This window comes from Dendrobates tinctorius, unplaced genomic scaffold (genome assembly GCF_039654945.1).
Source record: "Dendrobates tinctorius isolate UK_male_01 unplaced genomic scaffold, ASM3965494v1 ptg000022l, whole genome shotgun sequence".
NCBI classification, from domain to species: domain Eukaryota; kingdom Metazoa; phylum Chordata; class Amphibia; order Anura; family Dendrobatidae; genus Dendrobates; species Dendrobates tinctorius.
In genome coordinates, this window is record NW_027361690.1 from 81334999 (window position 1) to 81578791 (window position 243793).

General features: G+C 43.4%; 1 protein-coding gene across 10 annotated transcripts; it reads left to right on the forward strand.

The window, feature by feature from the left end:
- The first annotated feature begins 33757 nt into the window (after positions 1 to 33757).
- On the forward strand, positions 33758 to 240237 carry MEF2A (myocyte enhancer factor 2A). 10 transcript variants are annotated; one of them, XM_073568783.1, is made up of 12 exons: positions 33759 to 34186; positions 130425 to 130621; positions 135786 to 135989; positions 195913 to 196029; positions 196099 to 196236; positions 205721 to 205943; positions 207135 to 207194; positions 216367 to 216548; positions 218393 to 218416; positions 219403 to 219529; positions 236665 to 236791; positions 238665 to 240237. In XM_073568783.1, exons 2-12 carry the CDS (start codon positions 130568 to 130570, stop codon positions 238990 to 238992), a joined length of 1584 nt encoding a protein of 527 aa, XP_073424884.1. In that variant the 5' UTR covers positions 33759 to 34186; positions 130425 to 130567; the 3' UTR covers positions 238993 to 240237. The 10 variants fall into 10 exon arrangements, with proteins under 10 accessions (XP_073424890.1, XP_073424894.1, XP_073424884.1 ...); XM_073568784.1 differs by lacking the exon at positions 33759 to 34186 and adding an exon at positions 81385 to 81507; XM_073568785.1 differs by lacking the exon at positions 33759 to 34186 and adding an exon at positions 81407 to 81503.
- The last annotated feature ends 3556 nt before the right edge of the window (positions 240238 to 243793 follow it).

The following is a 243793-nucleotide window of genomic DNA, read 5'->3' on the forward strand; positions in this document are numbered from 1 at the left end:
CTAGATAAGGGAACTAAAGGTAAACTGATCACATTTTCTGATAATGCAAAGCTAGGAGGGATAGCTAGCACTAGAGAAGACAGAGAAAGGACTGAGGAGGATCTATATAAGCTTGACTAATGGGCAACAGACTAATAGAATGGTATTTAATTCTACATCTGGGCAAGAAAAATGAAAATTACATCTACAGAAAGGGAGGAATAGAACTAAGTAACAGCACGTGTGAAAAAGACTTGGGTATACTAATAGATCACAGACTGCACGAGTCAACAGTGTGATGCAGCAGCAAAAAAGGCAAAAGGCAAACACAGTTTTAGGATGTATTAAAAGAAGCAATTATCCCCGTCTACTCCTCCTTGGTCAGGCCCCATCTGGAATACTGTGGGGTTTATAAAAAAATATAGAATTGGTGATTTTTAGTTTATTGTGCCTCCTAGAGTGTTATAATAAGTGATCAAAACGTTGCATCTACCACTAAATGGCACCAATGAAAAATGCAGCTTGTCAAGAAAAAAAAAATCAAGTCTCGATAAAGCTTTGCTGATTGAAAATTGTGAAATTTCTGGCTCTCAGAATATGGCAACTCAAACAATTTTTTTTTTCTTCAAAGTGTAATAATTGTACATACAACTAATAAAATAATATATCAAATTTCTGTGGTTTTATTTTATTAACACTTTGTGTGCAGTATGGTGGATAGCGAAAAATGTCAAATGCAAAAAAACTGTGGCAGAATTGCGGTTTTGTTTTTATTCCTCTCCATAAAGAATTAATACATGTTTTAATAAGTTATGTATCCCAATATGATGCCAATGATGGACACAAATTATCTTACAAAAAAATAAATAAAAACAATTCATCATATGACTATATCGCTGAAAAAAAACCATCCTAATTAAAAGGAGAAAAATAAATAAATATACTGTCATAAAGGAGAAAACTGTCTATGGGTTAAGTAGATACTTACATTATTGAGGAAAAAGTAAAACAAGAACAATGCTTGAATATGATTGTTTAGCTTTTGAATGTGATTTTCCAATTTTATTCCTTTTAGAAATATATGAATGCATTGATGCATAGTTATTATCATTCCCCATTTCAAAAAGATGTGTCCCCTCACAGCTGGTCTTCAAGAATTCCTACTTGAAATATATGACTACCGTATATACTCGAGTATAAGCCGACCCGAGTATAAGCCGACCCCCCTAATTTTGCCACAAAAAACTGGGAAAACTTATTGACTCGAGTATAAGCCTAGGGTGGGAAATGCTCCATAGATTATTCCCCCATATGCTGCCCTCATAAGAAGCTCCATAGATTATTCCCCCATATACTGCCCCCATAAGAAGCTTCATAGATTGTTCCCCCATATACTGCCCCCATTAGAAGCTCCATATTGTTCCCCCATATGCTGCCCCCATTAGAAGCTCCATATTGTGCCCCCATATACTGCCCCCATTAGAAGCTCCATATTGTTCCCCCATATACTGCCCCCATTAGAAGCTCCATATACTGCCCCCATTAGAAGCTCCATATTGTTCCCCCATATACTGCCCCCATTAGAAGCTCCATATTATTCCCCCATATGCTGCCCCCATAAGAAGCTCCTTAGATTATGCCCCCATGTGCTGCTGCTGCATGTAAAAATAAAAAAAATGACATACTCACCTCTCCGTCGCTGGGTGTCAGATACTCACCTGTCCTGCGTCCATGGCTGCTCACCGCTATCTGCCACGTCATCGGTCAGTGACGTTCAGACTGCAGGGGGCGCGGCGCGCACTAATCACGTCACTGCGCCCTCTGCTGTCTGAAGTCACTGACCGATGACAGACAGCAGCAAGCAGCCATGGACGCAGGACAGGTGAGTATCGCTATACTTACCCGTCCTGACGCTGTGTCTTGAGCCCCCAGCTTCTCCGCGCTCTCTCTTCCTGCCTTCAGCGGTCACGTGGTGCCGCTCATTAAAACTCATGAATATGCGCATATTCATGAGTTTTAATGAGCGGCACCACGTGACTGCTGAAGGCAGGAAGAGAGAGCGCGGAGAAGCTGGGGGCTCAAGACACAGCGTCAGGACGGGTAAGTATGACCTGACACCCCCGCCCCCCTCCCCCTCTGACCCCCCGGTGTATATGACTCGAATATAAGCCGAGAGGGGGACTTTCAGCCCAAAAAAACGGGCTGAAAATCTCGGCTTATATTCGAGTATATACGGTACATAACCAACTACATGTTACCATTCCCATTGTCTTTACGATGCCACATTGTTTCTTTGGTGCTGTATACATTAGAAAATAAATAAACAATAGGGTTATTATTGAAAAGATAAAAAAAAATATTTTGGAAGAAGACAGTTGATCACTACAGACCCAAGGTCAGCTCATGACTCTATTGGAATACATCTGTAATGTTTTTTGATTTTTTTTTTAAGTGCAAAGCTCCCAAAATACACTACACCCTGTACAGAAACACTCGAGGGTCATTTATTCAAAACACGGTTCGTGACATTGGAAAGACATCATATTCAATTGATTCTACATGTCTCAGATTTGCTGTGTTGAAGGGTTACACACTTTTGGAGGTACAGTCTGGTGTTGTAGTCTGCATGTAAAGCAGCTGTTGCCCAGCTGTCTATCAGCACTCTTAGACGGCTGAGAATGGTCATGATGGTGCTACTATTTAGAGCGCATGACCCTACACATTTTGTAATGTTCCTAATAGAAAACCTAAGAGTCATATTGCCATAAATCATTAAATGGTTACTCTATGTACTCACATAAATTTTTGCAAATACCCGAGTTGAAGCCTACAGTATTTAGACAGACCAATAAATTGGAAATAAGGGTACATGCAGGGGCGGACACTGACAGCTTGGGGCCCCTGTGCAAGAAATGTGTCTGGGCCCCCCTCCTCCTTTGGCGTCAAAGCTACGTGTGTGTGTGTGTATATATATATATATATTGATATTATATAGCCACACACACACACACACACACACATACATGTATATATATTACATAGTCTCCTTTATTATGTATATTGCTGTCCCTTACACAGTGCCCTCTCTTGTTATGTACAGTACCGTCCCTTACATATTGAATTATATAGATCCCTGTTTTTTATTACATACCGTCCTGTCTTGTTAGCTGTATAATGCAATGATGGCTGATGAAGCATGGGAAAGCTTCCTTTCTTTTTTTTTTTTTTTTTTTTTAAAACCAGTTATTTTTATTTAGGTTTCAAAAGATTTTAAACAATAAACAGTGGATCTCAATATACATGTAACAATTCACATATCTTGCAGTAATACAATCAAAGCCATCCCCCCCTCCCCCCTCCCCCAATACTCCTTATGCCGGGTATACTTGAGAGTCTTAGCAATCATATCACCGCCATCCAGAGCTTCCTTTCTAATGGAGGAGCTGATGGACTGGTAGCTTGGTCACCGGCTCCTCGATCAGCAGTCATTTTATATCTAAAAAGAGAGGGGACTATGTAATAAAGGAGGGCACTGTAAATAACAAAATTAACAAGAACACACTATGTAAGAGACAGCACTATATATAACAGCAGAGGAAGCTATATAATAAGGGATGGCACCATATATAACTAGAGAAGATAGTACTTAATAAGAGATGGTGTTATACATACAGTTGTGGCCAAAAGTATTGACACCCCTGCAATTCTGTCAGATAATACTCAGTTTCTTCCTGAAAATGATTGCAAACACAAATTCTTTGGTATTATCTTCATTTAATTTGTCTTAAATGAAAAAACACAAAAGAGAATGACGCAAAAAGCAAAGCATTGATAATTTCACACAAAACTCCAAAAATGGGCCAGACAAAAGTATTGGCACCCTCAGCCTAATACTTGGTTGCACAACCTTTAGCCAAAATAACTGCGACCAACCGCTTCCGGTAACCATCAATGAGTTTCTTACAATGCTCTGCTGGAATTTTAGACCATTCTTCTTTGGCAAACTGCTCCAGGTCCCTGATATTTGAAGGGTACCTTCCCCAAACTGCCATTTTTAGATCTCTCCACAGGCGTTCTATGGGATTCAGGTCTGGACTCATTGCTGGCCACCTTAGAAGTCTCCAGTGCTTTCTCTCAAACCATTTTCTAGTGCTTTTTGAAGTGTGTTTTGGGTCATTGTCCTGCTGGAAGACCCATGACCTCTGAGGGAGACCCAGCTTTCTCACACTGGGCCCTACATTATGCTGCAAAATTTGTTGGTAGTCTTCAGACTTCATAATGCCATGCACACGGTCAAGCAGTCCAGTGCCAGAGGCAGCAAAGCAACCCCAAAACATCAGGGAACCTCCGCCATGTTTGAATGTAGGGACTGTGTTCTTTTCTTTGAATGCCTCTTTTTTTCTCCTGTAAACTCTATGTTGATGCCTTTGCCCAAAAAGCTCTACTTTTGTCTCATCTGACCAGAGAACATTCTTCCAAAACGTTTTAGGCTTTTTCAGGTAAGTTTTGGCAAACTCCAGCCTGGCTTTTTTGTGTCTCGGGGTAAGAAGTGGGGTCTTCCTGGGTCTCCTACCATACAGTCCCTTTTCATTCAGATGCCGACGGATAGTACGGGTTGACACTGTTGTACCCTCGGACTGTAGGGCAGCTTGAACTTGTTTGGATGTTAGTCGAGGTTCTTTATCCAACATCCGCACAATCTTGCGTTGAAATCTCTTGTCAATTTTTCTTTTCCGTCCACATCTAGGGAGGTTAGCCACAGTGCCATGGGCTTTAAACTTCTTGATGACACTGCGCACGGTAGACACAGGAACATTCAGGTCTTTGGAGATGGACTTGTAGCCTTGAGATTGCTCATGCTTCCTCACAATTTGGTTTCTCAAGTCCTCAGACAGTTCTTTGGTCTTCTTTCTTTTCTCCATGCTCAATGTGGTACACACAAGTTCACAGGACAGAGGTTGAGTCAACTTTAATCCATGTCAACTGGCTGCAAGTGTGATTTAGTTATTGCCAACACCTGTTAGGTGCCACAGGTAAGTTCCAGGTGCTGTTAATTACACAAATTAGAGAAGCATCACATGATTTTTCGAACAGTGCCAATACTTTTGTCCACCCTCTTTTTTATGTTTGGTGTGGAATTATATCCAATTTGGCTTTAGGACAATTCTTTGTGTTTTTTCATTTAAGACAAATTAAATGAAGATAATAATACCAAATAATTTGTGTTTGCAATCATTTTCAGAAAGAAACTGAGTATTATCTGACAGAATTGCAGGGGTGTCAATACTTTTGGCCACAACTGTAATAAAAGAGGAAACTATGTAACTAAGGATGGTGTTATACAGAATTCGTGAGTACACTATATACTAAGAGACTGTGTTAGACATAGTGAGTACACTATATACTAAGGGACTGTGTTAGACATAAGCGATAATAATGTCTTCCTCCACCTCCCCCTGTTCCTAAGGCCATTATAAGTCCCCCTTCCTCCCATCCCAATCCCCCACACCCTTCATTGTCCTCTTCCCCTTTCATCCCATTATTGTCCTCTCCCCCACCCCATCATTGCCCTCTTCACCACCTCCATCATTTCCTCCTCCTCACCACCCCCATTTATTGCCCTTTCCTCCACCATCATTGCATTCTCCCCCACCACCCCATCATCATTTCTTTTTCCCCCACCACCCCATCATTGCCCTCTCCATCACCTCCATCACTGCCTTATCCCCATCACCCCCATCATTGCCTTCTCCCCATCACTCCCATCATTGCCTTCTCCTTCACCCCATCACTGCCTTCTCCCCATCACTCCCTGCTCCATCCCCCATCACTGCCTGCTCCATCACCCCATCACTCCCACCATTGCCTTCTCCATCACCCCATCACTCCCATCATTGCCTGCTCCATCACCCCATCACTCCCATCATTGCCTTCTCCCCATCACTCCCATCATTGCCTGCTCCATCACCCCCATCCTTGCCTGCTTCATCACCCCATCACTCTCATCATTGCCTGCTCCATCACCCCATCACTCCCATCATTGCCTGCTCCATCACCCCATCATTGCCTTCTCCCCATCACTCCCATCATTGCCTGCTCCATCACCCCATCACTCCCATCATTGTCTTCTCCCCATCACTCCCATCATTGCCTTCTCCATCACCCCCATCCTTGCCTGCTCCATCACCCCATCACTCCCATCATTGCCTGCTCCATCACCCCATCACTCCCATCATTGCCTTCTCCCCATCATTGCCTGCTCCATCACTCCCTTCTCCCCTTCATTCCCATCACTGCCTTTTCCATCACCCCATCACTGCCTTCTCTCCATCACTCCCATCATTGCCTTCTCCCCATCACTCCCATGATCCCATCAATGCCTTCTCTCCATCACCCCCATAATGGCCTTCTCCCATTACCGCCGGCATCATGGCCTTCTCTCCCCATCACGGTGTTCTCCTCATGTCCCCATCTCCTCCAGGGCCAGGCTAACCTACACACACACAGACATACACACATACATATATACACATACATACATATACAAACACACAGACATACACACACATTATATACACACACACAGTTAGGTCCATATATATTTGGACAGAGACATTTTTCTAATTTTGGTTCTAGACATTACCAAAATGAATTTTAAACAAGACAATTCAGATGCAGTTGAAGTTCAGACTTTCAGCTTTCATTTGAGGGTATCCACATTAAAACTGGATGATGGGTTTAGGAGTTTCAGCTCCTTAACATGTGCCACCTTGTTTTTAAAGGGACCAAAAGTAATTGGACAGATTAAATAATTGTAAATACAATGTTCATTTCTAGTACTTGGTTGAAAACCCTTTGTTGACAATGACTGCCTGAAGTCTTGAATTCATGGACATCACCAGATGCTGTTTCCTCCTTTTTGATGCTCTGCCAGGCCTTCACTGCAGTGGTTTTCAGTTGGTTTCGGTTTGTGGGCCTTTCTGTCTGAAGTTTAGTCTTTAACAAGTCAAATGCATGCTCAATTGGTTTGAGATCAGGTGACTGACTTGGCCATTCAAGAATATTCCACTTCTTTGCTTTAATAAACTCCTGGGTTGCTTTGGCTTTATGTTTTGGGTCATTGTCCATCTGTAGTATGAAACGATGACCAATCAGTTTGGCTGCATTTGGCTGGATCTGAGCACACAGTATGGCTCTGAATACCTCAGAATTCATTTGGCTGCTTCTGTCCTGTGTCACATCATCAATAAACACTAGTGACCCAGTGCCACTGGCAGCCATGCATGCCCAAGCCATCACACTGCCTCCGCCGTGTTTTACAGATGATGTGGTATGCTTTGGATCATGAGCTGTACACGCCTTCGCCATACTTTTCTCTTTCCATCATTCTGGTAGAGGTTGATCTTGGTTTCATCTGTCCAAAGAATGTTCTTCCAGAACTGTGCTGGCTTTTTTAGATTTTTTTTTAGCAAAGTCCAGTCTAGTCTTTTTATTCTTGATGCTTATGAGTGGCTTGCACCGTGCAGTGAACCCTCTGTATTTACTTTCATGTAGTCTTCTCTTTATGGTAGATTTGGATATTGATATGCCTACTTCCTGGAGAGTGTTGTTCACTTGGTTGGCTGTTGTAAAGAGGTTTCTCTTCACCATGGAGACTATTCTGCGATCATCCACCACTGTTGTCTTCGGTGGGCGCCCAGGTCTTTTTGCATTGATGAGTTCACCAGTGCTTTCTTTCTTTCTCAGGATGTACCAAACTGTAGATTTTGCCACTCCTAATGTTGTAGCAATTTCTCGGATGGATTTTTTCTTTTTTTTGCAGCTTAAGGATGGCTTGTTTCACCTGCATGGAGAGCTCCTTTGACCGCATGTTTCCTTCACAGCAAAACCTTTCAAATGCAAGCACCACACCTTAAATCAAATCCAGGCCTTTTATCTGCTTAATTGAGAATGACATAACGAAGGGATTGCCCACACCTGTCCATGAAATAGCCTTGGAGTCAATTGTCCAATTACTTTTGGTCCCTTTAAAAACAGGGTGGCACATGTTAAGGAGCTGAAACTCCAAAACCCTTCAACCAATTTTAATGTGGATACCCTCAAATGAAAGTTGAAAGCTGAAAGTCTGAACTTCAACTGCATCTGAATTGTTTTGTTTAAAATTCATTGTGGTAATGTCTAGAACCAAAATTAGAAAAATGTTGTCTCTGTCCAAATATATATGGACTCTGTGTCAGACAGGAAGCGCGGGCGGCGGGCAGGGAGCAGGATTGGTCCTTGCAGCTCGGCTCCTGCTATTCCCTCTTGCAGGCAGCGGAGCTGCTTGGTTCACTCCCTGCCCGCCGCTACACGAGGGCAATCTGGCCAGGTGCCCCCCGGAGCAAACGGCCAGATTGCCCTCATCATTAGCCGCCTTGAAGGGCCCCCTGGAGGCTCTGAGCCCCGGTGCAGTGCACCGTTTGAACGGGCGGTATGTCCGCCCATGGGTACATGGGGTCAACATAGGCTGCCAAACGAGCACAACTCTTATTCGTCGCTTGTGGTGAAGTATAAGCTTGCTTAAAAATCATTTGCAGCAGCACATCATCCTGTGTGTACAGGTAATATGCGGCGGATAACATGATGTTATATGAACGTTGCTCGTTTCACGATATTCTTGTACTGTTATTCTTCCGACAGGTATGTCCATCCACCCAGCTCTCCTGCTGTCTGTCTATGAAGGACACACAGTGCGTCACCCAGCTTTGCACATAGACTTGCCTCTGCACCTAGCATTCACATGGTATGCCTTTCAGCTAACCCCAGCTTACCCCAGTGTTATTTATGACCTTGTTTACTCTGGCTTGATCATATACATCTGGTCCACTCTTAATTGTCTGGCCAAGATGAGCAGAGACCACTCCTCTCTGCTTCACACCTGACTGCACTTAGTTGTACATATATTGCAGAGTACAAGTCTGCATAGACTTCAGTCTGCATTGTGATTGCTAGAAGTGTGTGCTAGAAGTGTGAAGATTAATTTAAGAATTAAAACCAGAATTGAACCAGAAGGGAACTGAAGGTAACTGGACACAGTCACTGTAAACAATGTTTCTGTTTGTTTTCACTTTCACCCCAATAATCCTTCACTTTCTGCTAATTCCCCTAATCCCTACTCCTAGTAAGGAACTGTTCATCTCTTCTTCAATCCTCCCCATCCACCTCACCTCCGCCTCAAAACTGTTCCTTAACATACAATCCTCTGTCTCCAAACACAGACAGCCCCCTCATGCCCTCTCCTGCTCCCACCTACTAACACTTTCTCTGCTCCTTCTCACTGCTGGTGATATCTCTCCAAATCCTGGTCCTCCTCACCACATTCCCACAGTCATTTCTACCTCCCATCCACGCTCTATCACAACCTTCCGTAACCTCTCCAACCTTATACCCATTCACCCAGCCCCCGCTTCCCCAGTCCCACTAACAGGAGCTCTGTGGAACGCTCGCTCTGTCTGCAACAAGCTTTCCTACATCCATGATCTTTTTGTTACTACCAAACTCTCCTTCCTCGCCATCACCGAAACCTGGCTCACCCCTTCTGACACAGCCTCTCCTGCTGCACTTTCGTATGGCGGCTTCCACCTTTCTCACACCCCCCGCCCCAGCAGCAAACATGGTGGAGGAGTTGGTTTTCTCCTGTCAGATACCTGCTCCTTCACCCCAATCCCACTGCCACCCTCTGTTACCCTCCCTTCCTTTGAGGTGCACTCTGTGCGCATCTACTCCCCCTCCAACCTCCAACTGGCTGTCATCTACCGCCCCCCAGGGCCAGCCACCACCTTCTTTGACCACTTCACCACCTGGTTACTTCATTTCCTTTCCGCGGACATCCCTACTATCATCATGGGCGACTTCAACATCCCCATTGACACTTCCCTCTCAGCTGCCACTAAACTTCTATCTCTCACTTCCTCCTTCGGCCTCACTCAATGGTCTTCTACAGCCACCCACAAAGATGGCCACACACTGGACCTCATCTTCACCCGCCTCTGCTCCCTATCTAACCTCTCTAACTCACCTCTTCCTCTCTCTGACCACAACCTGCTCACATTCTCTTCCCTCTTCACTCCATGTCTACAATCCCCACCCCACAAACTTTCACACCCTCGCAGGAATCTTAAACACCTTGACCTACACTCATTCTCCGAATCCCTCCTCCCTCTTACAGATATAAGTTCCTTACACAATGCGGATGACGCTGCCGCTCTATATAACACCACAATAGCTGTAGCTTTGGAATCCGCTGCCCCACTTACACATACCAAAACTCGCAAAATCAACAGACAGCCCTGGCACACCAGCCTGACCAAAGAGCTGAGGCGAGCTTCCAGGGCTGCTGAGCGCAGATGGAAAAGATCCCACTCCAACGAGCATTTCATCGCATTCAAACAGTCCCTCACTACTTTCAAGACCACACTCGCCACAGCTAAACAAACCTACTTCTCATCTCTCATATCCTCCCTGTCTCACAACCCTAAACAGTTATTCAACACCTTCAATTCTCTCCTCCGCCCCCCAGCACCTCCTCCCTCCCCACTCATCTCAGCTGAAGACTTTGCCTCATTTTTCAAGCAGAAAATTGATAACATCAGGGACAGTTTTGGTCAACAACCCCCAGAGCCCTTCCTCCCGACTTCCCAGCCCTCCACCTTCAAAACCAACTTCTCCACCATTACAGAAGATCGACTCTCCACTCTACTCTCAAGATCACATCTCACCACCTGTGCACTCGACCCGATCCCATCCCACTTCATCCCAAACCTCACCACAGTCTTCATCCCAACCCTAACCCATCTCTTCAACCTATCACTAACAACTGGTGTTTTCCCCTCAAGCTTTAAACATGCCTCCATCACACCTATCCTCAAAAAGCCCTCTCTTGACCCATCCTCTGCATCTAGCTATCGCCCTATATCACTTCTCCCATACGCCTCCAAGCTACTGGAACAACACGTCTACCTTGAACTGTCCTCCCATCTCTCTTCTTGCTCCCTCTTCGACCGCTTACAATCTGGCTTCCGGTCACACCACTCCACTGAAACTGCCCTTACTAAGGTCACCAATGACCTCTTAACTGCCAAGAGCAAGCGACACTACTCTGTCCTCCTCCTCCTGGACCTGTCGGCTGCCTTTGACACAGTGGACCATTCCCTATTATTACAGACCCTCTCATCCCTCGGCATCACAGACTTGGCCCTCTCCTGGATCTCATCATACCTAACAGACCGGACATTCAGCGTCTCCCACTCACACACCACCTCCTCACCTCGCCCCCTATCTGTCGGAGTCCCACAAGGTTCAGTCCTAGGGCCCCTGCTGTTCTCTATTTACACCTTTGGCCTGGGACAGCTCATAGAATCTCATGGCTTTCAGTATCATCTTTATGCTGATGACACACAGATCTACATCTCTGGACCAGATATCACCTCCCTACTAACCAGAATCCCTCAATGTCTGTCCACTATTTCATCCTTCTTCTCCACTAGATATCTGAAACTCAACATGGACAAAACAGAATTCATCATCTTTCCCCCATCTCACGTGACCCCCCCTACGAACCTATCAATTACAGTAAATGACTGCCCACTCTCCCCAGTCCCACAAGCTCGCTGCCTCGGAGTAATCCTTGATGCTGATCTCTCCTTCAAACCACATATCCAAACCCTTTCCACTTCCTGCCGACTTCAACTCAAAAATATTTCACGCATCCGTTCATTCCTCACCCAAGAATCTGCAAAAACCCTAGTCCATGCCCTCATCATCTCTCGCCTTGACTACTGCAACCTCATGCTCTGCGGCCTCCCCTCAAACACTCTCGCACCCCTCCAATCTATTCTAAACTCTGCTGCCCGACTAATCCACCTGTCCCCCCGCTATTCCCCAGCTTCTCCCCTCTGTCAATCCCTTCACTGGCTCCCAATTGCCCAGAGACTCCATTACAAAACCCTAACCATGACATACAAAGCCATCCACAACTTGTCTCCTCCATACATCTGTGACCTCGTCTCCCGGTACTTTCCTGCACGCAACCTCCGATCCTCACAAGATCTCCTTCTCTACTCCCCTCTTATCTCCTCTTCCCACAATCGCATACAAGATTTCTCTCGCGCATCACCCCTACTCTGGAACTCTCTACCACAACATATCAGACTCTCACCTACCATCGAAACCTTCAAAAAGAGCCTGAAGACCCACCTCTTCCGACAAGCCTATAACCTGCAGTAACCACCGATCGACCAAACCGCTGCACGACCAGCTCTACCCTCGCCTACTGTATTATCACCCATCCCTTGAAGATTGTGAGCCCTCGCGGGCAGGGTCCTCTCTCCTCCTGTACCAGTTATGACTTGTATTGTTTAAGATTATTGTACTTGTTTTTATGTATACCCCCCTCACATGTAAAGCGCCATGGAATAAATGGCGCTATAACAATAAATAATAATAATAATAATAATACTGTAAACAGGCTGCCGATGAACTAGCAAAACGCTCATTCATGTTTTAGCTTACTTCAAAATCACCATTCTTGGCTGTGCATCCTCTTGTGAAAATAGGACTTGTGCTGATGAGAACAATCAGCTACTGATTGTTCAGGGCGCATTGCTTATCCCACTCTGTCTGTGTAACCCGGCTCTTAAACGACTGAGTGGGAAATATTTACCAATCGGCGGTCGTTTAGTGCTGACAGTCGGTCCGTGTAAACAGACTCATGTGGGCAGAGTTTATCAGCCAACATGACTAGGTAAGGCCGGTTTCACATTAGTGCTTTTTAAGCGCACGCACGGCCGGGGGTAGCTCCGCCCCCGAGCCGGCTCTCTGCCCGGCGTGCCCGCCCCTTGCTTGTAGCGCCGCCTACTAGCGGACAGCGGCGCCTGCGATCGGCGCACCCTATCTTTAGCATAGGGTGCGCAGATCGTGCGCAGGCCGTGCGCTAGTTGCGCTTTGACCTGCGCTGCACACTTTTGACGGTGCGCCGTGCGCGCCAAAATCAAACTTTTCGGATTTTGGCGCGCACGGCGCACCGTCAAAAGTGCGCAGCGCAGGTCAAAGCGCAACTAGCGCACGGCCTGCGCACGATCTGCGCACCCTATGCTAAAGATAGGGTGCACCGATCGCAGGCGCCGCTGTCCGCTAGTAGGCGGCGCTACAAGCAAGGGGCGGGCACGCCGGGCAGAGAGCCGGCTCGGGGGCGGAGCTACCCCCGGCCGTGCGTGCGCTTAAAAAGCGCTAATGTGAAACCGGCCTAAGAAAGACATAACATCTTAGATTTTCATGTCTGCCATCTGTTTTTAGCAGCAGTGAATAAAGGATTTCCCTACTTAAAAATAACTACTTAGGACAGCACCAAGACTGGAACAATGGATGATAGAAACAATATATATGTAGATGAAACATACGTCACTATAATGGCCTACAGATTGATATGAAAATTCTACCCTAGAAGAATATGTACCAGATGCAAAGTAGACTATGCTGAACGAGACACCAAATATGTGGGTGATGCAGAGGAACAGGAGATAATATATAGGTTTGCAGCAAGAAATTCAATATAACTTGTATTTTAATAATGAGATGGGCTTTCCATCTTTAAGGCTATGTGCACACGTGCGGAATTGCCGCAGAAATTTCCACGGCAATTCCCCTGCCGCGGGAAATACGCGGGAAATCCCCATGCAGAATTCCTGAGAAAAACTAGGGTTTTGCAAGCGTAATTAGCTTGCAGAATGCTAGCCGTTTCCAAATGATCTGTAGCATCGCTTGGAAAACTGATTGACAGGTTGGTCACACTCGTCAAACATAGTGTTTGACTAGTGTGACCAACTTTTTACTATGGAGGCTGCCTATGAAGCATCAATAGTAAAAATATATAATGTTAAAAATAATTAAAAAAAAATATAAAAAATCGTGATATTCTCACCTTCCGGCGGCGGCCGCACGGTTCCCGATCCTCGCGATGCTCCCGGCAACTCCCGTTCCCAGCGATACTTTGCGACAATGACCCCAGATGACGTAGCATCACGCGAGACCGCTACGTCATCACAGGTCATTGTCGCAAAGCATCACTGGGAACGGCAGTTGCCGGGAGCATCGCTGAGGCCTGGGAAGGCTGTGGGGGCCGCCGGAAGGTGAGAATATCACGATTTTTTATTTTAATAATTTTTTTTTTTTTTTAAACAGGGATTTGGTACCCAGGGCCTGGAGGAGAGTCTCCCCTCCACCAGACCCTGGGTACCATTCGCACATGAGCAGCTCATTTTGCACATGATGGGCATAGCCACATGAGGAAAGTAAGCGTATCAATGCATTCCTATGTGTGCGGAATCCCCGTGATTACGCACAAAGAATGAGCATGCTGCGTATTTTTCCATGATGCGATTCCGCCGCAGAAAAATACACAGCATTAGCACAGCATGTGCGGAATGCCATTGAATTCAATGGGTTGCTTTTTGTAAGCGTTTTCGTGGTGAAAAAACGCGGCAGAAAAGCATAAAATCCGCAACATGTGCACATAGCCTTAAAGAAATATTGGGAGCTGATTATGGGCTTCAAGAGCAATTGGACACATACTTGTCTATGCTGAACCTTATGGGCACCATTAGGGCTGAGACTCATTATAATGCTAGATATTGGGTCGCATCAACTTCCGTCCTCTAGTCTTTCCCTGAAGTAAGTTGGAGACAGTTACCTCTCTTTTGGGGTGCTTATATCAAAAGGTTATCGATTGGTATGAAAAAACATTTACAAAAATGAAAATGTAAAGGGGATACATTGATATGGTGCAGTTAAGAGTATCTGAAGAATGAAGAATACTGAAAATTAAGTTTGGAAGACACCAATTGTATATGATACGGGTCAAGAAAACCTGCTTTGGGTCAGTTTAACCAGTGTCAATAGCTGTAAGTGCCAAAATAAGCAAAATGGTAATGAAAAGAGGATATTACTGCCGTCGTTTTGTGGATCCAGAGTGGGAAGGCAAGGAACCAATTGAGTGTGAGAAGGCCAGCACGATGGTGAGAAGGCAGAGCTGGAAATGGACATATCACTGCTAAGAGAAGAACAAGGCGAGGTATTGGAAAATGAAATGGCAGTGACAAGAACGCTTCATACACTTCTGTTGTAGTGATTAACCCCTTACCTACAATGGACGTAATATTCCGTCCATGTGACCCTGGACCTAACTACCATGGACGGAATATTACGTCCCAGCGATCAGTGGCGCCCACGTGGTGAGCGCCGCTGATCGCGGCCGGGTGTCAGCTGATTATCACAGCTGACACCCGGCACAATGTGTCAGGGGCAGTCACGGACCACCCCCGACATGTTAACCCCTTGTACACCACGATCAAACACGATCTCGGTGTACCGGGGGTTAAAGGGAAGCATCGGCAGGGGGGGGCTCCCTCCTTGCTTCCCTGAGCCCCCCACGGCAGCGCAATGTGCAGCGCTGCTGCGGGGGGCTCTTTCCCTACAGGCCCCCAGATCCAAGATGGCGACGGGGGCCTTCGGGGGCCTGCAGGGAGCTGACTTCCTCACTGCCTGCAAAGCGCAGGCATGAGGAAGTCTGCAGCAGTGCCTGTGACAGATCGCTGATCTGTCACAGTGATCTGTGATGTGACAGATCAGCGATCTGTCACAGGACAGTGATGTCCCACCTGAGACAAGGTAATAAAGTAAAAAAAAAAAAAAAAAGTGTTAAAAATAATTAAAAAAAAAAAAAATCGCTAAATAAATTAGTAAAAAAAAAAAAAAAAAAATATTCCCCAATAAATCCATTTTTTCAAAATAAAAAAACCCAAAAACAATAAAAGTACACATATTTGGTATCGCCGCGTCCGTAGCGACCCGCCCTATAAAAGTGTCCCATTAGTTAACCCCTTTAGCGAACCCCTTAAAAAATAAAAATAAAAAACAAAGCAAAACATAATGATTTATTATCATACCACCGAACAAAAAGTGCAATAACGCGCGATCAAAAAGACACATATAAATATCCATTGTACCGCTGAAAACGTCATCTTGTCCCGCAAAAAACGAGCAGCAATACAGCGTCATCCACAAAAAAATAAAAAAGTTATAGCTTGCAGAATAAAGCGATACAAAAATAATTATTTTTTATATAAAATTGTTTTCATTGCAAAAAACCGACAAAACATAAAAAAAGACCTAAATGAGGTATCGCTATAACCGTACTGACCCGAAGAATAAAAACGCTTTATCAATTTTACCGCATGCGGAACGGTGTAAACGCACCCCCCAAAAGAAGTTCATGAAACGCTGGTTTTTGTTCATTCTGCTTCCCAAAAATCGGAATAAAAAGCGATCAAAACATGTCATGTGCCCGAAAATGGTGCCAATGAAAACGTCAACTCGTCCCGCAAAAAAATAAGACCTCACATGACTCAGTGGGTCAAAATACGGAAAAATTATAGCTCTCAATATGTGGTGATGCAAAAACTATTTTTACAATAAAAAGCGTCTTTTAGCGTCTGACAGCTGCAAAACATAAAAACCGCCATAAATAGTAAATCAAACCCCCCGTTATCACCCCCTTAGGTAGGGAAAAATAATAAAACTAAAAGAAAATGTATTTATTTCCATTTTCCCGCTAGGGTTAGGGCTAGGGCTAGGGCTCAGATTAGGGTTAGGGGTGTGTTGGGGTTAGGGTTGGAGTTATAATTGGGGGGTTTCCACTGTTTGGGCACATCAGGTGCTCTCCAAAGGCAACATGGCGTCTGATCTCAATTCCAGCCAATTCTGCGTTGAAAAAGTCAAATGGTGCTCCTTCCCTTCCAAGCTCTGCCATGCGCCCAAACAGTGTTTTACCCCCACATGTAGGGTATCAGCCTACTCAGGACAAATTACAAAACAACTTTTAGAGTCCAATTTCTCCTGTTACCCTTAGGAAAATAAAAAATTGGGGGCAAAAATATAATTTTGCGGAAAAAAATGTTTTTTTTATTTTCACGCCCAGGCGTTATAAACTTCTGTGAAGCACTTGGGGGTTCAAAGTGCTCTCCACACATCTAGATAAGTTCCGTGGGGGGTCTAGTTTCCAAAATAGGGTCACTTGTGGGAAGTTTCAATAGTTTAGGTACATCAGGGGCTCTCCAAACGCACATGACACCCACAGACCAATCCATCAAAGTCTGCATTCCAAAACGTCACTACTTCCCTTCCCAGCCCCGACGTGTGCCCATACAGTAGTTTTCTCCCACATATGAGGTATCAGCATACTCAGGACAAATTGGACAACAACTTTTGGGGTCCAATTTCTCCTGTTACCCTTGGGAAAATAAAAAAATTGGAGACTAATTGATCATGTTTGTGGAAAAAATACGATTTTTTTATTTTCACGCCCGGACGTTATAAACTTCAGTGAAGCACTGGGGGGTTCAAAGTGCTCACCACACATCTAGATAAGTTCCTTGGGGGGTCTAGTTTCCAAAATGGTGTCATTTGTGGGGGGTTTCTACTGTTTTGGTACATCAGGGGCTTTCCTAACGCGACATGGTGTCCGATCTCAATTCCAGCCAAAAATGTCAAATGGCGCTGCTTCCCTTCCGAGCTCTGCTATGCGCCCAAATAGTCATTTACACCCACATATGGGGTATCAGCGTACTCAGGACAAATTGCACAATAACTTTTAGGGTCCTGTTACCCTTGGAAAAATAAAAATTGGGGGTGAAAAGATCATTTTTGTGGAAAAAATATGATTTTTTAATTGTACCGCTGTACGTTATAAACTTCTGTGAAGCCCTTGTGGGTTCAAAGTTCTCACCACATATCTAGATAAGTTCCTTGGGGGGTCTAGTTTCCAAAATGGGGTCACTTGGGGGGGTTTCCACTGTTTAGGTACATCAGGGGCTCTCCAAACGCGACATGGCGTCCGATCTGAATTCCAGCCAATTTTGCATTGAAAAAGTCAAACGGCGCTCCTTCCCTACTGAGGTCTGCCATGCGCTGAAACAGTGGTTCCCCCCCACATATCAGGTATCAGCGTAGTCAGGACAAATTGCTCAATAACTTTTGCAGTCCAATTTCTCCTGTTACCTTTGGTAAAATAAAGAAAATTGAACCTGAAGTATTTTTTTTGTGAAAAAAAGTTAAATGTTCATTTTTTTTTTAATATTCAAAAAATTCCTGTGACGCACCTAAAGGGTTAATAAACTTCTTGAATGTGGTTTTAAGCACCTTAAGGGGTGCAGTTTTTAGAATGGTGTCACTTTTGGGTATTTTCTATCATATAGACCCCTCAAAGTGGCTTCAAATGTGATGTGGTCCCTAAAAATAAAATGGTGTTGCAAAAATGAGAAATCGCTGGTCAATTTTTAACCCTTATAACTTCCTAACAAAAAAAAATTTTGGTTCCAAAATTGTGCTGATGTAAAGTAAACATGTGGGAAATGTTATGTATTAAGTTTTTTGTGTGCCGTATCGCTGTGATTTAAGGGCATAAAAATTCAAAGTTGGAAAATTGCAAAATTTTCAAAATTTTCGCCAAATTTCCGTTTTTTTCACAAATAAACGCAAGTTATTTGAATGCAATTTTACCACTAACATGAAGTACAATATGTCATGAGAAAACAATGTCAGAATCACCGGGATCCATGGAAGCGTTCCAGAGTTATGACCTCATAAAGGTACAGTGGTCAGAATTGTAAAAATTGGCCCGGGAGTTAACGTGCAAACCACCCTTGGTAGTGAAGGGGTTAACCCCTTCACTACCAAGGGTGGTTTGCACGTTAACTACCGGGCCAATTTTTACAATTCTGACCACTGTACCTTTATGAGGTCATAACTCTGGAACGCTTTCATGGATCCTGGTGATTCTGACATTGTTTTCTCGTGACATATTGTACTTCATGTTCGTGGTAAAATTGCATTCAAATAACTTGCGTTTATTTGTGAAAAAAACGGAAATTTGGCGAAAATTTTGAAAATTTCGCAATTTTCCAACTTTGAATTTTTATGCCCTTAAATCACAGCGATACGGCACACAAAAAACTTAATACATAACATTTCCCACATGTTTACTTTACATCAGCACAATTTTGGAACCAAAATTTTTTTTTGCTAGGAAGTTATAAGGGTTAAAATTTGACCAGCGATTTCTCATTTTTGCAACACCATTTTATTTTTAGGGACCACTTCACATTTGAAGCCACTTTGAGGGGTCTATATGATAGAAAATACCCAAAAGTGACACCATTCTAAAAACTGCACCCCTCAAGGTGCTTAAAACCACATTCAAGAAGTTTATTAACCCTTTAGGTGCGTCACAGGAATTTTTTGAATATTAAAAAAAAATGAACATTTAACTTTTTTTCACAAAAAAAATACTTCAGGTTCAATTTTCTTTATTTTACCAAGGGTAACAGGAGAAATTGGACTGCAAAAGTTATTGTGCAATTTGTCCTGACTACGCTGATACCTGATATGTGGGGGGGAACCACTGTTTCGGCGCATGGCAGAGCTCAGAATGGAAGGAGCGCCGTTTGACTTTTTCAATGCAAAATTGGCTGGAATTCAGATCGGACGCCATGTCACGTTTGGCGAGCTCCTGATGTACCTAAACAGTGGAAACCCCCCCAAGTGACCCCATTTTGGAAACTAGACCCCCCAAGGAACTTATCTAGATATGTGGTGAGAACTTTGAACCCACAAGGGCTTCACAGAAGTTTATAACGTACAGCGGTACAATTAAAAAATCATATTTTTTCCACAAAAATGATCTTTTCACCCACAATTTTTATTTTTCCAAGGGTAACAGGACCCTAAAAGTTTTTGTGCAATTTGTCCTGAGTACGCTGATACCCCATATGTGGGTGTAAATGACTATTTGGGCGCATAGCAGAGCTCGGAAGGGAAGCAGCGCCATTTGACGTTTTTGGCTAGAATTGAGATCGGACACCATGTCGCGATTGGAAAACCCCTGATGTACCAAAACAGTGGAAACCCCCCACAAATGACACCATTTTGGAATCTAGACCCCCCAAGGAACTTATCTAGATGTGTGGTGAGAACTTTGAACCCCCAAGGGCTTCACAGAAGTTTATAACGTACAGCAGTACAATTAAAAAATCATATTTTTTCCACAAAAATGATCTTTTCACCCTCAATTCTTATTTTTCCAAAAGTAACAGGACCCTAAAAGATATTGTGCAATTTATCCTGAGTACGCAGATACCCCACATGTGGGTGTAAACCACTATTTGGGCGTATGGCAGAGCTCGGAAGGGAAGCAGCGCCATTTGACGTTTTTGGCTGGAATTGAGATCGGACACCATGTCGCATTAGGAAAGCCCCTGATGTACCAAAACAGTAGAAACCCCCCACAAATGACACCATTTTGGAAACTAGACCCCCCAAGGAACTTATCTAGATGTGTGGTGAGCACTTTGAACCCCCCAGTGCTTCACTGAAGTTTATAACGTCCGGGCGTGAAAATAAAAAAATCGTATTTTTTCCACAAACATGATCTTTTAGTCCCCATTTTTTTATTTTCCCAAGGGTAACAGGAGAAATTGGACCCCAAAAGTTGTTGTCCAATTTGTCTTGAGTACGCTGATACCTCATATGTGGGAGAAAACTACTGTATGGGCACACGTCGGGGCTCGGAAGGGAAGTAGTGACGTTTTGGAATGCAGACTTTGATGGAATGGTCTGCGGGTGTCATGTTGCGTTTGGAGAGCCCCTGATGTACCTAAACAGTGGAAACCCCCCACAAGTGACCCCATTTTGGAAACTAGACCCCCTAATGAACTTATCTAGATGTGTGGTGAGCACTTTGAACCCCCCCAGTGCTTCACAGAAGTTTATAACGACCGGGCGTGAAAATAAAAAAATCGTATTTTTTCCACAAACATGATCTTTTAGTCCCCATTTTTTTATTTTCCCAAGGGTAACAGGAGAAATTGGACCCCAAAAGTTGTTGTCCAATTTGTCCTGAGTACGCTGATACCTCATATGTGGGAGAAAACTACTGTATGGGCACACGTCGGGGCTCGGAAGGGAAGTAGTGACGTTTTGGAATGCAGACTTTGATGGAATGGTCTGCGGGTGTCATGTTGCGTTTGGAGAGCCCCTGATGTACCTAAACAGTGGAAACCCCCCACAAGTGACCCCATTTTGGAAACTAGACCCCCTAATGAACTTATCTAGATGTGTGGTGAGCACTTTGAACCCCCCCAGTGCTTCACAGAAGTTTATAACGACCGGGCGTGAAAATAAAAAAATCGTATTTTTTCCACAAACATGATCTTTTAGTCCCCATTTTTTTATTTTCCCAAGGGTAACAGGAGAAATTGGACCCCAAAAGTTGTTGTCCAATTTGTCCTGAGTACGCTGATACCTCATATGTGGGAGAAAACTACTGTATGGGCACACGTCGGGGCTCGGAAGGGAAGTAGTGACGTTTTGGAATGCAGACTTTGATGGAATGGTCTGCGGGTGTCATGTTGCGTTTGGAGAGCCCCTGATGTACCTAAACAGTGGAAACCCCCCACAAGTGACCCCATTTTGGAAACTAGACCCCCTAATGAACTTATCTAGATGTGTGGTGAGCACTTTGAACCCCCCAGTGCTTCACAGAAGTTTATAACGACCGGGCGTGAAAATAAAAATATCGTATTTTTTCAACAAACATCATCTTTTAGTCCCCATTTTTTTTATTTTCCCAAGGGTAACAGGAGAAATTGGACCCCAAAAGTTGTTGTCCAATTTGTCCTGAGTACGCTGATATCTCATATGTGGGAGAAAACTACTGTATGGGCACACGTCGGGGCTCGGAAGGGAAGTAGTGACGTTTTGGAATGCAGACTTTGATGGATTGGTATGCGGGTGTCATGTGCGTTTGGAGAGCCCCTGATGTACCTAAACTATTGAAACTCCCCACAAGTGACCCCATTTTGGAAACTAGACCCCCCACGGAGCTTATCTAGATGTGTGGAGAGCACTTTGAACCCCCAAGTGCTTCACAGAAGTTTATAACGCCTGGGCGTGAAAATAAAAAAAACATTTTTTTCCGCAAAATTATATTTTTACCCCCAATTTTTTATTTTCCTAAGGGTAACAGGAGAAATTGGACCCCAAAAGTTGTTTTGTAATTTGTCCTGAGTAGGCTGATACCCTACATGTGGGGGTAAAACACTGTTTGGGCACATGGCAGAGCTTGGAAGGGAAGGAGCACCATTTGACTTTTTCAACGCAGAATTGGCTGGAATTGAGATCAGACGCCATGTTGCCTTTGGAGAGCACCTGATGTGCCCAAACAGTGGAAACCCCCAATTATAACTCCAACCCTAACCTCAACACACCCCTAACCCTAATCTGAGCCCTAGCCCTAACCCTATCCCTAACCCTAACCCTAGCCCTAACCCTAACCCTAGCCCTAACCCTAACCCTAGCCCTAGCCCTAACCCTAACCCTAGCCTTAACCCTAGCCCTAGCCCTAACCCTAGCCCTAACCCTACCCTAACCCTAACCCTAGCGGGAAAATGGAAATAAATACATTTTCTTTTAGTTTTATTATTTTTCTCTAACTAAGGGGGTGATAACGGGGGGTTTGATTTACGATTTATGGCGTTTTTTATGTTTGGCGGCTGTCGCACGCTAAAAGACGCTTTTTATTGTAAAAATAGTTTTTGCATCACCACATATTGTGAGCTATAATTTTTCCATATTTTGACCCACCGAGTCATGTGAGGTCTTATTTTTTGCGGGACGAGTTGACGTTTTTATTGGTACCATTTTCGGGCACGTGACATTTTTTGATCGCTTTTTATTCCGATTTTTGGGATGCAGAATGAACAAAAACCAGCTTTTCATGAATTTCTTTTGGGGGGGTGCGTTTACACCGTTCCGCGTGCGGTAAAATTGATAACGCGTTTTTATTCTTCGGGTCAGTACGGTTACAGCGATACCTCATTTAGGTCGTTTTTTTATGTTTTGTCGGTTTTTTGCAATGAAAACAATTTTATATAAAAAATAATTATTTTTGTATCGCTTTATTCTGCGAGCTATAACTTTTTTATTTTTTTGCGGATGATGCTGTATGGTGGCTCGTTTTTTGCGGGACAAGATGACGTTTTCAGCGGTACCATGGATATTTATATGCGTCTTTTTGATCGCGCGTTATTGCACTTTTTGTTCGGTGGTATGATAATAAATCATTATTTTTTGCTTCGTTTTTTATTTTTATTTTTTAAGGGGTTCGCTAAAGGGGTTAACTAATGGGACAGTTTTATAGGGCAGGTCATTACGGACGCGGCGATACCAAATATGTGTACTTTTATTGTTTTGTTTTTTTTTTATTTTCAAAAAATGGATTTATTGGGGAATATTTTTTTTTTTTTAACTAATTTATTTAGCGATTTTTTTTAAATTATTTTTAACACTTTTTTTTTTTTTTTTTTTACTTTATTACCTTTACCCAGGTGGGACATCACTGTCCTGTGACAGATCGCTGATCTGTCACATCACAGATCACTGTGACAGATCAGCGATCTGTCACAGGCACTGCTGCAGACTTCCTCATGCCTGCGCTTTGCAGGCACTGAGGAAGCCAGCTTCCTCAGGCCCCCGAAGGCCCCCGTCGCCATCTTGGATTCGGGGGCCTGGAGGAAGGGAGTCCCCCGCAGCAGCGCTGCACATTGCGCTGCCGTGGGGGGCTCAGGGAAGCACGGAGGGAGCCCCCTCCCTGCCGATGCTTCCCTTTAACCCCCGGTACACCGCGATCGCGTTTGATCGCGGTGTGCAAGGGGTTAACGTGTCGGGGGCGGTCCGTGACCGCCCCTGACACATTGTGCCGGGTGTCAGCTATGATAATTAGCTGACACTCGGCCGCGATCAGCGGCGCTCACCACGTGGGCGCCGCTGATCGCGATGACGTAATATTCCGTCCATGGTAATTAGGTCCATGGTCACATGGACGGAATATTACGTCAATTGTAGGTAAGGGGTTAAAGTGGCCCAGCACTCTATCTTTTGTAAATAAATAAATAAAAATCTAATAGTGCTTTACAATCCTCTAAGATGGTGAATATTGGGGTTAAATGCGCTTCCACAACTGTGGGATAACCAGAAGACAGAAGTAGAATACATTTTTGGACAGGGGTCCTTATCCAGTCTCTGGAAAGATGAGTCTACAGACTGATAGAGGATTATATGTTTCAGATCAATGACTTTGTGCAGAAAGTGTGGATTAGAGGACATGCTTACCAGAAATGAAGCACGGTATCCTGAATATGATCACCTGGCCAGCAAAGTCACTCACCATAGGATATGCAAAACAGAAGCCGCGGAGACACCATCACGTGTTTCTCAACGCAAGCAATGACCTTTGCCCGGGAAGGAACAACCACGGGAAGGGCAGTCTCCAATGAAGGAAACCACCTATGTCAAAACATGGTATCCATCCACATACAGCTGTTTCGGGGTATTGCCCCTCATCAGTGTGGAGTAGGAAACTGGCTGGTAGGAGCAATGCCTAGTAAAAAGACTATGAAGAGGAGGATGAATGAACTCATAGAGATCAACATCCGACACTGCGGAGACACCATCACGTGTTTCTCAACGCAGTGATTCTAGAGCACTGCCCCCATCCCTTATGGGAAATATGTAAAACATGCAAAACAGAAGCCGCGGAGACACCATCACGTGTTTCTCAACGCAAGCAATGACCAGCCAGGTCTTTGCCCGGGAAGGAACAACCACGGGAAGGGCAGTCTCCAATGAAGGAAACCACCTATGCCAAAACATGGTATCCATCCACATACAGCTGTTTCGGGGTATTGCCCCTCATCAGTGTGGAGTAGGAAACTGGCTGGTAGGAGCAATGCCTAGTAAAAAGACTATGAAGAGGAGGATGAATGAACTCATAGAGATCAACATCCGACACTGCGGAGACACCATCATGTCTTTCTCAATGCAGTGATTCTAGTGCACTGCCCCCATCCCTTATGGGAATATGTAAAATATGCAAAACAGAAGCCGCGGAAACACCATCACGTGTTTCTCAACGCAAGCAATGACCAGCCAGGTCTTTGCCCGGGAAGGAACAACCACGGGAAGGGCAGTCTCCAATGAAGGAAACCACCTATGCCAAAACATGGTATCCATCCACATACAGCTGTTTCGGGGTATTGCCCCTCATCAGTGTGGAGTAGGAAACTGGCTGGTAGGAGCAATGCCTAGTAAAAAGACTATGAAGAGGAGGATGAATGAACTCATAGAGATCAACATCTGACACTGCGGAGACACCATCACGTGTTTCTCAACGCAGTGATTCTAGAGCACTGCCCCCATCCCTTATGGGAAATATGTAAAACATGCAAAACAGAAGCCGCGGAGACACCATCACGTGTTTCTCAACGCAGTGATTCTAGAGCACTGCCCCCATCCCTTATGGGAAATATGTAGTTTCCTACTCCACACTGATGAGGGGAAATACCCCAAAACAGCTGTATGTGGATGGATACCATGTTTTGGCATAGGTGGTTTCCTTCATTGGAGACTGCCCTTCCCGTGGTTGTTCCTTCCCGGGCAAAGACCTGGCTGGTCATTGCTTGCGTTGAGAAACACGTGATGGTGTCTCCGCGGCTTCTGTTTTGCATGTTTTACATATTTCCCATAAGGGATGGGGGCAGTGCTCTAGAATCACTGCGTTGAGAAACGTGATGGTGTCTCCGCAGTGTCGGATGTTGATCTCTATGAGTTCATTCATCCTCCTCTTCATAGTCTTTTTACTAGGCATTGCTCCTACCAGCCAGTTTCCTACTCCACACTGATGAGGGGCAATACCCCGAAACAGCTGTATGTGGATGGATACCATGTTTTGGCATAGGTGGTTTCCTTCATTGGAGACTGCCCTTCCCGTGGTTGTTCCTTCCCGGGCAAAGACCTGGCTGGTCATTGCTTGCGTTGAGAAACAAGTGATGGTGTCTCCACGGCTTCTGTTTTGCATGTTTTACATATTTCCCATAAGGGATGGGGGCAGTGCTCTAGAATCACCATAGGATAAGCACTGGGCTATTTTCCCAAAATGCAAAAACAGAAAAACTCCTGCTGCAGAAGTAGACAGAATCAGCATAGTACATGAGATTGTAAGAAATCTAATGCGAGTGCTGGGAAATATATCCGCAAAGTAAATTGACTGGAGCTGTAGGATTGACACCCGCTCCTTGTAAATTTATGAGGTGCCAAGCAAAGGGTGAGATATGCAGCTCTCCCACTTGTACTTCACTTATATCCACAGTGGTAAATGCCTGTGTGAGCATCGCTTGGAGAGACGCTATTTGGGATCATAACCTGATGGGGCCAACATGGAACCCCTCACCCACTGGATCACGATTTCCAAATTGGAAACAAAATCCTTGTGCTACAAAATGGAAAATTTATTCTAATTTGTTCACTAGACACCTGGATGAACCTTCTCTTTATCTGTGCACAGGGCTTTATATAATAATAATTTAATAATAATTATATTTATATAGCACAAACATATTCCGCAGCACTTTACAATTAAGCCGGCACATGTACAGACAATAAAGACCTTACAGAGTAACACATAATACAACACATACCAAGGACTGAGGATCCTACTTGCAGGCTTACAATGTATAAGGAAAGGGGGGGGAGGACACAACAGGTAAAAAGTGCTTGTCATCAGGGGCGTAACTACCATGGTCGCAGGAGTCGCCACTGCGACCGGGCCCGGGGGGAGTCAGGGGCCCAGCAGGCATATCTCCCAATCGTCCGGATTCTCGCGGGACAGTCTCATTTTTGACCCCCCCCTGCGTCCCGCACTGCACTGAGCCGCCACACCCCCCATCCTTGCCCTCCTGCAGAGACCCACCGCACTGACAGCAACCTGTCGCTAGGCTGTTTTCTCCAATGTGTGCACTGTGTCTGCAGGACTCTGCTGTGCTGGCTGTCATGGTGCTGGATCAGATAAAGTTCATGTGTGGGGTCAGGAGGGGGTTACAGGATGGATGTAGCAGAGCTGTGTGTGTACAAGGTGTACAGAGCGGAGCCGTGTGTGTAGGAGGTGGACGGAGCGGAGCCGTATGTATACAAGGTGTACGGAGCGGAGCCGTATGTGTACAAGGTGTACGGAGCGGAGCTGTGTGTGTACGAGGTGTACGGAGCGGAGCCGTGTGTGTACGAGGTGTACGGAGCGGAGCCGTATGTGTACGAGGTGTACGGAGCGGAGCCGTGTGTGTACGAGGTGTACGGAGCGGAGCCGTGTGTGTACGAGGTGTACGGAGCGGAGCCGTGTGTGTACGAGGTGTACGGAGCGGAGCCGTGTGTGTACGAGGTGTACGGAGCGGAGCCGTGTGTGTATGAGGTGTACGAAGCAGAGCCGTGTGTGTACGAGGTGTGCGGAGCCGTGTGTGTACGAGGTGTACGAAGCAGAGCCGTGTGTGTACGAGGTGAGCGGAGCCATGTGTACGAGGTGTACGGAGCGGAGCCGTGTGTACGAGGTGAGCGGAGCCATGTGTACGAGGTGTACAGAGCGGAGCCGTGTGTGTACGAGGTGTACGGAGCGGAGCCGTGTGTGTACGAGGTGTACGGAGCGGAGCCGTGTGTGTACGAGGTGTACGGAGCGGAGCCGCGTGTATGAGGTGTAGAGCGGAGCCGCGTGTGTACGAGGTGTATGGAGCCGAGCCGCATGTGTACGAGGTGTACGGAGCCGAGCCACGTGTGTACTGTGTACGAGGTGTACGGAGCCGAGCCGCGTGTGTATGAGGTGTAGAGCGGAGCCGCGTGTGTACGAGGTGTACGGAGCGGAGCCGTATGTGTACAAGGTGTACGGAGCGGAGCCGTGTGTATACGAGGTGTACGGAGCGGAGCCGTGTGTGTACGAGGTGTACGGAGCGGAGCCGTGTGTGTACGAGGTGTACGGAGCGGAGCCGTGTGTGTACGAGGTGTACGGAGCGGAGCCGTGTGTGTACGAGGTGTACGGAGCGAAGCCGTGTGTGTACGAGGTGTACGGAGCGGAGCCGTGTGTGTACGAGGTGTACGGAGCGGAGCCGTGTGTGTACGAGGTGTACGGAGCGGAGCCGTGTGTGTACGAGGTGTACGGAGCGGAGCCGTGTGTGTACGAGGTGTACGGAGCGGAGCCGTGTGTGTACGAGGTGTACGGAGCGGAGCCGTGTGTGTACGAGGTGTACGGAGCGGAGCCGTGTGTGTACGAGGTGAGCGGAGCCATGTGTACGAGGTGTACGGAGCAGAGCCGTGTGTGTACGAGGTGTACGGAGCCGAGCCACGTGTATGAGGTGTAGAGCGGAGCCGCGTGTGTACGAGGTGTATGGAGCCGAGCTGCATGTGTACGAGGTGTACGGAGCCGAGCCACGTGTGTACTGTGTACGAGGTGTACGGAGCCGAGCCGCGTGTGTACGAGGTGTACGGAGCGGAGCCGTATGTGTACAAGGTGTACGGAGCGGAGCCGTGTGTATACGAGGTGTACGGAGCGGAGCCGTGTGTATACGAGGTGTACGGAGCGGAGCCGTGTGTGTACGAGGTGTACGGAGCGGAGCCGTGTGTGTACGATGTGTACGGAGCGGAGCCGTGTGTGTACGAGGTGTACGGAGCGGAGCCGTGTGTGTACGAGGCAGAGCCGTGTGTGTACGAGGTGTACGGAGCCGAGCCGCGTGTACGAGTTGTTGAGCGGAGCCGCGTGTGTACGAGGTGTATGGAGCCGAGCCGCATGTGTACGAGGTGTACGGAGCCGAGCCGCGTGTGTACGAGGTGTAGAGCGGAGCCGCGTGTGTACGAGGTGTAGAGCGGAGCCGCGTGTGTACGAGGTGTAGAGCGGAGCCGCGTGTGTACGAGGTGTAGTGCGGAGCCGCGTGTGTACGAGGTGAGCGGCGCAGAGCCGTGTGTATGAGGTGAGCGGAGCGGAGCCGTGTGTGTACGAGGTGAGCGGAGCGGAGCCGTGTGTGTACGAGGTGTACGGAGCGGAGCCGTGTGTGTACGAGGTGTACGGAGCCGAGCCGCGTGTATGAGGTGTAGAGCGGAGCCGCGTGTGTACGAGGTGTATGGAGCCGAGCTGCATGTGTACGAGGTGTACGGAGCCGAGCCACGTGTGTACTGTGTACGAGGTGTACGGAGCCGAGCCGCGTGTGTACGAGGTGTAGAGCGGAGCCGCGTGTGTACGAGGTGTACGGAGCGGAGCCGCATGTGTACGAGGTGTACGGAGCGGAGCCGCGTGTATACGAGGTGTACGGAGCGGAGCCGTGTGTGTACGAGGTGTACGGAGCGGAGCCGTGTGTGTACGAGGTGTACGGAGCGGAGCCGTGTGTGTACGAGGTGTACGGAGCGGAGCCGTGTGTGTACGAGGTGTACGGAGCGGAGCCGTGTGTGTACGAGGTGTACGGAGCGGAGCCGTGTGTGTACGAGGTGTACGGAGCGGAGCCGTGTGTGTACGAGGTGAGCGGAGCCATGTGTACGAGGTGTACGGAGCGGAGCCGTGTGTGTACGAGGTGTACGGAGCCGTGTGTGTACGAGGTGTACGGAGCGGAGCCGTGTGTGTACGAGGTGTACGGAGCCAAGCCGCGTGTGTACGAGGTGTACGGAGCAGATCCGCGTGTGTACGAAGTGAGGTGAGCGGAGCCGCGTGTTTACGAGGTGAGCGGAGCCGCGTGTTTACGAGGTGAGCGGAGCCGCGTGTGTACGAGGTGAGCGGAGCCGCGTGTGTACGAGGTGAGCGGAGCCTCGTGTGTACGAGGTGAGCGTAGCGGAGCCGCATGTCCACGAGTTGAGCGTAGCGGTGCCGCGTGTCCACGAGGTGTACAGAGCGGAGCCACGCGTGTACGAGGTGTACGGAGCAGAGCCACGCGTGTACGAGGTGTACGGAGCAGAGCCACGCGTGTACGAGGTGTACGGAGCAGAGCCACGCGTGTACGAGGTGTACGGAGCAGAGATGTGCGTGCATTTTGGCATGGGGGGCCCATTTGAAAGAAATATATAGTATATAGCAAGATAAATGTATACTATGAGTTATTTTTATATGGTTTCAATCAGTTTAATATAATATACACTGAGATGAGGTAAGCAAAAGGTCACTGAAACCTACTTAAGATAAAGGAATGTAAATTACTGGTCATTTGTTTATCCATCAACAAAGAACCATTGATATTCAAGGCAACTACCCTAATTAGATTGGGTGTGTTAACTTTCCCAAGGATGTTATCTTGTGCTCCGAAGCCCCTCCTCCAGCTTGCTGTATTTCTGCCATGTGGCACACATGAGGCTCCCTCCAGCTTCCTGTATTATATACTGGTTAAAACAGGTATTGAGGGGATGTGTTTATAGCCAATGCACAATAGACTTGTGACATCATTCCCCACATGGTGGGGCTGGACACACCTTTTAGCTGGACATTTAAAAGAACCAGGACACATGTGCTCAGTCTCTTTTGGCTCCTGGAGGATGACGTCTATCTGAATAATGTAACGTATGAATAATGCTTGTTTCTGATTAATGCATATGTATTTATAGTTTTATACTGTTTATTATTTGATCTTATCACTTATTAAGTAAATCAATAATTTAGTAAATTCAATTCTTGTGTGAGCATTTTCTTATTCATTACAATCCATTGGAACCCTTACAATACAATAATGGAGCATCAAAGGTCACTCCAATTTGAATCATGTATCCACAAAGTCAATTGTTATTCCCAAGGGAATATCGCGGTCAGTGATGAGGTGCGTTGCCGCTTGTTACAGGGAAGTTTGAGACCTATAATATTAAATGATCCCTGGACTTCAGATGAGAATAGAAGTCTGATGAAGAAAGCCGCAGCTTTTGAAACGCCTCGGATATTGTTCTGCTTACCAGCCCGGCTTACATTTGGACTCGAGTGAAGTCACTCACCACGATCTGCTAGTGGTTTATTACCGCTCAGGTCAATCGGCAGTGAACCTCCCAGCGCATGCAACTGGCTGGGGCTGCGCTGCTGCTTCTTGATTGTCTCACACACCGAACAGCCAACACCCACCACCCGGGCCAGCTGGAGGCTTTTGCGGTCTTGTGGTATCCAATAAAAGGTTCAGTGCACCACCGCACTTCTCATCTCTCATGAGGACTAGAGACAGCGAACCTCACGCAATTCCTATACAGTGACGCAGCAGCAGGGAAAAGACCTTCTCCTCCTGCAGATTACTGGTTCTCAACCACGGACCGAGCTTTTGTGTTTTACTTCTATTCTCATCCAATGCCAGGGATTATTTAATATTATACTGTAGGTCTCAAACTTCCCTGTAACAAGCAGCAATGCACCACATCATCAATGACTGCGATATTCCCTTGGAAATAACACTTGACTACCTGTGGATATGTGATTCAAATTGGAGTCACCTTTGATGCGCCATTGTCTTGATATATATCATAGATTTCCTTTCCACTAGTAAATGTGTGCGAGTGACACTCTGTGCACTCACCTACTGAGCGGTTATTATTTACGCGATCATCTATTTGGGACCTGATCGGAACACCGGTCCCACCTTTTTCATACTGTATGTGCACACCCCTCTCTGCCCTTAGGCCTGTTTCACACTTCCGTTTTTTCAAATCCGTCAAAATCCGTTGGTTTCCGTAAAAAAACGGATCCGCCATTTTTTTGCAGGATCCGTTTTTTTGTCCCATAGACTTCCATTAGTGGTTACCGCGGATCCGTCAAAAAAACGGATCCGTTTTTTTTAAAAACGGATCCGTTTGCATCAGTTTCCGTCAAAAAAACGGAAACGGATCCGTTTGGCGGACACAAAAACGGAAGTGTGAAACATGCCTTAGCGCCGTTTGGAATTTTAAAACCACATATTCCCCTGCTGATTCCTCGCCACTTCTCTGTCCTGCTACCCTGACGAGCTCTTTAAAATGTTTGGGGTGATCACTAGAAGTTGAAACAATGGGCTGGACTGCAGCCTGTGGACAGGTCTGACCACCTCCTCCTGCCCGATCAGCACTATTGTTGAGGGGCTTCCAGGAATATTCCTGTAATATTGTAGTCAAGCATTGCTCAGATTAAGCCGCTGTAGAGAGAAGTGCTGTAACTAGTGCGGTTGCAGCTCCGACCGGGCACGGCGGATGAGGGGCCCACCGATGCCAGCACAAACTTAAGCTGGATGTGCATCCGAAGATGTACATTCAATTGAAGTGTATTGCAGCGCACAGACCCATAGGGTGTACAAACTGTAAAGCGCTGCGGAATATGTTAGCGCTATATAAAAAGAGATTATTATTATTAGTAGTATACTGCACAGCCCATAGTCATACATGTAGTAAACTGCACAGCCCATAGTCATACATGTAGTAAACTGCACAGCCCATAGTCATACATGTAGTATACTGCACAGCCCATAGTCATACATGTAGTAAACTGCACAGCCCATAGTCATACATGTAGTAAACTGCACAGCCCATAGTCATACACATAGTATACTGCACAGCCCATAGTCATACATGTAGTATACTGCACAGCCCATAGTCATACATGTATTATACTGTTCCCCATAATTCTTCATGCAGTATAATGCACAGCCCATAGTCATCCATGTGGTATAATTCACATTCCCTGAGTTTTTCCAACAAGATGGTGCACCACCACATTATGGGTGTCAGGTCCGAGCATTCCTACAAGGAATCTGACCCCCTTAGACTAGCATTTCTTCTGCGGTGTTGCTATAAGTATGTCAAGAGTGGGAGAAGAGGGTTGCATTGACAATCCAACACAATGGGCAGCACTTTGAACACATTTTATAAGTGGTCATAAACTTGTAAATAACTCATGAAAGAATAAAGATATATTAAAACCAATCACAACATTGTTTTTCTTGTCAATTTCTCAATAAGTTTGATGTGTCACATAACCATCTTCATATTGGAAAAAATAAAGTTGGATCCAAAATGGCCGACTTCAAAATGGCCACCATGGTCACCATCCATCTTGAAAAGATTCCCCCCTCCCATATACTAATGTGCCACAAACAGGAAGTTGATATCACCAACCATTCCCATTATATTTAGGTGTATCCATATAAATGGCCCACCCTGTAGATTAAAGAATAGTGGCAGAATGGAGGCCATATACCAAGACGTGGGATATATGTCAGGCTGGGGCCCGGGATAAGGGCCATATACCAGGATGATGGACATTATGGATACATATATCTTAGTTCCGCCACTGGCAGAGAGGCACAGAATACTTTGGACCAGGAGGGAACACAACATTGGTGCTACCTGGTCAGCCACGCAAGGGCCCAAGAGGGAAGGGGCCACAGCGACCTCCAGAGCAGCTTGTGTCCCAGGCAGAGGGCCCCTCATCTACGTGAGATCCCCGAGTGTCCGACAAAAGTCAGGGTCCAGACCAAAGAGAGCAATCGGGCGTCACAGAACTGGTGGAGAAGTGGGAACTAGGCACATTTTTAATTCGTGCTATATTTCCCACTATAATGCCATAGGGCACCGGACAGACGCTCCCCTACACCGGCCTCCGGTCCCCGCCCGCTGGCCGCAGCGCTCCGCCGGTTGTGACGGTCCGGAGCAGCACACGCCCCGCGCACGCCTCACCTACAGCTGACAACAACATTCACCACACCTCACGTATCCCCGCCTCCGCCGCATGATGATTGGCTAAGCTGCGCGTCTATCACTCCCCTATTTGACCGGCCCCTCCTCTTGTCTCCTGTCACTTGTGTTAGCCAATAGCCCGAGGCGACGGGACAGATGACGTCATCGGTTGCCAAGAGGAATCCAACGTGCGAGCTGTCAAGGCTAGCGACCTCATTTCTCTCCCGCCTTATCCCGTGACGGCTGCGTTGTTTATCTGTGGCCTCTCTAAAGACGGGACGTGTTCTGTGACAGGGCGACGTGATCTCCCTTTAGCCTGTTCTGGCTTTTGAGCTGCCGGTGACGTCATCAACCGGGCCTTTGGCGCGGAGTGATCCGCCCTCTTCAGACCCCCGAGTTCCAGGAGGTGAAGCGGCTGTGGCGGAGTGTCACCAAGAAGAAATTATCTAGTGTGGTGTTGAAAGTGGACGAAAAGAAGTCCGCTGAGAGCCGTGCGCTGCAGGTGAGGGCCGTGCGGAGGCAGTGCGGGGTGTGTACCAGCGGGAGGAGGACCGGAGCCAGCGCTGGAGGCAGTGACCGCACCGGCAGCACACTGGTGAGTACGGAGTGTCGGGGCGCTGCTCCTGTGCTGTCATTTGTTTTTGTAGCCTGGAGCTCTGGTTTCTGGGAAGTAATTGTGCTACCTGTTATATAGCAGCAGACCCCCAACATCCAGGAGCCGGAAACTTGCTGTGGTGGGGTTCCCACACTTTATTGCCCATATGTGGTGCCCCCTGTCCTGTCACCTACATATGTGGCTGTGGCAGCGGAGATTAGATACCCTCAGACATTATACCTCACCGTGACAGCGGAGATTAGATACCCTCAGATATTATACCTCACCGTGACAGCGGAGACTAGATACCCTCAGATATTATACCTCACCGTGACAGCGGAGATTAGATACCCTCAGATATTATACCTCACCGTGACAGCGGAGATTAGATACCCTCAGACATTATACCTCACCGTGACAGCGGAGATTAGATACCCTCAGATATTATATCTCACCGTGACAGCGGAGATTAGATACCCTCAGACATTATACCTCACCGTGACAGCAGAGATTAGATACCCTCAGACATTGTACCTCACCGTGACAGCGGAGACTAGATACCCTCAGACATTATACCTCACCGTGACAGCAGAGACTAGATACCCTCAGATATTATATCTCACCGTGACAGCGGAGATTAGATACCCTCAGATATTATATCTCACCGTGACAGCGGAGATTAGATACCCTCAGATATTATACCTCACCGTGACAGCGGAGATTAGATGCCCTCAGATATTATATCTCACCGTGACAGCGGAGATTAGATGCCCTCGGATATTATACCTCACCGTGACAGCGGAGATTAGATGCCCTCGGATATTATACCTCACCGTGACAGCGGAGATTAGATGCCCTCGGATATTATACCTCACCGTGACAGCGGAGATTAGATGCCCTCGGATATTATACCTCACCGTGACAGCGGAGATTAGATACCCTCGGATATTATATCTCACCGTGACAGCGGAGATTAGATACCCTCAGACATTATACCTCACCGTGACAGCGGAGATTAGATACCCTCAGACATTGTACCTCACCGTGACTGCGGAGATTAGATACCCTCAGACATTATACCTCACCGTGACAGCGGAGACTAGATACCCTCAGACATTATACCTCACCGTGACAGCGGAGACTAGATACCCTCAGACATTATACCTCACCGTGACAGCAGAGACTAGATACCCTCAGATATTATATCTCACCGTGACAGCGGAGATTAGATACCCTCAGATATTATATCTCACCGTGACAGCGGAGATTAGATACCCTCAGATATTATACCTCACCGTGACAGCGGAGATTAGATACCCTCAGATATTATATCTCACCGTGACAGCGGAGATTAGATGCCCTCGGATATTATACCTCACCGTGACAGCGGAGATTAGATGCCCTCGGATATTATACCTCACCGTGACAGCGGAGATTAGATGCCCTCGGATATTATACCTCACCGTGACAGCGGAGATTAGATGCCCTCGGATATTATACCTCACCGTGACAGCGGAGATTAGATGCCCTCGGATATTATACCTCACCGTGACAGCGGAGACTAGATACCCTCGGATATTATACCTCACCGTGACAGCGGAGACTAGATACCCTCGGATATTATACCTCACCGTGACAGCGGAGACTAGATACCCTCGGATATTATACCTCACCGTGACAGCGGAGACTAGATACCCTCGGATATTATACCTCGCTGTGAGATACATCTTTGTGCTGTACAGTACGTTCCTCGTCAGTATACACTATGCTCACGTGGCTCCACCACCTGCTGGGGCGAGATGTGACGTGACACCGGGTGTGGAGGTCCGCATCGTCACCCACTGCCAGTGTAAGAACCCCCGTGGCTGCAGGTAGAGCCGTACATATCGGTAATGTAACTTTCTGGGTGTTATATTGATACCTGTCAGCTCTTACTGACTGTCTCCTGGAGTGTCAGACAGTCTGCCGGATTGTGTCCCCCCAGGACAAGAGTTGCCATCCCTGGAGTGACTGACGTCCCCCATCCTTGTCGTGACGTCCCCCTGTCACGACATGTAGATGCGATCGTGTCAGATTGAAAGTCTGCGTCTCTTAATGATAATTGTTCTTTTAAAGGGAATCTGTCAGCCCTTTTTTGAGATATCATATAATGATATCATTCAATTGTGTGTCACATAAGGAGTCTCTTAGTACTTTTGCTTCCCCCTGACCCCGCACCTTTCATGCATAAATACCTTTTTTATATCAGTTCAGATGTATGTAAACTGCCGCTGTCTGGTCCGCCGGGCGGGGCTTATTCACCTGCTCCCCCCCCTCCCTACACAAGAAGAAATACATAGAGCAAGACAGGGAGGGGGGGAGCAGGTGAATAAGCCCCGCCCAGCGGACCGGACAGCGGCGGGTCATTGATTACATTTACCTATACTAGTCCGTCCCTTATACCAGACGCTGCCATCCATGTGCTGTTCATGTTTATCTCTTCAGTTTTATTTATTTTTTTTTTGTTTATGGGAAAAACTGAAACACTGATGGGAAAAACTAAAAAGCTAACCAATCACTGATGAAGATCGGTAAACACTGTTGAAAATTGTCTATTTTTTGTGTACAAGAAAAACTCTGACATCTGAATTAGTCCTTATGAATTTGCCTTTTATTTACTTCTTGGACAACCCCTTCCTTCCTAAATACTATGTTCTTCAGCTTAAAATAAAAATACCCTATACTCCCTCTGCTCTGGCGTCGTTGTTGTCAGCGCAGAGTCTCCCAGAGCTACCGTGACATTGTCACGTGAGCCCTGCAGCCTATCATTGGCCATTAATGGCCTGTGGCACTCTCTCCCATTGGACACCTGACTTTCTTCCCAGGGATTTGTGAGCTCTGCAGCCTGTTAGTGGCCTCTGTTGGGTTGCAGTGCTCATGTGACATAATAATGTTATCAACGCACCGGTGCTGGAGGTGAGTATTCATCATATTTTTATTTTCTATGGGGCACTATTGCATTTAAGAAGTTTCTGAAAATGTGTAAAATTTTGCTCTATTTTGGTTGGAAAAAATGATTTGTCCTTCAGTTGCTGTGTACAAAGCATTTATTGTGCCAGTTCTGTTCCAGGCCGTAAGCAGTTTGTGCCCCTTTATATGGCTGCATGTTGCATATAGGGAAGAATACCTAGTATTACGGCATGTTATTGGACATGCAACGCTGTAAAAATCAATGAGAAAAGCCTCCATATGAAAGGAGACACTCATAGAAATACAGTAAGGACCATTCCATTTCTGTAGGTGGTATATTACGTGTCCATAGTACAGCTGTACACATGAGCCTTAGGGACCTTGTGAATGTGCCTCCATGTAATCTGATTTCTTTCATACACCTACTCTGATCTCCAATGCTTTTCCATAATATGAGTAGTCTATCAGGTCCTGATCACATCCCGTTTATGGCTTCCAGTTGACGAATATGCCAGGAATAGTTCCCAAACTATGCCATACTATGGCAATCGTCACCCTAAGCCGCCATGTAAAATAATGTATATGTATTGTGTTTTTTTTTTTTTCTATTCCTGTATGTAATAATGTCGTCTATTGCACTAATTCATACCTTCTTCTTTTGTAATAGACTGACGTATAGTGGCCCGATGGAGGCTGACAGGACACCGTTGTTCTCCATAGGGTTCTGTTAACCCGAGGTAGGACAGTAGTGTCTTCTTGGCCTCCATCTTGATGTGTATATCAGGAGCTGAGCCCTGAACACAAGCATATAACGTGTCGTGAACCTTTACTATTGTGTTATTCATGTCTTGGTTACCAAGTATGTTTTTTGTGAAGTGTTTTAACACTACAGGCCAGAAATATCGAAAGCGTGTGCAAGAAAAGCTGGGGCAGGCAAAAAAGAAGTGCATCGTTAGTGAGCGTTAATACAGTCTCACATTTGCTCTTGCAGCATCTGTCTGAGTCGCGGCGGTATTCAGAGTCTCATTAATAATGTGACCGCCAAACAAACTGTTTAATTGGGTGACTGTGCTCCCAATGCTGCCTCGTGTAGTCACCTAGAGGTGCATCCAGATGTTCTCCTCTCCATCACTACCACAGTCACGTCTTTGGGGACAACGGCAGCGGGTAAACACATTTGATAAACAGATTTAATAGCTGGGATCAATTGAAGAAGCTTCCATCATGACATTTGTGGGTTAACCCTTTGGTGATCGCATAATAGTCAGCTGCACGTGATTTGGTGATCGGATAGTAAAAATGCCCACTGGAAGTTAGTTTCTTGTCTGAGAGAAATGTCTCCACTTTGGGACATCGGTATAAAAATTTTCCACTATTTCCTAAAAAGCTGCTTTGTGATATAGAAATTACTTCTGTAATAATCACTTAGGCCTCTTCGGTAGGTGTCTATCTTCCATTTTGGTCCTCAACATGCCAGATCCTTTGTTCTCAATGTTTTGGGCTTAGACATTTGTCATATCCTATCACAAGCAAAGAGCCCCTTTGATTATAATGGTGGGCTCTGGCTGGTTTCAGTTTTTGTGTCCTAAAATGGATAGGGAAGCATAACTCACATCCTCAGATGTGAACAGAGTCCAGGGCTGGATCTGCACAATGAGAGTAATGGCACATTTTATTGTTTTTTAGGTTTGTATATTTTTTTTTTTTTTGAGAACTAAATCTAGGAATATTTATCTTAAAATAGTTATTTAAAAAAACGCCATTAAATAAGTTTGTCCACCATTGAGAGGATAATTATTTTTGTCTTAAATGCATGCGTTTTGGACTAAATATAATTCTTGCATTAGGTTTTCATTAAAATTGTTGCACCATTTGCCTTCTGTGTGCAGCATGAGTTAGATGAGGATCCCTGAGTGAGCTTGCTCCGATTCTCTGAGAGGAGAGTTTGTAACTTTTTGCTGAGCTCCTCTCAGCTGATTTATGATTACAGACCACATCAAAGTTGAATGTGAGCCTGTAAAAGCCAGCATGTATTACAAGCCCTGTAAGCCACAGGAGCAAAAGCATCATGGCTTCTCATTCCCACGATCAGTGTTTGTACCAGTTCACTGTCGTGGATACGTATCCAATGGTGTTTTGTGGTTATAACGATTTTACTGAGGCTTGGTACTGAGAAGTAATGTGTTTGCTTGTTTTTAAGCCCAGCTACCTTAATTAACCCTTCCTACCACAGCTAATTTTTTGTTTTTGCGATAACGTTTTTTCCCTCTTATTCTTCCAAGAGCCATAAGTTTCTTGTTGACAGAGCCATATCACATATTTAGTTTTTTTTGCGGGACAAAGTTGTAATTTTGTTGGAGGCGTGCAAGGGTACTAAAGCCGTAAGGATCCTGCAATTAATTTATTTATTTTTCCTGTGCATTTTGCCACTGTCGATTCACTGTTGAAAATCCATAAAGACTATGTCCCATGTGGACAGTCCTTCAGGGTTATGTTACACTTATTACATGTTTTCTTAAACAAAAACATTTGTGCTCTTGGCTCTTTCTCTATATTAGACCTTAGTAAAGTAAGGCTGTGTGCACACGATGCAGATTTGCAGTGGATCCGCAGCGGATTTTACCGCGCAGAAACGTTGCATATCCGCATTGTGATGTACAGTAGCCTTAAAATCAATGAAAAAAAAAAAACCGCTGTGCAGACGCGCGGTTTTCCTGCGGTACAAAATCCGCAGCATGTTACTTCTTTTGTGCGGTTTTCCATCTCCCCTGTCACCAAATCCGCAGGGGGAAAATCTCAGTGGAAAACCGCACAAAAACCGCAATAAAACCGCAGGAAAAATGGAAGAAATCCGCAGGAAAAATGCAGGTCATTTGACCTGCGGATTTCTTCCATTCTGCGCGGAAAAATCTGCAGGGCTAAAAAGTCCGTCTGCACTCAGCCTAGGGTATGTGCACACGTTGCGGATTATGCTGCGGATCCGCCTCTGTGAATCCGCAAGCAGAGTACAGTACAATGTTATCCAATGGCTTTTAAAAACCGCAGTGCGCATGCTGCGGATCATTTTACCTGCAGATTTACCCGCAAATCCGCGCGTAAAAATCTGCAGCTGAATCCGCACTGTGTGCACTCGCCTTTAGGCTATGTGCCCACGTTAGTGTTTTAAACGCTCAGGAAACGGGTCTCCTTCCCAGAAAATGCACGTTTTTGCGCAAAAACAGCGCGTTTTTGATGCGATTTTTTTTATTTATTTAATTTTTTTTTCCGCGCGTCTTTTGGACTATAGGAAATAGCCAAAAACGCGGACCTAAGCGGAAGTTAATGAACATGCTGCGTTTTTTACTGCTAAGCTTAGCGGTAAAAAACGCATCCATTGGCACAAAAAGGTCAAAATGAATGGGATGCTTCTTTCAAGAGTTTTTGATGCAGTTTGACCCCGAAAAACGCATCAAAAACGCTTAAACGCAACGTGGGCACACAGCCTTAAAGAGATTTTTCACGTCCTAAGAAAATATATATTTTACCGACTCAAAAAAACAAAACCCAAATTCTGACGTACAGTGAGTCTCAAGTCACATAATATGGCTATTGGCACAGTGGCACGTGATCCTGGTAAATTTTAATTATCTTTTGTGAATATAGTGATAACCCCCAAAATATATGTGCCCACTTTGGATGTGGAAAATCAGCAGTGCTTTAAATTATTGGCGATGTGAATGAGATCTCGCAAAATATCATCCATGTGCTGCGGAGAATGTCTATCCGAGGCTGCAGATTTCCAAATCCACAGCATGTCGATAATGTGGCCAATCTTCACCGTTTCTACAGCGGTTATGGCTTGTTGGAAATTATAAACTTATATGTTGGTTTTTTCATGGGAGTGTGAGAGTTGGGGAAATGACAAAATATGTAAAGTACAGTATGTTTTGTTTTTGTTTTCATTGCTATCGTACAGATTTATTTATTTATTTTTTAAATAATCGTTAACATTTATTCCCCCAACACCACCCCACCCCAAAAGCTCCAAATCCAAGTAAGGTTTCTGTGAGTGTGCTTGCACTTGAGTAGCGTACACAGAAGATGGAAACTAAATAAATACACTTCATTGAGGCATCTGCTGCAAATATCTGATGCTTATTCTTCTGTTCTCTAGACATGTTGCAATCTATCTTCCCTTGTAATGTATTAGAAAGAGCAGGATAGATAATAAAAAGTATGAGATGGAAGTAAGAATAGTCCCTGCCGTGTATATATAGCTTATTTGCTTGGCTCACGTAGCGTGTTAGAGGAGGAACCACTGGGTTAAGTGTTTTTTCCACCCTTTATTTGTAGCACCAGTGGCACGTGTGTGCTCAGTAAATAGACGTCTGCGCCAGAGGCCCGCCTCAGATTAGAAGGGCTGGCACGCATCCTATAGGAATTTTTTTTTTTTTTTTTCTAAACTGGATGCTGTTTATAGTGTTACTGTAGCAGATATAGTATCCAATGAATGAGTAAAATATAGCAGCCATTCAAAATAACCACCCAAATAGATTTGCTCACTGTACTATGAAGGACTATTTCTGGCTGTCATATTCCCTAGGTTCCCCTTCAGTCAGCACCAGATGATTCAGGATGTTTTTAGCCTTGGAAATTCCAGCGCATTACATTCTCTTTCGATAAGAGATCGTCTTAAAGTTTATTTTAATTTGCCGTCCATCGGTCGGTCTTATGAGTCTCTAGAAGGAAAGGTGCTCCATATCTGCAGATAATGCACACATCACAACCGGTAGTTGTAACGTCACCTGCCCCACTCACCTCACAATGCAGAATTGTGCGCAACCTGGATAACTTGCACTCTGAAGAAGAAAAAAAACACATCGTAAATTGACCTGCGATGCAGATTAGTAATGCAGTGAAAGGGTAAAAGCTTCAGCAAATCTGTGGCCCTTTTAGTACTAAATACTCAACTTCAGTGAGTTTTGTATTCTGCATCAGTCCCAAAAAGATGTATCCTCCGACATCTAAATTCCCTAATGGAAAATATGGGTGTCATATGCCATATTTAAGGGAATGTGTCATTACCAAATGGCCTATTTGTTTAAATTGGGTCTTTATCTTATGTCTAAAAACATTTTTTACATTTTTGCTACAGATTCCCGTATCAATTTTATATATTGAAGAGAAAAAAAATACATAGGACACTTAGGCTAATACTAGATTTATACTTCCTGTTTTTCTGTAAGACATTTCCGTAGTCTCATTATCATCACAGACAAGGTTTCACCACTATATGCATTAGATAACATTCCCTTTTTATGTATTTTATTACATAATTTTCTTTTTCTTTTTCCATGTAATAACTGTAATAAATTAGTGATCCCACACTGCATTTCACTTGGTGGGTTTTGCCACTACCTGTTTATTCTATTTTTAAATTTTGACCATAAGTGATCCATAACGTGTATACTGGTAATGATATGTCTCCCAGTATAGTCCTATCAAGGTAGTACAATTGTCCTGTACCTGTTATAAGTGTACGATATAGCCTTTTACAGCTTGTATTTCCAGTGTTGTTTGCCAGTTTTACCAGATTTCTTAACTTTTTTTTTTTTTTTTAATTTCTCCTTTCAAAACTTTTTACTCTTTGGATTATTAAGTCAGGGCTAAAGACTTGATGGGAAAAACCCATTGCAGATTCTGCCACCGATTTAATCTTCACGTCACAGAGGGTAGAATCCGCAGACATAATAGACGTGCCTTGTATTTTTTTTTCTCGCAACACGTGGACATGTTTTGTTTAGATATCCTCTTTCTACTATCGTTCATCTTCCACCCACAATTCTGGGTGGAGAATTTTCACTTTTTTTTTTTTTTGCTACATTTGAACATACTCGATGTTTAATTTGCAATGGTTTTAAAATGAAACTAGAACAGTTTCTATCAAACTGCAATCAGACTTTTCAATGCCATACTTTACCTGTTCAAGTCAATGGGAAAATTTACAGAAACAATTAAGGTAACGGTGTTCTCTGCCAAAATGTTGGCTCCGTTTGTAAAACTGTCTTTTTAATTGGGATTGCTGGCTGTTTTATGGGATGCTGTGATATTGTTGATCTTTCCTTAGGATTGGCCTTCAATATCCAATTAGTGGGAGTCTTAAGGCCCCGTTACATTTAGCGATGCACCATCGATCCCGACAACGATACGACCCGGTCAGGATCACTGGTGCATCGCTAAATGGTCGCTAGTGAGCTGCCAAACAGGCAGATCTCACAGCGACGCAGCTGCGGTCGTTACTTACCTTTCACACGCAGCGATGCTGACGTCCTCCCGCCCGCGTCCACACATCGCTCGTCGGCGCCAGCAGGAAGCGCCCGACGAGAAATTGACCTGGCCGATCTCGTGCGATCAGCGACAGACAGCGGGGGAGCCGGTCGGAGGTAAGTATCACACATAGCGATATCGCTAGCAATATCGCTGCTGCATCACAAAATCGGAGACGCTTTAGCGATATTGCTAGCGATATCGCTATGTGTAAAACCCCCTTTACTCCTTGCAGTGCTTTACTATAAGGGTACCGTTACACTTAGCGATGCACGAGCGATCCCGACAAAGATATGGATCGCTGGTGCATCGCTAAGTGGTCGCTAGTGAGCTGCCACACAGGCAGATCTCACCAGAGACATAGCAGCGGTCGGGGGTCGCTACTTGCCTGTCAGACGCGACGATCCTGACGTCCTCCCGCCTGCGTCCACGCGTCGCTTGTCGGCGCCACAGGAAGCCCAGCAGGAAGCGCCCGACGAGAAATGGTCCAGGACCTTCTCGCTCGATCAGCGATAACCAACGGGGGAGCCGGTCGGAGGTAAGTATCACATCTAGCGACATCGCTATGTGTAACGGTCGCTTACGTGCTGCTTCTCTTCTGTTGGTATATTGGCACAGCACCAACCATTGGGGTAGTGACTTTGCCTGGCATTGCAGCACAGTCTGATCCTCCTGAGTGATGCTGACCACTAGGATCAGACACCAGTGCTACAAAATGTACAGGCCTAATAAATAATGGAGAGGACGTGATGCTCACTGGAGCACCACAACCCCTTTTAATAAACAGGTGACTATATTGGGGGAGTCAAAACCCCTCCCTCTTATATTTTACCCTACCCAAAAGACCTCCATACACATTAGATGAAAGTTGGCTTAGCCCGCAAATTTAAGCACAGCTGACTGACTCACTGTTTTCAGTGGAGATAGCCCTCTGTCAAAGGTATCTAGCTTCTGCTTTCTCCTCTCTCCCCATTGAAAACATAATTGCTTGACCAACCACATGTGTCTGATAAATTGACACCATGAGATCTTGATCGTGTAGTCCTGATAGTTGCCATTGCAGTTCACGGCTCAATAGCGCCTTAGAGTGTGCCGGCTATAGCGGCCTGTTTAGAAGTTTTCAAAATTTAGGTGGTAAAAATAAACTTCTTCATTCCTGTTATGCCACTTTGTATTACGGTCATTCCTGAATAGAACATGAATGGTTAATGAGCTACCTGAAAGCAATTTTGAATACATTGAGGGGTGCCATTTTTAAAATGGTATCAATATATAGGACTCCCAAAGTCACTTCAAAACTGAATAGGTCCCCATAAAAATAAGTTTTGTAAACTTCCTTGAAAAATTACTGCTTCATTTTGTAAACCTTCTAAAATGCTAACAAAATAAAATAACATTTTACAAATGGTGCTTATGTATAGCCAATATGAGGGAAATGTCATTTATTATTGTTTTTGTATGGTATGACTGGATTAAAGGAATAATCATTCAAAGTTTGAAAATTGCAATTTTTTTTTTTTTTTTTTTTTTTTTTTTTTTTACTTTTGTCAAATTTCCGATCATATTTATTAAAAAAATGCAAAACGTGGCAACCTAAATTTACCATTATCATAAAGTGTAATGTGTCACGAAAAACAGTCTCTGCATCCCTGGGATATGTTGAAGCATTCCAGAGTTATTACTGTATAAAGAGACACATGTCAGATTTTTAAAAAATTGTCCCTGTCACTAAGGGGTTAAAAGTACCTCCTACAATTTGTTCTTCTCCACTGATTCTGGAACAGTCATTTATTTTTTTTTTTCTGTGCCCCTCTGTTCCAGTGTTTTGCCCCCTGGTAAGAAAGATGCAAATTTCCCCTTCAATAAACTGGGCGTGTAGCACCGAGCTTCTCTGTGGGCTTTTACTTTTTGTCCTCTGACGCTGGCCAATCAAAATACAGCCGCATCCACAGAGACGCACTGTGGTATACCTGCAGGTTGTTGAAGGGAAAATTTGCATCTTCATTAAAGGGTGGCTTGACTTTGGAACAGAGAGGCACAGAAGAAAAAGTGGAACTGTTCCTGAATCAGTGGAGCAGCACAAATTGGAGGAGGGGTACGCAGGTTAAGTCATAAAAATCCAATGTAAAGTCTCCTTTAAAGATAGTTCATCAATATTAAAAACTTGGAAATCCCAGTGGCGTGACATTTTTTTTTTTCAGTTGGTGAGAATGTCAGGTCTTGGACATACAATATATAATATAATAACTAAGACGTGTAGAATTACCACCATGAAACACATTTTGACACCTCCAGTATTCCCTTAGATCTGTAGCTATGGGGACTATTGGCTCAAATGGATGACTTTGGTTAAGATGGAGACTAACATCCATGAGTAACAGTGATCGGTTGCTTCAGTTCTCTGGCTCATCGGGTCAGAGGGCATCATGGTGACTAAAGTTCTACATGGCACAGACTAAATCGGCTTGAAAGGGAAAACTGGCATCCTTTACCTGTGAAGAGTAGTAATGTCATCTGTCTTCAAAATGTACTTTATTCCAGAGAAAACACAGAAAACGTCTTGAGCCTCTGCACCTGCACAAGGGGCACGTTATAGTCGCATGCTCGCCTGTGGTTTGCAGTTGTTAATTCCTGTTTCATTTGCAGCTTGTCTCTTCTCTTATCTCTTACCAGAATACAAGTACTGATCCTCATTAGTCTTTACAGTAAAGTGATACCAGTTCTTTTGGTCTTTTCATCGTTCTGTTCTGGGGTTATGGTTAATACTGAATTTCCGTAATCTGCTTCTATACTTATAAAATGATTTACAAAATTTCCTGTTCTTTGTTTTGGTGTCTGTAAATTTCAGTTTTCTAACAGACACAATATGCTCTCCCCGCACCACCAAATGGTTCACATTTTGTCGCCACTGGGGTGAAAATGATGATTTTGACAATTGCAAGATGGAACCTGTTGCATTGATTGGCACTGATCTTTAGATATGAAGCTATGGGAGCAAAACACATGTGTAAGTTCTTATTGTTGGACATTCTCCCTTTATGTCCCATACACATAGTGCTGAAAGTGAGCACAGAAGAATAAATGCGTTTTGATTATAAAATCCCTGACATTTTCATTATTCGTGTGGATTTTGCATAGAAATGTGGCAGAGAAGCCGCATTGATAAGATTATGGCACAATCCGGCATGCCCCCCCCAACCTCCTGATGAGTCACATTGAATGATAGTGGGGCTAACATGCATGAATGAGCTGGCACTTCTCTCTGCACCAGAACTTTGGATTTTTCCAGGTGAAATCCTGAAATGTGGATTTAACCTTATCACGGCTGCCCAATAGGTGGTCGTCCGGCAGTAGTGCATCGCATGACTGACAGCATGCTTCTTACTGATGTACCAGAAGGGTTTGATGTCTAGATGGTGCAGGTATAAATATTGGAGTTGGATAGATTGGGATTACGCACCGTGCATATTTTCAGTAGGTCTGGAATCTGTTGTAGATGTGAAAAAAATGCTCCTTTCCGGTTTAGGAAACAACATAAAATAAGTCTAATCTCTAGATAAGGCCAATGATACTGGTAGAAGGTGGTTTCTGTTCAAAGTGTAAATCACGCTTCTGGCCTAGAGTGAATGGTGATTGCAGAATCCCAGTGCGCCAATTGCTTGAGATGATCATCGCAAATAATCCATGTTGCCCTAGGCTCCTTTTGTGTGAATGAATTTTTTTTTTCATATTCCATATAACATAAAATCTGCCACTGTCGATCTGTGACCAGACACCGACAGATTTGGCTTGTTCATAAACATCACGTGATAGTGGTATTGGCCTCATGCAGTCGCACCATTACATTCCCAAATATTGCTAGTTGTGAGTCCCAAGTGACCTCTGATATTAGTTTCTGTATTTTTTTTCTTTCTCTTTTAGGGTATGTATCCATGTAGCAGAAAACGCGGTACGTTTTTACATAAGCAGCAAAAAAATCTGCAACGTAGATTGATCTCCACAGCGTATTAATGTATCCCGTGGACGTCAGTGCGTATTTTACTTTTTTGCATTTACATTGCAACTTTTTAACAACCATATCCAAAGTGGCATTTGGCACTGTGGGATGTGCGTTGACATCGCCTTTTGTGTCTACAGTCAAAAAGCAATTTTGGGAGGTTTAGTGGTGAAATCATGGGAATCTTTTTAGCGCATTTACGCTTGTGTTGTAATTGCATTAGTAAATCTTTCCAATAGCTGTGTGCACAGGGCAGAAATTACCAGAATGCAATCAGATTTCTGTCTCTGAGGACTTCTCTTCTCCACTCGCAGCTTGTGTTCTGTAGTTGAAAACGCATCTCATAAAATTGGAAAACAAATGTCCTGGGACAACACGAGATAAAAATCTGTTGCGAGGAGGTTAGGACTATGAGGCTACTTTCCCACATAACAATTATGCTTTGGAATCAGATGCTACTTAAAAAGATTCTTCTGGAGCCCTCATCTTGGAAAACTACAAATATATTGAAGTCTTAAGGCCCCTTTACATTTAGCGATGCACCAGCGATACGACCTGGTCAGGATTGCTGGTGCATCGCTAAATGGTCGCTAGTGAGCTGCCAAACAGGCAGATCTCACAGCGATGTAGCAACGCAGCAGCGGTCGTTACTTACCTTTCAGACGCGGCAATCCTGACGTCCGCGTCCATGCGTCGCTCGTCGGCGCCAGCAGGAAGCGCCCGACGAGAAATGGATCCGGCCGATCTCGCGCGGTCAGTGACAGACAGCGGGGGAGCCGGTCAGAGGTAAGTATCACACATAGCGTGACGCTTTAGCGATATCGCTATGTGTAAAGGCCCCTTTAGAGAAATCTGGAGCATTTGAAATGGATTACATATTTAATTACATTTCTCAGAAAACTGGAATATTTTTTTCTGGGGTCCTGATTTGAATACTCTCCTTGTAGTGGCGCTGTTTCAGCAATGTTGAGACTACTGTTCCCAGTGGGTGATGTGACATTGTTGCCATGTGCCAGTAGTCAATCTGGTGACTACAGCTGATCAATATTTTGTCAGGATTGACTTCCGCTCTGATGATGACACATGGTGAATGCTGCAGCTGACGAGCGGCCGCACATTGGCTGCAATCGGCATGTGATACATTAAGTCACATCACTCTCCTGGAACGGCAGCACTGCTGGTGATTAGGCGTTTTGTTTTTTTAGCGTTCTGGACTCTAAATAACTGTGGTTGACAACACCCTTAATATACATGTTATAATCTTGAGAAAATGGTGATGAGCATCAGGAGGCTTCAGGATATTGACCAGACATTGCCTTGTACAAACCTTCATCGATGGGCCGTAATTGTTAGGCTACGTGCACACGCTGCGGATTCCGCTGCGGTTTCGCAGCGGTTTTGGCCGCTGTGGACCCGCAGCAGTTTTAGCTGCGGTGTACAGTACCATTCAAATGAATGGTAACCAAAATCCGCTGTGTAGACGGTGCGGATTTATCCGCGCGGTTTTCCTGCGGTTTTGAAACCGCAGAAAGAATTGACATGTCAATTCTTTCTGCGGAATACGCAGCGGTTTCCGATCTCCACCATTGTGGAGATGGTGAAACCGCAGGACCAAACCGCAAATAAACCGCAGGTCTTTTGACCTGCGGTTTTATCTGCGGTTTTTGCAAAATCCGCGCGGATGAATCCGCAGCGGATTCCGCAGCGTCTGCACACACCCTTACAGTTGTCAGTGGTCCTTGCGAAATACCAAATAACAAGTCCCCACATTGCTTACTGCTGTGATAAAGCTGTCCTCCTACCCTCACCTTCCATGGTTCTTTAACATAGAATAAGTCAAACATGTAAAGAGTTTTTACCATCAGTTTTTCTCACATGACAAAATGAAAATTGACTACTGATAGAGATTTCGCAAGCTTTTCCTGTTGTGAAAAGCGGACAGCATGAGGATGTCATCGGAGTGCTGTTCTATTTTTTCACGGATCTTTAGACTTTGGCAAGTTAGGTGTGTGACTTGGCTCAAAATCCAATGTACAAAATTAGAATATCATCAAAAGGTAATTTATTTCAGTTCTTCAATAGAAAAAGTGAAACTTATATTCTATAGAGTCATTACTAACAGTGTGATCTATTTCAAGTGTTTATTTCTGTTAATGTTGATGATTATGGCTTACAGCCAATGAAAACCCAAAAGTCATTATCTCAGTAAATTAGAATACTTTATAACACCTGCTTGAAAAATGATTTTAAATTCCAAAATGTTGATCTACTGAAATGTATGTTCAATAAATGCACTCAATACTTGGTAGGGGCTCCTTTTGTATCAGTGACTGCATCAATGCGGCGTGGCATGAGTTGATCAGCCCGTGGCACTGCTGAGGGGTTATGGAAGCCCAGGTTGCTTTGATTGCAGCTTTCAGCTCGTCTGCATTGTTGGGTCTGGTGTTTCTCATCTTCCTCATTGGACATTGGTCTGAATGCAGTCCGATTTTTAATTGGATTACATTCGTCTGATTTAATCGTAAGTGGGAATGAGCTCTTGATGTCGATAGTGTGCGAGTTTCTATTCCACTCGCAATCATCACTGTAAGATGTCTTTTATAAAAAGGAAAAATGCTCCAAATCTATAGAGCTCCCGCACAGTGCCGTATTGTGGTTGTCTGGTAGATGACAATTCACAGCGAAATATTAGTGAGATTTGCAGATGCAATGTGCGCCGATGAATGTTTGTACCATTTATTTTTTGCCTTCCTATTCCCATTTATCCAGTCCATGTGCCATACCAAGACATATGGATACCGTAGAGCAGTGTTTCTCAACTCCAGTCCTCAAGACCCACCAACAGGTCAAGTTTTCAGGATATCCTTAGCATTGCACAGGTGATTTCAACACCTGCTCAAGCATTAATTCCATCACCTGTGCAATACTAAGGAAATCCTGAAAACATGACCTGTTGGTGGGTCTTGAGGACTGGAGTTGAGAAACACTGCCGTAGAGGGTGGTCCTTTGCTGGAGACTCTCTAAATGAGCTAGTGACAAAAACCATTAACAGTACAAACTACAAAAAAAAAATAATTACTGAAAAATAAGAATAAGGCAACTCTTTTTTTTTTCATCAGAGAATGTTTTACTGGGGTCTTGGAAGCCAAACCTCCATATTAAAGACCCCCTCTCACAATAGAAATATAGTCCGTAAAGATGGCTGCTATTCTGCTAGGCTCCAGCCATGTATGGCTCTAACAGCCGTTCATCTGATTGACCACCATGCAATACCGAATATGCAGCAGCCAATGACAGAGAGAGACATGATTGGCAAAATCAGCTGGGTCCTAGACATAATGGAAGATTCACTAAACTTGAAGTTTTATATTCTCTAACACTTTTAGTAAGATGCATCACACCTATTAAGTCTGGCCCCCTTGTTCCCAGCAGGCTTTCCTCTATGCTTGGCTGTTATGGGCATTGGTTTGCAATTTTTGGCAACTTCTGGTGCAAATTTTAATAAATCCAAGGTAAAGATGTTGCTCACCCCTCTCCCTTTCTTCTCACTATGTATGCGCCTGATTGCGCTTTTCTGAGTTTACATTGCACATAGACACATAATGGCAGAAAACTAAGGAATGAAATATGATGTACAATTAAACTAATGTATCAAGCAGTGAGCTTTTATACCAGAATTACAATTAACCAGGTTATTAATTTAATTATTTTCTATGGTTTTTGAGATCTGATGGCTTTTGAATTTTACATTAAGGTTAGATATCAATCATGACCAAGTCTCAGGGCTGTGGAGTCGGAGTCGTGGAGTCGGAGTTAGTTTTGGTTGGAGTCGGAGTCGGTAGAAATGTTCCGACTCCAGCTTTAAAAAAAATGTATTAATATTTCATAATTGAACTTTCATATGAATTTTATAAATGTTACTCAAATATATATGTTCTATCAAACTATGAACAACAGTGATAAGCAGTTCTGCTGGAGATAGAGACATTTCTTACTTCTTGTGTGTCACTGTTCTCCACGGCCCTTATCTAATCTTATACTTGGTTAACCTCATGCTGCCCCAACCCCCCTACTTACAATGTATGAAACTGAAAGTGAAAATGTGTTGCAAATTCTTAGTAGTAAAGCTCCTCCTCTAGACTAGATCATACTAGGTGTGCGTCTTCCAAGCATCTCACAGCTGCCTGCTACTCAGAAGAGGAAGACTGTAAGAAGTATTATCCTTTCAACAAACTTTGCATCAGTTAACTGTGAGTACATGAGGAATAATAACAGTATTACTGACCACTATATCAGTTGTACGACCTGGCAATAATTTTGCACAATTGTTTTTAGGAAAAACAATTGTCATTTGGATTGTGAATGCAGAATTAAAAACCTGAGAATGTCAAAGAAGCATCACATTAAATCAGCTGTATTTGAACATTTCACCATCACTCAAGATAGAAAACATTATGTCTGTCAGTGTATGACAAATGATCCAGACGAAAACAAATGCTGTGAAGCCAAGATGAGTGCATATTCAGGCAAAGATAAAAATGCTCCTACCAGAGCTTCTAATCTAAAGAGACATTTACAGCGCTTTCATCCAGAAGTACTGAAAGCAGTGGATGAGAGAGACTGCATCCAAACCAATGAACCAGTGCCCAGCTCTTCCAGCCAAACAAAGGAGCAGAGAACTTTGCAGCCATCAGTTGCAAGATATTTTGTCAGTGACAAAGTTACTGTGACAATGACAGTAGATACATTTAAAAAACAGATCATAGAGCTTGTTGTAAAGGATAGTGTGCCTATTTCATTATTTTCACGACCAGCTTTTATGTGTCTGAATGGGGAAATGGCCCGCAAGCTTGGTGTTTCTCTGGAGAGAGAGAGAGTATTAGAAAATTAGTAATCGAAGAAGCTTTTAAACAAAAGGAAGAACTTAAAAAAACTCTCAAGGGACGTTTTCTGTTTCTTAAAATGGATGCCTGCACACGTCACAGAGTGAACTATTTTGCCATCAATGTCCGATTTGTTTGTGACAAAAATGAAATAGTTACCAAGACATTGGCAGTAAAAGACACCAAAGCTCATCACACCAGTGAGTTTCTCCAGGTCTTGGTGGAAAAGGTTCTGCAAGACTATGAACTTAAAAAAGAGCAAGTTCTCTCTGTCATAACTGACAATGCTTCAAATATGATAAGTACTATTAAGCTAATGAATGAGAGTAATGATGGTGACCAGCAGCTAGAAGAACATTCTGGGTCCACAGACACAGAAATGTTTGAAATAGAGGAACACAGTATTGTAACTGAGGAGCAAACTGAAGTTGCTTCAGATGAACAGCAACATGATAGTTTAGATGATCTTGTTGAAACTGTGTCAATATGTTCTTTCATTCATCACATGCGCTGTGTTGTGCATACGCTACAGCTGGCTATAAGAGACAGTCTGCAAGAAGGACATGCTGCTGCACTGATTGGCAAGGTGAGAAAATTGGCTACTGTTGCCAGAACCCCTAAAGTTGACTCAATTTTGAAGAGACGTGCTGGAAAAGGGGCAATTATTGATCAAGCCACACGATGGGGCAGTACTTACTTAATGATTCAGCGCTTGGTTGAACTGAAAACCTTTCTTGTAGACATGGCTAACCCTCAACTGACGCTAAATGAAAGTCAGTGGAATCAGGTGACTGAGCTGGAAAAATTGCTAGAGCACCCATTTACAGTTACTAAAAAATTACAAGCAGAGGACTTAACTCCAGGTATTTTCTTAAAGGAGTGGAAGAACCTGATGTTTCGCCTGTCCCAAAGAGGAGGGTTAATTGCAAGTGGCATTGCTACATCAATGAAACGGAGAGAGGAGCTACTATTACAAAATAACATTCTTTTGGCAGCTGTTTATGTAGACCCAATGCATCGGATTCTTCTAGATGATCAACAGCTAAGTAAAGGAAAAGAAGCTCTGTTTGAAATAGCAGTAAGGGTGAAAGGGTTGCAGAACAGTCAGGAGGAACAAGAAGAATTTGGTCGTCCTGCCACATCTTCACCCTCATCATCAACTGAAGAATTTAATTTCGAAAAATGTTTGGATCACAAGGACCGTGCAAAGCGTTCCCGCATAGAAGAAGAGTCATCCCCATCAAGGAACACAGCCAGTACATTTCAGCAGAATTTTTCATGTGCACTAAAAGAAATTGAGAAATTTGACCGTTCATCAAAAATAATAAGCGATTCCTCTGTATCCTGACATTGTCAGAGATGTTGCCCGAGTGGTTACTGCTTTGCCACCAACACAAGTTAGTGTAGAGAGGTTGTTCTCTGCTCTCAAAATAATTAGATCAGATTTGAGGGCATCCATGAAGGAGGATCTGACAGAGGCAATACTTTTTCTGAGGACAAATTTATAGATTTCTTCTTATTAACTGCATAAAAGTGTTTATTGCATATTTACTTACAGTTTATAAAAGTTATTTGCTATATTCTAATTGTATTCTAATAAATGTAGTTTTTGCTCTAAGTGGTCTGATTACTTATATGATGGTGAGAAACTGAATAAGCACGATGTTTAATATTTTACAACAGTAAATTTGTTGTTATGAATTGGCCATTTATGAAGGAGTCGGAGCCGGAGTCGGAGCCTGATAAAATCCAGGAGTCGGAGTCGCAACTGTGGCTTACCGACTCCACAGCCCTGCCAAGTCTATCACCTCTTGTCTGAAGTTCTAGATTGGAGAGTAGTGCTGCTGTACTTGGCTCGCTGAAAATTGCCCAAACTTATCCATTGGAGTAACTAATGTCACCGACATCACTCACTGACAACAAGTAGAGAAAAGGTGACTGTGTAAGATTTACAGGCATTCACTTTCTTTTTGCCGCAGAGCTGGATTCACTGGATGCTAATGATAACTGTTTATATTAATGAAAAGTGGTAATGCACCAGTGCCAGTGATTCTGTGTTGGGGCATTGGCACCACGGCGTCCGGGAACTAGTGTGGAATCCAGAACCCTTTGGGGCCTCTCGGGATATCTGCTGCCGAGCAAAAAGTATTCATGTAACTTCTAATGAACTGCAAAGCCTGAGATATGTTAACTGTGTGTAGTACACATCCCGGGTAATGACCTTGAGTGACTAACTCTCACAACAGCACATTATGAATCCCAAGGATAGAGGACACACAAGTTCAACTAGCATTACTTTTTTGGTTCTGTCTTGTCATATGTCACTTAAGAGAACCACACGAAAAAATCCTGGTGCACATCATCTGCTCTCTGGAGTTCACACTGAGAGCGGAAAATGCCCTACTACACCTGAGATTACCAGCCTTGTGCGAGGGAATAGAAATCTGCAGAGTGCCAACCTACGCTGCACATGTTATCGCAGATTTCTCACTTTTTTTAATGTATCATTTGCACAAAAATATCCACATCCATTTTTAGCTAATCTATTTCCCGCACCCGAAAAGTTTAACGCGCAACATGCTTTTTAAGGCTGTGTGTGCACATTTAGTAGTTGCAGCAGATTTTTCTGCTGCAAAATACAGAGTGTTAGCAGGAAAACTGCGTAAAATATAGTTGTAGTTGCCGCGTTTTGACGTGATTTTGATGCCTTTTACTTGCATTTTTTTCCCGTTCACTTAAATGTGTGAAAAATTGCAGCAAAAAAAAAACAACACTGAAAGAATTGACCTACTGCAGAACTGAAAATTAATCAAATCTACAAGGAAAAAAAACCAAAGCAGCATGTACAGGAGATTCAAAAATCCTCAGTCACTTTGCTGGTGCTGACTCCTATTTGCTTATATGTGAAACCCATGTTAGACCTCGGTTAGATGTTCATTTTCTTTTCTTTTTTTTCCTCGTATGTGAAAGAAAAAGATGAACCGATTTTCATCAATGTTTTGGATTAGATTCTCATCAGTGCTTTAGTCAGTGTGTCCATTTTTACGGTCTGTGTTCTGTCCGTGAAAAACACAGAACGTGTACATGATTCATGGACATTTGAAGGAAGCGTTGGTTCTTTTGCTGTTTAGAACAGAAAACTCAATTCTTGGGCTTGTGTTTCTAGAGCAGCGCCTCATGGGAGATCAGATACCTTAGATCGAATTCAGATGTCCATGTATCACTTTCAAAGTACAGATAGTGAATCTCAAAGCGGCCATGGGTCTCCTGACCTAACCTTGACTGCTTTGTCTAGTTTGGGTGATGAAACCCACGGTTGGCCCATGCTCGGACAGTGATTAACAGACATCTGAATTTGGCTCAAACTCTATCATGTTGATGTGATACGATTCTCTCGCATGAGAATCGTATCACACCGGTCTGGAGTAGATGGAGAACTGTTTCTCCATCTTCTCCATTGTCTCTGCCCGCGTAACTCAGACTGCACTAAGATGACATCCGAGTGCAGTCCAATGTTTTACACGCACACAAATACTTGTAGAAGTGCGCATAGTCCGATATGGGATGCACTTGCAGCATGCTGTGATTTTTTTTAAAATATTTTTTTCCTCATGCTGAATCCCTGCCCCATAGTATAACCATGGGGCTGAGTGCTATCATATAAAACGTCATATAGCACTCGGCCATGTTGTATGTCAGTGTGAGCGAGCCCAAAGACCTAAGCTGCTTGGTCTCATGTCTGTCTGCAGAATGGAGCCAAACCCCTGTGTGGTCCAGGCATGACTAAAGACTTTGGAAATCCCAGATATGTGGACAATAATATGAAATGATGAAAACCGTACAAGAATAGTAAGCTATGGGACTTACACCATACATGCTTACTTATTAAAATGGCTGCTTGTATGTTGTTGCTCCCATCCAGCCCTCTTAGAATGCCATCTACTACATGTAGAAAAATTGCTAGTCTTTCAAGAAACTTTTCCTATAATGACATGCAGCAGAGACTACCTCGACACATTGAACCTTTCATTTCCCATCAGATATGTATCGTAAATACTTTTTAAAAGAAAAAAAATAGCCAAAACAGATACAAGTATTTACCATAGAAATGAATTGGGAAGTTTTCAAAACGTTTTTGCCAAACATTTTGAACATTATCTGCTAAAACGTAAAACAACAAAAAAAACAAAGTGTAAGTGTAGCCTAAAAGTGATATTCTCAATGTGGATATTTATCACACAACCTGTGGGGCATGCTCCTATCTCCACAACAGGGGTCTGGTGAGGTAGAGGAGGTATTCAATGCAGAGAATTAAAGGGTTATTTCCCACTACTTAGATGGGTAAAATTGAAAGGTGTTGTAAAACAAGGAACCTTACAATTTATTTGTTTTAAAATAAGTTTTTTTCCTTCATTGTAATGTTTACCTCTAATGGCTTAGGGCAAGACTGTCCAGTGCTTACAGGTTCTTTCCAATAGACCTTGTAAGACACTGCAGGGAAGTGCATTGAGCAGCAGGGTGGTTTGCTGGTAAATAAAGGGGGGGGGGGAATCTTTTAAATCTTCTGCCTGAGCGAGTGTGAACGAGCTGAGTGTGACCTGAGTGTAAAGGCCCCGTCTCACTAAGCGATCTCGGCAGCGAGATCGCTGCTGAGTCACAACTTTTGTGACGTAACAGAGATCTCACCAGCGAGATCGCTGTGTGTGACAGCGATCAGCGAGCGGCCCCCCTGCCGGTATCGCTGATCGCAGGAAGAAACCTCTGGACATTTCTTTGGTCGCTGGTCTCCCGCTGGCCAGCACGCATCGCTGCGTGTGACAGGCGGGAGACCAGCGATCAGGTGTAAAAAATAATTAAAAAAATAGTTATTCTCACCTTCCGACGTCGCGTTCAGCCATCCCGCCTCGTCGCGTTCAGCCATCCCGCCTCTCTCCACACTCCGGTCCCAGTGATCCTTTGCACGAATGACCGCGAGATGTCACGGTCTCGCGGGATAACAAAGTCTCGTGGTCATTCGTGCAAAGGATCACTGGGACCGGAGCGTCGAGAGAGGCAGGATGGCTGAACGCGACGTCGGAAGGTGAGAATAACTATATTTTTTATTTTGATTCTATTTTTTACTGGGATGGCAAGCGATGCCGGGCGCTCGGCATCGCTGTGCTGATCGCTGGTGAAGCTGTCTGTGTGACAGCTCACCAGCGATCACATAGCGACTTACCAGCGATCCTGACACCTTGATATCGGTGTCGGGATCGCTGGTAAGTCGCTTAGTGTGACGGGGCCTTAAGTGCGAACTGTGGTAAGTGTGTGACTTGTGATTCAGTGAGTTTGGATCCAGGGAGTTTCCAAGGAAGGTATTACTGTTATATTTTATTAATACTCTTTATTTATTTTTGCTTACCTTTTCTGTCTGGTGCAATCCCCATTAGGATGTGCTCCACTATTGCCAATGCCAGCCAGTGCACGTCTTGCTGCATGTATGAAATCCTTGAACAGCCGGTCGAGGGTGCATACTGCTGTGCGAGATGTGAGCATGTTGTGCATTTGAAAGCCCAGATACTGGATCTAAATGTGCAGCTGACAACACTGAGATCCATAGACAATATGGAAAGGCGTCTTCTGCTCACTGAGCAGACGCTCAGTGGGATAGATGAGGGGGGGATGCTAGGTTGGAGCTGCAGGACAGTGAAGCAGCTAGCTGGGTGACAGAAGGCGGGGTAGAGGGAAGAGCACCAGGGAGGCTAGTCCTGATATGACACACCCCAATAAGTTTGCTAAGTTGGCAGATGAGAGGGGTGTCAGTACAGGGGTAGCACTGCTGCAGCAAGGCATGTCCTCTGAAAGCCGGAGGAGTGTCTGCTCCAGTAAGGGGGGAAATAGGAGAGCAGGGCAGGCCAGACAGGTGCTGGTAGTGGGGGACTCAATTATTAGGGGAACAGGGCAATCTGTCACAAAGACAGGGATCGTTGAACGGTGTGCTGCCTTCCTCGCGCTCGAGTCTGACACATCGCTGATCGGGTTGACAGATTACTGGGAGGGGCTGGTGAGGACTCAGCGATCATGGTGCACATTGGCACAAATGACAAAGTTAGAGGTAGGTGGAAGGTCCTTAAAGATGATTTCAGGGAATTAGGCTGCAAGCTTAAAGCAAGGACCTCCAAGGTGATATTTTCGGAAATACTTCCTGTGCCATGCCAGAGAGGCAACGGGAGATTAGGGAGGTTAATAAGTGGCTCAGGAATTGGTGTAGGAAGGAGGGGTTTGGGTTCCTGGAGAACTGGGCCGATTTCTCAGTTGGCTACAGGTTCTACGCTAGGGACAGGCTGCACCTCAATGGGGAGGATGCAGCTGTGCTGGGGGAGAAAATGGCTGGAAGGTTGGAGGAGTGTTTAAACTAGGTACTGGGGGGGAGGGAGGGTATTCATTTTATAGGAGGGGAAGACAGTGCAGATAGAGACCTGGGCACAAATAATGAAATTGGGGGGTGGGGTTAGAACAGTTAATAATTTAAGAAAGAATAGAGGTACAGAGAGATACATAAAGTGCATGTATACTAATGCCAGAAGCCTCGCCAACAAAATGGAGGAATTGGAGTTAATGTTGTTGGAACATAATTATGACACGGTGGGGATATGAGAGCCATGACTGGGCGGTTAATTTACAGGGCTATAGTCTGTTCAGAAATGAACGTACAAATAAGCGGGGGAAGGCGTGTGTTTATATTAAAATCATCCTTAAAACCCATCCTGTGTGATAATATATATGAATCTAATGAAAATGTAGAGTCCCTGTGGGTAGAGATAAGGGGAGGGGGGGAAAATAATAAATTACTGATAGGGGTTTGTTATAAGTCTCCAAAAATAATGAAAGCAACAGAGAATATTCTCATCAAGCAAATAGATGAAGCTGCGACTCAAGGAGAAGTCATTATTATGGGGGACTTCAACTACCCTGAAATACATTGGGGAACCAAAACCTGCAGTTCCAGCAAAGGTAATAGGTTTTTGACAACTATGAGAGACAATTACCTTTCACAACTGGTTCAGGACCCAACAAGAGGGGGGGCACTGCTAGACCTAATAGTAACCAACAGGCCAGACCGCATATCAAATATAAGGGTTGAGGGTCACTTGGGTAATAGTGATCACAAAATAATAAGCTATCAGGTGTACTTTAATAAGATGTGTAGTAGAGGGGTAACTAGGACACTAAACTTCAGGAAAGCAAATTTCCAAAGGATGAGAGATGATCTTGGTGCAATTAACTAAGACGATATCCTGAGACATAAAAATACACAAAGAAAATGGGAGACGTTTATTAGCATCCTGAATCAAAAAAACGGGGGCACCACCGAAAGGTCTAGAGAGGAATCCAACCCTGGCCTACACAACAATGTAACAATATAAGAAAAGAAAAACACACACAGGGGATCACCCAAGGCAGGAATTAGCATAAAATTATACAAACTTTATTGACATAGAACAAGCAAAAAAACATTAAAAATAGTCACACATGTGACATACAGACAAATCACACTAGACTCCTAATAGAGCCAACTACCTGTAGCAAAAAATACTCCACAAAATACCAATATGAGTGGAAGCCCTAGAACCATATAAACAGCATATCGAAATATGGTAGGTGTGGACCATCAATATAATCAGTGCATAACCTATGTAGAGAATATAGAATATGGAATTGACCCACACACAAATACATATGAAAAAAAATAGTTCAAGACCTAATAAAGCATAGCTGAAGTTGGGAACTAGAGGTCACCATGAGTAGGGCACACAAATAATATAGATAATAAAAAGAAAACATCCAATGGAACTGTGTTACCTAGGAGCAGCTTATCCATATGCGTTGCATAAGTGTCAGGGATGACAGGCTTAAATGGCCAGCCACCAGAATATAATGGACCAAGTCCAACAGCGGACATGGAGCACTAGAAGCCCACAATATGACCAAGTGGTAATGGGTACATAAGGATAAAAAGGGCTAAAATAGCCATTTTGCTACAGGTAGTTGGCTCTATTATGAGTCTAGTGTGTCTTTGTCTGTATGTCACATGTGTGACTTTTTAATGTTTTTAATGTTTTTTTGCTTGTTCTTTCTGTGTCAATAAAGTTTGTATAATTTTCTGCTAATTCCTGCCTTGGGTGATCCCCTGTGTGTGGCCTATTTCTTTTTTCTTTTCTTATATTTTTGGCGAGCGTCGGCTTATTCTGAGTCGTTTTTCTTGAATGAGTGGACCCTCTGGGACGTGGCACCCACCCACCTAGGGCGAGCTAACCTAGTGAGAAGCCACCCCCTATACAGGGAGTGTCAGGGGCAGGGCCAAGGGGTTGAGCCACCATGGCAGCTGGACCAGATGGCCGACTCAGGGAAACAAGACAAGGCGAGACAAGACGTTAGTTCAAAGTATGTTCATTAAGGAACAATTCAGGGTCAAACAGGTACCAAACATAAACACACTGGAAACACATAGCAAGGTGCGTGCAAGGGCATGCCAAAGTCCAAGGCATGGTTCGTGCAAGATGGTAGGCAGAGGCACGATGACGTCAGACTCCGGACAGCAAGCGAAGATCAACCGGGACATCAGGTTCTATGGCTCTGATGGTCGATCAGCAGGATCCGGGCATCCGGTAATTCAGACCAGGGTTCTATGCAAGGAGACAAGACAAAGTTAGAGACATGATGCGTGTCAAGGAACACGCCGGTGTTCAAGACAGGGTGCGTGCCCGAAGACACGCCAGGATCCAAGAAAGGGTACGGTGGCAACGGAATCCGGAGTGCTGGCATCGACCGACAGGGTCCAGGAATCAGGCTGCGGAAGTCAGCTTCGGACACCAGGCCGCAGTCATCTAGGTCCGGACCTCTGGCAGCGGTCGGCAGGTTACGGAATCCAGCAAGCAGGACAGGGTTCAAAGCAGAGCAAAGTAAGCAAAAGACTTGTGCAAGTGTAGCACGAAAACGCACAGTGCGAGAACCAGCGTGAGTGCAAGGGAGAACGGAAACCACGGCTGGAGCACCGGCAGGCGGTACCGGCGGGTGGCACAGGCAGGCGGGCACTAGAGGTGGCACGGCTGAGGCACACACAGGCGGTAACCACTATAGCACTGGACGGCGGGCACGGCTGAGGCACACAGGCGGGCACGACAGGAGCGGCATGGCTGAGGCGCAATGGGCGACCAGGCGCGTGCAAGAGGGCACGGAGCCACAAGGCAGGGCTAGGCAAAGGTACAGGACAGACGCGTGCGAGACAGCACGGCAAAGCCTAGTAAGAGAGGTGCAAGAGTGCACGAAATATCAGGGACAAGGCATAGAGTACGAGGCAGAGTCCTGCGCATGCAGAGGGCATGCCAGGGGCAAAGTACAAGGCGAGACTTGCGTGTGCTGAGGGGCACGCCAGGGACAGGTTCAAAGTGAGGCCTGCACGTGTAGAGAGACATGCCAGGGACAGGGTACACGAAGCAGCAAGGTAAGACACCAGGCTGAGCTTAGGCAGAATACGGAACCAGGAACGGAGGCATAGGCAGAAAGACGGAGCAGGAACAGCGCTAGCAGCGGAGCGTAGGCCGAAGCCCAGAGCCAGGCCAAGGCACAGCCTTGGGACTAGACATGGAAAAGAGCACAAAAGTAAACGAGGAGGAATAGTGCGTGTGCCAGGGAGCACTACAGAGCACCATAGGAGAGAGCGAGGCAGAACCAGCAAAGACAGAGACCATAGGGAGGAACAAGGCAGAGCAAGGTAAGGTACGGAACAAGGAACGGAAGCTAGACTGAAGCACAGAACGGAATAAGAGCAGACAAACATAAGACATGGCACGAGACAAGAGACGGAGTACAAGCACAGAGCGTGTGCAGAGACACATTACAGGGCAGAGTGCAGGGGCACAGAATAGAGGGAGCGACCCAGCAGACCCAGCAGCAATGCAGGGAAGCAACACAATACTCAGGCCCCGACCATAGGGAGGGGCAGTCTGATATAGGGCATTGGCACCTCCACTTCCGGGTCAGGACCAGGGGAGAACTTCCGGTTCAGATCCTCAGGATAACAGAGAGCAGTCACATGATCAGAAGTTTCAGACATGCAGAGATTATTGCAGAACCGGACAGTGCTGGATCCTAGGAATGGTCACATGATCAGGGGTTTCAGACATGCAGAGATGATTGCAGAAGGCAGAGCAAAAACGCAGGCATCTAGCAGCCCAACAGTCACAAGGTAAGTGTGCACAATGCACCAGAGATCACGCAGGATAGCAGACTTGATATGCACGTGCACATCGCTCCAGGGGTTCTTGAGGCAAAACAGACATGGCGGACATGACAATATTGTTTATTAGCATCCTGAATAGGACCTGTGCACAAGATATACCGTATGGGAATAAACATGTTAGAAATAGGAGGAAACCACTATGGTTAAATAGAGCTGTAAGGGGCAGGGGAAGAGTCTTGAGGAGATCATTTGCATATTCCCAGTGCCTTCTGGGATAAGTGAAGAGTCTCCGCGAGCTCTACGATCACTGGGTTTTGGCCGTTGCAGCTGAAAAGAGGAAATCGGAAAACCAGGGGAAGAGTCTTGAGGAGATCATTTGCATATTCCCAGTGCCTTCTGGGATAAGTGAAGAGTCTCCGCGAGCTCTACGATCACTGGGTTTTGGCCGTTGCAGCTGAAAAGAGGAAATCGGAAAACCAGGGGAAGAGTCTTGAGGAGATCATTTGCATATTCCCAGTGCCTTCTGGGATAAGTGAAGAGTCTCCGCGAGCTCTACGATCACTGGGTTTTGGCCGTTGCAGCTGAAAAGAGGAAATCGGAAAACCAGGGGAAGAGTCTTGAGGAGATCATTTGCATATTCCCAGTGCCTTCTGGGATAAGTGAAGTCTCCGCGAGCTCTACGATCACTGGGTTTTGGCCGTTGCAGCTGAAAAGAGGAAATCGGAAAACCAGGGGAAGAGTCTTGAGGAGATCATTTGCATATTCCCAGTGCCTTCTGGGATAAGTGAAGAGTCTCCGCGAGCTCTACGATCACTGGGTTTTGGCCGTTGCAGCTGAAAAGAGGAAATCGGAAAACCAGGGGAGGAGTCTTGAGGAGATCATTTGCATATTCCCAGTGCCTTCTGGGATAAGTGAAGAGTCTCCGCGAGCTCTACGATCACTGGGTTTTGGCCGTTGCAGCTGAAAAGAGGAAATCGGAAAACCAGGGGAAGAGTCTTGAGGAGATCATTTGCATATTCCCAGTGCCTTCTGGGATAAGTGAAGAGTCTCCGCGAGCTCTACGATCACTGGGTTTTGGCCGTTGCAGCTGAAAAGAGGAAATCGGAAAACCAGGGGAAGAGTCTTGAGGAGATCATTTGCATATTCCCAGTGCCTTCTGGGATAAGTGAAGAGTCTCCGCGAGCTCTACGATCACTGGGTTTTGGCCGTTGCAGCTGAAAAGAGGAAATCGGAAAACCAGGGGAAGAGTCTTGAGGAGATCATTTGCATATTCCCAGTGCCTTCTGGGATAAGTGAAGAGTCTCCGCGAGCTCTACGATCACTGGGTTTTGGCCGTTGCAGCTGAAAAGAGGAAATCGGAAAAATCGGAATTTTGGCTCATCTTTCATCGTTTTTAAGAAATCTCAAGATGGAAGAGGCCAGGAGCCATTTGGTGAGCTGCATTTCTTGCTACATGTTCACAGACTTACCAGTGGAAAAGCCAAATTTCACATGCCACAAATGCAAGCTTGTGTCCCTGTTGGAGGAAAAGTTGCAAAATCTCGAAGAGAGGTTGGCTACGTTGAAGATCATTAAGGAAGGTGAAGAGTTCTTGGACAGAGCAGAATTATCTCTTCATGTTACAGAAAGAGAAGAAATTCGAAGTGCACCTGAAGAAACAGAGGAATGGAGACATGTGACCCAGAGAAGCAGGAGGATCAGGAGGCAGTCAGCACCCATACTGCTCAGAAACCAGTACCAGGCTCTCACGCAGGAAAACGATGAAGAAATACATCAGGATAAGACTTTGCCAACAAACAGCAACCTTGTACGCCTTCAGAGTCCTCCTGGATGGAGAAAGAAAAATGTTGTGAAGAAGAAACGGAGAGTGGTGGTCATGGGGGATTCCCTGTTGAGAGGAACAGAGGCCGCTATCTGCAGACCGGATATAACTTCAAGAGAAATGTGCTGTCTTCCAGGTGCAAAAATTAAAGATGTGTCTGACAGGATATCAGGACTCTCCAGACCTACAGATGACTACCCATTCCTGCTACTACATGTGGGGACAAATGACACCGCAAGAAACAACCTGGAAACCATCTGCAGAGACTTTGAAGACTTAGGCAAGAAAGTGAAAGAACTGGGAGCGCAGGTGGTCTTCTCTTCCATCCTCCCAGTGGATGGCCATGGAACAAGGAGGTGGAATAAGATTCTGCAGGTGAACAACTGGCTACGTCGATGGTGCCGTCAGCAACGATTTGGATTTCTGGATCACGGAGTGAACTACTTATACGATGGACTACTTGCTAGAGATGGGGTGCACCTTACGAAGACTGGAAAGCATGTATTTGGAAGTCGCCTTGCTACACTTGTAAGGAGAGCTTTAAACTAGAACAACATGGGAAGGGAAGCAAAAGACCAGAAAAAGCCATACACCTGACAAATGCTATTGAGAACTCTGCTAATAGAAGTGGAAAGGAAGAACAAAGACGAAAGAATCTAATTAATAAAAATATTGGAGAAAGAGAAACCAATCACAAACTAAAATGTTTCTATACTAATGCACAAAGCATGGGCAACAAACAAGGAGAATTGGAACTACTAACACAGGAAAAGAAATATGATGTCATTGGAATCACTGAAACTTGGTGGGACGATACACATGATTGGAATACAAGACTAGAAGGATACAACTTATTTGCAAGAAACAGACTTGATAAACGAGGAGGAGGTGTTGCATTGTATGTTAGAAACGCGTATATCTGCACAGAGATTGAAGCTTCAGAGACTGGGAGTTCTGTGGAAACTGTTTGGGTAAGAATACAAGGACAGAACAATGGAAAGGACACCATTGTAGGCATTTACTACAGGCCGCCTGTGCAAGCTGAAGATATGGATGAACTCTTTATGCATCAAATGGCCAAGTTCTCCAAAAAATATGACATAGTTGTCATGGGAGATTTCAACTATCCAGACATTTGTTGGGAATCTCTCTCAGGCAAAACTAACAGGTCAAGGAAATTCTTATCCTCTCTTGCTGACAACTTTATCTTCCAAAAGGTAGGGGAGAAAACAAGGGGAACTGCTACCTTGGATCTAATCCTTATAAACAGGGAGGAAATGGTTGAGGAGGTAAAAGTGGCTGGAACCCTAGGAGGTAGCGACCATGCTATTTTAGAATTTTGGATAACTAGAGGCGGAAGACCTGTGAAGACTCAGACGTCAAGGTTAGATTTCAGAAAGGCAGATTTTAAGGGATTCAGAAAGATAATTGGAGGGATCCAATGGCTGGATATCCTTAAAGACAAAAATGTCCAGGAAGGATGGGAAATCTTGAAAAATGAAATTCTCAAAGCACAGTTGTTAACAATTCCGAAAAGAGGGAAGAATAGGAAGCATTTAAGGAAACCAGGATGGGTGAACACAGAACTAAAGCACATGCTAAAAAGGAAGAAAAAAATGTTTATAAAATGGAAAGAGGGAGGCATATCTAAAGAAGAATATAATGCTGTCTGCAGAATCTGCAGGGCACAAATCAGATTATCTAAAGCTGAAAATGAATTGAGGCTTGCAAGAGATGTCAAAAGCAATAATAAAGGATTTTGGTGATATGTCAAAAGTAAAAGAAAAGTCAAAGATGCTATAGGATTTCTACAGGATGAAAATGATGAAATGGTAAGACAGGATGTTGAGAAGGCTGAACTTTTAAATTCCTATTTTGCATCTGTTTTCTCTCAGAAAGGAAATGTAACACCAACTGTTATTCACTGTCCTATTAAGGGAATAGAAGAATCCAGGATATCTATAAACAGAAAGATAGTGAGGAAACACTTAGCTAACCTAAATGAATTCAAGTCTCCAGGTCCAGATGAATTACACCCCAGAGTACTGAAGGAGATAGCAGAAGAAATTTCTGAACCACTCTCCATAATCTTTGAAAATTCTTGGAGAACAGGAGAAGTGCCAGAAGACTGGAGAAGAGCAAATGTTGTTCCTATCTTCAAAAAGGGGAAGAAGGTGGACCCAGGCAACTATAGGCCGGTGAGTCTGACTTCTATACCAGGAAAGATCTTTGAACAAATTATTAAACAACATGTATGTCAATACCTGGATAAGAATGAAGTGATCAAACAGAGTCAGCATGGGTTTGTAACTAATAAGTCATGTCAGACTAACTTAATTTCCTTCTATGACGGTATCACTGATTGGGTGGATCAAGGAAATGCTGTAGATATAGTATATCTTGACTTCAGCAAAGCATTTGACAAAGTCTCTCATACAATCCTTATTGAAAAAATGACTAAGTATGGAATGGACAAGGCAACTGTTAGGTGGATTCATAGCTGGCTTAGTGATCGGACCCAAAGAGTGGTCGTAAATGGCTGCACATCCAGTTGGAAGAATGTCTCAAGTGGGGTACCACAGGGCTCTGTCCTGGGCCCTCTATTGTTCAACATCTTTATCAACGATTTAGATGAAGGAATTGAGGGTAAACTGATTAAATTTGCTGATGACACAAAGCTAGGAGGGATAGCTAATACTAGAGAAGAGAGAGAGAGGATTCAAAAAGATTTAAATAAACTGGAGAAGTGGGCAGTAACTAACAGAATGGTTTTTAACAGGGAGAAATGCAAAGTACTACATCTGGGCAATAAAAATGAAAAAAGCATATACAGAATGGGAGGAATAGGGCTAAGTGACAGCACATGTGAAAAAGACTTGGGTATACTAATAGATCACAGACTGAACATGAGTCAACAGTGTGATGCAGCAGCAAAAAAGGCAAATGCAGTTCTAGGATGTATTAACAGAAGCATACAGTCTAGATCACGTGAAGTCATTATTTCCCTCTACTCCTCTTTGGTCAGACCTCATCTGGAATATTGTGTCCAGTTTTGGGCACCACATTTTAAAAAAGACATCAACAAACTGGAGCAAGTTCAGAAAAGAGCGACCAGAATGGTGACCGGTCTGCAAACCCTGTCTTATGAGGAAAGGTTGCAGGATTTGGGAATGTTTAGTTTGCAAAAGAGAAGACTGAGAGGAGACTTAATTGCTGTCTACAAATATCTAAAGGGCTGTCACATTGTAGAAGGATCAACTTTATTCTCATTTGCACAAGGAAAGACTAGAAGCAATGGGATGAAACTGAATGGGAGGAGACACAGATTAGATATTAGAAAAAACTTTTTGACAGTTAGAGTGATCAATGAGTGGAACAGGCTGCCACGAGAAGTGGTGAGTTCTCCTTCAATGGAAGTCTTCAAACAGAGGCTGGACAGACATCTGACTGGGATGATTTAGCGAATCCTGCTTTGAGCAGGGGGTTGGACCAGATGGCCCAGGAGGTCCCTTCCAACTCTACGATTCTATGATTCTATGATTCTAAGGGGCGCAATAAGCGACAAAAAGAAAGCATTTAGAGAATTAAAGCAAGTAGGTAGTGATGAGGCATTAAATAAATACTGAAAATTAAATAAATTCTGTAAAAAGCAAATCAAGACAGCAAAGATTGAGACAGAGAGACTCATTGCCAGAGAAAGTAAAAATAATCCCAAAATATTCTTTAACTACATAAATAGTAAGAAACTAAAAAATGATAGTGTTGGACCCCTTAAAAATAGTCTGGGTGAAATAGTGGATGAGGAAAAAGCCAATATGCTAAATGACTTTTTTCAACTGTATTTACAGAAGAAAATCCCATGACGGGATAGCATGATCAGTGATAAAAATTCTCCATTAAATATCACCTGCTTAACCCAGCAGGAAGTACGGCGGCGTCTAAAAATCACTAAAATTGACAAATCCCCGGGCCTGGATGGCATACACCCCCGAGTACTGCAGGAATTAAGTACAGTCATAGATAGACCATTATTTTTAATCTTTAAAGATTCCATATTAACAGGGTCTGTGTGAGGCTTGGTAGACTCCAAGGGGTGAACCCTCAGGACCGCGATGACGAACCTGCCCCCATGCGAGCTGGCCAGGTGTACCACCCCCTATACAGGGAGTGTTAGGGGCAGGCCCGGGGGGGGAGACTATTGCTGTGGAAGCTGATACCTGGGGACGGCTGGAGGAGGAGTCAGATGGACACTGGGCTGGAAGACAGACGGGGAAACTGGAAACCACAGGGGAGACTGCTGCAGGACTGGATGGAGAGAAGGGCAGGAGGCACAGGAGCAGGCAGGAACGGTTAGGGATGGCACACACGGGTGAAGACAGGAACAGACTGGAACGGCGGACTCTGGAAGGAAATACAAAGGAAGTCACCAGGAGAGACAAGACAGGGCAATAGGCACAAGGCAGGGCGCTAGGCAGAATACGAAGGGGTAAGCAGGAGAGAGTGGACCCGGAATCAGTCGTGGAACACAATTGATAAACGGGCAGCAAGCAGGGGGCGAAGCTACCTTATATAGGGTGTGAAGCAGGACTTCCGGGTCAGGGTCCTCCAGGGTCACAGAGGAAATGTGATAGAGTGGTTCAGCCTGTGCTGTAGTCTATGGTGCGAGGTGCGCATGCGCACCCGACGGAGCATAGAGGCTGACCGCGGGACAAGAAGCAGGGAAGCAGGAAGACGCGCCCCCGCCGCGGCAGCACGCCGGGAGCGGTGAGCGCGCCAGGGTATCGCGGGCGGCGCGGGCACCAGAGCGGAGGCAGAGACTGCAGGAGCCGTGGCCGCAGCGATGGCGGAGGCAGCGGGAGCTGAGACAGCGGCGGCGGTAAGCGTGACAGTGCCCTCCTCTCTTATGACCAGAAAGGAACTTTGCTAGAATTTGAGGGGCCTTAATGTTCTCCCGGGGTTCCCAAGATCTCTCCTCTGGGCCAAAACCTTTCCAATCAATTAAGAAGCGGGTCTTACCTCTAGATCTTTTCATAGCAAGAATGTCTTTAACTTCAAAGACATCCTGTGCGGAAACGGGTGAAGGTGAGCGACCAGTAGAAGCGAGGAACTGGTTAAGTACGACCGGTTTCAGGAGGGAAACGTGGAAGGAATTAGGAATTCGTAGCGAAGCGGAGAGTTTCAGCTTGTAGGCAACATCATTGATACGAGCTAAGACCTCAAAAGGACCGATGTACCGGGGGCCCAGTTTATACGAAGGGATCTTAAGACGGACAAATTTTGAGGATAGCCATACTTTATCCCCGGGGCGGTATGACTGGGAATCCAGGCGTCTCTTATCGGCATGTCTCTTGAACCTGTCTCGTGCTCGTTCAAGTGCGGTTTTGGTCTCCTGCCAGACCCTGGAGAACTTCTCGGTCAGAAGATCGGCTGCCGGCACACCCGAGACTGGGGGTACCGGCAGAGGTACACCAGGATGTTGCCCGTGGACAACAAAGAAGGGTGACTTGGAGGAGGATTTGCTGGTATGGTTGTTGTAGGCGAATTTAGCCCAAGAGAGCAAGCTGGACCAATCGTTCTGGTGGGCGTTGGAGAAATGTCTGAGATACTTTACAAGGATTTGATCAGTACGTTCCGCTTGACCGTTAGTTTGAGGATGGTAGGCGCAGGGAAAAGTCCAACGTTACTTCCATCAGCTTGCATAGAGCTCTCCAGAACCGCGAGGTGAACTGAACCCCTCTGTCCGAAACAATGTGCTTGGGGAAGCCGTGAATCCGAAAAACATGAGAGATAAAAGTTTTCGCCAACTCGGGGGCAGAAGGTAATCTGGGCAGAGAGCTGAAATGGGCCATCTTGGAGAAGCGATCCACGACCACCAAAATGACTGTGTGACCCGAAGATCCAGGCAGATCAGTAATAAAGTCCATCGCAATATGCTACCACGGAGCCGAGGGAACCGGAAGCGGGTGCAGGAGACCAGGGGATATGTGCCAAGGGACTTTGTTTTTGGCAAAGATGGACAGGAGGCGATAAAGCTTCGGACATCTTGAAGAATCATAGAATCATAGATGGGCCACCAATAAAAACGAGAGACGAGGCCGAGAGTTTTCTTGAGACCGACATGGCCTGCCAGCTTAGAGGCATGACCCCAATGTAGAACTCGCTTCCTATTGTTGTCTTGAATGAAAGTCTTACCCGGAGGTAAAGAAGTCAGACTAACAGGAGCGACCACGATGACCTTACTAGGATCCACAATATGCGATGGTTCCTCCTCGTTATCGGTGACCAGAAAGGACCAGGATAAGGCATCCGCTTTGAGGTTCTTATTGCCTGGACGGAAATGAAACTCTTAAGTCGAACCAGGTAAAGAACAACGACCACCTGGCCTGCTGGGGGTTAAGCCTTTGTGCTGACTGGATGTATGCTAGGTGGTCTGTGTAGATCTTGAGCGGATGTACAGCTCCTTCCAGAAGATACCGCCACTCCTCCAAAGCTAACTTGATGGCGAGCAGCTCTCTGTCACCGATGGCATAGTTTCTCTCCGAGGGGGGAGAATGTTTTAGAGAAGAAGCCGCAGGTGACCCACCGTCCGGAGGAGGATCTTTGAGAAAGGACTGCACCGGCTCCGGTGGCGGAGGCATCTACCTCAAGGGTGAATGGCTTGTTAGCTTCAGGACGGTGGAGTACGGGAGCCATAGCAAAGGCTTGCCTCAAGGTTCGGAAGGTGTTCTCGGCTTCAGGAGACCAGAGGTGAGGGTTGGCTCCCTTTCGGATCAAAACGGAGATAGGCGCGGTCAAAGAGGAAAAGTGTGGAATAAACTGTAGGTAATAATTAGCGAAACCCAGGAACCGCTGGATCGCCTTAACTCCCTGGGGACGCGGTCAGTTGAGTACGGCGGACACTTTTTTTCCCAGGTCCATGCATAAGCCAGAATCGGAAATGATGTAACCCAAGAACGGCTGGGATGACTGTTCGAAGGCGCATTTTTCAAGCTTGGCATAAAGATGATGCTCCCTCAGATGTAGTAAGACTTGGCAGACGTCTCTGCTGTGCGTAGTCAGATCCGGGGAAATACCAGGATGTCATCCAAGTACACCACTACGCAGGAGTAGAGTAGCTCTCGGAATATGTCATTGACAAACTCCTGGAACAATGCGGGGGCATTGCACAAGCCGAAGGGCATGACCGATACTCATAGGGTGTTGAAAGCGGTCTTCCACTCATCACCAGAGCGGTTACGGATCAGATTATAGGCCCCCCCCCCGAAGATCCGTGCTCCCCGTAAACGGTCAAACAGCTCCGGAATGAGAGGAAGGGGATATTTGTTTTTAATGGAGATATCATTGAGACCTCTGTAGTCAATGCAGGGACGGAGTGACCCATCCTTCTTGACGAAAAAGAAACCGGCTCCTGCGGGTTTGGACGACTTGCGAATGAAGCCTCTCACCAGATTCTCTTGGACGTGTTCGGTCATGGCCGGAGTCTCGGAGGGTGACAGCGGATAGATCCGACCTCGGGGTGGAGTGGCACCGGGGACGAGGTCGATGGCACAATCATGGGCGATGCGGAGGTAGGCTCTCTGCCTCCTTCTTGTTAAAGACATCCAAAAAGGCCCAGTAAGCAGAAGGTAAATCTGTAGACGCCAACGTTGAACACGAGGAATTTCTAGGCTGGACGGTGAGCAAACACTTATTGTGGCAAGACTGGCCCCAACGCAGAACGTCACCGGAGCGCCAGTCTAGGGTAGGCTTGTGTGTTCTTAGCCACGGAAGGCCCAAAAGGATGGTATGGGATAACGAAGACAGCACGTAGAAGACTATCCTCTCCCGGTGTAAGGCTCCAGTCTGAAGTTCCACCTCTTCGGTGACCAGTGTAACGGACCCCCGCAAGGGTTGGCCGTCGACTGAAGCAATCTCCCGAGGGGTCTCCAGGGATCTGACAGGGATCCGAAGTCTCTTAACCGCCTCGAACTGAATAAAGTTTCCGGCCACACCAGAATCTACATAAGCCCACTCAGAAAAACGTTTAGAACCTAGGTGCAAAAGGACGGAAAGGGTCAAGGGTAGAGAGGACTCACAGGTACCTAGGGAGACCTCTCTTACTTGTCCTAGGCGGAGGCGTTTCCCAGCCGCACAGGGCAGGAAGTGGGATGGACTCCCACAATAGAAGCAGAGGCCCTGTGCAACCCTATCTCTCCAGCGCTGCTCCACTGGCTTGAGTCCATCCACTTGCATGGGTTCCGGTGCGGGGGCTGCAGAAGCTCTCACAGAACGGGAGCGAGATGGACTACGGGTAAGAAGACCGACAGGAGGAAACTGGAAACCACAAGGGAGACTGCTGCAGGACTGAACGGAGAGAAGGGCAGGAGGCACAGGAGCAGGCAGGAACGGTTAGGGATGGCACACACGGGTGAAGACAGGAACAGACTGGAACAGCAGACTCTGGAAGGAAATACAAAGGAAGTCACCAGGAGAGACAAAGACAGGACAATAGGCACAAGGCAGGGCGCTAGGCAGAATACGAAGGGGTAAGCAGGAGAGAGTGGACCCGAAATCAGTCGTGGAACACAATTGATAAACAGGCAGCGAGCAGGGGGCGAAGCTACCTTATATAGGTATATAGGGTGTGAAGCAGGACTTCCAGGTCAGGGTCCTCCAGAGTAACGGAGGAAATGTGATAGAGCTGTTCAGCCTGTGCTGTAGTCTATGGTGCGAGATGCGCATGCGCACCCGACGGAGCACAGAGGCTGACAGCGGGATAGGAAGCAGGAAGACACGCGCTGGGAGCAGTGAGCACGCCAGGGTGTCGCGGGCGGCGCGGGCACCAGAGCGGAGGCAGAGGCTGCAGGAGCGGAGCCAGCGGCGGCAGTAAGTGTGACAGTCTGTACCACAGGACTGGCGTATAGCGAATGTGGTGCCAATATTCAAAAAGGGGACCAAAACTGAACTTGGAAATTATAGGCCAGTAAGTTTAACCTCAACTTTGTGTTAAATCCTGGAGGATTTTCTAAGAGATACTATACTGGAGTATCTGGAGAAGAATAACCTCATGACCCAATATCAACATGGGTTTACGAGGGATCGTTCCTGTCAGACTAATCTGATACGCTTTTATGAAGAGGTAAGTTCCGGACTGGACCAAGGGAATGCAGTGGACGTGGTGTACATGGATTTTCAAAAGCTTTTGATACAGTGCCACACGAAAGGTTGATATATAAAATGAGAACAATGGGGATAGGGGAAAATATGTGTAAGTGGGTTAAGAAGCTGGCTCAGGGATAGGAAACAAAGGGTGGTTATTAATGGAGCACACTCAGACTGGGTCACGGTTATCAGTGGGGTACCACAGGGGTCAGTATTGGGTCCGCTTCTTTTTAACATATTAATGACCTTGTAGGGGGCATAGAGAGTTGAATTTCAATATTTGCAGATGACACTAAACTCTGCAGGGTAATCAATATAGAGGAGGACAATTTTATATTACAGGAGGATTTATGTAAACTAGAAGCTTGGGCTGATAAATGGCAAATGAGCTTTATTGGGGATAAATGGAAGGTTATGCACTTGGGTAGAACAAACAAGATGTATAATTATGTGCTTAATTATAAAGCACTGGGCAAAACTGTCACTAAAAAAGACCTGGGTGTATGGGTGGACGACAAACTCACATTTAGTGGCCAGTGTCAGGCAGCTGCTGCAAAGGCAAATAAAATAATGGGATGCATTAAAAGAGGCATAGATGCTCATGAGGAGAACATAAATTTTACCTCTATAGAAGTCAATAGTGCGACCACACTTAGAATACTGTGTACAGTTCTGGTCTCCAGTGTATAAGAAAGACATAGCTGAACTGGAGCGGGTGCAGAGAAGAGCGACCAAGGTTATTAGGGAACTAGAGGGTCTGCAATACCAATACAGGTTATTACACTTGGGGTTATTTTAGTTTGGAAAATCGAAGGCTTCGGGGTGATCTTATTACAATGTATAAATATATGCGGGGACAGTACAAAGACCTTTCTAATGATCTTTTTACTCTTAGACCTGTGACGGGAACAAGGGGGCATCCTCTACGTCTGGAGGAAAGAAGGTTTAAGCATAATCAGACGTGGATTCTTTACTGTAAGAGCAGTGAGACTATGGAACTCTCTGCCACATGAGGTTGTAATGAGTTATTCCCTACTAAAGTTTAAGAAGGGACTGGATGCCTTTCTTGAAAAGTATAATATTACAGGTTATAAACACTAGTCTCCTTGATATTGCGTTGATCCAGGGAGCTAGTCTGATTGCTGTATGTGGAGTCGGGAAGGAATTTTTTTCCCCAATGTGAAGCTTACTGTTTACCACATGGGTTTTTTTTGCCTTCCTCTGGATCAACATGTTAGGATAGGATATGGGTTGAACTAGATGGACTTAGTCTTCCTTCAATCTTAATAACTATGTTACTGTGAAGCTGGCTGAGAACACTGGAGGAATGTCTTCAGTGTCGCTGCGGTTTGGATGCTACAGGGTCAAAGCTGCCCTGTATAGCACGATCAGGAGCTCACAGTTGTGGCCCGTGTCATGACCATCCTACAGCTTCAGACTGTCAATCAAACAGAAGTGCCTGCTCCTTATCAGTCATGGAGCCCAGAGGTTGGGGAGTGGAGTGCTCATGAATGGACTATCAATCATGGAGCCAGGAGGCTGGGGAGTGGTGTGCTCATGAATGGACTATCAATCATGGAGCCAGGAGGCTGGGGAGTGGTGTGCTCAGGAACTGACAAGATTGGAATAACCTATAATGGAGAGGGTCCACACATGTCCACTGCTATAAGAGATAAGCAAGCATGCTGTTTCCATGATTCCCATAGAAGAGAATGGGGAGCGCTTTGAAAGTGTAGTCACCTTTCCATCCATTCTTTGATTTGATGCAGTGCACTTCAGCAGGAAGAATGAGGGCTGGGGATCTCAAAGGTGAGATGTATGGCAGATCCTAGAAGTAAGAATGTCATGTAAGGCCCAAGCAGACTGTCTCCTAGAACGCTGTAGAATGCTTATAGGGCAGGAACAGGGCGAATACTTGTCATTGGTAATAAAAAGCAGCTCTCTGGGATTATAAAAAATGTAATCATTGTGTTGGTGTAGGGGCTGGTATCTCTGCGCAGTCCCATTCACTTGAATGTGCTGCAATATCAAAATCAGGTTTTTCTAATCTCTAATGATAAACCCCTTTAAAAATCAGTATATTGATAAAATCACGAATCACATTTAATTACATTCAATGTGAATGTATCCTAAGGTTACCGTTACACTTAGCGATGCACCAGCGATCCCGACAACGATATGTCGCTAAGTGGTCGCTAGTGAGCTGCCACACAGGCAGATCTCACCAGCGACATAGCAGTGGTCGGGGGTCGCTACTTACCTGTCAGATGAGGCGATCCTGACGTCGTCCCGCCCGCGTCCATGCGTCGCTCGTCGACGCCTCAGGAAGCCCAGCAGGAAGCGCCCGACGAGAAATGGCCCAGTCCGTTCTCGCGCGATCAGCGATTGACAGCGGGGGAGCCGGTCGGAGGTAAGTATCACACATAGCGATATCGCTAGCTATATCGCTGCTATGTCACAAAACCAGTGACGTTATAGCGATATTGCTAGCGATATCGCGATGTGTAACGGGCCCTTTAGCCAGTGTGTTTCTAGATAAGATTCCACTATTAACAGTCCACATGGCAAGTGTGAAAACTCTCATAGCCTGGAATACATGGGATTCCTCCTCGGTCAGGACACACGGGGACTGTTATCCTACAGTGCTGATGAGTCTTCTTTGTTGTTGCAGTTGTGAATGTTCATTGGTGTAGCACATTATTGGGGACACAAGGTATTTACAGTGGGGAGTTATACCACTTCTTTGTCTTGTGTGGCTTGGATATGGCTTCCTTTTGGGGCTATCAGGGTTATATTACTTTGAAGAAAACACCAGCTGCAATGTGGTCTGACTGAGAAGTGTTTGACCTCTGGTGATCTTGACTATGTTACTTTCTCCAAGTGTTCAAGGCACGTAATTCTTAAATGTCATTGCACTCTATGTATGGATTTTATTCTGACGTTCTAAAATTGCTGATGACCTCACCGTCTTTGCAAATGCAGCAAAGCTGGTTTTCTTCGAACACTATAGCCCAGATTCATGTTTTATTTTTTTTTTCTTATTTGCCTTGTAATTGTTGTTTTTTGCAACAATTTCTTCCAAATGGCGTATGTGGTTCATGAGTTTTTATGCAAAGTTAAAAATGGCTTATAATCTTGTCCTCATCCTTTTTACATTTTAGCACAAAAAACGTGTACATTTCTCAAAATAACGTAATAATTGCACATATATTCACTCCAGAGGGGAATGGTGTAAATATGCCACACATTTTGGGATGTTTAACAAAGTCGCAATTGATAAATCTTCAAAAAAGGTGCAAATGGAGAGATGAATATGGCACAATAGTAAGGGCATGAATGCCAAAACTCTACAACAAACAGATGCAAAGACAATAATGAATCTGGTCCAGTAGGGTGCACAGGAGTTGTCCCATGAACACAAAAAAAGTCCATATTCTTTTTTTAGGATATATGAAAATCATATAGGTTTTCCCTACTATGAGCAAGATTGGAGTGCTCCCTGTATTAGCGGGTTCTGTTTGGTGGACTCCATTCTCCATTGTATTACATGGATGGTCATTCATCTGAATCACTGCCATGCTACAATCTCTGTAGTGGGCAGAAAAAAGTAAAAATATGTAAATACACACTTTTATCAATCTTTTCAGCAGTCTTATGTATAGTTCGTTATTCTTTGTGAGAGCAAGGACCAATTTACTAATTCTTCACATGACTAAAAATAACAGAATCCCAGGTTTGTGTAAAAACAATTGTGGAATGTGTCAGTGGACTCCTTAGGTATAGCTGTATTCCTGTAGATATATGAAGGACCCTTTTTTTTTTTTTTATCCTTGCATTACCACATGTCTTAGGGCTCATGCAGACGTCTGTGGATCTCTGCCCGAACAAGGACCCAATGCACGGACTGGCCATGGGTTCCCTGACCTGAGTATGACATCCTCCTAGAAATATATATGATGCTATCAGGCTGCATTTTTTTAATTGTGTGTATAAAAACTAGTGAGTGTCTTTTACCTGCTTCATGGCTGTTAAACTGAATCTGTCACCAATTTTTTCGCATATAAGATGCGGCCACCGTCATCTGGGGCTTATCTACAGTATTCTATAATGCTGTAGACAAGCCCCCAATGTAACCTGAAAGATAAGAAAAACGAGATGGATTATACTCACCTGGGGGGCGGTCCGGTCCGATGGGTGTCGCGGTCCGGGTCCGGCGCCTCCCATCTTCTAGCGATTACGCTCTCTTCCTTCCCGTCGCGGCTCCGGCAAAGGCGTACTGCTCTGCTCTGAGGGCAGAGCAGAGTACTGCAGTGCGCAGGCGCCGGACCTCTCTGACCTTTCTCGGAGCCTGCGCACTGCAGTACTCTTCTCTGCCCTCAACAGGGCAGAGCAGTACGCCTGCGCCGGAGCCGCGGCAGACGTATAGAGGAGGACATCATCGCTAGAAGATGGGAGGCCCCGGACCGTGACACCCATCGGACCGGACTGCCCCACGGGTGAGTATAATATAACTCATTTTTCTTACCTTTCAGGTTACGTCAGGGGCTTATCTACAGCATTATAGACTGCTGTAGATAAGTCCCTGATGGCGGTGGCCGCATCTTATATGCGAAAAAATAGGTGACAGATTCCCTTTAAAAGAACCTCAAAACGACTGGTCGTATGCACAGCAAGTTGTTTTGACATTGCAGTGCATATTTTTATTCTTTTTAGCATTTTTTTAAATGCCTTTTCAGGTTGATTTCAGATAGAATCATTCTGAAAAGATGTTGTACGCACATACCCAAAATGACCTTTTTATTTCAGGTCGCACAGTTCTTTATATTTTCACTTTTAAGGTACCTTCCCTCAAGGTGAAAACTCAAATTCTGCCATGCTTTTTTTTTTTTTTTTGGTGTGAAACATCCACTACATTTTATAGTTCAAGCAAACATATGTTTTCCTAAAAATTAATGACCATTCCGCATTAAAAGACGCAGTTTTCGTGGGCCCCTTTAACATGTATCATGATTCATAGAAATATAGGTATAGTACAGTGCCAAAGATTTGTATAATGGGTACCACATAGTCCTCCGTACAGTATAATAGAGGAACCACCTTAGGATTAATTTCGGGAAGACCAAGGAATTGGTGGTGGACTTTCGCAAGGGAAAAAATCCACCAGTAGTGGTGAACATTCAGGGAAATGACATTGAGATAGCCGACACCTATAAGTACCTTGGTGTGATCCTCAATAATAAGCTTGACTGGGCCCATCACTTGGATGCAGTGTACAGGAAGGGCCACAGTAGGCTTTATCTGCTCAGAAGGCTGAGAGCCTTCGGAGTTAGGGGGGCACTCCTTGCATCCTTCTTCAACTCTGTTGTGGCATCAGTCATCTTCTTTGGTGTAGCGTGCTGGGGTAGTGGCATATCAACCAGGGACAGGAATAGGCTGGACAAACTGATTAGAAGGGCCAGCTCTGTCCTGGGATGCCCCCTTGATCCAGTTCAGGAATTAGGCGACAGGAGGATACTGGCCAAGGTGAGCTACATGGTGCAGAATGATTCCCATCCCATGCATGAGACCGTGGCAAAGATGTGCAGTACTGTCAGTGACCGGCTACTTCATCCTAAATGTGAGAGGGAGCACTATCGAAAGTCCTTTTTTCATGCTGCAGTTAGGCTGTATAACCAGCACTGTCCAAAATGGAGAACGACCGAAACAGTGAACTGATAGATCCAAAGTTGTGATAGTCCGGTTATATATATATATTTTTTTTTCCGTATATGTACCTACCTACTGTCAATGTAATGCCTTTATGCATCTGTATCTGTACTTGTTCCTGCCTTTCTGCTGTAATGCTCTGAATTTCCCCATGGTGGGACGATTAAAGGATTATCTTATCTTAATGGACAGTACGTCGTCCTCCGTACAGTATAATGGACACTACATAGACCTCTGTACAGTATAATGGACACTACATAGTCCTCCATACAGTATAATGGCACCACATGGTCTTCTGTACAGTATAATGGGCACCACATAGTCCTCCGTACAGTATTATTGCTCCATACAGAAAAATCGGTCCCATATATTGCTCCATACAGAATAATGGGCCCCATATCTTGCTCCATACAGAATAATGGGCCCCATATCTTGCTCCATACAGAATAATGGGCCCCATATCTTGCTCCATACAGAATAATGGGCCCCATATCTTGCTCCATACAGAACAATGGGCCCCATATCTTGCTCCATACAGAACAATGGGCCCCATATCTTGCTCCATACAGAACAATGGGCCCCATATCTTGCTCCATACAGAATAATGGGCCCCATATCTTGCTCCATACAGAATAATGGGCCCCATATCTTGCTCCATACAGAATAATGGGCCCCATATACTGCTCCATACAGTATATAATGGTCCCATACACTATATAATGACCCCATATCTTGCTGCATACAGAATAATGGGCCCCATATACTGCTCTATATAGTATATAATGGTCCCAAATTCTATATATTGGCCCCATATATTGCTCCATACAAAATAATGGGCCCCATATACTGCTCCATACAGTATATAATGGTCCCATACACTATATAATAACCCCATATATTGCTCCATATAGTATGTAATGGTCCCAAATAATTCTCCATACATAAAAAAATAAAACACTTACCTCTCCCCATTTCCCCACTGCTCCAGTCTCTTCGGAATAGTCTTGACTCTCTGCACTGCACAGAGGCCGCTCTGTAGTGACGTCATCACGCCCTCTGCCCTGAGACATCACAAAGTCAGAATATGCTGAAGAGACCAGAACAGCTGAGACCAGGGAGAAGTGAGTATTTAAGGGGCGCGGTGCCAGCGCTGGCATCACTACCCTAACGCTTAGGCCCCATTGTGTGCCAATGTCCCTGACGGCGAGTGGGGCCCCCTGTTCGTCCAGGGCCCCGGCATTTGCCTGGGTGTACTGGTTGGTGACACTGGCTCTGAAAAGACCCTTTGGACACATTTTGGTATTTGGTATGTTTTTATTTCCCCATAGAATTCTATGGAGAGCTTGAAAGGGAAATGTAAATAATTGTGTTTTTATGTGCAGAATTGTGGTCTTTCTGTATTAAAATTGCTGCACGCACACACAAAAAATGCATTAAGGGGGAACTGTATCCAAAATGTAGAACTACAATAAATTCTGCAGATGACTTTAGTGTATTTTGTTGCGAACACCTGCAGAAAAACAGCATATTTCGCCCAACATAAATTGAACAAAAAAAAAATCTGCCTCATATTTGGCCGACTCTCCTCCTCTTTGCTGGTCTTTACTACGCTATGTTGGAATATTTGTCCCATGTAATAATATTCTTTGTGGTTCTAGTTTGTGATTTGCAACACTTGGGACAACGTTCAGGAAGGTAGTAGATTGGTAGTAAAGCTGGCCATGTATAAAAAATCATTTTTGGCACATTCAGTGATATACAGTAATCTGATAAGCAGGATTTGATTTAACATTTATACCAAGATTGTTTAGTTCTTGTGTTATAGATGATGGGAATGATTCTTCACACAGACTCTGAACACTTTCACTACAATTAGACAGTTCTAGGTTTCGCAGCTTTTTATACTTTGTACCTTTCTTGTAGATTGATCTATTACTGATATGTACACAAAACAAAATTTGGAACGATCATATTTTTTTGGGTTAATTTTCTAAAAGAATGTAGACGCATCAAAAGGAATGCTTCAGGCCGACAACTTCCTACTTCCCAGCCTATCTTTGCTGATGCAGGTGAAATGAAAGCCGTCAGTCAGTGCTATCTCAGCTGTTACCGCCGACCATCAATATTCATTGCTTCAGCTGCTATTGCTCCTCAAATGGGAATCAGAGAGCGAGAGAGAAAAGGGGACGGCAGTGCACCGTGAGAAAGGCTGTCCTCTCCTCCCTGGGTGACAACTTCCAACACTTGGACCTTCTTGCAGGTCGGCTGGCAGGATCTCCCTCTGGGCACCGGTCTGTATGTATATATGTTTGCTCTTTTCGTGAGTAAATACTACAATATTTCCCTATAACTGTGCTGCGAGTCTGTGTTTAGCTCTAGGGCTCCTTAATAAATGTAGCTGGCGGTTTCCTATTTGATTAGGTGCCATTGCAGATGGCATGTTACCATACTTGTCTTCTTATTTTGTAGAGTAGTGATTGGCCTCCCCACCCCGGTGTCATCTGTCTGTGTCAGTATGGTATCGGTGACACTGGCAGTGCCTCTTGTCTAATGTCACAGTGTATTTATTACCAAGGGGTAACGTTCTTTGTGCTGCAAACTTTTTGTTAGTGTAACATTAGTGAGAGGACTGGCCAGAATTTCACAGATTAAGGGAAATCACATACCGCACTTTAGTATTGCAAAAAGATTTTTATTTTCATGTGCAAGCAGTCCGCAAACAGGTAATTGAACCCCTTAGTGACAGAGCCAAATTTTTGAAATCTGACAAGTGTCACTTTGTGGTAATAACTCTGGAACACTTCAACAAATCCCATTGATTTGGAGATTGTTTTTTTTTTCGTGACACATTATACTTTATGATGATGGTAAATTTAGGTCAATATGTTTTGTTTTATTTATAAAAAAAAATATCAAATTTGAAAAAAATGTTAAAGAAAAGCAATTTTCAAACTTTGAATGATTATCCCTTTAATCCAGATAGTCATACCACAGCAAAACATTAATAAATAATATTTCCCACATGTCTGCTTTACATCAGAACCATTTGTAAAATGTTCTTTCGTTTTGTTAGCATTTTTAGGAGGTTTAAAAATGTTAGCAGTAATTTTTCATTTTTTTTCAAGGAAATTTACAAAATTTATTTTTTTAGGGACCTATCCATGTTTGAAGTGAATTTGGGGGTCCCATATATTGGGAAACCCCCAAAAGTTATACCATTTTAAAAACAGCACCCCTGACATATTGAAAACTGCAGTCAAGTAGTTTATTAACCCTTCAGGTGATTTTCAGGAATTAATGCAAAGTGGCATGACAGAAATGAAAATGTGTATTTTTGCCACCTAAATGCCGCTAACTTCTGAACAGGTTACAACAGCCGGCAGACTAAGGCTGCTATTTGGTTGTAAATTGCCATGGCAAACATTAGGGCCACACAAATATGATCTGAAGGCACCAATAGGGATAAAGAGGAAAACCCCACATTGTTAACCATTTATATGATGTAGTCACTATTGACAGCAGCATCTAAGGGGTTAAACAGATTTGCATGGTGCAAATACTGATCGTGGTTGATGCAGCAAGTTGTCAGCTGAAGAGGCTATTCTCTTATACCTCAGGTCAGTTAAAAGACATATTGGCTGTCATTAAGGGGTTAAACTTTAAGGTGCAAGGAATTGAGAGACATATATTTACGTTTCGACCCTGTCCCGGGTCTTTGTTACAAAGTCACTTTATGGCAAGTGAGTCAGGGCGCCAAAATCATGTCCAGTTGCCAATTCTCCATATCTACATACAACACTGTGGTTTTTTTTTTTTCACTTCATTTGTGTAGAATAGTGTAATTACCGTAACTATTTGATTCTATGCTGCCAAAAATAAAGGTGTACTGACATTGTCCAGCTGGACAGAGGCTCCATAGCTACACTTTTGGCCTCCAATCAGGTGGATAAGGCCTATGGGCATGGGGACCTATGCCCAAGAGCTTTCCTGGTGCATATGCAAAGTAAACGGCACAGAGATAGGTGAGTGTGTTACACACGTGTGTGTATATGTGTATATATATATATACATATATATATATATATATATATATATATATATATATATATATATATATATATATACACACACACACGTGTGTAACACACTCGCCTATCTCTGTGCAGTTTACTTTGCATATGCACCAGGAAAGCTCTTGGGCATAGGTCCCCTATATACATACATACATACATACATATAATATATGCACCCCAAATTTTGAGGTGGCTGCGGTGGAGCGTGGTCCCAGGGTCACTGCTGGATGAAGCAGGAGTGGGGTGATACTGCAGGCTGGGATGAGGGTTTGTCCGATGTGCAGTGTGCCGCTGTGGGTGTTCCTGGAGGTGCTGACTGTGGTACCTGGCGCTGCTGACCGGGGTGTGTGGTGCTGTCAGGGAGCTCTGCCGACAATTCATAAAAGGCCAGAGCCCCCCTGCAGCTCCGTGGTTTCCTGCGCGGTGGACTCCAGGAAAATAACCGCCGGGGGGCGGCACATGTGCAGATGGAGATCTCTGCATCAAGATCTCGGGAGATGAGATCTCCGAGCTGAATTGTCGGCAGAGCCCCCCCCCCCCTCATAGCGCTTGACACCCCGGGCAGCAGCGCCGGACACCCCCTCATCCCAGTCTGCAACAACGGTACCGGTAAGGTATATACGCATTATAAGACACACCCCCATTCCCCTCCAAATTTTTTGGGGAAAAAAGTGCGTCTTATAATGCGTAAAATAGGATATATATATATATACACACACTCGCCTCTCTCTGTGCAGTTTATTTTGCATATGCAAATCCTATAAAGTGTTTTTTTTTATACTTAAATATGTGTATGTGCTGTAGTGTCAGTGTGTTGATATCTTGCCCTACCTCTGCTCACTTTGGGATCCATCTCTGTTCTGCTCCTCTTCTGAGTGGCGTCAACGCTCTGTAGACTCTCTGGGTCACACTGTGCTTTACGTGACCCGTAATTGGTGTTTGCATTGTAGGTCTATGGAGCGCCTAAACAAGACCCCATAGACTTGCATTGTAAAAGAGACTTCCAGCTTGCGCATAGCGAGTCCAGTAAGTCTGAAGAGCAGTGATGTCGCTGAAAAGAGGAGCGGAACGCCGCTGCATCCCAGATAATGCAGTAGACTAGTATGTTAACACACTGACACTACACGTATTAAATGTTTTTTATACTAAACATGTGAGTAAAAGTGCTTATTTAATGTCCATCTCTAAAAATGAACAAAAAAAAGTTTAATTGGCCTTTTGAATGCTATACCAGCCCCTAAAGTCTGAAATCTATCTAGTCTGTAGACTCCTTTATTTTAGCATATGTAACATATCTATATGTGAACAGTTGGCAGAATATCCTAAGATGGGTTCATATGGATAACACGTCCATGAATCACATACGTGCTCTATCCAGGATTTTCACACACCATAATGTGTATGTGTTCCATGGGGCTATGCGCATGTCCCTGTAAGTGCGCAAGAAATCAGGGAGATGTGTCCATTCTTGATCTGAGTAAGAACAAAAAGCAAAAAAAAAACCCCTTAAAAATAACTTTTAATGTTGATCACTTAAAAGTATATTAATACCATATATACGGCATACAAAACTTTTGAAAAAAGGCAGCATTTTTGTAATCCCTTACCATGGTCTCCTTTTGACTGGAGTAAACTGGGCTCCAAACCACTGGCCCTATGACACAGTGAGGTCTCTCTTTATGAATGGTCCCTGATGAACCCCAGGACAGAGGGGGGAAACACGGCAAGACAAATGGATCTGACAAACATACCTGATTCTTCAGATGAATACTGGTGGTAATTTGTATCTGCTGTGTGTAATGTGTCTTTGTAAGTACAGATCAGAGTGTGTGCATATATACGGTAACTGCGCTTTGAAATTTGTTTATTAGAAGGCAGGATGGCTAGATGGTCTTATTGTTATACATTGTGACCTCTTTATACACCCACCACACTAGTAGTTTTGTTTCTGCCATTTAGTTTTGTTTCTGCCAGAAACTGCATCTTTCTTGCCCATTTCTGGTGTTGTAACTGCTGTATTCACTTGAATGGTGCTTCTCTATTGTACAATTTTATTTTTTTTTTTAAACCTTTTTAGAGAATTAGGTCCATGTTCTCAGATCTGGGAGCAGGGGTTAACCTTTCACCTATAAATAAAAGGACAGTTTTAAAGACCTGGAAAAATGAAGAGGCAGAGGTGGCATTAAACATGCCGGTGGGATGTGATGCAGACGCTGGCTGCTGGTTACTCTTGGCTGTTCTTTTCAAGCATTTCCTGAGTCTGTTTTGGCAGAGCCAGATCTTTGACTGCTCTCCTCTATAAATATTGTAGCTGTACTTTTGTATTTGGTTGTTTTGACAGTCATGAAAGGTTGCTTTATAATGTGAGTGCTTCAAACGACTTTCATAGATGGCCAAATTTACATGTGAATGGATATGGTAATGTCCCTATTCCTAATCTAGCGATCTGATAAGGCCGCATTCACACATATCATGTTAGCTGCTGTTTTATGAGCAAGTACAAAGGGTTAACACTGGGACAAGTTGTGCTGTTGAAGGAGGAGCCCACTGCTGTAACGTTTATAAGCAGAAGTGCAACTTCATTTTTAGTGGAGCTTTTCTTTCTGGATTATCCCTGGCAGCTCTTGCAGACCTGTCATTTGCCATAAATATGTAATTTCTTACCTGGTGTCAATCTACTTTTCTCCTGAATCTGGTTTATTTCTTGTACCTGTGTCTCCATTCCTGAGATGTGCCCCCCCACTTCACTGTGTGTAAAGGCCCCGTCTCACTAAGCGACTTACCAGCGATACCGACACCGATATCAAGGTGTCAGGATCGCTAGTAAGTCGCTATGTGATCGCTGGTGAGCTGTCACACAGACAGCTTCACCAGCGATCAGCACAGCGATGCCGGCGGCCGGCATCGCTGGCCATCCTGTAAAAAATAGAATCAAAATAAAAAATATAGTTATTCTCACCATCCGATGTCCCGCGCAGTCTTCCGGCCTCTCTCCACGCTCCGGTCCCAGTGATCCTTTGCATGAATGACTGCGAGATGTCACGGTCTCGCGGGATAACAAAGTCTCGCGGTCATTCGTGCAAAGGATCACTGGGACCGGAGCGTGGAGAGAGTCAGGATGGCTGAACGGGACATCGGAAGGTGAGAATAACTATATTTTTTATTTTTTTTATTATTTTTTACACATGATCGCTGGTCTCCCGCTGTCACACACAGCGATGTGTGCTGGCCAGCGGGAGACCAGCGACCAAAGAAATGTCCAGAGATTTCTTGCAGCGATCAGCGATACCGGCAGGGGGGCTGATCGCTGTCACACATAGCGATCTCGCTGGTGAGATCGCTGTTACGTCACAAAAGTTGTGACTCAGCAGCGATCTCGCTACCGAGATTGCTTAGTGAGACGGGGCCTTAAGGCTATGTGCCCACGTTAGCGTTTTAAACGCTCAGGAAACTGATCCCCTTCCCAGAAAACTCGCGTTTTATTTCCAAGCGTTGCTTGCGCGTTTTTTGCACAAAAGACGCACGTTTTCTGGGAACATTGGAAAAGGCTAAACGCTCAGCAATGCGGAAATTAATGAGCATGCTGTGCTTTTAGCTGCTAAGCGATTCCTGAGCGTTTAAAAACGCATGCATTGGCACAAAAAGACAAAAACGCATGCAATTTAATGTGAAGCTTCTTTTAAGCGTTTCTGCAGCATCTGAGCCGGCACAAACGCTGCGGAAACGCTTAAAAAAAAAAAAAAAACGCAACATGGGCATACAGCCTAAATCTAGTCTAAGGGTACCTTTTACACTTAGCGATATGGATCGCTGGTGCATCGCTAAGTGGTCGCTAGTGAGCTGCCACACAGGCAAATCTCACCAGCGACGTCGCTGGGGTCGGGGGTCGCTACTTACCTGTCAGACGCGGCGATCCTGACGTCCTCCCGCCCGCGTTCACGCGTCGCTCGTCGGCGCCACAGGAAGCGGCCGACGAGAAATGATCCAGGACCTTCTCGCGCGACCAGCGATAACCAGCGGGGGAGCCAGTCGGAGGTAAGTATCACATGTAGCGATATCGCCGCTGCGTCACAAAATCGGTGACTTTACAGCGATATTGCTAGCGATATCGCAGTCTGTAACGGGGGCTTAAGGCTATGTGCACACACTGCGGATTGGTCTGCGGATTCTTATCTGCGGAACCGCAGGTAAAATGACCTGCGGATTGGCCTGCGGTTTGCCACCTGGACAATGGAATAGGTGGCAAACCGCAGCAGAATCCGCAGAAACATTTGACATGTCAATTCTTTCTGCGGATTCAAAACCGCAGCATGTGCACAGCAGAATGTAAATCTCATAGGATAACATGCTACTGTACACTGTCTGCAGAACTGCTGCAGTTCTGCTGCGGCCAAAACCGCTGTGGAACTGCAGCAAAAACCGCAGCGTGTGCACATAGCCTTAGGGTATGTGCACACATTTGCCTGCAGAATTTTTTGCACAGAATCTGCACCTCTTGGCAGAAAATGCAGATGCGTTTTTTATGCGTTTTTGTTGCGGATTTGATGTGTTTTTTCATGCAGATTTGTGTGCATTTTTGTAAGCTAAATAAAGATGTTATTTAACAAACAAAAAAAAAATTTGTGATGTCATTTCTTGTCCAACCTCCTCTTTTACATTTACCAAACCCACACTCCATTACAGACAGACAGACACAGAAAGATATGGGATAGATGTGTAAAATGGTACATAAATAGTTAAAGACACACACACAAAATCTGCAAGCAATATCTTTAATTTAAAAAAAAAAATGGAGTGGGCTCCCACACAATTTTCTGCGCCAGAGAGGGAAAGCTGACGGCTGGGGCCAATATTTTCTAGCCTGGGAAGGGGTTAATAGCCATGGAGCTTCCCAGGCTATGAATTTCAGCCTGCAGCTAGCCTTCACTGGCTATTTAAAATAGGGGTACCCCCCAAAAAAATGATGTGGGGTCCCCCTATAATTAATAGCCAGAGAGGCTACGCAGACAACTACGGGCTGATATTCAAAGCCTGGGAAGGGGCCATGGATATTGGGCCCCCTCCTGGCTAAAAGTACCAGCACCCAGCCTCCCCAGAATTGGCGCATCTGTACCTTGTGCCAAATCCAGCACATAGCCCCTCTCTTCCCACTGCTGTGTAGCGGTGGCATATGGGGTAATAAGGGGTTAATGTCACCTTGCTATTGTAAGACAGTAGGGATGAGCTCCATGTGTATTGTTGCTGTGTAGCATCAGGGAAAATGTGTGTGTGTTGTGTTTTTTTTTTTTTTTTTTTTAATCAGATCCTTCAGTACGCTGCGTTAAACAAAATCCTTGTCCTGTTCAAGCACACTTGACCTTTCAAGTTTACGGGGATTCATCAAAAAGTGATGAAAAACATCAGTTTTCCATCCATTTCTTGGTTGTTTTTAAAAGATCCATTGCTAAGTGTCAATGAGGGGCAAAAAAAAGTCTTTTACTGCCTTCAGTTTTTAAAAATGGACGACACAAGGATGAAAATATAAACATACAAACTGATTGGTGAATGTTGTCATGATTTGCTGCAGGCACATTGTCTATAGAAAAAAAAAACAAACAAAAAAACGGACATATCAATAGCACCAAAGACCTTAATGGGTACATGTTCAATCATTGAAAACCATGGAAACAAAATCACTACCATCTTCCCTTCCCTTACTAATATCATTTGTTCACATGTCACCATGTTATCATCCAGTTGTTTCACAACTTGCCACCTGCGGAGTGACTGAGCCCAGTGGCCAGCTGTCGGCTCCATATTCTCTTCCTTTAGAGACACGTTGGAACAGACACCACTGTTTTTTTTCCATTGTCTCAGATCGTAGATGAGCTGCACCAAGTGGCATAAAACAAAGGCCCAACAATGGAATAACCTTATTCATGACCTTCCTAGAAACTCTATGCATATATTTATCATTTACGACTTTTCAAAGACTCACAAAATTGGTTGCAAATATACTCCCTCCAGTCCATCACTGCAGAATAAGTCTATGCACGCCAGAATTTTTTTTTTTTTTTTTTTACATTTTGCAAAATATGTGACTTTTTGCATTAATGGTTAAAGGCAGACCATTTTTTTTTACTTCATGCCAAATTCACATATCTCATGTGCCACGTTGAAGAATTTGTTTCGGCACCAAATTCTTCAACGTGGCACATGAGATATGCAAATGCTACAAGACAACAAAAACAAAAAAAGGGGTGACTTTACAAAAACCCCTAAAAATGATGAATCTAGCCCCATTAGTCAATTGGTCTGCTGCACACTAGTGACATTTTTCGGATACATGGGGCTTTCGATCTGGTTCTCCGCCAAAACTTGACTTGCCTACAGACATGGGTTGGGTCACTTTACCTGCTCATTACTAAAGTCAGGTTTTCACATACCTGAAGGCTCGTTCTGATAAAATTTGACCATAGTTTAGTAAGTAACTATATACATTTTTTGCACGCTGATCTTTTTTTGTTCACCATCAGTAGTCGTAATTTGGCTGTCCTTTTTTGATTGTCGCTCTGCTGGATCAGGCCAGAAATATTCCCGTTTCTGCCAGTCATTATTCAGCGTGTAGCACTTTTAAAAATATTGGCTACTTTGATTTAAGAGTGTTTTTTTTTTTTTTTAAGTTTATGATCATTAATGGGTCATAGAGCTGTGCGCTTCAAAAGCGTGCAGATCTAATTGGACAGCTTGCAGGAATGCAGGCGTCTGTCCTGTTCATCTTCACAGCTGAACTCTTCCTGTGTTTGGTTCACTAAGCCCAGAATGGAGGAGATGTCATCCATTTGTGTGATCACATGTCCTTTTTATATAAGATTTAAAAAAAAAAAAAAACTCATCATGGGTGTTCGGTGGCGTGTCATTCGTACTTGTTTACCATCTTTTTTTTTTTTTTTTAGTAATACTTTTGTATATATTGAATATTTAAAACACTAATGAGTGATTATTCCAGAAATTTTGAGCCGAATCTCATTGAAGTTTCCAGCTGACTCTAATTGTACTCTATAGCTGATAGAACTAATAGTTAAAAGGTGTTGTGTCCACAGAGAGGTAAAAAATAAATAATTATTCTCTCCACTTGGATCAGCGCTACTTCTGAAATCCACATCTGGCTGGGCTGTCGTGTGAACACTGCAGACAATCCACATCCACTGCCTGATGATGCTTTAGTAGTGAACAAACCCTCTAAAATCGTTCAGAAATCGCAGTTAGAAATCACATCTGAAGTGTATCATGTTTTTACAAAGATTCTTTGTGTTTTTTACTGTTGGCACTCATTTATGTTTCACCTGTCAAAACCGTGCCCAACCCACACATTGCAAAACCATGGAAAATCAGGGTATGGTAGTACGTATAGCATGGAATTGAGATTCGCAATGCAAATTTCTGAAACTGGGCGTGGTAGTGACACATGGATAAAGATAAACTGTGTGGGCATCTGCAGCACATCAAACTCCTAATTTCCATCAGAAAGCTAACCTTTAATTTGCAAAATAATCAACTTTAAAAATCTACCCTGTGGGCATAACCTTATACTTGTCTCTAATAATCAGGAGCAGCGCCCCTGGAGGCCAAATGCTTTTTCATAGTTGGGGTTTATCCAGTCTTCAGTAATTACACATTCAGTCCTGCAGTTTGGTCCTTTTATGTGAGCAGTGTGAACACATGCAGTACGTCAGTCCGGCACTCTCATGGCTTGTAATGCAATTATGGCAAAGTGTTAGTCAAACAGATAAACATCTGCAGTACATACTCTTGAGCGGTGTGCCAGACAAGCTAAGACAAGTTGGCATTACTGGCACCTGACAAGTGAGCTGGTACACTCTGAATGTATCACTGTCTAGTTATGTAATCCTCGCTGCCAATCTCTGGTGCAGCACTTTTCTCCTACTCCATTTAGTTTTCTTGCTATTTTTACAGGTTTGGTAATCTGTAAGACTCGCTTGTAGCGGGTCTCTGCTCGTAGCGGGCCCCTGGTTGTAGTGGGCTTTGGCTGTAGCGGGCCTCTGCCCGTAGTGGGCCTCTGCCCGTAGTGGGCCTCTGCTAGCACCACAGCGGAAGGGGTTTCTACCTACATTGCATTTCTTTTTTTTTTTTTTTTTTTTGTGCATGTACATTTATAGTTTTTTTTTTTTTTTAATATTAAGGGGTTAAATACACCACGGCTTCAACATTTACCAAGCCAATGCCTCCTGCCGGTCTTTGTTTGCTGTGTAATAATGGTGTTGTGTAGACTCGCGTGACCATTGCAGCCAATCACTGGCCTCTGTGGTTGCACTGTTGAGGCTACAGCAATCATATTTGTAACCGGCGTGTCGTCTCTGTACCAAGTTACAGTGGTGAGTTTTCATATAATGTATCGGATAAGTATTAATGTTTTGGTGAGTGAGAAATAAAACTGCAATTATACAGTATGTGTACACGCTGCGGATCCGCAGCTGTTTTGGCTCTGCGGGTCTGCAGCAGATTCTGCTGTGATGTACAGTACCTTTATTTCCTATGGAAAAAAAAACCGCTGTGCACATGCTGCGGATTTTTCCGCGTGGTTTTGCTGCGGGTTACAATCCGCAGCATGTCAATTCTTTGTGCGGTTTCCGCTGCGGTTTCACACCTTATCATTATGAGGTGTGAAACCGCAGGCTAATCCGCAGATAAGTCCTGCGGATTTACCTGGGGATTTTCCAACAAAATCCGCACAACCAAAAAACTATGTGTGCACTTACCCTTACACTGACATAGTTCTGTGCAGGGTTGAGCAGTCTGTGAATGTAGGGCCTTATAGGCTTACATACATTAAAGGGAAGCGATCATCAGAAAATGACCTATTGCTTATATCCGTTAAATAAGCTTATTGTTTTATATACAGTACAGACCAAAAGTTTGGACACACCTCATTCAAAGAGTTTTCTTTATTTTAATGACTATGAAAATTGTAGATTCACTCTGAAGGCATCAAAACTATGAATTAACAATGTGGAATTATATAATTAACAAAAGAGTGTGAAACAACTGAAAATATGTCTTATATTCTAGGTTCTTCAAAGTATCCACCTTTTGTTTTGATTACTGCTTTGCACACTCTTGGCATTCTCATGATGAGCTTCAAGAGGTAGTCACCGGAAATGGTTTTCACTTCACAGGTGTGCCCTGTCAGGTTTAATTAGTGGGATTTCTTGCCTTCTAAATCGGGTTGGGACCATCAGTTGTGTTGTGCAAAAGTCTGGTACACAGCTGATAGTCCTACGGAATCGATTGTTAGAATTTGTATTATGGCAAGAAAAAAAGCAGCTAAGTAAAGAAAAACTAGTGGCCATCATTACTTTAAGAAATGAAGGTCAGTCAGTCCGAAAAATTGAGAAACCTTTGAAAGTGGCCCCAAGTGCAGTGGCAAAAAACATCAAGCGCTACAAAGAAACTGGCTCATGTGAGGACCGCCCCAGGAAAGGAAGACCAAGAGTCACCTCTGCTGCGGAGGATAAGTTCATCCGAGTCACCAGCCTCAGAAATCGCAGGTTAACAGCAGCTCAGATTAGAGACCAGGTCAATGCCACACGGAGTTCTAGCAGCAGACACATCTACCACAACTGTTAAGAGGAGACTTTGTGCAGCAGGCCTTCATGGTAAAATAGCTGCTAGGAAACCACTGCTAAGGACAGGCAACAAGCAGAAGAGACTTGTTTGGGCTAAAGAACACAAGGAATGGACATTAGACCAGTGGAAATCTGTGCTTTGGTCTGATGAGTCCAAATTTGAGATCTTTGGTTCCAACCACCGTGTCTTTGTGCGACGCAGAAAAGGTGAACGGATGGACTCTACATGCTTGGTTCCCACCGTGAAGCATGGAGGAGTTGTGATGAGGTGGGGGTGCTTTGCTGGTTACACTGTTGGGGATTTATTCAAAATTGAAAGCATACTGAACCAGCATGGCTACCACAGCTTCTTGCAGCGGCATGCTATTCCATCCGGTTTGCATTTAGTTGGACCATCATTTATTTTTTCAACAGGACAATGACCCCAAAGACACCTCCAGGCTGTGTAAGGGCTATTTGACCAAGAAGGAGAGTGATGGGGTGCTATGCCAGATGACCTGGCCTCCACAGTCGCCAGACCTGAATCAAATCGATGGTTTCGGTCTAAAAGATGCGCCTTTTCTGGCACTTAGCCTCTTTATTCCCATTGCCTTCAGCGGTGGCTCTTGGGTTAATAATAGTGGTAATAATAGTGGGTTAATTTCACATTGCTATTGAAAGGTGACATTAAGCTGGGTTAATAATGGAGAGGTGTCAATAAGACACCTATCCATTGTTAATCCTATAGTAGTAAAGGGTTATAAAAGGCACACACGTTAATTAAAAATTTTATTTTAATGAAATAATCACACAAAGTTTTTGACCAAATTTATTATTCTGCTAATCCAACAGAATTCTTTGTTAACCTGAAAAAAAAAAATAAAATAAAAAAACAACAATATCCATACCTCTCCGTCATTCAGTCAGGTCCCCCGCTGCAATCCATCACAAGGGGTTAACTAATTTACAACAGGGACCGGTGCTAATGCTACCAGCCCCGCTGTAAACCACTGCAGAATGAGTGAAATCACGTCTGCGCAGGTGCTGTGGCTGACTGGGGATGAACTAATAAGCGTGGGAAAGTTTCCGAACTTTTTTCCCATGCTGTCAGTTCACTTCCGGTCAGCCGGGGACTCCGCTCAGCCTCAGTGACGTCAGCGGTAGTCAGTGAGGCTGCGTGGAGTCCCCGGCTGACCTGAGGTGAACTCGGGTCTGGCGAACGACGGACGAAACGTGAGGCCATCCGTCGCTAATACAAGTCTATGAGAAAAAAATGGATCCAGCGGCATCAGTCACCGGATCAGTTTTTTTAAAAAACCGACTGATTGTGACTGATGGCAAAAAAAATTGTGTGAAAGGGGCCTAACCCCTCTATATACCGCTGATAACACAGCATCCACCAATCACAATAAGTGGTGTCACAGCTGATCCCAGTCCTCCTTTCTTCACAACCACCTTTCCATACACTCATTAAATGCTTCAACACAAAAGTAGGAGCCAGGTCTATTCATTGTGGTTAATGTACCACATTTATCTCAATAATAAGACAGTTTTTTTTTGGGGGGGGAATGGGGGGGTGTCTTTATAATATGAATATAACTTAACGTCGGGGTGTCTGGAGCCGGGTCCCAGAAGGCAGGGTTGCTGCTGCAAGAAGCTGGCGGCTGTCATCTATTAATATGGGTGTGCAGGTTATAGATTTCTGAGGAGAGTGATGCCTGTATGTTTCATATCACATGCCTTGTTCTGGTAAATAATCTTTTATCCTTTTATATTAGTGACCTTTTCCAGGCTATGGGGAGGACACTGACTGAAGATAACTCTGCATCCAGAGCTTATTTTACATGAAGGGGAGTTACCAGTGTGATGTGTAATGGCCTCCCTCTACTCTCCTGATCTCACTGCAGAGCTGTATGTGATTATATCTGACACATCTGCAGGTTCCTATGAGCTTCCAGCTCAGTCAGACAGGGTTGCAATAGTGTTACAGTACAGCAGAGCTCAGAGAGGTGCGAAAAATGTCACTCCCCCCTCATATAAAATAAGCTATGGAGGCAGAGTTGTCTTCCCCATAATTTGGAAGTGGTCATTTACATAAGAAAAACGTGGATTTCTCAAGAATAAGACATCAGATCACATATCAAGGTGCCATTTTTTTTTCTGCGTCCTATGATCTACATGCTCATATAGATGGCATAGAAAGGTAGATCCTACTGACGGAGTTCCTCTATGGCTTTCTATTGCAGGAGAAGCATTTGGGTGGCAGAGGGAGCTCCTCCATTTATGTATCCACTATGATACTATAGTCACGATTGACTATCTGCATGAATAGGATTAAATAGCTGAGATGTATTTTGGGAAGTACATCCCTCTTGCACCGCTAATATATTTTGCATTATTATTTATTTTTAGAATACCATTGATTCTATAGTGCTGTACATGATGAGGGGTTATGTACAAGATACAAATATAAATTACAGCGAACAAACTAACAATGACAGACTGGTACAGAAGGGAGAGGACCATGCGCTTTTGGGCTTACATTCTACAGGATGCTGGGGAAGGAGACAGTGGGTTTAGGAGGTTGGATCAGCTCCGGTGGTGGTGGTGAGATGGCAGCGGGGTCATTGCAGGCTGTAATTTTTCGTGAAGAGATGCGTTTTCAGGTTGTGTCTGAAAGTTCAGAGACTGGCGGATAACCTGGACATGAGGCACAAAAGTACGGAGGATCCTCGAAAGAAATCTAGAAGGCGTTTGAGTGAGGAACATGTGTGGAGAAGAGAAGAAGGTTTTAAGAGGACCAGAGGTTGGGTGTTGGAAGATATTGGGAGATTAGTTCAGAGATATATTGGGGAGACAGATGTTGGACGGCTTTATCGGTCATCGTTAAAATTTTGAAATGGATATGTTGGGGTTTTGGGAGCCAATAAAGCGCTTTGCAGTGGGGAGAAGCGGAGGAGTAGTGAGGAGAGAAGTGGATTAGTCAGGCAGCAGAGTTAATGACGGACTGGAGAGGTGCAGTGGTATTGGCAGGGAGACCACAGAGGAGGATGTTGCAGTAATCAAGGCGGGAGATGTCGGCATGCACTAACACTTTAGCCTTGTGCCAAAGGGTTATAAATAGCACCTCAGTTTATCTGCAGAGTATAGGATCCCTTTAGAATATCCATAGGAATAATGTTCTAAACACTGTAAGTCTTGTTTCTTACCAAGTTTAATCATTGAATGAAAATTTTTAATCCGCATATGCTTAACCTCTTCCCGACATACTCCCTATATATATGGTGCCACAGCAGCTGTGTTCCCACAAACCACCATGCGGCCTCACATTGAGCGCTGCCGCGATTGGGTGCCAGTGTCAGCTCTATGCTAGCACTGATCGTGGATGTTTAACCCCTGTGATGCCATTGTCAATAGAAACATTGTCATCGAGGAACATCGCAGAGGGAGTGAACTCCCTGTTTGCTCCCATCGTCACAACGCAATGCAATATCGTTATGACGATTGACTCCATGGTGACCCCAGACTGCATGATGGCTGCGGGTTCCTTCAGGAAAGGTGGCATGTGAGCGCCTGCTAAGATCAAGAGCTGACACGCTTCCTCCCTGCCTGTCAGATACTACTCTGATGCCTTGCAATGCAGAACCATTGATATCCCATAATGGAAGAATGTAAAAAAGTAAAAAGTTATTAAAATTGTAAAAATATTTTTAAAAAATCCCCACAGAAAATAAAGAAGAAATAGTAATCCAATAAATACATTTATTTATCATAACAAATAAACCAAGTACATGAATGTGGTATCGCCGCGTGCAGAATGACCCACCCAATTAAAATGTCACGCTAGTTAAGCCCTTCAGTGAACACTAAAAAAAAAGGGGCAAAAAACTATGGTTTATCATCATACTACCAAACAAAAAGGCAAATGTAAATAAAAATGGTACCTCTGAAAATGTCAGCCTTTCGTGCAAAAATAAAAAGCCATACAGCTCCGTCATCGGAAGAATTAATAATAATATTTTTATTTATATAGCGCCGACATATTCCGCAGCACTTTACGTTTCAGAGGGGACTTGTACAGACTCTAGACATAACAGTAATCACATAGGTCATAACAGATACCAAGAGGAATGAGGGCCCTGCTCACAAGCTTACTATCTATGAGGAAAAAAGGGAGACACGAAAGGTGGGTGGTAACAGTTGCCTTCATTGTTCAGACCAGCCATAGTGTTGAGTATGTAACAGTACAGACACAGAGGCATAATAGATGCATAAAGCATGTGGGAACATGATGTGGGGAACCTGGTAATGGTAAAACTTTTGACTGGGCCACCCAGGGAAAGTTAGGTTAATGTGTTGAGGCGGTAGGCAGGCTGAATAAATGTGTTTTTAGGGCACGCTTAAAATTGTAGGGATTGGGGACTAATCGTATTGGCCTGGGTAGTGCATTCCAAAGAATTGGCGCAGCACGTGTAAAGTCTTGGAGACGGGAGTGGGAAGTTCTGAGAGAGGATGCTAACCTCAGGTCATCAGCAGAACGGAGGGCACGGGTAGGGTGGTAGACTGAGATGAGGGAGGAGATTATAGGCTGGTGCTGAGCCGTGGAGTGCTTTGAGGGTGAGGGTAATAAGTTTGTACTGGATTCTGGAGTGGATGGGTAGCCAGTGTAAGGACTGGCACAAGGTAAAGGCATCGGTGTAACGATTGGTGAGGAATATGATCCTAGCTGTAGCATTTAAGACAGATTGGAGGGCGGAGAGTTTGGTAAGAGGGAGACCGATTAGTAGAGAGTTACAATAGTCCAGACCAGAATGAATAAGAGAAACAGGAAGAGTTTTTGCAGAATCAAAACTAATAAAAGATCAAAGTCTGGAAATCTTTTTGAGATGCAGATAACAAGAGCGAGCCAGTGATCGGATGTGGGGGGCAAATGAAAGCTCGGAGTCAAATATGTCCCCAAGACAGTGGGCATGTTGCTCGGGAGTAATAGTGTAACCACACACCGAAATGGTAATGTCGGGCATAGGTACATTAGTAGAGGGAGGAAACACAAGGAGTTCAGTCTTTGACAGGTTCAGTTTCAGATATAGTGAGGACATGATGTTAGAGACAGCGTTTAGACAATCACTGGTGTTTTCTAAAAAGGCAGACGTGATGTCAGGAGAAGAAGCGTATAATTGGGTGTTATCAACATAGAGATGGTACTGGAAACCAAATCTACTCATTGTTTGACCAATAGGGGCAGTATACAAGGAGGATAGAAGGGAGCCTAGAATGGATCCTTGAAGAACCCCAACAGTAATGCTGTGTTCACATGTCGCAGTTTTTTCGCTTTTTCGCGGCGGTTTTAAATGCGCAGTTTTGCCGCGAAAAATAAGCATCCCATGCAGTCCTATGGGATTCCGCAATGCTGTGCTAATGCTGCGTTTTTTTCCGCGGCGGAATCGCTTCTAGGTAAACGCAGCATTCTCATTAATTTAGTGGAATCGTGTCGATCCCACACCCATAGGATTGCATTGTTCCACTTACTTCCAGCAATGTGGCTGTGCCCACCATGCGAAAAGTAAGCAGAACATTTGCATATGGTACCCACGGTCCGGAGGAGAGGAGACTGTCCTCCGGGCTGTGGGTACCATATCCCTGTAAAAAATAGAATTAAAATAAAAAATGTTGTTATTCTCACCTTCCGGCGTCCCGCGCAGCCTTCCCGCCTCTCTCCACGCTCCCGGCATCTTCCGGTCCCAGTAATCCTTTGCGAGAATGACCGTGATGATATCACGGTCTTGCGGGAACGCGACGTCTCGCGGTCATTCGCGCAAAGGATTACTGGGAACGGAAGATGCCGGGAGCATGGAGAGAGGCGGGAAGGCTGCGCAGGACGCCGGAAGGTGGGAATAACAATATTTTTTATTTTTTCTATTATTTTTTACATCCTATCTTTTACTACTGATGCAGCCTCAATAGTAAAAAGTTGGTCACACTCGTCAAGCACTATGTTTGACGAGTGTGACCAACCTGTCAATCAGTTCTCCAAGCGATACTCCAGATCGCTTAGAAAACGCTAGCATTCTGCAAGCTAATTACGCTTGCAAAACGCTAGTTTTTCAGCGGGAATTTAAAATGCGATTTTTCAGCGGAATGGAATTCCGGAATTCTCGCGGTAACTTCCGCGAGAGTTCCACTACGTGTGCACATAGCCTAAGTGGAAGCTGAGAGGAGGAGGAGCCAGCAAAAGATACAGTGAAGGAGCGGTCAGAGAGATAGGAGGAGAACCAGGAGAGAACGGTGTCCTTAAAGCCGATGGAGCGGAGCATAGTGAGGAGGAGCTCATGATCCACAGTGTTGAATGCTGCAGAGAGATTCAGGAGAATTAGCATGGAGTAGTGACCACTAGATTTAGCTGTTAGTAGATCGTTAGAGACTTTAGTGAGAGCAGTTTCAGTAGAGTGTAAAGAGCGGAAACCAGATTGTAGAGGATCGAGAAGAGTTATCAGAGAGATAGCTGATAAGACGGGAGTGGACCAGGAGTTTAGAGATGAAGGGAAGATTAGAGACAGGTCTATAGTTAGCGGCACAGTTTTGGTCGAGGGATGGTTTTTTTAAGTAGTGGCTGTATGATGGCCTGTTTAAATGAGGAGGGAAAGATACCAGAAGAGAGAGAGGTGTTAAATATTTTTGTTAGGTGGGCAGTGACAGCAGGGGAAAGGGACTGGAGGAGATGTGACGGAATTGGGTCACTGGTGCAAGTGGTCGGGCGAGAAGATGCAAGGAGCCTGCTTATTTCTTCTGTGACTGGTTCAAAATCAGAGAGTGAGCTAGCTGCACTGGGGGAGGAAGGAAGATGCATGGTATGAGGTGATTGGGAGATAATTTCCTGTCGGATATGGTCAATTTTTTCTTTGAAGTAATTGGCCAGATCATCGGCTCGAAGATCTGTTGTTGGGGCCTGCACTATTGGGTTGAGTAGGGAATGAAAAGTATCAAAGGGATGTTTAGGGTTCTTGGACAGTGAGGTAATGAGGGTGTTGAAATAGGTTTGTTTGGAGAGGTGAAGGGCAGTGTTGTATGTTCTAAGCATAAACTTATAATGGATGAAATCTTTGTGTAGGTTGGATTTTCTACACAGATGTTCGGCGCATGTGGAGCACCGCTGCAGGAAACGTGTTTGCAGGGTGTGCCAGGGTTGTCGCCATCTGTGTCATGTTGTTCTATGTATAGGAGGTGAAATTTCATCCAGGGCACTTTGAAGTGTTTCATTGTAATGCTTCAGTGCAGAGTCAGGACATGAGAGGTGGGAGATAGAGGCCAATGATGACTGCAAGTTCTTCATAAGTTTGAGTGTTGATGGCCTGTATATTTCTATAAGTATGGAAAGTGGGGGTGACCTGAGCAGGGTGGCAGTTCTTGATAGAGAATGAGAGAAGGTTGTGGTCAGAGAGCGGGAGAGGGGAGTTTGTGAAATCATCCACTGAGAAAAGCCGAGTGAAGACCAAGTCAAGGGAGTTTGTCTTCATGCGTTGAAGAGTTTGTAAGCTGCGAAAGGCCGAAAGAGAAGGTTAGAGATAAAAGGTTAGTAGCAGATGGGGATGTTGAAATCACCTATGATGAGGGTGGGGATGTCACAGGAGAGAAAATGTGGAAGCCAGGTGGCAAAGTGATCCAGGAACTAATGGGAGGGGCTGGGAGGACGATACACCACCGCCACTCGCATGGAGAAGGGGGTGTAGAGTCTGACTGCATGGACCTCAAAAGAAGGGGAAGACAAGTGAGGGTACTTGGGATAACCTGAAAGGTACTTTTTGGTGATAGGAGCAGACCAACGCCTCCACCTGCTCTACTGTCTGCTCTTGGAGTATGTGAAAAGTGTAGTCCCCCATATGAAAGCAGCAGCGGAGGTGTCTGACTGCTGGATCCAGGTTTCAGTAAGAGCCAGAAGGTTAAGAGAATCAGAAAGGAAGAAGTCATGGATGAAGGAGAGTTTATTACATACTGAGCGTGAATTCCAAAGGGCACAATTAAAAGAGACCGAAGGCACGCAGGGAATATTAATAAGATAAGAGGGGATTAAAGTTATAACTCTCAGAATAAAGCCACGCAAAAATAATTTTTTTCAATAAAATAGTTTTTGTGTGAAAGCGCCGAAACATAAACTACAGTATGTAAATACTGTAATCGTACTGACCCGAAGAATTAACCTGCCTTACCAATTTTACCATATGCAGAACAGTATAAAAGAAAATTCTTGAATTGCTGTTTTTTATTCATTCTGCCTCCCAAAAATAAGAATAGAAAGTGATCAAAAAATGTCTTGTGCCCGAAAATGGTACCAATAAAAATGTCAATTTGTCATGCAACAAAGAAGCCCTCAGATGACTCTGTGGGACGAAATTTTGAAAACTTGCACAACAAATTTTGGAGTCCATTTTCTTCTGTTATTCTTGCGAAAATACAAAATTTTCGGCTAAAAAAAACCCTTTTTTTGTGGGGGAAATTAGATTTATTCATTTATTTATTTTTCATGGCTTAACATTATAAAATTCTATGAAGTACCTAGGGGTTCAAGGTGATCACCAGAAATCTAGATAAGTTCCCTGAGGGTCTAGTTTCCAAAATGTTGTCAATTGTGGGGGTTTCCACTGTTTAGACCCATTAGGGCCTCTCCAAACGTAATATGGCATCCGCTAATTAATCAAGAAAAACCCTACCGTGCGACCAAACAGTAGTTTTCCTCCACATATTGGGTATCGGCATACTCGGGAGAAATTGCTAAAAAATTGTATGGTCCACTATCTCCTGTTACCCTTGTGAAAGTAAAAAAAAATTGGGTCTAAAGGAAAATTTTTGTGAAAAAAGTTAAATGTTTATTTTTTCCTTCCACATTCCATTAATTCCTGTGAAGCACCTGAAGGGTTAATAAACTTCTTGAATGTGGTTTTGAGCAGCTTGAGGGGTGCAGTGTTTAGAATGGTGTCACTTTTGAGTATTTTTCTTTCATATGGGCGCCTCAAAGTCACTTGAAATGTGATGTGGTCGCTGAAAAAAAAAAATGGTTTCGTTAATTTTGTTGTAAAAATGAAAAATCGCTGGTCATGTTATTAAGTATTTTGTGTGACATATATCTGATTTAAGAGCATAAGAATTAAGTTTGAAAATTGCAAAATTTTCTACATTTTTGCCCAATTTCCAATTTTTTTTTGCAAGTAAATGTAAGTCATATCAAATAAATGTTACCATGATCATGAAGCACAATATGTCACGAGATAACAGTCTCCAAATCAGTGGGATCCATTGAAGCGTTCCAGCGTTATGATCTCATAAAGTGACAGTGGTCAGAATTGAAAAAATTGACCTGGTTAGGAAGGTGAAAACAGGTTTCGGGGTGAAAGGGTTAAACCCATAATAAAAAAAAAGGCACTGAAAATTCTCCTGAAATGCCTCATTAAGTAAATAATTGTATCTCCATGACATAATTCTAGAAATCTGTGTTGTGCCATTCTTCTTCTGTAATGCTTACTAGAACACGCTTTCATAAATTGACAATTGGGTGTTACCAGTTGAGGGTGTGTCCCTGCATGCTCACACCATCCAGTCAGTGCAGAATGGGTCACGCAGTGTAGGGACACATCTCTTTTACAAGGGTAAAGGTACTGCCTAGATGAATAAGGGGTACAACACAGAGTTGTCGAAAACCTGCTCCAGAACTATTATTGACAGAGAATGCAACTTTTTACTAAAATAAATGTCACTAGAGTCCGGTCTATTGTAGTCTAGTAACATGCTTCTAACTATATTTTTATGATTGTAAAGACTACCACACAGTAGAACAATGCCTTTAAACCTATAATTTCCTACGTGGGGGTAAAGGAAGTGACATCTGCACTGATCATAGATGTGATACACATCAGCAGGTGTAAGATTTCTAGCACAACCCTCATCATCAACCCCCTCATTGGAAAAACTTGAAAACAATTTTCCCTACTTTCAAATGTCCCCCTCTCTTCCCATCTGTCTTGCTTCTGTTGGTCCCCTGTGTCATAAGTCTCGTGGTGATCTGGTGGTCTCCTTCTGTACTTTCTGTGCTGCTCGAAGACATTAGATCACTGAAATTTAGGGAATACCTTCCCATTTGCCCACTATGGTTCTGATCTCCTAGAAGTTTAAGAATATACACTTGTGATACTTTTGTCAATAAGCCTTGGGTAATATTCATGGTTTCTCCTGCTGAGTCATTTATTTTATGTATATTTTAGAACATAGTTCCTGCATTCATGACTAGGATGACTCTAGGATATGAGTATTAATGTTTTGTGAAAAGGAGAACTGTAGAATGTTAATGTGAGTGCCTGGACTTCCAAATTAATATTTATCTACCTTTATTGCATAGCTTTACTGTATGGCTTGGAGCAGAACACATAAGATGTGATAGGAGAAGATATCTGCTGGCGTGCACGGTAGACAGTCAGATCCTTCAGATTCAGCTAGCAAGTCCGGAATAGCCCGCTTGTGTTTGATGTCTGACAGCCTTAAGTGGAATGTGTAGTTTTTAGGTCCGATATTTTCTCTGTCTGAATTTAATAAGCTAACAAACCATTCTGTGGCTTTGAAGTGAGCAGTGAGTTGGCAGGACTTTTTTTTTTTTTTTTGTAAACCCTGCACTTTACAGCAAATGTAGTGGAAGTGTGACTGGATCTGTTTTGAAACCTGACACAGAGATTACTCATATAGAGATGTCTTTGAAACGCTCATTTATTTCTCGCTTGCGGGATGGGAGAGGCCGGGGTGCCGTCTTGACCATACAAAGTGCACACAAGTTGTCCTTGGCCAGATCAGAGAGATGTGTGATTCTTTCACAGTGTCATCTAGTCCAATCTCCTCAAGCAGTTTTACACAGATTAAAGACTTTAGTGTTTAGCTTTGGGCTTGTCTGCCTGGCAAATGCTTTCTACATCCAGAGCAAAACTCCCCTTACTGATGTCTTTTTTTGATACCTACACGTAGATGTGTGAAGAACCCTCCATGTTTCCTGTGTTATTTGCTGTATGAATTGAAATACATAAGATGGATATTATTAACAGTAACACTCATCATTTGTAATGTGTTTAACCAAGTATGATAAAACTCTACAAAATCCAGAAGAAATAAATTAAAAACACATGTGAAGTGCACAAATGTGAACACGTCGGTCAGACAGTGTTCACACCACCCATTAACTAAGATATAACAAGAGAACATAGAATGGCAGATTTGCAAAAATTTGCAAAAATTCTCTGCAGCCAAAAATATGGCAGTAATCAGCAAGTGCTGAACAACAAATACAGGGTATTTAGTCGATATGTTTTTTTGCAAATCTGCCATTCTATGTTCTCTTGTTATATCAAAATCCAGAAGAAAGTAGTGGTCAAACCCTTTAGTGATCCTCCGGATAGGCCATCAATATCTGATCGTTGGCGGTAGGACACCTGGGATCCCGCCCATCGGTTGTTACTGTTGAGGATGCCTGGTGTCACACCTCCTCCGATAAGGTATGCCTAGCCTAAAGATAAATCAATAATAAAGTAGTGGCCAAACTCTTTAAGCCAAAAGTTTTAGTGTACGGTCACATGGGGCGAATATGCTGTGGATTTTCGGTCCATATTTTCAGTGCAATATATCAGCAGCATATTTCTTTACCTTCAAAGTCGAATCTATAGCATGGCAATTTACTAGATGGTAAAAGGGGATAATTTTCAGCATTTCCATCCAATGAATTAAAATTTATTTTAAATCCATAAAAACAAGCAAATCCATGTGAGATGGAATTAAAAAACAGACGTATTTCTGGCGCAAACAGGCGCCCTTAATCATTGTGTGATTGAGTGAGCCAGATTGCGTAGAAACCTGTCAGTTTTTATTCAATAAAGGAGTTTTTATTCATTGGATGGAAGTGATGAAAAATGTCCTCTATTTAGTCTATTACCATCTTTTGCTGTGTCGCACCAGCAGGATCTGGCACCCACCGATGCAGTACCCTCAGTGTAAGTTCTGGAAAAGCGTGGTGAGCTCTATACCTCTACTTTTCATCTCAATGTACTTTATTTATTTTTTTTACCAAAAATGTCATAGATTTTCATTTGCAGCGCATGGATGGAACTCCAGCAACAAATATACTTGTAACTCATGACGGATTTTATTCTTTATTTATTTCAAGTTTTTTCTGCTGATTTTATATCCCATGGCTCGCATATGTGTTTTCATTTCATGTGCTGTCTATGTGGACCACTCATGGACTTCACACAGATTGTCAGCCTTTGTGCTAGTACTTGTGGTTGATTTTCCACATGAGCTAGGCTGGTCCAAATAATGGAGCAGACTAGTTTATATAAATAATTAGTGGCTCCTATCCCCAACCTCTGCTGATGAGTAGACGGAGACATTAACATCCATAAATTGTGCTCTTGACTGGTCTGAGAAATTCAACAGCCGTGTATATTTGGCATTCATATAAGAAAAAGTGACATCCGCGTGAGCACTCATTCTGTGTTTTTCACAGATAGCACTCGTACCTGTGAAAGTGTATGGGACTGTTCACATGTCCTGTCTCTTTACTCAGACCGAGTGGTCCGTTTGGAACAAACTGAGACATGTACGATTTTGATCCGAGGGTCAGATCAAGATCGCCAATGCAAGTCTATGGGTTCATGAAAAACCTCGGACCTCACTCTGATTACAGTCTGATCAAATTAACCTGTCCTTTTTTCTCATTACATGTTTAGGCTACCAAAGTAGTGCTTACTCTGCTAGTACTTTGTATCAGCAGGAAAGCAAGTCTTTTAATGGATATTCCCATCTCCAAGATCAAATCCCAATATGTAGTAGGTGTAGTAGTAGTAATAATAATAATAATATTAGCAAATACCACCAATTACAAATGTAGTATAGTTTTTTCTGATTCGCTATGTCTCTTTCCTTAGTTATCCATGGTTACAACCACTGACAGCAAGTTGCTTGTGGTCGTAACCATGGATATCTAGGGACCTCCAATGCCTGCACATGAGGAAATGCTATAGAACAAAAAAAATGTATGCACAACTAGAAGAGGTGCCCAAATAGGTTCCCAAACCTTATATAGAGAGAAAATAAACTTGGCACTCAACTTATTGTGAAAACATCTTTGTGGTTTAATGCAGTCACAGTAGTAATCAAAAAAATGTTTTGGCCCAACACCTGGCCTTCCTCAGTTACAGACTGCAGTGATGAAGAAACATGTGGTGTGAACTGGTCAAAAAGATTATGACACATATCCGCTTTCTGTATGATTAAACATATGGTACAGCCGTAGTAGGCGGGAAAACTTCTTTTCCCGCAGAGAACGTGTGGCGTGTGCTTCAGCGATGTGGTGTCCACCGCTTGTCAGCTGTGTAAGCGTGTAGAGCACTAGGGAAACAACACCCTTAGACACATGAGAAACAGGTGGACACCACATCGCTGCAGCACACACCGTACGTTCTCTATGGGCAAAGAAGTTTTTCCGCCTACTACGGTTGTACCATATGTTTCATCCTACAGAAAGCGGATACGTGTCATAATCTTTTTCACCAGTTAACACCACATGTTTGTTCATCACTGCAGTCTGTAACTGAGGAAGGCCAGGTGTTGGGCCAAAACGTTTTTTGATTAGTACTGTGACTGCATTAACCCCTTAGCGACCGCCAATACGCCTCTTAATGGCGGTAATTAAGGGTACTAAAACCACAGCGCCGCTAATTCACGGCGCTGTGGTGAAAGTGAATAGCGCCCCCCCCCCAGTTTCGGATTTTCTCCGGGGTCTCGGCTGCTGGGGGTAGCCGAGACCCAGAGAACATGAATCGGTTGGTTTTTACCGACCCGCTTTTGCGATCGCCGTTATTAACCCTATAACGGCGACCGCAAAAAAAAAATCGCACATCAGAGGAGAGAGAAAGAGGGTCCCCTATTCCACCCCCCCCCACCCCCCCCCTCCGTGGTCCTCTGTCCCCTCCTGGTGGTCCTGCGTCCCGCCGACGTCCTTCGGTAGGCGCCGCCATCTTGGATCCGGGGAAAATGGCGGGCGCATGCGCAGTGCGCCCGCCGGGAATCTGCCGGCTCCAGCTGGCAGATTCCATTCATTCATTTTGATCACGATGATAAGCTATCATCGTGATCAAAATAAACAAAATAGTACATAATCCCCCCATTTATCACCCCCTTAGTTAGGCCAACATAACGAAATAAAGAAACATTTTTTTTTTTTTTTAGTTTTCCATTAGGGTTAGGGCTAGGGTTAGAGTCAGGGTTGGGCTAGGGTTAGGGTTGGACTAGGGTTAGGGCTCGGGTTAGGGCTAGGGTTAGAATTAGGGTTAGGGCGAACTAGGATTAGGGTTAGAATTAGGATTAGGGATTAGGGTTGGGATTAAGGTTAGGGTTGGGGTTAGGGGTGTGTTGGGGTTAGGGTTGGAGCAAGAATTGAGGGGTTTCCACTATTTACCAACTTTGGGGGTCTAAAAATTGGGTCTAAAAAAATCACTTTTGTGGAAATAAAGACTATTTTCACGGCACTGCATTTATAAACTTCTGTGAAGCGCTTGGGGGTTCAAAGTGCTCACCATACATCTAGATAAGTACCTTAGGGGGTCTAATTTCCAAAATGGGGTCACTTGTGGGGGGTTTCCACTGTTTAGGCCCATCAGGGGCTCTGCAAACGCAACATGACGCCCGCAGACCATTCCATCAAAGTCTGCATTCCAAAATGGCACTCCTTCCCTTCCAAGCCCTCAAATGCGCCCAAACAGTGGTTCCCCCCACATAAGGGGTATCAGCGTACTCAGGACAAATCGCACAACAACTGTGGGGGTATGATTTCTCCTGTTACCCTTGTAAAAATAAAAATTTGGGGGTGAAAAGATCATTTTTGTGGGAAAAAAATGGATTTTCTATTTTCACGGCTGTACGTTATAAACTTCTGTGAAGCACTTGAAGGTTCAAAGTGCTCACCACACATCTAGATAAGTTCCTTAATGGGTCTAGTTTCCAAAATGGGGTCACTTGTTGGTGGTTTCCACTGTTTAGGCACATTAAGGGCTCTCCTAACGCAACATGGCATCCGATCTCAATTCCAGCCAATTCTGCGTTGAAAAAGTCAAACGGCACGCCATCCCTTGCGAGCTCTGCCGTGTGCTGAAAAAGTGGTTTACCCCCACATATGGGGTATCGGCGTATTCAGGAGAAATTGTACAGCAAATTTTATGGTTGATTTTCTCTTTTAACACTTGTGAAAATAAAAAAAATTGGTTCTGAAGTAAATTTTTTGCAAAAGAAAAGTTAAATGTTAATTTTTTCCTTCCACGTTGCTTTAGTTCCTGTGAAGCACTTAAAGGGTTAATAAACTTCTTGAATGTGGTTTTGAGCACCTTGAGGGGTCTAGTTTTTAGAATGGTGCCACTTTTGGGTATTTTCTGTCACCCCTCAAAATGGTCCCTAAAAAAAAAAAAAAAATGGTTTTGTAAATTTTGTTGTAAAAATGAGAAATCGCTGGTCAACTTTTAACCCTTATAACTTCCTAACAAAAGAAAATTTTGCTTCAAAAATTGTGGTGATGTAAAGTAGACATGTGGGAAATGTTATTTATTAAGAAATTTTTGTGACACATCTCTGATTTAAGGGCATAAAAATTTAAAGTTTTAAAATTGCAAAATTTTCAAAATTTTCGCCATATTTCCGTTTTTTTTTCATAAATAAACACAATCGAAGAAATTTTACCACTAACATGAAGTACAATATGTCACGAAAAAACATTCTCAAAATCAGCGGGATCCATTAAAGCGTTCCAGAGTTATAACCTCATAAACGGACAGTGGTCAGAATTGTAAAAATTGGCCTGGTCATTAAGCTGCAAACTGGCTCTGTCGCTAAGAGGTTAAACCACAAAGATGTTTTCACAATAAGTTGAGTGCCAAGTCTATTTTCTCTGCACATGAGGAAAGCGACATAGCGAATCAGAAAAACCATACTTACTTTTGTAATTTCAGGTATTTGCTAATATTATTATTACAGCTACTACATATTGGGATAGGATCTTGGAGATGGGAATACCCCTAAGTAGCATAAAATATTATGGCTCGATTCAAATTGTGCCTTCTGCGCAATTTTAATAGAAACAGCTGTATTATATTAATATAGTAATTAAAAGTGTTACTGCATGCAATTACATGGAAGTCACTTGCCCCTTCTCACAAAGAGTACTACAGGCATTTGGATTTTTTTTTGAGGGCCATATCACTATACATCGCTGTATGCATAGCATTCCCATGGATAACCAGATGTGATTTTCTAATGCAACACGTTGCTGTAGTTTATTCTTGCATTCAGTCATTAGTGTGAACTACTGTCAGTGCATTCTGATTCATAGTGTAATGGGAATAGTAGTGCATTTCAATATTTGTGTTTTATTTAGGGGGGGAATCCCATCTGTCGCTATACAGGGAGAATCTCCTCTATCTGTATACCGACATATATTCAAAGAAAAGCAAGCAACCTCTTCTAAATCTCCCGATCTTGCTCGCAATGGTAGTAAGGTCAGCTCCGCTTGTATACAGAATGGCCGTCTGGAAACGGACACCCACAAAGGATCACTGAAAAGAAGCCTGGGTAGTGTTTTACCAGAGGAGCTGCATTGTAATCTGAAGACCATTGAGACCAGCATATTCCCATTGATCCATTTGTAGAACGATGCTTACACTTGATAAATTGGTAAAAGTCATACAAGCGCATAAACCACTCAGTGCCTCCCAGCATAATTTCAGCATGGTGGTAAGTGCCTCCCATTAGTCCCTTTCTGCTGAGGCAGGAGCCTTCACATGCTGGGGATACACTGTGGCAAATAAGGACAAGATCTTAAGACCCCTTGAAAGCCCCTTCTCATTTTTTAATTTCTCTAAATTATACAGTAAAATGTTTCTAAATAATACTAGTACATGACTGTCTTTCTGGGTAGATGTACCCAGTAAATAGCTTCTTCCTTCCTCAGATGGCACGTTCTGCTGTAAAATATTCCTTTTGCAGTGAGACGCAAATACATTTATTTGTTTTAGCCAGAGCAGAGAGGACCAGAGAGAGATATATGCCTCACTCGGGCGGTTTATGGATCGCATCAAAAGCAGTGCAATGTTTTATCTCCCCCTCTGGGGGCACTGCAGGTAAGCAGGATTTCTCAACTATAAGCTATTTACAGAGTAGTCAACCCCTCTTACAAACCTGACCTCACTTTGTGTCCCACATACACACTGTCTCTTTTGCATGTCAGACTGAAGTTAATGGAGGTGCCACCATGTTGGGCTCCTTTTAATTACACTTTCTTTAAAAGGATTGTCCACCTCCAGAGGTAGAAATGCTTGTTGTACACACTCTCTGCTCTTCTTACAGTCTTGATTGGTTGGTTCTCTATTAAAGGGGTATTCTGGGAGATTCAATGGCATTGGCCAGGGCTAAATAGGAGAGAGATGTGGGCGATGTCTCCACTGAGGAGTGGGAGGATATGCTCGAATCGACATGACCGGTCTCAATACGGCGCAAACTGTTTTTCATACACAGTCTGCAAAACTCCAAAAGTGTTATATAAAATGGGCCTTCGATCTAATGTGTTGGTTGGTTGGTGATTGAGGGTTGTAACACTAGAATGCCTCTTAGCGTCAAATCCTGTGAGGCTATGTGCACACGCTGCGGATTCACGTGCAGGTTTTTCCGCGCGGATCCGCAGGTAAAACCGCAGGTAAAGTGACCTGCGGTTTTCCTGCGGATTAGCCTGCGGTTTCACACCTCTACTATGTTAAAGGTGTGAAACCGCTGCGGAATCCGCACAAACAATTGACATGCTGCGGTTTGTAAACCGCAGCAAAACCGCGCAGAAAAAAACGCAGCATGAGCACGGCGGATTTGAAAGTCCAAAGGGTAACATGGTACTGTACCATGTCTGCAGAACTGCTGCGTTTCCGCATTGCCAAGACCGCTTCGGAAACGCAGCAGAATCCGTAACGTGTGCACATAGCCTTAGGTTTGGTGGGGGACACGGGCGGTTCTTGCCAAGTGCAGTTGGCCAATGCCAAAATATTCTATCAAACCAGAAAGCCTATTGTTAAGCATCAGCAATGGTCCTTCCTCAGTAGAGGAAGTGGTTCAGGGCATGAACAATACCATTTTTATGGAGAGAGAGAAAAAAAAGTCTACAGGACTAAAACTTAATATGGACAAAACAGAATTAATCATCTTTCGCCCATCTCACATGACCCCCCCCCAACAGACCTATCCATTAAAGTAAACGGCTGCCCACTCTCTCCAGTCCCACAAGCTCGCTGCCTTGGGGTTATCCTTGACACTGATCTCTCTTTCAAACCACATATCCAAGCCCTTTCCACTTCCTGCCGACTTCAACACAAAAATATTTCACGGATCCGTACATTTCTCAACCAAAAATCTGCAAAAACCCTAGTCCATGCCCTCATCATCTCCCGCCTTGACTACTGCAACCTCCTGCTCTGTGGCCTCCCCTCTAACACTCTCGCACCCCTCCAATCTATTCTTAACACTGCTGCCCGACTAATCCACCTGTCCCCCGCTATTCCCTGGCCTCACCCCTCTGTCAATCCCTGCACTGGCTCCCCATTACCCAAAGACTCCAGTTCAAAACACTAACCATGACATACAAAGCCATCCACAACCTGAGTCCTCTGTACATCTGTGACCTAGTCACCCGGTACTTACCTGCACGAAACCTCCGATCCTCACAAGATCTCCTTCTCTACTCCCCTCATATCTCCTCTTTCCACAATCCCATACAAGATTTCTCCCACGCATCCCCCCTACTCTGGAACTCTCTACCACAACATATCAGACTCTCGCCTACCATGGAAACCTTCAAAAAGAACTTGAAGACCTACCTCTTCCAACAAGCCTACAACTTGCAGTAACCACCGATCCACCAAACCGCTGCCACCGAGCTCTACCCTCACCTACTATCTTCACCCATCCCGTTTTAGATTGTGAGCCCTCGCGGGCAGTGTCCTCTCTCATCCTGTACCAGTCGTGACTTGTATTGTTTAAGATTACTGTACTTGTATGTATTATGTATACCCCTCCTCACATGTAAAGCGCCATGGAATAAATGGCGCTATAATAATAATAAATAATATCTAGAAGGGAGATATTACCAAGTTTGGAAAGCAATGGGGTGACTGGATTAGATGCCCAGCTGTAGTTTCAGAGGCTATGACAAGTGATGTGGTCTTCAATCTGTTGGTGCTATGACAAGTTTCTGATTCCTGTCATAGCTAGAAATATGCAATACCCGATATCTTATCCTAAGATTTTAGCCTTTCTTAATTTTGCTTGGCTGTTTCTGATTGCACACCACAAAAGGGAAATTGGGGGGGGGGGATTTGGTCTGATAAATATGTGAATATTGCATTATTTGCTTCCTACTCATTTACTTGGATTATATAAGGCTCCAATAATTGCAAACTGTTCTGCTGTAAATTATTACATTGGTTTCAATAATAGTTTCTTGATTAAAAATAGGGGTATTCTGGTAGGAAGAAATTACCACTGAGTGGTGATGAATTCTGGATGGGTGGGGTGGCCTGAATTTTTTGCCTGTCACAGTGTAGCAGTGGTGTGCCCACGATCGCTTCTCCATTCATGGCCTATGGCACCACAGCAGTGCTATCGTGTGCGCTCTGGTCCTCCATTCTCTAGAGTACAAAAGTGCCCTGTTTTGGCAATCGGTGGAGGTCTCCATGGACAGACTACCTCATATCTACATGCTACCGCCTAAGCTGTAGCAACCTCTTTCTTCTAGAATAGCCCTTTAGCTCTAATTCCCACCTGCGTGTAGGTACGCTGAAATAGGGAATATGTTTATTCTTTGCTTTATATTTTTGCCTTGTTTTGAATTATGGGGTGTTTTACCAATATATAAAATTTTTTTTTTTTTTTTGCATCGCAGGAGACACTGGAAGACAGATATATTGTGTAAAAGTCCCAGTCAGATAGATATGTGATGGATATTGCCATCTTGGCACACTGTGGAATGATTCCTTGGTGGGGCCACAACCAAGCAGTCACTCTTAATGAATCAGGCGATCAGCAGATCACTTTTGTGTACATTTCTGCATATTCCAAGGTGTTATTTTTTTTCTATCTGTGGCTTCAAAGCAATCTCCTCTTCCAAATAGAAATAGATGTATTGAGTGCAGCCTGAAGAACGGAGCCGTTTGCAGCATTTTTACATGAGCTGTACATAGCTGGAAACTTGATGGGCTTACTTTTTCTTTTTTCCTGCTACTTTGAAGTCACATTCCACTTCTACACCACAGAGGGAAAGGGTGTCGGTGCCGCTGGCACGCACACAGGCACACGCTCATTTATGTACAGACATGATTGGCCAACACGCTTCTCTGGGGAATACTGCAAGGGTTAATGGGCGAGCAGCGCGTCTGCGGCTGGCACACGCTCGGTAGCGAGTGATCCTTCGTGTGACACACCCAGGTGGAGCGTGTTTAGTGGGATATTATACATGCTGTGACATAGGAGGAAGGATGCTAGGATAATTTGGAGATGGGTAGGAGTATGTCTCCTCGGCAGCCCGACAGTGTCAATATTTTCCAGCATGGCCCTACTTTATAGCGAATATTTGAAGCAGAGGCGTTGGTGGATGTGAAGCAATACTTATGGAAATCATTACAGTAGAGGCTGTGGTATCGAGATCTCTGTGGGTCTGGTGCTGACAACCTGCTAACTTTCATATGTAGGCTCAGCAGGAGGTGAAAAGGTTGACAGAGTGCATCTTGGCTAATCTCTCCAATGATTAACCAATACCTGGTTATTTCCTTATCGTCCTACATAGATCCTTTCATGTAGGATGTGGTTAGTATACTGTATATTTCCAGATAGTTCCTGCCTTTTCCTTTATTTTACTCACTTATATAGCGCCATTAATTCCATGGCACTTTACATATATTAGTGATGAGCGAACGTGCTCAGGTGAGGTGTTATCCGCGCCTGCTCATATGCTAACCGAGTGACTTCAGTGTGCTTGAGTAATATTTTCGAATCCCTGCATGTCTTGCATCTGTATGATAGCCACAACACATGCAGGGATTGCCTAACAAACAGGAATATCACTGCGTGTGTTGCGGCTGTCAAACAGCTGCAGGGACTCCAACATACGGTTGAAACTAGAAATTTGCATACACTATATGAAAAGAGACATGCATGTTTCTCTCAATCTCTGACATGAAGTCAGAATAAACCTTTCCTGTTGTAAGTCAGTTAGGATAACCATAATTATTAATATTTGCCAAATGCCAGAATAATGAGAGAGAGAGAGAGAGAATGTTTAAGGCATTTTTATTACTTACTGCAAAGTCAAAAGTTTACACACATTTCATTAGTATTTGGTACCACTGCCCTTAAAATGAATGACTTGGGTCAAACATTTGGGATATCCTTCCACAAGCTTCTCACAATCGTTGGTCGGAATTGGGCCCATTCCTCCTAACAAAACTGGGGTAACTGATCCAGGTTTGTAGGTCACCTTGCTCGCACCTTCAGTTTCAGCTTTGCCCATAAATTTTCAATAGGATTGAGATCAGGACTTTGTGATGGCCGCTCCAAAACATTATTATCCTTAAGTCACTTTATTACCATTTTGGCAGTATGCTTCAAGTCATTGTCCATTTGGAAGACCCATTTCCATCCAAGCTTTAACTTCCTGGCTGATGTCTTTAGATATTGCTTCAGTATTGTCACATAATCTTCTTTTCTCATGATGCCATCTATTTTGTGACATGCACCAGTCCCTCCTTTAGCAAAACAACCCCACAACATGATGCTGCCACCCCCATGTTTCACAGTTGGGATGGTGTTCTTAGGCTTCCAAGCTTCTGCCTTTTTCCTTCAAACGTAATGAGGGCATTATGCCCAAAAAGTTCAATTTTAGTTTCATCAGAACACAGGACCTGTCTGCAAAAATTAAGGTCTTTGTTCCTGTGTGCATTTGCAAACATTAATCTGGCTTTTTATGTTTCTTTTGGAGTAATGGCTTCTTCCTGGCAGAGTGGCGTTTCAGCCCATGTTGCTACAGTACTCGTTTCACTGTGGATATTGACACAATCTTACCAGCTTCCGCCATTTTCACAAGGACTTTTGCTGTTGTCCTTGGGTTTATATGCATTTGTCGGACCAAAACACGTTCATCTCTGGGACACAGAACCCGTCTCCTTCCTGAGCAGTATGATGGCTGGACATTCCCGTCTTGTTTGTACTTGCATATAATTGTTTGTACAGATGAACGAGGCACCTTCAGGTATCTTGAAATTGTACCCAAGAATGAGCCACACTTGTGCAAGTCCACAATTCTCTTCCTGATATCTTGACCGATTTCTTGAAACTTTCCCCATGATGCCAGAAGCTTCCAAACACATGATCTCATCTTATGGACAGTCAATTGTTTAAAGGCATAGTAATCTTAGTGTATGTAAAGCTTGACTTTGCAGTAAGTAATAAAAATGCCTCACACCATTCTCTGCCTCTCATTATTCTGACATTTGACAAATCTTAATAATTATGGTAATCCTAATTGACCTAAAATGGGAAAGGTTTATTCTGACTTCATGTAAGATATTGAAAAAAAACATGCTTGTGTGTCTTTTTATATAGTGTATGTAAACTTCTAGTTTCAACTGTATTTTTGAGCACGCCCCAAGACACTCAGGTAGCACACGAGCATGCTCGGATAGCGCCTTATCCGAACACGTTCACTCATCACGAAATATCACTGTCCCCAATGCGGCTCAGTGTAAATTTTCTGTTGGTATGTTTAAGTGTGGGAGAAAATCGGAGAACCCAGAGGAAACCCACGCAAACAGGGGATAACATACAAACTCCTTGTAGATGTTGTCCTTGGTGGGATTTGAACTCAGGACCCCAGCACTGCAAAGCAACTGTGCTAACCACTGAGAAACCGTGTTGCTACCGTGCATATTTTTTAATCATATATGTATGAATTCGGGGCGCTGGATAATGTGGTGCACATGTAGCTGAGCCAAATGAATGGTGCTACAGGCTAAGGACAAAGCTCTGTCCATTCAGTATGTACATGGTGTCCATGATGCAGTGCTTTTAGACTGTCCGCCAGTATATTTGCTTTCTCCCAGTCAGCTGCTGGTTAGATTCCAGCACTCCCCTGTTGTGAAGGTCAGATGTCTGGAGACGTCACTGGTGAATTGTGTAACAGCTGCACCACTTCACTGGAGTCCAGGATTATCTCCTTTGATCAGATCCAGGTGCAGACTTATAGGGCCACTTCTACAAGGCAGCTGATGCACAGGTGCACATCTCTGCCTGTCAAAATGGGTACTGTACCTTTTAAGTATAGGGACAATTTGCAGCAATGACCAAATCCACTGGAAACCACAAAAAAAGTGAAGAATGGAAATGACAGTCTGAAATAACACACATACCGCTTTCTATGCCATTTGAGGTGCAATTTCTTACTCCATTATTTTTTGGCAGCCATAGCCAGAAGAGGATACAATAGGAAGAAGTGCAAAGTCCTTCCATTCATATTGCCCCCCCCTTTTTTTTTTTTTTATTTTATATATACGTGTCCGGTTTAAAACAAAAAGTAAAAAAAACTGCGCACTTAGTAGATTTGTTTCCATTTCATCTGTGCCATGCAAAAATAAAACTATTCAGATACATGGCTGCAAAAACATATCTAATATGAAAATAATATAGTAAAACATCAACTGTGCTTTATTAAAGGAAGTCTTCCCTGGCACCTCAGCTGTCAAAGGAGGGAGGTGGAGATGGAGGGAAAACAAGCATGTATATAAATGATTGGCTCCACCATGATGCTCTTGTACTTGGTTTGAACAGTCGTTCTGTGCTGACAGTCCCTTTAATAGGGGTGGTGCTCTAGATTTGACTTTAATACATGCAGATTGGGGGGTACTGGATAACCTGCCATTTCTTGGGATAGTATTCTAGTAATGTAAATCATGGCACCTGGCCGCATGACTAATGCAGTGCCATAGGGTAGAAGACCATGGCATTCTGTTTGTATGCTTGCAATACAACAGTGGTGGTGGTTTTTGGTGATGGGGAAGTTATAGGGTTTCCTAATTAGGAAACAATCGTGAACGCTGCCCACATGAAGATATTTTTGGGCACAAATGGCACCAAGGGCTTGATTCATCATTTATGGAGGGGTTTTTATGTTTTGCTTTGGTTTTTTTCTTTTATGCCTTGTGGTATTAGTTTCCGTATTCAATTTATTCAAAATTGCACATGAGATATGATTTTTTTTTTTTTTTTTTTTTTTACTCCAAAAGTTGCACGTTGTGTAAAATGGCACCAAAATATTGGCATACTCGAAAATATATCAGAAGGGGACTGGAGTGGAGTTGCGTCCATTTTTTTTTTGCTTTTTAAAATGTCATAATTGATGAATCAGGCGAAAACATCTGGAATCTGCTGACAAGACGTAAAACAAAAAGCATCAATACTGCACATGTAAAATAGACTTCATAAAAGGTGCAAATAGAATAATAAATTGGGTGCAAATAAAAAAACAAGCACAAGAAAGTCGTAGACACAAAACTCGTCAAACAAGCAGGTGCAACGGGAATGATGAATCTGGGCCCAAGTGTCCAATTGCTTTCTAGTACTTGGCACTGGGGTCTTTGGGACCAGCCGTAGTCCAGAGTTATACATCCTTTGTCAAAGCAGTCCGCTATTCAGAGGACTATTGTGTTGTGTTCACGTAGTGTGGTCATGTTGCAGCGCTCGCCATGACTTCTTATAATTTCTGCTGCATCTGTACAAAGACATAGCAGAAATATATGAATCGCCACACTGGGAGACTATACCTGAACATGGCCAATTTCACACTCCAGTTCTATTTTATTTGTTGATTAGTTAGAAATAGTTAATGATTTACTGCATTTCTAGGTGTGATATTACAAATGTATTTCCTCTTAATGAAGGGGAAGATTAAAAAAAAATACTTTTTTTCTTTCTTCAAGACAGTCATTTTACTACTGGTAAGAAAGTGGGTGCCCACAGTGTAAAGACTGGTTACCCAAACCAGACAGCACCTTATACATTCATTGTATAGAAAAAGGTTCTAACTCTTATTCCAACCTTGCAGTTTATTATGATTTTTTTTTTTTTTTTGTTGTCTGTGGTAATGGTTAGGAAAAATAATTCTCATTACTTTAATCATCAGGGGGAAGACCTTTCACCATTGTTTCCAATTATGAGGTTCGATTGAAGTTGTAGTACAGAAATGATGAATGTGTATCCCACCCACTCAATTGGACTGGTGGAATACATCTGTGCAATGGGTGGAATTTTTCTCTTCTTTTGGTGTGTTTCTGGTGGGCAGAAAGTGAAGTGGGTGCAGAGACAGAAGTGAAAGAGCAGTGTCATGGATGTCTTTGTGCAGATTCCGCTGTAAGAAGGCTTTTGTCTATTTTACGCTTTCCCCTTCTATGGTACTTCAGTAACCCTGAGGCATCACTGCAAATGAAGGTGTGACTGACACCTCGTATTATTCTACTTCTGAAAATACAATGGCCACCAATACATAAAGCAAATGAATCAAAGAAAAATAGATCCTGGACTTCAAAGAAAACAAGCGCTGTACGTTCATTTATCCATCCACACGTGTGCCGTGGTCTTCTGACTCCCACTGATCGGCATCCATCTGAGGCCAGGTTTTCATTTATCATTGGCATCAGGATCTGCTTTCTTGTGCCTCAACTGATGTTTAAAGAAAAAAAAAAAGTTGCCTTCCGCTTTTTTTTTCCTATCCCAATATGTAGTAGGTGTAAAACTAAGAATATTAGCAAATACCTCCAATTAGAAATGTAGCCTAGTTCTTCTGATTCTCTGTGTCATTTACCTCATGTGTGGCATTGCAGTATCTTGGGTATCCATAGTGATGAACAGCCTACCATATTTTATTTGTAGCAGATAACTTGGTTACTTGGGACAACCCCTTTAATAGAAAGTTGCAAAAAATGGATTAATAAAAATAACTATCATGGTCAGGTTTTTTCTGAAGGTTGCAATTTTCTTTGCAACTTACTTTCCCATAGAGAAAATTATTATTTTTTTTTACCTTGAGTTGCTGGTGCCCTTGTGTCATCATGTAACCCCCAACGACACCGTCAGCAAACACTGATATAGCTATAGTTCATTTTATATTTTGGTGTAGTTTTCCTGAATGAGTATAATTTACCATTCGTATCATAGAGAGATGTACTCCCACCAACTGATATGATTTTATGACTACACAGAGTTAATTTTCCATTGTGGTTTTCTTTTGGGTGCAGAATGAAGATTCAGTGCCTCGACTTGAGTTAGAGAATCTGTCATGAAGTATTTGCCCCCTAATCGGAGAGCAGCATGATGCAGGGGCAGAGATTTGGATTCCAGTGATGTGTCACTTACTGGGCTGCTTGCTGTAGTTTTGATAGTCTTCTCTTGATTTACAAAGTGATTTAGTGGACTAGTAAACCTGCTGCCATGTAGTCCAACCCCACCTTCACCACTGATTGGCAGCTTTCCGTGTAGACTGTGCATAGGCATAAACATGCCAATCAGTGATGTGGGCGGAGCTATAAAGAGCTCAGCATTCCGAGAACTAACAGATCTGCTACAGATAATGCTGTGACTTTAAAAAAAAATAAGAAAAAAACATATGCAACCCTCAGCCCAGTAAGTGACACATTTCTGGAATACATCAGACTTCTCTCAGATCAGGTAGCAAAAACCTGCTGACAGATTTCCTTTAATGTTTATTGGAAAGGGAGGGGTAGGCCATAGTTAAAAAGAAAGGGGTCTGCTGTTTACCAAAGAATGGTACTGCACCAGGTACATCAGCTAATTCCCTATGCTATACCAGGTGCTTCCCATGGACAAAAGTGGTGCTGTTTCTGCAAAGAGAGCAGCACTGTTATTTAGATAAGTCCTTCCTGGTCCCGGTTATCATGGAGGCTTTGTGGTGGTAGTATTGTATATTGCTGGTAAGACTTTAATCTTTGCTCAGATTTATACATTTGTTGGTTGCCTTTCATTTATCTTCTTTGCTTTGTTCTGCGCTCTTCAGCGTGGTTCACAAGTGCTGTCATATTAATGCTAGGTGTGATATTTTACCCCTTATCATGCGCTCGCTAAAGTCATTTAGTGCTTGAAAGATTTCTCCATTTCAATGGGGTTTCGTCAGCCGCAAAACTGTGGGGTTGTTTAATTGGCTTGTTAGTGTATGTGTGAAAACTGGCATGGCCGTGAGCAGAATCCTTGACAATTTCTCAGCGAGGCTTCGGAATTTGACAAGAAGCGATATCCAAGAGAAACAATGTAGATCTGATGTTTACAATGGGCTACTGGCATCCATAGACTTGTTGTGGTCGTCCTTTGCCGTTTATTACTCTTTATTCTGTCGTTGTTCCATTATCGTTTATCTCTTGTATAAATAATTGGACAGAGCAGCACGAGAGAAACGTAGAATAAAAGAGCTAAGTTCATTATCTGCATTATGGTCAAAGGTAATAAAGAAATTTTATTAAGTCTCCTGGATTCTATAGGGAATATACAGTATATTTTTTTTGAGTTCCCCGTAATCTCACTCATCTTTTATGTTCCCAGGGTCCATGATTGGGGGGTGGGCCTAATGGCTCCACTGAACAGGGGTAATTAGCATCTGTATGATGTGTACATTGTGCAGCATTAAAGGCCCCGTTACACATAACGATGTCCCAGCGATCCCACCAACGATCCGACTTGAATGGGATCGCTGGGACATCGTTAGGCTGATCGCTGGTGAGCTGTCACATAGACAGCCCCTCCAGCGATCAGGACCAGCGAGCAAGCTGGTATCTAATGTAAACAGCGGGTTTCTAAGAGCTGCACGGCTCTTAGTTACCCGCTGTTTACCTTAAATACCAGCGTGCAGCGTTGCTGATCTTTGCTCTCCCGTTGCCACACGCAGGGGGTCACTGATGTGTGTCACACACAGCGATGTTGCTGGCGAGATCGCTGATGCGTCACAAAATCCGCGATCTCTCTGTGTGTGACGGGCCTTAAGCCCCCTTCTCACATAGTGAGATCGCTAGCGATATCGCTAAAGCGTCACTGATTTTGTGACTTAACAGCGATATCGCTACATGTGACATGTACCTGCGACTGGCCCCCTGCTGAATATCGCTGATCACGCACGAACGTCCTGGGCCATTTCTTCCTCGTTGGTGTCCCGCTGGTGCCGGCTAGCGATGCATGGTTGCAGGCGGAAGTCATCGCTGCCATGTGACAGGTAAGAGCGACCGCCGATGGATCGCTTATCGTTGCTGCGTCGCTGGTGAGATCTGCCTGTTTGGCAGCTCAGTAGCGACCATTTAGCGATGCACCAGCGATCCTGATTCGGTCGTATCGTTGTCGGGATCGCTGGTGCATTGCTAAATGTAACTGGACCTTTAGGCTCAGGTCGCATGACTGGTTGTTCTCTCATCCGAGAAAATCGGTCCTATTAGGCTAATCACAGTTTGATCATAATGTATTCTGAAGTGGAGAAGATGGGAAAAAATCTGTATCCATCGTCTCCATTCTGTCAGTTCATTAAAGTTGAACTGCGTTGTCATCAGTGTTCGGTGTGATTTTTTTTGTTTTATTTTTTTTTTTTTTTGTTCTTTGGCACACCCATTGACTTGCATGGCCGAGCGTGATACAATTTACAGACACAAATTGTGCATGCTGTGATTTTATTTTCTTGGACAGCCTCGGTCTGAGGAAAAAATTGGACATGTGCATGGCCCCGTAGAATAACATGTGATCCGTCAAAACGTGTGCACAAGCCCTCAAAAACAATTCTGGTGCAGAGTAGGCGCCTAAAGAGCACCAGTCACCGGGTCAGAAGAAGATCACATTTTTACTCTTCACCACGACAGCACCCACTTGTAGGGATCCGCCCATAGGAACAGGAAACCTACAGAGGTAAAAGAGGGCGGTCCGCCTCTCCTCAGATGGTTTCCTGTTCCTATGGGAAACCGCAGGATTCTCCTACAGCTCATACCTGGGCCAAGGAGCCGCCTGTGCAGTATCTGCGGGAACAGCAGGGGTTCCGGTCCAGAAGCAGCGACGGGGGAGTGCTGTGATCCGGCTCCCTCCTCGACTGATGCCGCAGCAGCGCGGGCAGAAACGCCGGTTCCGGGTGAGGCTGGCCGGGGTTCCCCTGCAGAGCTACACTCCACCGGGATTTGGGAGGAACCATCCCGGTCCGTGTGGGAGCGCAGAACCGGAGGAGATTGTGGTAGCCTCCTGCGTTCCTAAAGGCTTCGGCGTCCAGGAGAGGGACGCACATGCAGTGCCAACAGGAAATGGTAAGGAGGAACTTCCGGGTTACCGGAGGTTCCTCAGCGCAGGGCGCGGCTCCAGGGGAAGTATCGCGAGGGCATGTAGGAGCGCTCCCCGCCCCCTCCTAGAGAAAAAAAGGGGAACGATGTTAATTTCCAGGCCGGACGCATACTAATTTGGCGCACCTAGAGGGGGAGGTACCGATGTAATGAAGGGGCTTACAAAAATACCTCGGGGATATGATTATTGCGTGTAGGCATGTCTTCCCCAGGCAGGTGTTGCAGCGGCATCCAAGGATCACTCGCGCCGAGGTTCCTCGGACAGAAGCCACGCCAACAAGCCTCCTTCTCAGCCTCCTGATCCGGTACCTACAGCTTCTCTGAGTGAGTGGACGACTCTCTACCTATCAAGCTGATAAATACTTTTCTCTTTCTCCCTCTCTCCCTCTCTTCTTTGCTACGTCTCCACCTCAGGCTAAGAAAAAAGAGAAATCAAAAAATAAAGAATGTTCCCTTTGTACACGTCCCCTACCGGACTGTTACACAAAAAAGCTATGCAAAAAATGCATTATTGAAACAGCAAAACAAGCATCAACATCAGCCACAGACATAAGGGCCATAATAAGGGAAGAGTTACAGGCCCTAACCCAGCCTAGCAGTACACCCATACGTACTAAGACTAACAAACCAACTGCGGTTAGCTTAGACTCTGATGAGGACGAAGCAATAGTCTGATAGTTCCAATGCATCCACATCATCATCTTCCTCAGATATGGAGGGGCGTTCGTGTTTCCCCTTAGAGAACATGGATAACTTGGTTAAATCCGTGAGAAACACCATGGGGTGCACAGAGACAAGGGAGCCGCAAACAACACAAGAAATTATGTTTGCAGGACTAACAGATAGGAAGAGGAGAGCCTTTCCTGTTATACCAGCTATAAAAGCTCTGGTTAAGAAGGAATGGGAGAAGCAGGACCAGAGAGATTATCTCCCCTCGACCTCAAAAAGAAGGTACCCCTTCAGCGACGAGGAATTGTCAACATGGTCTAAAGTCCCGAAAGTGGACGCGGCGGTCGCCTCCACCTCAAAACAATCAGCCCTACCAGTGGAGGACGCAGGGGTTCTAAAAGACCCACTTGACCGTAAAGCTGATGTCTCACTAAAAAGGGCATGGGAGGCAGCTACCGGCACATTTAAACCAGCAATAGCTAGTACTTGCACAGCTCGTTCTATGCTGGTCTGGATTGATCAACTAGACCAGCAAATAGACCAAAAAATCTCCAGAGACAAACTACGAGCCGCTATTCCATTGATCCGTGTCGCGGCTGCGTATGTAGCGGATGCTTCTGCTGATTCATTACGCCTTGCAGCCAGAACAGCAGGCTTACTTAACGCCAGGCGTAGCTTGTGGCTTAAAAGCTGGAGAGGTGACACCCAATCCAAGGCAAAGGACACCCAATCCAAGGCAAAGCTTTGTGCTATTCCTTGCGAGGGTGAGTTTTTGTTTGGAAAAACCTTAGATGAAATCCTTACCAAGGCAAAGGAAAGGAAAAAAGGCTTCCCTAACCCCTCTCTCCCATTTTATGGGAGGGCGTTTAGGAGACAACCATTTGGCAGAGGAAAGCCAGCGGAAAATCAAAATCGCTGGGCCACGAAGGAAGAAAATAGCTAAGGATCCAGTCCCCCCAGTAGGAGGAAGACTAAAATTTTTCCTTCGGGAATGGGAAAAAGTCACAGCCAGCCCTTGGGTTCTGGGCATTGTTAGAGAAGGGTTAAAAATAGAGTTCCACCACGTTCTCCGTAACTCAGTTATCATAACATCTCTCAGCTCGCCAATCCAACAGCGGGCCCTAGAAACTGAGATTCTGAGTCTGCTGGACAAAAAAGTATTGGTCCATGTGCCTAAAGGACAGGAAGGGAGAGCATTTTACTCCCCTCTTTTTCTGGTACCTAAACCAGATGACTCATTCAGGACTATAATCAACCTGAGGAAGCTAAATTCATTTATAATAAATCATAAATTTAAGATGGAATCTATTAAATCTACAATTAAGCTCCTCTTCCCCAATTGTATGATGGCAGGCTTGGATCTGAAAGATGCTTATTATCATCTTCCCATCCATTACAGATATCAGGAATACCTCAGAGTGGCTGTCTCCCTCAATGGCACCATTCAGCATCTCCAGTTCACAGCCATGCCATTCGGCCTTTTCATCGCACCACGAGTCTTTACAAAGGTGACGCTGGAAGTGATGGCCTTCTTACGCCAGAAGGACACATTGATAATACCCTATCTGGATGACTTTTTAATAATAGGGAACTCAACTCGACAATGTAATAGACGAGTTCCTGACGCAATCTTGTCTCTACAGGCTCTAGGATGGATAATAAACTTCAAGAAGTCCAGAATCGAGCCACAATCCGTCCAGTCCTTCCTGGGTCTCCAACTAGACTCCATAAACCAAAAATGCCTACTACCACAGGTAGAAATTGCAACGAATAAAATGAAGATCAGGTTAGCAATAGACAGACCATGCATGTCCTTGAGAGATGCAATGTCTCTCCTGGGGTCCCTTACTTCCTGCATCTCAGCAGTTCAGTGGGCCCAGTTCTACACAAGGGAGCTACAACATCAAATTCTCTTAGAGGAAACCCATGACCAAGGGAATTTGGCAAAGAAAATTACTTTATCCCAGACGGTCCTAACTTCGCTAGCGTGGTGGTTAGAGGATGATAATCTATCGGGAGGAGTACCATGGGTCATAACGCCTTCCCGTATAATTACTACTGACGCCAGCCCCACAGGATGGGGGGCTCATATGAGAGGCGCCTTCTCCCAAGGCCTATGGGACATAAGCGAGGACCAGGATTCTTCAAACTTAAAAGAACTAAATGTAGTTAGTCATGCATTATATCATTTTCTTCCTCAGTTACAAGGGGAACATGTGAGAATCCTTTCAGACAACACCACAGTGGTCGCATATCTGAACAGGCAAGGCGGAACTCGATCAGTTGCCTTAATGTCTTCTGCAAAAAAGATCTTATCCTTAGCCGAAAAACAATTTTTGTCTCTCTCGGCTCTCCACATAAGAGGAAGAGACAATTCGGAAGCAAACTTTCTAAGCCGCCATACACTACGGCAAGGAGAGCGGTGCCTGAGCCGGCAAATATTCACACGCATTGTGTCACTATGGGGTCGTCCCCAAATAGATCTCTTCACCACCAGAAAAAACAGGCAGGTGCAAAGGTTCGCCTTTTTGAATGTGACAGACCATCTGGAAATTCTGGATGCCCTCCAAGCCCTGTGGCAGTTCAAACTAGCATATGCATTTCCACCAATCATACTACTACTACTGCAGGTCATCAGGAAGATCAGGGCAGAGAAGGCACGAATAATCTTAATAGCGCCATTCTGGCCCAGGAGGCTTTTCATGCCTGTAAGCAATGTCAGTGTCAGACCCTTGGGTGCTTCCTTCAACCCCCAAGATCCTCTCAGGGGCCATTCTTCCATCCTCAAGTGGACAATCTCCACTTGACGGCTTGGAACTTGAAAGGGAAATGTTGAGAGCAAGGGGGTTCACGGAAGGGTTAGTCAATACTCTCCTGCAGAGTCGAAAATTGGCTACTACAAAAATTTACACCAGGGTATGGAGGAAATTCCTAGAGTTTCACACAGCTCCCGACTCTAGAGAAGTCCCGATAGCACCGATCCTAGAGTTTCTACAAAAAGGGAAAGATTTAGGACTATCTGTTAACACACTAAAAGTCCAAGTGTAGGCAATAGATGGATAGCCAGATTCATCTCGGCCTGTGAGCGGAGCGAACCGGTACACATACCCAAAGTTCCTTCTTGGGACTTGAATTTGGTACTAGATGCTCTAACACGTCCCCCCTTTGAACCGTTAGACCTTAAGCACCTATCTCTCAAGACAGTACTACTAGTTGCACTAACTTCAGCCAGAAGAGTCAGCGACATACAAGTTCTCTCAATAGAACCCCCTTTCCTGTTAACATTCCAGGATCAGCTAATATTAAAACCAGACCCCTCATACCTACCAAAAGTAGTGGGGAAGTTTCATAGGTTGCAAGAGATCCACCTCCCTTCATTTTTTAGTAACCCTTCTACTCCAGAGGAAGAAAAATTCCATACACTAGACGTTAGAAGAGCAGTATTACAATACATCGAGAGGTCTAGCAGCTGGAGGAAGAGTAGGGCTCTATTTATTTCCTTCCAGGGCCAAAAGAAGGGATATGAGGTCACAAGGTGTACCCTGTCTCGGTGGATCCGAGACGCGATCGGTCTGGCATGCTCCATGAGTAATGAAGATCCTCCGGAGGGTATCGGGGCACATTCCGTCAGAGCTATGGCTTCCTCATGGGCAGAGAGGGGAGACGTCGCAATTGAGTCTGTGTAAGGCCGCAACTTGGTCAACGCCCTCTACCTTTTATAACCTCTATAGGCTTGATTTATCATGCTCATCTGACCAAGCCTTTGGTAGAGCGGTCCTCGGCACGGTGGTCCCTCCCAGGTGAAGGTCTCTGAAAGTCTCTCCAAGTGGGTGCTGTCGTGGCGAAGAGTAAAAAGCAGGATTACTTACCGGTAATGCTCTTTTAATGCGTCCACTACAGCACCCGCTCACTACCTTCCTTAGAAGTTAACATAATGTATATACACCTTCTTAGATATAACAATTGATAAACTAAAATATTGAAATGGCCTAATAATTGGCGGTCCTGCGGGTACTCTGAAATCTAACTGAGGAGGAGAGGCGGACCGCCCTCTTCTATCTCTGTAGGTTTCCTGTTCCTATGGGCGGGCGGATCCCTCCAAGTGGGTGCTGTCGTGGACTCATTAAAAGAGCATTACCGGTAAGTAATCTGGCTTTTTGCCCTTCTTTATTCCCACTGCTCCCCCGAGTATTCCATTTTTTGCTTTTCTAAAATCTTCCATACAGGCCCAGAGATATGGGTCTTTCTATTTAGTGCTAATGTTGCTGGTCTTTTCTGAGGGGATGTGGCTCATAAGATTCTCTGGGGGCATGTCTTTAGACTACTGGCCTTACTGTCCTGTGAGACACGCCCCATTGTAAAGACCATAAACATGAGCACTAAATATAAAGGCCCTTCTCTCTGGATCCGGAGGGCAGATATGAAAAATTAAAACAGAATACTCAGGGGGATCAGCGGAAATAACCGGTGGACACTTTTGATTTGGTGAACAGGTACTCTTTTAAGTGTCCACCATTTGACCAGAAAAAGGTTTTCATCTGTTGGAAGCTAGCAGTTTAGGTTCTTTTTAAATGACAACAAGGAGAGATCTTAGAAATTGAGGAACTGTTACATAAAGGGGGCAGATTCACTAAGGTTTACTCTAGAAATTATTAAACAACATGTATGTGTGTACCTGGATAAGAATGAAGTGATTAAACAGAGTCAGCATGGGTTTGTAACTAATAAGTCATGTCAGACTGTCAGACTTACTTAATTTCCTTCTATGACCGAGTCACTGATTGGGTGGATCAGGGAAATGCTGTAGATATAGTGTATCTTGACTTCAGCAAAGCATTTGACAAAGTATTTCACACAATCCTTATTGAAAAAAATAGCTAAGTATGGAATGGACAAGGGAACTGTTAGGTGGATTCATAACTGGCTTAGTGATCGGACCCAAAGAGTGGTCATAAATGGCTGCACATCCATTTGGAAGAATGTCTCAAGTGGGGTACCACAGGGCTTTGTCCTGGGCCCTGTATTGTTCAACATCTTTTTCAACGATTTAGATGAAGAAATTGAGGGTAAACTGATTAAATTTGCTGATGACGCAAAGCTAGGAGGTCTAGCTAATACTAGAGAAGAGAAAGAGAGGATTCAAAAAGATATAAATAAACTGGAGCAGTGGGCAGCAACTAACAGAATGGTTTTTAACAGGGAAAAATGCAAAGTACTACATCTGGTCAATAAAAATGAGAAAAGCATATACAGAATGGCAGGAATAGGGCTAAGCAACAGCACATGTGAAAAAGACTTGGGTATACTAATAGATCACAGACTGAATATGAGTCAACAGTGTGATGCAGCAGCAAAAAGGCAAATGCAATTCTAGGATGTATTAACAGAAGCATACAGTCTAGATCACGTGAAATCATTATTGCCCTCTACTCCGCTTTGGTCAGACCTCATCTGGAATACTGTGTCCAGTTTTGGGCGCCACATTTTAAAAAATACATCAACAAACTAGAGCAAGTTCAGAAAAGAGCGACCAGAATGGTGACCGGTCTGCAAACCCTGTCTTATGAGGAAAGGTTGCAGGATTTGGGAATGTTTAGCTTGCAGAAGAGAAGACTGAGAGGAGACTTAATAGCTGTCTACAAATATCTCCAAGGGCTGTCACATTGTAGAACAGGGGTGGGGAACCTCAGGCCCCGGGCCATTTACGGCCCTCGATGACCTTTTATCAGGCCCCCGTGCAGATTCTCAGGGACCACATTCTTGGGCAGGGAGCTGTATTTTGATTGCCACAGGCTCATTAATTTCTTCTTGCTCTGTTGGCACACACACGCAGTGTTCACTATTGAACATTGAAGGGCATGCAATGAAAGATTGTCATGAAACCAGTGCTCTAGTCAGGATGTACTTTGTGGGCGGAGTTTGTACGGCCCCCGAAGGATGGTATAAATATCCAAATGGCCCTTGGCAGAAAAAATATTCCCCACCCCTGTTGTAGAAGGATCATCTTTATTCTCATTTGCACAAGGAAAGACTAGAAGCAATGGGATGAAACTGAATGGGAGGAGACACAGATTAGATATTAGAAAAAACTTTTAGACAGGGTGATCTATGAGTGGAACAGGCTGCCACAAGAGGTGGTGAGTTCTCCTTCAATGGGAGTCTTCAAACAGAGGCTGGACAGACATCTGTCTGGGATGATTTAGCGAATCCTGCTTTGAGCAGGGGGTTGGACCAGATGGACCAGACGGCCCAGGAGGTCCCTTCCAACTCTACCATTCTAAGAATTCTGGCAGGAAACACCAATAGTTTTGCACAACTTGGAAGTTAGTAAAATATTGCGTCTTTTGCGTTTTGGTTGCTGTAGCATGGGCGAGGTGCGCGTAGCATGGTTGAGATGGGCGAGACAGACGTAACTTACTCCATAAATGTTCCCCAGTCGCGGACTGAAGTACATTCCTGGCCGCGCCAGTTGGGAAGCTGGCTTCTTGGTGAATTAGGCGCATGATATTCCAGCGACACTGTTTAGTAAGACTGGTGTGCACAATGCCAGTCCTGATGAATCTTTTGCAAACTATGCTAGAAAATTACGTAATACCCCTTGTATAACCCATAGTGAGCGGAGTAGGCGACACCTGTCTGTAAGGGATTCCAGGTGGGATTCGGCTTTTCTTTTTTGAACCGAAATAGTTAAGACAAGCGCTGCAAAGAATAAATTCTCACCAGACATTGTCCACATGTCTCCCGCAGCTTTACATCTGCTTACAGTCTGTGAAACATCACACACTTTGCATGATAAATAATTCTAGGCAGCAGCATGCAAATGATCTGATGAGCTCTGGCACTTTTCTTTTCCTGCTTCAACTTTGGGGCTACCTCAGAGCTTACAATGGAGGGATGTGCAGTGGGGGGGGGGCTGGATTTGGAGAGCTCCAGCTGTGACTAGGCCCAGATCGCTAGATCCTCTGATATACAACCTTCAGTACACTGCTGATTGATGACTGTCACACAGATGCTTGAAAGAAAATATAGGTCACGCTTCTTTTCTCTTCAAGTTGATTTCAATAAGTCATATCTTACGCCACAACTAAGTCATTTGTTACTCCGTATAATTACTGTTTTTTTTCTTGAATGTATATTTCTTAAGCACGGCAGGTGTCATGGCAGTATTAAATTATTTATTTTTTTTAAAGGAAAAATGTGTTTTCTTGTTCTGCTTCCTTTCAATTCACTAGTAATTGCTTTTGCTTATGTAACCACTTTACCTGCTGTTTTATAGTTATATTTAGCTTCATTATTGTATGTGGTCCCTATGTGTGTGTGTGTATGGCGGGTTAACTTTTTTTTTCAGCATCTACTGTGCAAAAAACTTCATATTAATTTCTATTTCCAAATTGCTCTTCTAGGTTTTTGGCTAAGAAATAGAAGCCTTGGGCTGCACGGGAAAGCAATTACAGAAAGCTGCTGACCATGCGTTAGGATTCAGGAGACTGCCGCCTTTCTGGATTAGAACATTTATTGTGGATTGTGAAAGGGAAAGAAAGTGACAATGGGGAGGAAGAAAATACAGATTACACGGATAATGGATGAACGGAACAGACAGGTACTGAATACAAAGGGGATGTTCTACCTACACACACACACACACACACACACACACACACACACACACACGTTCTTTATCAATGACCTTCAGCAAAGGAGGTTTTTCCGTCTTCACAATGAGCAATAAGTGTGTAATATATCTTTACTATCAGACTACAGGGTGTGAAGTGAAAGTGCTGACAATATAGTCTGGCCGGACTTTGCACACTTGGGCTAGCAAATGTTGTACCTCAGCCTTTCATGGGCAGTGTATGTTGAGATTTCCTGAGCTATATCTCCATTCAATGTAGAAAGTAATAAAAAAAAAATATATGTATAAAAATTGTGTCTATATATACACTGCTCAAAAAAATAAAGGGAGCACTAAAATACCACATCCTAGATATCACTGATTGAAATATCCCAGTTGCAAATCTTTATTCATTACATAGTGGAATACGTTGAGAACAATAAAACATAGCAATGATCAATGTAAAACAAAGTTAATATCCCATGTTGGTCTGGATTTGGAATTATACTCAAAATCAAAGTTAAAAATCAAATTACAGGATGATACAACTTCAGTGGAAATGCCTCAAGACAAGGAAATGATGCTCAATAGAGTGTGTGGCCTCCCCGTGCCTGTATGACCAATGCCTCGACATGCGTCTGATGATGTGGAGGATATTCTTCTTAGGGATTGCCTCCCAGACCTGGATTAAAGCATCAGTCAACTGCTGAACAATTGTGGTACAATGTGGCATTGGTGGATGGAACGAGACATGATGTCCCAGATGTGCTCAATTGGATTCAGGTCTGGGGAGCAGGCAGGCTAGTCCATAGCATCAATGCCTTCATCATGCAGGAACTGCTGACACATTTCAGCCACATGAGGCCTAGCATATTGTCATGCATCAGAAGGAACCCAGGACCCAGTGCACCTGCACATGGTCTCACAGTGGGTCTGCGGATCTAATCCTGGTACCTAATTACAGTTCAGGTACCTCTGGCTAACATAAGGAGGGCTGTGCAGTCCTCCCAAGAAATGCCTCCCCACACCATTAATGAACCACAGCCACACCGGTCTTGCTGGAGGATGTTGTAGGCAGCCGAACGTTCTCCACGGCGTCTCCAGACTAAGTTACATCTGTCACATGTGCCTAGTGTGAACCTGCTCTCATCTGTGAAGAGCATAGGGCACCAATGTCAAATCTGCCAGTCTTGGTGTTCTCTGGCAAATGCCAGTCGCCCTGCACGGTGTTGGGCTGTAAACACAACACCCACTTGTAGATGTTGGGCCTTTATACCTCCCTCATGGAGTCAGTTTCTGACAGTTTGAGAAGACACATGGATGTTGGTGGCCTGCTGGAGGTCATTTTGCAGGGCTCTTGCACTGCTCCTCTTGTTCCTCCTTTCACAAAGGAGGAGGTAGCAGTCCTGCTGCTGGGTTGTTGCCCTCCTAAGGCCCCCTCCACAACTCCTGGTGTACTGACCTGTCTCTTGGTATCTGCTCCGTGCTCTGGACACTGTGTTGACAGACACAGCTACCCTTCTTGCCACAACTGACCTATTTCCTGTTATCTGCTCCATGCTCTGGACACTGTGCTGACAAGCACAGCTACCCTTCTTGCCACAGCTCCTATTGATGTGCCATCCTGGATGAGCTTTACTACCTGAGCAACTTTTGTGCTATGTAGTCACCATCTCATTCTGCTGTTGCTGAGAGCAATGACAAAATGCAAAAGTGACCAAAACAACCAAAAAAGGATGAGAACAGAGAATTGGTCTATGGTCAGCCCCTGCAGAACCACTCCTTTATAGGGGTTGTCTTGCTAATTGCCGATTATTGCTACGTGTTGTCTGATCCATTTGCACAACAGCAGGAGAAATTGATTGACAATCAGTGTTGCTTCATAACTGGACAGGCTGATTTTACAGAAGTGTGATTGACTTGGATTTACATTGGGTTGTTTAAGTGTTCCCTTTATTTTTGACCAGTGATTTAATAATTTATTTGTGATGGCCTTCTTTATTGTAAAGTGAAGACTGTTGCTCTTTCCTGTACAGTAAAAACTAAAGTACACCAAGGCAAACTGACAGAGCCTAAAAGGTCAAGCGTAGGTCCAGACCGTTGTGACTGACTATACAAATGATGAATCACAGTAGTATTTTGTGTGATGGAGTTTAGAAAGTTTACCTGCAATTTAGATTGTGGCCTCTTGTTTAGTAAAGCAGTCATCCACTAGTTTAAAATACACTCTAACACCAAAGACAGTGGGAAAGTAATAGAAAAAATTATACACTCATTTGACCATTGCTACTTCTCTGTACTCTAAACCAGGGGTCCCCAACCACCGGTCCGCGGACCAGGACCGGGCCGTTTGGGGGTTTTTTGACCGTCCGCGGCGCCGCCACAGACCAGCACTAGGCACTGACTGATCTGCAGCGGCTGCCGGCCCCTTTAATTTTCCGTGTGCCGGGGCGCGAGTTTGCACTTGGAAGGTCCTCTGTGTAGTAGTGGGAGGGTCAGGGGAGTGGCAGTTTCTGGGAGCTGCAGCCGCTCATTGGTTGTGCAGCTCCGTGCTTTGGCTGCCAGGCTGCAATTGGCCTGTTGCTGATTGGTGCATAAGGGCAGCGTGGGGCAGGCTTAGAAGATGGAAGGTGCGCATTCAGGAGCTCGCTCAGTCAGTAAGGACTCGTGCGCCTGTGATAGCTGCTCTATACTGTATAGGTGAGCATCTCCGTCCTGAGCTATATACTGTGAACAGAGCTGTATATTGTGTAGATGAGCATCCCTGAGCTAAGCTATATACTGTGTATATGTGTGGGGCTATCATACTGTATATGGGGGATTACAGGTGTGGAGCCATCATACTTTATATTTGGGGATTACAGGTGTGGAGCCATCATACTGTATATACCCCGCCCTCATATGACCAAAGCCCCGCCCCTGACCCACCCCTTTGCCCCACCCCACCGGGCCATGGAAAAATTGTCTTGCTTGAAGCCGGTCCCTGGTGCAAAAAAGGTTGGGGACCACTGCTCTAAACCATGTCCACCACTGGTCTTCTGGCTGCTTCTTCCAGTGGAGAGTCTTAAAGTCCGCTGCAGACAATCGGTGGCCCTGAGAGGCCTCAGCCTTCACATTCCATCCAATCTAGAAAAAACCATCTCTGTCCTAGCACAGATAAATAGAAAGTGATGGCTGCCTCCGACCACATGGGTTCTAAAGTAGTTCTAAATGAAGCTTTTACAGCCTCTCTTCCCAGGATTATGTCCAGATGCAATGTACTCTGTGTCTTAGAGTACCTGAACATTTACGGTGAGGTTTATTCACATGGACTTTTTTTTGTATTGATTTTACAACTGTTCCAAATCCACGTAAAAGAAACACCATGTGGACATGGCCTATTAGTGCCCATCGCCAGTTAATATATAACTTGCTGTAACTTGACGCTTTTTTTTGTCAGCCCTTTTTGTTATTCTCAGCAGAGGTTTTTCCATTTAATCTGAGAGCACCATGATTTAGGGACAGAGACCCTGAGAACAGTGATGTGTCACTTTCTTCACTGTGTTTTTGCTGCTTCAGTATAATCATTAACCATTTTATTAGCAGGACATTATCACTTAAGGAAAAGTTGCCATGAGCCTTCTAGTCCAACCCCGTCCTCAGCATTGATGAGCAGCTCTCTCACTGTACAATGCACACCGAAAGCTGTGGAGTGGGTGGGTTATAAACAGATCAACAACTGAGATCTGCTAACTCTGGAGCAGAGATGACTGTGACGCTATCATAAATGCTGCACCCAGTAAACTAAGTGATGCATCACTGGAATCAGGGCCTCTGTCGCTACATCTGGTTTCTGTCAGATTACGTTGAAAAACCTGCTGACAGATTCCCTTTAACAATCAGACCATTCTGAAAAGTATTATTGTCACACTAGGCGTTTTTGCAACTTTTTTTATGCGGTTTTTAATGCAAATTTTCAGCTGTTTTACAGTACCAGCAAAGTCTGAGATGTCACAAATCTCATGCACACACATTATTTTTTTTTTGGTCCTCAGTATTTTGTACTTTTGCACGTTTTTTTACACAATGGAGCATGTCACTTCTTTTCGTGTTTTTTTACCCATTGACATGAATGGTTGGTAAAAAAAAAGTGAAAAAAAACGCACCAAAAACGTAAGTGTCAGGTTTTGCTGCTTATTTTTTGTGCCAAATCCTGATTCTATAGAATAGGACTTTTTTTTTTTCAACACCAACTTTATCAGCATGCACAATAGACAAATCTAGCATGCCCAAGCTATAGCAAGAAAAAACAAGGAAAACCTGCTTTTTTTTTCTGCAACTTCTTTTCTGCCAAGAGATGAGGTTTTGCTGCAGAAAGAAAAAACGTGTGAACTTACCCTTAATGGTTTTTTTTCTTTGCGAACCCCTTTTCTGCGTTTCCATTTCACATCGCTATCTCTAGTGGCACACACCACTAGAATGCACAAGTTTAACAGGCGCTCTGAACACCAACACTATAAAGAATAAAGTCAATTCCTTTTTCACTCTCTTTTCTCCTTCCTTTCTCCTTTTATTTTTTTTCCTTTGCTAACTAACCTTTTCTGCGATTTCATTTGATATCATGATCTCCAGTGGCCCATACCCCTAGCAAGTTTAACATGCACTCTGAATACTCATATGATAAAAAATGAGGTCACTTCCTTTTGCATACAAGAACCTCACATTCCCAGTTTTTAATTTCTTTTTAATAAATATATTATTTTTTTTGTCTTTTATGTGTGCTTTACAGATGTGCTATATACCAATTATTCCTGCAGTTATTGTTCTTTTAAAGAGTACGCATACTGTTTTATTTTGTGTATTTGTCACTGTGTCGCTGCATCATATGGTTCCCAGAGGTCTGTTGCTGCGTGCCTTTTTTAAATGTATTGCCCATATATTTCCGCACTTTTTGAATTGTAATCCTTGCTGTGATTTTGTCCTGATGAAGAGGTCCTGGATCTTTCAAACGCATTGACGCAATAAACCGCAATTATACTACGTTTGTCTATGTTCGTACTTTGGATGCTTGGCAGACCGTATTTTGAGTTCACAGATTCCTCATTCTGTTGTAGGACAATAGTTTCTGAAATATATAATTTATTTATTTTTAAATTTTCCTTTTTGTCTACAGGTGACATTTACCAAAAGGAAATTTGGGTTAATGAAGAAGGCCTACGAGCTCAGTGTACTATGTGACTGTGAAATTGCACTGATTATTTTTAATGGCTCTAACAAGCTGTTTCAGTACGCGAGCACTGACATGGATAAAGTCCTCCTGAAATACACAGAATACAATGAACCACATGAGAGCAGAACCAACTCTGACATTGTGGAGGTAAGGCTGCCGCCTGGCTATGGAAGCACTGGTTGTTCAGAGCTGGACTAGCTGCCATAGTACTTGCAGAAAGCCACAGCACAGAGGAGAACAACATTATAGTTGCCACGGGCTATGGCTCTGTTCTTGCACTTTGTTCTCTCTGCTGGCGGATTTGCTGTGCCATGTGCTAGTTTCATACCAATTGCTGTATGTTGTTAAAGGGTTATGGCATTAGTCTCAACCAGGCATGTTAGTGGTTGGGATTTACAAAAGTTTTATTTCTGAAACTTGCTTCTTTTGAAAAGCTTTTTGTTGGCGCTAAGATAGGGAAGTTGTTTTGAGGATTGTCAAGACATCAATGCAAAGACAATGAGGTCAGAAAGTTTATGATGTAGATCAGGTAGGTTATGTATGGCCAACTCTCTCCCTCTGCATAGATCCGTATAGAAGTTGTCGACTACTTGGTCAACTCCTTCTCATACCCCACACTTGACCCCAATAAAATAAAAAATACTTAAACTTGCCTCCCGTGCTGGCACTATTCCCGCGATACCGGGGCTGTCATGCGGTTGTATGATACGTGAGCCTGGCACCCAATCAGTGCTGGCGTCACTGTCTCCGCCTTCGTACAAATTGAACATGAAGAGGAAGTTTGGGCTGCGGCTGATCTCGGACTTCCTCTTCATGTCCTTTTCATGTCCAGGCTCACATGTCATACAACCGCACACAATCCCCGGGACCGCAAATTCCGTCACCGCTGGAAATGCATCGGCATGGGAGGCGAGTATAGGCTTTTTTCTTTTATCGGGGCCAAACCTTTACAGTGCTCTGTGAAAAGAGCTGAAAACTGCTGTTCACAAATGATCTCCATTAAATCTCACTGATCTCGAGCTGTTTGCCAAGGAAAAATGGGCAAGAATTTCAGGCTGTGTGCACACGCTGCGGATTAGGTGCGGATTTTGTAAAATCCGCAGGTGAAACCGCAGGTCAAAATACCTGCGGTTTTACCTGCGGATTGCTCTGCTGTTTTGCCCTGCGGTTTTTCATCTCCTCAATGGAGGAGATGCCAAACCGCAGCAGAATCCGCAGAAAGAATTGACATGTCGGTTCTTTCTGCTGATTGAAAACCGCAGATAATCCGCGCGTAAAATTCTGCACCGTCTGCATTGCGGTTTTTGATTCCCATAGGGAATCATGGTACTGTACACCGCAGCAAAAACTGCTGCGGGTCCGCAGTGGCCAAAACCGCTGCTGGACCGCAGCAAAATCCGCAGCGTGTGCACACAGCCTCAGTCTCTCGATGTACAAAACTGATAGAGACATACCTCAAGCGACTTGCAACTGTAATCGCAGCAAAAGGTGGCGCAACAAAGTATTAAGTTACAGAAGTTAGAGGGGCCGAATAATATTGCACGCCCCACTTTTCAGTTTTTGAATTTCCACAAAAATGTAAAATAACCAATAAATTTCGTTCAACTTCACAATTGTGTTCCACTTGTTGATTCTTCACCAAAAATTTACATTTGGTATCTTTCTGTGCGAAGCATGATATGTGGGAAAAGGTTGAAAAGTTCCAGGGGGCTGAATACTTTCGCAAGGCACTGTAGATCAAGAAGGGGTTATCCTAGTAGCAGACGTAGAATGGGTTTGATTGTTTTGTATTCATGTGTTCTAGCTCTCTCTGAATGAAGAAGTAATGGGCTCTGTTCAGTCATTTTTTCGTTGTTCTCAGGCTAAGCAAAGCTCCTGGCTCGTGTGTGGATTGTATCTGTTAAGTCACCATGCACCCTGGACATGCCAAAAGGGTGCCTTGTACTTTTGACAGATTTGGCTGGTACTCTTAGAGGACCGTTCACTGAATTTTGCATACATGTTGAACTAGACACAGGCGGTAGCAGTGGCTGCAGAGCGAAATAAAAACTTTTTTTTATTTTTTAAATTTCGCCTGTCCATTGAGCAAATATTAGCGTACACTGTATGATTTGTGGTCTGAGAACGCCCACTTGGACATAAGTCATTATGTGGCAAATACTTTGATTGCTAATATCTCTGCAATGGAGAGGCGAGATAAAAGAAAAAAAGCCACTGCAATCACTATTACATTGTGTCTAGCTCAACATGAAAGCTTTTGTGAAAGTTCCTCTTTGAATATCCTTTAATTACATGTGTATATAGATTTTTTTTTTTTTTCTGTATATAAGGAAGCATAGTCTGCAACATTTTGCTATACATAGTACACCCTAAAAGAAAAACATAGCAAAAACCAAACCTTTTACAGCTGGAGTCAATAGCAATACTCCCTACATATTCCACCAATAGAAAAGAAAGAAAAATGATTGTGGACAGACCCTGGTATAGTAAGCCCTGACAGCTTTGGTGCTCTATTTGTGATGTAGAATATCATGGTAGATCAGCCGCTTCCTATCTTTGTAGTCGACCAGCAAAATCAGGTGAATCATTGCACTGGTTAGAAGGGTCTCTGCATATTTTTATGTTCAATCTCTTTTTATTAAAAATCAAGTTGAACAAATAAAGGTATAACAGACATATTGCAATATAACATTTGGTCATAAAAGACCATCATCCAGCAGTAAGATAATTCTCTTATATAGAAATAACCTTTCTATTATTGAAGCTTTAAGTATAACGAAGACTATGAAAACTTCATTATGCTTCTATGATAACAAAAGAAGAACCCATAAAAGGATTCCGAAAGAAAAAGGAACAAAGAAAAGGAAAAAGAAGGGGGGAAGGGAAGAGGGAAAATCGGCATACGAATACATGTAACTCACTTTATAGTCCATCGCACAACAGCCAGCACCAATCCAGGTCTGACCCGACAGGTTTCACACCACTTAATGAAGTAGTCTATAAAAGTCCTATGAATCCTGAAACAAAATCCTAAACACTCCATCTTCCCATAAATTTGTCAGAAATTCCAATACATTCAACAGAAAGTTCTTCCATTCTGCAAATATTAACCATTTCCTTATACCAGTCTGTTATAGTAGGTGTTTGAAACCATTTCCAATAACATGGACTCACTGCGCGAGCAGCTGTTAAGCAAAAGCAGAATATGTCTGTCTTTTGACAACTTATCGAGGAAGGTAGAATAGAAAGAAGAGCAATTTAAGGATCATTCTCAGCTCTGCCTCCAGTAATTAGATATTTGTAGAATACTTTTTCCCAAAATGGTTTAATCTTACTGCAATCCCACCATATATGAAACATGCAACCTTTTTCAGGTTCACATTTTTGATACTTGTTTCTATAATTTTTCGTGTTTGCGTTTTACAAAGGACACCACATATACGTGTGAGCTACAATGTCAGACTAAGAGTAACCAATTCATATAGCCCATATCCGTCATTTACCAGGGGCAAAGATTACTTACTCCAAAGGGCAAAAAGTAAACTGGTGACACTCGAGTTTTATTTTTATGATGGAATGTTTTCTTACATTTGACATGTTGATGACAAGTTACATTGATTTTTGTAGTATTTTTTAAATGATGCATAACTAGTACGGTAGTAGTATTTAGTGTATATGATTGTGTGTTTGTTTTAATTAAATTTTATAATGCATGTAGAAATAATTGCAGTTTAGATGGTCAGTGACTCTAAGAAACTTTGTAATCTAACTTACCAGAGAAATATAGTTCTTCCTTGTTTTATAAGACAATTCTTCCCTTTTGCCTGCCTCCTGAATTCCTCCTCAGTCAGACGAACTAAGACAGATTTAGGCTGATTTTCAAGCTGCCGTGACAATAAGAAATCAGATTTCACCTTCTATTATACTGTTTAGAGAGAGAAAAGATCATAAGGAATGAGAAGCGCTTGGCACAATGAGAGAGTGCCAGACTGTGCTGAAGCTTTCCGCAAATGTGTTTCACTCGAATTCAGGATTCAGAGCCACACAGCTCAGTACTGCTGTATACCGTCTCTCATTCTGTGGTTGCTTCTGTCCGTTTGCTACAGAGCAAGAAAGGTAGGAATGAAATCTCTGTCATAAAATAAGAATAAGGGTGGCACCCACAGTTCCTAGTGAAATGTCCTTTTTTGGAATCACATTAAAAAAACAGGCAGGAGAGTTTTGCGTGGAACAAGCTGGACAACGGCCGTTTCGCGCTGGTATGAGCTTCTACAGATCCTTCTCTGTGTGTGCTGTGTATAGGAGACATAATAGCAGCTAGCCCACTATCTCAGAGTTGGCTGATGGAGAGCCCGCAGAGGAGAAAACTGGTGAAAAATGAGGGATGCAACTCAAATGATTACTTAGTCTGAAAACTTCCCTGGAAGGACAGCTACCCAGTAAACCATTTTATTGTGTTTATACAAATGTTTTATTGAGAAAGGCACTTAAAAAATCAAACAAACAAACCCAAAAGAACGTTAAAAGGGTACAAACCAAAATGCTGCCTGCGTAGCCACAATTGTCTACAAAGGAATGTCTGACTACTTAATTTTGCAATAAAAAAAAGCAGAAGACGATCTGTAAAGAGGATTTCCACTAGTATAGAACGGATTCTTCCATTTTTCTGCAGGTTAGACATTCTTCCTTTTTGCACCATTTGCTTTTCCTAGGAAAGTGAGGGGCAATAGGAATAGCTGCCGAGCTCTTGCAACAACAAAAGAATCTGAACAGAACAATTTAGCGTGTGTATGTATATTTATAATATATTGGAGGAAATACTGTAACACATTTATAGAGACGACTGTAAAATCGACATCAGTGAGTATTGTGGTCACATGTGATAAAACCACAGTTTTTATTTCTTGTTGTCCCAGCTTTAGAAACTAGAAAATAAACCACTTTGTGTGAGCTTCATTGTTCTTCTTGCTGTAAATTTCAGTGGTGACATTTCTTTGCACATTTGTTTTTTTTTTGTTTTTTAAGGTTATTAAAGGGGTTGTCCACTACTTGCACAATCTCTTTTTAAATGAAATAAAAGTAAAAGAGCTGCGCATGCGCTCCCACATCCACATTCATTCCTCGGCCACCTCACCCATCCCACAGATTTCTGGGATCTCTTGTTGTCTCAATAAGGGGGGATCCCATAGGTTAATCTATAAACTGTATGTCTTATATTAGCTTGGTTCAACACCTTACACCTCCACATGACTGTGAAAGTACCTAGGCCTCAATTCACCATTGCCTTTGCTCCTGTTTTTTGTCTAGCATTGTGTGTTTTGCGTATTTTTTTTTTTTTTGCACCCAATTTATTCTATTTGTTCGTTTTCTGAAGACTATTTTAGGTTTGCACCTGTTTTTTTTAACCCCTTAATGACCGGAGCTTTTTCCTGTTTTGCATTTTCGTTTTTCGCTCCCCTTCTTCCCAGAGCCATAACTTTATTTTTCTGTCAATATGGCCATGTGAGGACTTATTTTTTGCAGGACGAGTTGTACTTTTGACCAACATCATTGGTTTTTCCATGTCGTGTAACAGAAAACGGAGAAAAAAATTCTAAGTGCGGTGAAATTGTAAAAAAAAAAAAAAATGCAATCCCACACTTGTTTTTTGTTTGGCTTTTTTGCTAGGTTCACTAAATGCTAACAGTGACCTGCCATTATTATTCTCCAGGTTATTACAAGTTCATAGATACCAAACATGCCTAGGATCTTTTTTATCTGTGGTGAAAAAAATTTCCAAAGTTTTATAAAAAAAATAAATTGTGCTATTTTTCGTGATCTTGGGACGGATGAGGGCTTATTTTTTGCGTACTGAGCTGACTTTTTTAATGATACAATTTTTGTGCACATACGATCTTTTGATCACTCGTTATTGCATTTTAATGCAATGTCGTGGCGACCTAAAAACGTAATTCTGGAATTTTAATTTTTTTTCTCACTACGCCGTTTAACGATAAGGTTAATCCTTTTTTTTATTGATGGATCGGGCAATTCTGAATGCGGCGATACCAAATATGTCGGTTTGATTTTTTTTTTTTGTTTTGTTTTATTTTGAATGGGGCGAAAGGGAGGTGATTTGAACTTTTTATTTTTTGTTTTTTTTTCATAGTTTTAAAAACTTTTTTTTTTTTACTTTTGGCATGATTCAATAGTCTCCATGGGAGGTTAGAAGCTGCCATAGCTCGATCGGCTCTGCTACATAGAGATGATGCTCAGATCACCTCTATGTAGCAGAATTACTGCATTGCTATGAGCGCCGCCCACAGGGTGGTGCTCATTGCAATCCGTCATCAACAACCATAGAGGTCTCAAGGAGACCTTTGGTAGTTATGCCGACGAACCAATGACCCCCGATCACGTGTCTAGGGTCACCAATGAGCGCATTTCCAGCCGGATGGCCAGGAGCGCTTATATACTGCTGTCAAAGTTTGACAGTGACATTTAACTAGTTAATAGCCGCGGGCGGATCGCGATTCCACCCGCGACTATTGCAGGCACATGTAACCTGTTCAGAATAGCTCACATGTCCCGGCTTTGATGCGGGCTCACCGCCGGTGCCCACATCAAAGCGGGGGTGCTGCATCTGACGTACTACTCCGTCCAGTGGCAGAAAGGGGTTAGTGTTTTGTTTTCCGCTTTGTAGGCAGAGTTTAGCAATTCCAGATATTTTTACCTGATAAATCATTTGTGAATTTTTAAAGTCATAACGTCACTCCAGTCCTCACCTTGGTATATATTTTGAGTATACTGTTGTTTCGGAGCAATTTTTAATTTCTGAGGCCCAAAATACATCTTTTTGCACCAAAAAGTCACATAAAGGGCTCATACTCATTTGCGAGAAAAATGGACGAGTGCAATCTGAGAAAAAATTGGATTGCCCTCTGACCAATGTTATTCCATGGGTTACATCTCATCTGCAATATTTTTTTTTCTCAGCTGAAATCTCGGACGAGAATCGCTAATGCAAGTCAGTGGATGCGAGAAAAAAATTGCACAGCACTCGTACCATGCGTATGCCAGCACTGTAAATGGTCCTGTAAATGATTGTAGAATAATAGTTCCAGAGAAAATAAATGCATACGTATTACACATGTTCCGATTAAAAAATCGCATGACACTCGTCCGTTTTTTTTCGGTCTTGATATTGGAACTTTTTTATCTCTCATATGGGTATAAGCCCAAACAGTTCAGGACAGGGACGAAAACTATTTTTAATTTTGCCAAATTCATGAACCATTTTGATGATTTTGGTGTCAAAAATTGCAACTAATACCACAAGACGAAAAAGCAAAGTGACATAAAAAAAAAAAAAAAAAAGCAAATGATGAATGTGGGCCATAGTGTACAGAGCTGGAAATATTCCTTTAATTTCTAAAATAGGAATCTACCTTTTAAGGCCCATGTCAAGTCCACTGTGGTGAATTGGTAAGTATGGGATTTTAACCATAGAAGTGCATGGCTCATTTATGTAGAATGTCTAGTGGCATCCTGCAGAATAAGTGCTGTTTACAGAACTAAAGTCTGTCAATTGTCAGACATGTAGCCCCGAGACATGGATGCAAGAGAGGCTTTTACTATTATTATTATTATAATTTATTTTGCTAATGTAGGACCAACAGCGCTTTACAGACATTGTAATCTCTGTCCCCATGGGGCTCACTATTTAGATTCCCTATCAGTATGTCTTTGGAGGAAACGGGAGTATCCGGAGGAAGCCCACGCAAACACAGGGAGAACATACAGTTGTGGCCAAAAGTATTGACACCCCTGCAATGCTGTCAGATAATACTCAATTTCTTCCTGAAAATGATTGCAAACACAAATTCTTTGGTATTATTATCTTCATTTAATTTGTCTTAAATGAAAAAACACGAATTGTCCTAAAGCCAAATTGGATATAATTCCACACCAAACATAAAAAAGAGGGTGGACAAAAGTATTGGCACTGTTCGAAAAATCATGTGATGCTTCTCTAATTTGTGTAATTAACAGCACCTGTAACTTACCTGTGGCACCTAACAGGTGTTGGCAATAACTAAATCACACTTGCAGCCAGTTGACATGGATTAAAGTTGACTCGACCTCTGTCCTGTGTCCTTGTGTGTACCACATTGAGCATGGAGAAAAGAAAGAAGACCAAAGAACTGTCTGAGGACTTGAGAAACCAAATTGTGAGGAAGCATGAGCAATCTCAAGGCTACAAGTCCATCTTCAAAGACCTGAATGTTCCTGTGTCTACCGTTCGCAGTGTCATCAAGAAGTTTAAAGCCCATGGCACTGTGGCTAACCTCCCTAGATGTGGACGGAAAAGAAAAATTGACAAGAGATTTCAACGCAAGATTGTGTGGATGTTGGATAAAGAACCTCGACTAACATCCAAAACAAGTTCAAGCTACCCTGCCGTCCAAGGATACAACAGTGTCAACCCGTACTATCCATCGGCGTCTGAATGAAAAGGAACTGTATGGTAGGAGACCCAGGAAGACCCCACTTCTTACACCGAGACATAAAAAAGCCGGGCTGGAGTTTGCCAAAACTTACCTGAAAAAGCCTAAAACGTTTTGGAAGAATGTTCTCTGGTCAGCTAGACAAAAGTAGAGCTTTTTGGGCAAAGGCATCAACATAGAGTTTACAGGAGAAAAAAAGAGGCATTCAAAGAAAAGAACACGGTCCTTACAGTCAAACATGGCGGAGGTTCCCTGATGTTTTGGGATTGCTTTGCTGCCTCTGGCACTGGACTGCTTGACCGTGTGCATGGCATTATGAAGTCTGAAGACTACCAACAAATTTTGCAGCATAATGTAGGGCCCAGTGTGAGAAATCTGGGTCTCCCTCAGAGGTCATGGGTCTTCCAGCAGGACAATGACCCAAAACACACTTCAAAAAGCACTAGAAAATGGTTTGAGAGAAAGCACTGGAGACTTCTAAGGTGGCCAGCAATGAGTCCAGACCTGAATCCCATAGAACACCTGTGGAGAGATCTAAAAATGGCAGTTTGGAGAAGGCATCATTCAAATATCAGGGACCTGGAGCAGTTTGCCAAAGAAGAATGGTCTAAATTTCCAGCAGGGCATTGTAAGAAACTCATTGATTGTTACCGGAAGCGGTTGGTCGCAGTTATTTTGGCTAAAGGTTGTGCAACCAAGTATTAGGCTGAGGGTGCCAATACTTTTGTCTGGCCCATTTTTGGAGTTTTGTGTGAAATGATCAATTTTTTGCTTTTTGCTTCATTCTCTTTTGTGTTTTTTCAATTAAGACAAATTAAATGAAGATAATACCAAAGAATTTGTGTTTGCAATCATTTTCAGGAAGAAACTGAGTATTATCTGACAGAATTGCAGGGGTGTCAATACTTTTGGCCACAACTGTACGGACTCCTTGCAGATGTTGTCCTTGGTGGGATTTGAAAAATGCTACCAGTTCAATGCTAACCACTGAGCCACCCTGTTGCCCATATAACCACTATCCAGTTACTCTGCTGCTTTGAGGCTTACAATCTAATTTCCTTCTATCACACGTAGCCCACGTGCCAATGCCATTTTATAAAGCAGCCAGTTATTCAGCTGGCATCTGTTTAGTTTTCTTCCTCAATCTAAAGTGCCTGGTTAAAACCCACAAAGGCATGTTTAGAGTATAAAACGTTCACTCGAGTTATGACTTGGCGAAAAACCTGCTCTTTGCCTTATTCAAAATAAAGTGAAAATGGGCGGATCTTTGGCTGGATGACTTGGACCTTGTATAAGCATTAATTTCAGTGAATGTGAATTAATTCTTAAAAATATATTTGTGGCTTATTACTCAGTCTCGTGGTGAGCAGCAGATAATATTTTATTGGGTAATAACTGTACACTATCTGGTGTGATCAGATTACAATCTTGCCAATATGTGGGATTTAGGCAATGGGGTGAAGGCTTAATAAAAATGTTTTGTTTTTGTTTTTTTCTATAAAGGAAATCTTTAACTAGCATCAATCTTGCTAAGCCATCATGGAGAGTTGGATGTAATTATACCTTCATATCTGCAATCAGATGTGTTGTAAGAAAAATGTGGATTTATTGGGAATTTGTGAATGAGCAGCTAAGATCTATGGGTTCGATAATGATCTGCATGAAAATCTGCCTCCATTGTAAAAAAGGGGGGATGTGTAATGGCTGCCCTCTGCTCTCCTGATCTCACTGCGGAGCTGTGTGTGATTATACCTGACACATCTGCAGGTTCCTTTCAGCTTCAACCTCCAGCTCACAGGCAGACAGGGTTACAGCAGAGTTGTGAGAGCTGCAGAAAATGTGTTTGTAAAGGGATAAAGTTCAGTTTTGCTGTTCTTTCTTAGTAACATGTGTCACACTGATAGCTCCTCCTTTTATTAAAATAAGCTCTGCAGACAAATTGTCAGGGAGATCTATGTCCTGCCCATAGATCTTAGCTCATTTACATATAAGAAAAACGTGGCTTTGTCTTGAATAAGACATCGGCTCTCGGATCTCAAGGTATCATGCCTATGACCTACATGCCCATGTAGACTGCTTAGGAGGGTTGGTTGATCCTACTGACAGATTCCTTTTAAATACAGAAGCAGCCACTCACCATGTTTTACAAGCACTTTGCAATTTTTTCCCATTTTAAGATGAGCCCTCCTCTTAAATAATGGGGGAAGTGGCACATTATATAGTTTGTGGAGTGAGACACTGATGACAGGCTTCAATGCCAGCGTTATTGATGATCACAGATTAATTTTGACTGGACACAAGAGCCTGTAAAAACTTAGACTTGACACAATGATGATGTCTGTGCTTCCTCGTGTGGCTCTCCCCGAATTCTTGTGCTTATGAAGTGTTTTCACAGATGTTTTTAAGCTTCTGTAGAAATGCATTAGATTACACAGAGAGCTGTAAAAGCGGGTCATTCTGGTGGCCAAATAAAACATAATACTGAAGTTTGGTATCTGGCAGCTCTCATTTAATCATACGGGCCAGATCAATATTATTCAAGCTGTTAGAGCAAATTATAAAGCGCCCGTGTTTCAGGAAGCCTAACTTCTTTTGCAGATGTGCTTCATAACTAGGGAGGCAATGCATCTGGCAGGTTTATATGACAATTGAATACTTGACTAAATGAGTTTTGGCAAGACCCTTCCGTGCCAGGAGAAATGAGATCAGTGGCTATGTCTTGAAGACAAATTGCAGTGTGTTTCTTGGCCTCATCTTTAGATGAAGCGTTGCCTGTCTGTTTCAAACACTTCATTGGAAGAAAGTCAATGTCTTTTGGAGCTGGCTGTTTTGTTTTGTTGGATGGGCTATTAACAGGCTAACATATAATTATTGGGTATTTAGGGGAAGTGTTTTTTTTGTTCCTCCTAATATACAGGAGTGCGTTTATCAGGTAATAAATTGAGGCTGGAGCTCTTTGGCCAATAACATATATATATATATATATATATATATATATATATATATATATATATATATATATATATATATATATATAATGTGTGTGTGTGTGTATCGGCCACGACCACTCCACAAAGCAACCAATCACTAAGCATCTTTCATTTCACCAGAGTTTAAAAGAAGCTGAGCTGTGATTGGTTGTTATGAGCAACAGTTTTCCTTGTAGACAGTTGAGCCCTATTATTCTTATCATTTCTATGGTGTTATCGTCCTTCTGTAAAGCTGGAAATAACACAATTTATTACCGTGCCAACACAGACCACCCTCTGACACAGACTGCAGGGGGAGCCCAGCATCACACAGGATAGGATTAGATACACGTTCAGCATTCAGTATCACACAGAATAGGATGAGATACACAGCTCAGTAGACAATAATACACAGGAGATGATTAGATACCTGGCTCAGCAGTCAGTATCACACAGGATAGGATTAGATACACAGCTCCGCAAACTGTATCACACAGGATAGGATTAGATACACAGCTCAGCAGACAGTATCACACAGGATAGGATTAGATACATAGCTCAGCAGACAGTATCACACAGGATAGGATTAGGTACACAGCTCAGCAGATGGTATCACACAGGATCGGATTATTAGATACACAGCTGAGCAGACAGTAACACACAGGATAGGATTATTAGATACACAGCTCAGCAGACAGTATCACACAGAATAGGATTAGATACACAACTCAGCAACAAGATGAGCCAAAGGAGAGGACATTTTCATTCCAAGAATTCCACTCATTCCATCTGATTTGCCTTTTGATTTTAAACGTCTCCAGTTTCCTCTTCGACTGGCATTTGCAATGTCTATTAACAAGGCTCAGGGACAGTTCTTGAAAGAAGTAGGGATCGATTTGCAATCTCCATGCTTTTCTCTTGGTCAACTTTACATGGCCTGTTCAAGAGTTGGAACTGCCAAATATCTGTTCATCTTTGCACCGAAAGGAAAAACCAAAAGTGTTTTGGTTATCAAAAGGCTCTTGAATGAGTTGAAAATAAAATACTATCAATGCTTAGGTAATTGTTTAGTTAATTTGTGTTGCAAACCTGTAGTGTTGAATATATGATGTGAAATGTTTTATGTGCAATATAATCATTATAATTTGTTATAACTAACCACAGTTACTTACTATGCCCGGGCAACGCCGGGCTCTTCAGCTAGTATATTATAAACCTATAGTTTGTAAATGGTGCTGGGTTATAGTAGTCACATGCATTCGTTTTAATGGAGTTTTTCTGCTGAAAAGTGGAGTTGAATCTTAATAAAGTGTACCTTTCGGGTACTTTTCAGAATAGGATCCTTGACAAACTTTTGGCAGGGTGTCCTTCTCTTCAACTACATGGACCGGTCCGTAGCCCTGGAAAGTCTTCTGGTTTATGCCTGACCCAGTATGCATTTCCTATGTCAGCAGTTTACTTATGCTGTGTGCGAAGGGGGCTGGCTGAGCACTTATTGAAGTTATACAGACTATTTTATTTGCCTATGAATTGGCTAGCCATCCCCCTTCACATGCAGCTCTGGGCACATACCCACACAGGAAATACTGTCCTGCGTCATGCACGAGCTCGAAGAGGGCCTGCAAGAACTAAAGCTTGTAGATGTAGTTTACGGTTCCTTTCGAACATGAAGTACATTAGTAAGTTGCTCTTATTAATATGGTAATCCTCCAATATCCATCCGCACAAACACCCTGTATAAACGTGAAAGTCGCCATGTTAATGGATCCTCTGCATGAAAACCTCAATGAACACAAACTATAAAAAGCTCGGCGCCCAGGAGTTCCACAGGGCAATCCCTGCAGACAGACTGATCTCTCCTTTATCAGGTTTAAGGATAATGCCTTAAAGTCTGCGTAATCTTGAGGAGCATTTTGAGGGCAAGGACAGAGCAGCCGCCCTGGACATTCAGTAAGCCCGTGGCTGGACGTAATCTGCTTTCAGTATGGAGACGTGGCACAATAATGCCATGTCGTCCTTCTTAGTCACGTCTACTCTTCACTAACCTCAGTGTGGAAATCTTTCTGGTTATATTGGCGCAGACATGATAGTGGCTGATCCTACAGAGTCCTGGCACTGTCCCCGTGGTGCGCAGTAAATGATCACTGCTTTGTAAGGTACTTTTATATGAATTGGTCCATGGCTGGAAACACTGACCTAACCAGCCATCTTCAGGCCGATCTGTTGTACCTACCATGATAATTTGTTGTAAAATATCACAAAAGGAGAGATTTGTGCTGAGATTGGCTTCACACCAGCATTTAAAATTTACATTTTTCTGCACCTTTTATTAACAGAAAAACATAATTTATGCAGGAAACTGAAAGATCTAAATGACATCAGGCAGATCACATTGACTATAATGTCAGCAGACAGATGCTATTGACTATACCTTTTGCTTTTCCTTAAAGGGGTTGTCCAGCCTTCTGTAGGTGTGCACTGCTTACCAGCTTACTACGTTGGGGGGCTATGGGTTCCGACTTAATTGATAGTTTGGACCAGTGCCATCGTTGTGCTGCTGGCCCAGACTGTGAGCTCTCAGGTGCTGCTCTGGGAGGCAGCTATCGTTCTGCTGCATGACAGGAGCACTGTTGTACAGAATCTGGCCAGATGTGGAGCTAAAGGTGCACTCGAGTAATCCCGGTCAATTTCAGTGTAGTGCTTCCAAGCTCTAATAGAAAGAGCTTGTAAGCCCTGCACTTGTCACCATTTCTAGGAACCTAAGCAATGAGCAGATAATAAATTAAGATCGCTTCATTCATTATTTTGGCACTCTTAAACCCAATATTACAGAATACAAAACATTGCAAGTTTCAATCCCCTAGTGAAAAAAGAAAAGTATAAAAAAAAAGCCTTAAATGTCAAATCACCCCCTCAGAGGCGTTAAAGCAATCAACATATTCTTCATCGCTGTGTTCATAAGTCTGATTTATCAAATCTTATACAAATATGCAATCCACTTAACCCATGCAGTAATTACCATTAAAGCCCCCACACCACTCAAAAAAAAAATTCTTGACTTTTTTTTTTGGTACTGATCTGGAATATCATGTGCCAGGTAATTTTTACTGTGAACGACGGAAATGTAAAACCCAAAAAGAAATTACAGGATTGTGTTTGTGTACATACCGTAATATTATATGCATAATATTGTCCCACTTTAAAAACAAGTCCACATGCGTCTACATTGATGGAGCAAAATAAAAAGTTAAGGCCCTTGAAAAAATCAAAAACAAAATTTGGCTGCCGCACGAAGAGCTCTCAGAATAAAGTGGTGTAAAAATAATTTTTTTATAAAATAGTTTTTATTGTGTAAAAGCGACAAAACATAAAAAAATCAATATAAATGAGGTATTGCTGTCATTCGTACTGAACCGAAGAATAAAACTGCTTTAAAATGTCATGTGCCTGAAAATGGTACCAATAAAAAAGTCAATTTGTTGTGCAAAAACAAGCCCTCACCTGACTCTGTGGGCTGAAATTTGGAAAAATTATAGCTCTCAAAATATGGTGATGCAAAAACTATTTCTTGCAATAAAAGCGTCTTTTAGTGTGACAGCTGCCAAACCTAAAAACCCGCTATAAATCTGATATTGCTGTAATCTCACCAACCTGAACAATAAAGTCATAGAATCACTTATACCCCACAAGGAACTGCGTAAAAATAAAGCCATTTCTTCACCTGCTGTTGAGTTGTTCATTTTGCCTCATAAAGATTGCATTAATGCTTGGCTCACATTTCTCTTGCTCTGAGCACTTAAATCGGGGCTTCCATATAAATCTTTGCAATATGTGATTCACACGGAACCCCCTATAATGAGGCAGATGGAGGCACTGTGGATGCCTCCTGACCTGTGATTCGGGGTTGTCCGTCTTTCTGAAAAAAAAAACAAAAAACAAAAAAAAAACACCGCTGAACAGAGGCCAGACGGAGTCTAGAGTAACTGCTGCCTCATTATAGTGAATGGATCCCTCGGGGGTTTCATTTGAATCGAATCACTGAGATTTAGATGGAAACCCCAAAGTAAGTGGTCAGCATAGAGCGCTGGAAAAATGTGATCCCAAACGTTATTTAAAATGTTCCCAATAAAAGCTTCAACTCAATCCGCAAAAAAAAGCAAGTGCCCACTCAGGTCCTTCATCTGTTAATGGAAATTGAGGAGGCTTCTACATTACTGGTAGCACAAAGGCTCTGGAAAATCGAAATGGCTCCTTGATCCCCTAAAAGAAAGTCTGCAAATTCTGCGCTCCCAAATTCAAATGCCCCCCTCCCTTCTGAGCCCCATTTAGCGTCCACATGTGACATTTCTGTAGCGAAGAGAACCCGCTTAATTTACGGGTACATGTCTCCAGAAGCATGGACTGCGCATAACGTACTGGTCACTACAACGACAGTTTGCAATTTTCACTCGGCAACATCCCACTGCTGCTTGTTTTTGGAAAACTTTGATGGAGTCCAAATCGTCACTACACCTGTAGATAAATTCCAAGACAGGTGTAATTTCCAAAATGGGGTCACTTGAAGGGGTATTCTGCTTTTCTGGCATTTAGGGGCTCAGTATATGGAGACCGGAAACTATTTTATAATAATTTGTTCTCCAAGAGTCAAATAGCACTCTGTCCCACCTGAGTCTCGCTGTGTGGCTAAGCACTACTTTACAGCCATATATGGGGTAATGCCAAGTTCAGCAGAAATTGTGTGTGACACATTTTGGCACCATTTTTACCCATTTCCCAGTATTAAAATGTAAAATCTGGCGCTAAAACAATTTTTTTGGTAAAAATGTAATTATTTTTTCTTCACTGCCCAATGGTATAAAATTCTGTGACACACCTGCGGTGTCAAGATGATCACTGCACCTGTAGATGACTTCATTGAGAGGTTTAGTTTGTAAAATGCAGTCACTTATGGGGGTTTCTGCTGTTCTGGCACTTCATGGGCTCTGCCAATGTGACATGGCCCCCTCAAACCAGTGCAACATAATCTGCACAGTAATATGGCTCTTCTTCCCTTTTGAGTTTTGCACTGTGCCTCAAAATAGTTTTTGACCACTTATGGGGTATTTATGTATGCAAAAGAAATTGCACAACAAATTGTACTGTTTGTTTTCTCGTATTACCCCTTTTGAAAATTGCAAACTTGGGGTCAAAGCGACATAGAAAAAAAAGTAATATTTCATTAACTAACCCAAATTTTATACAAGTTTGTGAATCGCCTGAGGGTTAAACATATTCGCTCCTCCCCTAGGTAAATTCCTTGAGAGGTGTAGTTTACAAAATGAGATCACCTGTGGGGGTTTCTGCTGTTTTGGCATGTCAGGGGCTCTTCAAATGTGACATTGCATCCAGAACCTATTGCAGCCAAAGTAGCGCTCATTCACTTCCCAGCCATACCATGTGCCCAAGCAGTCGTTTTTCAACAAATATTGGGTGCCTGTATACTTTGGAAAAATTGCAAAACAAATTTTGGCATCCCTTTTCTCCTGTTACCATTGTGAAAATTTAGAAAAAAATGGAGCTGAAACGACAGTTTTGTTGGGAAAATGTGTTTTTTAATTTTCACATCTCAACATTATAGAATTCCGTGAAGCGCCTGAGGGTTCAAAGTGCTCACTACACATCTAGTTAAAGTCCTTGAGGGGTCTAGTTTCCAAAATGGGGTCATTTGTGGGGTGTTTAAACCGTTTAGGCACATCAGGGGCTCTCCAAACACGACATGGCGTCTGCTATTGATTCAAGCCAATTTTGTTTTCAAAAAGTCAAATGGCGCTTTTTTTCCTTCCAAGCCCTGCTGTGTGCCCAAACACTAGTTTTCCTCCACATATGTGGTATTGGTGTACTCAGGAGAAATTGCAAAACAAATTTAGTGGTCCATTTTTTTCTTGCTACCCTTTTTTCAACAAAAAAATTGACGCTAAACTAACATTTTTGTGGAAAAAAATGTGTTTTTTAATTTTCACTGCTCAACCTTATAAAATTCTGTGAAGCCCTGAGGTTTTTCAAGGTGCTCATCACACATCTAGATAAAGTCCCTGAGGTGTCTAGTTTCCAAAATGGGGTCATTTGTGGAGATTTCCATTGTTTAGGCACCTCAGGGGCTCTCCTAACGCGACATGGCGTTGGCTATTAATTCAAACCAATTTGGTATTCCAAAATTCAAATGGCGCTCCTTCTCTTCCAAGCCCTGCCGTGCGCCCAATCCGTAGTTTTCCTCCATATGTGTGGTATTGACGTACTCAGGAGAAATCGCACAACAAATTTTATGGTGCATTTTCTTCTGTTACCCTTGTGAAAACAAAAAACTTGGCGCTAAGGTAACATTTTTGTGGGAAAAAGTTAAATGTTCATTTTTTCCTTTCACATTCGATTAATTCTTGTGAAGCACCAGAAGTGTTAATAAACTTCTTCAATGTGGTTTTGAGCACCTTGAGTGGTGCAGTTTTTTTTAGAATGGTGTCACTTTTAGGTATGTATTTTCTGTCATATGGTCCGCTCAAACTCACTTCAAATGTGATGTGGTCCCTAAAAAAAAAAAAAAAAAAAAAAAAAAAAATGGTTTTGTAAATTTTATAGAAAAAGGAGAAATCACTGATTTCACTTTTAACCCTTCTAACTTCCTAACATAAAAACATTGTTTCAAAAATTGGGCTGATGTAAAGTAGACATGTGGGAAATGTTATTTATTTTGTGTGACATAACTCTCTGGGTTAAGGGCATAAAGATTAAAAGCTTGAAAATTGTGAAATTTTCAAAAATTTTGCCAACTTTCCGATATTTTCAGACAAAGTCATATCGAGCAAATTTTACCACTGTGATGAAGTACAATATGTCACGAAAAAAGTCTGCGAATCAGTGGGTTACAATGAAGCGTTCCAGAGTTATAACCACATAAAGTGACAGTGGTCAGAATTGTAAAAATTGACCCGGTCACGAAAGCGAATACTGGCTTTGGCACAAAAGGGTTAAAATGTACTTTTGTCTGTGGCCATTACAATACCAGTGACTTAAAGGGGTTTCCCCACAATGTCACAATGATTATTGGTGTGAAGGAAGTTGTTCCTTGCATATATACAAAGTACGGTAGTCACCAGGTACATAGCATATTGAAACACTTTCAGAATGATTAGTAAACCAATATCACTTACACCAAGTATTTGCAACATTTCATACGTATTTTCTGAGACTATGTATAAGGTATTTTATTTCTTCCAATGTTTCCCTAGTAAAAAAAAAAAAAAAAAAAAGACTTTACATAAATGTAATTGATATGTGAACTTTCTGTTTATTTTAAGTTAGTAATTAGTGTTCCTCCCGGTAACTGAGGAGTTCCTGCGGCCACTGTGGAGCCTGAGGTTTAGTCGTCTGGACCCGATCTCCATGCTGTAGAACAGTGTTCCCCAACTCCAGTCCTCAAGAGCCACCAACAGGTCATGTTTTCAGGATTTCCCTTAAAATTGCACAGGTGAGATCTGCTCACCTGCACAGGACTGGAGTTGGGGAACTCTGCTGTAGAATGTCAGCCTTTTTGTTTTTCTAGAATGGATCCTTTCTTTACCCACAATGCAAGAATGTGCCCCCAAGTAACATGCATGGAAAACTTGTTTTGTAGGGGCGCAGAGAACACAGAGCTGTTCCTGGTTAGATACAGATGTAGCTTATTGCAGATGGTAATCATATGCTTAATCTACAAATACATTCATGTTCCCATGTAAGCTCTGTGCACATTCTCTTTGGGGCTCTCCACAAATTGTGTTTTTTGACAAGAATATCCACTACATGCTGCTCAAGTTTTTTTTCATTGACGTGTCTCACGCCCCATTCCAAGTCAGTATGGTCTGGTGTCCGCCTTTGAAGTCTGTCATGATGCATCTGGTATGAAAACAAATGTAACAGTTCTATAATTTTAGAATGAATCCTCCGATGGTTACATGCACCGTGGATCCAAATACTTTCCTAACGGGGCGTGAATTATATCGTTGACCATTTTACAGTTGCCATCATTTCTGTAAGAATTTAAGTCTACCCCACAACCCTCCCAAGAGCTCCACCAACCCTTCTGAGTATGCCTCGACGCATCCCGAATTGCCCACTTTTGGGCAGGATTTACATGATAAGCTTCTCATTTTAGTCCAGTATTCCCAGGAAACTGAAACCTCTCCAACAAATCCCAGGTGTGAATATATACCATACATATCAGCTCATGGCTGTCGGGTTACTAAAGGAAGTGGCGCTGTTTGTTGAGCACTATACACATGGAATAAATCAGAAATACTGACAAACCGGCTCGCTGATATCTTTTTGCGCAGCCAATATATTTTAAAACTGAATAGTCTGTAGGTGCTGCACATGTACTTAATTCAGACAGTACCATTCTACAAAAACACGAGTTACTTCTAGTGCTAATATTATATTACTAGATGGTGGCCCGATTCTATCGCATCGGGTATTCTAGAGTCTCTGTTAAAATAAAAAATAGTGATATACTCACCTCCCGACGGCCCCCGGACTCTTTCTCTCCTCTCACCACGCTTCCGGCATCTTCTGGTCCCCGTAATGCTTAGCGCGAAACACCGCTGATGACGTCGCGCTCTCGCGAGAGTGACGTCATCTCCGGCCCTTCTCGCTAAGCATTACTGGGACCGGAAGATGCCGGAAGCATGGTGAGAGGAGGGACAGAGTCCGGGGGTCGTCGGAAGGTGAGTATATAACTATTTTTTATTTTAACAGAGACATTAGAATACCCGATGTGATAGAATTGGGCCACCATCTAGTGTATTATACTCCTGTTACACCCGGAGCTGCTGTCACTGTTCTGCTGTTACCTAATGTATTGTACTCCAGTTACAGCCAGAGCTGCAATCACTGTTCTGCTGTTACCTAATATATTGTACTACAGTTACACCCAGAGCTGCAGTTACTGTTCTGCTTTTACCTAATGTATTGTAGTCCAGTTACACCCAGAGCTGCAGTCAGCGTTCTGCTCTTACCTAATGTATTATACTCCTGTTACAGCCAGAGCTGCAGTCACTGTTCAGATCTTACCAAATGTATTGTACTCAAGTTACACCCAGAGCTACTGTCACTGTTCTGCTGTTATCTAATGTATTGTACTCCAGTTAATCCCAGAGCTGCAGTCACTGTTCTGCTTTTACCTAATGTATTGTAGTCCAGTTACACCCAGAGCTGCAGTCACTGTTCTGCTGTTATCTAATGTATTGTACTCCAGTTACTCCCAGAGCTGCAGTCACTGTTCTGCTGTTACCTAATGTATTGTACTTCAGTTGCTCAATGTAGTGTACTCCAGTTACACCCAGAGCTGCACTCACTGTTCTGCTGTTATCTAGTGTATTGTACTCCAGTTACTCCCAGAGCTGCAGTCACTGTTCTGCTTTTACCTAATTTATTGTAGTCCAGTTACACCCAGAGCTGCAGTCACCGTTCTGTTCTTACCTAATCTATTATACTCCTGTTACAGCCAGAGCTGCAGTCACTGTTCAGAACTTACCTATGTATTGTACTCCAGTTACACCCTGAGCTGCAGTCACTGTTCAGATCTTACCTAATGTATTGTACTCCAGTTACACCCAGAGCTGCAGTCACTGTTCAGATCTTACCTATGTATTGTAAGCAAGTTACACTCAGAGCTGCAGTCACTGTTCAGATCTTACCTAATGTATTGTACGCAAGTTACACCCAGAGCTGCAGTCACTGTTCTACTGTTACCTAATTACCTAATGTATTGTACTCCAGAATATGTACAGGACTGTGCCTGTGTAATGAGCAACGCAGCAGTGATGCATGTAACGGCTGTAATGTGCCTGTACAATAAGCAACGCGGCCGTGTTGCCACGACGACTAAGCAACTGTCGCTGATTGGTCGCTGCCTATCTGCCACGACCAATCAGTGAGGTAGGATTTCCATTACAGACAGACAGACAGAATTAGACAATTATATAGTAGACTAGATGGTGGCCCGATTCTAACGCATCGGGTATTCTAGAATATATTTGTAGTTTATTTTTGAAGATTTAATAATAATGCAATAATGCAGCCCCCAATCCTGATATGCATGGTTCTCTCACCCCCAATCCTGATATGTATGGTTCTCTCACCCCCAATCCTGATATGTATGGTTCTCTCACCCCCAATCCTGATATGCATGCTACCCCTCAACACCCTATTCTGGTATGCATGGTCCCCCTGACCCCCCAATCCTGGAATGCATGGTATCCTCACCCCCCCTTTCCTGGTATGCATGGTCCCCTCACCCCCCTTTCCTGATATGCATGGTCCTCTCACCCTCCAATCCTGGTATGCATGGTCCTCTCACCCCCCTTTGCTGGTATGCATGGCCCTCTCACACCCCAATCCTGGTATGTATGCTCACCGTCACCCCCCTTTCCTGGTATGTATGGTCCCCTCACCCCCAATCCTGGTATGCATGGTATCCTCACCCCCCTTTCCTGGTATGCATGGTCCCCTCACCCCCCTTTCCTGATATGCATGGTCCTCTCACCCCCCAATCCTGGTATGCATGGTCCTCTTACCCTGAAAGGGGGGTATGCATGGTCCTCTCACCCCCCAATCCTGGTATGCATGATCCCCTCACCCCCTTTCTTGGTATGCATGGTCCTCTCACACCCCAATCCTGGTATGTAAGCTCACCGTCACCCCCCTTTCCTGGTATGTATGGTCCCCTCACCCCCCAATCCTGGTATGCATGGTATCCTCACCCCCCTTTCCTGGTATGCATGGTCCCCTCACCCCCCTTTCCTGATATGCATGGGCCCCTCACCCACCAATCCTGGTATGCATGGTCCACTTACCCCCCTTTTGGGGTATGCATGGTCCCCTCATCCCCCAGTCCTGGTATGCATGGTCCCCTCACCCCCCAATCCTGGTATGCATGGTCCCCTCACCCCTCTTTCCTGGTATTCATGGTCCACTCACCCTCCTTTCTTGGTATGCATGGTCCCCTCACCCCCATTTCGTGGTATGCATGGTCCCCTCACCCCCCCAATCCTGGTATGCATGGTCCCCTCATCCTCCCAATCCTGGTATGCATGGTCCCCTCACCCCCCAATCCTGGTATGCATGGTCCCCTCACCCCCCTTTCCTGGTATGCTTGGTCTCCTCACCCCCTTTCCGTGTAGCCGCGACCAATCAGCGTCGTGGCCCTGTAACCGCGACCAATCACTGCCGCGGCCCTGTACAAAAATATTAAAAAATAAAAAAAATTATTCTTACCTTCCGACGGCCTCCTGTCTTCTTTCCATGTGCCCGGCCTCGCTTTCTCAGTAATGCTTTGCGGCTTAGACCGCTGATGACGTCGGTCTTCTTTCTCGCTCTAAGCCGCAAAGCATTACTGGGAACGCGAGGCCGGGCTCATGGAAAGAAGACAGGAGGCCGTCGGAAGGTGAGAATACCGTATTTTTCGCTTTGTAAGACGCACTTTTCTTCCCCCAAATTTGGGGGGAAAATAGGGGTGCGTCTTACAATGCAAATGTACCTTTTATTGTGCCGCCGCGCTGGGTCCCCCGGGCGCTGCCGCCGCGCTGGGTCCCCCGGGTGCTGCCGCCGCGCTGGGTCCCCCGGGTGCCTGCAGCCGCCGCCGGGCTCTGTCCCGTGCTGCGTGGGGGCTCTGCCTTTCCATCCATGCCTGTGCGGTGGATTGCTTCCTGGAAAATGGCCTCGCGCAAGTGCAGATGGAGATCTCGGCATTGAAATCTCTGTCCCCGGGGACAGAGTGGGCGACAGCACCCCGGGGACAGAGTGGGCGACAGTACCAGGGGACAGAGGCGGCCGTGACCAATCAGCGGCCCGCGATTTCGGTTACAGACACACGATAAGGTGTGTATATATAATATATAATGCGTTGCTTGTATAGCGCCATTAATTCCAGAGCACTTTAGACATAATCATTGTTGTCCACTTTGGGGCTCACAATCTAGATTCCCTATCAGTATGGAGAACCCGGAGGAAACCCACGCAAACATGGGGACAACAAACTTCTTGCAGATGTTGTTCTTGGTGGGATTTGAACCCTGGACCCCAGTGCTGCAAAGCAACAGTGCTAACCACTGAGCCACTATACTAGGTTACAGAAATCATAGAATTTAATCACAACAAAAACAGAGATTCCTCATGTGATATGGCTATGAAGAAGAATCTTGTGTCACAGCACGTGTTTAAGATGATTTGTTACCTAGTATTTATCTGAGATTCCTTCCTAGTACATAGTGAATATTTCTCCTGTTTTTTGGCTACTAAGTTGAATCTTCGTCAAAGTCCTCTAATTTTAGGCAGACTTGGCATTGAATAGAGAATATTGCCTGCTGGTGCATGGCAAGGGAAGGGTTAGATATTAGTTACAGTGTCCGTTCATACAAAGTAACATGGTTTTCTGCAGAAACATGAATACCCATCTAGTCCTGCTAGTTTCCTGGTAACGCTCAGAAGAGGAGCACTTACCTTCAGTAAATGGCCTTTTGACGTCAGCTCTGTCTTCCTGTTAGAATTACAAGTGGATGTTTTCTCATTCTCAATTTTTGCTGCACTGATTAGTTCTTATAACTATTACTCACATTATAGACCGTCTAATTGAATGTGCTGCCATTTAGTAAAAACGTCTTGACCTTGTAGAAGAACAGGGGAGATGTTGGTTTTTTTTCTGATTTGGATGGTAGGAGGTTCTCGGTAAATATATGTGCTCAATAGATATAGATTGACCTAGATATATGGCAACGTAGAGTCGGCAGCAAAAGTTTTCCAACTGACGTAAATTTTGGTTTTCAGAGTTTTACTGCTTCAGTTTTTATAGTGGCAGTTTGTATTAACTCTAGATTATTTATCACATCGTCAAGAACTTTAGAGAGAGAGGGGTTCAACTGCCGTGAAGAAGGCTTCTGGTCACCCTAGAAAGTCCAGTAAGTGCTTGGACCATTTTATAAAAAGGTTTCTGCTACACAGGATCAGTTAAACACAAGTGCAGAGCTTGCTCAGGAATTGCAGCAAGCAGGTGTCAGTGGATTTGCATGCATGGTGAGGTGAAGGCTTTTGAAAGCTGGCCTGGTGTCGAGAAGGGCATCAATGAAGTCACTTATCTCCTTTAATCCCTTCGTTACATCTGACGTACTATCCCGTCCATGGGACCTGGGCCCCTATGCCCTTGGACGGGATAGTACGTCATAGCGCTCAGCGGCGCCCACGGGGTGGGAGCGCCGTGTCAGCTGACTGTCACAGCTGACACCCGGCACTATGTGTCAGGAGCGGTCACGGACCGCCCCCGGCACGTTAACCACTGGCACACTGCGATCAAACTCGATCGCAGTGTACCGGGGCTTTAGGGAAGCATCGGCAGGGATGGGGCTCCCTCCGTGCTTCCCTGAGACCCCCGCAGCAGCGCGATGTGCAGCGCTGCTGCAGGGGCCTCTTCCGTGCAGGTCCCCGGATCCAATATGGCGGTGGGGACCTTCGGGGGCCTGCAGGGAGCCGGCTTCCTCACTGCCTGCAAAGCGCAGGCATGAGGAAGCCTGCTGCAGTGCCTGTGTCAGATCGCTTATCTGTCACAGCGCTCTGTGATGTGTCACATCAGTGATCTGACACATGACAGTGATGCCCCCCCCCGGGACAATGTAATAAAGTTAAAAAAAAAAGTGTAAATTTATGAAAAATCGCTAAATAAAAAAAAAAAATATTCCCTAATAAATTCATTTTTTGGAAATAAAAAACAAAACAAAAGTACACATATTTAGTATCGCCGTGTCCATAACGACCCACCCTATAAAACTGTCCCATTAGTTAACCCCTTTAGCGAACCCCTTAAAAACAAAGCAAAAAATAATTCTTTATTATCATACTGCTGAACAAAAAGTGCAATAACGCGCAATCAAAAAGACAGATATAACCATGGTACCACTGAAAACGTCATCTTGTCCCGCAAGAAACGAGCCGCCACACAGCATCATCAGTGAAAAAATAAGTTATAGCTCGCAGAATAAAGCAAAGCATTGCAAAAGTAAATATTTTTTATATAAAATTGTTTTCATTGCATAAAAGCGCCAAAACGTAATAAAATGATATAAAAGAGGTGTCGCTGTAATCGTACTGACCCGAAGAATAAAACCGCTTTATCAATTTTACCGCACGCGGAACGGTGGAAATGCACCCCCGAAAAGAAATTCTTGAAATGCTGGTTTTTGTTCATTCGGCGTCCCAAAAATCAGAATAAAAGCGATCAAAAAATGTCACGTGCCCGAAAATGGTACCAATAAAAACGTCAACTCGTCCCGCAAAAAATAAGACCTCATGTGACTCGGTGGGTCAAAATATGGAATAATTATAGCTCTCAAAATGTGGTGATGCAAATACTATTTTTACAATAAAAAGCGTCTTTTAGCGTATGACAGCTGCCAAACATAAAAACCTGCCATAAATAGTAAATCAAACCGCCCCTTATCACCCCCTTAATTAGGGAAAAATAATTTAAAAAAAAAAAGTATTTATTTCCATTTTCCCATTAGGGTTAGGGCTAGGGCTAGGTCTAGAGTTATAGTTAGGGTTAGGGCTGAGATTAGGGTTAGGTGTTATGAATGAGTCACCGGAGGAGGAAAAAACAAAAACACAAGCTAAGTCCAGAAAACCGGAGAGGTTGGTAGCTAGCGGATTGCAGACCCCTGATCCTATTCACCACAACTAACAGTAGCCTTGGGGGGTTCCTACGGTGCCCTAGACCCCTCGTCACAGCCAGAGAACTAAACAAGCCTAAAGAAAGAAGGGAAATCTAAACTGCCCCAGAGCAGACCCCAAAGCAATAGATAGCCCCCCAACATGTATTGTGTGTGAAAAACAGATGAAAACACAAGCACAGACAGAAAGACAGGCTGAGCAAATGATGGGGCCCAACTAACTAGATAGGAAAGGACAGAAAATATGTTGGCTGCAATCACGCAAAAAACCCTGCCAAAAATAATGTCCAACACGTCTGATAGAAAAGGCCCTGAAGTCACTAGACTTCAAAATCACTATATCAGCACTCTGGTATATTCTGAAGACAGAGCAAAGAGATCAACTGATCAGAGACAAAAATGGAGTTCAGCCCGTCCCAACCAGGGAAGGCTGAACACAAACACTAAGTAAACAGACAAAATCTCATGGAAAAATAGCAGAGCAAAAGCTTAGCTTTTAGTAGACAGGAACTAAACTGGATGCCAGAGCTCAGAGCAGAAAGGATCACCAGCAACTTTGCAGGGCGTCGGCTGCCTTATATCCACTCAGAAATTCCGGATGTCCAATCACACTCCACCTGTTCAGATGACAGGTTCTTCCCATCCAGATCAATTTCACTACCTCCTTTCACCAGCAGAGGGAGTTCATCAGACATCAGAGGTGAAGGAGAAAATGAACTCATAACAGTTAGGGGTGTGTTGGGGTTGGAGTTAGAATTGGGGGTTTCCACTGTTTGGACACATCAGGTGCTCTCCAAACGCAACGTCGCGTCTGATATAAATTCCAGCCAATTCTGCGTTGAAAAAGTCAAATGGTGCTCCTTCCCTTCCAAGCTCTGCCATGCGCCCAAACAGTGTTTTACCCCCACATATAGGGTTTCAGCGTACTCAGGACAAATTGCAAAACAACTTTTGGGGTCCAATTTCTCCTGTTACTCTTAGGAAAATAAAAAATTGGGGGCAAAAATATCATTTTTGTGGAAAAAAAAGATTTTTTTATTTTCACTCCCGGGCGTTATAAACTTCTGTGAAGCCCTTGGGGGGTTCAAAGTGCTCACCACACATCTAAATAAGTTCCTTGGGGGGTCTAGTTTCCAAAATGGTGTCATTTGTGGGGTGTTTCCACTGTTTAGGCACATCAGGGGCTTTCCAAACGTGGCATGGCGTCTGATCCCAATTCCAGGCAAAAAAAGGTCAAATAGCGCTTCTTCCCTTCCGAGCTCTGCCATGCGCCCATATAGTGGTTTACCCCCACATGTGGTGTATCGGCGTACTCAGGACAAATTGCACAATAGCTTTTAGGGTCCTGCTACCCTTGGAAAAATAAAAATTGGGGGTGAAATGATTATTTTGGTTGAAAAAATTTGATTTTTTTTTTTGTTAAATTTTACGGCTGTACGTTATAAACTTCAGTGAAGCCCTGGGAGGTTCAAAGTTCTCACCACATATCTAGATAAGTTCATTGGGGGGTCTAGTTTCCAAAATAGGGTCACTTGTTGGGGGTTTCCACTTTTTGGGCACATCAGGGGCTCTCCAAACGTGACATGGCGTCCGATCTGAATTCCAGCCAATTTTGCATTGAAAAAGTCAAACGGCGCTCCTTCCCTTCTGGGCTCTGCCATGCGCCGAAACAGTGGTTCCCCCCACATATCAGGTATCAGCGTACTCAGGAAAAATTGCACAATAACTTTTGCAGTCCAATTTCTCCTGTTACCCTTGGTAAAATAAAAAAAAATTGGACTTGAAGTAATTTTTTTTGTGAAAAAAGTTATATGTTCATTTTTTTAAACATTCAAAAAATTCATGTGAAGCACCTGAAGGGTTAATAAACTTCTTGAATGTGGTTTTGAGCACCTTGAGGGTTGCAGTTTTTAGAACGGTGTCACTTTTGGTTATTTTCTATCATATAGACCCCTCAAAGTGACTTCAAATGTGTCTGTAAAAATAAAATGGTGTTGCAAAAATTGAGAAATTGCTGATCAACTTTTAACCCTTATAACTCCCTAACAAAAAAAAAAATTTGGTTCCAAAATTGTGCTGATGTAAAGTAAACATATGTGAAATGTTAGGGTACCGTTACACCCAGCGATGCACCAGCGATCCCGACTAGCGATATGACGTGGTCAGGATCACTGGTGCATCGCTAGGTGGTCGCTAGTGAGCTGCCACACAGGCAGATCTCACCAGCGACATCGCTGGGGACGGGGGTCGCTACTTACCTGTCAGACGCGGCGATCCTGTAGTCCTCCCGCCCGGCTCCACGCGTCGCTCGTTGGCACCACAGGAAGCCCAGCAGGAAGTGGCCGACGAGAAATGGTCCAGGAGCTTGTCGCGCGACCAGCGATAGCCAGCGGGGGAGCCGGTCGGAGGTAAGTATCACATGCAGCGATATCGCTAGCAATATCGCTGCAACGTCACAAAATCGGTGACTTTACAGCTATATTGCTAGCGATATCGCTGTGTGTAACGGGGGCTTTAGTCATTAAGTTTTTTGTGTGCCATATCTCTGTGATTTAAGGGCATAAAAATTCAAAGTTGGAAAATTGCTAAATTTTCGCCAAATTTCCGTTTTTTTCACAAATAGATGCAAGTTATATCAATGAAATTTTACCACTAACATGAAGTACAATATGTCACGAGAAAACAATGTCAGAATCACCGGGATCCAAGGAAGCGTTCCAGAGTTATTACCTCATAAAGGAACAGTGGTCAGAATTGTAAAAATTGGCCCGGTCATTAACGTGCAAACCACCCTTGGGGGTAAAGGGATTAAAGACATCAGACAGACTGACATTCTTCAGGAATTACACTGATTCAACTTTTGAAAATTGGGGTACAGTTATTTTCTCTGATGAAGCCCCCTTCAGACTGTTTGGAACATCTGGAAGCATAACTAGAGAAATAAAAATGAGTGCTGCCATAAGTCTTGTATCATGCCAACAATTATGTATCCTGAGACCATTAATATGTATTGCTGCTTGTCATCCAAGGGAAGGGGTCTCACTCACAATTTTGCCTAATAACAATTGACATGAATGTAGAACGTTCTCTAACTATACTCCAAGATAAACGTCTCCCAATGACCAAGGAGCGATTTGGTAAGGAACAATGCTTTTCTCAGCATGATGGAGACCATGTCACATGGCAAAAGTGATAACTAAGGGACTCAATCAATAAGCATAAAATAATAATTTTGGTTCCATGGTCCGAAAACTGCCCAGATCTCAATGCCATTGAGAACCTGTTGTTAATCCTCCAAAGGCGGGAGAACATACAAAAACAGACGTTGTGGTAAAACTCCAAGCACTGATCAGGCAAGAATGGGTTGTCATCAGTCAAGATTTGACCCAAAAGCTCATATCTTGCATGCCAAAGTGAACGGCAGAAGGCTTGAAATATAAGGGTGCATAAATTTGATGTTTTTGTAGTAAAAGTTGAAAAACTTATAAACATCTAACTAAAAAAATCTAATACCTCTGAAGCAACAAACTTTATGAAAACAAAAACTTGTATCAGTTTCAAAACTTTTGGTCACAACAACTGTACTTTATGGCTAGTATAACTCCTGTTGCTTATAATGCTTATTTTATTGATTGTCTTGACGATCATATTTCTTTTAATTGACTCTAATCTCTTTCCAGTCTGTTTTGCATCATACACTTTGTCGCATTCGGGCTCTTGTAATGTTTTAAGGTATACAGATCTCCTAGAAACCTTTAAATCTCTGTGAGGCCCTAATCTGCCTCCACCCCCTCACTTTCATAAAGGTTTCTCACAAATTCATTTTTTTAATGCTGCGACACAGGTCGCATGGCCAAAGATTGCTTTGTGCTGCTGCTACATTATGCTGTGGAGCAGGTGAATGGGGTTGCATTGTGACCCCTATCATGAAAAGCAAAGCTTAAGAAATCCAACTGGTTATGACCTTTCACAATTTGCTGCATTCCCCTTGGAGTCACAATGTAACTTCATTCACTTGCATTATGCTGTGATGTAGCAGGAAATTCATGCCGCTTGAACTGCGGAGAGATATCTACGGATGATAACTGCTTTATTTCAGATATGTATGTTTTAATCTGAACAGCTGCTGAGGACCAGAAACAGTTATACCAGGATGGGGACCATACAGTTGTGCTCAAAAGTTTACATACCCCGGCAGAATTTTTGCTTTCTTGGCCTTTTTTCAGGGAATATGAATGATAACCCCAAAACTTTTTCTCCACTCATGGTTAGTGGTTGGGTGAAGCCATTTATTGTCAAACTACTGTGTTTTCTCTTTATAAATCATAATGACCCTAATCAAAAGTTTACATACCCTGATAAGTTTGGCCTGATAACATGCACAGAAGTTGGCAAAAATGGGTTTGAATAGCTACTAAAGGTAACATCCTCACCTGTGACAAATGCCAGAAAAATTGTTCGGGATACAAAGAAAAACCCACAAATAACATCAGATGAAATACTAGACTCTCTGAAACCTAGCTGTCACGATATAAATATATCAACTCAACGAGGAGGGAAGGGGATCGGTCGGTGGACGACCCGACACACAACGGCATGGTAAAGGGGTGAGGGTGAGCGTCCCTCGCTGTCACCTCACACTGCCCCTGCTAGTGCACTGGCCGGCAAGGGCACTAACACCACTGCTGATAGTACAAGACAGTGACAAACGTGAGACTGACAGGGTAATAACACAACTTAGCTTTAACTTCCTCTGCTGCAAAGTACCGCACAGCAGAATAAAGGCAGCAGGATAAGGCTGGTTTCACATTTGCGCTTTTTAAGTGCACGCACGGCCGGGGGTAGCTCCGCCCCCGAGCCGGCTCTGCCCGGCGTGCCCGCCCCTTCCTTGTAGCGCCGCCTCCTAGCGCACAGCGGCGCCTGCGATCGGCGCACCCTATCTTTAGCATAGGTGCGCAGATCGTGCGCAGGCCGTGCGCTAGTTGCGCTTTGACCTGCGCTGCGCACTTTTGACGGTGCGCCGTGCGCGCCAAAATCCGAAAAGTTTGATTTTGGCGCGCACGGCGCACCGTCAAAAGTGCGCAGCGCAGGTCAAAGCGCAACTAGCGCACGGCCTGCGCACGATCTGCGCACCCTATGCTAAAGATAGGGTGCGCCGATCGCAGGCGCCGCTGTGCGCTAGGAGGCGGCGCTACAAGGAAGGGGCGGGCACGCCGGGCAGAGAGCCGGCTCGGGGCCGGAGCTACCCCCGGCCGTGCGTGCGCTTAAAAAGCGCGAATGTGAAACCAGCCTAACACTCACAAAATCAACTGATACACCACAGCAGCCAGCGAGCTCCTTACACCAGGATTGGTCACTGTAGATTACTCGATCACCGACAGTCAGCTGATGCATCAGATGACCATTTAATGGATAGTGGGAGTGGTCACCACCCACATCAGCTGATCAAGCAACTCTGCAGTTACAATATATTGCTAGCGAAGGAAACTGACATTAACCCCCGCTGGTCCTGAAAAGAAAAAAACTACATTTAAAACATAGCGGAACCAGAGTTGCAACGAATCAAAAATTGGATTGTGACACTAGTGGTGTGGCTATTTCAAGATGCACAATAAGGAGGCACTTGAAGAAAAATGAGCTGCATGGTCGAGTCGCCAAAAGAAAGCCAAATGACCCTGATCAAAAGTTCACATACCCCATTTTTTAATACTGTGTATTGCCCCCTCTAATATCAATGACAGCTTGAAGTCTTCTGTAGTAATTGTGGATGATGTTCTTTATTTTCTCAGATGGTAAAGCTGCCCAATCTTCTTGGCAAAAAGCCTCCAGTTCCTGTAAATTCTTGGGCTGTCTAGCATGAACTGCACGCTTGAGATCTCCCCAGAGTCTCAATGATATTGAGGTCAGGAGACTGAGATGGCCACTCCAGAACCTTCCCTTTGTTCTACAGTAGCCAATTACAGTTCGACTTGGCCTTGTATTTTGGATCATCCAAGTACATCCCATGCGCAGCTTCCGGGCTGATGAGTGCAAATTTGCCTTCAGTATTTGCTGATAACGTGCTGCATTCATCTTTCCTTCAACTTTGACCAAGTTTTCTGTGCCTTTTTAGCTCCCACACCCCAAAAGCATCAGCGATCCACCTCCGTGCTTTACAATAGGAATGGTGTTCCTTTCATCATAGGTCTTGTTGACCTCTCTACAAATGTAACGTTTATGATTGTGGCCAAAAATTTCAATTTTGGTCTCATCACTCCAAATTACCTTGTTCCAGAAGATTTGAGGCTTGTGTGTGCTGTTTTGCATATTGTAGGTGAGATACTTTGTGGCATTTGCACTGTAATGGCTTTATTCTGGCGACTTGACCATGCAGCCCATTTTTCTTCAAGTGCCTCCTTATTGTGCATCTTGAAACAGCCACATCATTAGTTTTCAGAGAGCCCAATATTTCATCTAATGTTGTTTGTGGGTTTTTCTTTGCATCCCAAACAATTTTCCTGGCATTTGTCACCAGTGAGGATGTTACCTTTAGCAGCCATTCAAACCCATTTGTGTCAACTTCTGTGCATGGTGTCAGGCCAAAATCACCAGTGTGTGTAAACTTTTGATCAGGGTCATTTGGATGTTTTGGGTTGTCATTATGATCTAAAAAGAGAAAACACAGTTTTTTGACAATAAATGGCTTCACCCAACCACTAACCATGAGTGGAGAAAAAGTTTTGGTGTTATCATTCATATTCTCTGAAAAAAGGCCAAGAAAGCAAAAATTCTGCCTGGGTATGTAAACTTTTGAGCACAACTGTATATACCAGGATGGGCAACATGTATAACATGATCACACCTGGATGGAGAACATGTATAACAGGATGGGGAACATGTATACCAGGAGATGGAGAGACTAGTCCATGAGGCAGCTGCTGTCTTCTCTCTGACCCATTCCCATTGACGAGGGATGTCAAACTCAAATACACAGAGGGACAAAATAAAAAAACTTGGACAAAGCAGTAGGCCAGTCTTGACTCTTTATTAAAAGAAATGTCTACAATTGAGGAAGTTTTTCCTCATCAATGAACAAAGTACATTTTAATTAGTAGATCTTAGAATACAATATTGGAATGTCAAGTTATATAAGAGCAGTGAAAAACATATGGCTCAATTTAGGATAAAAACTTTGATTAATACTTTACTATCTGTATGTTCCCCCAAATAAATAAATGTTCCCCCAACTACAGTATAATACTCCCACAGTTTATTCCTCCACCGTACCCTTCAAACACACGGTATGATGATTCTGTTGTACTCCCCCTCCCTTAATTCACCTTCGACAAAGAATGGTGACCCCTTCACAGTAATTGTAATCCTCATACAGCTCTCCATACAGTGTAATGGCGACAAAAAGTGCTCCCTACAGTATAATGGGCCCACATAGTCCTCCATACAGTATATTGGACGCCACATAGTCCATCATGCAGTATAACGGGGACCTACATTGCCTTCCTTACAGTATAATTGCCCCACACAGTGCTCAACACAGTATAATGGCTACATATAGTGCTCCACGCAGTATAATTGCCCCCCCCCCCCCCCCATAGTGCTCCATGCAGTGTAATGGCTACAGATAGTGCTCCATGCAGTATAATGGCCCCCATAGTGCTCCATCTAGTATAATGACCTCACATAGTGCTCAATACAGTATAATGGCCCCACGTAGTGCTCAATACAGTATAAAGGCCCCATGTATTGCTCCATACAGTATAATGGCCCCACATAGTCTTCCATACAGTATAATGGCCTCACAGTGCTCCATACAGTATAATGGCCCCACATAGTCTTCCATACAGTATAATGGCCCCACATAGTGCTCCATACAGTATAATGGCCCCACATAGTCTTCCATACAGTATAATGGCCCCCACATAGTCTTACATACAGTATAATGGCCCCTACATAGTCTTTCATACAGTATAATGGCACCACGTAGTGCTCCATACAGTATATGCTCCACATTAAAAAAAAAATCACTTTTGGCCATTCCCCCTCTGCTTCGGTCTCTTTATTGTGTCTTCAGATCCTCTGTGCAGCTCGATACAGCCAGTGCATTGCAATGGTGTCATCGCTCTCGCTGCACTGAAATGTCCGATACAGATGGGGAATAATGGGAGAGGGATCGTCAGCTGACTATCCCTCCCCCATCATAGTTTAACCTGTAGCGGCATCTAGCATGCCAATATAGTTGAAAGTGCGATGTCGGGCGGAGGCCTTGCAGACCATATGTACTCAGGATATCCGCCTGGCGTCGCTGGCCAAATACAGTATATTCACCCTGCAGGCCAGAGTTTGACATATGTGCCGTAGACTAAGAAGTCAATCCCTACGTGTGTGTAAAGGGAAAAGCCATTGGCAACCTGCCTCCACTTATTCATCTCAGACACATAATCCCTGGTCAATTTTCAAGTCGTTTTTTATGAAATGCTGCCATCTTTCAGAGTAAAACGTGCATGGTTGCAGTAACTCAGCCTTGGGTGATCCATGCCGCCTAAGGTTCTCGCTGCATGAATCTAATACAGAATCCCTTTAAATGATCTACCTCAATTCTGAAACCTCAATAAAAACTCTTACTCTATTTAGTAGTAAGCGGTAAGAAGTCCATTATATTGCTACTCCATGACTAATGGCCGCAGTGTACTTGTGTTCTGTCCTTCATTACTTACAGGTATTTTGTGTATACAAACAGCCCTATAAATTACATCTGAGCCTATACTGATGTACAGGGCTGATCTCAAGAGTGCAAACTAAACATTTACCTAAGGAAATCATTGTATACATGCCACTTTAATTGTGTACTGTGCCCTTACAGACCCTGTTTGCCACAGTGTCTCCTTGAAAAATATGCCGCAAGGAGTGCATAACTTTTTTTTTTTCTGTGACTGCCATTTCTCTTGTTCTTGTCTTTTTTTTTCACATTGAAATAGCTTATCTGGGTATTCTTGGCACCCCTGTGTGAAGCAGAGCCCAGTCATTGGTTACCAGACATAGCTCTGTAGCTTTAGTAGCGGTTCCCTGGTGTCACCACAGCTACTAAAACTACAGCGCTGTGCCTGGTAGTCAGTAACCGAGCTGTGGATTCCCACCAATCTAAAGAGACCGAAATCCCATTTAATTTATAAAAAAAAAAAAAAAAAAAAAAAAGTCTGCATCTAAAGCCAAGTAATGAAGAAATTGTACATTAAAGATTATTTAAAGTTTCTATTCCTCTGAGGTGTATGTTCTTGTGATGGTGGTACCTAATTATGCTTGACATATGCAGTATTGTGTCCATAATTATAATTTAGTATTTTAACATATAATTGGTTACATAATTTTTTTTTTTTATATACAATGACTGAAATAAGTATTGAACATGTCACCAATTTTCTTAGTAAATATATTTCTAAAGACCTACTAATAGGGAATCTAGATTGTGAGCCCCAATGGAGACAATGATAATTGACTGTAAAGCGCTGTGAAATTAATGATGCTATATAAATGAGTAAAATAAATAAAAATGCTATTGCCATGCAGTTCAAACCACATTTTGGTAACAAACCATCTAACCCACACAAGCAAGAAATCAATCCATAGATGTCCATAAATTAAGCTGTGTAATAAAGAGAAATTACACAAGGGAAAAAGTAATTGAACACTTGCAGAAAGAAAGGCGCAAAAAGCCATAGAAAGTCATGAAATCTATCAGTAATTAGAAAGCAATCCTCCTGCCACTTAGTGATGGATAATATCAGCTGGTTGCCTATAAAAAAAGGTGCCTCATTACCAAGGTGCCACACAAGATACATCTCATGATGAGTAAAACCAGTGAGCTGCCTCAAGACCTTCACAACCTTATTGATGCAAACCATGCGGATAGCATAGATTACAGAAGAATTTTTAAATTATTGACGGGTCCAGTGAGCACTGTTGGGGCCATAATCCGGACGTGGAAAGAACATCGTCCTTTCACCATAAACCGGCCAAAACCAGGTGCTCCTCGTAAGATTTCATAAAGAAGAGTGAAAAAAATTATCAGAATAGCTGTCCAAGAGCCAAGGACCACCTGTGGAGTGCTACAGAAAGACAAGAATTGGCAGGTACAATTATTTCAAAGAAAATTTTAAGTAATGCACTCAACCTCCATGGCCTGTATGCACGCTCACCAGGCAAGACTCCATTGCTGAACAAAGAGCATCTTCAAGCACGTTTAAAGTTTGCTCAACAACTTTTAGATAAGCCTGTGAAATATTGGGAGAATATAATCTGGTCAGACGAGACCGAAATTTAACTGTTTTGGATTCCTATACTCACCATGTTTGGAGTCCAAAACGCATTGCATATCACTCCAAAAACACCATACCAACAGTGACGTTTGGAGGTGGGAACATCATGGTGTGGGGCTGTATTTCAGCATACGGCACTGGCAAACTTCTTATGGTTGAAGGAAGGATGAAGAGACACTCTTGATAAAAATCTGCTGCCATCTACAAGGATAGTTGAGATGAAACGAGGATGGACATTTCAGCAAGACAATTATCCCAAACACACAGCCAAGGAAACTCACAATTGGTTTCAGGAAAAGAAAATAAAACTGCTACAATGGCCCAGCCAATCGCCTGGAAATTAAATACATTTCTGTAAGCGTGTTCAATACTCTTTCCCTGTGTCATTTCTCATTATTACACATAATTTATGGACATCTTTGGTTTAATATCTTTGCCTGTGTGGATTGGATTGGTTGTTTATACACTGCTCAAAAAATAAAGAGAACACTTAAACAACAGAATATATCTCCAAGTAAATCAAACTTCTGTAGAATCAAACTTTCCACTTGGGAAGCAACACTGATTGACAATCAATTTCACATGCTGTTGTGCAAATGTAATAGACAACAGATGGAAATTATTGGCAATTATCAAGACACCCTCAATAAAGGAGTGGTTCTGCAGGTGGGGACCACATACCACATCTCAGTACCAATGCTTTCGGGCTGATGTTTTGGTCACTTTTGAATGTTGGTTGTGCTTTCACACTCGTGGTAGCATGAGACGGACTCTACAAGTGGCTCAGGTAGTGCTGCTCATCCAGGATGGCACATCATTTCGAGCTGTGGAAAGAAGGTTTGCTGCGTCTGTCAGCGTAGTGTCCAGAGGCTGGAGGCGCTACCAGGAGACAGGCCAGTACACCAGGAGATGTGGAGGGGGCCGTAGGAGGGCAACAACCCAGCAGCAGGACCGCTACCTCAGCCTTTGTGCAAGGAGGAACAGGAGGAGCACTGCTAGAGCCCTGCAAAATGACCTCCAGCAGGCCACAAATGTGCATGTGTCAGCACAAACGGTTAGAAAGGGTGTTAATACGTTGCATCTATTCATGGCCGATACCTGTCTAATGCCATTATTTAAATTCGAGTCCCTATAGCCTCTGTTTTTTATTCTGCAAATAATATTATTTGCAGATTTAATTATTAACATTATAAATAAATATAAACAGTACAAGTTCTGTCAGTAATAACAATCTACCGGTAATCACTTTTTCAACACAATACGGTCCCCAGTATTATGAGGTTGTACGAATCATCAAAAAATATCTACTTATTCTTAATCAAGATTCCAAACTCCATAATATACTGAATAACACCGATATCGGGTATGTGGCTAAAAGAACACCGACATTGGGATCTATTTAATCTCCAAGCCTATTTCAGTACAACCATAAAAAAAACAACAGATACATTGCTCACTAAAAGTTTTTTTTTGTTTTTTTCAAATGTGGTAGCACAAAATGTATTTCTTGTAGTCATGCACACATATACAATAATTTAGTATCCTCAACTATAGGTCAGACCTTTAATATAAAACATTTTATCAACTGCAATACCGCAGGCGGTATTTATCTGAGACTGCACATTGTGTCATCTGATATGTAGGATGTGCCATTGGACCATTTTAATAAGCGTATTAGACACTTATCAGATGCGGTTAGTACCACCGCTATCAACATCTTGGCAGTATTGCATCACTTTGCACAGCTATATAAGGGTGATCCAACAGCTTTGATTTTGAAGGTATAGAGAAGATATACAGGTTAGAGGCTGTAACTTTAAAAGAAAAATCCTAAAGCGAGAATCCTTCTGGATTTTTATAATAAGCACGAGCTCTTCCTTCAGGTCTTAATGTCAGACAGGATTTGATTTTACAGTACTTGTAAACCCTATATTATATGTTTCTTTCGTATGCATTTTGTTCTGTTCGCCACTCACTTGGATCCAGGTGTACCAATTAACTGATGCTGATTTGATTGGAACGCTATTAACATGTGACCGTTTCTATTCTTATATGTAAGGATGAGTCCCAACATGTATCATGTCACAGCAAGTAAGACTAAAACGCATGGGTTTTTGTGCCACTGGAGGGACTGCCACCAGATCTTAAAGTACCAAATAAATAGTGGATTTTTATTTTTACCTACCTGCTGTCTCGCTGGAATTCCTTTTCTTCTGCCAATAGACTTAATTTTGATCCTGTACACCACTCTGGTGTGCACAACACTTGTATGCAGAATGCACACTCTGTGATGGGTGGGGGGGTCTCTGGACACAGTCCACCCCACAGATCATCGGCTGTTTATGATGCCTAGCATATGAAAGAATCTGAATTATGGCAGTTACACTATAAAGTTGTTTCAAAGCATTTGTGCAGAGCCCTGTTAGATAATTGTCTACATTACTTTTCATCCAAAATGTATTCTGGTCCAGGATGATGGTAATTAAAGAAGCCGTCCCATTATCCTCTTAATATATTGCAGTTATCATATTATACAGTACTTTGTCCTTACAATTGCTAATTTTTCCTTTCTACCCAGCTAATTCGTTCACTGCTCCTTGTAGAAACAGGAAGTCTCTTGTCCCTGCATTTACTATCTCCTTCTTCAACTCCTGCCCCAGCTGCTCTGCTTCTCCCCGTCATAGACTTTTGCTGTGACTCATGAATTGTGTCGACAATATTGACCTCCTGTTTCTACATAGAGCTTAGAAGGATTCTGCTAGCCAGTTTTTAATTATGTGATGTCATAGACCTAATGGAAAACATAAGCTGGGTAGAAAGGCAAAATGAGCAATTGTAAGTACACATTGCTCTATAGTATGATGATTGCAATATATTAAGAGGATAGAGATTTGGATCGGACTGTTTTTTTAATGGACCTCCAGGCCTAAGGCCGGTTTCATAGGGCCACACTACATGTGTGGACCCTAAGGACCCTATTTGGTTCTACTGATTCAGTGTATGACTGAATCCATCTAAGTTTGGTTTTATATGTCCAGAATGACTGCATTGTACTTTCGCCAAGCCAGACTCCCCGTGATTCAAATGAACTAAAGTAAATCCCAAAAACAAACCAGTGCGATTGCTGCCTACAAAACCGTACAATGCTCGAGTCTAACAATTATGTGGCGCACTTAATTATTCTATGTTAAGTTGTTCTTGTATAATTCTTTCTTGTGTGTTGGATGTAATTATTTGGCATTGTTAATAGTTCAGCAAGCGGTACTGGAGTCTTACAGAGGTAATTTCCCATGAATTCTGTTATTTTATTTTTATCGATTTCCTTTCCATTTAAAAAACTTGTATGCCACAAGTAAACTTATAATATGGTATATTCTTTTTGTGTGTGTGAAATCACCACTACTTTTACAGTGACCTCAGATTCTTAAACTGGACTTTAGACATTTTTTTTTTTTTTTTTTTTTACTATTGCCCATCTTGACATAAAAAATGCATTGCAATAGTAGTGATTTTTTTCAATGTTTAAAGGGGCTGTCTACTTGCCCGGACAATTTTGTTTATTAAATGCATATATTTTGAGCTAAAAATCATTATTGCAATTTGATTTAGTAAAAATGTTTCATTATCTAATTTCTATAACGTTTGTCTTGCACTGTGTATTGCTGGCTGCAGAATGAGTCAGCCAAGTTTCCATCAGTGAGCTCGATCTGACAGTCTGATAAGAGAGTTTGTAACTATTTGTTTTTTTTTCCTCTTTAAGAGCTCATCTTAGCTGATTTATGGCCCCAAACTATAGGAGAGTAGGATTTGCAGAGAAACAGACAACTTGTGCAAAATGCTTAATGAATCACAATTGCAAAAATTATTTTTTAATCGAAATTGTATGCTTTTAAGTAAGCGGGAAGAAAAGTCCTCATAGGTTTAAATCTCCTGATTGCTTAAGTCCCATAGGTAGAATTCACGTGCTAGAATTTCTCTGGTAGCAATGGGAATTCTGTTCGGTTTATGATCCAGCTATATAGTTTGTGAAGCCACGTTGACTTTAAAAGCCTAGAAATAAGGACTGTTATAGTCTGAAGCCAAAAAGGCATATTAACGTGCATTGACTACTTGGCTCTAGGTAGCACTGAATATTGCTCTGTAGCATTTAGCAAGAAATAGCAGAGAAAATCATGTATGCTCCATCGCCATTTACAACTGATTACATAGGCACTAGAAACACAACTCTGATTACATAGGCACTAGAAACACAACTCTTATTAACAATTGGCCCTCGCGATCGTGTTGCGATGATTTTCATCTCCGCTATGTGCTCTGAAATGTTACAGCGGCCTATTTCCCAGGAGCTCAGAGATAAAGGTTACAGTTGTCAAGTATCCTGTATATGTAAATCATACTCATGTTCGCTTTGAAACGTCACTGCCACACTATAGCCATCAGTCCCGGGAGGAGGCTTATCTGTCATCTGTCATTTTATCAGAACTCAGCCTGACGTTGCATAAAAGTGACATGTATGTTTTCTAATGTATTCTCCTGTATATTTTTAAAAATCTCTTAACTCATGGTAAAATGGACTAAAAGGAGTGTGAGCGCCCATGGATAGCCCTATTTAACTGAGCAGCATCTATTTGACACCCTCCTGCAGGAGCATTTGTTGGCATAAATCTTTGAATTCAGCACATTGAACAGATTAGACCATGTTCACACATTCAGTATTTGGTCAGTATTTGTAAGCAAATTCCAGGAGTGGGTGATAAATATAGAAGTGGTGACGTGTTTCTATTATACTTTTCCTCTGATTGTTCAACTCCTGGTTTTGACTTACAAATACTGGGGTCAAAAACTCATCAAATGCTCAGCATGTGAACGTGGCCTATTAAGAGTCCCTTTAAATGATGTGCTGAAAAGCAGGCACTGATTCATCAAATCTTTTACTCCAAAAATGTGGCTTGAAAAGCAGAGTTGCAAAATGTTGATGCAACTATTGAGTTGCGGCCAAATTTAGCTATATAACTTTTGTTGTTTCATACCATTTTCTCGCAGCTCTGACAAAATGGACAGCGTTAGAGCAGGACAGGGCACGGCCGGGGTGTGACGCCACAGCTTCTCTAATTCATAACATGCTGTAGTGGTTCTCTACACCGGAAATCTCACTCCAGTCCCTGACTGGAGTTAGATTTGTAGTGTAGTGATTGGATACATAGACCACTCGTCAGTCGCTCCAGATTCATGAAGAGGCATCCATCCCTTTATGAATCAGGATCTTCTGACTTCTCCACTACCCCTCATCAAGACCGATGAAATATTCACTGGTGTTGATGAATCTGGACCAATATGTGTGTTTTTTGGCTCATTTTTAACCCCCATGAAAATGTTACACTGACTGACTAAGTAAAAAGTTACAGTGCGGTCTTTACACCCAATTCAGACATCTGTTTATTACATACGTGTTGCAGCCATGATTTTCACAGAACATGTACCCATTATAGTCTAAGGCCGTTTTTTTTTTTTTTTAGGAACCGAGCGACTGCTAAAATAAAGAGACCCTTCCACTTTTGATCTGAGTCGTTGCTCGTACTGGGTAATTCAAGTCTGTGGGAAAATTTGGACAGCGCACTAGTTGCATCCTAGTAGTGTGCTTTTTTTTTTCTTTTTACCGATCCGATGTTTCTCTTAGGAAACAGGATTTTTGCATTTGAGAAAAACTGATGGTAGAATCTCTATATATAAAAATGAATGTGTGTGTGTGTGTATCACCAACCAATCACGAAGCATCTTTCATTTCACCAGAGCTGTTCAAAAGAAGCTGAGCTGTGATTGGTTGCTATGAGCAACAGTTTTCCTTGCAAACAATCACTAAGCATCTCTAATTTCACCAGAGCTGGATAAAAGAAGCTGAGCTCTGATTGGTTGCTATGACCAACAGTTTTCCCACTTGACAACACCTCAGCAGACACTGACATAGTGGGAGAAATATAGCATCTTTGGGAACATAAGCTCCCAGCCATTGTCTGCCCCCCTGAAAGGAGCACATGACAGAAATGAATCCCCCCCTCATTGCCCATATACCATCACACATCCTCCATCCTATAGGCACATCTTCCCTTTTAAAGTGATCATTGGTATGGAAGTCAGAGCAAATCCATCCAGCGCTTTGGTTTGACTCCAGGCCTCTCTCTCTTAAAGGGATCCCCGGTATGGAAGTTAGGACTGTTCCACTCAGCTCTGCGGTTCTGACCCCAGGGTCTCTTAAAGGGATCATTGGTATGGAATTTAGGGCAAATCCACTCTGCGCTTTGGTACTGATCCCATGCCCTTCTTAAAAGGATCTCCTGCATGGAAGTTAGGGCAAATCCCTCGGCGCTCTGATTCTGACCCCACAGTTCTATTAAAGGGATCATTGGTCTGCAAGTCAGGGCAAATCCACTCAGCTCTCTGGTTCTGATCCCAGGCTCTCTTAAAGGGATCCCCGGTATGGAAGTTAGGGCAAATCCACTCAGCGCTCTGGTTCTGACCCAAGTCCTCTCTTAAAGGGATCTCCGGTATGGAAGTTAGGGTAAATCCCTCAGTGCTCTGATTCTCACCCCAGGCTTCTATTAAAGGGATGATTGGTATGGAAGTCAGGGCAAATCCACTCAGCGCTCTGGTTCTGACGCGAGGCCTCTCTTAAAGGGATCCCCGGTATGGAAGTTAGGACTGTTCCACTCAGCGCTCTGGTTCTGATGCCAGGCTGAGGGGATGATGTGGGATATTTTGGGTAGTAGTCCGGTGGCTCTGGCTGATGGGATGATGTGGGATATTAGGAGTAGTATTCCAGTGGCTCTGGCTGACGGGATGATGTGGGATATTAATGGTAGTAGTCCGGTAGCTCTGGCTGACAGGATGATGTGGAATATTAGTGGTAGTAGTCCGGTGGCTCTGGCTGACGGGATGATGTGGGATATTATGGGTAGTAGTCCGGTAGCTCTGGCTGACGGGACGATGTGGGATATTAGTGGTAGTAGTCCGGTGGCTCTGGCTGAGGGGATGATGTGGGATATTAGGAGTAGTATTCCAGTGGCTCTGGCTGACGGAATCATGTGGTATATTAGTGGTAGTAGTCCGGTGGCTCTGGCTGATGGGATGATGTGGCATATTAGGAGTAGTATTCCAGTGGCTCTGGCTGACGGGATGATGTGGGATATTAGTGGTAGTAGTCCGGTGGCTCTGGCTGACGGGATGATGTGGGATATTATGGGTAGTAGTCCGGTAGCTCTGGCTGACAGAATGATGTGGTATATTAGTGGTAGTAGTCCGGTGGCTCTGGCTGATGGGATGATGTGCCATATTAGGAGTAGTATTCCAGTGGCTCTGGCTGACAGGATGATGTGGGATATTAGTCTTAGTAGTCCGGTGGCTCTGGCTGACGGGATGATGTTGGATATTATGGGTAGTAGTCCGGTAGCTCTGGCTGACGGGATGATGTGGGATATTAGTGGTAGTAGTCCGGTGGCTCTGGCTGACGGGATGATGTGGGATATTATGGGTAGTAGTCCGGTAGCTCTGGCTGACGGGATGATGTGGGATATTATGGGTAGTAGTCCGGTAGCTCTGGCTGACGGGATGATGTGGGATATTATGGGTAGTAGTCCGGTAGCTCTGGCTGACTGGATGATGTGGGATATTAGTCTTAGTAGTCCGATGGCTCTGGCTGACGGGATGATGTGGGATATTATGGGTAGTAGTCCGGTAGCTCTGGCTGACGGGATGATGTGGGATATTATGGGTAGTAGTCCGGTGGCTCTGGCTGACGGGATGATGTGGGATATTAGTGGTAGTAGTCCGGTGGCTCTGGCTGACGGGATGATGTGGGATATTATAGGTAGTAGTCCGGTGGCTCTGGCTGACAGGATGATGTGGGATATTAGTGGTAGTAGTCCGGTGGCTCTGGCTGACTGGATGATGTGGGATATTATGGGTAGTAGTCCGGTGGCTCTGGCTGACGGGACGATGTGGGATATTAGTGGTAGTAGTCCGGTAGCTCTGGCTGACGGGATGATGTGGGATATTATGAGTAGTAGTCCGGTAGCTCTGGCTGACGGGATGATGTGGGATATTATGGGCACTAGTCCGGTGGCTTTAGCTGACGGGATGATGTGGGATATTATAGTGAATGTGGCTATGCGGAATGGGTGGGGCTCTTTACTCAGAGAGATATATATATATATAAAATCATTATAATTTGTTATAACTAACCGTAGTTAGTTACTATGCCCGGGCAGCCTGGAAACATTCTTCATGCCCCATGAAAACGCATTGAGCAATGTGCAGTCCTATGTAAAAGAAAATGAACCATAACGTATAATGATATGATAAATTCATAGATCTTTCTCTGATTAGCAAATCTGATGAGACGTTACATACAAAATGCTTTGCCACTTGGCAGAGTGTAAATTTGGTCATTTTAATTAGACTTCACATCTGGGTTTTCTCGGTGAGAAACAAATTTACTGGTGTATACCTAAATAGCCATGTACTCTGTGCACTTATATAGCAAAACCCTTTCAAGTTGATATCTGAATATTGGGGAGGGCAGTGTCAAATGTTATAGCAAAACAAAAAATACAAAATATTTTTCCAATTCTGACACTACAGAATCTCCATCTATTGTTTCCAGTTGTTGACGCGTGATCACTAAGCCAATTTGGTGGTCTTAGCAGCCATGTGCCATCCCTCCTTCCCTATGATAAGCTCAGATTCCGCCATTTCATCAGTGTGGGATTTTTAAATTTTTTTTAATGTTAAACATTTAAAAATGTGAACGCTTGTTACTGTGAAGAAAGAAAAAAAGGTGATAGGTGGCGGCCATGTGTTGTCCCTTTTTGTTTCCTTTTTAGGAGCTCAAATAGAATGGCATCTTATTGATGTTGAAACAGAACAAATCTGACGTTTATTTAAATCTCTTTAGACAAAACATGTGAACAGCCACATGCTATAATGGGCACATGTTGTATCCATGAAAAGCACAGCTGGAACATGTACTTGAAAATTCGATGTCTGATTGAGGTCCATATCGTAACATCAGAAAGTAACGCTACTAAATGAGTAAATGTATGATGGAAGTGCCATCCTTGTCTACAGACGAGTGCGGACTGAGGCTATGTGCACACGGTGCGGATTCTGCTGCGTTACCGCAGCGGTTTTGGCCCTGCGGAAACGCAGCAGTTCCGCAGACCAAGTACAGTACAATGAAACCCTATGGGTTTTCAAAAACGTTGTGCTGGCGGTGCGTTTTTGCTGCGGTTTTTTTTCCGCAGCATGTCAATTGTTTGGGCGGTTTCACACCTTTTAACATGAGGTGTGAAATCGCAGGGCAAAACTGCAGGTCACTTTACCTGCCGTTCCGCGCGGAAAAAAACGCAGGTGAATCTGCAGCGTGTGCACATAGCCTGAGGCCTATTCTTGCTTTACTGGTGTCTCTGCAGCTGTGTGCTTCCTGCACTGCTAATTGAAGAGCCATTGCACACAGCCTATAGAACTAGTAGAATAGTGGGCCCAGCACTTTACCAGTCTCTCTTCTCCTGTGTAGGGTAGATCAGGCTTATAAACAGGAACGATGCCCTCAGTGATGTCACAATAATGGGACAATGAGCACTGTGATGGTACAGTAGTGGGATTTTTTGGTCTCTGCAATTACTGTACAGAATTAATGCAGATTTTGAGATGACTGTACAGAGATGCACAGAGTGCTGTCACAAGGGGATAATGTGCACAGCAGTGTCGCCGTAAGGGGATAATGTGCACAGCGGTGTCGCCGTAAGGGGATAATGTGCACAGCAGTGTCGCCGTACGGGGATAATGTGCACAGCAGTGTCACCGTAAGGGGATAATGTGCACAGCAGTGTCGCCGTAAGGGGATAATGTGCACAGCAGTGTCGCCGTAAGGGGATAATGTGCACAGCAGTGTCGCCGTAAGGGGATAATGTGCACAGCAGTGTCGCCGTACGGGGATAATGTGCACAGCAGTGTCACCGTACGGGGATAATGTGCACAGCAGTGTCGCCGTAAGGGGATAATGTGCACAGCAGTGTCGCCGTAAGGGGATAATGTGCACAGCAGTGTCGCCGTAAGGAGATAATGTGCACAGCAGCGTCGCCGTAAGGGGATAATGTGCACAGCAGTGTCGCCGTACGGGGATAATGTGCACAGCAGTATCGCCGTACGGGGATAGTGTGTACAGCGGTGTCTCTGTACGGAGATAATGCGCACAGTGGTATCTCCGTACGAGGATGATGCGCACAGTGGTGTCACCGTATGAGGATGATGCACACAGCGGTGTTGATGTATGGGGATGATGTGAACAGCGGTGTTGCTGTACGGGGATAATGCGCACAGTGGTGTCCCCTTAAGGGGATAATGCACACAGCGGTGTTACTGTAAGGCCGGGATCACGAGTCTCTCGCATCAACACCCGGCGCTACCACCGGCACTTGGGACCGGAGCTGCGACTGCATAGAAATACATGCAGCCGCAGCTCCGGTCCCGAGTGCCGGTGGCAGTGCCGGGTGTTGATGCGAGAGACTCGTGTGAGTTTCTCGCATCACACACGGTAGTGTGATCCCGGCCTAAGGGGATAATGCACACAGCGGTGTTACTGTATGGTGAGGATGCACATAGCGGTGTTACCATACGGGGATAATGTACACAGCCGTGTTGCTGTAAAGAGATAATGCACACAGCGGTGTTGCTGTAAAGGGATAATGCGCACACAATGGTGTTACTGTATGGGGGTGGTGAACACAGCGGTGTTACTGTATGGGGAGGATGCACACAGCAGTGTTACTGTATGGGGAGGATACACAATAGTGTTACTGTATGGGGAGGATGCATATAGCTGTGTTATCGTATGGGGATAATGCACACAGCGGTGTTACTGTATGGGGGTGATGCACACAGCGTTGTTACTGTATGGGGAGGATGCACACAGCAGTGTTACTGTATGGGGAGGATACACAACAGTGTTACTGTATGGGGAGGATGCACATAGCTGTGTTATTGTATGGGGATAATGCACACAGCGGTGTTGCTGTATGGGGAGAATGCACATAGCGGTGTTTATTGTGTTTATTGTATGGATATAGCGCACACAGCTGTGTTACTGTATGGAGAGGATGCACACAGCGGTGTTACCGTATGGGGATAATTATATAGACCTACATAGAAAACGGAGTATGACGCCATGAAATCAATAAAATAGGTTATAATGTCAAAAAATATTCGCTCTTTATTGATACAGGTGCATAAAAAGTGTACATTACAAAATATAATCATATGATCAGATGTCGGATATGACACTACAAAGATAAAGGGGATGGATACACCGCACATGTATGGTAAATGCAATGATACCAGCAAATCAAATTACAGCTCCCCAAAGGAATGCATGAAAACAGGTACCCATGCTAAAGAGTCTCCCATTTAACCATCAAGTATTACTATCAAAGTGAAGTGCATAGCACACAGCATGGGGAGTTCATACAAAAACTTTCCAATAAAGTGCTATGTGCAAGAAAACATGGGGAATTTTGTAGAAAGGTGATCATGCTTACCCATTACAAAAGTGCATGTGCGTAGTGTCCAGCCCCAAAACCCCTGCGCACGTTTCGCGCTAGGCTTCATCGGGGGGCATGTGTAATGGGTAAGCATGATCACCTTTCTACAAAATTCCCCATGTTTTCTTGCACATAGCAAGTATTATGTTCATTATTATGTTGGATTATGTTAAATCGTATGGGGATAATGTACACAGCGGTGTTGCTGTAAAGGGATGATGCACACAGCAGTGTTACTGTATGGGGATAATGCACACAGCGGTGTTACTGTATGGGGATAATGTACACAGCGGTGTTGCTGTAAAGGGATGATGCACACAGCGGTGTTGCTGTAAAGGGATGATGCACACAGCAGTGTTACTGTATGGGAATGATGCACACAGCAGTGTTACTGTATGGGGATAATGCACACAGCAGTGTTACTGTATGGGGATAATGCACACAGCGGTGTTATTGTATGGGGATAATGCACACAGCAGTGTTACTGTATGGGGATAATGCACACAGCGGTGTTACTGTATGGGGGTGATGAACACAGCGGTGTTACTGTATGGGGAGGATGCACACAGCAGTGTTACTGTATGGGGAGGATACACAACAGTGTTACTGTATGGGGAGGATGCACATAGCTGTGTTATTGTATGGGGATAATGCACACAGCGGTGTTGCTGTATGGGGAGAATGCACATAGCGGTGTTTATTGTGTTTATTGTATGGATATAGCGCACACAGCTGTGTTACTGTATGGAGAGGATGCACACAGCGGTGTTACCGTATGGGGATAATTATATAGACCTACATAGAAAACGGAGTATGACGCCATGAAATCAATAAAATAGGTTATAATGTCAAAAAATATTCGCTCTTTATTGATACAGGTGCATAAAAAGTGTACATTACAAAATATAATCATATGATCAGATGTCGGATATGACACTACAAAGATAAAGGGGATGGATACACCGCACATGTATGGTAAATGCAATGATACCAGCAAATCAAATTACAGCTCCCCAAAGGAATGCATGAAAACAGGTACCCATGCTAAAGAGTCTCCCATTTAACCATCAAGTATTACTATCAAAGTGAAGTGCATAGCACACAGCATGGGGAGTTCATACAAAAACTTTCTAATAAAGTGCTATGTGCAAGAAAACATGGGGAATTTTGTAGAAAGGTGATCATGCTTACCCATTACAAAAGTGCATGTGCGTAGTGTCCAGCCCCAAAACCCCTGCGCACGTTTCGCGCTAGGCTTCATCGGGGGGCATGTGTAATGGGTAAGCATGATCACCTTTCTACAAAATTCCCCATGTTTTCTTGCACATAGCAAGTATTATGTTCATTATTATGTTGGATTATGTTAAATCGTATGGGGATAATGTACACAGCGGTGTTGCTGTAAAGGGATGATGCACACAGCAGTGTTACTGTATGGGGATAATGCACACAGCGGTGTTACTGTATGGGGATAATGTACACAGCGGTGTTGCTGTAAAGGGATGATGCACACAGCGGTGTTGCTGTAAAGGGATGATGCACACAGCAGTGTTACTGTATGGGAATGATGCACACAGCAGTGTTACTGTATGGGGATAATGCACACAGCAGTGTTACTGTATGGGGATAATGCACACAGCGGTGTTATTGTATGGGGATAATGCACACAGCAGTGTTACTGTATGGGGATAATGCACACAGCGGTGTTACCGTAAGGGGATAATACACACAGCGGTGTTACTGTATGGGGATAATGCTGTGTTACTGTATGGAGAGGATGCACATAGCGGTGTTACCGTATGGGGATAATGCACGCAGCAGTGTTACTGTATGGGGGTGATGAACACAGCGATGTTACTGTATGGGGATGATGCACACAGTAGTGTTACTGTAAAGGGCTAGTGCTCTGCTGCTGAACCTATAGCAGCTGCCTTGTCAGCTTCCCTGGTAGTTCTACATTTATACACAGATGTTAGCTGTGTGTGTACATGACCTGAGAATGGGGCAGTCAGCCTTGCCGCAGTCCATCCCGCTGTTGGACCATGTGCACACGGTGCGGATTCTGCTGCGGATCCGCAGCGGTTTTGGCCCTGCGGGTCCACAGCAGATTTAGGTGTGTTGTACAGTACCATTGTTTTCAATGGTAAACTGAAAAATGCTGTGCACATGCTGCGTTTTTTTCTGCGCAGATCTGCTGCGGGTTACAATCCGCAGCATGTCAATTCTTTGTGCGGATTCCGCTGCGGTTTCACACCTCATCCATTATGAGTTGTGAAACCGCAGGGCAAAACCGCAGACTAATCCGCAGATAAGCTGCAGGACTTTTGTCCTGTGGATTTTTCAACAAAATCCGCACAACCTAAAAACTACGTGTGCACATACCCTTAGGCACCTGTGGCCCAGATATTTTATACTCCTGGACTTCCCCTTTAATTACTGCATTGTCCTCTAAAGTTGTCCCCATCTTCAGTGTCTTCAGGCGGCCATAAACTTATCTATGTGAATGTTTTCACTGTGAAATGCTGCAGAGTGGCTGTGACCTTTGTGTGATGTCCCCGTCCTGAGGGGGAGCCGGTTATAATCTGTGAGAAGCAGGGGCCGGCTCGTCTCACACACGGCTCCTTGTCCTTGTAGTCGTTTGATTTCTTGTTTCTTTTGTGGTGGTGGTGCTGTGTAGATAAGTCTGTGAGCATCATGTGCAATAATATTTGTATTGCTACAGCAGATTTCATTTTTAACTCACGGAGTCCCTGATAGGTAAATTTGTCTCTGATGGTTTACACATTGGATAGAAATTTAGGATTTTTTTTTTAAAGCTATCAACAAACGAGCCCTGGCTCATCACCATGCCTAGTGAGATCGACAGGCTCATTTCTAGGGCAAGAAAAGCTGCTGGAGACAGGCAGGGCAGTTGATGGTCACCGGGATGACATGTCCAATGGTAATTCCCTAGCCTAGACTATCCAGTACGAGCCCTTCATTAGAGGGCATTATAGACATTGTAATTCTAATGTTGGCAGTGAAATTCGATGCAATGTCCTAACACCGCTGACCGCCTATATAGTGACAGCAGATCCACCCATATTAACATAGGATGATGTGTTGCCAATAATATTTTGGAGGTTTTATGTTTTTTTTGTTTTGTTTTTTCCTTTTTTCTTTCAAGCCCATACAAAAGATCTCAAATATTTTTAACTTGATCTTCAGGTGATTGCCAGTCCGTTTCCAATTGTCAGCAATGACGGTTCCTATGAACTCTTGTTCTCCAATTATTGTTTTACCTAAATGGACTGAAAAGTTAGGGTCGCACAACAGTTTTCTCCACATCCGAATAAAAAACGGTCCAATTACTTTGATCAGATTGACATAAATTTTCTCGAACATGGAGAGAAATAATAAATACAGAGAAGGCTCTACTCCTTCTCACTTCTGTTAGTCAGTGATAATCGGACTACACTCGGATGTCATCCCAGTGGGTGTCCAGTTTTTTTTTTTTTGTTGTTTTTTTTTATGGACCCGTGCACTTGCATTGCCTTCGGTTCGAGGAAGAAATTGGCCATGTGCACAGCCCCATAGAATATCATAGGTACGAGTGGCTTCTGTGAAAACCACGGATAGTGCTCCTCTGAGAAAATCAGTCATGTGCACGGGCTTGAACAGTCTTCTATGCTTTTTTTTTTTTTTTTTTTGCATCCAGGGTAGATGGAAAAACAGCACCTGATGAGGCATGTTGAAACCCTGGGGGAAGGTGGCTTTATAATTTGCTTGTCAGCAGATCCTGTGTAAATTGGCAGGCTCGGCCAGCTTTGACCTAATGTATATGGCAAACACAGAATGTAATGCTAGTTTCAGAAAAATTTTGTCATACTACTATGTTTCGATTTGTTGATGTTCCTGAAGCTTAGACCCCCACAGATAGCTGATATGAAGACACAAGCAGCATGATGTACTCACTCATACACTTTTCATGAGACCGTACACCACCACGAACACCCTGTCTCTGAGGATTAGCTGAACACCACTAAAGAGACAGAGCTCAAATGAGACCTTCTGCCCTTTCATTTTGCAGTATGGTGCTCTACAGCAAATTTTCCTTCTAGATTGAAAATATGGACCAGTTTAACTAAAACTTAACTTTTAATCAACCTTTAAAAACATAAATCAACAAAAAGTGCCATACAAAGTGCTCGTGCTGAAGTGATTAAAAAATTGTTCAGTGCCGCCTGAAATCACCCATATAGGACAATGGGGCACTCGTTATATCATTTTATACCTTGTTTCCAACAGCCTCTTAGTGTTGCATACGTATCGGGCCTCAGTCCCTAAATCCAGATATAATGAAGAATGGCCTATAGCCCCACATATAAATTGTCCTTTTATGGTTAATGCTGTTTTCTAGGCTCTAATACAGTCCGTATAGGACATTAATATAAACAAAAAGGAGACCCTTACATTTCCTTTCTGAGGGTGTTTGATATATGTACAGTGGCTCACTTTTTGTTTATATTAATGTCCTATATGGACTGTATTAGAGCCTAGAAAACAGCATTAACCATAAAAGGACAATTTACATGTGGGGCTATAGGCCATTCTTCATTATATCTGGATTTAGGGACTGAGGCCCGATACGTATGCAACACTAAGAGGCTGTTGTAAACAAGGTATAAAATGATATAACGAGTGCCCCATTGTCCTATATGGGTGATTTCAGGCGGCATTGAACAATTTTTTAATCACTTCAGCACGAGCACTTTGTATGGCACTTTTTGTTGATTTATGTTTTTAAAGGTTGATTAAAAGTTAAGTTTTAGTTAAACTGGTCCGTACCAATCTGCTACAAAATACACATCTCGTTATTGGTAGATATACCCCTGCTAATATTTTTTTTTTTTTTTTTTTTTTTTAGATTGAAAATATGCTCTGCTTTTGCTAATAAGTGCCGTTTTCGCTCATAAATACTGATGTAAACAAATCCATGGTAATATCCACAACATAAATTAAAGCTGGAAGTTTATTAAATTCACATGCGTCACTGCTACTGTAATACGCCACGAAAATCCTCTGCGTTTACGCTCTTTGGGAACATACCAAGACCCCATTCAGACGTCCGATTTTCACGTTTCTTATGTTTGTGTTTTTCACTAATAGAACATGTACCCATTAGGCTCCATTCCAAGACGAGTATTTGGTGAGTTTTTGATGTTGCAGATTTTCTGCACCCATTAAGTAAATTAGGTTACTAGCATTTTTTTTTTCCAAAATACACAACGTACAAAACTCATCAAAAACTCATTGTGGGAATATAGCCTAATAGTCTACATGTCTATGTTTGCAAAATAAGTGTAGAGTCCGCTAGGAAACAAAAAAAACAAAAGCTGTCTTTTATTTGTTTAATGGGTAGTGATAACTGGATTTAGTTAAAAATTTTTGCATTTCTTTTTTTTTTGCAGACTTAAAACTTTTCTCAAATGCAAATCAAAGTTAAAAAAAAATTAGATCTAGGACTTTCCATGACCGTTTCTGTGGCGGCTATGGCTTGTCATTACTGCAGTGTTGTAAGTGCAGCTGAAAACTGACATGCATGGGGAAATGCTTGTAAGCCCTGATTGAGGGGCACTAAACAGTTACACTATGCAATTGTATCCATTTAACAAAAGGGGCCATCTCCTGTAATGAAGCCTGTAAAGTGCTTTTAAAAACAAGCAATTCTACAATTTAGCTCCTATTAGGGTATGTGCACACATTGCGGATTTCTGTGCGGAATTTTCTGCGCGGAATCTGCATCTCTTGCCAGAATCCGCAGGTCAAAATCCGCGCGTTTTTTATGCGGATTTCCTGTGGATTCCTATAATGGAATAGGTGTAAAAACGCTGCGGAATCCGCACAAAGAATTGACTTGCTGCGGGAAAAAAAACGACGCGTTTCTGCATGGATTTTCCTGCAGCATGTGCACAGTGTTTCCTCCCCCCAAGAATAACATTGTACTGTAAATCACTTGCGGATCTGCAGCAGATCCGCAGGGGCAAATCCTCTGCGGGTCCGCAGCATATCCACAACGTGTGCACATACCCTTAAAAACCTCTTCGTTCTTAAGGTACTGTCACACTTAGCGATGTACCAGCAATGCCGACCAGCGATATGACGCGGTCAGGATCGCTGGTACATCGCTAAGTGGTCGCTAGTGAGCTGCCACACAGGCAGATCTCACTAGCGACATCGCTGGGGACGGGGGTCGCTACTTACCTGTCACACACAGCGATCCTGACGTCCTCCCGCCCGGCTCCACGCGTCGCTCGTCGTCACAGCAGGAAGCGCCGCAGGAAGCTGACGACGAGAAACAGTCCAGCCTGTTCTCGTGCGATCAGCGATAACCAGCGGGGGAGCGGGTTGTAGGTAAGTATCAGACACAGCGATGTCGCTAGCAATATCGATATAACGTCACAAGTTATAGCGATATTGCTAGCTATATCTCTTAGTGTGAACAGGCCCTTTAGGAATGGAGGGATTTAAGGCTACGTTCCCAGGATGAGATTTTTTATGTTCCCACGGTCAGTAAACGCTGCGGGTTGGGCGCGTCATACATCCGCAGCGTCCAACCTGCAGTGGCCAAATGTTACAGCATAGTGGATGGGATTTCTTGAAATCCCATCTGGACTATGCATGCACCAGCACCCGCGTCTTCCCTGCAGAGACGCACATGCGGCGCATCTTTCCAGACCGCAGCATGTCTATTTATATTGCAGAGACGCTCAGACTCCACAAGATAAATGTCACCCATACAATCTATAGGATATGGTGATTCCGCACGGTTCAATGATCGCATGCGGATTCATTTGCGTTCAAAAGCCGGCAGCGCTTTGGCTGCAGCGGACATGTGCGTCTAAAGCGCTGCCTAATACTGAATGTGTGCAGATACTTTTATATTTCACTGCTCGTTGCCTGGGTTCCTGGCCACCGCTGCAGTCTATCCGAGATGGATGGTTTCCTAGTACAGGAGCACGTGTTTCCAAGCTCTTTACTTTTAGAGCTTGCAAGCGCTGCAGCTGGCTGTATCCAGACCGTGTCCGTGCCCCTTCACTCCTTTGCTGCTGCAGAAGCCCAGCGGTTTCTGCTTGCAGCATAAGACAGCGCACCGTTCAGGCCAGCCGCTAGTCTGTCCTCAGGTGTTGTGCTACTCAAGAAAGAAGAGACCATTTGTTCAAGGTGCTGAATATACATATTTTTACTGTATTTTGGAAAGTTAAAAAGAGCAAATGAAAAGAAACAACTTGTCGTCATTATGAGCGTGGCTGTCACACCAGAGAGCGCTGGCGAGAGACATATTGTAGCCTGACTGAGCTGCTAAGACGTTCACAATGTGCTTGGCATTAGGCAGGCTTTCCAGCATGGTTGGGGTTAACAATAACAAGCAGATAAAGTGACCACAGATTACTGACAGCTTGGGAAGGTTTTGGAGGAGAGCAACATCCGACCTTCAAAGACTGAAACAACAGCTCCATGTATGGCCGCGGCCGCGCTCTTACCCACCTGATTGGCCATGCCGCTCTCGGAGCAGTGACAGGTGCTGGAGAAAGCTACACCTGTTCCTTCATGTGCTGATGTAGCGAGGTTTGCGAAACGCACAACACATGCCAAAGTAATGTGAGATGGACTTGCAGTGCATTTTAGCTAATGATCACCACCAATCTGCCACAAATTAACCAATTACACCGTGTTACTGTAAAAAAAAAAAAAATGCTTAACCTCCTTGTAAAGCGAGTGAAGCAAAGTGCTTTGTTCTCTGAAGCAAATCCACAGCAGATTTCCAGGCTCATATGGTACATTTTATTACAAAGAAGAATTAGATGAATGCTGGCAGAGCGATAAACCACAATGCAGATTTCACTATAATAATCTGCACCCCTACACAATAGAGCACGTTATATCCTTGTACACACGTGGTCAAAATTGTTGGTACCCCTCGTTTAATGACAGAAAAACCCACAATGGTGACCGAAATAACTTGATTCTGACAAAAGTAATAAATCAAAAATCTATGAAATGAACAAATGAAAGTGAGACACTGAAAATAAAGTGACAAAAGGGACATGTTAAATCACAGTGTGTCCACTAATCAGCATCACAGGTGGTCTACAATCTTGGAATCCGTGAGTGGGCCTTTATAGTGGGCTACAGATCACTGTGCTGTTTGGTGACATGGTGTGTATCACACTCAACATGGACCAGAGGAAGGGAAGGAAAGAGTTGTCTCAGGAGACTGGAAAGAAAATTGTAGACAAACATGTTAAAGGTAAAAGTTATAAGACCATCTCCAAGCAACTTGATGTTCCTATGACTACAGTTGTACATATTATTCAGAAATTTAAGCTCCATGGGACTGTAGCCAACCTCCCTGGACGTGGCTGCAGGAGGAAAATTGATGACAAATCAAAGAGACGGATAATACGAATGGTAACAAAAGAGCTCAGAAAAACTTCTAAACAGATTAGAGGTGAACTTCAAGCTCAAGGAACATCAGTGTCAGATCGCACCATCCGTCGTTGTATGAGCCAAAGTGGACTTCATGGGAGACAACCAAGAAGGACACCATTGTTGGGGGAAAAAAAAATCATAAAAAAGCCAGACTGGAATTTGCCAAACTACATGATGACAAGTCACAAAGCTTCTGGGAAAATGTCCTATGGACAGATGAGACAAAAATGGAACTTTTTGACAAGGCACATCAGCTCTATTTTCACAGATGGAAAAATGAAGCGTATCAAGAAAAGAACACTGCCCTTACTGTGAAACATGGAGGAGGCTCTGTTATGTTCTGGGGGCTGCTTTGCTGCATCTGGCACAGGGTGTCTAGAATCTGTGCAGGGTACAATGAAATCTCAAGACTATCAAGGGATTCTAGAGAGAAATGTGCTGCCCAGTGTCAGAAAGCTTGGTCTCTGTTGCAGGTCATGGGTCTTGCAACAGGACAAAGACCTAAAACACACAGCTAAAAACACCCAAGAATGGCTAAGAGGAAAACATTGAACTATTCTGAAGTGTTCTTCTATGAGACCTGACCTAAATCCTATTGGCATCTTTGGAAAGAGCTGAAACATGCCGTCTGGAAAAGGCAACCTTCAAACACGAGACAACTGGAGCAGTTTGCTCTTGAGGAGTGGGCCAAAATACCTGTTGAGAGGTACAGAAGTCTCATTGACTGTTACAGGAATCGTTTGATTGCAGTGATTGCATCAAAAGATTGTGCAACAACATATTAAGTTAAGGGTACCATCATTTCTGTCCAGGCCTATTTCATGAGTTTTATTTATTTTAATTCTGTGGAAGCATGGTGGAAAAGCAATGTCTGACTTTCATTTGTTCATTTTCATAGACTTTTGATTTATTATTACTTTTGTCAGATTCAAGTTATTTCTGTGACCATTGTGGGTTTTTCTGTCATTAAGCGAGGGGTACCAACAATTTTGACCACATGTGTATAAACAGAGTCTTGTGTGGACCACTAAGTTGGTACATTAGTGTGAAACATTAGGCCATATGACTGATGCCATGTGCTCTGGGTGAGGCCACTGTAGGGTTTTATCTGGCCCATGAGTCAGTGCAGACATGGAAATTCCCTAGTCTAGCCCAGCGTGCGGCTGTACATGACTGTGGTACAGACCTAACCGTGCAAACATCTTATACTACCTCTGCAGCAGGGGATTCTTGTGCTAAACTTGTGTTACTACGTAAAGTACGACAATAAGTTGTATTCCTAAATCATAGTGCACAGTATACAAAGTAATATAATGTACAACGTATACCTCTACTATACATTATATCATGGAATGAGTGTATCATAGTATATATAATATAAAGTATTGTATAACATTTAATTACTATGAATGCTACTGCAATAAATTAGATTTTAGAAATGTTTTGCTATACTTACTGTATATTAATGATACAAAAAATATGATAACATTTTAAGACCTACTACAAGAAGGTGTTATAAAGTCCGATTGATATATTTATTGTATCCTTTTTATTTTTGTACTATTTTTGCACAATTCTCATTTAGTAAAGAAATTGTATCAAGTATAGAAGATATTATCTATCCATAGGATTGGGAAAAGCTTGTTGGTTGCTTGGTATATTACAGTAGTCCTGTAGAGATAGAAAATGCGCATCACTGCTTATCTCCACTCTGTTTTGTTTTTTTCATACGTCCATGTGACATTCGTGAGACATCTGCTTTTAAACATCAAAAGTTCATAATGCGCAAATGTGCATGATCAAATACAGTTTCCGAGGTTAATAATGGCAATATATCTGTAAAAATCAGATACTGATCAGATGGATGCTGCTGCACAGATTCGTGTGAAATCCACCTTTTTTTTTTTTTTTTTAATGCACCTATAAACTTGAATGGGCAAGTGTCATCCGGGACTTGGAAGAGAATACTACATGCGGTGATGGTTTTTCACACGGACACTCTGTCATCTGGGCCGTGTTGAATAATGTTTTCTACTCGGACAGAGCTTGTCCGTTTAATATATTCATCTAAATGAACCCTTAAAGGGGTTATCCAGGGCTTTTTTTTTTTATTACATTGTACTTAAGAATTAACATGCAAGTAGTTGCTACCTATGTTCGTGTTTTGCTTTGTGCCGATATCTGCCACCTCAGAGCAGTCGTAGACGGTTTCGGTCAGCGATTCGCCAGTTCCGGCTGACATCATGTCCTACAGAGCAGCAGTTTCCTTTTCGTTCTGCTCTGTTGACGGAACATGACTGTCGACGACGTCATGCTGATTTACAGCTTGTTACCTGACTGCGGGAAGCTGACTGTCAGCATGAGGTTGGCGGTCTTGCTCCATCCACAGAGCAACCCAGAAGAAGAGCTTCTCTCTTGACATGGAGCAGTTGAATCGCCGGCAGAAGCCGTTGGTGACCACTGTGAGCTGGCACCGGGCACAAAAGGCAAGTACGGTAGTTACCAACTACCTGCCAGTTCGTTTCCAGGTTTTTGTTTTTTTTAAGGAGAATTTGTACTTCTAGGACTTGGTAACACTTACTAGTTTGATTACTGAGAGCAGATCCAGCTCATTGTAGGTTTCTTTATATGTTAATGCTGGTCAGTATTGTACATCAGTATTTGTAGGCTAAAACCAGGAGTGGGTGATAAATACAGAAGTGGTGATGGGTTTCTATTATACTTTTCCTCTGATTGTCCCACTCCTGATTTTGGCTTACAAATACTAGAGTAAAATACTGACCAAATACTGAACGTGTGAATGTGGCCTAAGGGTCTAGTAGCCATGTAAATACATAATGGAAAAATTCAAGCTAAATTTTCTGTGGAATCTCAAGTAAAAATCTCTGGCAGTACTGTGAGTTTCTGGCCTGGATTTGCAGTTTCACTGGCTGCCGGTCCACATGTGTATTTGCACCATTCAATGGGGTTCATCTTCGTACCTCTATCCAGTGCACTTATTTGGGTGGACATTTCACTTATTGAAGCAGTTATGGAAACATAATTGGAAAAACGAGCCACTGTAGTATAGTAATGCAAGTTTCATATTGGAAACAATGAGACGTGTTTTGTAGAAGTTTGTCAGGTCAGTTTTGGCACAGAACACACATTTGGAAAAATCTCCTTGTGAACATACCCTACAGGTGAGAGTGCAGCCTTCCACACACAGTAGAAAGGTCCAGGGCTGCTGAGGTTGTGATTTATGCCATTTTGCCCATGCATAGGTTTTTTTCTTCTGTGCTTGTATCTTTCTGTGTACATATTGTGTATGTTCAGTAATAAATACTTCTGACTCTCACATCTCAAGGTAGTATATGCCTTCTATCCCCATGTCTGGTGAATCCTTCTTCACAACCAGTGTAGTCATTATTGAGGTGTAATAGACCCATTTTAATCTTGAAGGGCAGAACTCCATTAGACTCAGTCTGAATATTCAGTTAGTGCAGTTTGTTAGTGAATTTTCCAATTGTGTTTCAGACTCTCAAAAAGAAAGGCTTAGATGGTTGTGAGAGCCCAGATGCTGAGAGATACTTTGAGGAGGAGACATTCAGCAAACTAAATGAAGATAGTGATTTTGTTTTCAAGCGAGACCCTGTAAGTATTGTTTTGCCCTTCTTCCCTTCCTTGTATGTGTTGATCCTTTTTATTGACTTTACTGTCTAGGCACTGAACAAGAAGGAGCACCGAGGGTGCGACAGCCCGGACCCAGACAGCTCTTATGTCCTTACACCCCACACGGAGGAAAAGTACAAAAAAATTAACGAGGAGTTTGATAATATGATGCGCAATCATAAGATCTCTGTGAGTACAAGAGTTCTATTTATTTCCTGGCAAACAGTATATTCACACCATAGTGGTCTGCCGGAGTAGAGAAGTCATGTATTACCCTCCATTCACTTCTATGGGAGAATACAGCCATGCAACATCATCCAATGGGGCATACAGTTTTTGGAAAAATATGGAAAACGAGTCATATGAACGGTTTGATATTGGAACAATCCAGTTTCTACTATTTATGACCTACCAGAGACCACAGGCTTTAAACCATTGTCTAATAGTCAAGGTGCAGAGAACTTGTCCCTAGAAAATCTACACCCAAAATGTAAAATTGGCTTAATCTGCTGATTTAACGTGTGTGTGTGTGTGTGTGTGTGTGTGTGTGTGTGTGTGTGTGTGTATATAGTAAACCCACTTTAAAAAGTTGAGATTTTAATCAATATCTCACTGGAACAATTTTCAAAATTTTGACAAGACTGTGTTTTGTGTTTTCATAGAATGTTTTTTTAACCCATAACATTGAAGGTCAGGTCAATAATATAACTTTCATTATAAAATCTTCAGTTCTCTCTAATTATTTGATGCAAAATGAGTACACCCCACATCTAGTATTTTGTCTGACTTCCGTAATATTTAATGACCGCACCAAGTCTTCTGGGTATTGAATGAACAGGTTTGCTACATATAGCAATATCTATTGTCCTGTTGGAAAACTGCATGTCTACCAAGTAGCATTTTCTCTTTCAATATCGAGCAGTAGATTTGTGAATCCATGATGCCATCAGTGAAATGTAGTTCCCGACACCAGCAGCTCTCACGCGAACCAACATAAGGATGCTGTAATCACCATTCATTGAGAAAAATTATTTTCGAATAATGCCTAGTGCCTATAGTGAAACCTGGTGGTGGCAGTGTCTGTATGTGGGGCTGCATGAGAGCTTCCGGTGTCGGGGGGTGTGGCAAATCCACAGATGTACTGCTCTGTATTGAAAGAGAGGATGCTACCATCACTTCATGCCCTTCGTAGACATGCACTTTTCCAACATGACATTGTCCAAAACCGACATCTGTTGAATTTCTGAAGAACAGGGTGAAAGTGATTCAGTGGCCAAGTATGTCCTATATAAATGAACGGACAATGGTATAGCTATAATACAAGTCAGACATTGCCTGGTATATGATGGAGGGGACACAGCTCGCACTGTCGTCATTGGGGCTATAATACAAGCCACAGTCAGCGTGTCTAGTGAATAGAGGAGCGGACACCACCATGATAATCTGCTGATCGGAGAGGATCCAACCCTCTGCCTATTTGGGATCTGGTAAGGCAAGGCCATCAGTTTTAAAGTCCCAGAAAAACCTTTTTAAATCTGAGCACAAGTCTCCTAGAGAATTCTACGCCTTCTGTTTGTGCCATGTATTCTGGCTGTTTTCTGTGCCTTGGTGTGTACTTGTCAGCTCTATCCAGGAATACAATTATTTCCATAAACAGATGGGCTTTCTTGCAATCTGTCAACCTGTTGCTGAAAATGTGATTCTGTGTTTGCCAGCGATTTGTCTTTTTTTCCATACTTTGTTTTGCACTCTTGCTTCTTTATTAATATGTTAAATTTCACCACTCCGTTGTCAAGGCCAAAACCAGGATATGAAAGGAGACCCTGTAACTTTGCCAGGGGAAGATTTTCAAACACTGTTGATGCAAATGCTGAAATGATTGGAAATAGAGCACTTACAACATTTATGACTGAAGAGCTCGCACTTCTCACGCTTTGCTTGGATAAGATACCAATCCGTTGTGAAGTTTGAGCAATGTTAGTGCAGCTTCAGCGCAGACGTCTATTTCCCTCTTAATAAAAGATTATCCTGGCAAAAGAAAAAATGTCCTATGGGAGATGCTAAAAGAGAAATAAACTGGTATGTGCCTACCGGCACCAACCATGATCTGCTGACACAGGTGGTGACTTGAGCAGCACATTACCTTAAAAACATCCGCTGGCTCACTGCTCAAGTCACTCGACCACTGCAGCCAGTCACGGGCCACAGTGGTCCAGCTACTGGTGTAAAGGTGACGTTTTCCTCTTCCTGTGTCAGCGCAGACCACAAAGCAGCCTTCCTTGGTTTTTGCTGTGTGCTGGTAGCTTAGTGTCACTTAAAAAAAAAAAAAAACAAAAAAAAAAAAACAACAATTCCAAAGAAATAGGCTATAAGGGTAATAGGGCACTTCAAAAATAGTAGGAAAACCTGCAGAGAAAAAAGTACTGAGCCCAAAAATAAAAAACTACAATATTAATGATAATTTAAAAGAAAAAGCATATAAAAAAGTACATAGAACATGGAGATGGGAACAGAGATAACTGCCTGCATTAGGACTATCCAGATAGTGACATATAGGTTGTCATGACCACTGATGATGCAAATTTGATGAGAGAGGTGTTACTGCAAAACAATATCAATATATAAGTAAGATATCCTTATTATGTCCATGAAAAGAGATCAATGTGAATAATGTCATCGACTAATAAACACTTATTAAATGTATATTTCATAATAGTTGGTAGTAAATATGCTTCAAAAGGAAATAATGTGCAGTGCAATCAAAAACCAACATATTGTGTCATAATATTGATGGGAAGTAAGAAGACCTGATTAAAATCCCTCATTTAAAGAAGCTATACGCGAAACGCGCGTCGGGGTCCTTGCTGTCGCATAGTGACTATCCATCTAGGTCTGTTTGCACATGCATGTCGTAACTCTGCTGTATTTGAATCATGTCTTCTTACTTACCATTAATATTATGATACAATGATATTTTTTGATTGCACTGCACTTTATTTAGTTTTGAAGCTAATTTACTTCCAACTAGAGCTTGTGGAGGTTTGGATTTTAAATTGCGTATACGGTAACTACTTTATTAAGCTGGAGAAAGAAGACTCTTACATGTCATCGCGCATGAGGCATTGATTTTGCCTTTCTATTTGGTTCCCTCTTCTATTGCAGGGGAATTATGAAGTGTGGAGGGGAAGAGTCTAGGCTGCTCTACTTTTATAGGCAAGGGAAACTAAAGCGGACCTTCACCTGGCGAAACACATTAGATGGCTGTGTGTCAAATGATCACTTGGTCCGCTGCTTCTTTATGGACTCCTCCATACACAAGGAACGCTCTGTTCCACCGAGCGCTCCTGTGTCCTCTCTGAGAGCTGCTGCCATACTCCTATCCCTGAGAACAAAAGCATCAGCCATTGAAGGTCAGCAGGCCAGATCCTTCTCTCATCATCTGGTGATGGACAGTCAGGAGGCCCCACACACGTTAGATGGTTGGCTGATGCCACCAAATGTGGCGGGTTTGGCCTTTCTTCCATCTAATGTGACTGGGACCTTTTACATATCAGATGCTATGCACCAAATGCACATTCTGTTATTTCTCCCCGCTCAGCCACAACTATGTAAACTCCACTAGGAGCAATGCATATTTCAATGGGAAATAGCACCGCAACAGTCTCCCATCAGAACATTCTGTTTTTTTTGGTTTTTTTTTAATTTGGAGTCCGAGCCCATCGAAATGTAAAAAGGATTTTTTTGTCGTTTCTGGCCAACTAAATTTATTTGTCAGTTCAGTGTCTGCTTAATGATTTCTACATTAAGGCTGTGTTCACATAATAGGCTGTGTTCACATAATACGTTAAATATTTTTATCCCTCCCCCAAAGAAAAACCCTCATAGAAACATCCCATTTTTATATCGTTTTTGGAAAATTGTGGCATAAAAATGTGTTGACAAAACATTGTTTGAACACAGCTTTATAGTCCAGCATTCTGGTCAGTTCGAGGCTTTTCTCTGTCCGTCGGCACAATCGTTAAATAATACACCGCAGATAGGTTGCATACCTCTCTTTCTGTGTGTCGGATTTCTATCGGAATAAATCCTGCCATCCATGGACTTCAATAAAGATGGCTTATTTTTAACATTACTCTCTTCAGATTTCCTGTACATTATTACAAGCGTTGTTCCTCACAGTCTAGTTACCCTAAATTTTTTGCTAACAGTGCAGCAAGTGTGTTTCCAAAGAAATTGCCTGGTTTAAAAAAAAAATAAATAAATTAGTAGAGTGTCTGCGAACTTTGAGGGACTTGTGTGATCCTTCTTACATAAACAGCACATTGATGTGATTGATCACTGCCCAGTTCTTTATTTCCTCTGTTTGGGGCATCACAGGGACATTTTCTCACATGTTACAGCTCATCAGTGGGGATTCTAGCAACAGGACCCTTCTTGACAGGTTCTTTACAAGCGACCCTTCTAACAAAAAGACCCCAGCCATTCACTAAAGAGTAACTAAACTTTAATTTTTTTTTTTATTATTATTTTTCTTTTTTCATCATGCAAAGTTATGAACTTTGTAAATTTTTTTATTATGGGATTTGTCTTTATTCCCCTAAACAAAAATGTAATTCAATTTGCATCCAACGTGATTTTTCCCCAGTCTATCTGCCTGCCTTTAACTACATTGATACCAGCTGATGAGCACAACGCTCAGGGGAGGAGACCAGTGCCAACCTGTCACTGCCATCATCTGTACTCCAAATGAGTCCATTCTGATATCAGTGCAGTCGAAGGCAGAAAAATAGACTGGGGGGAAAAGCTGGGATTAGGATGTCACTCGCGTGCATTTTTTTTTTTTTTTTTTTTTTTTTTTAAAGGAATGTAAACAAATCCCCTAACTAAAAGTTGAAAAAACTTTAACTTATTTATTGCATTTAAAAAAATTAAAGTACTTTTTTAAGATTATTAAATTTATTGTAAGTATAATCCCATACATCTCTCCCTTGTGTGCAGTGGTCTGATATTAGGGTCTGCATTGAGCTGAGGAATGTCAGACAAGTGATAAAAGGAAAGTTGTGTTGGGTGAGGAATGATTTCTGCTTCTTATCACCTCCTACACTGATTACTCTTATCCACATATGTACATTACAGTTCCCACTTGTCACCTTTTACCTTGATACATACCAGCCCAGGGCTCCTTTTTTTGTCTCTTTATTTTTTGCAATGAGAAACAAGACACTGCTACGTAAATATAAAATGGAGTACTCTTTGAAGAAGCAGTTACCATAGTCTAGTCTGAGATCCCAGAAATATAACAAATATATTGGTATAAACTTGTGTGTTTAAAATGTAATTCAAGTGACATAATGAAAATTGTATTACCGATATATAAATGTTTGCTTGTGCAATGCTAATAATCCGTTTTTATGTATCCGTATATAAAAATAAGTGGGTGATGTAAGTGCCCTACCACACACCACTAATGTGCCCATTGTATTATTGTATCTTAGGCCATGTGCACACGTTGCGGATTCTGCTGCGGATCCGCAGCGTTTTTGGCTCTGCGGAACCGCAGCAGATTTAGCTGCGTTGTACAGTACCATTGTTTTCAATGGTAAAATGAAAAGCGCTGTGCACATGCTGCGGATTTGCTGCGGGTTCAAATCCGCAGCATGTCAATTCTTTGTGCGGAATCCGCAGCGGTTTCACACCTTCTCCATTGTAGAGGTGTGAAACCGCAGGCTAATCCGCAGGTAAACCGCAGGTCTTTTTACCTGCAGATTTTTCCAAATTTGCGCGGAAAAATCCGCAGCACCTTTCACTACGTGTGCACATAGCCTTAATGATGGAGACCAGAGGGGACTGGTACTTTTATTTCAATTAAGAAACCTGTTAGGCTGGGTTCACATTGCGTTAAAGGTGTGTGTTTAACGCATCTGTTACATAGCGACATTAACACTATGTAACTCATCCGTTAACGCGCCCATAGACTGCTATAGACAAGCGCATTGCTAACGCATGTCATAATCGGCATGTGTTAGCGATGTGCCGTCATTCTGTGACGGACCCTCGGACGCGGGCTGCAGCGTTCGAGGGTCCGTCACTGCTAGCGCAGATGGAGCATCTGCGCTAGCGCGATCGCATAACGCGATAAAAAGAAGTTGCGTTAGCGCAGTCAGTTTAATTCATGCGTTGAACGGACTGCTCTAACGCAATGTGAACCTAGTCTTAAATGGATAATCTGGTAAAAAAAAAAAAAAAAGTAGCCATCACTTATTCACAAAATAGGTAGAAACTTCAAGATCGATAGTCTCCTGACTACTGAGGTCCCCGCCAAGCGCATGATGTTATCTCTCGTCTGAATAGAGAAGCCGTTCTCCATTACTTCTCTATGGGACAGCTAGGGGCGAGTACAGCGCTCTGCTTTTTCTGTAAGTCCTATAGAGAATGAATGGAGCAGCAGGCAAACATCATCCTACCTCTCTCCATTCAGACTGGAGACAAAATTACCCTGTTCTGGTGGTCGGTGCGGATCTCAGTGGTCAGGCACCCACCGATCTAGAAGTCATTACCTATCCTGTGGATTGTAATATGTAGAAAACCTTAAAGGAAACCGGTCACCAGTTTTGTCATATAACGGCTTAAACTATCACCTTATTCAGCGCCTATACAGCAGTCCATAAACCCCACAAAAATCTTTTATTGCTGGGCAAAATCTTGCACCTGCTCGCAGAAATCGTGGCTCACGCCTGCACTCTATGGTTTGCCCTACTGTGGGTGCATGCACACTTATATTTTCAGCTTTGCCCACAGTAGTACAAAGCATACTGTGCAGACGTGAGCCACGATTTATGTGTACAGGCTCAAGATTTTGCCCGGCAATGTGGATGACACGAGGCGTCTTCCACATCAATTAAAGGAGGAGTACGGCGAACTGCGGTCGGGAAGGAGGGATGGAGAGGACAAAACCACACCCATCGGACCGGACCGACATGATATTCCGTACAGCATGAACGAACTTAAGAAGGATTTTTGGGGGGTATACAGAGGCAGTCAGGGGGTTAGATAAGCACTTATGGACTGCAGCATTAGGGCTTAATAAAATGATGGCTTTAGTTGTTATATGACAAAACTGGTGACAGGTTCCCTTTAACTCCAAATGTCAATATGGGGATTTGAGGGTTTATTAAGTCGGTATGTAAAAATCATCCCTGTAGACAGTAGCGGTTGACGTTTTGGCTTTTGCGGACCTTATCCTTGGCCCAGTGTTAACTTGCTTGTGAAAGGTAGAGGTTGTCTCGTGTCTTGTTACAGACGAAGGCTTTGGCCCAGCGTGAAGCAGATGGAGTCTTGTGCTCCAAACAGGGACACAGGGGACCTTTTCTACCATTCAGAAGCATGCTAGCTAACTCCGGGATAACACTAAAGTCAGGACCAAAAAAATGGCTAATACAGTCTGCGTGGATAATATTTACACGCTAACTTATTAATAAACCTCCAAATCTTCATTACAGCGTTCAGAGTGGTGTGGTCATCGGGAAGCTTCTATTGGGAGCGTATCCTACCACTGAGCATCCTCCGATGATGAGCGCTGGCCAGAATTGAAACCATCCTGTGCATATGTAACAACCCATATAAAATACACATAAACAAGGAGGCTGCTGTTAAAGAGGTATTGACTAAGAAGTTATTGCCCGTCCACACGATAAGTAGACATTCTAGTCTGCAGATCATCTGAGGATGCTCTGTGGCAGCCATAGCACACATCAACATCTTTTCTGACTTTGTAATTAGTGCACTATATAGAAGCTAACATTTTAAAAAGATAAACAAATAGTACAAATTAAATCTGGTCCAGGTAGTAAAAATGGATTTTATCCATTGTAGCGGCAATGATTCAAGCCAGCAATTTATTTATATTTAATAAATAATGTAACTATGTAGCCCTGTCTTATGCAAGAAATTGTCAGAATCAATGACCCTACGTAAATATAATAGCTATTTGTACTACTGATCTCAGGGCTAAAATTGCTTATGTTTGCTTTTAACGCTGCTATATAATAAGCAGGTTAGTAGAAAGCTTCAATGTTTACTTACAGCAGATAAAATGTTTTCCCAATGATCACATATGTTTTCAGTTCATTAAGGGGGGATTTAGAGTAGCCAACCCGCAGCATTGAATGACCACCGATTGACAACATAGAAGCCGTTTGGCAGTCTTTTACTTAGGCCGACCACACTTCCATGATTATTCAGTGTGCATAGACTGTCATTGTCTCTGACAACATGTCTTGTTTAAAGGGAATCTGTCACCAGGTTTTTGCCACCTAATTTGAGAGTAGCAAAATGTAGAGACCGAGACCCTGATTGAAGAGATGTCACTTTCTGGGCTGCTTCGTTTAGATCTAATAAAATCCCAGTTTTATCAGCAGGTGATAATAACTAGAGGACTAGTAAACCTGCTGCGATGTAGTCCTCCATATTCAATTCATGAGTTCTGTATTCCCCGCCCCACCACTGATTGATTGATTGGCAGCTCTCTGCCTATGCACAGTGTACACAGCTGCCAAATCAGTGGTGTGGGTGGGGCTATACAGAGCTCTGCATTCAGAGAACTGTTAAATCTGCAGCAGAGAAAACAGTGATTTTATCAAAATGACAGCAAGCAGCCCAGTGAGTAACACATCACTGGAATCAGGGTCTCTGCAGCTACAATATGCTGCTCTTAGATGGGGTGGCAAAAACTTGACGAGCGGTTCCCTTTAAGCAAACTTGGGAAAAAAATTGCCCAACAATTTAGGATTTTTCTTGTTCATCAGGTGACTGGCGGTTGTTGACACTTGTATTGAACACAAGTATTCCAAGGAATTCTCATTCCTGATATTAGGCCTGTGTAAATACACCCTTTAAGTCTGGTTTCACCCAAGCGTAGGAAAAAAAATCATCTCAGTTTCATTTAGAAATCTCAAAATAATTTTTTTTCTGATCTGTCATCCATATCCATTTTTCACAGCAGCCGTTATTAAAAATTTCCAGGACTAAATAGCTTCCCATGTTAAAGAATTTCCATGAGTCCATAAAAATCAAAAACTGCACGTTGGTCCGTGGATATTGCTGGAGATTTGACACAGATTCCCATACTTGCATTGCAAATTCAAACAACATTTCCAACATATCCCCAGCGTCTGATAGTAAAGTTCTCAGAGCTGTATTCTGTAATGAGAGACAAACCAGTGTCCATCTTATGGCCGGGACACATTGCTATCCACTGAAATTATACAGTGAATGTTCCCAGAAAGCAGAGAGCCTGAAAACGACAGAAATTAATACAAAAATAACATTGAAAGGTTGGATGAAAGACCATCATTGTCTGATGCTGTGATGCCCCTTTAATAATGAACATCCGACCTGCTGTACGACGGTCCGACACACACTGCTGGTACACCTCTTCCTGTACGATAATCAGTCGCAACATTATAGTCCTATTATCTATTGTTTACTGTTTACAATAAACATGTAAGTGCCGACGACGGAGCCCACACATTTCCTGCTATCTGTCCTGTTTGGTACAGCATGTACTGGTGGAAATGTGATCCATCCGTAATTCATGATCATTTCAGCCTATAATATGTGCGATTCATTGACAAGATATACATATTAAAAGTAATCTTGTCTTCTCTATTTCCAGCCTGGACTACAGCAGCAGAATTTCTCCATGTCTGTGACTGTCCCAGTGAGCAACCCCAACACATTGCCCTACAGTTCTCCGGGAAACACCCTTGTCACGGCTTCATTAGCTGCCAGCACCTCATTAACGGACACGGGTATGCTGTCCCCACCTCAGGCATCGCTGCATCGAAATGTGGTTTCTCCAGGGGTGTCACAGAGGCCCCCAAGCACTGGGAATGCAGGTAACAGAAGCTTGGGTGCTAAACCTTGTCGAAGCTTTGTCAGTATAGCTTCTTTCTTGTGCCCACAAGTGATACAGGGGTCCAGGAAGATGATGTACATAGGGCTGCTTGCTATTCTCTCCAACCGCAGAGCTTCTGTATTTCTGCAGGCAGTGAGGTGGTCACGGGTGATTTCCTGTTTTCAGGTAACTAAATATCAGATTAGTATAGTGAGACACAACAATATTTTAACACCTTTTGCTCTGTAGAGCAATGATTTTGTTAGCAAATGAGCCACATATTTATTTCTCCATGACATGGTCAAGAACAGAACATCAAAACTGGGCCTTCCGTGCAGGAATTCTGCACATATCTCCGCTTACTTGGCCTGTGGAAGTATTCCATGGGGGGTGAGGAGGGGATCAGGAATCTGTAATCGCTCCTGTATATTTTCAGGTGTTGAGTACGATTAAGGTAACTTTATGTATTAGGCTGAATTCAGACATGCGTGTATCATGGTCTTAATATGGACTGTTATTTTCCAGACCAGCCGCAGTCATCTTACCCGAAATCAACAACCTCCTAGTTACCAATGCATACCCACCACAAGAAGGTTGAGTTCGGGTCACCCACGATCGGTCCGGGAAATCATGATCTGTACTTGGCGTGATAGTCAAACGTCTTAGACCTGGGTCATCCGAGCCACTGATCATTTAATGTGTTCTGTGTCCTACAGACGCTCTGCACATACGATGATGGCAGAAAAAAGAATTGGGCATGTTAAATTTTAAATCTCATTTTTATTTTTTTTTCTTTTCAGGTTATTTTAGCGGCTTACTCCCGTCTGCTTAATGGAAACGCATGCATGCTCACTCAAGCGTGCATGTGTATGGGGGTCAGGACGGGTAGCTATTAGTGGGATGAACATTTGGGCCAACAGCTGTTGAATGTGTATGGATGATTATCAACCTAGATATATTTTAGACTGTCAGAATAATTTCATAATAATGGAGATGTGTCTCCTAAATCCAAAAATGATGCTTTCCTCTAAAATCTTTGGTAAATCTCCTAGTGTTCTTGAACACAAGTTGTGAATAGATGACGGTAGAATTTAGTCAAACATGTGGCACCTTTTGGATTATTGCATGTTTTGTGTCCCAGGCTTAGTTCGTATTCTGCCTTCTTTAATACTTAACCTCTTTTTTTTGGCAGGTGTGATGTTGTGTTCATCTGACATCTCTATGCCAAACGGTGCTGGTGCCAGTCCAGTAGGTGAGCGTGGAAAAAATGAGTTATGTTTAAAACATTATAATTTTGTGCCTGCGAAGTGTAGCTAAACAAAAAAAAAAATTGTATTTTCCCAAAAATTGTTTCATTGCCTTGGCATAGTGTATGTTTGTATGAGATTTATTACATAGCAGACTGCTCCGTCTGATGGAAATGCAGTTAGGCCTCGTCTACACTGACACTTTCTATAGTGATGCTGATTACAGCTGTATCCCAAAGTACTTTACATTGGGTGCAATGTTGTGGACTTCAGTTGTCCCTTCATAGCTAAAATTACTTAGTAGTTCTGCAGAAAGTCTGTGTGGCCCTGGCTCTTGTGGAGCAACTGCATGTCAGATACAGCACTAAAATCTGATGTCCAAGGTTTTTTTTATTCATTATTTTTCATAATTTTCGGTCTAACTAATCTACAAGGACTCCTGATAGGTGTTAGGGTGTGCAGAGGATGGGGTCAGACCTGGACATCTGGATTTGGGAGTCTAGCAGCGACTATAAGGGTATGTGCACACGCTGCGGATTCCGCTGCGTTTCCGCAGCGTTTTTGGCCGCTGCGGACCCGCAGCAGTTTTAGCTGCGGTGTACAGTACCATTCAAATGAATGGTAAAAAAAAAAAACGCTGTGTAGACGTTGCGGAAAAATCCGCACGGATTTGCTGCGGTTTTGAAACCGCAGAAAGAAGTGACATGTCAATTCTTTCTGCGGAATCCGCAGCGGGTTCCTATCTCCACCATTGCGGAGATGGTGAATCCGCAGGACCAAACCGCAGTCAAAACCGCAGATAATCCGCAGGTCTTTTGACCTGCGGTTTATCTGCGGTTTTTGCAAAATCCATACGGGTTAATCCGCAGCGGATTCCGCAGCGTCTGCACACACAAGGTCTCTCTGTCGGGTATAAGGAGACTAATACTATAAATGATATTTTATTGTTGGGGGTGGCCCTGTTAAAGCATTTACGTTGAGCCTCCACTGGTTGTATACGCAGCAGATAATCCAGTGTTGTAGGTGATATTTTACAAAATCTCTATCATGCACTGAGGATTTTATATCTGGAGCCTGTCATGTCAGTTAGATTTTTTTTTTTCCTTAGATTTGCCATTCAAAGTGTAAGTGTCCCCTTTAGACCTATCCTTAGGCTTTGGCTTCTCTCCTACAGCTCCTGTTTTCTTCTTCTTTATGTACTAATATAATAGACAGAAAATAGCATCTTGAATCAGATCTGAGGAATTGGCACATGTGTGTTAAATTGAAAATAGAAGAGTAGTAATTTCAAAGAATCTGTGCCCATGATCTGCCATTCACTCAATACTGAGTTTTATTAGGGATATCTCCCTACAAAATATCTCTAGTTTATCTAGATACTACATGTTCTGGACCCCACACTAGTCATTTCTGGAGGCTGGTACATGAAAGTGGAGCCTTCCATTGGCTGAACAATCTTTATTAGTGATGGACATTATGATGATTGGAAACTTTGAGGGAAAACCTGAAAATCCCATTTAGTACCCATAAAGTAGCTCTAAATACATCTATACAAATATCATGAGCACAGGGTAAATACGGCAATTCGCGCATAAGGATAGCAGAAAACCTAAACTGTCATGTGATTGTGACCCTGCCGCCCACGTTTCGGGTGCGTCGTCAGTCACATGGCTTCTTTATCACGGAAATGCACTTATATACCTCGCGCTAAGCGGTCATGTGACTGTGACATGGCCGCTTGCTTGGAGGCCATGTTACCAGTCACATGACTGTGACACCACTGGACGACCAATAAATGCGCTGCTGTTCTTCGATAAGGAAGTTACACCATTAGTCACACGTGACTTCTGATCACGTGATCGCATACATAACAAGCATGACTCGTATTACTGGCCACTTAGTCATTACATCATTGATCACATGCTTCCCTTTTCTGATGATTTGATTGGTGAATTCGTTCTATATCTTATTGGTTGATGGGTGGGTCATCTGTGGATGGTGTTTGACATCACTTACGCCCTCCAAATGATACCATATCATTTATCACGTGTCACGTGTGACAACTTAGTAATATTACTAACAGTTTCTGATTGGCTTTCATAGCCTTAAATAGACTGGTTGCGCCATCTATCATCACCCCTTGATGAAACTAGCTGAGAAACGCACATCAAGTGCGATTCTTTCATTGACTGGTGAGTCTCTTTCCTGCCACTGTGCACACTTCCATTTCCCACTTATGAAATTTATACTCTTGTCATTTCGTGACATTTTCTGACATAGTGTCTTGTCTATTATTTATACTAACTGGTATCCGTCTGTAATATTGGGATTCCATTTTGTATATTTTGTTATAACACTATACTTACCTCTGGTATCTACAAGTAAGTATTAATCCTGTTTCTATTAAAATATTAAATTTGCATCATGTTGTATACACAAAGCTGTGTTCACCAGCTTTGAATATCTTGTGTCGTACATTATGAAGATTTTTTTTTAAAGTAGATCTAGCAAAGAAGCAATAGAATAAGAGATCTCTAGTTATTATGTATCAGCTAGTTTGCCCCTTTTTGCCATGAAGTGTCTGTGACTTCAGTGTAGTCTGAATAGATGTGCCCCTATTTCCTGTCTAGGTCTAGCAGATACTGACTTGTGTAGTGCAGCAGGTAACTTATATGGCGATGCTCTATAATTACCCTTCATACTTCTACATGTAATAGAAAGCAAGGGGAGAGTCACTTTATAAATGTGTTGCCTGCATTTGTGAGTTTCTCCTTTTTTCATCATTCGTCTCCTGATTCTATTAAAATACTGAGAGCGCGGTATTATTTTATCCTCTGCATTTATTAGTTGGAGTCGTTTTCATTCCTACACTGCCCTCTTACCATTTCTTCCTTTTTGGAAGATGACCATGATAAATATTTAATGGTGTGAGCATTGCTTTATCCTCCACAGTAATAAGAGCATTATTATTGGCAGTGTTCCTCGAGACCGAATTCAAAGAAGGGCATATGACCCGTATTGATTCACCTTTTTTTTTTTTTTTTTCCTCTCTCTCTAAAAGCAATAGCTGAATAATCTTGTTTTCTGGAGCGTGCAAATATTTCCAGATTATAATTTTTTTGTGTTGCAACTTTCTTAATATGTTCTCATCGAATTGGAGTTATAATTATTACAAGTTATAATTCTACGTTGGTATTTTGATGAAAAGTTTTTTTGCTTTTTTTTTTTTCGCACTCCTACAAAACATACTCAGTAGTTTTACATGAGAAATTGCTTTGCCGGTTATATAGCTGCATATATATTTTCAAAGTGGTTTACACAACTGCTACAGTAAGTGAACATATCTTGTATTAAAACTGTTTCCAGGTAAATTCTTCCTGAAATCCTCTGTATTTAGGGGACACGGATTAGCCCTTTATAATAGGGGTACTCTTCATTGAGATACCTCAAATATCTGCTGACGATTCTGAAATAAATGAAAGTCGGTCTTTTCCAAGCTGTGTTTTTTTCCCCTGCGAACATATCCAAATTCTGCCCCATTATTGTTGTATTTTTTTTTGCTGAGCATAAAATCACTGTTTGCCGAACCTAGATGGTTAAATTGATGACACTAGTAGGAAATCCCCAGGAAGCGTTGTATATTAGGAAAGGGGTAGTAACGATACTGATCATGGCTAGACTACTTATAACAGATAATCAATGGGATCTTGTGAAATTGCTGCTTGATTTATACAAGTCAGAGTACAAGAAGGAAACCAGGCAAACACAGAAAACCTACTCATCATATTTACTGTAGCATCGCCCAAATATTCCCTAAGTAAAGACATCACTGTGAAAGGATGGGATATGGTGGCCAAATGATCAGACTGGCCATACACGTTAGCTAGCTGTCAGCTAAACAGTAGACTCTGGTGTGTTCTCTACGAAAGAGCTGCTGCCAGAATTTTGTGGCTGTGGCTTTTGTCCTCGCCTAACAAAAGGATCAGGCAAATTGAATTCCATTTACCTGATCCTTTCATCTCTCGACATAATCTGTTAGGGAACAGTCGAGAGGTTCTTATACAAATTAGATGGCCGGCTGATCCTACTGAAATCAACAGGTGTGGCCGACGTTTATCTTTTGTAGGGCACCTTAAAGGGGTATTTATATCTCTACATTTATTATCTGTACTACAAATGATGGTCCCAGTAATCTTGAGAAAGGGGTCTTGAAGCCACGCCCTGCCTGTGTAGTGGTGGTCAGAATCTCCATTTAGTTGTAAGGGAATTCCGACCACCTTACCTGCTTTGTGTGATGGGGCCACGGTCTCGAGAAAGATGCAGGCCCCTGTTACTGACGCCCGCATCTACTATTACATTTATGGAATATCCTGTGGATAAGGAACAATTGTATGAGATGGGAATACCCCGTTAAATCTGCTCGGAAAAGAGTGAAAAATATAACTATATCACATGGAAGGATTCATAGTTTTCTACACTTGATCTGCAAATTTAGGGATTATTAGGATCATAATCCGCCTCATTGCTGGACTGGGTTGTGTTCTTCTCGTCTTCTTTTTGGCTTTATTTTTTCTCTGCTCTTGCTATTCACCTATGAAACAAGTTTTCAGTGTATCTAGTATCTATTCTGTGCAGTATAGCTAATGTTGAACAATCGGGGATCATACCAGTAGATAGGAGAGATGAGCTGTCCCCATACTGCGCTGCTCTTACATAGGAGAATTTCAGATCCAATTTAATGGTTACAATAGTAATGTCAGAGCCTGAGAAATGCGACAATCCGCTGTAATGCACTTCGTATAAGATTACATATTACACCTCACAGTATGTGGACCCCAGTATGCATAGCCTGATGTTCACGACTAGCAGCCCCTCTCCAGGGTCAGCATCTGTTTACTATACATTCTTAATCCTTTTATTCATTGTCCTTTTCCCCATTGTTGCCTCAATAAAGTTTTTCACTTTGTAGCTCTGGACTCATTGTCCTTTTTTTTTTTTTTTTTTTTTTCCTCTCCTAGTTTTTTGAGTCGTCCTACTATCTACATTTCTGGGGTCTAATGTGCACTGGCACAGCATGAATTAACTATTATGTATTTTAAGGGTATTTTCTTTGCTCCTGTATAGTGTAAGAATATTAGGATTTCTGCTACGTCTCATGGTGTGTTCGGCCAGCCTTCACTTCCCTCGGCCAGTGCCATCCACACAGGACTGGCAGTTCTGCTGGATAATTGCCTTCTGTTATGACAGCAAAATGGGATTGAATCAGACATCATTAATAGCAGAAGTGACTGGCCGCGGCTCACAGATTCTGCTCCCCAGTTGGTGCCTGATTAAATTTGGAGCCGGGCGGCAGGAGAGAGCTGTTGTGTGACATCAGTGTGAAGGATAGTGGAAGTATTAAAGCCAAGGATGAATTGTGAAAGTAAAAATGTATCCTAAACCATCAGATTGTAACCTCCGAAACAATGAAGACGACTGTGGTGGTGGATTGGGGAAGCGCAGATACCAGTTTACTAGTAAGAAAAATAGGAAATACAGATCCTGCAAAGTTTAAAACTACTGGAGGCACATGTACTGTATTGCATGGTCATTGCCATTCATTTAAGGCTACATGTTCTGCAAATGAAATCATTGCGATTGTGTGACCCACGTCTGCAGCATGACCTTGCATTGTGGGACTGCATGGTGTAGTGTTTAACTTCCTATGTACCACGCATTCATCAAATGTGTCAATAGGCTCAATAGTATATGTTGGTGTATAGTTTTTAACAATCTTTTCTATTCACTCATCCTGTTAAATAAATATATACTGCAATATATATATTTTTTAAATGCATGGAGGCTCACTGGCCACAGATACCACACTATACACTCACTGGCCACTTTATTAGGTACACCATGCTAGTAAGGGGTTGGACCCCCTTTTGCCTTCAGAACTGCCTCAATTCTTCGTGGCAGAGATTCAACAAGGTGCTGGAAGCATTCCTCAGAGATTTTGGACCATATTGACATGATGGCATCACACAGTTGGCGCAGATTTGTCGGCTGCACATCCCTGATGCGAATCTCCCGTTCCACCACATCCCAAAGATGCTCTATTGGATTGAGATCTGGTGACTGAGGAGGCCATTTGAGTACAGTAAACTCATTGTCATGTTCAAGAAACCAATCTGAGATGATTCGAGCTTTATGACATGGCGCATTATCCTGCTGAAAGTAGCCATCAGATGTTGGGTACATTGTGGTCATAAAGGGATGGACATGGTCAGCAACAATACTCAGGTAGGCTGTGGCGTTGCAACGATGCTCAATTGGTACCAAGGGGCCCAAAGAGTGCCCAGAAAAAATTCCCCACACCATGACACCACCACCACCAGCCTGAACCGTTGATACAAGGCAGGATGGATCCATGCTTTCATGTTGTTTACGCCAAATTCTGACCCTACCATCCGAATGTCGCAGCAGAAATCGAGACTCATCAGACCAGGCAACGTTTTTCCAATCTTCTACTGTCCAATTTCGATGAGCTTGTGCAAATTGTAGCCTCAGTTTCCTGTTCTTAGCTGAGAGGAGTGGTACCCAGTGTGGTCTTCTGCTGCTGTAGCCCATCTGCCTCAAAGTTCGACGCACTGTGCGTTCAGAGATGCTCTTCTGCCTACCTTGGTTGTAACGGGTGGCAATTTGAGTCACTGTTGCCTTTCTATCAGCTCGAACCAGTCTGCCCATTCTCCTCTGACCTCTGGCATCAACATGGCATTTCCGGCCACAGAACTGCCGCTCACTGGATTTTTTTTCTTTTTCGGACCATTCTCTGTAAACCCTAGAGATGGTTGTGCGTGAAAATCCCAGTAGATCAGCAGTTTCTGAAATTCTCAGACCAGCCCTTCTGGCACCAACAATCATGCCACGTTCAAAGGCACTCAAATCACCTTTCTTCCCCATACTGATGCTCGGTTTGAACTGCAGGAGATTGTCTTGACCATGTCTACATGCCTAAATGCACTGAGTTGCCGCCATGTGATTGGCTGATTAGAAATTAAGTCTTAACACACAGTTGGACAGGTGTACCTAATAAAGTGGCCAGTGAGTGTATATAGCTATACAGAGGGTTAAATCTTAAAAATGCTGCCCAAGAAACAAGAAAAATAATCATTAAATCACATGAAATGATCTGTTGTGCAGCACAAAAGATCACATTCTCGACAGGGCTGTGGAGTCGGTAGGCCGAACCTCCGACTCCTCAATTTCTCCAATTCCGACCCCACAGCCCTGGTCACTACTGAGCATGTACATACAGTGCAGCACAGATTCATCTCATCTATGACCCCACAGCACTGGTCACTACTGAGCCTGTACATAAAGTGCAGCACAGATTCATCTCATCTATGACCCCACAGCCCTGGTCACTACTGAGCATGTACATAAAGTGCAGCACAGATTCATCTCATCTATGACTCCACAGCACTGGTCACTACTGAGCATGTACATAAAGGGGCAGCACAGATTCATCTCATCTACGACCCCACAGCACTGGTCACTACTGAGCATGTACATACAGTGCAGCACAGATTCATCTCATCTATGACTCCACAGCCCTGGTCACTACTGAGCATGTACATAACGTGCAGCACAGATTCATCTCATCTATGACCCCACAGCACTGGTCACTACTGAGCCTGTACATAAAGTGCAGCACAGATTCATCTCATCTACGACCCCACAGCACTGGTCACTACTGAGCCTGTACATAAAGTGCAGCACAGATTCATCTCATCTACTACTCCACAGCACTGGTCACTACTGAGCCTGTACATAAAGTGCAGCACAGATTCATCTCATCTATGACCCCACAGCCCTGGTCACTACTGAGCATGTACATAAAGTGCAGCACAGATTCATCTCATCTACTACTCCACAGCACTGGTCACTACTGAGCCTGTACATAAAGTGCAGCACAGATTCATCTCATCTACTACTCCACAGCACTGGTCACTACTGAGCATGTACATAAAGTGCAGCACAGATTCATCTCATCTGCTACTCCACAGCACTGGTCACTACTGAGCATGTACATAAAGTGCAGCACAGATTCATCTCATCTACTACTCCACAGCACTGGTCACTACTGAGCCTGTACATAAAGTGCAGCACAGATTCATCTCATCTACTACTCCACAGCACTGGTCACTACTGAGCATGTACATAAAGTGCAGCACAGATTCATCTCATCTGCTACTCCACAGCACTGGTCACTACTGAGCATGTACATACAGTGCAACACAGATTCATCTCATCTATGACTCCACAGCACTGGTCACTACTGAGCCTGTACATAAAGTGCAGCACAGATTCATCTCATCTACTACTCCACAGCACTGGTCACTACTGAGCCTGTACATAAAGTGCAGCACAGATTCATCTCATCTACTACTCCACAGCACTGGTCACTACTGAGCATGTACATAAAGTGCAGCACAGATTCATCTCATCTGCTACTCCACAGCCCTGGTCACTACTGAGCATGTACATACAGTGCAGCACAGATTCATCTAATCTATGACTCCACAGCCCTGGTCACTACTGAGCATATACATAAAGAGCAGCACAGATTCATCTCATCTATGACCCCACAGCACTGGTCACTACTGAGCATGTACATAAAGAGCAGCACAGATTCATCTCATCTACGACCCCACAGCACTGGTCACTACTGAGCATGTCCATAAAGTGCAGCACAGATTCATCTCATCTACTACTCCACAGCCCTGATCACTACTGAGCATGTGCATAAAGTGCAGCACAGATTCATCTCATCTATGACCCCACAGCACTGGTCACTACTGAGCCTGTACATAAAGTGCAGCACAGATTCATCTCAACTAAAAGCCCAGATCCTTAGATCAGGAACAGAACAGACATATCCACGTTGGAATGTGTATACAATCCCTTTAAAAAGTTTTCCCTGCTAATAGTGCAAAAGGGCTTTTAAATATCAGGATCCTACAGCCATTCTGACATGGATTTTCAAAGTAAGCACACGAGTTTCATCAAGTCTAGGAGATCTCTTTAATGTATTCAGTTCATATTGTGACAGATCTGCTTTAACAAAGAGACAGAGACATAGCCTTTAAATGTGTTCATGCTGTGAAATGCTTTCTTTTCCTCTGTCGATTTTAGGTAATGGGTTTGTTAATCCAAGAGCTTCACCGAGCCTTCTAGGACCGTCCGGTGGCAGCGGATTAGGAAAAGTCATGCCCACAAAGTCTCCACCACCCCCAGGAGGCAGTTTGGGAATAAACAGAAAGCCTGACTTGCGAGTAGTCATACCTCCTTCTAGCAAAGGAATGATGCCTCCTTTGGTGAGTTTCTGACTATTACCAATTATGTAATAGTAGCAATTATCTTAATTGATGGGGCCTTATCATTTTACCATAGAAGAACATGGTACTATAGGGCACAGAAATGATTATGGAGGATTAGGTACACTTCTGAACATATTATTTCTGCTGGCGAGGCAACCAGTCATCAATTTTAAAGGGGTTATCCAGGACTAAACAATTGGTGGCTTATCCCAGTCCTCAATATCAAACTTTACTAAGAGGCTGGTTTAACCCATTGGGATAATTCACTTGTAGAGGACAAAACTGTAGAAAAGTGATCCCGGGCACAGCCATTTCTAAAACTATGGATCTATACCTGGTAAACAATAAAATGGACGCAATGGGGGGGTTGTCTGAGATTGGTTGGGGGGGTTGGTCGCAGTTATTTTGGCTAAAGGTTGTGCAACCAAGTATTAGGCTAAGGGTGCCAGTACTTTCGTCTGGCCCAATTTTGGAGTTTTGTGTGAAATGATCAATGTTTTGCTTTTTGCTTCATTCTCTTTTGTGTTTTTTTCATTTAAGACAAATTAAATGAAGATAATACCAAAGAATTTGTGTTTGCAATCATTTTCAGGAAGAAACTGAGTATTGTCTGACAGAATTGCAGGGGTGTCAAAACTTTTGGCCACAACTGTATACTGCATTGTAGAGTGCTGTATATAAGGGCATACATGGGCTGTCATACTTTTATATGGGAAAAACAAGGGGGAAAACACAATCTGAGCAGGTTGCTGTTGGGTATTTTGATGAACACAATAAGAAACAGTGAGGGAAAAATAGCGGTTTCCCCACACCAGAACATAGCCACATATTTAGGATCCGACACCAGGTCCCCTCACACATCAGCTGCCACCTGGTTCTGCGGACACAGGCAGTACAATGTATGGAGCAGGATGCACACAGCTCTGTACGCAGTGCAGTGGCCATTCGCAAGTACTTCAACTCAGCTCCCATGTGATAGGAGCGCCAGTACAGAGTACAGAGGTCATCTGCCTCTGGAATTAGGTGTGGATGGTGATGCTAATATGGCTTATTACTTCCAGTGGTGCGGGATTGTAGCACTTGGCTTGTAGGCAGTGAAGCGCAGCACCAGACACTATCCGTGGTATACCAAAAGGGAACCAAGAAAAATATGAAGGCTGTGTAGGTGCGCTGCCAATAACATTAGTGTGGATGCGGTAATTAACCGATTTTCGGCTCCGGACAGATCACCTGATATAGGCTCCAGTGTGGAGGCGAAAACCGGCTCGTGATTTTGATCCTAAATAAAAAGGTACTTCTTTTAATTATCGCACCCTCACTAACGTCATTTGCAGCACACCTACATACCTTTTGTATTTTTACTGCAAATTTTTGGCAGACTCTGGATCGGCTAACAGTTGATTATTGGGGTCCTGGTTATGGCATCCCCATTAATTTAATATTGATGATCCATCCAAAAGATAAGGTCATCAATATCTTGGTCCTTGAAAAAACCCTGTAGAGTAGTTACTACTTCCCTTCTATTTTAGGGAAAAAAAATATTCTTAACAGTTATTTTTTGGGCAAACGTGGAGCAGTAATTAGATTTCTTTGAGTCATATGTGTAACTCTGCTCCTCACAGTGTAATGGAAGCTTTCTAGCACATCCCGATCACCAATAAATAAAACTCGGCAATCATTATCCGCTGGTTAGTCGGCCATTCATCCTGCCGCTTTGTCCGGCGTCTCCTGGGTTTTAGTTGTGGGTGTAGCAGCAGAAGAGGTGAGGAATGATCAGGTCTGCCCACCATCGTTCGCACTCCATATCCTCTGTAATTCTAATTTTCCTCATTTACATACAGACTGAAGAAGATGAATTGGACTTGGTGAGTTACGTGTGCTTGGTGGACATATCTCCATACATACGGTGTTGCTCATGTTCCCTTTGACATTCCTGAAGCTTTGGAGGATGGGGGGGGGGGGGACATTCCCAACAGTTACAGAGTTATAAGGACAAGTTATTTCCTGCAGAAGAATGGAAAGCTTTATATTCAAAGGGAACATTGGATGTGCGTTTCACATTGTGTTTTGTGCCTGGACCAGGCAGCGATCACATCACACAATAGCCGGTCTCCGCCACCATTATCTGCAGCACCGTATCGCTAATCTTCAGCCTGCTAGGAGCGCTGCTCTGCCTTCCTCTTACAGTCAGGTTACATCATCCTGGGTGAGGTCATTCCTTGATGGAGCTGTGAATGATCTCATCATCTTCAGGAGCCTGTATGCAGACAGCAGCGAGCCCCATAGAGTACTCCTCCTCACACCTATTTACATACTGAACGCCACTGGCATGGGTCGGCGCTCGATTTAATATTTTATTGAATTGATACAGCCACAGTGACCCACTTTCTGCACATCACTGGGAACACTGATGTTGTATCACCGACACAGGGCTTCCATTACATTATCATCCATTTCACATGCTAAGATGCATGTACATCTGTGCCTGTTACAAGCGAGCTATGATGCCTGCATGCTTTTTTATTTTTGTTTTCTCTTCCACCGCAATTTGGGTTATTTATTTAATTATTCAAAATTGGAGTAAATCAAGTGCTTGTACATTGTGTTTGAACCTGTGGCCGCTTTATTCTTCACTCCATCACAGTATTGTGTTAGTTCAGGAGATAATGATCTTCAATCAGCTTTACAGCACTGCCCTCTGCTGGTTGTAGCATGCAGTAACGTGCACAATACTAGTTACCAAGCATTTGTTACATTGGATATTTTGTAACTTCATTTTGTACATATTTAGTTTCACTGTTCTCATGTTATTTTTGTATGTTTATTCCAATGATTTCTGGTTTATTCACAGAATACCCAAAGGATAAGTAGCTCCCAGTCTACACAGCCCTTGGCTACTCCAGTTGTCTCTGTGATGACTCCTAGTTTGGCCACGCAAGGCCTGGTGTATTCTGCCATGCCAACTACCTACAATACTGGTAAGGCTAAGTGCACTAATTTACATGTATTTCTCTTGTCTGAGCATGCTAAACTGTTCAAACTTTGTGGACCACGGGCTGAAGAGTTGCAAGCCTTCGTTGATTTTTTTTTTTTACGTCAACGTGGGCACAAGCAAGAATTTCTCTAAGGGGTTTTACAAAGAGATTACGTTTAGATAAAGCTACTCAGCCATAAGTCTATATTATGGGGGTGTTCCCAATAAACAAGTTATCTTCTATAGGGAAGCATAGGAGATAACGTGCTGATCAGTGGGGTCTGGCCAAGAGGCACTTGCTTGGCCTCAACTCCATTCTTTGTCTATGGAACTACCAGGTTAAACATTGAGGACAACACTCCACTATTTCCAGCAGTCCCATAGATGATGAGTTCAACTCATGGCAGCACGGTGGCTCAGTGGTTAACACTGCAGGCTTGCAGTGCTGGGGTCCTGGCTTCAAATCCCACCAAGGACAACATCTACAAAGAGTTTGCATGTTCTCCCCGTGTTTGGGTGGGTTTCCTCCGGGTTCTCCCACACTCCAAAGACATGCTGATAGGGAATCTAGATTGTGAGCCCCAATGGGGATAGTGCCAATAGTGTATGTAAAGTGCTGTGGAATTAATGGCACTAGATAAGTGAGTAAGATAAATAAAAAAATAAACTCCATTCAGGAATTGAAGTGAATTGAATCCCTGATCTCAGGATCACTGGCAGTTCAAACAGTTGGACATACTGTACATCGATAAGCAAGATATCCCCCATACTCTTGGTAAGAAAAGCCTATAATGGTTACTGAAATGGCTTGAAACTGACAAAAGTTATTTCCAGTTGAAGTGTACCAAATTTCAGTTGCTGAAAATCAGACATTGCTTCTGAATTGTGGTTCACAATAAAAGTTAAAGAAAATGGTCGAAAATGGCCTGGAAATAAACTATAGTATTGAAAATAATTTGACCATAGGGATATGTTAAACTAAGGTGTGTCCTGTAATTAGCATAACAGATTTCTACAAACTTATAGTCAGTCTGCCTGTTTATAGGGTGAAAAGTAGTCCTTGTGCTGTTTGGTGTCATGGTGTATACCACACTGAACATGGACTAAAGAAAGCTAAGGAGAGTGTTGTCTCAGGAGTTTAAAATTAAAATTCTAGACAAGCATGTTAATTAATGGTAACTGCTGTAAGACCATCTCCAAACAGCTTGATGTTCCTGTTACTACAGCTACACATATCATTTAGAAGTTTAAGATCTATGGACTGTAGCCAGCCTCCCATGACGTGGCCACAAGAGGAAAATTGATGAAGTATTGAAGAGTCAGATAACACGAATGTAATCAAAGAGCCTAGAACAACTCCCAAAGAGATTAAAGGAGAATTCCAAGGTCAAGGTACATCAGTGTCAGACACAATCTGTTGCTGTCTTGGCCAAAGTGGACTTCTTGGAAGACAACAGAGGAGGAAACCACTGTTGAAAGCAAATCCTGAAAAAGCGAGACTGGAATTTGTCTAATGCATATTGACAAGTAACAAATCTTCTGGGAGAAATGACAGATGAGACAAAACTGGAGCTCTGTGGCAAGTTACATCAGCTGTGTGTTCACAGACGACCCAAAAATGAAAATAAATAAACCTTATACAAACTTGCGCTAATAGGGTGTGTCCTGATTAGGTAGGAGATATCTTGTGAGGAGGTCTGTTACCTTTACTGAAGCTTAATATGGCGAGCCAGGAGAGACAGAAGTCCAGGTCCTTCCCAGAGATACTCCCCGGCACAGCGATGTATAGAGTTGCTGGAGCTAAAGGGTGCTACCTCCTAGCATACCGCCGTCCCGGCCGGTGACTGGCGTGCAGCTGGAGGTATGTATCGGCAGGCTGTACAGATACCAGCCGCCGCTACAAAAACATGCCTGCAAGGTCCGAGAACGCTGAAGGACCTTGCGTGACGTCACAGTCACGTGGGAAGTCACGTGACAGGCAGAAAAAACGCTATGAAGCGCTGAAGGGGCCAGAATACAATGGTAGATCCTACGCGTTACAGAATTCACTGATTCCTTCTTCAGGGATGGCCCCCTGGAACAAGAATAACCCTTATATAGCCTCCAGTATATATCCTCTAATAACAAAACATCATATTAGGCATTAAAAGCAAATAGCTCAATTTCGCTGTTTAGACCATTTGGGATCAGAGTATTTAATTCAAATATCCATTTACTTTCTACCCTGGACATTTGATGGATAAAATTGCCTTTCCTCATGCTTCTTTTAGCAATTTGAATCCCAGTCACCTTAGTGTCCCTTAAAGAGCTCCCATGATGTGTGAGATAATGATTAGAAAGGGGGTGACCTGTGAATTTATTACAGATATTATGTAAATGTTCCCCAATTCTAACATTTAGGGGACGTATAGTTCTTCCTATATATAATTTATCACATGGACATGTGATACAATATATCACCCCCTTCGTGTCACAGGTGATGAAATCACGGATCTGAATCTCCATGGACTTATTCACAATCGAGAGTTGTTTTTTACTGCCTAATTTTTTGCAAGATGCGCATTTTTTGCAGGGAAAAAAACCATTTAGTTGCTGATGTAAATGAGAATTGGGGCCTGGTGTTGGTATAGAAATAGAGGGGGGGTTACCAGGTTACTCAAATTGTTTGCCCTTCTAAAGACAAACCTAGGGCGAGCTGGTAAAGCTTCCCCTATGATTTTATCATTTTTCAAAATACCCCAGTGTTTATTTACAATTTTTCTGAAAATATGGCTATTTGAATTAAACTGAGTGATGATGGGAACCTCATCTATAATGGGGTTTTCTTTATTTTTTATTTTATGTCTGAGGAATTGTTCCCTCGGTATGTTCCCAATATATTCCCTGGTGGCTCGCAGGGCTTGGGTATCATATCCTTTTTGGCAACATTTTTTAATTAGAGTTTCAGCTTCAGTTAAATAGTCCTGTGACTTGGAGCAGTTTCTATGGGCCCGTATAAACTGGCTCTTTGGGATATTCAGAAGCCAACTTGGGAGATGGCAACTTTCTAATGAAATGTAATTGTTTGAATCAGTGGGTTTATGAAATAATCGTGTCTGGATGGTGTTGTCCTCAATAAAAAAAATTTTAAGTCTAAAAAATTAATCTCCGTGAGACTTGTCGTTGCAGTAAATTTTAAAAAATAACAATTTTTATTCAATTCGTCAATAAAATCAGTTAAAAGAGTAGGCCCACCAGACCAAATGAAAACAATATCGTCTATGAAGCGGTGCCAGAGTACCAGATTCGCGCGCAGCCTGCCCTCGGGAAAGATGGTTTCATGTTCCCACTTCCCGACGTACAGATTTGCATAACTGGGCGCGAATCTGGTACCCATAGCGGTCCCCCACTTCTGGGAGTAGTAGTCCGCTCCATAGTGAAAGTAATTATGGGTGAGTATAAAATAAATACAATCAACAATAAAAGCGATTTGGTCGCTAGGTAAGCTTTTAGCTTCAGACATAAAGAATTCTGCAGATTTGCAACCCTTTTCATGTTCAATAACTGTGTAGAGGGAAGTTATATCTAAAGTCCCTAAGATAAAATGGTCCTTCCATTCTATATTGTTTAAAACCTGTAAAACATGAGTGGTGTCCTTCAGGTAGGCTGGAAGAGCAGGGACTAATTGTTGTAAGTGGTAATCCACAAATTTCGAGAGATTAGCTGTAAGGCCACCAATGGCCGATATTATTGGTCGGCCAGGGGGTTTGATCAAATTCTTATGGATTTTTGGGATATAATAAAAATATGGTATCCTAGGGTGAGTGGTATTGATAAAATCAAATTCCTCTTTTTTTATATACCCCTTATCAAGACCACGTTTAATGAGGACCTGCATTTCTGCAAGATACCTTACTGAAGGATCACTGTCCAATAATTCATAAGTGCGAGAATCAGACAGTATCCTTACAGACTCCTCCTCGTAATCAGAAGTATTCAAGATCACTATACTACCCCCTTTGTCAGCCGGTCTTATTGTGATCGCATGATTTGTCTGGAGCCGTTTAATAGCTGACCGTTCTCTACCAGATAAATTATACCTAAATTTTCTGCATCTTTTATCAGATATGCTCCTGATGTCCTGTATCACGTTGATCTGAAATGCCTCAAAGGCTTCTGAGTATTCTTGAATTGGGTTGAAATTGGATTTCTTTTTTAGACCGGTATGTTGATAAGGGTCTATGATTTCGAGAGGATTTGTGACATCGCTAGAAGTCACTCTTTTTTTTTCATATAGAATTTTTTTATAGCTAATCTCCTCATAAAAGTTTTAATACCTATAAAGGCCTGAAATCTAGCGATGTCACAAATCCTCTCGAAATCATAGACCCTTATCAACATACCGGTCTAAAAAAGAAATCCAATTTCAACCCAATTCAAGAATACTCAGAAGCCTTTGAGGCATTTCAGAACAACGTGATACAGGACATCAGGAGCATATCTGATAAAAGATGCAGAAAATTTAGGTATAATTTATCTGGTAGAGAACGGTCAGCTATTAAACGGCTCCAGACAAATCATGCGATCACAATAAGACCGGCTGACAAAGGAGGTAGTATAGTGATCTTGAATACTTCTGATTACGAGGAGGAGTCTTTAAGGATACTGTCTGATTCTCGCACTTATGAATTATTGGACAGTGATCCTTCAGTAAGGTATCTTGCAGAAATGCAGGTCCTCATTAAACGTGATCTTGATAAGGGGTATATAAAAAAAGAGGAATTTGATTTTATCAATACCACTCACCCTAGGATACCATATTTTTATTATATCCCAAAAATCCATAAGAATTTGATCAAACCCCCTGGCCGACCAATAATATCGGCCATTGGTGGCCTTACAGCTAATCTCTCGAAATTTGTGGATTACCACTTACAACAATTAGTCCCTGCTCTTCCAGCCTACCTGAAGGACACCACTCATGTTTTACAGGTTTTAAACAATATAGAATGGAAGGACCATTTTATCTTAGGGACTTTAGATATAACTTCCCTCTACACAGTTATTGAACATGAAAAGGGTTGCAAATCTGCAGAATTCTTTATGTCTGAAGCTAAAAGCTTACCTAGCGACCAAATTGCTTTTATTGTTGATTGTATTTATTTTATACTCACCCATAACTACTTTCACTATGGAGCGGACTACTACTCCCAGAAGTGGGGGACCGCTATGGGTACCAGATTCGCGCCCAGTTATGCAAATCTGTACGTCGGGAAGTGGGAACATGAAACCATCTTTCCCGAGGGCAGGCTGCGCGCGAATCTGGTACTCTGGCACCGCTTCATAGACGATATTGTTTTCATTTGGTCTGGTGGGCCTACGCTTTTAACTGATTTTATTGACGAATTGAATAAAAATTGTTATTTTTTTAAATTTACTGCAACGACAAGTCTCACGGAGATTAATTTTTTAGACTTAAAAATTTTTTATTGAGGACAACACCATCCAGACACGATTATTTCATAAACCCACTGATTCAAACAATTACATTTCATTAGAAAGTTGCCATCTCCCAAGTTGGCTTCTGAATATCCCAAAGAGCCAGTTTATACGGGCCCATAGAAACTGCTCCAAGTCACAGGACTATTTAACTGAAGCTGAAACTCTAATTAAAAAATTCTGCCAAAAAGGATATGATACCCAAGCCCTGCGAGCCACCAGGGAATATATTGGGAACATACCGAGGGAACAATTCCTCAGACATAAAATAAAAAATAAAGAAAACCCCATTATAGATGAGGTTCCCATCATCACTCAGTTTAATTCAAATAGCCATATTTTCAGAAAAATTGTAAATAAACACTGGGGTATTTTGAAAAATGATAAAATCATAGGGGAAGCTTTACCAGCTCGCCCTAGGTTTGTCTTTAGAAGGGCAAACAATTTGAGTAACCTGGTAGCCCCCTCTATTTCTATACCAACACCAGGCCCCAATTCTCATTTACATCAGCAACTAAATGGGTTTTTTCCCTGCAAAAAATGCGCATCTTGCAAAAAATTAGGCAGTAAAAGACAACTCTCGATTGTGAATAAGTCCATGGAGATTCAGATCCGTGATTTCATCACCTGTGACACGAAGGGGGTGATATATTGTATCACATGTCCATGTGATAAATTATATATAGGAAGAACTATACGTCCCCTAAATGTTAGAATTGGGGAACATTTACGTAATATCTGTAATAAATTCACAGGTCACCCTCTTTCTAATCATTATCTCACACATCATGGGAGCTCTTTAAGGGACACTAAGGTGACTGGGATTCAAATTGTTAAAAGAAGCATGAGGAAAGGCAATTTTATCCATCAAATGTCCAGGGTAGAAAGCAAATGGATATTTGAATTAAATACTCTGATCCCAAATGGTCTAAACAGCGAAATTGAGCTATTTGCTTTTAATGCCTAATATGATGTTTTGTTATTAGAGGATATATACTGGAGGCTATATAAGGGTTATTCTTGTTCCAGGGGGCCATCCCTGAAGAAGGAATCAGTGAATTCTGTAACGCGTAGGATCTACCATTGTATTCTGGCCCCTTCAGCGCTTCATAGCGTTTTTTCTGCCTGTCACGTGACTTCCCACGTGACTGTGACGTCACGCAAGGTCCTTCGGCGTTCTCGGACCTTGCAGGCATGTTTTTGTAGCGGCGGCTGGTATCTGTACAGCCTGCCGATACATACCTCCAGCTGCACGCCAGTCACCGGCCGGGACGGCGGTATGCTAGGAGGTAGCACCCTTTAGCTCCAGAAACTCTATACATCGCTGTGCCGGGGAGTATCTCTGGGAAGGACCTGGACTTCTGTCTCTCCTGGCTCGCCATATTAAGCTTCAGTAAAGGTAACAGACCTCTTCACAAGATATCTCCTACCTAATCAGGACACACCCTATTAGCGCAAGTTTGTATAAGGTTTATTTATTATTATTTTTATAGAGACAATTTGAGTGGCGGGTTGTTTTAATACTTGCTGCTTTGTGTCCTGGAGTTGCACGCTTTTGCGCCATTGGTATATATATAGACCCAAAATTGAAGCATACAAAGAAAAGAACAATTACCGTAGTACCTACTGGGACACATGAAGCACCCTCAGTCATGCTTTGAGGCTGCTTTGCTGCCTCTTGAAACGGGGGGTCTTGAATCTACATAGTTCAATGCAATCATAAGACTCCCAATGCATTTTGAGAAAATAAGAAGAAAGAGAGAGTCCAAAGCTACTAAAAAGTAACAAATTTTATTATGTAAGACAGAAGAACAAGACACAACGGCATAAAAAATTGAGTGAGGGTTATCATAGTCACCGGATACAACAAAAACCCTGGGCAAGGTGATTCATGATAAATATGGGTAGAAATGGTATATTCCCTCACAGAGATACAGGCCAGTTGTCAGAAATGAGCTGGTCCCTTCAATCCCCTTTCAATAACAGTACCCTTATCATAAAATAGAATATAACAAAGTGGGGTAGAAGAGACCCAAACGTATTGCACTTAGCCCATATATAGAAGGAAAGGGTTAAAGTAACAACATACCCATCATTATAACCAGAAGCACACTGACCAGGAGAGGCCCGACGTACGTTTCGCGGTATAACCGCTTCCTCGGGTACTGTTATTGAAAGGGGATTGAAGGGACCAGCTCATTTCTGACAAACTGGCCCGTATCTCTGTGAGGGAATATACCATTTTCCCGTCTCCCATGACGGCACACGTGAGAGAGGGGATCCGCCCAGTTAGGACAGGAACCCTACTGAAGATAAAAGGGCGGTACCTCTCCCTCGCTTCAGTTGGGTTTCCTGTCCTGACAGGGACCCGTGCTGAAGACAGCAGTTCACACTTACCTGCCCCTCTCCCGTGCCGGCGTAGAAGATCAGGCTGGGCTCCTGAGCGCTGGGCGTCGGGATGGAGGAAGCGCCGTCCGCGGGTCCTCCGGGGCTCAGCGTCCAAGCGGGCGCAGGAACAGCACGGCGGGGGTCCTGGGGCTCTGCCGTGGCTGCCGCGCCGCCCTCTCCCCCTCTGCCGGTGATTCCCTACTCTGGAGCAGCTCAGGAGCGTTGAGGGAGCGGCCGCTTCCGGGTCGCGCTCCTCTGACGGCACGCGCAGGGCACGCTGGGGAAGGGGCGTGCCCGCGTGACGTCGGAGGCGGCGCCGACAATCCAAGATGGCGGCGCCCATGGTGAAGAACGCCGATCGGTGGAGAGAGATCCCGGCGGTATGGCGGGGGGGGAGGGGCTGTGGGGGTAACCGGAGGAGGCGGAGAGTGCAGTGGATCCCCCTTACATAAGGGGGATGACCACAGAAGACGCACTCATGCCCAAGGCTTCAGAATGGAAGTGGGGCAAGACGAGCAGCGTCAGCAGCAGCGACAGCAGCAGCGTCAGCATCAAGACCTCTCGCCAGATGCCAGGCCAAGCCACCAACATACCAGGAGCAGTCGCTCAAGTGGTGGGAGCGGCAGTCATAAGCGCAATCGGCATGACTCTGGGACGTCCAGGAGAAACGTCACGAGTGCATCTGAGGAGCCTCCGAGATCGGTACCCCTGATTGACAGCGGTGGTGAGTGATCTACGTGAATGTCACCCTTATGGTAATGGGGTTCCATTTTTTCTGTTTGATCACTAGGGGGCGAGGAAGGCCAGCAGCAAAACCAAAAATAGAGAATGCGCCCTATGTAAAAACCCGCTGGCAGATCAGTGGCAGAAAGATCTCTGCGCTGACTGTATTAACAGGACTATACAGGAGGAGACCCCTGATTTGGTGACTAGTCTGAAGGAGTTAATACATCAGGAGGTGAAAGGTTCCCTAAAGGCAGCCCTTAAAAAGAAAAGAAACCGTAGAAGGAGCTCCGATTCAGAGGCCTCGCCAAAGCAGAAGGGGCGGGATAGATCTTTGTCCCCCTCCACCTCCTCTTCCTCTACGCAGTCCTCAGAATCCTCCTCGGACAGCGATATAGGCGGCCGTCCATGTTTCCCAACGGAGGACGTAGAAAAACTGGTCAAGGCCATTAGAGCTACAATGGGCCTTAAAGAAGAAAAAACTCCCAAATCATTAGAGGATGTAATGTTTGGAGGAAAAGCGAAAGCGTACCTTCCCTGTAAATGATAAAATAAAAGCGCTAATTGACAGGGAATGGAAAAAGACAGAGCGGTCAGGGGGCTTACCTTCCACATCAAAGAGGAGGTACCCCTTTGACCAGAAGGACTCAGAAACCTGGGAAAAAGTCCCAAAAATTGATGGGGCTGTAGCCAGATCCTCAAAAAAGGTATCCCTACCATTAGAAGATTCTGGCGTGTTGAAAGACCCGCTTGATAAGAAAGCAGATGGGTTTCTGAAGCACATCTGGGAAGCTTCAGCAGGGGGATTGAAGCCAGCAATAGCCGGTACCTGTACCGCTCGTGCCCTCATGGTCTGGCTGCAACAAATAGAGGACCAGATCAAGGATAGAGTTCCTAGAGACGAAATTCTAGCTAATCTAACATTGGTGCACGGAGCAGCGGCTTTCCTGGCCGATTCCTCTGCAGACTCCGCAAGATTGACAGCTAGCGCAGCAAGCCAGTCAAATGCGGCAAGACGAGCCCTGTGGCTTAAAGGGTGTCCCGGAGATTTACCCTCTAAGCACAAGTTATGTTCCATTCCATGCGATGGCCAATTCCTCTTCGGGAAAAAACTAGAAGAGATTTTGGAGCATGCGGGGGATAGGAAGAAAAGCTTTTCCCGATTTCCGGGAGATCCTAAGAAGCAGCCCTTTCGGAGGAGATTTAACAGGGGTCGTCCCCCGGGAGATAGAAAAAGCTGGGACTCTAAAGAAAAAAGAGGATCGGGCTATATGTTTAAAGGGCCCTCCACTTCCTCCAAAAAATCTCCCGGGAGGTAGGGGGAAGGCTTTCTCTCTTCCTTTCCGCCTGGGCAAATATCTCCCCCAGTACATGGGTCCTAAATATAATCAAGGACGGCTTAAAAATAAAATTAATCCGTCCGCCCAGGCATACCTTCATAATAACACCCAGAAGGAAAGCCCAAGAGCAACAGCTGGCCCTGGAGAAGGAAGTCTTGGGACTAGTGAAAAAACAAGTCCTACAGGAAGTCCCAGCGCAAGAAGAAGGAAGGGGGTTCTACTCCCCCCTCTTCTTAATACAAAAACCAGACGGCTCTTGGAGAACCATTGTCAACCTGAGGAGACTCAATCAGTGGATAGACAATTGCTCCTTCAAAATGGAGTCAATCAACACGGCCACAAAGATCCTGTTCCAGCATTGCCTCATGGCAGTGATAGACTTAAAAGATGCCTACTATCACATCCCAATCCATCGGGAGTATCAGAGATATTTGAGAGTAGCGCTCTATATCCAGGGGCAGGTGAGACACTACCAATACGCAGCCCTTCCGTTTGGCCTGTCTACAGCCCCCAGGGTATTCACCAAAGTGATGGCCGAAGTAATGTCTTTTCTGCGATCCAGGGACATAGTGATCGTCCCATACTTAGACGACTTTCTGGTAATAGGGAGGTTGGAATCCCACTGCACACTTCAAGTGAAGGAAGTAATAGCAACTCTAGTAGGACTAGGATGGATAGTAAACATCCCCAAGTCAAGGATAACCCCAGTAAAAGAGCAATCCTTCCTAGGGTTGATATTGGACTCCGAGCAACAACGCTGCCTCCTACCAGAGAGGAAAGTGACCAAGATAAGAGGCCTAGCTCGCACAGCAATACAAAGACCAAATATGACACTGAGGAACGCAATGTCCCTTTTAGGCTCACTGACATCATGTATACCCGCAGTAACATGGGCGCAGTACCACTTAAGGCAACTACAGTGGGAAGTCCTGTCAGCGCAGAAACAATTAAAAGGGCATTTAGAAGGCAAACTATGTCTCTCAGTGGCTGTAAGAGATTCCCTGCTCTGGTGGACTGTAGAAAAGAATCTAACAGCTGGTGTCCCGTGGCAAAAACCAGTCGAGGACATCATTACGACAGACGCGAGTGCCACAGGGTGGGGAGCACACCTGAGATCCCATACATTACAGGGGACCTGGTCCTCACTAGAAAGCGATCAGAATTCAAATGTAAAAGAACTATGGGCAGTGGAAAAAGCCGTGAAACATTTCCTTCCCTTACTTCAGGGCCGCCACACCCGGGTCATGATGGACAATCAGGCAGTAGTAGCCTACTTCAATCATCAGGGGGGAACGAGATCTCGGGGCCTCATGCAAATATCAGATCTACTCTTCCAGCTAGCAGAACAACATCTGTTATCCATCACAGCATTGCACATAAAGGGGGCAGAAAATATACAAGCAGACTTCCTGAGTCGCAGGCATCTAAGACAAGGGGAATGGTCCCTAAACCCCCGAGTCTTCCAACAAATAGTTCAGGGCTGGGGCAGACCAGAAATAGACCTGTTCGCTACCGCACACAACCGGAAGGTCAGGAAGTTCTGCTCGCTAAATCCAAGGGAAAACCCCTTCGCAGTAGATGCCCTACAAATACCCTGGAAGTTCATCCTGGCCTATGCATTTCCCCCGATAACAATGATCCCAGTAGTAGTCAGGAAAATCAGGGAGGATCGGGCAAGAATAATTCTTATAGCTCCTTTTTGGCCGAGAAGGGCTTGGTTCTCCCTTCTGAGGCTCATGTCAGTGACAGATCCATGGATACTACCAGAGATTCCAGACCTGCTTTCCCAGGGACCAGTGGTCCACTCTCAGGTGAAGGGCTTCCATCTAGCAGCCTGGAATTTGAGAGGGCGCTACTGAGTCGCCAGGGATTCTCTCCAGGGTTAGTCTCCACCCTGTTGAAAAGTAGGAAACCAATAACATCCCAAATCTACGGTAGAACGTGGAAAAAGTTCCTAGACTTCCTGGGGGAACCTTTAGGGGATGTAGCTCCAGTGGGACCTATCCTAGAGTTCTTACAGTCGGGGCTGCAACTGGGGTTAGCCACTAACACACTCAAAGTTCAAGTCTCAGCTTTGGGGGCCCTATATAACTGCAATTTAGCAGCCAATAGGTGGGTGTCCCGGTTCATTAAGTCCTGTGGCAGGTCAAGGCTGGTCATTATCCCAAAGATACCACCCTGGGATCTGAACCTAGTTTTGGAGGCTTTAACCACAGATCCCTTCGAACCACTACTAGAGCTGTCACCAAAGCTACTTACACTTAAAACGGTCTTACTGGTAGCCTTAACGTCAGCCCGAAGAGTCAGCGACCTACAAGCTCTGTCTATATGTCCTCCTTATACACAGATCTTGGATGACCGAGTGGTTCTAAGACCAGACCCGGCCTATCTCCCCAAGGTAGTCCAAAAGTTTCATAGGACTCAGGAGATCTCCTTGCCGTCGTTCTGTAACAATCCCAGAAACCCGGGGGAGCAAAAGTTCCATACATTAGATGTAAGAAGAGCCATAATACAATATATGTCAATAACTAGTCAGTGGAGGAAAGATCAGTCCCTTTTTGTGGCCTTTCAGGGTAGTAGAAAGGGGCACGGGGTAGCTAAAAGTACCATTGCCAGATGGATCAGGGAGGCCATTATGTTATCCTACTCCGCAAGTGGCGCTCCGGTTCCAGAAGGCATCAAGGCTCACTCCACCAGAGCCGTGGCTACCTCCTGGGCAGAGAAGGCTGAGGTATCGATTGAGCAAATTTGTAAAGCCGCTACTTGGTCCTCACCTTCCACCTTTTTTAAACACTACCGACTTGATCTGTCTTCCTCTACTGACCTAACCTTTGGTAGAAGGGTGCTGCAAGCGGTGGTCCCTCCCTAAGGTGTCTTATTCTACAAAAGTCTCTCATGTGTGCCGTCATGGGAGACGGGAAAACACCAAGGTTACTTACCAGTAGCCGGTTTTTCCGGAGCCCATGACGGCACCTGTATATTCCCCCCCTTTTCACTCCTTTGGTGTGCACTTTAGTTTGGGTGTTTTTTTAGTTAGATATAATGTGGTGATAGTTTTACCATGTGTACTAACCCGGGGGGCCTCTCATGCTCTGTAAACCAACTGAAGCGAGGGAGAGGTACCGCCCTTTTATCTTCAGTAGGGTTCCTGTCCTGACTGGGCGGATCCCCTCTCTCATGTGTGCCGTCATGGGCTCCGGAAAAACCGGCTACCGGTAAGTAACCTTGGTGTTTCTACCCATATTTATCATGAATCACCTTGCCCAGGGTTTTTGTTGTATCCGGTGACTATGATAACCCTCACTCAATTTTTTATGCCGTTGTGTCTTGTTCTTCTGTCTTACATAATAAAATTTGTTACTTTTTAGTAGCTTTGGACTCTCTCTTTCTTCTTATTTTCTCAGTCTTGTGTGAGACGTCTCTACGCTCTCATTACTTTTTGGGGCTATTTTTGTGCACTTGCACAAGCATGAATGAAAATGCATTTTAAGGGTTTTTTCTTCTGTGTCCCAATGCATTTTGGAGCAAAATGTGCTGCTCTGTGTCAGAAAGCTTGGTCTGAGATGCAAATCATGGGTCCTCCAACAGGATAAAGGTCCAAAACTCACAGCTAAAAACATCCAATAATGGCTAACAGCAAAGCATTGCAAAGTTCTGAAGTGTCTTCTATGAGCCCTGATCTAAATCTCTAAATCTTATCGGACATCTGTGGAAGGTGCTGAAACCTGCTGTCTGGAGAAGGAGCCTTCACATCTGAGACACAAGGAGCAGTCTGCTCACGACAAGAGGGCCAAAATACCTGTACACAAGTACAGAAGTCTCATTGGGAGTAGAGATGAGCAAATTTGTTCAGATTCGGTTCCGAATACGATTGGCATCGAATATTGTTTTTGCGATATTCGTCGAATACAGCCGAACGTCATTGGAGTCGATGGGAGTAGAAATTGCCGAATATATTCGGAACCGATCATTAAACATTCAGCAAAAATAGTGTTTGAGTATGGCTCGAATATGTCAAAATCAGATTCGGAAGCAAAACCCGAACAAATTCGCTCATGTCTAATTGAGCGTTACAGAAATTGTTTGTGTGCAGTGATTGCCTCAAAAGGTTATGCAAAAAATATTACATTCAGTGTACCATCATTTCAGTCCAGACCATTCTCATTAGTTTGTTTTGTAATACCTTAATGACCAAGCCAAATTTTACAATTTTGACCGCTGTCACTTTGTGGTAATAACTTTGACCGCTGTCACTTTGTGGTAATAACTCTGGAACGTTTCAATGGACCCCACTGATTGACGTTTTTTCGTGACATATTCTACTTCATGATATTGGTAAAATGTATTTGATATGACTTGTTTATGAAAAAAATTGGAAATTTGGCAAAAATTTAGCAATTTTCAAATTTTTCATTTTTATGCCCTTAAATCAGAGAGTTATAGCACCAAAAATAGTTAATAACAACATTTCCCATCTGCCAACTTTACATCAACACAATTTTGGAATCATCATTTTTTTCGTTAGGAAGTCAGAACGGTTAAAAGTTTACCAGCGATTTCTCATTTTTCCAGCAAAATTTCAAAATTTACAAAACCATTTTTTTAGGGACTGTATACATCACATTTGAAGTGACTTTTAGGGGTCTATATGACTGAAAGTACCCAAAAGTGACGCCATTCTAAAAACTGCACACCTCAAGGTGCTCAAAATTACATTCAAGAAATGTATTAACCCTTCAGTTGCTTCCCAAGAACTGAAGCAATGTGGAAAGAAAAAAATTACTTTAGACCCAAACTTTATTTTCCCATGGGTAACAGGAGAAAATGGACCACAAAACTGATTGTGCATTTTCTCCCGAGTATGCTTGGAAGGGAAGAAGCGCCATTTGACTTTTTGAATGTAAAATTTGCTGGAATAATTAGCGGACACCATGTCATGTTTGCCTAAACAGTGGGAACCCCCCTTAAGTAATATGAGAAACCAGACCCCTCAAAGAACTTCTCTAGATGTGTGTCGAGCATCTTTGCCAGGTGCTTCACATAACTTTATAATGTGCCTAAACAATGGAAACCTTCTACAACTGACCCCATTTTGGAAACCACACCCCTCAAGGATTTTATCTAGGGCTATAGTGAGCTTTTTGAGCCCGTAGGTGCAATACAGAATTTGATAACATTTGGTCGTCATATTGAATTCTTGATACTCCAGTTTGCATCGGGAAATCGGGTGTGCACCAAATATCGCAGGTCTCAAGTGACATATTTGAGTCCCCACCTCAAATGTTTTGCAGCTGATAGGCACCCAAAAAAAAAACATGCGAGGATCTGCGATACTCAGTGCATGCCCAAGAACCCAATGCACATGCGCTCAACACTAGCTGTCATATCATCATCATTTTTACTTTTTTAAAAAAACACAATCGCAAAGAATAGCAAAAATTAAAAATAAAAAAAGTAATTTTCGAATTTTTATCTAACAAAGGGGGGTTTGATTTACTTTTTTTTTTTTTCTTTTGATCACTGTGGTAGGGTCTATCACAGTGATCAAAAGGAACCAGGAAGATGACGTTGAGGTCTGAATTTTACGGATTCTAAGCGCACTTTTTCCTCAAAATTTGGGGGGGGGGGGGATGGGGGTGCATCTTATAATGCGTATATACCTTACCGATACCATTGCTGCAGGCTGAGCTGCTGGGGTGTCCGGTGCTTCTGCGGGAATCTCCAGTGCTGCGGGGGGCTCTGCTGACATTTCATGAAAGGCTGGAGCCCCCGCAGTTCTGTGGTTTCCTGTGCGGTGGGCTCCGGGAAAATGGCTGCCAGGGGGCGGCACATGCGCAGATGAGATCTCGGCATCAAGATCTCGGGAGATGAGATTTCAGTTCATGTGACAACCCCCCCAGCAGCCATTTTCCCGGAGTCCACCGCACAGGAAACCACGGAACTGCAGGGGCTCTGGCCATTCATTGAAATGTCAGCAGAGACCCCCGCAGCAGCACCGCTGGAGACACCTGCAGCAGCACTCCTGGAGACCCCCACAGCAGGGATTGTCCACTGGCCAGTTCTTAGTATGGGTCATCAATATTGGATTGGTGGGGGTCCAGCACTCAGCACCCTAATCAATCCGCTGTTTGCTGCTTAGGTGGCACTTCAGTAAGAGCTGCGGTACCTGAGAAACAGCCATTACAAAGAGTTGCTTCTGTGCTTTTCTGGCTCTGTACATTGTTTATATCTGGCCGTGCAAAGGTAGGTCATCATTATCTAAGTATTGTACAACCCCTTTAAGTTAGTCGTACAATTCTTTCAGGGGTTATTGGCCCATGTAATATATAATGAGTGATGGTTGAAAACGTCATTTAAGCTAAGGTGGTTTTGACCACTTTTGCGTAATGCTTTTAGGCATGTTTTTTGTCTCTTTTTGCTCTGTGAACCCCGGGACAAAGGTAAACATTCCTATACAAATTTGGAAATTTAGACCAATTAGGAGAACTGTCTCAAAGATGACTCATTATTCCTTATTAGGACCCTCCTATGTCTCTGTCTCTACGTCTTATCAGCTAGATCAGGGAGCTGCTTACATAAGAGCCGCTCTAGCACACCATGGTCTTCCATCCATGTATTACCTATCATATATTACCCTTGTAGTGTCCGCTAAGATATAGCAGAATGAAGCATCAATAACAGCTGATCATTGTGGCTTTCAGGAGCCAGCTTCTGGGATCATCTGATCGCTGTCGGGACCTTCTATGAGCTGTTTATCTGTGTAAACACCTTCCAAGTCCAGCTTCACCCGTCCGAGTGTCACAGTTTGCGTATGATCTATGATTTTCAGACCAGCCTCGGATCTGCTGACCCTAACTTGGGCATATGTGACACTGCTGAGTTTGGGCTTGGAGACAAGCGGCCAGTCTAGAAATTTCCGGAAATTGTATGGGCTATGAAACTCTGATGTCTGAAGCAGAAAGCACATCCTCATAAAGACCAGCACTATGGTGTGCAGAGTAAAATGACCACTGACCTACAACATACATATTGGTCATTTCAGTGACTGCCTGGTTTGTCCCCTTGTTACTTCTGCCTTTTCTTACACTATCTGCATTTGTTTTTTAATTTTCAAAGCACAAATGAGATTATATAAATTAGTATAAAGTCTTGCTGTTTGCCAAGTTGCCTGTAAAGTTATAAGATAATTGTTGTTGTCTTTGTTGTACAGATTACACACTCACCAGTGCGGACCTGTCTGTTCTTCAGGGGTTTAACTCCCCAGGAATGCTGCCTATCGGACAGGTGTCTGCCTGGCAGCAGCACCACCTAGGACAAGCGGCCCTCAACTCTCTTGTGTGAGTGTCTGCAGAAAGTGGTTTATATCATGGAAGTATTCACTGAAGAATCGTATAGTTGTGGATTCTCTGCTACAGGACATGCCCTTTTGAATTCCTCAATGTGATTCAATGTGATAAATAGAATGTATTAAAAAAAACATTGCCATCCGGATTGGCTACACTCTTTTGCGCCGAGTGCTGTGTTCCTTGGAGATTTCATGATGCCGTTTGTCATGTTGGCCTTGCAGCGTATCAGTTACCTGTGATGGGCTGCAGCCTTCACAGTTCCATCAAAGCAAACCTCCACCTTCATGGAACTGGAAAGGCTGCAGCCCATCAGAGGCCACAAGGCACTCGGCGCAGAAGAAGCGGTGTCAGTCCCGAAGGTATAAATGTTATTCACATTACGGGCATTCAATGTTGTCTTTTAGACAGCAATCACTTTTAGGTGTACGAAAATTCATACATTTTTATCTGTATTGCCACCTGTGTGTCCATTCTTTACAACCATGTGACTGACATTCATTATCATATAATAATAGATAAGGTGATCGAATATGTTTTCCTGGGTTACTAGTGGCAAAGTATCTATAAAAGTTGGGTGCTATATGGATGATTGTATGGGATACAATTTTGTTTTATTTTATTTTTTTGTTCACCCATAGACTTTAATGAACAAGTCTCATCCAAAATTCCCTTCCGCACAGACACTTGGGCTGTGGGTAAAAACTGTCATCTGGACAGCCCTATTGAAATCATTAGTAGAAATGAATTATTAGTCAGTGCGCTGTTTGTTTTTTTTTAAGACCATACACATCCATATAATACACTTGTCTGAACTAGCCCTTGAGTTGGTTATAAATGTATTATTTTTTTTCTAAAGCGGAGTTTAAATCGCACATTTAATCTTGCAGATCCCCTTTCATACACACCAGTGGGGTGAGAAAAGATTCATTGGGATGCACTTATTAAAGAAAAATGTATTAATAGGACACAAACATATGGCAGGCTATGATGAGGATCTAGGAAGAAACATGGCTCTGTGGCTAACTGGACACTTTTTGGAAAAAAAATAAAATGCATAGAGGCTTATTAATTGTGTGCGTTACAAATAGGATGTAAACTGGGCCTTATTGGAAAAAAGGACTGAAAACCATAAATTTATATCTATGAGCCATTTCATGAGAACTACAGTTGTGCTACAAATGTCATACGCACACAGAAAAAGGGGTCATCCACTTTAAAGAAATTATACATGTACCGTACATTTTAATGAAAACCTCTTGGAATAATAATAATTTCCACAATTGGATGCATTCTAAAAAAATTTTCCTGTGCTGAGATAATCTTATAAATGTGACCCTGCTGTGTACTGTGTAATGGCTGTGTCTGACCGTACAGGGACATGATCAGACAATGTTCCATTACGGTCAGACACAGCCATTACACAGTACACAGCAGGGGCACATTTATAAGATTATCTCAGCACTGGAACATTTTTTTATAACGCATCCAATTGTGGAAATTATTATTATTCCAAGATCTGTTGATTTAAAATGTTCTTAGGACAACCCCTGCTTTCTCAGACCGGAAAGTTACACGACTTACTAACATGCCATGTCAGATGCCCCAAACTTTTCCAGTTGTTTTAAATACTACCAACTAGATTTAGCGTAACGCTGAAAATGTTCATGCTATTCCCCATCTCAGTTGTTACTGATCAGATTGTTAGCACATACGGTATTTTAGGATTTTATCGTTGGAGATTATTAGTTTTTCTTTATCACATGTGGTTATATTACAAATTCTGTTGTATCACGATGGTTGTCTCCTATGCTGGTGGCCTGTTCAGTGTCTCATTATATAACAAGTCTCTATATTCTGTCCGCAGGGCCGGTGGGCAATTATCTCAGGGTTCGAATTTATCCATCAATACCAACCAAAATGTCAACATAAAGTCAGAACCAATATCCCCTCCACGTGACCGAGTCACGTCATCTGCGCTCACTCAGCAGCACCACCAACACCAGGGCCGTCCAGAAATGGGGCGCTCACCCGTGGACAGCCTGAGCAGCTCTAGCAGCTCCTACGACGGAAGCGACCGCGAGGACGTCCGAAATGATTTCCATTCCCCAGTTGGTATGGGACGGAATTCTAATAATGAGGACAGGGACAGTCCCTCCATGAAGCGCATGAGAATGGATGCCTGGGTGACATAGAGATCGCTTTCCCTCTTCTGTGGCCGAGTCCCCGGCATATCACAAAACTTTTCCAGAGGATGCAGAACCCTTATATATAAGCAAATCTATATATACACATATAGAGAGAAAGAAGTATGTCACACACGCACAAGGAGCCATCTTTTGTGTGTTTCTGTGAGCTCGCTTGTGTTTCTCACAAATCAATCAGGTACCTGCTGCAATGACTGAACACAGACCTACAACTTTATCTGGCTATGTGGCACGTGGCATTTTGAAAACAAACAAAACAAAAATCCTTTTCTGGAGGAAAAAAAATAAAACCTTCTGTGTGTCTAGTACCGTACCACATTGAGACTGCAGTAGTAAAGGGGTGTTTAGACAGGGTTGGGGGTAGTTGGGTGCATCTCCCCGTAGTGCAGTGCCGTGTTGTAAGACCCTTTACCACCTCAGCCGACTCTTATTAAAAAGGGTCCAGAGGACAAAAAAAAAATAACAATGCAGTTAGTATTTTTTGGCCCAGATGAGTTAATGACGTGGCTTTGTAGCAGGAATGAAAGCAGGAAACTAAAGAAAGCAATACTGTACATGACAATGTTTTACCCCCCCCCACACCATGCCTAGATGCCCCCACAAAAGGCGTACATGAAGGGCTTAAGCCACACAATCTATTTTTGCACGTGCAACACAAAAAGCAAATGCACCAGAGAAGATAAAATTGGGGGTCCTACTTCTAAATTGTGTGACTTACAGAATAAATAAATATTGGGGGCAAGCATGAGAATTTTTTTTTTTTTTTTTAAAGATCTATACGCCTACCTTAGGCATTAAAAAGTAATATATTAAGTTATGATTTGGATATGTTTCAGAACATTTCTTTTTACATTCATACCTTGAAGAGCAGATAAAGTGATTTTAGCTCGTGTATATTTTATATTAAGGAAAAAAAAAAAACCAATACCCTAATGAATTAATGACTATATATAAAGTTCTATACTTTTGAACATGTTCTGCAATGAATTATTTATATAAACCAAAGCTGTATGTTTGAGCTTCTTTTGTAGACTATATAGCTCTAAACAGTTATTTCATGATTTTTATAGTTTTGTGTTTTTTTGTATTTTTCCCTTTTTTTTGCTTTTACTTGTAAAACTAAAAGTAAAAAAAAAAATGAATAATAATGCAACAACTACAGAGAGAGAAACAAGCCATGCTATACATATATATAATTGTATGTGTAAATTAAACTTTGAGCCAAACTTGTTATTTGTATATAGCATCCTAAATATTTCACCACAGGGTGTAAGTACCAATGTATTGTATGTTCACCAAATGAAATATATCGCAATCGGACTGCTGCCAACTTGAACAGAAAAAGGCAACATTCTAGTAGAAGAGTATTCAGTGTGTAATGTACAATTTTGTCAGATATGCTGTATTCCCCTTTGGGTATTAATTGCTAGTACTGTTACTGCACAACTCCTGTCTTTTCTGAGAGTTGTCTGAGATTTTGTTCCTTTGTGCTATTCACAGTGGCGTGGTTTATTATATATTTTTCTAATCAAAATTGGTTCACTGATGAAAGCAGCAATGTGGCAAATGGACATAAAAAAATGGTGTAAAAGACTGCATATGCCTTATTAAGCAATGTCATGGGGGTGTGCAATAAGCCATACAAAGGACGCAGTTTTTCTGAAAAACAAAAAAAATCTTCACCTTTCTCTTTCTTCTGGTATTCTAAAACATTTTATAGTTTATTCTGTAAGCGACCTCTTCACAGTAGTTCTCTGATTGTATAGGTTGGTAAGGGCCCCAAATAGATCAGTCCTATAACATATTTCAAAATTTATTGGAATATTTAACCTAGTGGTTACTATTAGGTTAAGGCACCGTTCACACATTCAGTATTTTTTCAGTATTTTATATCCGTACTAGATGGAGGCCCAATGCTATCGCATCGGGAGGGCGGTAATGACACGATGGGGGCAGGCTTTGCAGCATTAACAATCTCTCTCCCCCCCTTCCCCCTTGTGTGCTCACCCACCTATCCACCATCTTTTTTCCCAAGTGCTGACTTATCCCGTCTGTACCACAGCTCCTGGGCAGGGGAGGAAGCAAAAGACAATACTGACATTACAGCAGGAGATCGCAGAGGATACATTTTGTGAGGTAAAATATTGTTTAAAAACAGTCAGTGAAATATTTTACCTCACAAAATGAATCCTCTGTGATCCCCTGCTGTAATGTCAGTATTGTCTTTGGCTTCCTCCCCTGCCCAGGAGATGTGGTATGGCTCCGTACATGGTCAGACACAGACAATTTTTAAACTGAGCTTTCGTTAATGGGAAAACCCCTTTAGGCTATGTGCCCATGTTAGCGTTTTTAAATGCTCAGGCAACTGATCCCCTTCCCAGAAAACGCGCATTTTATTTCCGCGCATTTCTTGCTCGTTTTTTTGCACAAAAGATGCACGTTTTTGATGCGTTTTTTGACGCGCGTTTTCTGGGAACATGGGAAAAGGCTAAAAACGCTGAGCAATGCTGAAATTAATGAGCATGCTGCGTTTTTAGCCGCTAAGCGATTCCTGAGCGTTTAAAAATGCATGCATTGGCACAAAAAGACAAAAACGCATGCAATTTAATGTGAAGCTTCTTTTAAGCGTTTCTGCAGCGTCTGAGCCGGCACATACGCTGCAGAAACACTTAAAAAAACACAACGTGGGCACACAGCCTTAATGTGACCGGATTCCTCTCCCTGTAGACACGTTGTGCATCTGCCGCCTGGATCAGCCAAATGTTTCACTGCGCCGAATTTGTGCAGGCACAGTAAATCAGACCGCCGCCATCTTTGTGCATTCGGCTGATGGCGGCAGCATGTTCGCGACGGTGTTCCGCTGGTGGTACAGCACAAGAGGCTGCGTACGGCGTATAGAGTGTGTGTGTGTGTGTGTGTGTGTGTGTGTGGTGCAAGGGTGTTCTGCTGGTGGTACCGCGCAAGAGGCTGGTACCACCAGCAGTTTCCATATTGAGACACCCATCACTTGGGTGTCCCAATATGGCGGTTGGTGAACTTCCGCTGCTTGGAATTCTGGGTTCCGGAGACATCTGGACAGAACAGGATGTGAAGACATTACAAGGTAAGTATATACTAGATTTGTAAGCCAAAACCAGGAGTGGGTGATAAAGTACAAAAGTGGTGACGTGTTTCTATTACACTTTTCCACTTGTGGTTTTGGCTTACAAATACTGATCGTGTGAAAGTGGCCTTAGGAAGAACATTTCCCCCTCTTCAAAAATATAAAAAATAAAAAAATACCCATAAATCCACTGCTGTTGTTGTCTTGTGCAAAGTCATTTGGTAAAAAGCCACAAGTGTGGCCATAGGGCTGTTACTGAGCTTTCCACAGATCGCCCCTGGAAAATGCTCTGTTAAATGTCCCAGTAGTGATTTTCCATGAACCAATGATCTACAGCTAAACCTAAAATGTATGTTATTACTTGTATGTTATTTTCTTTATACATTTTGTTTGGAGTCTTCGGATGTATTCTTATCTCATCCATAAAGAATGTGTGAAAAAGTCTGAGGCCGACTTGTTAAGACTAGCGTTGTACACTCCTCCTGAAGTAGAGCGGTGGGGTAAGAGGCGCCAAATTCATTAAGAGGCTTGTGCACTTCTCAGTGATGTGCACCTCGCCAGAAATGATACTCCAGTCAGGGATTGGAGTAGCATATCTGGAGTACGTTACACTACTACAGTGGTGTAACTTATGATGAATTTGGCAGGAAGGAGTCGCCATACCTTTTCCTGCCCATGCTTTGCCCACTTTGATGGATCTGGAAGGTTTTGGTGTGCAAAGGGACAAAAATCATACTTTTCCAATTGTTCAAAGTGTTTTGTGGCATAACCACTTTCTTGATCCGGCCCCTTAGAGTATGTGCACATGACACCTATTCAGGAACTGCCTGAAAAAGCGCAAAAGAAAAAATGTCAAAAGCAAAGAACACATGCACAACAAGGTCAAAACGATTTGGGCAAATATTTCAACTTTTTGTAACTTCTTTAACCTCTTCATGCTTGTGACCGGTCTATTCTTGTGACTGCTTCTTGGAAGCTGCCACCATCTTATAAATGAAAAAAGGAGAAAAAAAAGACTATGGCACAGCCGCCGCAATAACGACATCAAAGGAGACATGTCAGGGAAAATACTGCCGCCATATTTCTGAAGCATATTCCTATAGCAAAAGGGAAGCTGCTATGCTGGCATCTAAAAGACGCCATGTGCACATACCGACACTGGTGTTAAAAGCCGAGAGAGCAGTGTAATGTGTGCGCTGCCCTTACACCAAGTGTCTAATGACCCGTAGACGAGATGCAGCTTATGCTAGTAGTAGAAATGTGGATCCAGCACAGTTTGGAGGAGATGTAGTTTTAATTGATAATGTCCATGTAGACTGTGTGGACATTAACCAGAGTACTGGGCATGAAAATGGTTTTAAAGAATAACTATATTTTTCATACATCATATATTTACAGTGGGGAAAATAAGTCTTTGGTACACTGCCGATTTTGCACGTTTACCCACCTACAAAGAATGCTATATATATTATAGTATATTCATCATAATTACAAGCAGACCGGTAGGAGTCTGGCGATGTTATGTATGAAAAATTTAGTTATTCTTTTTAGTATTTTTTAATGTATATTTGTCAAAATCAGAAATTGAACCTACAGAGAGAAAATGTAAAAGGAAATACAGTAGTTGCATTTCTTCTGTATTTTGGGCCCTATCTTGGTTTGGGCTGAAAAATACTGATGCAAAAA

Bases quoted from the DNA above. Each gene is read 5' to 3' on its own strand.
- MEF2A (XM_073568783.1), top strand. From the start codon at position 130,568: ATGGGGAGGAAGAAAATACAGATTACACGGATAATGGATGAACGGAAC. The intron at 205,944-207,134 runs GTAACAGAAGCT...TTTTTTTGGCAG, and splicing joins CCCAAGCACTGGGAATGCAG to GTGTGATGTTGTGTTCATCT. The intron at 236,792-238,664 runs GTGAGTGTCTGC...TTCTGTCCGCAG, and splicing joins GCGGCCCTCAACTCTCTTGT to GGCCGGTGGGCAATTATCTC.